Raw genomic sequence first — 242,500 nt, forward strand, 5'->3', positions numbered from 1 at the left:
CCACTCGACAGACCGCCAGTAACATACTCGGATAACTTTCCCTTCACACAGACAGTCAGAAGCACGCATGTTGTAGAAACACTTATTGTAGGAGTTTCTGGTGAAGTATGCAGTCAGACATCAACCTAAATACATACTGGCGACGGACATGATTTGGCATTCTCCTGTATAACATTTGGCGCACTGAGAGAAGTGCTAAGGCACCGGTGATCCTGGCCCTGAGGGCCCTCAGGCAGGCTGCTGGGGATTGATGTTCATGTGAGGGGGGTGACCAAGAAGTCCAATTCGTTGCTTCTGCTTCCTCTGCTCTGTCATCTGCAAGTGGAAACAAAAGAAAGCTTGAAAACATTACAGGATTTAAACAAATACACACAAACGGACACAAGACTGGTACCGATTATCTCATCTAACACTTGGCAAGAAAACAATCAAGTGTGCTTCACAAGGTGTAAAACTATTCCTTTAAGACACACAGGCAATAGTGTGTTCCTTAACAATAAAATAGTTATTTTAAGTGTTTTTAACCTTTTCAAAAGGGAAAGCTGTTGCTTAATCGCGCAATTGCATACTGTGACTACGTATGGTGCAGATTTAACTTGTGCATGAACACACCCATTCCAAGAAACAGATGAGCCGCAAATACTGAAAATTAACTACTTTAGGTATTAGCTTAAGCTGTCCGAGTCACCAGTTCCATAATGGTGATTGGACAACAGTAAGCAACCAATCCCCAGTAACTCTTCCCATGTTATTGTTCAATATAATATGGTGGTCCTGAGTGATTACAGAACCAGTGTGCAGGTTGTCTATAACCTCCCAATGGCTGAAGGAAACAGTCTCAGAAAAGCTATCCTGTTAAAACTAAAGAAAATACAAATAAATCATGGGTGATATACTACAAACTGTGCATGGTTCACAGTCACATGATCTACCTGTTCCTTGAGCTCAGTCAGCTGTCCGGACAGGTTGCAAACCAGCCTCATGGTCATCTCAAGTTTCTCCTGCAGGTTCCTGATTTCATTTTGCTCCCCCTCTGCGTCGCTGCTCACCAGTGACATGGCGCGCATACGAGGGAACCAGTCCAGGTTGTGCTCCTGTGGTCAAACAACAAGCACATCAGTCATTGGCTTTGGTACATTAATAGGAGTTAATAAAGCTAAATGATGTCAAGAAAGGAATAGGTAATTCTAGGTGCTGCTGTTTGTCAACCAAGTGCTTCCATCTGAACTCCAAAGGACGCTGGTCTACAGCCTGTTCTTTGAAGAAACATGCTTGCATGGTATCATTGCCACAGGAGTAACAGTAAAATACCTCAGACTGAGCACATTGTGTAGTGCAATAGAAATCCCAGTGAACTGGCCAACGATTCCTTTTCATGATCTGGTCTGTTTAAGGGTTAGACTGCAACTAATATACCGTCTTGTACTGTATTCCCGTTTGTCTGTTTATGTCATTAAATGTCTGTCAATTAGAGATTAGAGAAGAGGAACACACTATTGCATTTGGTGTGTGAAACGTGCCTCAGGATGTTTTTCAGGATGTGTGTTTTCAGGGTGTGTCTGTGCTTTTTATGTACCTTGATCATCTCAGCTACGTAGCTCTCGGGGCCTGTGTACTCAGTGGAGTCCTTAACTTTTACCAGCACAATGAAGAACAGGTAGTGCCACATGTTATGCTCCTCTTTGATGTGCCCCTCAAATGTCACCGTCTTGTTGTCAAACTTGTCCCGCTCCAGGCCTGCAGAGGGGCAGTGACTCACATTATTTATGGTACGACGTTACAGCATGTTTGAGAACAAACAGATATCAATAGTATCTGTTTCACACTGACATTGGGGAAGGGAACATGCCACTTTGTGTGAATAAATGGGAAAAAAATACTGGGAAGTTAAACATATGTATTCAGAAAGTCTTATTGATGTAAAGGTATGTTTTTCAAGATAGACTGGAGAAGAAATTACATAAACTAAGCTATAGTTCTATATCAATAGAACAAAATAATGACATTCTCGCTCAATATTGGATAAATAAATATATCAAAAATATAATGCAAGAAACAATTAAGATGCATAACATCCACAATACTGACCTTTTAAGTTCAGCAATGCACAACATAAAAAAAGCCTTGCAATAAGCAGTCAAGACAGTATTGGTGACAAAAAAACTGAAAACAGACATTTCAATGCAACTATTCAACTATAAAGCAGGGTTCATAAAAGAAAAACCTAAAAAAATACAGCCGCACTAAATTATAGGCTAAAGCTCAAGATAATTAAGCATATTCCTCGACAGGCTGTCAGATACGCGTAGCTGGTGTTGTGTACTTGAAGGAGATGAAACGGCATCATTTGTTTTGCAGTGCATTGCAGAACATTTTGAAAAGAGGAGAACATGAGGGAGGTTATTGATTTTGGGGAAATTTGACGTGGATCTGACAAGCAAAACATGCTAATTATGGTCTACCTAGTATAGCAACGTTTGCTCCATACCATCAACGTGAGAAAGAAAATGGAAAGAAGAGTATAATATTATACAAGATAATATAGTCCTGTACAACTAACTACAACCAATTTGATTCACACAGACAAACCAGACACTTTGTAATGTGGAGTCTTCCAATACATCAATGCAGATTTCAGTCGTGTTTCTCTGCGTTTGTGCCTTTAGAAAATATATTTCTCTCTTTCTTCTTCTTCTTGAAACAAAAGTAAAACTCACTGCTTATTTCTGTCCCTAAAAGTGCTTCAAACACATCTTTGGATTGTATATAAATGGTAAAGGGAGCTTCCAGCTGTGCAGGAATAATATGATAGTTCAGCCAGGGGTAACTAACACCTTGGGGGGCTAGAATTAAACAAGCAGGGGCTGTCTCTATATTCAGACCCATGTTATAACCAAAAGAATAACTAGAATTACCGCCTCACGGTTATATGCCTTCGCCAATCTGCATCCAAAATGTTTTATCTTATTAGATGTGTGTGATGTTGTCTTAACTAGCATATATATTCTTGAGTTGTGGCCAACAATTGTTTTGCGAGGTCACAGTTTAAAAAGAGTGAGTCAGAGCGGATGGTTGGCTGGGAGACATACTGTTCTCATTCCATATGCTCACCACGTCACCTGAGCTCTCTCTCTCTCTCTCTCTCTCCCTCTCTCTCTCTCCCTCCCTCTCCCTCCTCCTCTCTCCCTCTCTCTCCCTCTCTCTCCCTCTCTCTCCCTCTCTCCCTCTCTCTCTCACTCCCTCTCCCTCTCCCTCTCTCTCTCCCTCTCTCTCCAGATGACGGTACAGGAAGGGTCAGAGTGCACACTTCATATTTAAACACACATGTCACTTTAACATACACTTACATTAACGTTATCTGTTTGTCTGAGCACTTTATCTTATACTTAATTTAATACCCATTGCACTGTTGTTGTCGTTGATGGTTGATTGTCTCGTCTAACGTCTCATGTCTTATGTATGCACCTTCCGCCTAGAAAAATTCCTTGTTTCTGTAAACATTCCTGGCAAATAAACGGTACAACGGTGCACAAAACATACAGCGTGAAAATTAACTTTGTGCTTGTGAGTGAGGGGGAGAAAATGTCTGGGCGTGTGGGACAGACATGAATTATGGAGGCGAGCAGAGCAGTGGCAGGAAGCTTTCATGACTCAGCCTTCTTTGGAACGACAGCGAAGTGAAAAAAAAGAGAGGGAGGGGGCGGGGGAGAGCCTGCAACAACTACATGCACCTTAACGGACATACCAGAAACCACAAACACACCAAGGAATCACAAAGACACTAGTCACTATGTAGCAACTGAAAAAAGACATTAGGGAACCAACGACTGCTGTCTAAACGGATGAAGAGCAGTCTCACCGCAGATGAAGCAAGTCGTCTTCAGGACTTCTTCTTTCTTCTGTTTTTCACTCCTCAGGTCAGCAAAGGTGTCGATGATGACACCAAAGATGAGGTTGAGGACAATGATGATGACCATGAAGAAGAACAGCAGGTCGTATATCACTCTGGCTGCAAACAGTGGCTCCTGCAAATAATACAGAAACACAGCAATAACATCTGTACAGGAATTGTTCAGAGGTAGTGACCCGAAAATGATATAGTAATTATTAACTGTATTTTGACAACAGAGAACGATTAAGAGTACATTTAAGAAGATATTTTACTGTATTGTGGGGGACTTTAAATGTACGAGCCAAAGAGCAGGTCTTCTATATGTAGGATGTTGTGAGTTTAAAACGAGGTTAACCATTGTCAACATGGAAACACAAGACCACAGGTGAAGCCTGCCAGATGCTAAAGTAACCGAGCCGGCTGCAGCCGGTCAACCTGCTGCAGCCTGTTTCTGTCTAGGTAGGACACAGACACATGTTTATGCTACATCATTAGCCAATCGAGCCACAATGGACTTCAATGTTTACATACTGTGCTGTAAGTATATTGGGGAATTTCATTCACTCATTTTCCATTTTTAGTTAATCTTTTAAATGGTCACCAGCCTAATACAGTGACACGCTCACATGTAGGACAAGCTTGTTTTGAAGCAAAAATGCACTGAACCACTCTTTTGTGGGTTGAATGTGGAGAGAGGGCAAGCTCAAATTGCGGCACCGGCATCTTGTACAGGCACTTCCTGTGCCTTTCACCGCTCAGTTGCCACAATGCTGGAGGCACATGCCGCGGTGACGGAGGGAGGTGCCGCAGTGCCAGAGGGAGATGCCGCTGTTCCGGAAGCTGCCACTACTTTAGAGGCAGCATTTCCGATGGCACGTCTCAGGTGGCGGGGCACTTTGGCACACGAGGGGCGAGTTGCCCCTCGTGTGCCACTAGTTTTTGAGGCATCTGCCTGTGTTAAAGAGAGCGGTGCCGCAACTTGCTTTAGGTCCTGGAAGCATGCTTTTGCATGTTTTCACACGCACTCACGCCACACAACCAATTTCTCACGGCAAAAAAAAATTCTGATTTTGGACCGAGGCGCGTTCCTTCCAGCACGAGTTCGTTCCAGACGCGCGTTCGTTCCAGGTGCGTTCGTTCCAGCTTTTGCCCAGCTTTTGATCTCCTTCTAATACCTCGTTTTTTGTTATTTTATTTATGTGTTGATCTATTCTTTTGCTTTAAAAGGCTACTGTTTAAGCACTTTATTTGTTGCACTTTTTTGTTTGATAATGAAAAATATTTTTCCCTAACTAATCTTGTGTCATTTTTTGCTGAACATAAATCATTAAGTGCTCTTAAGAATACAAGTATTAACAATATAGGTTAGGTTTCAGTTAAGAATTAGTTGAATACCATTGTAATCAAAATGTCAATCAACCTACCTTGGTCAAATCTTAAACACAGGTCTATTAATTAGGCTATCTTGTGGTACATAGACAGTCATTGATGCACAACAATAGTTTTCTGGTTGAACGTTTAGCTAGTCTAGAAGGCCGCTGTGGCAGGTATTTGTGGCCACAGCTGTCATCGCTGCAGAATAGATTCAGAAGATGTTTTGGCAACTGCCTGCCACTATTTGTGGCTTCTGGTGAGATGCACAGATGCACAGTTTAAGGATGTCAGTAGTTGTTGTGGCAAGCTGCCACAACAACTAGTGGCAACTAGAGGTGCCACTAGTTTTTGTGGCAGCTTGCCACAAAAACTAGTGGCAACTAGAGGTGCCACAGGAAGTGCCTATACAAGGTGCCGGTGCCACGATTTAAACTTGCTCCTACTGTGAATGTGTGACTTTTTGGCCTGAGTTGTATTGTGTTGTGACGCAGATATCCACATCCTCTTTTGACATCATTAGTGGTTTAGCCTAAATTCGGTGGAAATCTATCTTGAGGTTTATCTTTGTCACAAGGCGGAGGCAGTACAGCTGTCAGGCAACATTGTGAAACCTCCGTTTCTTTTTAAAAACAAGTTCAGCACACAGTGGGCTTGGAGCCACCTCACATGACCCTCATTGCAGCTGCGCACACACACTCTCTGACACACACACACACACACACCTTCAGAGTTGCACATACCTCTTTGGAAGGCTTGCGGAGTACATCCCCTACACCTCCTCCACTCCTCAAGCCATGACTCAGCACAGTTACGATACACATAAGTAGAGAGTCGCATGTCCGCTCCATGTCGCTGTCCCCCCCACGCTTATTCCCCAAATCTGAAGAGGCAGAGAGGAAAGCTTTAATCTAATAATTTCAGAGGCCTGCAGCACCAGAGAATGTCCTTTACACTGGTAATTAGGACCACTATGACCTGCACTTTTTAGATAATGTAACATCAAAAGCATCAAACTGTGGCTCATAATACTTATTAAACTAACTCATGTGACTCAAAGAGATCATGCAGGGAATTTAAGTAAAAAAATTACAAAGAGACATACAAAGTAAAGTACCACTTCAGAAACTCATCATATTTCTTAAAGAAAAGTCAAATCAAAAGTGAGGCATGATACAATGCACTATAATTCATAAAATGAATTTCCATCATAAATTGTAAAACAATTGTTCTGAATAATCATCATCATCATCATCATCATCATCATAATATAGGTACGAGTATGGGTGTAACACTAAAGTCACTTTTATGAAAAAATTATGATGATTTAATGGTTTGCGTATAAGACAGTGGGACACACTTCACTATATTTTATTTTCTATTAAAATATCATCAACATCTGATGCCATATTCCTGATGAATTTAGTACATTATGGTATTTCATTATAGCGTGCTTGTGATCTTCATACACAGTACAGAATCAAATGAGGTGTAATAAACAATCTGAGTATTACCTTGTTTTGAAATACTCTCTGAATATAAATAAATATTAGACATCTGTGTTCGAGTAGGATTTGATAGCCTTGTAGTCAGTGCCACAGGCTTTCATCACTTCTATTTAAATATCCTTGGCTTAGTTGCAGAACTTAATATCGGTTGGAACCTTGTTTACATGTTTTGCTTCACAGCGAGATGGCGGTTAGTCAAAGCAGAAGTGGTTCTGTTTGGATGCAATGTAATGGAAACAGCTTTGGTTGAACTTGTGAGCAAGACAGAAAAACAAAGGTTAACATTTCTGAAAGATCCAATTTGATAACATTTTAAAGTTAATTGACGAATGGCCCCTGCTAACTGTGTTCATCATCGGCCAAATCCTTTTATAGTTTTGTGTTTGGCTGATGTCCAAGGGAATTCAAAACTGTTTTTACTGAATAAAATGGAGTCACATGTTGGTGTCATATGAGGGCCAGTGAGGTCACATGAGAATTGTTTGGCAGTCAATGGAGTCACATGAATGAAAGTGTGAATTGGTGTGAAGCTGCAGAACAGAAGGAAACACAATTTTACTTCCACTTGTTTTGTTTTGTCACTTGAGGGGCTCAGGATGATGTCCAATATCTCAGGTAGCTACAATACATACATTCCAATTATCCACTTCCCTTGGACGTCACCATGAACAATTCCTACATGAACCACTTCAACTTTTCAAATATGGAGAGTAGAACACAAAACATTCGAATAGTATTTATGGACTGATTGAAATATTTAAGTAAAACACATTTCTTAAGCTAAACCTATATACAACTCAGGGCTGCAGTTTACATTACCTTCCTGCAGGGCTTCTGTGGTGCAATTCGCATCAATCCCTCCCGAGCAAATTCCTGCAGACAGAAACTCACTGGTCAGACTGGCTCCATTTTCTGGAGAGTAGGAACAAATGTGAACAAAATGATTAAAAGACAGGAGTCTGCCCTCACTCAGAGTTGTGTTGGGGAGACGATCCACCTCCAGGATAAAGTCATCTTTGAAGAAAATGTAGCCGACGATGGAGAACAGGTAGACCAAGATGAGCGCCAGCACAGCGGTAAGCACGATCGAGCGTCCATTACGAGTCACACTCTTGATTACGTTCAGCAAAGTCTCTTCTCTGTATACCAGGTCAAACAGCTACAGAGGCAATGCACACGTTATGAAACAAAAAGGATAAATATTTCACTACCATCTTCTACATACAGTGAGAGCAGTGTTGGATACAAGGTGAACGTGAGGTTACACAAGAAAGCACAAGTGGCAAGAAACAAATAGGTGTGTTGGATTAGATTTGCGAGCATTTTGTGGAAAAGCTGAATCCTCAGCTTTCTCTGTCAGACATGAATTGCATTATTTTTCAGCATCTTGCCATTACAAAATATGGAGATATGTTTCACTATGTCTGAAAAAAAAAAAAAGTTTCAGTTTTTGCATTTTTAGTCTGACACGTTAGAAAAGCAGACCTGAGGCAGTTAACGCCTCAACAACAAGAACAAGCAACAACAAAATTAAAGCTCTAAATAAGGCAATTTCTGGCAAGATATGTCCATGAATGCATCAAAATGGGAAGCGAAGGCTACAGTCAGAGAGAGAAGTCATATTTTACTCATGGTTTTACTCAGTAGTTCTTAGTATATGTGTGTGTATTCACAGGGTGTGTGTGTGTTTCTCTCACCAGCAAACTGTAGAAAAAGACATGGACAAACACCCCCAGAGAGCAGATGATGAGGTAAAGGAGATGGTAGAGGAACTCAACATCAAGCACCATGGCTCTGTAACCCCGCGTGAAGGTTCCTCGGTTCCCCACGAAACTTATCAGGAAGATTATTTTATTGCACACCTGGAAGATGAAGTCAACATCTCTTCAGTAATAATACAAATAATAGACAATCAACCATTAAACATTGAAATATTGGAAAGTCCTGGCCTTGGCTGAGGGCTCTGGTACAGACACATAGCATGCTACATATTACACATGGCGGGTGTGGCTTTTCAAGCTAAATGAGGACACATTTAGTGTGTTTACATGCACAGAAGTAACCTGGTTTGCTTTCTGCAGTAACCTGATTTCTTAAAAAGTCATTTAAACCAAACACGAAGGAAAGGGATTAACAGAAACCCGGTTAACATGGCCTCTGTGGATACATGCCGGAGAAACCTGAATTATTGGTCATATTGTATTTCACGTGTAAATCACATTGTATACACTTTTCTCAAAGGGTTTTCTTTTTTCTGTTTCAACAAGAATGCACGTACGTGATACATTTTAATAATGAAATCTTCAGTCTGACTTAGATTGAAACTGACACTGAAAAATCCACACAGCTACAAATAAAAAACAAAACAAAAAACACATGGTTCAAAAATGTCAAACACACAAAGAGGGAGACATCCGACTACTGACCAGCTGCATGTAAACAAGACTTTATAGTAACCAGGTTACTGCAGTCCATGGTAACGTGTTCTCTGATTTCATGCATTAACCTGATCTCTCTCAATAACCCGGTTTCTTTTGTACATATAAACGTAGCGATTGAGGAGAGCAATAATGGAGGAGTGTCTAAGACGTTATTTTGTGTGTGTTTGTGTTTAAGAGAAACATCTAGAAAATCTCTAGCGGGTGCCGGGCTTGTGTTGCTCTCTCTAGGGTCCAGTGACGCACTTCACACTCCGTAGACGCTGCCAAGGAGAAGCATGGGGCCAGGGGGCAACGCCGGCCTGCCAGGCGGGCAGGAGCGTGAGTTGAAAGAAGAACTGGAACTAGTGCGGTGGAGGTTTCTCAGCAGTAGTACGTGTGAACGGGCAAATAGAAATGGTATGTTTTTAACATTTCTCTGGGGAAAATTACAAACCACCCAAACACACACTTTCACACAGGAGGAGAACGGTTAGTTCACCCAAAATAAAAACATTTTACTCGCCATGCAGACTGTCTGAAGAAATTTGGAGTTTCCAGGACACTGTTTCTAGAAAACAACTTTTTAATTCTTTGAGCATCTACAAAAGAAATTCTAGGGCTGCAACTTTCAATTGTTTTCATTTTTGATGTGTTGAGTGCATGAAATGTTGAAAAAAGTAAGTACAAGCTAACACAGAAGCTGGCATCTTCCAGTTGCAATAATGATATGACAAAATATAAAAACATAAAATCGTCACATTTCAGAAGCTGGAAACAGAGAACATCAGCCATGATGATTGAAACATTAAACCATTAATCGATTATGAAAATAGTTGCTGGTTCATTTTCTTTGGGATAGTTAATTAACTAATTGTTTTAGCTCTCCAAAATTCCATTTCCTTCCAATAGATTTAAAGCAGACTACTCACATTGAAGGAACCCAGAAGGAAGAGGGTGGGCTCCAGGCCAACAGAGAAGATGAGACGGAGGATGGTGACAATGACGAGGGCACGAATGCCCAGCGGTTGGGGCATGACGATAACGATGAGCAGTGTTGCCAAGACTCCCAACCACAACAGGGCAGAAAGGTGGGGATCCAGCATACCTGCAAGAGATAAATGCAGGTATTAATGCACATGCATGCGTTTAAAGGAAACAATAGCTGTATTTGACATCCCTGAATTGGTCATACATGGAATATTAATTCATCATGCCAGGATTACAGCGCAGCTTGAACAAGGCCTTGTCTGTAATTTAACTGTTCTGTCTCTCAGGCAGGCCTCAGGCCTTATTTAGTGAAACTTTAAACTCAAAGAGAGCCAGTTACATAACACCCAAAAGTATATTACATACGTATATGTGTGCTTTAAGCTTTGGTGAGAGCCTACCTTATGCTTCCCTTGATCCCAAGGTAAATCCAGGATTAGTGTCCGAGTCAGGGGTTTCATGTGGCAACAAATCACTCAGACTAAAACCCTGGATCAGGTTTGATCATCCTAAAAACAAGGCCACACCCAACCTTCTGCCTCGGTTACTGACCCCTCTTTCTTAAAGCACAGGGCTAACACGTGTGCAAGTGTCTATGTTTGTGAGAACATTAAAAAAGTAATATAAATACATGTGTTCATGTTAGAAAGGTAGAAAAATATCAAGAGACAATGGTGAAAAACAAAGAAAAAGGAAAATGGGGCAGAACTGCAAGGATTGATACAAACAGTGAGAGGGAGTTGTAGTGAATGAGAAGGCAAAGGGGGAGTACTGCGGGTAAGGGAGCCCATCTTCCCTCCCACCTTGACTATCTCTGTCTCCTTCCCTCCTTACCTTCCTCCGGATTTCTCTCCCTCCCAATCCCTGTGGAGATCACATGACAGGTGCCACTTATATAACAGCCATCTCTAAAAATACCTCCGCTGAAAGATTCATGAAGAACAGGGCCGGGGGCACCACACAGCTCCAGTGATGTGGCAGACTGGCACAGTGGTGCTTACGTGCACTCACAAGCTGTCTAGCTGCCTTGCACATGCGTCTTCATGTGCAGACGGATAACTGTGCGCAACTGTCTGTAAAATCAACAGTTGAGAAGACTGCACGCCTGCACTGTCAGCGTGTGTTGAGTTGATCGGTGCTAACCAAAGCTATGTGTCAAAAGGCAGAACACACTGACCGAGATCTCCTGCTCTTATAACCCTCATTTTAAAGCCCCAAGCAAAGAAGAAAGAAGGGAGGAGAGGAGAGGTGTGTGTGTGTGTGTGTGTGTGTGTGTGTGTGTGTGTGTGTGTGTGTGTGAGGCAGGGGCACAAAGCCATAAAAATGCCTGTTAACGCCGGCCAAAGGTATGCTGGAGTCTCACGTGATGTCTTGCACACAGAAGGAGTTCCAGTGTTCAGGAGAAACGTTACTCATGTTGTGCATGAGTGTTTTACACTGTCTACACAAAAAAGGGAATTTCAGTTGCGTCAACTTAAATATATGATTGTATGAATTATTAAATGAATTATATAACTGCTGTATGCAGTGCTAACGAAGCACAACAATCAACACCAAATACATTTGTTTGTACTTCATTACAAAATAATACAATACTGCACTTTCTGTAACCTATAGCTCACAATTCCAACAGATAAGTTGACAAGATGTAAACTGTAAAAAGATGTATGCACCCTTGTTCATTGGTACATTTGGAAATCTTGATATTCTTTTCGTGGGTGTAAAACGACAGTGACATTGGTATTGTATTCACCTAGTGAGTCTGTGTGTGAGTCATCATGGCCAAATGTGTCCTGGAGAGACCTACTGTTGCGGGAACTACCACAGAGGCAGTTTAAAGAACTTTGCCAGGTTTCTGTCTGTCTGTGTGTCTGAGACAGAGAACCTGCACTGATATATAGCATCCAACCGTACTAGAGCCAGTCACTAGACTTTGTAGGTGTGTAGTTGAGATCAAAATGTAGGAGTTCTCAGATAGCTGTGGCCAGAGCAAGAGAGCTAGCAGTAGGATGTGGGAAGATAGTGTGTTTGATATTCTTAAATTTGCATTATTATTCTCATATTCTTTGTTCATCTTTTAAATAAATGTAAAAGGTATAAGGTAATTTACATCAGGAAACGTTATCATTTTGATTACATCACACTCTTTACATGAATCTATGTAGCATGGAACCGTTTCAGATCCAAAACTGAACCAACTGATAAGAGTAGACAAATGTCCCACAGGAGGATTTTGCAGCTGAATAGCCTGCCTCGTTTGAAGTATAAAATATGATGCAATGCTTTTCTTGATCACCTGACAATGATAAGTCAGACTTTGTTCTCCCTGAGCCAAAGTAAGCTTTGTTGATGGGACTTTAAATGTTGCACAGGGCGCTCCTCTGTGTATTGTGGTCTTCAAAGTACTGAAAGTCAAATATGAGCTCAGGCTTTGAGGCCATGGGTTGAATTGAGGATAGTCTGTGTGGGCGTGTCTTGAACAAAGTTAGAGGGCTTCCTAGGTCCTGCTCCTAATCCTGGCCAGGTGATTAGAAGTCAGCAGATCAGAACATTGTGATAAAAGGAGATCAGTGGGTCAATGCTGAGGCGAGACATGAGCTTTTCCAAATAGTTTCTTACATCAGATCAGGATGTAAATCTAAAAGAAAAAGTTGAAAATATAATTTTCAAACTGGATATAAACTAAAAAAACTATTTTTTGTTTGCTTCTTCCTAATCTCTCGTTGTATATTGAGGCTTTATTGCTGGCTGCAGAAAAAGCCATGTCAGTGCAGGTTGTAATATGTGATAGGCTGTTTGTCGCAGAAAGAAAAACATGTCAGCAAGCCACATTGTTCCTTTTTTGCATATTTGACCTCATTTGACCGCAACAACAGTGCAATATAAGATGATGAAAAATGACTGAGCTACTGGACAGGTGAAGTGAGATCATACAAGGATATTAGTGAGAGGATATAAGCGGGTTCGGGCTCAGTTTTAAAAAACCTGTTCTCTCACTCAGGTGTCTTTTCATTTGCGACTGACCTGCATGTATACCCTCCAGGGGGTAGAAGAAGCAGACCAGCAGGTTCATGAGCACAGCCAGGTTGAAGGAGACGTTACTCCACACCGACATGTTTCTGGAGCACCAGAACAGCACTGGTTGAGCTGGAGGAGGGGGGGAGGAAACAACTCTAATGTCACCAGATTGTCCAACCAACAGTTCAAAAGCCAAAGATGATCAGTTAATGATCAATAAGGTGGCAGATTCTCACATTTAGGAAACTAGGACCAACATTTGATGACTAAGGCTTAAACACTAATGAATTAAAGCATAAATTAACGATAACATAAACAAGAAAACAACATTTGTTGTATAACTGTTTAGTAAACTAATTGTTTGATGTAAATTGATTATTACATAACCAATGTGTGAACAAGCGGTTGATAGTAATAACTCAACTGGCTCAGTTCTCCCTCTTTATACAGAACATAATGTTGCAGAAAGTAATATGAGGACAGTGGTTGAACTTTGACAAAACATATCCCAGCCAATATTGTTAATGTTTGTTGAAATGTTGATAGTGAAAAGTCAATTTAAAAAGGTCAAAATGAAGAAAAAGACTCTAAAACACGCCACTTTGACCTTTAGCACACAATCTGACTTGTAATAGAATATTTTCTGTCAGTGGAAAAGAGAAACAGAATCAGGGACTTTTCTCTGCCCATTCCCTCTTCTGAGTGACACAATATGGCTTTGTGTGGGTCTGCAGTCTTGCATGTGGATTAGAAATGTGACAGAGTGTGGGTGCCAGTCTTGTACGTGTAAGTTTGTGTGAGCGAGCAAACACACTCTCAGTTGTGATTCATAAGGTTAATGTACAAATGTTTCACAACTCAGAATGTGGAAAGCCCCGGTCTGCTTTTAGACAGCAGGAACATGCACACAGACACACAACACACGAGTACACACAGGGCGACAACATTAGGCCCGCTTTCGAGTTGGGGATACGCTTCCCTTTTCCATACCCGCTTAGAGGTCTATACCCCGCATGCATTGGGCATGATTTCGACATAGACTGAATGATGAATCCGTTATTAACACTAATAATTATGAATGTAGTTAATTAAATTAAGATAATTCCATATCTAATTGGGGAGCATTGAAGCGTATTTGCACTTCTCACCAAATCCTGTGCTTCAATTAATTGTAAAGCTCCTATAAAAGAAGACTTTATTCAGTCAAATTCAGGTGAATGATGAACTCTGCGAGTAATTATGTATTTGTACAAAGGTTGTCCTGTATCATTTGACATAATTGACCACTACATGCACGACACTTGCTCCATCTTGACCCCACCTCTGAGTTTCTTTTGCCAGTTCATCTCATTAAAGAGTTCCTCTGCTCGCAGGAAGAAGTCGTTGATCTTGCTGCCCTGCTCGTCTCTCTCTGTAGTGAAGTAGACTCGCAGCTTGGACTCGGTGGTCAGGAACTCACAGATGTTAGGCACGGGGAACACTATCTCCTCCATTGTGCGGTCCTGGCGCACAATCTGAACAGAGAGACACACACCGTCACCTTGACATCTGTAGGTCAACACTGTTGTACATTTGCAAGGGAATCGTCTCAAAATATTGTCAAATGTGTGAAATTCTACTCCAGACGAGTGACGAGGGTGTTTGTTATGACCTCTATCTGAGCAGTGTGTTTGGCGTAGAACTCCAAGGCCTCGTCTCCCTCTCCACTGGCCCCTCCTGGCTTTAACATTATGGACAGCTCCTTATTATGACGCGCCAACTGTAAGGAGGAACAGGAGCAGCCAACAAGGGTTCTGTCACTCAAAATCAACACATGGATAATGTGAGTGTCTCATGGCAGTCCTGTATAAATAGAGTAATTGATTCATGACATGAACAGCAGACCTGGTGAGCTAAGATGTAGATATTGTGTCCAACATTTCGGGGGGAAGCAGCATCGTGTTCTTCCTCTTCCCCGTTATCCTCCTCCTCCTTTGTGTCCTCAAACTCTACCTCTCCCTGTAGATAGGCTTTCTTTATCACCTCCACCTGCGCGCACACGCGCACACACACACACACACACACACACACGCACACACGCACACACGCACACGCACACGCACACGCACACACAGTGATACTGAGTAGCTAACGCAATGGCTCAGTTGTATTGCGAAGTAAAAAGCAACAGAGAAAAGGACAAGATGCACAACATCATCTTCTCACCAGCTCTTTAGGTCTCATGTTGTAAAGGATCCTCTCTGAGTTCTCACTGTCGTGACGGCTCTCCATGATTGCGAGCAGCAGCTTGGATGCATTGTTCTGAGCATGACAAAAGAGACAAAGCACGCAGGGGAAAAAAGAGCTCCAATATAAGAACTTAAACTTTCAGTTTCTACATCCAAGGAAAACAGACAGAAACCCAGGTGCTCTAGGAAAAGCACTCTGCAGTTATTTGTCTTGGCAGGCAATCACGAAAGCTAGTTTAAGTCAGACAAATGAATGCCCAGCTCTTATACTTGCAGCATGTGATATTCCATCCTGCTCTGAAAGGAAAGCGCTGCACAAGGTTTTTTCTCACCCTAAAACCTCAAATCAAAAAATGTATAGATCCTTCCTATGAAGCCTTCCTTACCTTGAGCTCCAACACCAGGTCCATCCGCTTTTTCCCAAGTGGGTTGATGTCATTGAGGATCAGGGCGATTATAATATCAATTCCATTGGACTCGTGTGTAGCAATGCAATTCTGAATGACATAAAAAATGAAATGCAATTATGAGAAAGACAGATCGTGCTCTTGTACAGTCACAGAGCTCCCCTCTGGTAGAGTCTCTTTATGTACCTGGTTTTCATGGCAGGGGCCTTGGCAGTACTCTGTGAGACTCTCCAGAGTTTGGTTGATGAGGGCTACGTTCTTCTCGTTGATGTACAGTCCCAGTAGACCGAGACCCCCTGTGGTGCTGCCGCAGATACAGTCCAGAAACTGAAGAGTCTCACACACAAGGTTGTAGTTGTTCTTGTTGTTTTGACAGCGAAGGAAGTTCTGAGGAGGTAAAAGCGGTTGGGTTCATGTGACTGGGACAGAACTGGAAAGCATAATAGTAAATAATAGTAAATTATGTCGCAACAAATTTACATTCTGCAATTAACAAATCCCTCCTTTGTTAGACAGAAATTAGAGGAAGTTTTAAGACGACCAAAGAGAGCGAGTTTGCATCCATATTTCTGTTTTAGCCTTCATCTGAACTGTTGAACTTGACTGTTCCATCAGAAACGTGCAATTTTGCAGGCTAGTGTGCTGTAAATCTTTCCAGAAGGGTTTGTGCACCGACAGGACCATACCTACTTACATTCTAAACAAGATAAGATAAGATAAGATAATCCTTTATTAGTCCTGCAGTAGGGAAATTGCAATGTTAGTGCTGAAAAAAAAGTCCTAACAGAGATAACCAGGAACAACTTTTAGACTCATAAAATACAAAAGAGGCTAACATGATCTGTCTTCATGAAAACTAAAGTACAGATTGTTACAAAGGAGAAAGCAGCTAATGAACACACTTTTCAAAAAATATATTTCTGAAAGTAATAATTTAGAAGATGAATGTTAGTTCCACATTTTTAAAGATGTGCCAGAGAAGCCATCTCCATAGCCTGAAGAAGTCAGGCCTGGCCTCTCATACAAATGACAATGGTGATTAAGGGATTTAGCACTGGTAATAAAACCATGGGACTTTAAAGTGCTTGAAACCTGCAGCGAAGACGCAAAAGAATGGATGGATAAGATGTCGAAACCATGGTTTAGCGTAAGGAAAATCAGTCTGTCCCACCTGTAGGTCCCGGTTGTGATTCTCACAAAGCAGCTGGAGAAAGCGAAGGATGGGTTGCATGATAACAATTACAAAACTCATTTCTCCATCGTCCTGGTTCTTGTCTCCGGTGCTGGGTTGGCCGTCAGCTGAGTTGAAGTGGTCCTCAGGGTCTGCTTCACGCCGGTATGAGTTAAAGGCCTTCTTGGTGGCAGTCGAGGCCTCTAATAGCTGCTCTCTCACATCCTCTGTCATGACCACCGCTGAGTCTCGAGCTAAAACAGAGACAGGCACCAAATCAGTCAAAACCCACATAAATCCTCTTTCTACTCTGGATTTGCAAACAAAATGTAATCATCTGGGATATAATTGTGGCTTGACTTAGCATCCTGATGTAAATTCATACTTCAGATGATAGTGTGTGACCTCTGACCTTTTTTGCGTACAGGGACGTCTTTGTCCTGGCTGTCATCATCTCTCTTTCTGTTCCCCAGGTCGCTGGTATTTACGGTCACCGTAGCTTTGATCTCCAGCTGGGCAAGCTTCATACGGTCGTAGAAAACCCGAAAGAACTTTTCGGATTTCTTGTCTTCTGTCAGACGGCAAAAGAACGAACGCTGGACACAAGAAACAAGAATAGAAACAAACAGAGATTGTGGATCTAATGGTATGCTTAACGAAATCTAAATGATCCATTAATCGTGTCAATCAGCAAACACACAAGCTCCTCTGGTTTCAACATCATAATGTGAAGATTCGTTGCTTTTTTCTTTTTCATACAATATCTAAGAGCAAAATTGTTCACTGTTTTCTGACATTTTATAGACAAAAAGAGCTGAAACTGATTAATTTCTTATCAAAATAGGAATTAGTTTCAGCCCTAATATAAAATAACATGCACTACATAATCCAAACTGGATTTCCTTCTCCAAATTTGTATTATGACACTGATAAGATATTTGCAGTGAACTAAGGTCAAAACATGAACATGAACATGATTATGGAACAGGAAACATAGACTTTAAGGTCTGTTTAAAATGATTCGTCTGTATAGACATTTTCCATCACATTACCAATAATGTGGGGACATTTATCTTGACTGGACACAAAAAATGATATAACTATAGTAAAACAAGTCTGGATTTACTACGATGGGAGAGTTTAACATTTGAGCCTGAGAGCACAATGCATGCACCATGTTTCAGGGAGAGCGCTGTTGTTTAGATAATGTAAGAGCTGGTATCTGCTCCAGCTCGTGGAAAAGCTCACCCAAACTTACGCGGTAAAAAGTGACACGAGAGGGAGAAGCCTGGTCTACTTGCTCAGATAGAGAAACAGAGATAGTGGGAAATGGGAAAAATGAGCTAGCGGCGAAAGACAGACACCAAAGAGGGAATAAGGGAATAAAAAAGGGAGAAAAAGGCAACGATTGAGAGAGGGGAAACGAGAGCAAGAGATAGGAAGAGAATGTTATCAGACAGTATCTAGGCCAGTGCTCAAAGTTGTTACATAACCATCTGTCTTTCTATGTTAGATGTAAAACTGGGCTACTGGAGAAAACAAATAAATGAAAGTCACAAGGAAAGCGTTCAGCAAAATGGACAAAACAAGCCTAGCTTCTCCCACATCAAGGAAACTGACGGTGTTTGTACTCAGAATTTTATGTTGTTATGATGTTAAAACACACTACTAAATCTTTTCATTCAAAATTGAGAATAGCAACACGCCAATTAAGTAGCCAAACAAGACAATGTATGCAGCTTATTAACAGAACACAGCACAGCTAACACAGTCTTGCAGTTTTTTGTTACTGCATTGTGTGGCTTTCATAAGAAACAATGACATAACTGTGTGCTTGTGCGCCAAAGCAGATTCCTGAGCCTCACTGTGCCCCACCCTGGCCCTCCACCACTGAGCAGAAGCCCTCCTGCACGTACACACTCTGTGCCAACACTGAGGAAAGAGGAGATAGCAGCGTGGGGAGGGGTGTGTGTGTGTGTGTGTGTGTGTGTGTGTGTGTGTGTGTGTGTGTGTGTGTGTGTGTGTGTGTTAGGGGAGAGCTGGCGGGCAAGGCCATCACGCAATTAACAACTTGATGACAGAGTGCAGAGACGAGGATTAGCTGCACTACTGGCAACGCACTCACAGCTCACAACTCACAGCATGCTTGAGGAAGGAGGTGATGGTCATTCCTGCCTGTCTGTCTGTCTCTGCTCACATAACAGTGTCCTCCTACAGGCCACTAAATTGTGGGCCTGCAGGGGGGAGAGGCCCAGGTTAACACACAGGGGTCGGACCAGAGCACACAGAGAAGCCCCCCCGCCCACACCATTACATAACTTGCACAGACAAACAAACACACTTGTACAATACAAGCACACACAAGCTGGAGAGCGCATACGCTAACACACCCACCGACTTTTACACTCACGAAACCAGGTCAGCTGTCTCTGGCCTTGGCACATGCAGTATTAGATTTCCCTAAAACTCTGTGAATGCCAACTTCAAACTTATGTAATCACATTCATTTTATTCTGCGTATCCTTTTAATAATTTCACCATCCTCATCTCTGGGATATCCCAGGTTAGAGATACTGCACTTAGTGCAGTGTGCAGTGCAGGGTTGGCACGACTAGCACCATGCCAGCAGGGGTATTGCATCTCATGGATCAGGGTTAGCGGAGCTATTATGTTTCACTGCGGTAGAGGCGAGTTTGTTTGATTGATGGTGTCTGGGATGTGACCGCATTGGCCATGTTAGAATGAATAATTATTGTGTCCAACGGTGAAAGTCTGCAGCAGCAAACTGGAAGAGTATTTTTTTTTCTGTTTCTAAGAACTGCGCTGAGTTTAGTGGATTGAGTGAGTCACTGAAACGAAGACAAAACCTTGTACATAAAGCTGGAACATCGCAATAAAAACAAAACACCACAGGACACTTTCATTTGATGGTTTCTTTAGAATTGTGACGCTGCATCTTAAAAATGAATCAAAAATGAAACTTTCACGTCTAACCACAACGCTGCTTCTGAAGGGTTTTGATGTCCTTACAACACCCGATGACAAGAATCTGTGCAGCCTCATCAAGACACCATCTGTGTTTTGATATCACTGGAGAAGCAAGGACAAGAGTGGCGTGGGGAGGGATGACGTTATGGATGAAGTAACACACGGTGGTCAAGGAGAGAATGGGAGAAAAGTAAGTGAGGATGAAGGAGCATCTCAGCGGCCCCCTACAGTGTTGGGTAAACACAGTGTCTGTCTGTATCCATGGAGACAAACCCCGAGTGGAATGAGACGAAAAAGAGTGGGGGCGAACAACACTGAAAAACAAGGTCATCATGCTTTCCCTTCTCCCCTTCCGTTCCGCCACTTGGCATCGACAAAGGGATGTTATGCAACAGCTATTTATACTCGCGCTCCCTTTCCCTCTCACCCTCCCTCTCATGTCAGGCAGCACCACATGCAAACCAAATGCTGCTCTGTTCTCCTCCAAGTCGTCTTCCTCTTTTCCTTAAAAGCAGCCACCTTTCTCTTTATTATTCCACCCGAAAGAGAGTTGGTCTACTGCATTCTGTTGCTTTTGCAGGGTTGGTTAAATGCACCTGCAATGCAAGACTTTTGGAGGGAAACAATACAGCATGCCATGCAGTTACACAACAGATGGCTGACGAGGGAAATGCCACAAGTTGCCATGTCACAACACAATTTACAGCTGTTCTGAGCTCTCTCATTGTTGTTACAGAGGAGCTGACATGCGTCAGAAATAAAGAGTAGCCGTGAGGAGCCAATAAGTCTAGAAAGCACTAAAAATGCACCAACTGTAAAATATTAAAAACTTCTAAGGGCATATATGCATTAGCTTTGCATGACAGCAGAACGAGAGGGCGTGTGTGTAAATAAGTGACACGACAACTTGAGTTATTCTGTGTGGTTTATTTATTTCTGTGCACTATGTAGGCCATGAGTAAATAGTTAACTGTGTTAGCGATGAGAACAGGATATCCAAGTGGTGCACAGTTCGGCATGTCAGATGGAGACACTGACAACAAAACAACTCCAATTATCCTGGGATTGCTTTCTTGAAGACAGCACTGAGCAAAAGTAGTTTGTTCTATCACATGGTAACACTCGCAGAAAAGGTATGCTTGATTTATTCATTTTAAGTTTATGCTGTCAGTGAAAATGTTTTTTTGTTTTTTTAAACTTACTTACTCACGTTAACTAAATTGTTTTAGGAAATTGTCCAGCAACTCAAAGAACACAAATATGTGTACTATGTGGCACATTTCTAGTACTACATACAGAGTAGGTTCCCCCAGAAACCTCCCATTTCAGAACAAACTTAAGAATGCAAGGGTGAGAGCAGCTCCAGTTTCTGCTCAATCCCCTCTGTGTTCCCCGGCCCTCCCCTTCTCTCCCCACTGCCCCAGTTCCGGAGGCCCAGCATGACCCAGTTTGGGCCGGCAAGAGAGCGCAAGAAAGTGCAAGGGAGTGCAAGGGAGCGGGAGAGGCTGGTATGTTTTGTAGGCTGAGACATTCCTCATTGTTCATTCACACAGAGCTTATGTAACGCAGACGGTCACGTGACGTAGCTCTGCAGCAGCCGTGGGAAGCCAACGCATTATCTTCGCCACATTGGCTTCCTTGCTCTAATCCGATTATGCAAGCCCCGTTTTACACAACAACACACAGACGGACAGACATACAGAGCGACAGACAGATGGACAGACAGGGAGATGGACAGACAGAGCTACAGACAAATGGAAATACATGGATATTGACAAACAGAGCAACAGACAGATGGAAAGACATGGAGATCGACAGACAGATGGAAAGACAGGAAGATCACCAGACCGAGCAACAGATAGATGGAAAGAGAGGCAGATTTATAGACAGATGGAAAAAAACGTGTGATCAACAGACAGATGGAAAGACATGAAAAAGACAACTTGAGATAGAGGAGTTGGAGTGGTTCAGGTTAAAGCAAATAGGGAAAGAACAGTAAGTTAAATCGCCCAATGCACACATCAGCCCAAAGTGAGAGAATCAAGAATATATTACAATATACTAATCTACAAAACACAGACTTGATGCAGCTGGCGTGGCCTTTTAGCCAAATGATGGTGTGCTAGATATGAGGTGCAGCAATGGTTGCCCAGTGAGCCACATACTGTAAATCCTCTTGTAATGAAAACCATGCATGGGACACTGTTTTCTTTTCACTGACCAAACTGTAGCAGATCATCTAAAGATTCACTGCCTGATAAGCTGAGCCTTTCCATAGATAACAGCCCATGAACTTTAAACACCGCTGATCAGTTACAGTAAGTGCACTAGGTAAGTGTGTAATTTGTATTATTTTACAATAATATAGATTCAGACATGTAGCAGTTGAGATTTTCAAAAGTAGCCCCAAGGATGTCCCTTCAGTTTTCACATTTGTAGTAAGAGATTAAGCAGTTAACTAACCTGGATGGTGGTGTTTCCACCTTCCAGCAATGCAATAGCCAGGAGGATGCTTTCTTGGAAAACTCGATCACTAGTGGTGTTCATGATGAGGTCAATGACCAGGTCAGAGGCTCCCTCTTTGTCCAAGTGACACTGTACCTCTGCCAGGCTCATTTCTGCACGACTCAGCCCCCCAGAACCTCCTAAAGCTGCAGAGACAGAGACAGTGTGACAGGCCAGTTTAGAATCAGATGCATCAGGTATACGGTTTATGAGATGAATGCCTTCCAATCAATGTCCATTCACATCATACATCAAATCTAATCAAATCTAGTTCCAGAAGCAAAATCCTGCATTTAAATAGGAGCTGCAATTGTAATTACAACTTCAGTAACTTGCAGGTAGTCAACCAAGAAATTAGCCAAAATATGCCCACACGATAATCCTGAGTGAGATACAGGATGTTTTCATGTTTTGTAATACAGTAGCAGTTGCTGTCATCTTATTTTTTTAATAAAATCCCGTATTAGTCTCACAAGGGGAAATTTATTCTCTGCATTATAACCCATCCTTAGAAATGGCGGAGCAGTGTGCTGCCGTGAGGTGCCCGGGGAGCAATGGGAGTTCAGTGTCTTGCTCAAGGACACTTCGGCATGCAAACTATGGGGAGACTGGGGATCAAACCGGCTACTTTGTGGTTTCAGGACAAAGACTCTCCCATGAGCTACAGCCGTCCTTTACTTTGCAATATCTGCAAATGCAGAGGCCTGATACGTTTAGCATTCATCTACATATTTTATAATTGTTTGAGCTTTCCCCTTTTTCCCCCTTAATTTAATAAAACTATAATAACTAAATAATTCTGCAATAAAAAAACTCCCCGGAGGCCTCATCTTCAGGCTACTCATGGAGGTCTCAGCCCGGCTCTTGTTTCTGCAACAGGTGCAAAGGCTGTTTTCACGGGAAGTAGCAGCCTGTCACTTAGCAACAGTTAAAAGTGGATCATTCAAGGGGAGCGGTACATTTCCCTGTGATCAGTTTGCCAACATCTTGGTGCACATGCGAGAGATGGTGAACCCTGAACCATGGGGATTCTCTGTGTCTTAGAGTACAGTTAAAAATACATCAATATCTGGCTCATTCCTCACAACTGTACATTACACATTATATGCATACAATATGGCATCACACCCATGTTACACTGAATGTGAAAATACTGCCTTTCGTGCCACAGCAGACAACACAATATGGCAGCACTGAATTTATTTGACAAACCACAGCTCATACCGTTACATGTCCTCCAAAATCGACATGCAGATAAAATGTTACATCATACATATCAGTCCCAATAACTCAAATAGAAGGAGAAACACTGCGCAGAGATTCAGTATTCAGTATTTTGACTGCAGATGCAGTTACACAATAACCACGTTATCAGACCGTGATAAGAGTGCTGTGCTCTGTGTGCTCAAAGGGCAGCTCACAGCCGATAACCGACTCAGGGCCAGACAGATGGAGTCCCCTCATCATGCAACATTATTGAGAGAACCTTGCATGACTTCAGGGGCAAAGCACATTTTGGCAAACCAAAAGGAAAGGTTTATCTAGACTTTGCCCCTTGATAGTAGTTGTAGTCTTTACTGGCAGCAGAGTCATGTATCTCTTTGGCAGAGTTTGTTGATGCTTCACAGAAACATCAGCTATTGAAATCAATGTCTTCGTGGCCTTGTGTGCACTACACCACTGGTTCTCAACCTTTTTTTTACTTATGTACCCCCTGTGGAATTTATTTTCAGCCAAGTACCCCCTAACCAGCGCAAAGTATATTGGTTGAAAAAACAATGTAATACACAGCGCTGTGCCATCAGTGTCGGATTTAATATAGAATATATAAAATGCAGGTTAAGAACTTACACTTATATTATTGAATATTTATTAAATAACTATTTTTATGCTAATTTTAAACATATATTATTTAAATCTCAAGTACCCCTGGGGTACTTTTGAGAACCACTGCACTACACAACTAAACTACACTCATTACTGTGAAGAATTAACAACCAACTTCTGTCTTCGGTATCAAAAGTGAGCAACAGCTGTCCCACCTGATTGATTTTTGCTGGGTCCTACTGGACTGAGGGGCCCGTTGCTAAATGACGTCAGGCTGTCCCTCCTGCCACCGCTTCGATAAAAGTTGCCATAGTAACGATTCACCAGAATCTGTCTCAGCGCCTCGCCCTGCGAGAGGAACAGAAAGGGAAGGATGTAACGACGTGATGTCAGCAACAGAGCGAGAGAGAGAGAGATATAGAGAGAGAGAGAGAGAGAGAGAGAGAGAGAGAGATGTTGAATAACAGGGAAAACATGCATCATCAGTAATAAAGTCTGCATTTTAGATGCACATAAAGACATTGAAACAGACCCAATGACCTCAGAAAATAATAACCACAGTTATGGAGAAACTGCCAACATTTCATTTTAACATTGAATTAAAAGAATTGCTCCATCACAATGCATGCACAACTTGCAGACATAACCGGAAGTGTATGTCATTCATCACCCAGACAGCCGACACTGTGACCCTGTATGGTGACAACATGAGCTCCTGGTGTTCACTGAGACAGACCTGGGGTCAGCCTTCCCACACTGTGACTCATCCGCTCTTGAGCCGTCAGCAGAACGACTGTGTCGTTGTTATGGCAACCGCAGCCCATAGCTACCTGCCAGATCTCTCATGGGATGAAGTGAAGGAAATGAGAGTTTTTTTCTTTTTGTGTTCGTGCGTGATCATGTTCTCATCATTGTTAACTGTGGGTGGTTCATGATAGACGACAGTAGCGTTATGTAAGCTCCCCTACTCCTTACTATAGGTGTGAAGGACGCTATTCATCATTTTATTGTCAGGTTAGTCAACTGCATGCAGTGTGTGTCCCACGTGGTTTGATCAGCCGCAGTCAGAAGATGGTTCCCTGGTCTCACAGGAGTACACTTCTCTTTCACTGAAGTCTCGAGTCAGAAGCCAGACCCTGATGATTCCTGTCATCTAACCTGGCCTCCATCTAGAATTAACAATTTACTGAAACCAGCAAACTACATTTGAATCAAGCAGTCTTTTTGTCTTTGTTAACTTGTTGCAAAAGTTGGTGAGTAATAAATAATTGCATTTTAGATATGGTAAAATGACTACCCTCATGAAGAAATACAGGGCTGTGATGAATTTGATGACTGGATTTAAGCCGTTGAACATATACCTGCTTGCTAATAATCAATAATCTTCTTCTCTCGGACATCATAATTATATATTGATCAACTCCAAATCAATATTCTGGAATATCAATATATACCTATATAAAGAAATTGAAGTAGCACTTGCATGGCACTTACTGATAGCACTTTGTAGTTTGGCCTTCTTGAAGAAATTGTACTTTCTTGATTCTTGTTGGTCCGAGTTTGTACTCATGGTTGAATGCACTTATTGTAAGTTGCTTTGGATGAAAGAGTCAGCTAAATTAAATGTAATGTATTGTATTGTAATATTAGAGCTTTAATGGAAATACACAATGCTTTGTAGAGTCCCTGCATTGAAATACACAGCATTAGATAAAGGAGGCGGAGGAACATTTGGTTATTACATTGTTTTCTTTTCCCCCTTCAGTTAAACAGCAGTTAGTTAGGTGGTTAAGTGTCACTCAAAGCAGGGAAGGGGAGTGATTAGAAAACACAAAAAGCAGGGGGAAAAAAAGCACAAAAAGATAATTTTACATTCAAGATTGAATGACTGCTCTATGTCTAAAACTTGATACCTTACTCTGAAGTATTGCTGTTTTAAGTCAAGCAGCCATGCTGTTGCAGGTACCTACCCTCTTCTGGTCCTCCAACAGCTTCTCAGGCTGGTTCTGATCCAGCAGCTAGGTGCAGTGAGGAGTGTAAGCACAGTGGTCCAACAGATACAAACATAGGGTTAGTATTCATGCAGGCAATTGTCAGGTGAATAACCACATCGTGAGCCTTTTTAACTGCTTTCAGTGGCAATGCAAAGGTCTGCTTGGTGTGAAGTGCCATGCATGTACTGCTATGTTAGAAACCAGGGAAGCACTATGGTTGTGGCTGTTTTAGATGGCTGAGACAGGAGACATGTACAATGTTGACCAATAATACCATGTTAAGACATGTCCAGTGGGATTTGATTTTTTTTCTTGTGTTCATCACCTTTTTTTCCTTCATTTTAGCTGATTTTCAATTTTATAATTGCTAAATAGAGCTAGTTAAGGCCATATACTTATTTGCAGTTATTCAGTTGGCTTAGCTTCACAACGATATTGGATTTTACAGCTAGGCCAAAAGTTAAACCAGCATTTCTAAAGCTCACTGAAAAAATGCAGAGGTGAAATGTTAATTAATCATTACAAACACTGTAGTGTAAAAACATATTATTATTATTATTTCTTGGCGGGGGCAGTGACTTCCTGGAGTCACGGTGGCAATAAGATTCCAGGAAGTCAACAACAATAATAAGCATTTTCCCCAAAATGTCAAACTTTTCTTTTAATATTGAAGGAAAACTGAGAGAAAGATGAAATCAAACTGGAACAGTCATTTGAAGTCAGGAATGACTAAACACCAGGTGAAAGATTGTTGTTTTAAGCCATTCTGACCAAGATGAAAAGCACAATAATCAAAGCTGGACCACTGGGATCTGGTGTTTTCCCTCGTCTGCTTTCTAATTTCCTTAATGGTTCACTCAAACAATGGGAATCCAGGTTAGACCCAGTGTTGCAGGATCCAATTTCTCTGCATCCATGCAAAGTAATCACCAAGGGTAAACGGAAACTGGTAAAAGCCAATGTTCTACATAAATTGTTATGTAAAAGGACACACTGAGGGACGGGCGAGAGGTGAGGATTGGCGAGGGGCGACGGGGTTAGATTACATAATCACTCCAAGAGGAACCAGGTCACTAAACCAGTGACACACAGCTGCTTACAGTGGCCATCTGTCACCAACAACACAGAGGGCAAATGGCAGAGCAAGTGAAAGACAAAGAGAGAGTGAGAGAGAGAATAATAAACACAGTAGGATAAACAAACTTTGACAGTTGACTAGTCTCTCTCTGTCAGTCAGGGTCACAGGTATGATGCACAGTACTGCATGTATGCATATTCAGAGGGTGGTTACTGTTTGGCTATACTGATGAAGCCATGGATCTTTTTTATTTATTTCACTCATAATTTCCAAAACTTCCAGTACGTTTGTAGACAAGCAAAATTCATCAGCTTTGTACTCTTCTTGAAGTATTGACCTGAGGCTTGACTTGGATTTTTTTGTGTGTCAGGAATTCAAACTCACTTTTGACAAGCACAACAATTGCTTTGATCCTGCCTGAAGACAATGTAGTGGGGCAGAGTTCAGCTGCCAAACACTGGAAGAGCAACATCTTCCATGGGTCTGAGGACCTCACTGCCACACTTCAAACCACAAAGCAAGCTGCTGATCAGAGTAGATAAGTGCAACTAATCACCCCCGGTCTGACCAGAGACACCACAGGGTAACCCCTCACAGCCGCCACATCCGCCTCAACCTAAGTGCATTCCACCAAACTGGAAACTCCCCGGGGCAAACCCCTGATCAGTCTCACACCTCACAGTTTGACCACAAGCACGTGTACACACACACACACACACACACACACACACACACACACACACACACGGCTGCTTGTTATACAGACAGAAAAGCAGTGAAAGTTAAAATACTGCTTTATATTTTCATTGCAACTGACCTATACCTACGCCAGCACCATAAACATTTTTCTGTCTAACAAATAATAATGTCTGTCTAACAAATCATTGACGTGAGTGTGGGAGAAAATGTGTCGGCGGATATAAAAGCGAGCCGGTCTTAAAATCTTTGTTCTCATTTCATCCACCGACAAGTTTGCCGCGAGCAGAGCCAGGGAGGTGAAAGGGATGGAATATGACTTACTAACAACATGGAGGGCTTGCATAACTGCTTTGATCATAGATCACACACACTTGAGGCCAGGTGAAGAGGGGAGCAGCCCTGTATCATGAACTCTCCATCCATCCATCCATTATCCAAACCGTGGGGCGCTGGAGCCAATCCCAGCAGTCATTGGGCGAAGGCAGGGTACACCATATCGGCAGGGTCGCCAGTCTATCGCAGGGCACACATATATAGACAGACAACCATTCACGCAGGCAATTTATAGTCCAATTAACCTTGGTAATCACCTCCCTGACATTTAGCAACGGTGTGATATACACACATTGGGCAGTCCAAAAATGTATCTCACGCTATCTCGATTTAGTATTATTTTTGTAAATGCATTGATAATAACTTATTATGCAGAATACCATTTTATTAACCTTCTTCAGGTGACCCCTCACTATCAATAGCATACTATCACGCTATACTGCTTTTCCCCACAGGACGACAGAAGAGACAAGAGCCAACCACGCACTTTCATATCACACCTTCACAAACACTCACAGCCAACCCCATTAAGTTTACACTGCGTGGGCGTGCGTTTGCATCCCTGTGAGAAAGGGTGTGAATGGAAGTGGGGAGTATAATTTTAAAAAGTTGAGAAATTGTGTCACAATGATTTAAGTAGGAGCCAAAAGGGGAAAAAGAGAAATAAGAAGATTGGCACATGATGTTGGGAGAGGAGCAAGTTTCCACTGAACTGCCACTCTGCTTTTCATGTGGAGACAGCCGGAGATACAACGTTTAACAGGTGTGTGTGTGTGGATCATCTCTCTCACAAAACACACAAACGCACGCTTGCACGCACGCACGCAGCTCCTCCACACTTTTATTGGCAATTACTGCTGAAGGTCACACATCAGCAGAGGGGCTGAGTTCCAGGAAAAAAAAAGCCTGGTTCTTATGTAACCTCAGCCCAGAGTTGGCAGGGGCCCAGGAATCGTGCAGCTCTCAGGCAGGGAAAACTAGGACACAGCCTCAATGACTGCCACAGCTCCTCAGTCGTGCACATATACAACACACAGTCACAGTGCCTCCCATTGGCACCAAAGGGAGATGCAGGAGAAACACCCTTCAAAAAGCTGAGCATTTTCAAGACACGATAAAAAAATATGACGACCTCACCGTTTTGTAAAAAAAAAAAGAAGATATTTCCCTAAAATATTAGGAACATATGTCCCACTATATATTATTGAGAGCTCGCTTTCACTTTAATTTTATGTCTCAATTTTTGTTATTTTTCTTTGTATCATTTTTTTACATTTCTAATTAGTATGATTATACATTTCTCTTTTCACATCTGTTATCTGTTTTCATGCTGTGTGTTTAGGTGTAAAATAAAAAAGGCATAAGTATTAAACTATGTTAAAATATACAGTAAATATGTCCCAAGTTGACTTCTACTTGATGTGGTGCTGACAGTGGCAGAAAGTAGGGCATGTAAATGCAGCACTGGCAGTCTGCCCAGACAGAAAGTGACTCACCTTGGAACCTGAATAACACAACTCTGTTGAGCAACATGCAGTCAGGCATAGTACACATCTCCCTATCTGTCTCTCTCTCTCTCCCTCTCTTTCTCACCATTTTCAGTTGATCTGGACACCGGTTTATGGCAGGAACCCTTATGTGTTACCAGCTGTGCCTAGAGCCTCCGCCACCTACAACACACAGCAGCTGCTACAGGACTGTTGAAAAGCAACTACTAGTGGTACACAGAAAGCAGCTCAGAGGAAAAAGAGCATGAGTAGAAGAAAAAGAGAAATAACCTTAGGCATATCCATCTCATCATCAAAGGCCCTGAGCTGAAAGAGAACAGAGGGTTTGAGGGGTTAGATAACAACACAGGCAGAAGGAAGCTAAAGCAGAGGTCATTGATACAGCATGACATGTAAGTCATATGAGTTCAAATTGTGGATATTAGCCACAGTGAGCAGAATTAGTGTCATACAGTGGTGAGTGCAGTGAGTAAGTGACCAGTCCTGCCTTACTGATCTTTGATCATGTATTTCTTCTATTTATAGTTCCTGTAAAGTAAATATCTATCTCCAATCAGAAATCCAACGTATGCCCCAGCATCAAAACCCCCCCCCCCCAAAAAATCAAACCTGCAATAGATTTTCCACAACTGTATTTATGCATTTTATACAGCACACAAACCAGTAAATGCACAGTTTTACGGTGCCCATGAGGTAAATCACCTCACCGTGTCCACGCTTTGCAGCTCCTCCTACCTTTTCTCCATAACCACGGTCTTTTGTCATCATCTCTCGCAGCGTTTGCAGAACTTTGATGCACAGTCTCTCCTCGTTTTCCTCCAGCAGCTGCTTTGTATGTTTGATGAGCCTGCACGAGTACATCACTTCAAGAGTCTAATTTATAATGAGAACACTCACTCACATGCCATTAATAGACACATTTAGCTGAAGAAGATATTTACAGTACTTACTTGCATATGAAACCTCCGCTCTCACACTTCTTACGTGAGTCTGTGTTTTCAGGGAAGAGCAGCTCGGGCCGATGCAGCACGTCCACCAGAACCGACAACTCAGCCTGGACCAGCGGACGCAGACGGTCCTCGAGAGCTGACACAATGTCCTACATTGCAGAAAAAGACACGTCCTTACTACTTGAACAATTTGACACACACATCAGTAAGTAACAAATACTGTACCTGCAGCCTCTCAATGATGTTCCTGTAGTCCCGTGAAGCGGTCACCACAGAGTCCTTGCGGGCAGCATTGCGAGCAGAAAGTCTCCAGCTCATGGCTGTCTTCTGGACAATGTTGTTGGATTTCACAAACAGGTTGTTCACCTGGTTATCCAGGTCCACAGGGATGGCTATTGCTCTGCCTTTGGCTGGCGGGTACACACAGAGATACACACAATTAGTGTGTGAAGAAAAGTCCGCTCCAGTAATTTTGTGGTCAAAACGCTCTCCTTGCTAGTAAATGTGATAAATAAGCATGACATAAGCACAAACTGTTAAACCAAGTATAGATGATGGACTTATCTAGACTTTAAAAGTGAGGGCTTGTAAGAGAGGCGTCGACAGAGGCGAGAAGGATCTTGATCTTACCGACATCAGAGAGCACCTTGATGCAGTTCTCAACGGAGCCCTTCTGGACTGGCACCAACCAGTTACAATGGTAGATCCTGAATACTGCCTGCAACAGCTGCACAAAGACCGGCTGCCTGGTCTGAGAGGAGAATGCAAGAAGAAAAGCGTTCAGCATGTCGATTATCATACGCATCTACCTGGATTATATGCTCGTCTTTAAAGAAAGAAATAGATCCCTCGACAACATGCAGGATATGCATCTGTCAGTGCAGCAGCAACAATCTGGACCAGTGGATTTGTCTTTTAAAATAGACAACACACAGTGATGTAGATTACACAAATTTTAAACACCCAACTCTGTGTTTTATCCGCTGAATTGAACAAATACCTGAAATATTTTCCCCAACAGAGAGGCCTGCAGCAGAGGATACAAGCAGTGAAGAGTCCGGATGCATCACAAACATACTTCCAAATATTTCAGAGACAGCTGTCTGACAGCAGACGTCTTAAGTGCTCTATAATACAAAGCTTTAAATCGTAAAAGAGTTTTGTAAAGAGTGCGAGAAAATGTTATTTTTTTGTAATTGACCAAATTGAGTTGACCAAAAGTAATACCATTATTTTACTGGTCACAAAGTTATTAATAATAATATAATATATTGTAAGTTAAAAACCATTTATATGAAACTATGACCGTTTCAATAGAAAAAAACAGTGGTGTATAAAGTACCCAAAAGTCGTACTTGAGTAAAAGTAAAGATACCTTACTGGAAAATTACTCCAGTAAAAGTCACCTATTAAAATACTACTTGAGTAAAAGTCTTAAAGTATCTGATGTTTTCTGTACTTAAGTATCAAAAGTATTTTTCTGATATAAAATGTACTTAAGTATTGAAAGTAAAAGTACAAGTACATGATTTTAATAAAAAAGCAAAGGGTCTGAATTTTGAGAATTATGAAGTTTTTTCTTTTAAGTGCTATGGCCACCAGGACCAAGGACCATGGGTTGTGTTGAAAATAACTGGGTTGGCTGTGATCCATCCACATATATTATGTTCAACATAGTATATTGTACCTAGGTATACTTTTGCATCTACTATGAACTTATCATCATAATTCTCAAAAAAGCAATATGACACTATGAAGGAGTTGCAACAGTGTGGTTATAAGTATGCTCATTCCGCCCGGTACCGGGCCGTGGGGCCCTTAGTAAGAATGAAATTCAAATTCAATTTTTAAATTCAATTTTAAAAAATTCAAGGCCGGAAAGATGTTTTATTGTGAAAAAGGACCGGATACATCCGTCTGTGATAACCTCAGACGGAACCTATTGACATTGTTACTCTAAAAATGAAATTTAAGTCTGTTTCAACTCGGTGCCGGTGTTCTGGATTAAAACCAAGGCAGAGTATCCTGAGATCGCCAAAAAAGCACGAAAACATGCGTCCATTTCAATATCCTGTCTTTGTGCAGCGGGTTATAGGTTAAGTGTAGACTGGACATAACGGTTTAGTTAGGAGTAGAGTCAGTAGACTGGACATAACGGTTTAGTTAGGAGTAGAGTCAGTAGACTGGACATAACGGTTTAGTTAGGAGTAGAGTCAGTAGACTGGACATAACGGTTTAGTTAGGAGTAGAGTCAGTAGACTGGACATAACGAACACACGTCGGGTCTCCCGTCTCTCCGAGGTCGGACCCGGTCCGTGAATAAATTGTCTTCACGTAACCGGTCCGTGACGCATAAAGGTTTGTGACCGCTGGGCTAGAGGATGTAGAGGGAAAATGCAGAATATTGTGATTCGCAAAAACTGCTTGGTGGAGTCTGTGTTCCACCACAGTCCCGGATGTGTTTTTTTTTTTCTAAAGTTAGATTTGATTTTGTAGCGAGTAACGAAGGTTTCAGGGGAAATGTATCGGAGTAAAAGTATCAGTTTTCTTTGCAAAATGTAGTGAAGTAAAAGTAAAAGTAAACAGAAATATAAATAGTAAAGTAGAGTACAGATATCCCAAAAAACTACTTAAGTACAGTAACGAAGTATTTCTACTTCATTACTATACACCACTGGAAAAAAGGGACACTTTGTACGCATGTTCATAGAACATGATTAATCAGCACAATGGGATGCTAACAACCACAATCAGGACTAACTGGTCTGAACTTTGTAATGTCTGGTTAGCGCTCCAGAACCATGACTAACATTACTCTGATAAACATAAACGAATGGGGAGAGAAGGAGAACATTCATTCTTCGTAAACACTCGCAATTATGTTAATCAGAAGAAAAGGAATTCTGGGAAACTCCACGGAAGCACTGATTTGATCGCTTAAGGAAGCACTTAACGTGAAAACACTGTCGTGTTTGTAATCTTAAAGTTAGACTTTTGAATCTGGGGGTTTCTCTGGAGAGTCATTTTATTTGGTTATAATTATATGGGCTGTACATATTCTATTTGTACACCTATAGCATGACACACAGTGTGTACAGTGAGGTTAGCAGTTATTTAAATGGAGATATTAAGAGGAAGGAGGACCTGAATCTCAACCATCTATCACATGCTACCCCCCGACTTTACTTTCTCTCAAGAGTATCTATTAACAGATTGATGGTCCAGATATGGTCTTTTTAAAGTATATTCTGAGAAAAAGTACCTTTTAGCAAGATTGTACATTTCAAACATCCTGTATGATTCAGAGATCATGGCAAGTCTATCGGGAAAGTTCATAGCTCCAAGTTCACATTACAACTGCAGTCGTCAACTCACATTGAATGCAACTCTGCATCAGTGACTGACAACCAAACTAATTTTCACATTTACTCAGCACTTTTCAGCTATTGTATATCTTTTGTTCTTGGTGATTACATACCTGCAGGCTGGTGCTCTGGTCAGAGAAAGGCGAGCTGAAGAAAGTTGTTACAATGCCCATAATAGTCTCTGTCACATAGCGCTCCTGAATGATGTCTGCATGCTTACGGTCGCTTGTATTGTTGCACACCTGTAAACATAGAACAATAACACACTATTTTAACAATCCTCATTTACTAAGTGAGGTCAAAAGGTTGCCGTGGAGCCTCCCGATGTTGCTTACTCTACAAATGTCGACCAAGAAGTTCTCAAAGAGTTTCCACATGTGGTTAGAAGTGTAGATCTCCTTCATTTCCACCTCGGTGTCCACATAGCAATGGTTCAGGAAGTTGATATAGGCAATCTTCACCTAAGAGATTAAAATAATGGTTAATGTAATAATGTGGTGCATGCAAGGATGGTTGACACTCAAATACAACTAAACAATACTCATTTAGCTGACGCTTATATCCAAAGCGGCTTACAATAAGTGCATTCAACCATGAGTACAAACTCAGAACAACAAGAATTAAGAAAGTACAACTTCTTCAAGAAAGCCAAACTAAAAAGTGCTAGAAGTAAATGCCATTTAGGTACCACTAAAGTGCCCCTTTCTTTATTCAAGGTATAGCCGGCTGATTGTTTTCTCATACATTTGTTGTCAAAGTCTTAGCATGGCTCAGTCTGAGGCTAATCTCACCTCGGGGATGCAGTCCTCATGGGTCACCACCCGCACGATGTCATCCAGTGGTAAGAGGCTGTTACACTTGATCTCTGTGTAGACATTCTTGCCCTCAGTGCAAACAGCCAACAGCTCCACCAAGTGTATGTGGTACATCAGAGGACTGTTCTCATCCATGCGGTCCCGCTCTGATCGCATCATCTGGACCAGTGTCTGGAAAGAGGCGCGGTCATTATAGAAGACCAGAACATCTTCGCCTGCGTTCACCAGCTGTAGGAAGAAACCAATATACACGATTACTTCAGAACATCAGGCGACGTAGCAGTAGCATAGTTCAAACATAAAAAAAATGAATTAACAAGACATCACCTCTGCCATGACGATGTCCTGACACTTTTTGATGAATTTATTCTCTGCTTTGACAATAGTCTGAAGGAACTTGAGGTACTGGACATTGCGGCCGTGTGTTTCGATGCAGTGGACAAAGTGCTGAACCACACGCTCATTGATCTCACTGCACAGCTGGAAGTTGTTCATGAAAATATGTTGCATGGTGATGGCTTCTAAAATCTAAAGAAAAAAATAGAGAAGCGCATCAGAACACAATAATGTTGTTTAAATAGTAACACTGTGGATATCGAGAAGTGCATCATCTGTTCGGACGGCTCACCCCTGGGTTGAGGAAAAGATTGATGTGCTTGTGCAGCAGGGCTTGGTTCTGCTGGTTTCCTGCACAGAAATTCTGTAGGAACTGGTGGGCCAACTTCATGATATCCTGCATACGCAAATCTTCTCCCTGGAGGGGAAATGACTGACTTGAAGGTTTGTCCACTTTAACACATGCCATTGAACATTTCACTGAAAGTGATGATTAATACCTTCTCGTAAGGAATCTGGAGGAGCTCAAGGACGACAGCATGCGCCCCCATGTTTCTGAGCAGCCTCTGCTGCTGTTTCTTGCTCTTCCTACCTGACAAACCTTCTTGGACACACAGCCTGCTGAGCCGCAGCAGGATCTGATAAAGAAGGAAAGAAAATAGGAGGAGGTGAGGTTTGTGAAAAAAGCAACAACATTTGCAACATAGGCAGATAAGATCTTGTCAACCATACTTCTAAGTGACATAGTTACCTCCTTTACCACCCTGTAGTTGTAACTGCTGGTGGTTTCTGCTTTCTTTGGTTTGTCTGTGCCCCCTGAATCTCCCTACAAAGAACACCAGAGACAATGCATCAGAGAAAAAGGTCTGACTCCAGTAAAGATATTGTTAGTGGCGAAAGGCTTTTAAGTGTCTGTGTGTGGTTCTTTTGGTGTACAATATAATGGACCTTTTTATGCTCTTGCTCAGTGGAGAGTCCCTCTCCCCCATCCATGCCCTCGTCTGGCCCCTGCCTCTTGTACACCCAGAGCTCAGACTTCTCTACGATAGAACGCAACTGGTCCAGGTCTGACTTTATCTGCTTGTAATTGTCCACATCTTGGCTGGTGACCAGCAGCTGGACCTGTGAACACATACATGTTACAACACAAAAAAAAGAGCAGAACAATGGCCAGGTGATGCTGATCCCACATGCATTTTTGTTTGTAGGCATGTGTCAAAATGGTAAAAAGACCTTTTTTTAAAGTTTTAGTTTCTTCCATTTTTAGCTGTAAACTGCATACCTGCTTAAAAGCCTGCAATACTTCCTGCCTTTGGCTGAAGTGCCTAAAGAGCAGGTGGAGGGCTCTGGACACCAGAGGAGGATAGTCATGCATGGTCAAGTGGAGAAGGACTCTCAAGAAGGTACGGCCACCATGGTCGTCCAGGTCCAGTGGGGTGTTCTCTTCACTAGACACACACAGAGCACAGCCTCAAGTATAAACACATCCTCTTTCTGGTATTTTGTGACTTTTCCCTTATTGAAACTGGGATTACCTTCCACCAAATATCCCCTCTGCCTGCTCTTCTATGTTCTCAAAATCCAAAGCCCCTGGAATAAAAAAAGAAATTTGTAATCAACAAAGTATATTTCATTGGCGCCACATTTGTGTAATATGCAGATACTGATGTGACCCTGACCTGGCATGTTGTTAGGTCCTTCCACTGCTCCACTTACAGAAAGTTCACTCTGAGAGTTACTCTCATCAAACTCCCTCTTAAATATAGACAGCAGACAGGAGATCCTGTAGTCCAGGCGCACATTCAAGATGAACTGCATAGAAGGACAAACAGTTGGATGCAACGTTTTTAGAGGATAAAGGGACTGTGTATGCACCATGTGTATACATTAATGTGATCTATGTTTGTACATGCCTTTAAGTTTAAATTAAGGCTGAAACTAACAGTTATTTTCTTGATCAATCAATTAGTTGTCTGGTTTATAAAATGTCCGAAAATTGTGAAAAGTGTTGATCGGCGTTTCCTAAAGCCCAAGATGACATCATCAAATGCTGTCTTTGTCTACAACGGAAATATATATTTAGTTTACTATGATAGAGGAGTAAAGAAGCTGGAAGCAGAGAACTTGAAATAGTCAACACCTAATGGATTATTAGTCGCAGATCCTTACTTGCAGGATCTCAATGATCTTTAACTTGGTGTCCATGACCAGTATGTCCTGTTTCTCAGGCTCAGTCTGAGTCTTGACTGTGACTCCATTGGAGCTAGTGTTTGAAGTTGTGGGCAGGAAGCCGCCTCCTCTTAGGACTACTTGGGACATCAGCTCTCCTACACCATGAATGGACCTCATCACATTGCTGCCTGGAAACAAGCACACATTCATAAATACAGACATCAACTCCATGTCCATGTCCATGACATATTTGGTCCTCTACTGACCAGCCATAGTGTTCATACCTTTACTCTCTTCTTCTTCTTCCATCTTGTTAAAAGGGAAAATTGTGTTCACATGGACACAGTCTAAAATAGCCAGCAGGATCTTGGTTAGCCTCAGCAGGTCACTGAAGTTATAGAAGCCAAAATAAATCAGGTTCCTGGCCAGATTCACCACCTAAACATGGAAGATGGATCAGTTTTACCATTAAAATGTGACGTGAGTGGGATAAGATATCAAAGATGTGCCAAACGGACCTCAAAGGTGAGCTTGTTCTTCTCTTTATCAGCAAAAGGGAGACTCTGACACACCACGTCTCTCAGGTAGTTCTCAACAAACTCCATAGTCAGACAGAATCGCTCCTTAATTTCATCTTTAGATGTTCCATCATTGTCGTAGCTACAATAAGACAAAAAGCATGGATACATCTACACCATGCTAAATATTCTACAATGAACAATATATGACATTTGTCCATTTACTCACTCATTAATTGCAATCTCTGAGGGGATTTCAGACCAGAGGCGAGCATATTTGACAGGTGTAACCTGCTCCTGAGGATCACGATCTACGTGCATGTGCAGCATCATGCGGCAGAAAGAGGCACGCAGATCATAGGGCAGGTCTTCATCTGACATGCATCGCAAGATCAGGTCCACATCCAGCTGGCCAGAGATCTTGTTGATTGCCAGGTACTGGCGGTCCAAACACATCCTGGCAAACAGGTTCAGCTGGTACCTATTGCAGCACAAACACACTGTAATGTAAAGATACAAAACTACTACCACCACCACATTGCTGCCTCTGCTCCGGCTCAATTTTAAGTCCGATGCATTATCTCCTTTCTCCCAGACAACCACATACAAAATAAAGCCCACCTGTAATAACTGATCACCTCCTGGTCCTCCTTCTGGTCCTCCTTGGCATCCTGAGCCAGCTCCCTAATGCTTTTACTGCGGATCTCTTTACTGCTGTCATTCCAAAACAACCACACCTCTTCCTCATCCTCCTCTGACTCCACAGAGTTCTCCCCAAGCGGCACTCCCTCGATCTCAAATCTCGAGAGCACGAGTCTGCAGGAAGGAGATTTTTTGGTTTGTTTAAAAGGCTGATGGAAATAAACGAGTAAGCTTTTTTGACAATTTTAGAATAAAAACATTAGGATAAAGATACAATGACTTCCACTGCAAATACTGTCACCCTCAGAAGCTGCAGCAAAAAGGATGCTATGGAGAGGATTCAGCTCATTAATCTATCCAGCCATGACTGCCATAACAATTATTTTCATTATTAATTCATCATCTTCAAGAACTCAAAGTGATACCTTCAAATTAGTGCATGTTGGTATTAAGAAGAGAATTGGACCAAAGTGGGCGGAGGCAAAGGGGGGTCTACTCACTTAGTTTCTATGAGGATGTCTGCGTTAGCTGGATCCAGCACTGCGTTACAGATGAGCTCCTGTGTCACAGGGATGGACTTATTCATTGACACACACAAGTCTGACAGGTAGTCCAGGAACCTGGACACACACACAAGATATGCAGAATTACATTTTCTGTGACAAACAAGAACACACACACACACACACGTACATATATACACGTACATGTATAACATATTATCACCTAATGATAATATTACACATTATCTAGAAAATTATTTTTCTATTTATTCTTCCTATTTTGCCAGTTGATAGTGTTCATACAGAAGCGCACACAAACCTGGGCTCACGGTTCTTGCGGACCAGGCTAACAAATGTGTCGATCTCTGCAGCCGTGATATGTTTCTCCAGCAGCTTGCGGTTATTATGCAGCAGAGCTGTGATTGTGTCCTCAGCCAAGACATCATAGCCAATCTGTTTCTGCATGAAGCGAAACTGTTTGGCGATATACTCCTGCGGAACAGACAGACAAGCAGTCGGACCGGACACAAACCAAAACAAAATGACACAGACTCACTGTGAAAAATGTCATTATTAACTTAGCCCCTTTATCTTTATTTCTTTACATTCTCCAGGGGGACTAAGAGGCATAACGTTGTTATGTCTCTATCTATTACTCATATTGACTGGGGCAATTTTGGGTCCTTGTTCATCTGTGTGCGAGAAAACAGAGCACGGTCACAAGAACCAGGCTGCCTCCTCCTCCAACCTAATTAAATGACCCTTCTGACAATTACACTGTAATGTGTTTAAGAGAAATTGATTTTTCAAGGGAAATGGGAATGTTGTATTTCACATTGAGAAGCATTTGTTATAGGATGTGCTCGAATCACTGTGTGGCTCTGTGTATTTGTATCAGCAGACAATTTGATTAAGGGCTGCAAAATGCACAGGACATTCAGTTATCTCTGTGTAATATCAGAGCTGCTACAGAGCAAAGGCCTCTTTCACTTGCTATTAAACTTAATCAAGGGTTTTTGGAAAGCACCTTGGCACAAACTCCAGCAGCACGTAGACCATGTCATACAGTACCGGGGCTAAAAAAAAACAACCAGGCTTTCAGGCCCGACAAACTGTACCTGGTTCTTGCGGTAGTCCTGCTGAGAGTGACGTAAAACACGGTAACAGAGGCGGCAGATGTGTCTGAAGGGGGCGTGGCGCTGGTCAGCCAGCTCCTCCAGGCGCAACATGGGCCCGTCCCCACTGTCTGTGAAGGGGGCCTGAAGCAGCTTGAAGATCTGAATGTGAGGAGAAGGTTGTTCCAAATGTAAAACCCAAATGAACTGATACAGATAGCAGGCCTGACAACTGGGCCCCTTTGAGTCATGATAAAGAGTTGAGGTCATGTGGAGTTCAGTGAGGATCAAACACGTTCACGTAATCTAAAGAGTGATGATCAAGATGTTACAGTCACTGTATGACTGTACAACATTACCTGTTTGAGAATGTTCTGTTCTCTCATGAGTTTCTGTCGTTCCCTGTTGGGTTTGTTGACCATGATCTCCAGAACATCCTGTCCGTTGTTGGGAATATCCACCACAAAGAACACCAAATCCTCCAGTAGCTTGGTAACGGCTCTGATTGTACAAACAGAGGAGCGAGACAAAGCCATAACACACGACTATCTTGTTTCCTGATAGAATATGACAATCTGGCACCACTATGCATTTTATACCTTCTCTCATTCTGTGTGATGGTTCCTTTTTCCAACTTTCCAGCAATGGAGGCGAGCACTTTACTGGCATCGTTGGCAAAGTCAAGGTCTCTCACTTCAGCAGGGGAGACGGGCACAATGGCAAATGCCTCTTTGTCCTCTTTTAGTGATGAGGTGCCGATCTTGAATCAGAAAATAAATCTACAACTTTATCATCAATCGATATGATATATTTTTTAGTACCTAGATTTGCTCTCTGGGCAGACTTTTGATTCCTTCCCAAAATACTCTAGAAACCCGTAATGAAACAGTCACTCACGCGCAGCATGACAGGCTTTTCCTCCTCCTTGTCAATGGGTTGGTTGGTGCTGTGAAGCCATGTGTTTGTGCACAAGTGCCTGAGGCGCACATAGGAGTTCCTGAAAAAGCATTTTCATATGTTTGATTGATGGTAGTGAATAGATTTTTGAAATAACAAACGGCAACAATTTTGTGTTGAAATTTATAAATCTATGGACATTACAAAATAAAGCAAAAATATAGCTTGGACTATAAATACATAAATTGAGTGTCCTCTTGGATGCCCCTTATAAACAATGTATTAATAAAGTGCCCTCTATGTGGCTAAATGGGCCAGAAAACATGATAAACATTCCCTTCCACTGGAGAAAACGTGAAGCAGTGCACTAATGGACGCCATTTTAATCTTTATTATTTTCACTGTCTGCACAACTCATAAACATGTTGCATTGCAAGACAGGAACACAAAAATATGACGAAACTGTGTCTGGCTCATGAACTTTACATGTTTATCTCGGATTAAAGAGACTAAATATGTCTTGCTTTGATTGGTTAGAATAGAATGATGTTTGTGCAGTGAATATTGTTGGAAGTATGTCATATTGTTGGAAGTATGTCATAAACTCACTAATGAAGAAGGTGTAGAGCTATATTGAAGAGTTTAAACCAAAGAGATGTTCCTCTGAAGTTGGAACACAACAGAGCTCCTCATATTGCTCATGAACTTTAGTTTCACTCCTTGATGAACTGATCTAAGTCTTATTTTTCTTTGTAATTGGCAGTCCTGAAAAAGGTAACTGTGTCTAAGACTAAATCAATCAATCAATTAGAGCAATGGAGGCCACAACATCTTAAATGATCAAATTACATTTAACAGTTTGAATACAAAAGATATTATAATGGCCCGTCACGTGTCTCCTCAGCAGATCGACTGATCACCTTCAAGATACACAAGAACAACTGTTATCAAGTTTGTCAAGTTCTAACAAGACATGTTCACAAGAGCACGTCACACACATTGTTGTTTTGGTTTTGGTTTTCTGTGGAAAGAGTGATGCACCAGGTAAGGACCAGGAGCGTGGTGCTCCTCTGTGTAACACACGTCTGGGCAGGTCGAAAACAATTCCCCACTTTAACGTTACGGCATTCCTACCTGGGTACCAGCGAGTCTCCTCCTCTTAATGTCGTAGGGTCAAGCTCAAATATAGAAGAGATGTCATTCCCATCAGGTACAGACACAAGGGTGTACATGACTTTGTCCTGGACATTTCTCAAACGGGCTCTTAAGGCTTCTTGCTCCGAGTCCAGCTGGAGGGAAAAGTTAAAACCAGGGAGTGAACCAGGGATAGACCTGACGATAGATTTCTAGGGAAATTAAATGCAGTGGATAAGTTGAAAGACCCTTTTTTCAAAAAAGCACAACTTTCTTTTTCTCTTGTAAGTTGAACCAGATCAATGTAACAGTCTTTATTCAATTAGCCAATAACGGTGGCCAGAAAAGACTTACCTAAATGACATCATCAAATCAGTCAGAGCTTTAAATGCGATTCCTTCTAGGTTTGCTTAGTTTAGTCCTTATTTTTTAGGCTCAACTGTAATCTTAAAAAGCCATCACAATAAATAAGGGCCTGCTTTATTTTGCCTCTGCCATAGTCAGCGACCAGGCCATATTTTTAGATTATTTGGTCACATTTTTAAGTTTTATGCTGTAAAAGCAAGGAAATTAACTCAAGGAAAAAAAAGCAAGGAAAAGACAGAGTGTGAGATGGTTCACTTGTCACTGCAAGTGTGAACAGCCACACCTTACGGCCAGCTCAGTGAGAAAACAACTACCAACCAGAAAGGTGCATTCATAGTGAAAGGCTGCTATCTGCTGGTGGCTGAGCAGTAACACCACCTCACGCTGAAAAAATACAGCCATCGACTGCTGGAAATACTAGTACCTGCTAAAGTAGCTGTCCAGGACATTTACCCTCTTCAGAGTACCTCTTTACCACCTTCACATGCTAGTTTTTTTTTTAAACATTTGTTTGAAGGCAGTTTAAGCCAGGTACAATTCACCAGTAAATAAACTGGCAACATAGTGCAAAGAATACATATAGTTACGATGGTTACTTGTATTTTACTGACACTTTGGCTTTTCAACGGTAGTTAAACATTTTCTGGAGCTTGTGGTGTCCTGATATACTGCGTAATCTGCCAGCCAATGAGAAACAAGTATCTTCTTGCACAACTTAAATTGGGTAACCATTAGACAATAAAGGACACACTTGATGACATATAAATGTTGCCCACTATAAACACAAGTCTTTCAGCATGGCTCACTTACTGAGGAGCGGGACTCCAGGCACTCCTCTTCATACTCTGGATTCACCTGCAAAAAGACAAAGTGGTTCACCACTCTAAATATATTTGTTCAATGTATTATTGTTTTCTGTAATATCCATATATCTTAAATTTAATTCCAATCTGTTTTTCCCTGGTTTTAGAGGCTGCTTTCTACGTTCTTTTTAATTAATACAAATTATGCAAAAATTGCAATAGAAATACTTAAAATACAATCAAAGTATATGTGCAGTATTGCATTTTCTCAATGTTACTGTTGTAATCACAGTTACATGGTTTCTGTGCTCCACTGACCTCTGCAGCCAGGTAGTGTCCAGTAGCCAGGTGCTTGAATCGGAAAAGGCTGTTCCAGTAGCCGGCCCCCCCTCGACATGGATCATGCTGTACCACCTGATACCGGAACAAACAGCAGTAACATCTTACACGTATGCATAGGGGACATTTATTTAACAGGTGCTGTGGATTTAATTACCTGAAAGGCTGTAAATGATGAAAAACATATTAATGGTTTCCATACAAAACTGGAGTAGAATAAACCAGTTTACTTTGTGTTGGCTACACTTTTACTTTATTTCAAAGTATGGAACTGGACACAATCAGCAAAACTAGCTCTAAAAATAGTCTGAAAATAGTCTTCCTCACCTCAATCTCCCAAAGGGCTTTGCTGCTGGTTGCCGAGGTAGCCGACTGCCGTCCAGTAGTGCGAAGAAAAACATATTGTTTTTTTCTGTGATCATCACAGGTGAGGAATTTCTCCTGCTCTGCATGAAATAACCGTACCACGTCCCCCTGGAGAGAGGGAGAACATGTGTTACTGTCAAAAATAAATCAGTATAACCATACACACCAAATAATTACCCAATAGTAAGTATTTCTAGTAAGAAACCACAAGCTATTCCAATTCATATTTACAAAATAATTAAGATCCCTGTCAACCTCATCTGATCAATGTGGGTAGACAACAGTTTTACTACTTCATATGTTCCAAAATTAATTTAATTTATTCACAATTTGGCACATATTTTGAAGTGACCATCACTGTAGCTGTGGTTATTTATGGCGTTATAGCTCCTAATCTAGTGTTGTTGAATAACCAACAACCAGACATCATCTGAAAGCACATATGTACACAAATAATACTGAACTGAAAACAACCAAAAGCAACCCGCCCACTCAGCTCATTATGCAACACCTCTTGTATGACAATGAGAGCATGTAAGTGAGCTTTAAAAATGCTCGCAAGAAACATTATTGACCACTGATTATATTTCCCTTTGTTTTCTCTGTATTGTTTTACTTGATATGTATTGTATGTGTGTTATTAAATATAAATGTGTTTTGTACCAAGTCTGTAAAAGCATACTAATAGATAGCTACAAACCCCTTTTAGGATGATCTCTTGATTGTCGCCCCATTTCATAAACAAGACAATCTTCCAGCTGGTGTTGCAGTTGACCGAGTTCACCTGAAAAACAAACAATCAGAGCTCGACGTGACTGCAGGTAGAATATTATAACCCTGCCGAGATTAGAGGGATAGTTTAGTGTTTGTGGAGATTTAGTTTTTCCTCAGTACCTGCTGAGAAAAAAAATCATGGATGATGAGGGATGAAGAAAGGATCCGAACACAAAAATGTGTCTAAAGATTGATACATTGCTGAATAAAAATAAATAAATCCACCTTCTTTTTACATGTGCCACAGTCAAGGCAGCAGAAATAATATTTTATTAACTTTACCATGTTTGTGTACTTCATGTACTTGCAGAGAAGTATAATAAGTTGAACATTGAAAAATGTATAACTTCTTTCCTTTGTTAAGTTGCCACTTGCTGTCATAAACATCCATTATTTGCGCTGCCATTCTTGCACATCTTTAAACTTAATTAAAGAAAATGAAGGAGCTTGACTCACTCTTGGTAAACAGGACAAATTGCACAACTTCCCTAAATCAGACCACGCGGTCTGTGTTTCTGCACTTTGATGCAATATGTTGTTAGTAGCTGATATGAGACCTTCCAAATGCAGAGTTAGCTGTAGCCCAGTCCTTAACAATGCTGGAGTGTTTCACATCAGACAGTTAATAACCCAGCAGCGGTTATGAGAAAAAAGCCATGCTGAGTTTCCAACAATCCCACAGACACATCTGAGGAGGGAAGACAAATTGAAACAGTTTAGCCAAACCTCATTGCATCCTGGATTATCCACTAGCTGGTGTGTGCTGGCATGGAGCGGCTGACCAGCATTCACTGGGTTAAGGACCACTTTGTCCCCGATCACCACCTGCAGTCACATGCAAAAACAGACACAATCAAATAATGTCAACATATACAACGGAAACAAAAGTTATTCCTTGTGATCTTGGCACAAGCAGAGTTATTTAAGGAAGTGGAAAGCTATCAGGACCAGAGGTGTCAAGTAACGAAGTACAAATACTTTGTTACTTTACTTAAGTATAAATTTTGGGTATCTATACTTTACTGGAGTATTTATTTTTCATTTCAAGTCATATAAATATCAGTAAAAATATATCAATAAATACATGGACAAATGCCTGTACTTTCGGGTAAATGGTTGCGGTACGCCGGTAGCAGGTTACGCTTGCGTATGTGCGACTCAACGCGATTTCTTTTGCCGTTTTGCCAGAAGTCTCCGTGAGCTCGTCTTTTCCTGCTGTTGCGTTTCTCAAAATAAAAAAACAGATCTAAGCTCAATATTGAGCATGAATTGAGAGAGGCCGTATCAAATCTACAATCCTGTTTATAACATATGTGTAGAGGAATCAAAAGCTTTTTGTTTTCCACAATGGGCTATTTAGTAGTAACTAAATATGAGTTATTTTTTGCACAGATAGAACTTACACAAAACATTGTCTGATGGGGCAATCTGATTTACTTGAAAGTGATTGCAATTGTCTTTATTCTGTTATTTATAAGAGCACAGATGAGTCACACAATTATGTTATTTACAGAAAAGGTTTGAGAACCACAGCTTTAAGTGTTTGTGTCGGAGTCGTCGCCGCCGCCTATTTTGCACTATTACTAATCACTAATACTTATAGGCAACCAGTTATCATGTCTTCCGCTCTATGAAACGCATGTTAATGCTCAGTAGTACACATATAGTACTTTAATGTATTTGCATTATAATAAAATGTGATCATTTTAAATTGGCATATATGCAGCTGAAACGGGTAGCCTAGTGCATCCCACATTTTTCAACATAACATTTTAGTCATTATGTCCTTTATAAAAATGATTGTTTTGGGGAGAGGTGGGGTAGTGCACTATAGGCCCCTGAGACGCGGCTTAAGAGTTTGTCCTTAATGGAAAAAAAAATCCCCCTTACATTACTTTTACTTTTATACTTTTAAGTAGTTTTGAAACCAGTACTTTTACACTTTTAAAAAGTAAAAGGCTTGAGTTGATACTTCAACTTTTACAGAAGTATTTTTAAACCCTAGTATCGATACTTCTACTTGAGTAATGAATATGAATACTTTTGACACCTCTGATCAGGACCATGATGTTTGATCAAAACAACATAATGAACTACCTGGATCTGAGTTTGGACTTAACTGTATTTGTATGTATTTTATTGAGTTTGACTTATCCGTTTGGATATTTTTTTTTTTTAAATCATTCACTGTATTTAGCCATTCCTACTCTATCAGAGCACAATGTATACGTCTACCATGAGTACAGTGCATCCTATTTGCATCCATGTACTCAACATTTAATCTGTAACGTTAGGAGAGCATCAGTATCTATTTGCATGCTACTGTCCTCTGTCTTTTCTCAGCAGGGATGGAGTGCCTCCAATCTTAGTTTTTATCCAAGGCCTGCTGCTTAGGCCTTGTGCCATGACTAATTTCAGAGGAGTTTATCTGAGACACTTGTAGTTAATTTTGTCCTTGGGCACCAGCCCACTACTTCCTGCTTGAGGGAAGACAAGCTTATGCCAACAAGAGCTTTGTGAGCAGGTTAACACAGATTGGGGGCTGGCACAGGTCCATCCAAGGATATACGTGATCAGCGAGATCCTCACATTGAGGCTAAGAAGACCTGTGTAAAGAAGACCTGTGCTCTTAAGGTCTGGAGCTTTATTATGCGGTTTTAACCTTATAATACAAATTTACTGCTGTATATGTAAATGAGCAACTACATTTTAAAAGAGAGAAGTGTCCTACTGCTATTGTATTTTAAAAAGTACACATATTTGACGTAAAATATTCATCATCCCAGGCATGATTCAGTCCTTTGCTTTGCCTGACGGTGATGACACACTGCATGGTGATCTCCACAATGCACCACTCCCACAGACACGTGTACATGTGATGACTCACACTGTCCCCGATGGAGCGTAGTTTGTAGAAGGGCTGGATGTAGAACCAGGAGCCTTCATTTCCAGCGGTGTCCAACATCACCCTCATGGCGTTCTTCTCCAACAGCGCAGGCAGACGCTTGTTCACTGTCAGGTATTTGTTGCTTTTCAGGTGGAGGAGCTGAGCAGAACAATCCAGATACAATGTAAGAAAATACAAACAAACAGGCATTCGGAAATGTGAGGTAAGAAGTAAGAGCTTCTAAAAGTGTACCGACTAGAAGAATGACGTTTGCATTTAGGGCACTGCGAGAAACTAACTGTCATAAGGGTTTTTTAGTAAACCAATGTCACACAATAGGTGAGATAAATCCAAACAAGGATTGCCTGCAGAATGACACTGAAAGTCATATTACTAGTTAGTGTTAGAAACTTTTAACTGATTATGAAACGGTCTCAATTTAATACTTATGCCTCTATATAACCGACATAATTAAACAAGACCATCACTGAGAAGATTTTCTATTTCTATGTAGTTATTAGGCAGACTGTCAGACTCTGCTGCAGTAAAATGGGAGGTTTTCTAAAAGGGACCCTGGTGATGAGGAACACTACCACTTTGGTCCACAGGGGCCGCCAAATTTAACTGTGTAAGTTTTCTACATGTTATATTATGACTGCATATGTGTGTTGAGTCCTGCTTCCAGTATTCTCTGTTCAGGATGTGTTGCAGTATATTTGTATTATTAAAATTAGTGGTTTGACTATGACTGCAGGTGGTTTCAGCCGCTTTCATTTGTATTGGGATTATGCTAAAGTTCACAACATTTTAATAATAGAACACGCAATTTATGGTTAAAATGTTTTATTCAATGGTTAATGTTGGGGAGCACGCTCAACATGGATTTAAGTTGAGGCATATTTCAAATTTAAGATAGAAAGGTGAGATTAAATCACCTTCTTTAATTAATGACATGTCAGTGCCATCTCAGTTTAATCAAATAAATGGTGGCAAATAAATCTAATCTCATTTGACTAATACCATAATGATGATGACCATTTCAGAAGAACAAACCTGGATGACATTCCCATACTGAATTACTGTTCCAAGCAGCTTTTTGTTTTCAGAGTCATTTTGCTTTTTCTCCAAGTCAGCTGCATGCTGAAAGGCAAGAAAGAGATCAAAATGAATATAAAATTATGTATTTATCACACCCACAATCTGCAACATTGTTAATTGATAACAGTTATACACAGTGATGCAATCAGAAGTAATATGATTGGTTAGCTGCTAAAAAAAACAAAACAGTATAGTAGTAAGAAAGTAGTTAGCCAAAAGCAAACGCTTCACGAGACGTTTAGCCGGAAATTCTGGCTCATGTCTCCATGGAAACACAGGAAAGATTTCAGTCTTTCATTTTATGACTGGGTGGTCAGATAGTAGATTGCTTTAAATGGTATTGTATCCAAGCAGAAAGAGAGAAAGTAGAGTGTAGAGGGCAGAAAGGTAGGACAGAATGAGTGAAAAGTCTATAAAAGGACTTTAAGAGCAGATTTCAAAGTCATTATGTATATTTGCTGGTGTAGAATTTTAAACTGTAGTCCAGAGTGAACATTTCCACACATTCACTGTGCTGCTTCGACCAGATCCACCATTTACATTTGAAGATCCAAATCTTCAGAAAACGTGCCCGTCTCGTTCCCTCGTGAGTCCCGAGGACAGGTCTGTATGTGGCGTTACTTCAATGGTCTGGAGTGTGACTGACAGGAGGGGGAAGTGTCGTCGCCTCACTTACATGGAGCTTGTTGAGGAGCACCGTGTCCGTGTTCCCTCCGGGCTTCGCCGCCTTCCAGAACTGCTTCTGGGCCGAGTAGCGGTTCATGGGACACAGTCTGAACAGACAGTCTGGGCAGAGAGAAATAAATAGGAGGCCAAGATACATGGATAGAGATTAGTACAGGTTTCTTCCTTTTTTCTCTGTGAACGTTTTATTTTTATTTTTGGGGGAGTTTTTCCTGATCCGATGTGAGGTCCTGGGACAGGGATGTCGTATGTGTAAAGATTGTAAAGCCTTCCGAGTCAAATTTGTAGTTTGTGATTTTGGGCTATACAAAATAAACTGAATTACATAGAAAAAAAGAGATGGAGGAAGACAGACAGATTGTGAATAATTATGTTGATGCACTGTTGTGAATGCAGCCTGAACATGTCAGAGCTGCAGTGTGGGAGACGAGTCACAGCAACAGCACAGTTGCTAAAACAAGACGATACAAGATCTTCAATAAACACACATGAAAAATACACGACCGGCTTAACCTAATGAATGACCCCCTCTCTCACATGTGATGTATTCAAAGACCTAATAACCAAACAGTATAAACACACTATTTTCACACACTCTTCTCTGTGCGCGTGTGCTTGCCCTTTAAAAAGATATTCACTATTCTCCTGAATGGCTTCGTCTGCCTCGGAGAGGAGGAATGAGGGACAGGAAAGCATGCGTTTGTGTTCGTGTCCATGTGTGTGTGAGAGTGCACTCAGCCATATATACACAAGTATAGTAATATGTAGTTACATCCTGTGGTTAGTCAAAGTGCGTAACCTCAGCAACCATGCGATGCCGTCGTCAGCAAGTCTCTGATTGTGCTGCTCATTTTCATAGAGACCGTAGAAACTAGCCAGCAGGGAAAACATTCCCTCAATTTGCATGTTGACACAGTTTTAGAATAACAGAGTTCCTCTTCTGTCCCAAAGGACTTCCTCTTCTGTAACCAGCTGCACAAGTGCAACTGAAGCACACAGACACGTTTACCCCCGGCTGAAAGTTTAGTTTTGCTCACGGTTAACCAGAACACATTAAGTACAATGACAAAGTTAAACTTCATCAGTGACTCCTCCCTCTGAGTTCTGACTTTCCTCTGACTTCATCTCTCATCAAACCAAAGCTCTCTATTCTGAGAGGGCGAAAAGAGAAGAAAAAAAGATCTCTCTCTCTCTCTCTCTCTCTCTCTCTCTCTCTCTCTCTCTCTCTCTCTCTCTCTCTCTCTCTCTCTCTCTCTCTCTCTCTCTCTCTCTCTCTCTCTCTCTCTCTCTCTCTCTCTCTCTCTCTCTCTCTCTCTCTCTCTCTCTCTCTCTCTCTCTCTCTCTCTCTCTCTCTCTCTCTCCAGTAACATGACCAAATAAGGCCAGCCAAGAGAAGGGGAGTGGGATGACAGAGGGCGAGAGAGGAGGGTGGGGACTCTGTATCTTCTCCCCTCCATATTCTGTCATCCCTCTTTCTACTTTTTGAATTCCTCTAACCATTTCACACACACCACCCGCTCCCTCCCAGTTAATGGTCTATATCTTTTAAATCTTCAACCCCCCCTTCAGGCCTTCATCAGATACAGTTTACTTTATGCTGACCTTAAATACAGCTAGAACAACAGGGAACAGGAAGTGAAAGAGAAAAGAGGAATACAGGAAGACAGTGAAAGAATGTGAAACCGAGAGAGGGCATACAGAGCTTAAGGAAGAAACGAAGTGGACCTTTTTACTGAGCAGATGCATTTTAGGGCATCCCACATATGGTCAGCAAAACTCAAGTTAATTTACACCAGAACTGGATCAAACTAGCATCTTTGACTAAACACCAAATGAAGAAGAACACACCCAGGCACAAATGCAGTGAGCGGTTTCCCAGTTCGTTTCGGATGTCATTCTACCTCTTTTCCAACATTGCCTGTCTCTCTCCACTACCTCTATCAAATTATAGCATACAATGTTCAAAAAACGATCTAAAAAGAAAAATGAACACCCACGTACACTACTAGTTATAGTATAAAGTGAGCTTCCCTATCATTTGACGCAGCCATTTTATTAAACTCTATACACACACTCGCAGCTGCAAAATGAGTCCAATGTGTGACAGTTGATCAGCCTGCTCTGAACGTTTGCCTTTAATCCCAGTCAGCTGGGAGAGAAAACATGTCAGTTCGGTGAAACTGAAATGTGGGCTGAGAACTCCTTCTGGGATCACTGGGTAGGAGAAGTGGTGAGATCGGTCCAGAGGGCAGAAAACTCAAATGATTCATTAACATTCCTCCAACTTTAGACAGTTATACCGGAACCCCCACCCCATAAACATCAGGTTATAAGCACTGAAATAAATATCTTTGATAGTAGCTGCCCCACGTGCTCTTACAAACACTGACCTGAAATCATGTAGCCCTGAAGTGTGCATAAGGAAAACTATAAACATTATAAGTGTTGTGTCTATGTCTTTGGGGCAAAGCAAATCCAGTCACTAGTTTAGGGCAAGTCCCAGCTATTTTAAGGAAACTGGAAGCTAATTGAAAGTCTTTCAGGCCTCTAAATGCCTACCTATGTTTAGAGTTTTTTACAGAGCTGACACCAAGTCTTTTCATTGCGTAGACCTCAAGATAAAAAGGGACACTCCACCAATTTCACATAGACAAACGGTTGTATAACATTTTCTGTGTCTCTGGAGGGTATTTGAGAAAACAATCTAGATGATGTCATCATCATTGAGTTGCTTTCTGGGTAGTGTATCATCAAATGTTTTTGGAACTTGACCCATACTCTGAACCAAACATTGTTCCCCACCCTGTGTCACATACATATAAGATGTCCAACTTATGAAATGCAGTACCAAAGGACTATCTGTTTGAAGTAACTGTAAGGATTATTTAACTGGTTATAAAATAGTCTCAATTTGATACCGATGCATCTTTATGACCGACTTAAGTAAACAAGAACATCAGCGAGAAGATTTGGCTATTTGTATATAGTTATTCTTAACGTTTGTCATCGGTGCCATGGGGTCAGATTCTACACAAAATCATGCAGGTTCACCAGAAACTCCCTCAGCTCAGACTCCAGCAGCAGCAGGGCCTCTGGCAGCGACCATCTGGCTCCAGACAGACCCAGATCAGGCTCCGCTGCTGACGGCAGCTACGACGGGAGGTAAGAGATCAGCTCCCGTCAGCAGCATCACTTTTGCCGGCTCATTGCTCCACTGCTCCACGCTGGAAGTGAACACAGACCCCCTGCTACTGGAGACCCAGGCCATATTGCTGGGCCCACTGAAGGGATGAGAGGCAGTCAAGAACCACAAGTAGGACGGACCCTGCTGCAGTAAAAAAAAAAAAATTTAAAAAGGGAATCTGGTACTTGAAACACTACTGCTTTTGTCCACAGAGACTACACAAATATGAAAGTTGCACATAGTGAGCATTAGAGCAAAAAGTTAGAAATTTTGCAAAAAGTGAAGTAATGAGATTGACTCTATTACTCTCATGTCTGTCTGTTAATTATGAAACTACAGCTAGCAGCCAATTTGCATAGAAACAAAAGTCATGGCTCTTTCTGAGGGTAGGAAAAGGCACATTCCAGCACTGGTAAAGCACACTAATTAACAGGTTATATCTCATTTGCTGTGTATGGGTGGTTATGTGCCAAACTAAGTGTTGCTATGGAGGCCGTATTATTTTTTCTTGCCGTTTTGTTGTTAAACTTTGGACCTTCAAGTCTCTAGTCATGTCAGCTTTTCAGGGAGTTCAAGTCAACTCAATTTTTGTGACTTAAGTGTTACTTGAAACGCAGTCTCAATTCTCCAACTACAGCTGCAATCATTCACATATAATTAAAGTCTGATACAGTAAGTTATGCAGGACTTGCAGGCAGGATTTCGATTCATTAGTGGTCAGTATGTGGAATATTTGAATGCAGAGTCACGTAAAAAGAGCTTCATAATGATGGCACAATGAAGCATGTTAAAAAAGCTGTCATGTCGTCACAATAAGTATCCTTCTTAAACAAACCTCGCTCACACACTGCTGACTACAGAAGAGCTGACTGGGACTTGTGGAAGATAGTGTTAGATGCTGGCTCTGCCTTGAAGCATCAACAGAGACGAAGATTCATGCTGATTACATGTTGTATAGCAAGAGTGAACATCTTATTGAGCAACACAGCACAGTAACAGTTTCTTTTTTGTATTGACACTCCACATTTTAATAGAACTGGTCTGAAAATATGTAATAGCTTATTCGTTTACAGTCCTGAATATCATCATAATGCATCAGATGAGATGATAAACAACAAGCCCTAATTTTATATATATATATATATATATATATATATATATATATATATGAGAGAGAGAGAGAGAGAATCTATTGCATTATATTACATCACACCTAAAGTGTAATAATTACTTCACTGTGCTGAGGATGACACTAAAAGGTTCTTTTCACATTCATCTGCAGACCTTTCTCTTTCCACACCTTAAATTAGAGTTTATATAAAGGCGTGATTTGTGACATCACATCTAGTTTAGAAGCCAATCATGGCCAATACATGAATTGCACAAGTGTGATGGGGAGCCTTCCGTGAACAGGCTGAGAATGGACCTTTCAGTGATGAATGAGACATCGTGCGTCCAGTAGTTAAATATTGAAATTAAATATATTTGCATATGCATAGACTATGTCTGTTTAATGAGAAATTAGTTGGATTTAATCATATTTAACAGGGTAATTAAGTTAGATACAAACAAGAAAATGAATAATACAAGCAAGCTTTTCTTATATGTGATGAATTATGTTTGGATAGAGCTTTAAATGAGTTTTTAGACCTCGTCTCTCTGGTATTTCAGTGGTATGCATGCAATACTGCTTTGAGTGGTCTTGCACAAGGCCTGCAGATGATTCAGTGAGATCACCAGCTCTTTAAACAAAAAGCTAATAAAAGAAATCCTGCAGTCCCTGACAAATTTCACCAGATTTAAGAGGATCAAAGAAGATGCTTGTAGCCGGGGCGACCACAAAAACTACTGAGACGATGTTAAGTCAACAGCGATAACTTACTGAACCTGTGGGGCAGTATTTTTTATGAGCATATATTAATCTGATACTGTAAGAAAAGCAACAACACACATTTTCCAGCAACTTTCAAATAGATCCTGTGTGACAACACAGGACTGCATCATTCACAATGGTGCAGAACAAGTAAAGACCCTGAAATTAAAATGTCCATCTCATCGACAGTCTGCTTTCCTGATAGCTGTGAGACACAAATGTGCAAATTACGACAAAGTCATCAGTGTTCAAACACGAGCAGGGAGGCTGCTATTACCTCTACAAGAGATCTGAGCTAATCTTCCGCAATCATAGACAACACCAGTCTGGCCAGGGGCCGAGAGAAACACATTGCATAATACTTCTTCTATTCTGTGTTAAATCATAGCCTCAATGATCTGGCTTGTATAAACTGCTGTTCACTCCAAGGTTTTCATCCTGTTGGAGATATTATAAAGGAAGCAACTACTCACCTACTAGTGCATCTAAGACAATAAATGAGTCTACTGATAACAGCTTCCCTGTTTCCTGCAATACATTTTCTCTCTCAATAGACAGGAAAGCAATATATGTGGTTATTAGTAGAGGAAGGGACTAAAGACAGAGCTGGTCCTGGTGTTCATCTCAGATGAACTACCCAACTAGTCTGCTCAGACAGGTGGTGGCAAGGAGAACATGCATCAAGGTTTGTTGGGGTTTGTGAGTTTTAAATGTTTTATTCCCTTTAAGAGTTTGTATATGTCTATAATGTTCACCTCCGATAACTACATCTGCATTAATGGCACCTGCCTCCACACACATCTGTAACCTTGGTGTCATCTTTGTTCCAACCCTCACCCTTTGAACGACACGTCAAGCCCTCTCCTCCTCAGAAACACTCATCCACACTGTCATCCCCTCTCGACTGGACCACTGCAACAGCATCCTGTGCGGCACATCCACCAAAACCATCAACAAACTACAATACATCCAGAATACAGCTGCCCATATGCTCTCCCACTCCCGCACCAGAGACCACATCACCCAAGTCCTCCAAAACCTCCACTGTACCCCATGCAGCAAAGAGTCCAGTTCAAGATTCTCCTCATCACCAACAAAGCCCTTCACAACCCTCAACCCCTTCCTACCTCTCTGACCTCCTGCACCGACACGCTCCCACCCACCACCTCAGATCCGCCAACCTCCTCACCCAACCCCTTACTCTGTCCAAGCATCGGACCTGGGGGGACAGAGCCTTCTCCATGGTTGCCCCCTCCCTCTGGAACTCTCTCCCCATCACCTCAGACATTCTCCATCACTCGCCACCTTCAAAACTGCATTTAAAACTCATTTATTTAAAGCTGCTTTTAACTTGTGATGCTAGTTATGCATGTTTTTGTTTCTTACTTTTATTTAATCTCTTTTTTAGTTGATATCGTTACTGCCTTACACTATCGGAGTGTGTGTAGGTTTGTGTGTGTGATGACATTTCAAATACTGTCTGAGAGAAATTCAAAGCAAGGCCCCTGATGTCTCAGCATATGCATACAGACTACATGACTGTGATTTTATGGAGGGTGCTTGTGTTTACATTAGGAGGAAATGTTATGCATACCTCAGCAATGACAGTATAAGGCCTTGCATGTGGACATGGCTAGTCTGGCCTTGTGCCCTCATAGCGTCCCTCTCAAACATCGGAGGAGGCGTCCCAAACGAGGAGGAAAAGATGACGATTTGATGATGTTTGCTCTGCCAGAGGACACCCTGAGGACTCGGATTAGAAGCTCCCAAAAAAGTTTGAAGAGAAAATACAGATATGCAAGTACACTGTGTTTGCAGATGTTCAAAACCCTGTTTTCTTGTTTGGTTGTAGTCTGAGAAAAGTAATTTATGTATTCAGTATTTTCCTTACAAAGTACACTATTTTATTGGTAAAATAGAGCGTGAGAAAAACTGAGGAGGTGTAATATCTACAGACTTCAAAAGAAAATCTCCTCACATGACCTCCACAACTTGGCTTTGCTGTTGTTCATTGTGAGCCCTCAATGCAAGTATGCAAACATCTGAAACATGATTTATTATCTATCCAATTCATATTTATATTCTACATCTTATCATATAACACAAATCATCTATTCATGAATTCAATAAGTTAGTTATTCATTTTGTGATGTTCTTGAAGAATAACTTTGTTAAATGGGGAAAAGACCCCAACATGTCCGCCACTGACCACTTCTGGAATACAAATCTGTCATAACATCTCCAGCATGTCTAGGAAAACGAACACAAGATTTATTCAAGATCTTTCACACACCTACAGCACATATTGGGATTTATCGGATCAGACTCTCGCTGCATTCAATGTAATCAACACAACCGGCGTCTACCTCCACGCACCAATACAATGTTTCTGGAAAGAAGGAACCACATTATCCCTCTTCCTTGGCTCTAGCGTTCCATTATCAACACAACACAAAACCCCATTACTTGTGGTCCTAACTTAAAATTGACATCTCACAATGGTTGGATCTCCTAACAAGACAGATATTAATGGAACAATAATCAGCTCTGCAAAAATAAAAATAAATTATAAAAACAGTACCATCCCAGTGTGTGTCACCATGCAAAACACCACAACCCTGAAACTGAAGTAACTAAATAAAATGCCACCATCTTATACTTTAGAATTTCCACCCGTTTCTCCTACCATCGCATGTCAAGATATCCACTGCAACTGCAACAGTATACAATAAATATTGGAATACAGTATTCAGTTGTAGCAAGACATTATGGAATTAGGAAAAACATGTTGTCTGTCATGGTACAAAAATACACGAATGATGTCTCTGTTACATTTACCAGTGACCCAGCATACATCATACCAGAACCCTGACACAAGCAGCCATCATTAATTGTTAATTACACCTGTATTTGACGAGTCATAATGTTATGTTTTGTTATGTTAATAAGTTATATTGAATTGAAGTCCTCTGCGGTTGGCATGACACGCATACAATTAAAACCAATTGTCTTCTGCTAATACTTATGACATAATTTTCTCTGATTTTTCTTTGCAAAACTCACTAAAGTTAGGTAAATACCTCTTTACAAAAGCATGCAGGCTGTTTCTTATGCCAAAAAGGGCAATACGCATCGCCATTTTAGTATTGTAATTTAATAGTGCACTTTCATGAAGTTGGGGGACTAGAAGGTGATACCTTTTAAAAAGAATGGTCAAAACTGAAGCAGCTGGAAATTCTGACTTTTAGTCCCCAATATGGGTACAGCTCCAAACACTACATTTCACATAATGCACCCAAAGGCATATTCATTAGTTCCTCCATTCCTGTAAAATGACACATCTCTCAAACTGCACACCTCCACTTGGTGTCACAGGCTTTCAGTGATACATGTTGCAGTCTCCAGGTCCAGGCTGAGACAATACTGATAAATCATCAAGCATTACTTGTTCAAACTTGATGGAGCTCATTCAGAGCCGTAGAAATTACACAAGTTTAACAAACCGAGTAGTACTCCCCATTCATGTGTAAAATAAAAGGAGCTTGTCACTGTTCCTAAACATGTCAATCTATTTTACATAACAGTCTATATGGCTTCACTGAAACCTCTTATAGCCGTCTTTGTCCATATGATCCTATAGTACCCATCTTCACATCTGGTAGACATCCAGAGGCCTCTCACAGTGACATGAAGGCCTCTTCTGGTCACGACCAGCTGACATGGAGAAGGATTTCCCAACGTGTTGTAGAGACATGCTGTTACAATTACAAATAAAGCTCTTGAACACACAGCTTTAGCCACATTTTTTTTTTGGGTGTGTGTACTTGTTGCCTAAATATTGAAAAGCACGTCAATTAAAACTGGCAAGTCGAAACATCTACAACATATCTACAATATCCTGCCATAATTTAAAGATATTTAGTCCACTGTAGTGGGTCAGATTAAGAACAGGGCCCCTCCTTTGAGTGAACCGTATACTGATGAGTTTTATAAGTGAGGCGAGGGAAAGCAAAGTGTGGGAGGATGGAAGATTAAAGGAGGCAACGTGATTAGCGAAACCCTTCCTGCATAAGTGAGCCAATAGGCAGCTCCCTCGGTACAATCACATGTTTACTGCTGAAATTAGCCAGACAAAAGATTCCTGTATAATTAAATATACAAACAGTTTGGATAGTGCATGATATAACGTCCCTCTAGTCCCATACAGTAAATGCAAACATGCTGTTAAAGTCCAGCTAAATTACTGAGTTAATCTTATGGTTTCAGAGCCCTTTTACAGACAAACACAATGACTGCACACTGTAGCTGTTTATGCTCGTATGACGATGGTAGATCATAGTTTGGATGGAAAGAGAGATGTTGGAAAAGTAGAGCCACTACTGGGGTTATTTTGACACTTATTCCCTCCTCTTGGTCCACGTCTATGGAATACACTCGACAGTTGACATAATTACACACAGCAGCAAAGACAGAGCAAAAGACTGGTCCTTCTTGTTGTTGCAGGAGGTGGAGGTTTCAGTCAGCAGTTGGTGTTTATCACGGTGACAGTAATTGTCTCTCGGCGGTGATAACCTGTCCTGGGTTACCAGCGGTGTGGGCACTGCTCAGATCAAAGCTTTCAACTTTCTAAATACGGTGCAATCTTTATACTCTAGAGACAGCAAGATATCACCCTAAAAGCGTGTGTGTGGAATGCTCACTCTCCAACATGCTTCAAAGTCAAACTGATACAACACTTTGAAGTCAAGCTGCTTGACATCACTAAGTCAAATGGATTTGACAGATCTACGGCCAATAAAAAGCACATTTTGGTCATACATTTCATCTTTATGTGTTACCCTGAATATACCCACTAAAAAGTCCAATAACATTGCAATTTTGGATTAGAATATTTCGCAGTGACCAAGAAAAAAAAATGCTATGTTTTTTTAATATTTTGTACTATAAGATATACCACACAAGCCTTCAATACCCTCCTATTCTCTGTTCAATGTCGAGCCAGGCCTCTCCACAGAGACATAAACCTCCAGCCTGAGAACAGAGGGTCATGAGTTCCACTTCCTGTATGGGAGCTAATAATAGCGGGTTCACCCAAAGAGGCATCTCAAGGCTTTTGTTTAAAAAGCAGCTTTTCAAGCGTGTCATTTTCCAACAAATCAACATCCGAGGAGATTCTTTATCAGCCTCTACCTCCACAAGCAACGTGTGCACACACAGCTATGAAGACATGTGTGGATGCATAAGCATGCATGCACAACATGCGCGCACACACACATTATCAGCGGCAGTCCTGTTTGAAGTCCAGCTGGCAGATATATTGTGGTTGTCACCAAAGAAACACAGCATAACACATTCAGCACAGAGCCACAGTATAAACAGACAGCAGTTAGTCTGATGATGTCGGGCCTCAGGAGGACGAAGGATCAACTGTGTCTCTTACCTCGGAACTTCTTTGGAGGGTTGCTAAGGTCTCCCGCGTCAGGTTGGACGACACAGCGGTCATCCACCAAGCTATGGATATAAACACATAATACCATTAGTATCAATCAGAGTTCTGTGTTTTAAAAAGCTGAGCATGTTATTTAACATATTGTTAACATACACAGATAAGTAGTTTAAGTATATTATCTATATATTGTCACTGTCACAGTCAAATGACAGGTTTTCATAATGGAGTAGAATTGCAAGTTATGATGTTTTTGTTATTTACTCTTGGGGTGAAACATTTAGTCGAATAACAATAAAAGAACATGAACTGCAAAAAAATATCAAATAACCCTGAATTTGTTTATTCAGAATTTTCTTAAAAATATTAACATATTAGGTGGTTCCATAATCTCAAATGTCTTTCTTTGTATTTTATGATTGTAAACTGACATTTAAAAGATATCACATCTTTGACTCTGTAAAACTGTGATGCGTAATGAGTCAAGAAAGTGATATTCAGAGCAGAATATTCACAAAAAACAATGATTTGAGTTGTACCCTAAATAACTCATGTCTCATTTATTTCTGTTATATAATTTAATGTCAACATTTTTATTTAATTAACAACAATATAAAACAAAAAACTAATTTAAGAAAGCAATGATCTCAATATTAAAAATGCTTAAAGTATTTATAAAACTACTAAATTGATCAATGATTTGAAGGTCAAATTAATAAATCAATAAGCTTTGATTTTCATCAATTAAGCACCATTGAAAATATTTATGGAGATGTATTTAGATTGCTATTGTACTTGGGTACGTGAAGTGCAGTATAAAACAAAGTATCTCAAAAAAAGCTTTTGCATGTTCAAAACTGACTCTTTCCTATTTTTACAAAGACCTATTGCAGAGCTACAGAATAAATACTCCATTGCGGCTCCACACTATAATGAAATCATTCCGGATTAGATGACCTATGGGCAGGCGGGAATTTCTAGTGACAAATTGGACTTTTACTGGCTTAGAATAACACTTGGCTGGACACAGGCCAAATCCCACATCCATTTCAGGCCTTTTCCCGGGGAATGTCTGCAGTTGTCCAAACAGACCTGTCTACTGCTCCAGTCTATACACCTCAAGGAACACGGCTGCAGACTTGGATACAAAGAGAGAAAATATCCAAGAGTGTTCAGAAGAAATCATACAGTACATGTGTGCGGGCAACTGCATATGTGGACTATTCACATAATTTCTAATCCAGCAATTAATACTACCATGACACCTATTGAACAGATCCTGTTGCAGGCTCAGTTGTACAAAACAGGATTTTTAACAACCTTTAATTTGCTCACTTCTCTCCAATGAGAAAACCAGAGCTAGGAATTCTGCTCAGCTGTAGAAGTTATAATGCTGAAATACTTTTATGTCTGCTCAATATGATTTATTCTTCTAGCAGATGATCTGGAGAATGCTGCTGAGTTGGTGGTTGTGCGTGGAGAAGATGGCTTCTGGCCAAACATGTCATGACAGTTTTGTAGATTTGTGCGCTTGTTTGTGCGAGTGTGTACGTGGGACGCACAGGAACTTGAGAAAGGCCACATTGTCTCCATCGTGTCTTAGCTGTAGGTCATTCCATAATTCATGAGCAGAGGGGTTCAAGGACACGGAGCGGAGGCCTGATAGCATGAGAGATGCTCGGCCCAATATACGGCACCTTCATATAAATATATTGAAGTTTCTACGATGCCAACTTTCTCTTAACATTCACAACAGAAGAGGAAGTGCAACAAGTGTGAATCATTGTGTGATATCTGAAGACCAGTATATTAATGCTACAGGCCATTCTGCAATCCCTAAAGATGGAGTATGTCAGAATCAGAACCATTTATTGCCATGTATGTTTTCACATACAAGAAATTTGTCCTGGCGGGAGGTGCATAACATTTAATATTTAACAATAAACAGAGTGCAATAAATGGGAGCATGAATATTTACAATTAAATCTACAGTAGAATATAACATTAAAGTTCAAATAAAGTGCACAGAAAACAGTACTTTAAGGTGGAATATGTGATCAATATGCATTTTACTTGTAAACAATCAGAACTGATTTCATTGTGTTCCAAATGAGGTAGAATTAATGCACAAAACAACAACATTGCTGCGACTGTGTGGGTGATCGAGTGGCTTGTGAAAGAAAGGTTTAACATTAGCGGTGAATATTGTACGCAGCACAACTCGGGTTGTTTTCCTCCAAATTTGCTCTCCACACCCACTCCTGCCACACACACACACGCACACACACACACACACACACACACACATACACACATACACACATACACACACACACACACACACACACTCCTGCCACACACACACACACACACACACACACACACACACTTTAACTTTATCATTAACTGGGCATTTACCACCCCTGTATTTCCTTTTCTCCCAGCACTATCAGTGGGTCAGCCATGGCCAAAGCATCACTTTAAAAAGGCCTCCCACTGTTTCCACAGCTTTCTTCTGTGGGATCAAATGCAAACTTAGATCCATTTATCTCTCCTTACCTACTTTATCCCATTGTGTCACCGACAGAGGGAAGTGATGCCCGAAATACATGCCAACGTTCATCAGGCACACACAAACACAGAATCCAATGGAAATGACATTTGGCTGATGGCACCAACATTGTAATTTCACGAAATCAAACTTAAAAAGGCGAACAGTCGCCACTAATGGTGTGACTTCCTTCCTTCCAAATACTGCTCAGCTTGCAGTAGAGCAGAGGAAAGTGTGAAGCGGGCCCACACACACATACTGTAGAATGGACATACCCCAGGGTGCTGATGAAACCATTGGTGGATCCTTCTGCATACATGGAGCAGATGTCCCCGATGTGTAGGAAGCTGGACATCTTGTCCGACATGTTCGACACACACAGGGAACAACTATAGCAGAGGAAAGGACCACACATTAGTCATATAGTCCCAATGTCAGACATGCTCTCATCACAAAAGTCTAACAAGCAGCAGAAGCATCCTTGTTTTGAATTCAGTGAAGACGTTATCTGTAATATTTGTGATATTGACCTACAATTACATTTATTCTGCTTCAAATATGCAACACCATTGGAAGGATTACTGAGCATGCACCTGTGACTACTTTCAGTTTACGTTTGCAGATATGAATATCCACACACAAGTCCATGTGGCTACCGAGTTGCCAGTGCAATGTTCAGAAGAAAGGGTTCCCTGAGAGGGCGAGACAACACTGATACAGTCTCTACCGACAATAATTTGCATAGAAGCTGCAGGGAAATTCTCTGATGCCACTGTTACCCGTTTGTGGTGGATAAAGGGGATGGACAGGTAATTTGGAGAGCTGCAGCTACAAGTCTGAGCACCTGCAGCAGGTCATCACCGCTGAAGCGGATATGTGGGCACTTCAGGTACTCAAGTTATCTGCTTGTTTCTGAGGCACTGCCTCTCACTGAGGGCGATACATCTTTTTTCTTTTTTTACTATCGGTGGGGGCTGTGGCTGACAGCCCTGTTGCACGCCTACAATAATGACATAAATCACGAGATGGTTAACTATTATTACGCAGAAGTGCACATCTTCCTCACAGGCCTGTTTATCCGCCCATGAAACTTAAGCAAACGCGTCCAATGGTGGGCTGTCATTTGAGTCCGCAATCACACCGTTTCTCAGTAATCCGAAATGATCATCGGACTCGTTTCCTTGATGGGTTTTGGTCCCTGTTGTGTGACCGACGACAGCACACTGATGAGATGTGAGCATTTTGTTAACCATTTAAGGAGAGAAGACTTTTCTCCACGACGAGAGGAGGTAGAAAGAGAGGATGGTAAAAGTTTAAACTTTACCTCGGTCGTGGTGAGCGCTCGGGTGTTCAGCTGTCTCTGGTCCCGCTAGGACAGCATGCCTCTGGCGCTCCTCTTCGGGAGATCCAGCCTGCTGCGCCTGTAACGATCCGGTTATTTACGTCAACTCCTTCACCTTTCCGCGCCTGTCGGTGCTCCGGGCTGAGCTCACTGAGGCAGGCGGCTCACTGGCTCGATGCCACTTCTTCTCCTCAAGCGGCCGCGGTGTTGATAGCTGGGAAATGAGGTCCATGTGGTCGCATCCCACCACCAGGGGAGTCCATGAGGTTGTATCACTCGCACCATGGAGCCTGGATTTATTCTTTACAGTGCGAAATTAAAAAAGGCTCTTATTTGATGTAAACGTTCAAACAAGCACCACTTGTTTAGTTTTGTTTGAAGGATTACTTCAATGGTTTTTTAAAGGCAAATATTTTATTTACATCAAAACAGACACCCGCTATATTTACAATCCATAAACATAATTTGTAGTTTAACAATATTCTTTAATAGACATGAACAATAAATATTAATTTCGGGCAGGAAAGAGTTACATCGCACCCAGCTGACTGGCCACGTGACTTTGCGGAAGTGAGAGAGTATCAACAACATGAGCGGGTCTTGAAGTCGTGTCCCGCAAGAATGCTGCGCTGTTTCGCTTTGTGTTTGGTCTTCACCTGCGTGAACAGGGTGTTGTGTCTTCAGGGCTCATGCGGGGCTCAGTCAGAGCCCATCGCCCGGCAGGGAGCAGCGGGCTGCGGCTGCGGGAAGTTGAAGAGAGCCGCTGCTCTGGAGCATGTGGAGGACAGCAACGTGTCTGCAGAGCCTGCTCACAAGTACTCAGGAGGCGCGAGTGAAAGGATGGCAGAGGCTCGGAGAGATGAGAAGAACACGCAGAGTCAGGTAGTCCATCTCTGCCCTGCTTTTTTTTGTTTTTACTAAAAGGTCCCTTCTGAGAAACTTCCCCCCCAAATGTACCATCAGAGAATCCTGACATGTTATTCTATATTCATTACATTACACCTCAAATGAAAGATAAGGTGGAGAATGACAACCAGATCTGGCTGGGAAACATGGCCATCACGATATATATATATATATATATATATATATATATATATATATATATATATATATATGTACACATTTTTTTTATCTATGTATACATTTTTGCTTAATTCTATTTCTTGCCAGACACCTGGCAGCGCTTCTGCTCACACAGCTGAGCCACATTGACCCTGATCCAGGTCATAGTTTCGAAACCCTGATCCAGGTCACAGTAAAACCCTGATCCAGGTTCACGATGGGCATCACTAAGCCTGGACCTGTACTTGCATTTATTAAAGTTCATAGAGGAGAACGGTTTCTCTCAGATATATGCTTCCAAAAAGGTACATGACCCGACTGATCACTTTTGTCAGCTCAGGGAAGGATGGAGGCAATTCTCTCAGAAATGGTCCATCATGTCTGGTTCTCCTCTGAGTTTATCTTTTAGATCTCTGCTGCAAGTCAATAAGTTCCATTTGCAACAGACTCTGGACTGAGAAATGACTTCATACTACAGATCAAGCTTTATTGGGTGTGTGCACATGAAACATTAATATTACAACAGTTTTTGTTTTCAAACAAAATATTTATTATAGAGTCAAAATATGTTCTATAGAAAAACGAACTATTTACAATGTTTACACAATGTGCATGTTTCAGTTTCGTTTTTTCAAGAACAGTTTTCAGAACAAGAACAACATATGTACTGTATGTGTGTACTGTGTACTCTGTATGTGTGTACTATGTACTCTGTATGTATGTGTGTACTGTGTACTCTGTATGCATGTGTGTGTGTGTGTGTGTGTGTACTGTGTACTCTTTACCAGCGCATGGTCGTGTGTGTCTAGCGCAGAGTAAAACTGAACAGCTGAGCGGAGCAGAGCTGCCGTCTCTCTGTGGACAGTGTTGTTTTTTTTAGTACACTGCAAGTTTTTTTTTTCTCTTTCAGGTGGAAGTGTGTTCTCTGTCTGAATAAAAACCAGTGTATCTTTGCAGCGTAAGTGGGTGGGTAGGTCCTCAGGGATTTCCTGAGTGTTCATTGGGTAGTTTCACACAAAATGTCAATTGACACCTGAATCAACAAATCAGGTGAAAGGTGGAGCTGGACACAGACGCCTCTGGCTGTGAAGCTCCTATGATAGGCACGTATGATCACACAGAGGAGTGGGCGGAACCTCCAGACTTTGGCCCATCTAGCAGTAGGCTCGTTCGTTAGAGCTGCGCCTCGCCTGGAATCCAGACGAGAGCAGGCGGACGCAGCAGGAGGCGTTGACAAAAAACTGCAATCAAGTCGGACAGTTGTCAGCTGTCAGCTGTGTATACGCAGGAAGTCACAGAAAAAAGTACTTCCTGTTAGTTCCGAACTTTTGTTTACTTGTAGTTTACAGATCACGTTTAGAAATATATATTTATGTAAAAATTAGTGTGTGGCTGCATCCTTTGTGTAGTGGCCGGCTATGGCCAGGTGAGGGCGCACTGATATATGATGTTGTGATATACATGTGAGAAGAAGTACTATTAAAGTTGTCGAGTTGCATCCTGATGGTTGTGTCCTTGAGTACCGAGTATGTAGGCAAAATACATGGTGTCAGAAGCTTATAACCCACGACAGACAGAGTCTAGTGGTACAGTCAACTAGTCGGAGTAGTTTGACGGTGTGGAGAGAAAAGACGGTGACGTGTGGAGCTAGAGAGAAAGTTTGACAGTGAAAGCTAACAACCTTGCGTGAAGATATGATCCGAGACAGGATTGTTGTCGGGATACGTAATGCCAAATTGTCAGAAAAAATGCAGCTCAACCCAAAATTGGATTTAGCGACAGCCATAGTTCAAGTGAGGCAGCACGAAGAGGTGAAAAAGCAGCAAGTTGTTCTCCGGGCAGCCGATTCACCGGAGCAAATGGATGCAGTGGCTTACAACAGTAAGAGACAGGTTTATAGGAAAAACTCTGCTCAACGCGTAAGCCATTTTCAGCCTCAGCCTGCCTCAACCAACCCAAAACAGTGTGGGAAGTGTTGCAGAACCCCTACACATGCATGGACTGAATGCCCAGCAAAAGATGTTGAATGTAGAAAATGTCAAAAGAGGGGACACTTTGCATCTGTATGCAGATCATCCCAAAAGCTAGAATCCATTGAGGAGGATTATGTGGCGGCTTATTTGGGAGCTATTGACCATCCACAGGTGTCTACGTGAACTGAAATGCTTACCATTAATGGTGGCCCGACTTTAAAGCGGACACAGGGGCATCTGTGACTGACATCCCAGAAACAGAATACACGCAAGAGAAATACGGCAGTTACACGGTGACACGCAGACCTCTGCTGGGCCCCGTCAGTCAACCTCTGGAGGTCAAAGGACAAGTGCATGATGTCATTCAGAGAGGCGACAGAAAGATTGAGGAGGAGGTGTTCATTGTGAAAGACCTGACGACACCCTTATTGGGCCTGCCAGCTATTCGCAGACTGCAGACGATTCCTCAGCTCCATAGCATAGACAATGCAGACACACACTTCCGCTTAACCTACGCAGATGTCTTTACAGGGCTAGGTAGGCTTAAAGGTGAATATAAAATTAAACTGAAAGACAATGCACCACCCTATGCCCCCTCTGCCCCACGACGTGTAGCCATCCCACTCCGAGCCAAAGTTAAAGAGGAACTAGACCGGATGGAGAAAATGGAGGTCATAGCCCGTGTTGAAGAACCAACTGAATGGTGCGCAGGCATGGTCCCTATCGTGAAAACGTCAGGGAAACTACACATTTGTGTAGATTTAACCCATTTGAACGAGAGCGTCATCAGAGAGAGACGCATCTTACCGGCAGTGGACGAGACGGTGGCCAAGCTGGAAGGGGCCAGAGTTTTCACAAAGCTTGACGCGACATCAGGCTTTTGGCAAGTACCACTCCATCAAGACTCAATGCTGTTGACCACGTTCATCACACCAGAGGGCCTATACTACTTCAAGAGGTTACCCTTTGGTATATCATCGGCCCCTGAGCACTTTCAAAGGGGGATTTCCCAACTGATTGATGGCATTGACACAGTGCTATGTTATGCTGATGACGTCCTCATCACAGGAAAGGACCGGGCAGAGCACGACGATAGGCTGCATAGGGTGCTACAGAAATTCAGAGAGTCTGGGCTCACTCTGAATGAAAAATGCCAGTTTGCACTGACAGAGGTCCATTTTCTGGGCCACGTCATAAACTCACAGGGCATCAGAGCAGACCCGGATAAAATAAAGGCGATCCGTGACATGCCTGAGCCAAAGGATGTGGCAGATGTTCGGCGTTTCATGGGCATGGTGAACTTTGTAGGAAAATTCTCACCATGCCTGCCCGACTTGACAAAACCCATTCGCGATCTGTTGAAGACAGAGAACAGCTGGACATGGGGAGCACCCCAACAGAAAGCGTTCGTGGACACTAAGAAAGAATTGGGGTCAGAGACTGTGTTAGCCCAATACAGCCCAAACCACGAAACCATGGTGTCAGCGGATGCCTCTTCGTATGGACTAGAAGGCGTCTTGACACAAAAACAGCTAGGCGGTGAGTGGAGACCTGTGGTTTTCATTTCAAGAAGTTTGACCAAAGCCGAGTCAAGATATGCCCAAATAGAAAAAGAGGCTTTGGCTACGACCTGGGCATGTGAGCGCCTGCGCGGATACTTGAGCGGCCTAGATTTTACTATAAGAACAGATCACAAGCCACTCATAACACTCCTGAAGTCCAGGCGACTGGATGACCTTCCGCCGAGGATTATCAGATTCAGATTGAGGCTGCTCAGATTCAATTTCAACATCATCCATGTCCCAGATAAAAACCTGATAACGGCTGATGCTCTGTCCAGAGCGCCTCTTCCAGCCACAGCCACGGAGGCGGAGCAAGACCTGGAAAAGGAATGCAAAGCTTACTTGGACAGTGTAGCAGAAAGCCTGCTAGCCACACCGACAAAGCTGGAGCAAATTAAGAGCGCACAAACCTCTGACAACACCTGCAAACGTCTCAGTCGATACATTGCAAACGGCTGGCCTGAACACAGACGAGATATGCATGAGCTGCTGTTGCCCTACTGGCCTGAGAGGTCAGTCCTGCATGAAGGAGGAGGACTGCTCATGAAAGGTGAGAGACTCATAATCCCTGAACACATCAGACCTGACATCCTGCAGAGACTTCACCAGGGACATCAGGGTATCAACAAATGCCTTGCAAGGGCTAGAGAATCTGTCTGGTGGCCAGGCATCACGTCTGCCGTAAAGCAAATGGTCGAGAGATGTGAGATTTGTGCACGTGAAGCTCAAACACCTGTTGAGCCTCTGCTCACGACTGACCTCCCAAGCAGACCATGGCAGAGAGTCGCAGCAGATCTGTTCCAATGGCAGAATGGGAACTACTTAGTCATGATAGACTACTTCTCTCGCTATATTGAAGTTTGCACCCTACCTGGAGGCACAACAGCCAAACAGACTATTGCAAGATTTAAAGCTGTGTTTGCTAGGTATGGATGCCCAGAAGTGCCAGTCACGGACAACGGTCCTCAGTTTCACTGTCATGAATTCTCTCAGTTTGCAAGAGATGATATGACTTTACACATGTGACAAGCAGCCCCCGTTATCCCCGCAGCAATGGGGAGGCTGAACGGGCCGTCAGAACTGTTAAGTCTCTCTTAGAGAAAGAGGGTGATTTCCACAAAGCTCTGCTGGCCTACAGGTCTACTCCATTGGCACACGGGACCTCCCCAGCACAACTACTGATGGGGAGGAGACTCAGAACACCAGTTCCAGTGTCACCGCTGCAGCTACAACCACAGTGGCCGGATCTCAAGGAATTCAGGGAAAAGGACACTGCGCTGAAACTGCAGCAGCAACAAACGTTCAACCGAAGACACCGCACTCAAACCTTGCCACCTCTTCAGTCTAGACAGCAGGTGTGGATCAGACCCACACACACCAAAAGGACTGTTGTGGGCCCTGCACCTACACCACGCTCATACCAGGTGGAGACTCCGGATGGAGGACGGCTGCGACGCAACCGTTCACACCTCAGGGAAGTACCAGTGCCCTCAACATCAGGGGACATGTCAATGACTAGGTCAGGGAGACTTTCTAGGGCTCCTGAAAGACTGGACCTTTAAACACTAAACACACACCTACACACTACGGAGGACAGAAAAGAAAAACATGAAAAGATGTTAAAACAAGAGGAGTCATAAGTCGGTTTGAAGAGTGAAATGTCTAGTTGAAAAGCTACGTTCTGAGTGGATGCATCTAGTGAGTAATCTCATACAATAGCTACAGTAAAGTATAATTTCTTCTGTTAGTTTCTCAGTTTAGACTTTTAAGTTTTAATAAGGATTTGAGTGAACTCCTGAAATTATAAGATAAGTTCGGAAACTGGAAAGTAGCTATAATGTTCAATGCACTTTGTCATCTTGAGGTTCTAACAAAGCAGTTCAATGTTCATCTAAAAGGGGGAGATGTAGTGGCCGGCTATGGCCAGGTGAGGGCGCACTGATATATGATGTTGTGATATACGTGTGAGAAGAAGTAATATAAAGTTGTTGAGTTGCATCCTGATGGTTGTGTCCTTGAGTACCGAGTATATAGGCACAATACACTTTGGTCTTTTGATGTCTGCCTGTGAAATACACTACTAGTAGTTTTGATGTGTGTTGTATACATACGATTTTGTATTAACAACCACACAATAAATGTTTTTAGATCAAACATGAGACTAATAGTCAATAATCCAGCGTTAAGTATTCCAACTACACATAAAATAAGGATTTTCTACAACACGTGGTGTTTGCTGTCAGATCTAAGAGCCAATCAGCTCTCTGATGTGGCGACAGCCAGGTGTTTCCCATCATGCACTGGGCCACGCAGTCGTTGGAAAGCAACTGCGGCGGCTGACTCTGAAATCGACGGTGACTTGGTCTCGTGAGAGTATTGTTGACCACGTGTGCATGACGTCAGAGCAAGTCGGGAGGAAGTAGGACAGAAATCTAACCGGCATGCATTGCGCGCCGATCGCCGCCGATCGATTCTGCGCAGAACTGGCTCATCTCGAACAAGCCTAGTATCTGAATCTTTTTTCTACTCCGTTTTGTCACGGAGCTTTTAATAGAAACGTCCAGTAAACGTTATCTTACGGGGCCGCGCGCGGCGGGCCTCAGAAAAACGTGCGGGCCGCACTAACACTAAACTTTGATGTCAAGTAGGGGGCCACAAAATATCGGCTCGCGGGCCGCGAGTTTGAGACCCCTGGTCTATATGGAATAAACACACAGTAGAACATATGTTTGTTCATTACAGTGTGATTTAAATACTTGACAAGTGTAAAGTACTAAGTATTTATTTGTTTTATTTATTTATCAAAACTTAAAATGAACATAAATGTAACATAAAAGTTAAATTATAGAAAGAAAGAAATATTACCAGCTGATCACAGACTATGTTTACATGCATGTACACAAATACATTAGTAGTAAAGTAATTGGATTGAACCAAGAGTTTAATTTAACGGCACTGGGGTGTTCCTATAGGCAGCATTCTTATTAAATTATGTTTTTTAAGAAATGTGTGTTGGTATGTGTGTATTGCCATCAATTTAGATGGCGCAATTGTGTATGACAATATCTCTTTATATGACTTCACCACGATATTCTGCTGAAATACGATAATTTATCATATTTAATTAGTGCCTGGCAATTGTTTCATACCACATTGGATTAACAAAATGTACTTTTTCAAATCAAACTTGAAAAAAGAATGATCTGATTTCTTGAAATGATGACATCTTAAACATAGAAACTCCCAATACAAGTTCACCTTTTGTAACCACGGTGGTTCTATTTCCTTGTTTGCTACAGATTGGTCTCAGCATGAACTGAAGGTCTGGTTCTGGTGAAACTTGTGCAATCGTTTCACAGGCAGGAATGACACAATTTGTTGCAACACATTTAATTTCTGTTGGAAATATGAAAATTCAGTTGAAGTCAGAAGCGCTCTCTATCGCATGCATGAACTCAAGTCCTGACGGCTTCTTCTACTGTTTGCTTCTGTACACTTACTAATTTAAGTATACCAAATAATAATAATGAACACTTAAATGCAATGGACAACTCATACAGAATTACATTAACACATTATTATAATTGTATTTTCCTTTCCCAATGTACTTACAGTAAAACACTGTTTTAACCTATGATGTTGAAAGGAGTGCATATGAATGACCGAGGCCGTCATATTAGAATATTAGAATCTAGCAATTATACCAATTGCATTTATCTATCTAAACTCTCTTGATTTGGTTAACTAAACACATATCTAAACTCTACTCTCAAATCCATCTTTGCCCCTGGAATAGATTAAGTGGCCAGGCCTTTTACAAGTTTTATATTCATTTGAATTGTGTCACCATCTTCAAACTTTAGAGACTCATAGAAACACTTTTTTGCTCAATAAAAAGAAGGGAAACAAAAGTATGTTTCTTCCATACAGATGGTGCTGATTTCTGGAGGACAGTTCCTGATGGGAACAGACGATCCAGGCATCCCTGCAGATGGCGAGGGACCTCAGAGGCTGGTGCATGTTGACGCCTTTTACATGGACATCCAGGAAGTCGCTAACCAACAGTTCCAGAGCTTTGTTGATGCCACAGGATACGTTACTGAGGTATGTATCTAAAGATTAAACCACAAGCTGTATTTTTGAACTCATACGAAATTAATTGAAATGATTCAACCAATTTGTATGAAAGGAAATCTGGCATCATTGCTCAACGCGTTTTTGACCTTGTGCTTTCAGGCAGAGAAATTTGGAGACTCGTTTGTATTCGAGGGGATTTTGAGCGAAAGTGTGAAAAACCAAGTCACCCAAGCCGTATGTATAAACATTCAACTGTCGCCATACCTGTACAACTCACTTCATTATGGCACACCAGTGTAAAGCATTGTTAGTGCCATGATTATCGGCCTCAGCCTTTTGGAGCCCTGGAAAAACGCTCCAGACATGTGTACACCTTGATAGTTGTAGACACACACACATTTACACATCACACATGCCACATAAAACCATGAAATTGCTCACAGATTTGTTGCTCACTCACCAGCAATTTGGGGCAAGGAGGAGAAGTTCATGTCTGTCTGTCTGTCATCTAATAAAAAATACATTCCTAAGTTAACAGTTTCATAATGCTTCCTGCTTCCTGCAAAATGTACCTAGATCGGTAAACAACATTCAGTATTTCATCAGGGTGTGTGTGTGTGTGTGATGAAATGGCTCATGAGCTGTGTGAGGAGAAGAAAGGCAGTGTTTGCGTAATGTGTAAGAAAACGCAATTTTTTTATGTCTCTACCACCATGATGGTCACCATCTTAAATATATAATATTTGTGTTCTAAGCTTTATCTGGAAACCCTGCCAGCCTGCGGGGTTAGTATATTTACAGAGACAACACTTCTGTTGTTTAAGAGTCTTGAGAATGTTCACAGATTAGTTGTAAGAGACCTGAAGACAACAGGCCTCCCATGGACAAAAGCCAGACATCGAGGTGCTTGCTGCTTCATCTCAGCTGTCATGCGCAGCCTGATCATGTGGCTGAGAAGGCGCTGTGTAGAGAGGCAATACTGGAAACCATTCGTATAATTGCAATTCTTTATTCCAAAGACCATTCTAGATGAACACTGGAGTATGTGTGAGAGAGAAAATGGAATGGAGAGTATGAAAGAAGCATAATATTGGTCAGTAACCATTGTTTATATCACTTTGATTTTAGGTGGCTGCTGCCCCCTGGTGGCTTCCAGTGAAAGGGGCCAACTGGAGACACCCTGCTGGTCCAGACTCTAACATCACAGACGTGTAGAAAGACACTCACTACCTAATATGATAAAAACAAACACTTGTACCTGTTTAAAAAAATGATTGTCACCCTGTTTGATAGTGTTTAAAACCTCATAATAAATAATACTTATATATACGATATATAATTATAGTACACACATGCAAACTCTTACTGATTCTACTTTGACAATGAATACACTTGCCTGAACTACATGTGGACTGTAAATACTCTCAACAACCCCAACTGCAACTTTTGGGAAATTTGGCCAAAACCAACTTGATTAGTCTAACTCAGACTGCTGTTGCCAAAAGACATTTTTACTCAGAACAAGGACTATAGATTGTGTTCCTCTTGTATTTTATTCCGTCAATTCTTTATTTTGGTAAAGCAAACTGATAAAACCAAATGCAAGCTCAGCCATTTAAACTTCTAAACCTGTGTTTTGTAGGCTGGACCATCCTGTCCTCCATGTGTCCTGGGCGGATGCAGCAGCCTACTGCTCCTGGGCCAACAGGAGACTTCCTACAGAAGCAGAATGGGAGTACGCCTGCAGGGGCGGCCTTGAAGACCGGTACGATATTCACTCATTATGTGACTGTGAAATATGCCGATGTTCTTGTGCATGTGCTGTGATTTTAATATAGTTTGTCTCATGCCAATTTCCTGACACACTTCCCCTGTATGTAGACTGTACCCCTGGGGAAACAAGTTGAACCCTAAAGGACAACATTATGCCAACCTCTGGCAGGGGGATTTTCCCAACCATAACTCTGCAGAGGACCGATACATTAAAACTTCACCGGTAAGAAAATAAAATATGGAGAGATGCCGTAGTTATGGGTGTGTTAAAGGTGCATTATGATTCAGGTTAGGGAAGAAGTGGGTGACTGAGCTCAAGAGCCATTGCCACAAAACTGAAAACAGGTTTATAATTGAGCCACCGCAGGAAATTATAGGTGCGGGAGATAAGGGCTCATTTCAAAAGCTGATATTATATAATATTGAACCACGGTCTTTCTCTACAGGGGGAGCTTTAAAGCCCCGCTTCAGAGGTATATCAATCCTGAATATATGCTCTCTGATTCATAAAGGCTATGAACTTCTTAAGTAAAGTACATCGTTCTGTTCGCACTAGCTGAAAATACAGGGAAATGTATGCCTCACTGATTATAATAACACCAATGCTCATTTAAGCAGCGATGCATGATGGGCAATAGAAAAAACTAATGGGACTACCTGTAAATCCAGATTGAACACTAAATGATCTGTTTTGTCAGTAAGTTCTTGTAAAGTTCCCTCAGAGTCACATGCTCATTCTGGCAAACACAAATACAGGTGAAGTCATTTCCCGCCAATGCTTTTGGTCTGTATGACATGGCCGGGAATGCATGGGAATGGACCTCAGACTGGTGGACTGTGCATCACACCACAGAACAACAACACAACCCAGTAAGAACACAATGCCTCGAAGCTTTCGAGTGGTCCAGGGTTAGTTTTTGCCTGCATAGCTGATCATTTGTCTCTCTTTCAGACAGGTCCTCCATCAGGCACAGACAAGGTGAAGAAGGGAGGCTCTTACATGTGCCACAAGGTAAAAACATCATGATTATGAAACATGAAATTGTCTACTTCATTATGTGAACTGTTAGAAATGCTCACTGGGTGGTTAGATTGTGTGGGCAGTGAAGTCTTTTGTGATATGAAAGCAAAGTAGTGTTCAGTGGTTGTGCAAACCGGTTTCATAGCCAGTATTGGATCTAGTCAACAACAGTTCTGACATCAGCATCAGAAGACTGTTAATCTCCAATTGTGTGATTACAAAAGGGGAAATACCACCTCTCTCTTTTCTTCCTGGAATGTGAAGTGGTTTCTTTGATCATGCATACTCAGTCGCCTGGCCACTCTGTGGCTATGTTTGATTCATTAATATATTAACTAATTAATCAGTTTCCTTTGCTGAGAAAATGAATTCCACAGTAAATGTTCCTGTTTTCTTTCCCCCGGCTTCAGTCTTACTGTTATAGATACCGATGTGCAGCCCGGAGCCAAAACACTCCAGACAGCGCCGCCTCTAATCTTGGTTTCCGCTGTGTCTCTCGGGAGCAACAGTGACCTGAAGAGGCCGTCTTAAACACAGGGATCCAACTATTGGTTGTGTTGTTTAACCAAGGCCAGGAATTTAATATGTGCCAGCTCACTGACGGGGAGTTGAGACTGCCTTCCATTCCAGCAGATATTCTCAGAAATGTAACTTTTTATAACTTCTTTTTTATAAGAAATGAAGAGGAAAAGCATCTCTGTTCTCTTTACGCCTTTTGAGCACAGGTAAAAAGAGCACTGAATAAGTTATAATTAAAATTGTAAATAACAGTAACAAAAAATCTTTGTAAGCAGTTATCAATAAAAAGGTTGGCTGAGCTACAGACTAAAAGTCTTTGTCAACTTTACAGCCAATATCCAATCACACTGTGGATGTGCAAGATTATTGTAAAGTATTGTAATTTTTTCAGTCACAAATGGGATCCTAAACAATCCCTTTCGTATTTTTCTTTGTGTATTTGTGTTTTCTAATTAGTTAAGTTAATGATTTCCTGATTTTTCTTTCTTTCAAGATTTTAGCTTTACATTGAACATGACACTGAACATGACTTAATAAAAAGCTTTTTTTTTGGCTTAATGTGATTTTACACTGAATTTATCTGGGAAACTTTAAGTTTAGTTCATTGATGCTGAATCTCAAGGTGATATTTTGCTCTGTGTTTTATCATTACTGACCTATGACGACCATGTATAGATGGTTTATTATGTAGTTAGTAAGAATGTAAGTGTAGAATCCAGCAGAGGGCAGCACATGCTCTAATAAATATATATATATATATATATATATATATTATGTATGTGTGTGTATTTGTCTGGAGTGAATGTACAGTATGTGTTTCTTTCATACGCCTATTAAGAAGTTAAGCTGACGGAGTATAAACTGTCAGTATGGTTTGGGTCAGTGAGCACTGACGAAGTAAAGCTGACAAGTTTTGGACTGAGATGAGTTTAAGTTCTTCAAAGACATGCGATAAGACTCCAACCAAGAGGAGTAGGAGTGAGAGAGCCTGCTTGAAACTGTAAAATAATAATATAGATGAGAATGGGAATTGAAAAAAGACAACGCTCTGCAAAAGAACCAAAAGGTATTTATTGTAATCAGCATACAGATTGCATGTGTAAATAATAAACTAAGTAATTAATTAGCAAAAAATAAGTGAGTAAATGAGTAAAGGGTCAAAAAGTTTCTAGTGCACCTTAGTAAAAAGACTCAAAATGTTTTAGCAAACATTTATATTTCTAGCATTAACATCACATTTATCAGCAAACTACAAATCCTATTCTCTTGCAATTTAAATCAGAAAGTTAAAAGGTATAGTTGATACAACATTACTGCACAATTGCTAACATTCAGTTGATAGTTTAACAAGTCTAAACCCCACTGTCAGATTTTAACTGAAGTTCATACAAACTCCATTATCTATCAGTGCACAACAGATTGCCTGTTTTTACAAAACAGAGAAAGAAACACTGATTGCTACTAATGCTGCAAGAAGATCATCAGCACCTGCTGCTGTATTATTAACCCAACAGAAAAAGTGTGTCAAAAATGCACCACGGAAACAAGAGCATAGCAACTAAGACCACCTGGAGGCTAAATACAGCTGCCATCATGGAAAGTCCAAAACAATTAAGAGATAGAAAGAATCAAACAAAGGCGATACGCTATACTAATAGAAACCATGTCCTTGATCACTCTGCCTCTTATTAGCAAAGCTAAGAATACAAAAAAACATTTCCAACTTTGACTTTTGCACCAAAATGGCAAAAGTGTGTCTTTTGTGCCTGACGGAGTCCTCACCACATGTAATAACTGCGTGTGGTGTCCACAGGAGAGGGTTTCCCCTCTGCGCTGCCGTCTTTGTCCTTCTCCCCGTCAACCTCCCACAGGTTGATAAGCGGAGGGTAAAGCTCGTTCAGCGGAATAGAGGACGTCTTCATCATGTATTTCTTCAGAGAGTGGTGGTAGTTTTTTCTCTTCCATCTGCGAGCTATGTAGACGCCCACGGTGGCCAGGCTGAGGAAAGCCAGCATTGTGGCCATGACAGCCAGCACAGCCGCACTCGGGTGCTGGTCTGTTAAGTCCAGGGCGAAGGTAGCACCACGTGTTGTCACATTGACGCACGACTTGTGCGTCTGCAGGTGGACGTTGGAGACGGTGAGGCATACCTCGTACTCCGTGGCAGGCTGAAGGTGTGTGAGGTTGTACTCATGGACGTCGACGGGGACGCGAGCTGTGTAGGTGATGTGCGGGTTGTCAATCTTCATGGTGGCCGAGGCCCACTTCAGGTTGGAGGACATAACATTAGAATTGATTTTCCAGGAGACCAGGACGGAGTGCGACTCAGTCTGCTTGACGTAGATTTTCATCACTTCGGCACTGTCGAGCAGGGTGCCGTTTACACGGATGGTGGCGACCCGTGTGTCAGCTCCTTCTGTGTTCTGGGCCACGCAGGTGTAACGACCAGAATCCTCCACCTGAACATGAGACAGCCTCAGGGTCCCCTCATTGTTCAAGTGGTACCGCTCTGACACAGAGTCTATTGTGATTTTGGACCCAAGAGGGGTGACCCAGTAGATTTCAGGCTCTGGTTCAGCCATGGCCCTGCAGTCGAGGCTGATACTCATGCCCAGCTCGAGGTTCAAGTGGCTCTGGAAGGTATTGTGGGATATGAGAGGCAGGCATTGCTCCAGGGACTCCAGCAGCCTTACCTCTCGAACCCGCTGGCCTCTAAGTTCAGGTGGGGAGGTGCAAAGCATGGCCAGGGGCTCCATGAAGCGCACGGTGGTCCTGTTAGAGCTCATCCACTGAATGACACAGTCGCAACGCAATGGGTTGCTATGCAGACTGATTTCCCGCAGATTAGGCAACGCCTCCACAGTGTGCTGGTAAAGGGCAGTGAGGGCATTATTGTTGAGCATCAGGCTCTCCAAAGAGGACATGTCCCGAAAGGCCAACCTATGCACATAAGACAGCTTAGGGTTGTTGGTGGCCTCCAGCTTGGTCAGCTCTGGTAGGTTGTCCATAGCATAGCGATCAATCGACACTAACTCCATCATATTGTTGATGCCCAGCTCCTTCAGACGTAACATGTTCCTGAAATCTCCTTCCTGGATTTTGTGAACTGGATTCTTGTTCAAATCCAAGAATTTCAAATTGTGAACTTTTTGAAGGGCCAGTTGAGGAATTCTGATCAGTTTGTTGTCATAGAAAGAAATGCTTTCAAGGCTATCCAAGCCAACAAAAGCATTTGCTGGAACGTCAGTGAGGTCCATGCCAGCCAGGACCAGACTCCTCAGGCTCCCGAGAGGCTTAAAGTTCATGTCTAAGAGGCCAATAACCGGGTTCTCCCCGATCATGAGGATCTCAAGGTTAGGTGTTTCTTCAAACCAGCGGCTGTCTATGACATGGAGCCTGTTGGAGTTCAGATGAAGACGCAGCAGGCTCTGCATGCCTGCAAATGCCCGAGGAGAGATGGTGCTTATCTGGTTGTGGTTGATGTAGAGCTCCTGGAGATTGGAGAGGTTTCCGAGGCAGTGGTCTGGCAGCTGGCTAATCTGGTTCTCCTCGAGATGCAGGGTGGTCAAGTGGTTCATGCTTGTGAGGCCCACAGCTTCCACGGTGCTGAAGTTGTTCTGGGATAGGTCCAACTCTGTCAAGTTGAACAGCGCCTCCAGCTCTCCACTGGTGCGAGAGATGGCGTTACTTTGGAGCAGTAACACCTGAGTATCCGTGGATAGGTTGGTCGGGATGTGCATGAGCCTCAAGTCATTGCAATCCACTGTGGTTGCCTCCTTGTAGGTCGACTGGGGGGTGAACCAAGGGCGGATTTCGCAAACACACAAATGTGGACATTCTTTGCCATATACAGGTGCCAGAAACAATCCCATACACAGCCAGAGTAGAGGAGGCCACGGCTGTGAACTGTGCGCCATTTTGTCTTGTCAGCTCACAAAGCTTAGATGAGAGGCAGTGTTCTTGTGAAAGGCTTGGAGAGAACGTTCATGAGCATTAGTTTTCTTCACTGCTTGCTGAATGCTGTTGGCATTTTCCACAGTGGTGATTTCTAATCCAGGAGAAAAGGCAGAAGATCATCTGGTTCGAACTTCACCTCTGCTGATTGTTTTGTTTGTTCTCACTTCCTCACCTTCAGGTTTGAGCCTAAAAAAAAGACAGAAAGCAAGTACAATGTTAAAGCCTGAATTAGATTAACACAAAAACAGCTGAATAGAGAATGTGAGAAAGTAAGAGCGACATATTTGGTTTCCTTGTAAGGGTAACAAATGATGCAGGTGTCAGTTTTCCACAGTGCCACCCCGTAGGTATTTAGGGGACTAAGTTGACATGTCCAACAGGGCAGAATAAATCTGTCAAATTTGTCTTGTTGCCCTGCTCTCGTGTAGACATTCATTCCCTACCTTTTAATGAGCTCCTTCGCAGCCAGAAATGAAGAATACATTTGAGAAAGAGTTACTTCTGGAGTGACGCCATGCATGCCAAAGAAACTACTTCATCGTTATGATGTTCGCTTGGCCATTCTCTGTTTCATGAATTTCACTGTAAAGATAGCTATAATTTGGATATTATCGAAGATGGTATGGTTGATATTATCTCTGCTTGCCTGATGTGTTGCGGATCTATCTCCTCAGAGATTACCAACATGTTTTGAGCTCTTGGGCTGGGTAGATTATCTCTATGCTAGTTTGGTACCAGTGATCCTCTTGAACGAGTGTGTGGCGTAGGCACAGCCGGCAGCTCTGGCTGTGAGCACATTACACAACGGGCTTAATAAACAGGGAGGGTGTGGTCTTCACAGTTAATCACTCACTACTTATGATACATGCCCATGGGATGCAATCACATGTGAGATTTTTAAGAGCCAACGATGCTGCTGATTCATGCACAGCAGACTCTTCCAGGTTTGGTCAAAGTGAGACAAGCAGAGAGAGATTGGAGGAGACTGACAGGCCCCCAAAGGAATTGTAATATTTAACGCGTATGCTCTCGTTTTGTTGATTTCATGACACCAACAACCAGAAACGTCTGAAGGGATGAAAATGGTACTGACTCAGTTTTCACAAGCAGACATGATATTATGAACAGTGAGGATGAATAATCAGTCATCAGTTTCTTTGAACAAAGCCTTGAATATATCCATGTCCGTGTGTGATCAAAACAAATATGTATTGACTAAACACTCCTGTGTGTGTGTGTGTGTGTGTGTGTGTGTGTGTGTGTGTGTGTGTGTGTGTGTGTGTGTGTCTGAGTGCAAGCTGTCATGAGTGCCCATTATTATAATAAACAACAAAAAGGAAGAGACTCTTGGCTTTCTCTCACTCACAAAACGCCACAGTGTTATTGCTTCTAGCTTGACTCACACTCTTAAAAATTCCCATTTATCCTCATAAACACATTGAGCATCTAGTGTGTGTGTGTGTGTGTGTGTGTGTGTGTGTGTTTGTGTGTGTGTGTGTGTGTGTGTGTGTGTGTGTGTGTGTGTGTGTGTGCAACAGAGAGAGATAGTTGGGTTTATTTTGTTTCACATAAATACTCAAGAGTTTCTCCAGTATTAACATAAAACAGATACAGATGTTTTGCCTCTCCTTTCCGTCTGTTCGTGCCCTGTGATGTTTAAACTTTTTTTTAATAGAGATTTAAACATGCCAGAAGAGTGGCACTGCAGGCTAAAAGCAGCTTGTCTCAAATACAGTGAATATGCAGAAGAAACTTCAAACATTTAACCATGACAGCTCATCCATGTGTCTTCCTTTTAGAGTAAAAACCCAGATGGTGTCTGCGATCAGGTGGCTGGTCTTTGCAATGACCCGGTCACACTCAAAGTGATCTGATTCTCTTAGTGTGACTGAAGTGTGGCAGCAGGAACCTCAACCGTCTCTTGGCTCTATTCATAGATCCTAACTACTGAGCGAGTGGCTCCTCCTTCTGCCTTTAATCATCCATCATTCAGTTTCTCCAATAATCCATTCAAATGTCTTTCAATTAAACTACGATCTCATGTGCCTTGGAATATAGAGATTAACTTGGTGATACATTTGTCTGTCCTCTCTCTTCCCCCATGTGTTGCATTGCTCGGGTATTAAATTGGAGGAGACAGGCGGAGTAATCACTGCTTTCACGCTGAGCCTATAAAACTCAGACACCTGGCACCAGGTTTCTGGCAGGCTGGCAGCACTATGGGGGTCTGCATCCGTTCCCACCTTTCTCTCACTGTATGTACGTGTTGACCTTTTTGACCCAAGGATGCTCTGCTGAGCACATATGCTCTTTTTCACTGATAACTTTCTGCATAATCACTGCAGTATACAAGTTCATTCTAATAAGCTGCCCAATAGACCCACATACTGCCGAATGTTGGCCACAGACCAGCTCCACTTAAGTGGTTGGAGTTAACTATTGTGTTTAACCTAAAAAATGTCTGAACATTTGTGTATAAATTACTCAGCCTGAGTAAGCGTTACACTGATTTGTGTTTTAAATAGTTATGTTTTACTGAAGACGCATGTGTTTGATAGTAGTGAGCATACAACTGGACGAATGAGATTTAGATTATACTGCACGAGTTGTGTGAGCGTTTGTAAACGGATGTTTTGATATAGTTTCACAGTTAAACATACTTCTTCATCAAGACTCTTCACCGTTTTTTTTTCTTTGTTCGCCTTGGAGACATGTTTCTTCAAGAATTCGAGGTAACACAAGTTAAATACTGATACAAATGGTCATTGTTTGTGTGAAGTATTTTTTTAAGGATACCTCTAAGCTTTGCAAACCAAATACATGACCCCTCACGGCTTCCCGCATGTTTGCTTTTGCACTCTGCTCCAGTGTGTGTGGGATAAGTTTCTCTGTAGCCTAGACCTGGACAGCTCCATCACACATCATTTTACTTTTTTTCAGACAATTTAAACACTCCATCTACCCATTTCCTACACAGCATCTATATCTTTATCAACTCAATTACTATTTGATTGTCCCAAGTCATTCACATTTAATTGTTTACCTTGTGAGTGTCATCTCCTTCAGGACAGTACAGCATCTCTGACTTTAACTTTCCCAAAGTGGTTTAACGGATATGTAAAAACAAACATGCATACTGAAAATGCATTTGGTAATGTGTGTATGTGTTAGAAGGACTACATTATTTAGATCAAATAAAACAAAAGATTAATGTTATGAAAAGGGAAAACGGTCTGAAATTGATTACTTTATACATTAGCACCCGTCTTACTGGTTAGTCTGAATCTGAACACAGATTGGATTTATAACTGCTATAATAACGACTTCCTCATCACTACTATACAAATACTATTATTTTGTTTTTTTCTGTGTCCAAAGTCCTGGCAACAACCAAGTCTCAAAACGTGTCAAAAACTACAGTAGGGGAGCAGTGAAATCCCACAGGAGTGAGGTTTGTAACAGCGTCATGCTGTAAGGAATCCCTTCAGTGGGACAAAACCGTTGTGAACTCTTGTTCTCTGGGATGCCACAGAGATTAGGTTTGAGATTAATTATCTCAAAGCAGTCCTGGACCAGTTGTGTGCCAGCACCTGTATCCCAAAAATATATTGCTAATTTCTTGGCTAAAGTGGCACAGAGCAAAGACACTGTCACTAGCATAATTCAAAATGCACACTTGCATACAGTATGCATATACACTGCAGCCATCTCCCATCTCCATAATGACAAAAAATAAAAATTTCTTTCCCTTCACATGCTGTGACATGAATGCACACGCAGACCATCAGAAGGAGACAGAAAACATCCCTCAAGAGCCTGGGATTATCCAGTTGACTGTCTGAATTGAAGCTTCCAGCAGGAGGGATTTACTCTCTTTGCTCACCCAATCTTTATGAGGCTTTAATCTAAGCACACATTACACATTTAAAACACACACGTGGTCTCCAAATACACACCTAGCTGATGTTTCCACTGGGTTCTGAAACCTTCAGAGGATCAATGGCCTTGAGGTTTGCAATAAGACAGCGAGATGTAATTGTGGGACATGAGCTTTGTCTTCTTCATGCTAAGGCCTCATCAATCCAGTTATGAGACAGGATCTCTGCACAATACAGGGAGCAATGAAGAAAATCATAGTCACTTAAGAAACAGAGCTGCAGTGCAGTCAGATGCAAGGACCATCCCTCTTTAGATCGGTCAAATGTAGGCGTTTGTGTGTGCAGATGGCAGCCATTGTTTTCAGAGAAAGAATTTAAATAAAGAGTCTTTGCTTTAAATGACTTGTTCAAATTAGGCCTCTTAGGTTGGTTTGAGGACATTTAATTGTACTTGACGTTACGCCTTCTCAGAGTTTAGATGCAATGCTGCTAATGCTTAATTTCACCATATGCCACTGGTGCTGCCGGGAGGGACCCCACTGCACCATTTATCATAGGAGGCTTTGGTTTTACCTCCTCTATTTCTGAAGCCCTTTTCACTGGGTGCAAAATGTAAGCAGTGTTTCTGAATCAGCAGCCGCACAACAGGCTCTCAGACATGCCATCACCATAGCAACGGCTATGCCATGGGCATGTCTGTTTCATAACCAAATGAGAAGACATGAGTAGAGCTATCAGTGTCATCAGGCAGCTTTTTAGAACATGTGGGAACTGCTACTGGTGTGAAACCATATAAAACAACATAAGCACAGTCATATCATGCACATATGCTCAAAAGTCTGTATCAGCATACACCCCACTGTAATACTGTCTTTTTCTAGATTACTACACTAAAGTGGCAGTATTTCTATACAATCAGTTTCCACCCTGAGCTATCATGTGGTGCTGAGAAGCTGAGTGGTGCTGCCTGATGGTTTCTCCATGTGCCCACTGTGCTGGCCTGCCTCAGAGACATCCTGTTCCTGCTCCATTAGTATGCAAGCGTCTCACTTCACATCACACAGGGCTCCGTTGCAGCTGCTGATGGCAGAGGTGTAGAGTCGAGGAGGAGTTGGATGCATGTCCACTCAGTCAGAGAGGCGAGAGAAAGTAAGGAGGGAGAGGCTGGAGAGCTCTGCTTCCTCTAATTGGAAGGCCACTGGAGGAAACTGATGAACTGAAAACGCAACAGGGCTGAAGGTACAATGAGAAAATTTAAAGAGAACTGTACTGCATACTTTTACAATCTCTCTTCAGACTGCATTAGGATTTAAAAGTCGCAGCATGGCAAATTGTCTCTGCATTCCTGCTTCATGCAAATCCATACAGCCGCTTTATTTCCCTGTGGAACCGAGATGGATCTTGACACAATTTTTTGGTGCTGGCGCTCAATTGTTTCTCTCTCCTTATGCCCTCATCCTCCCCCTCCACTTCATCTATCCTTACAGTTGCAATGTTGGTGAAAAGCCAATTTGTTGTCATTGGAGCATCGATCAATCACACTGATGGGGCGGGTCTCTAATCTCAGGGGAATCACTATTTGAAACAACGCAGAGGTCAAGGAAGATTAACTTATACAGTTCAAATTAGCTTCAAAACCAAAAAAGATTGTGTCATTAATAATGCTTTTTAAATGGATTATCATGAAGGGCACCATAGCATAAATGGGAATGTGTTTTTCCCAGGTTTTTGTTCAACTTAACTTGTATATTGTATGATCACATCCCAAAAAGTTAAAGTTTCTTACACCCTGTTTATCTAAAATATGTTTATTGTCAGTTCATGGCTGATAAATACGATAGAACAGCTGACTCAGTCATAACATCTTGACTAAACCTTACAATGGCCCATCGTGTTTCCATGTTCCCCTTTAGCTCACGCTCACAAAGGGAGAAGGTCAAGCTGTTGCACCCTTGTCTCCACAGCTGTGGGAACCCCAGCATCGACACATGCTGCAGAGTTAGGTCCCGTGGCTCACAATGGCTCGAACCCAAACACGCACAGACACACCAAGACGTGTCTTTGTTTTGGCAGGTTCTCACACTCCTCATTACCAGCTGAGGAGATACGTCACTATGCCTGGTGAAGATTGGGGGAAGGTGCCACGGCCTTCTATACATATCATTGGCTCATTGGGATGACATCTGGATCAATTGTCTGTTTTTACTCCCTAGACAAAGTATATACATATACAAGTTGTGTGGTTGCGGTTTCCAGAAAACAAGCGTGCAAATCATGCAGTACCTCATTTTCTTTCTTTCCTAATCAAACAAACGTGATAACCTATCCACAGTGTACTGATATTAGTGATTATTTGTGGTGTTGGTGGTTTCAGTAACAGGTGCCACTGTGCAGCAGCTGAAACAACAAAGCCCATTGACAAAGGTGACCCTAACAATACACACTCCCCCAGCTTTCTATAACTTCTGAGCAGAAACCCTGGAACCCATGTCTTTCTCTTCTGTATCTTCATTTCAGAGACATCTGTCCTGAGTCTATGCAAATAGGTTTGATGGAGCGTATTAGCCCATTGCTGTTGCTCAGCTGTTTCAGCAGCACTGGAGAGTGATGCTGCAGTTTGTGTAAATGTTACACTTCACTGTTAGTTGAACCTGGTGTCACAGTACAGTGAAATGTCAGGACTGCTGGCAAGACAGCAGTTTTCATAATGAGCCCTTCAGAGACTCAGAGTTCACATGAATGCCTGGCTCTTCAGAAGTAAGTATAAGTATGAGCAGAGGATGTCTCTGAATCTTATCACAGGATTGCAGTGCACAGATTGTAGTTGGTCATGTTTTGTTTTGGTTCCCTTTCATATTTTTCATAAATTGTCTTGACTTCATAATAATGGCATACTGTGTAAAGATTCCCTGCAGAGTGTCCTTGCAGATCTATACTTCTATACCTTGCATTGATAAGATTGAACCGACGCACACATAGCAGATACATGTTGAGAATACACCAATAAATATGCTCAACTTTTAGGATCGACCTTGTGTTTAAATAAAATCTTTGTTTGTTGAAGCTATGTAGACTACCTTTTCTCTTTGCGGGGATAACACGCGCTGCAAGAGGACGACCCACGCCATGGAGAACGAACGCGTTATTGTTCCTTTTCATCTTGATGAACGTCAACGTAAAAACAATGATGACTTAACCTTTTCGAGTTTAACACTCTTGTCTAGACCGGACTGGTATGCCCCCCTTTGTCCCGAGCAGGAAATGAACAACAGATCAGTTGATATATTTCATGGACATATGTATCACAATTTCAGCGGATGCGTAACAGAAACACTCTCACCTCTGAAGCGCTGTATCCTCCCGCTGCAGGCTACTGTATCTGACCCATGCAGCATCCGCAGCTCCAAGACGAAGATTATGTTTCAGAATGAAAACAATCAGCCTTATTAAAGAGAACAAATGTTATCTGTGGAAAAACTGCCCCTCGGTTGGAATATTTGCTCTGATCTCTAGCGCCGGAGCTGATACTTCAGAAGTGGGAAAGCTGCATGCGGCGCGCAATGACGAGCAGCTGCCTGGTGCAGGTCAGCTCGACTGAAACGCGTCTGACACCAACAGCGGTGCCCAAACAGGCAACCTCGCCATATGTTCTGTCAGCATCACAAACCATGGGAACAAAAAAAAAAGTCCCACCCTATCGGCCACGAGCTGCTAAGTGCGAATTTGGTGGTTTATGTGGATGTGCTGGAGGAAGCAGCACGCAGCACACTGCACAGATGCTTCTGTTGCTGACCTCTTTAATTATGATGGGTTTCAAGTGAAATGTATTCATCAGTTAGGAAAAGGCTTGTTTGAGGGAAGGACATCACAAGACTTTTTGGAGCCATGGACACAGTTGATATACATTTAATGACTTGCTAATTAATATTTCATAATAATTATGGTAATGAAATGGACTTTAAAGTGGATCTCGTGAGTCTATCTCACTCTCTATCTCACACACACACACACACACACACACACACACACACACACACACACACACACACACACACACACACACATATGCAAACACTTGCACACAGGAGTCATGTTGAAAGGGAGAAGTATTTTCTCTCAGAAGTGTCACTTGTTTGGATTCTTCCTCCCCCTCCCTCCATCTCTAAGGGGAGCAGTGGAAATGACAACGTTTCATCACTTGCTGTTTGAGCTGCTGCTTTGGGAGCTGCCTGACAGGTTCATCATCCACAGCTACAAGAAGAGATGTGATCGTCTCTGTGTTGAGACAAGAAAGTGTGCCAGGCAGATGCCAAGTGCACGTTTTGGCTGTTCATATTGAAATTCAACAGATTCAGAATCAGTGTTATTGGCCAAGCATGCACAAACAAGAAATTTGACCCATTTTCTGCATCTTTCATAATGTATTAACAGAAAAATAAATAACTGCTGGGGTCAAGAACAAAACAGCTGAACTGTTAAGCAATTGTAAACAGAACTATTAAAAAGGTAATACTGAATGAATGAATAAACATGGACTGGATGATTATAAGTCAAGATGTATGTGTGTGGGATTTATATATTAAATGTACTATTAAGCAACACATTGTGCATTCAAAACTAAAATTATAATCTATAAAGGCAGCAGGTGATATTTTGGTGTAGGCTACTGATAGTGTGATTGATATTAATTGTTTTTGGGAAGCAGAAAAGCTTTTGTCACTGCACTGTTTTTCTCCTCTATATATTCTCCTCAGACATCCTGTACAGCTTCATGATGGTCCACAATAAGTCCTCCAGTGTTTGAGTTGTTTATCGGGCAGAAATGTATCCCGAAAACTATGAAGCTTGAACACATTTATGCAGTCGCCTCATTAATGAAATTCAAGAAGAGTAAACACAGCTTTATGCATTTAGCCTAAAGGTTACTTCTGAACACAAATAGCCGAAAATGGAAAGTTCAGCAAAATAGACTGCAGATAGCTGAGAGTAAGAGAGGGTTTAATTTCTATTTTTGATTGTTTATATCATTAAATGTATTAAATGTTCTTTAATGCACAACCTTTAACTTAATCTAGGGACAATCTGTAATGTATGCTATAGTGTTTAAATGGAAATAATGTTATTGTAGCCTTTAGCACATGGTCTGACATGTTTTCATTAAATGTGTAACATACTTAAAACTACCTTATTACTACCTCATTATTTTTGCGCATTTGAGAGATTATGGTAATCTGATTTTAAATGTTTTACTACTTTCAGATACAGGATTTAGTGCCGACTGACTGCATGGAGAAGATGTCGAGTAAAGCCTTACTAAATACAAACATTAGTGAAATGTAGCTCATTTTGCTGGAGGCCAACTGGAACTTGTTCAAAGACCTTTTTGGGACCCACTGCCCCGTGGGAGCCTGTTGTATCGTTCTGCCGCCACAGAGAGCTCAAAGTGGATTCAGCAGTCACCCGGTGTGTTCGGTGCAACCGGCAGATCATAATGTCCCACCATTAACCTGCAGTGCTTGTGGTGTGGTTGCTATGGCAACAACTCCCTCCCAGGAAAGGCGATGCAGCGTATCCACCGGTTTATTAGATCTCTGATCATACAGCTCGCTCCACATGGCCGTCTGGGAGAACCAGTCACACAGAAACGTACGCCCCCCGTTTTACCTTCTTATCATCTTGCTGCATTAGACTCTACTGAGAACACGATGTGTCAGTTCTCTCCTTAGTGCTTGTTTTCGGCCATTGATGGGTAGCATGTAGGAGCTATTTTTTGGATATTAAGTGATTTTACTCACAAGTAATATTGTTTAATTATTGTAGTTGTTATAGGTTAGATTTTTTTTTATGTATTAGTTTTTCTTTTGATAGTTTTTCATTTAGTTTAATTATTTGTAGTTGTTGTCTAGGTTTACTTATTCTTTAGATTGTTTATTGATTGGGTAATGCTGTGGGCACCTGGGGTTTATATAGTAGGCGGGTACAGGACCAGCATGCACCTGGGTAGGCCTATGTTTTTTTTTACCAGCACAGGTAGCATGGGTAGTTCTTTTGTTTGTTTGTTTTAGTTACAATACATTATCAGAAAAACGGAATCCTGCATGGAAAATGCATTATTTTGGCCACTGACACATAAATGTGTCAGTGGCCCTTTGATTTATGTTTATTTTTCTTTGATTTATTGGACAAATAGCCACTACTTAGCATACTACACGAGAAGTGTCGAGGAGTTATGAAATGAATGCTATGACAATAACAAGAAGGCAAAAACACACACAGGCATGTGTCTTTACCAGACGCATTTGTCCACCCACAGTTTATGTTGAATATGTTAAATAATGTCTATCAGAGCAGAAGAGGACAGATACTTCTGTTTGTTAGATACATGTTTTTAGTTTTTAATTCGTTTTTAGCGATCAGAATAAATTTGAATTTAACTGGCAATAATATGAACAGCTTGATTATGTCTACAGCTGCAACTAGAGCAGATGTCTGCCTCTGAACATGGAGCGCATTTGCCACCTTGTGACATTTTGTCACTAGCACGCTATTCCTGGTACCTTCGCTATCGTCTGCCAGACTAGAGCAAACACTGCTGACGAACTGCAGATGTTGTGTTACTTTCACACACACACACACACACACACACACACACACACACACACACACACACACACACACACACACACACGCGCTTGTGTGTATATATGACAAACACTGTCACTCACAGAGCTCCAATTTTATTTCAATTTCCTTTTCCCTAACCTAATAACATGTTTGTCATGTCTGTAAAATAAAGTATCCGCTAACGGGTGGACACAGAAACAGAAACACTGTACGATATGCAGCCTAACACAACAACAGCACAAACTACAGCCTCAGAAAATCCCCTCTGAGTTGAGTCAGCACCAGGCTCAACACAAATTGAACATTATGAGCTTCACTGTGGTTGAATTTATTGCCGGGCTGTTGTATTGGATTGCAATGGAGTGTACAGGTGGTACTTATATTGTTTTCCATTTAGCTTTCACCTGTCGTAGGAAGAAAGAGTTTGACATTTTTGGAAATAGACTTATTGGCTTTCTTCCCGAGAGATGAGAAGATCGATGTTTCTCTCATGTCGCTAACTAAGCTACAGACAAGAGACGCTCAGCATACGGCCTGAAAACAGCTTGTCTTGCTCTTTCCAAATGTAACACAATCTGCTTACCAGCTCCTCAAACGCTCATTAACTAACATGTTATATCTCATGTGATTGACAACAATTGGTGGTATCTGCAGGTTATATGCCTCACAGGGAAGCTGCCAGGAAACCAGAGAGGACTCTAATAAAAAGCCTCACTCATATTCCCCCGTCAAACCACAACTTGTCATTGTTGCACTTTTTTCCCATTTTTCATCAATTCATGATCTTTAAAAGATGCTGGTAGGCCAGCTGTTTTCACCTGTTTCCAGTCTTTATGTTCAGCTAAGCTAACCGTCTCCTGGCTGTAGTTCATATTTATAAATCATATGTTATATGTATAAATCTTTTAATCTTACTCCCGGCAAGAAAGGGAATAAGGGTATTTCCAAAACGTCCAACTATTTTTTACAGTATTTTCTTTCACATCCCTCTAATACGATTCCTTGAACTCCCTTGCATAGAAACATGAATAAGGTGTAGAGATGTGTTATAGGATTTGTCTAATTAAACAGACATATTCTGAACAATATTCAGCTGCAGAAGACAAAGAGGTTTATTACCAGATGAGGTTAAACTTCAAATTAGCACAAAGGGTGGTGACAGTCTTAGAGGGAAGGGATTTGAACCAGGATGAGCCATATACTGTACATATGAATCTACATGTATACATTTCTATGTGTTAACTGTGTCAATCATTATAGAAATGTGAGGTGCTCTTCCACTGGCGTTTACTGTTTACATCTAGTTGCTCTGTCGAGGGCTCAAGGTGAACTGAGGGAAAGGGCTCATCTGAATTGGTCTTAATAGCCACAGAGGTGATGAGGTCCTGACTCCTGTTACACATGTCACTTTGCATTAGTGTCCACATTAGAGTCTGCCACTCCGCAACCAATCAGAGACACTTAACAACAAAATCAAGAGATCCCTTTATAATTGCTCCTGAGCAAAGCAATTTAGCTGCGGCTCTTGGGGATTGACTTTCATTTGGGTTTGTCAAACACAAGCTTTGCTTGATTTGATTTGGCCCGAACAGAATCAAAATAGTTGCTGAAGAATATGTGTGTGTGTGTGTGTGTGTGTGTGTGTGTGTGTGTGTGTGTGTGTGTGTGTGTATGTGTGTGAGGAAGTCGTTTGTACTTATTTGCTTTATGTAAAAATTGTTAATGAAAGGTAATTGTTCTTGGGTGTGCCGCCCAGTGATAGAAAGAATTGCCTTGTGTTAATCAATTTTATATATCCATCCTTCTTATGTTCCCAATGTTAAAAACATTAACCAGGATTTGTTTTGAGGAAAAGAGAACTCTTTTAATTAGTTGACTAATTTTGTGAGGGATTTTAAACTACAGATTTCAGACACAGCTGGGGAAACATGACAGGAAAATACCGTCAAGTTAAATATTCTGTAATTCATTTAACTATTCATTCCATTCCATACAATCCTTTGCAAAGTATGACATCACAGAGATAAAGATGTCTTTACCATCTGTGTCTCATCATTAAATAATTACCAACAGTATGTTAGGATCATGAAACCACCGGCTGGATTGTGTCTCCAGGGAACGAAGCAGGAAAAGACCGAAAGGTTCTGAGTTAATAATGAAAGAAGTTCACTTAGCTTTTAAATTTCACAACAGAGTGTCTGTTTACTTCCTGCTGGGAAGCTGAACATGAAGTGATTGTTGTTTGTATGGTAAAATGTTGATGGTCACATCTTTCCCTTGCTCTGGATGTCACCATGCCAGCAGCGTGGCTCTAGGCATGGCAATATGGCAGTTGGTCCATCACTTTCAGACGGAAATACAAACAATTATACAAGGAATTGGCATGACATGTTGGACACACACTCACGTTTCCAGAGGATGGATTCTTGAATTGCAAGGGCATAAATATAGACAGTGAAGATGGGCCTGTGGGATGGGGGCCAGTAGAGAGAGAGGGCCCTCCAACAATATGTTCCGAGAGGAACAGGCTCAAATGGTGATTCAAACTGCCACCTTGAAACTGGGCATGTGTTAAAAAAGTAATTCATATTAGATCTACTTTGATGCCATTAGCAGTATATTCAATCGAAAAGAAAAACTAATCTTCATCATGTTTGTGTGTGTGTGTGTGTGTGTGTGTGTGTGTGTGTGTGTGTGTGTGTGTGTGTGTGTGTGTGTGTGTGTGAGAGAGAAATAGTCAGTAGTGATCACAACGTGATACACTCATTGTGTGTGTCTGTGTGCTTCATAACTGGTATAACTAGCATGAGCTAGGGCGCGTCATAATAGTGCACTGGGACTCATCGTTACTACTGTACGCCACTGATAAATTGTATTAACTTTTGATGATTTTGTGACCTAAATACCTGAAAGATTAACAACATTGCTCTCTGCATTAGCTGTACTTTGTGTTGAGCATGTGTGCTAATTGACAAACATGCTAGCTCACTAAGCTGTTATGTGCCTCAATTTGGATACTTCCATACATATGCACACTTTGTACCTACTTGGTTAGTGCATGAATTTTGACACGGTGTGATCTGAAATTGAACATGGCGGCTTACTGAAAACGACAATCACAACATTTGACCGCTTCTTCTTTTAATTGCAATCAAACGGAGCATTACCACCAAGCAACTGTTGCTCGTCAAAATATTAACAGACTTACATTTCTATAGTGTGGCATTGACGGGAGCAATCGCAACCACTGCAGCTTCCTCTGATGCCATATTTTTTAATTTTGATGGTTCCTCCTCTTCCGATGGTGACCATTGAGAGGTTTTGTCCACTATTCCACACAAACGTTTTTGACTGTCATGAGTATAGTGCGCTGCATTTTGTCATACTTATGCTTGAGAAAATAGCATAAGATAGTGAAAATTGACATTACACCTGCTTAACATAAGCATTTGTGCATTGCCATTGTGAGCATATCAGCATGCTGATGTTAGCATTTAGCACAAAGCGCCACTGTATCAAAGTACAGTCTCACACATCTGCTACATGGCTGGAGAATTGTCTTGCCAGCATTGCTCAAGCTAAACTCATTCTTCTAGAGCAGATATACACTGCATGCTTAAAATGAATACACTGCATTATATTATACACAACCACTGTAAGTATCAAAACATCATTGAAGTCATTAAACCCACCTGCTTAAGCACAGCAAGTGCTTGAACAGGTAGAATTGTCTATGTGTTTGATTAGTGGGGAAAATGCTTGTCTGCTGTTTTTTTTTAGCTGAAACAGAAAAAAGGGAAGTCGGCGTCTCTCCCCATCCTCCATCCTCCATCCTCATCCCTCCTTGTTCACGCCTCCCTCCCTGCACCAGCTGAACAAAGACAACTGCTCTTTGTTAGCTACATGCTCTGTCTGAGACTTGGAGTCAAAATGTGTCTCCTCGCAGATGCTGTCGGTATAGATATAGTGGCACTGCTGTGTGTGTGTGTGTGTGTGTGTGTGTGTGTGTGTGTGTGTGTGTGTGTGTGTGTGTGTGTGTGTGTGTGTGTGTGTGTGTGTGTCTGTCTATGGGCAGCTGAGAAGGGGGGAGGAAATAATCCTGAAGATAATGTTAGGTCTTGTGCCCACTGGGCTTCTGTTTAGAGCATCAGCGCCTTTTTCAGACATTTTCAATAGAGACAGAATGTGTATGGAGCTGAAGCAGCTGTCTCTGTGAAAGTGCTTTTCACAGCACCTTTTCTTGTTCAAAACACTCCATGTTTTTGTTCTGCTTGGCGGTTCAACTTGAAAATATCTCAGATTTTCAAAGAAAAAGCGCTGCACTTTTCCTGTCAGAGGATGAGATGTTGTCAAAAATGCACTACTTACGCACAGCACTTTTGTTTACTCTCAATCCACCAAAGCACTTCATCCCAGCAGTCTGCTAATGCTTATTTGCAAGAAAAAAATGCCCACTGAGCACAAGGTTTAGCTTTGGGTTAAATGACAGGCTGGGTTATTCCACTTGGGAAGCAGCAAGGTGAATAAATACACGTTGGAGTGATTAAGCCCGGGGGGGGGGGGGTAGGGTTTGCATTAGAAGGAAAAGTGAGGAGAGTGATGGAATTTTGTATCCCTTCTACCCCACCCAGTTTTGTCCATATAAGGCAGGACTGATGGGCTGGGGGCTGATGAAGAGGTTTACCGGTCTGTTCTCTGAGGGTATTATTCGGGCAAAAGGAGGGGGTTGGGTGGCCTCCTTTACTCGCCTGCTCGATGTGAAATACTTCTTTGTCTGCTTTTTCCCTATTTTTCACCTTATCTTGAGAGCCCTGATAGCCTTTTTGTGCTTGTTTGCATTGCTGGTTATCTACACTGTGCCATAGTTTCGGAGGAATAAAGCTGTATCGTAATTTTTCTATACCGTTATGATAATGTCTGCGTAATTAAATTGCTACATGTGCATAAGCAGATGTCAGTGGGTTGAGATCTGTCAGTGTGTATGAATGTTACAATGTACAAGAGTTTCTCTTATGTAGAGGGTAAATCCTGTGGACTGTTAAGGTCACCTGGTGAATGGGATAATTTAGCTCCATTTCCCGGCTGGCTAATATCAATAGATGGAGAGTTAAAGAGCGTGAAGGGAGTGGGTGGCTATTAGCCCTTATAAATCACGCTGATTCTAGAGAGAGAGCTGGAGATAGAGATAAAGTAGTGGGTGGGACTGTACGGTGTCAAGGACAGGAAAACTCCAGAGAATTTACCTGACAGAGTCTTTTTAACTCCAACACAAGTATCCTATTATGTAAACACCACCTGAGACATAAGACAAGCTATGAACAACTATTAGGCTACTCTTAGCTGCTGTATATATATATATACGTTTAGACATGCATAAAGATGCCTCAGGACTAAATAGTTTTCAACGAAACGTGTATATTTTAAAAACTAGAATCCACTAGATTCCAGGTGCACATCCCTACTGCACTACATCAGCTGCTCGACTAATTGCAGCTGCAGGATTCAGTGCAGTAATTGGAATGCATTTGGGATTTAAAAAGAAGTAGTTTCATTAGGTTCAATCAATAAAAACTGCTATTCAAAGGGACACAGTTAAGCAGTGTTACAACTCTTCCAAGCCTCATTACATGTGAATAATTACTCAAATACATTTGAGTAAACACGCATGCTGCCTCTCCAACCCTGACATCTGGTTTTGCAATGACTGATTCAAGTCAGTGGCACCATTAAACACAAACCTCCACAGCAACAACGGGTAGTCTCTTTAACTGGGGCTGGGGGTGGCTCTAGAGATTTGTTTTCCCTAAAATGATTATGCCTCACAACAGCACATGATGTTCCCAACATGTTCCAGCTTACTCGCCACTGTCCATTGTAGTTGGTCTGTATTGCAGATACTGCTGAAACCGTGTGATCAAATAGTGCCAGGTTAACACCAGTGACGTCCTCCTGCCAGGAAGAAAATGAGGCATTGTAGGTGTCTGCTAATCCCAGGTCCATGTGACGTAGTATATCAAGCGACTGTTATTGACATGTTGTATAATAACGAGTAAACCAAGTGAGAAAGTCAAGAGTTGGTAACACAGGGCGTTCCCTCAGGAGACCACTGCTCATGTCCTGTGTGAAAACCAAAAGTAAATTGTTACGTAATGTTAGGCAAGTGTTATTTATATGGTATGCTAATTGTTAAATTATTGTTTGAAAGTCAGGATTTTTTTTCTAACCTTGTTGCCTTAACCTAACTAATGGTTTTCACACGCGTGATATGGGCAGATTTGAAACGTATTTTTTGGTTCCGAAACGCCGACATTGATCATATAGCATGTCTTGCAGAGACGTACAATGCCAACCTTTTTTTCTGGCGACTGGGTTGACCTGCCACAGCGCCGTTACCCATCTCCCTCCCTCCCAGTGCTGTGGTTTCTGTCACATCTAGACAAACAGGAAGTTTAATTATTAACGAGCTCCTCAGAGAAGAAATTACATTCTCTCTGGGACAGTCGCACAGAAGGTGGTGGTGGTGTCAGCAGGGGAAACCAGCTCAGTCAATGTACATGTTACATCTACAATTGTCAAACAACCTCATTAGAGACTTACACAGCGGTGTGGTTGGAGTCACAGATAAGCCTATCTGGGCCAAATGTAAATGTGAAAATCTTGGTTGTCCGAGAGGGAGTAGAAAAGCATGTCAGTGTAGGAAATTGGTGAATGTAGGCCTACATGTTGAACTGAAAAATGAATGAGCTTTTCCAAATTCAAAGTGCTGTATTTGGCTTACATTAAGAGAATTGTTTAAGCACTGCTGACTTAAGTGGACAAAGTTGCCTTTATCCAGCTCGCCAGTTTATGATGACTTTGCTGCTGAGCAGCTCCGTGACCAATTAGAAACGGAGGCTGGAGGGTAATGCTGTGGGGCGTAAAGAAGCTGAATGAAAGGGAAGGCATGACTGACAATTTTCTCTCAGCCACTGCAGCTGAGAATTGTTGAGTTCACATCAGGGTTACGGAATCATTAGATTACTGTGCTATCACCCACCTCGGGCTCCAGTCGGGGGACATCTCTGTTCTTTGACCTGGAGCCAAAGGTAATGCAGTCATGCCAGAAGTATTTTTGAGGCTGCTGCATAATACGATGAATCTCATAGTCGCACCGTCTACCAGTGACGTCCTGGTGCCATCATGGAAATGAAGCAGCGTGTTCGAGCATGCCTGTAGTTCCCCAGTGGAGAGCGTGGTTCCATTTGGTATTTAAATGGGTCAAACTGTGGTGATTTATTCATGCTCTGAGTCTTTAGTGCCACTCAGCCTGACAGGCAAGCTCCAGGCTCGCCCGCTCTGAACGTAAACTCTCCCTTCTACTCTGATATACCTTGATGTAAAGTATAAATATACTGTCTTTCAGGGTATTTAAATTGTATGCTTTTGTGTGTTTAAATACAAATATTTGTGATCTCAAAGTGTTTTTCAGCAACATATCAATATGCACACAATATTACAGAATAACTGAATTAAAATGTTATGGTATAATACTCATTGAATTGCCTGTCAGGCTCAAAGTTCCTCCAAAAATCTGATTAATCAATAAAAACCACAATGGTTCGTTGGAGCTCTTTTCTTTTACTGGACAAGAAAAAGACAATTGATAATGTTTGTTTGAATCTTACCAACTTCAAACCCTTAGGACACTCGATCCAGAACAAAGAGATAAAACAGAATGTGCACCTGCACCGTAGACTTTGGCCCTAGTGAACTTATGTTTGTGTTTCCTACATGGACAAGCTTTCAGATAGTGCTGTCAGATGAGAAGTATCCAATCCCTCTCAATCTCCCTTTGAAATCAGCAGGCTGGTGCTTCTGCTTGCATTCACTCTGCATCACCTGTATCAGTGAGCAAAAGAATAGGAGCATTGTTCACTGCACACTCAAATTCAGAAATACTCTTGAGACAAACGTACATGCAGCCAGCCAGTTGCATTGTGTTTTTTTTCTCTCTTGGGAGGTGTAAATGATGGGAAGAGGGAGAAAGGAAAGGAGAGCAGAATGACAGCAAGAGGTTGACCCATGGTTTGCATCCAGTGAAGGTTGCCACAAAGACCCACAGTGTGAGAAACAGGATGCGATTCTTATCAAGGTCACGTGACATCAAAGCTTGCTTCAATTTATTTGACATTCATAATCTATAGAAAGGTCATATCTCTTTGTAAATTGTGTCTAAAAATATCTTGCACAAAAGGTGTCAGACTGTCCAAATATACTATATATATAATAAGCTTAATCTTAAAGGCTTGTTTTATGCAAATGTACGTGACTCTATGTTGGAATGTCAAAATGTTTCTTTGGGAGAAAAAAGTATTCTTTGAAATAGCTGATAGTAGAGAGGTGACAGGAAACAAGGGCAGATAGATGGGAGATGACATGCAACAAAGGACTTCGGACTCAAAACAGGGCCACTAAGATCACACGGGAAGTGCCAGGATGTCTTGGGATGAAATATTTCTTATGCATATTTCTTAACAAACCAAAATGAACAACAAACCAAAATTAACATAAAAACTCTCCATAAAACAATTGCCAATATTAAATAATACAATCCAAACCGAATTTCTTTTCAGTTTCAGTTTAGTCTTAATCCACCGGCTGATGTCGGGTGCAGAGAGGGACCCAGAGAGTGTTGCTGTTTTTTTAGGCCTGGGAAATCCGCAGTAATTACACTAATACAGCACCCTCTCAGCAGGCTCATTTGTTCAGCTTCCAATAGAGCCGACCAGATGGTCCCCTGAGCCCAGAGGCCTTCCATATTCATGAGATGAAGTTTGACCCTGCCACCTCTGGAGGGCTGACCTCTAACCTGGAGCCTTTAGGACATCAATAGTATATGGAAGAGGGCAGAGGGAGACGCATCACACCAAGCACACCAACCCCCACCCACAGTCCCATGGGTAAGCACCCGACCCCTCTGACTGAAGGCATTGGTCATGTTTGAACATTATGAGTGAGCTCAAGCTCGGCAAGCCATCACACTGGTTCCCATGCGCCTACGGGGCGTCGTCTCTGGAAGTGAGCATCTGTCCCAACTACTCAGAGTCCGACACATGGAGGGGTGGCTGGGGTTTGTAGTGCAAAGACAAAGCCAGGGAATCAAACTAATGATGTCTCACCGTGTCAACAGTGTTCAAGAGCGTGGCGGTGAACTCTGACCTCCCGGCAGGATGTTTTCATGAGCTCAGCCAACCTCTAGGAAAAATCTGTGGGATTATCAGTGAGATAAAGTAAACATAGTAACTGTAAATTTATGCCCTGCATGATTGATGAATAAAGCGTCTGGAGTGAAAACTGTGAGATACGACCTGCTGGCTTCTTGTCTACTCCTCCTTTGTTTTTCTCAAAGAGAACATTTCTGTGTGGTTTTACACCAAAGGAGGGGAGCGTGACGTTTATCAAGGAAGAACAACTTTTGGATCAACATGCTGTGCATTGTTATAAAAATAAAAATAAATATATATATATATATATATATATATATATATATATATATATATATATTATAGCCGCTACCCCTGAAAGGATTTAAAATGTAAAAATGAAATGCGTTAAACAAAGTGTTGGTCTTGAATATTGAGGCAAGATCTCATAAGAATAAACGATAAATAGATTGAATTCCTATTATTCTTAAATACTATACAGAAGTCTCCATTATGAAAGCTCCTCCATAAACTCAGCCAAAGCCAACCCACACAGACATGTTGTGCGGTGGTGCTCCTGCAGTGGAGGCAGTCAACTGTTGACATAAATGTATAAGAAATACATGCAGCTTCTGTTTCTCGTTCGGAAAGCACAGCCTGATGCCAGTTTTAATGACAACGTCTGTTTATTCTCAGACACTCTGCTGTTATCATTCATTACGCTTGGCATTTTCCATGTGCGAGTCTCAGACACTGTAGTTAACTCAACTGGACCAATCAGAAGACATGTAAGGCTTGTCCAGTAACTAGTGGATTACAGTATATTTATAGATTTTTTTTAGTTTTATAGATTCTTTTACAGTGTCATTAATATTAATCCACCCCATTAAAGGGCCACTGCATGGGAAAACATTTGTTTAATGTCTCGCTCTGGAGGAGCTTTGTCAAGTCTTTGTTAAATGTATTAAATGAACAGAAACCTGTGTTACAGAGTGGGGTGTGGAGCTTGAGAGACATTGTGTGTTGATCTAGATAGTTGCATTATGGGACGTGTATGATCTAGACTCTAAAGGTGTGTACAAACAGAAAGTGAGGCAAATATTTGCCTTTCGTCAATCACACAAAGTTGTTTGTGCAGTGTGTATTTGTAACTAATGTACCAACTATGCTGACTGGAAGCTAAGGACCAATCATGTGCCTATGTGTGTTTATGTTCAGCAAAGCCTCTGACTCACAACTCACTCCATGGCTTTAATAAATAATCATATTTATTATATATAAGTTATAGAGTTCTGTCTGACACATGGTAGGGGACCAAAAGTCAAGTTTCTGCTGCATCACGTTCGACAATTTGTTTTTCGATTCACCCAACTTTATACAAGTATAATAGTACATTTCTGGAGTACTCCTTTAAGATATGGTTTCTAAGACACTCTCATTATGGTCCAAGAGATGAACAGATTAAAACAATAAGATTACTTTTGTGTATGTGAAATACTTTATTATCTAAACAAACAAAAAAAGTATGACAGTGGAAGAGAGTGCAGGTTACAGAAACAGTTTATTGCCCATTCAATAATGCTCTGGTTGTGAATGGTACCAAGTGATTTGATTAAATGAGAGTGAATATGACACCACACGGTGGTAACCTCTGCTTTTTCTCTTTGAGCTGCTGTGATGGCAGAAATATCAGCATGTTGGTTCTTTATTACGGATCTTATCTGAGCCTATTCGGCCGCAGTAGTTTACAGCCTGCGTAGTGCAGAAGAGCCAGAGTGAAGATAACATTGCACATCCATCTGACTAATTAGCTCTACAATACTGCCAGAAGGGAAAACACTCTGATTTATAGCAGTTGAGATTGCAGTTCTCCCTTTAAACATATCTATCCTTCTCTATCAGCGTACTCTGAAGTCTGAATTTAGAGCCCATTTACCAATTAAGAAATTTGGTCAATGATCTGATTTAGGCCATTCTGTCTGCAATGCACAGTTAATATACACTCACCTAAAGGATTATTAGGAACACCTGTTCAATTTCTCATTAATGCAATTATCTAATCAAGCAATCACATGGCAGTTGCTTCAATGCATTTAGGGGTGTGGTCCTGGTCAAGACAATCTCCTGAACTCCAAACTGAATGTCAGAATGGGAAAGAAAGGTGATTTAAGCAATTTTGAGCGTGGCATGGTTGTTGGTGCCAGACGGGCCGGTCTGAGTATTTCACAATCTGCTCAGTTACTGGGATTTTCACGCACAACCATGTCTAGGGTTTACAAAGAATGGTGTGAAAAGGGAAAAACATCCAGTATGCGGCAGTCCTGTGGGCGAAAATGCCTTGTTGATGCTAGAGGTCAGAGGAGAATGGGCCGACTGATTCAAGCTGATAGAAGAGCAACTTTGACTGAAATAACCACTCGTTACAACCGAGGTATGCAGCAAAGCATTTGTGAAGCCACAACACGCACAACCTTGAGGCGGATGGGCTACAACAGCAGAAGACCCCACCGGGTACCACTCATCTCCACTACAAATAGGAAAAAGAGGCTACAATTTGCAAGAGCTCACCAAAATTGGACAGTTGAAGACTGGAAAAATGTTGCCTGGTCTGATGAGTCTTGATTTCTGTTGAGACATTCATATGTCAGAATTTGGCGTAAACAGAATGAGAACATGGATCCATCATGACTTGCTACCACTGTGCAGGCTGGTGGTGGTGATGTAATGGTGTGAGGGATATTTTCTTGGCACACTTTAGGCCCCTTAGTGCCAATTGGGTATCGTTTAAATGCCACGGCCTACCTGAGCATTGTTTCTGACCATGTCCATCCATTTATGGCCACCATGTACACATCCTCTGATGGCTACTTCCAGCAGGATAATGCACCATGTCACAAAGCTTGAATCATTTCAAATTGGTTTCTTGAACATGACAATGAGTTCACTGTACTAAAATGGCCCCCACAGTCACCAGATCTCAACCCAATAGAGCATCTTTGGGATGTGGTGGAACGGGAGCTTCGTGCCCTGGATGTGCATCCCACAAATCTCCATCAACTGCAAGATGCTATCCTATCGATATGGGCCAACATTTCTAAAGAATGCTTTCAGAACCTTGTTGAATCAATGCCACGTAGAATTAAGGCAGTTCTGAAGGCAAAAGGGGGTCAAACACAGTATTAGTATGGTGTTCCTAATAATCCTTTAGGTGAGTGTATATATATATATATATTTCCACGATAGAGACTTCCACTGCTTAAGCTCATTGAGAACATGTTGCTGCTTGCTGGATGTGTATTGTAAAGATGAAAAGGGCCACAAATGTGCACCCATGGAGCATCTGGCAGGCTAAAAGCTTTCAGAGAGGGTTTGTACAAAGAGATTCATCCGTATAAGCTGATTATGTTCCTCCCAGAGATCAGCATGTAACACTTAATTTTGGGTGGCCACACATTATTCACAAATGATGTGCACAATGGGATCTAATTAACTATTCATTCATAATTTGCGGCCTCTCTCTCTGTTATTGCCCTGAAACTGGATAGGCTTTAACAGGGACACTGATGGTTTTAGTGTATCTTTCACACAAACTGTGCCCCTGTGGGAATGCCACACACAGTAGTGACATACTATCTCATGACACAGTGTAGACAGCCCTGTCTATGCCTGTCACACCCTTCTGCACTGCCTCCACAGAAACATGTCACACTTGTCACAGGGATACTTGCCTCTGTCGATACAGTCCTTGTCACAGCAGCTACAGGAAGTTAGTTTGAGGCTAGTGAAAGTTTGATGACAGTGTATGTATATGTGACAGTGTCTGTATCGTATCAAAAGATGTCCACGTCAGAAGACAGAGGAACAAATTACACAAATATGTACTTTATTAATGAAGAAGAGAACATATTTCCCTTCACATACAGAAGACATGCAAGCTTTCATGAATATTTGCTTCATGTCTTCTATTGACCTGATACATTAACCTCAGTAGTTGTTTGTCTTGAGACAGGCTGCTGTATCGGGCACCATTGTTATAGCCTGAAAACAGAGTATGACAGTGAGAGTTCACTGTATTACCGAGAGGAAGAAGAGTTTTAGAGTCACACACAATTTAGCAACTGGCCTTCTCATCACAGACATGTATGTTTCCAATCATGCTCTTTATCTTAAACATTACCAGGTTAGGAAAGGGTTTAAATAGCTGTATTTAAGGATAGGCGATATTTCAATGATCTTCTTTCAATGAAATTGAATACATACAAAATTACATTGTCTAATTTGATAGTGACAAGAACAAACAAACTCTTATTATTTTGCAATTATTAGATTTGCACAAGAGCCCTGTTAAATGAACAGGGAAACATGTTTTCTATTCAATATGAACAGCAGCGGGCTGGCTTAGCTTAGCATGAAGACTGGAAACGAGGGGAAACAGCTAGCCCGGCCAAAGAAAGCCAAATCGGTACCTTTTAAACTCCCTAATTCACATGTTGTTTCAAAACCAAAGAGCTATTTGTCCCTCAATAGACCCTTGTAAAAAGTGTTGGTTTTACACATTTGTTGTTATCAAGTGTTAGTGAGCTGGTAGATGAATATGCACTATTATACTAATCCTTAGTGTTTAATAAACCATCCATACATGGCTTGTAAATCAGTGATGAGTTAATTATGGGTTGCAAAGTTGTAATTTTGCCTTGTGTACATCCTCTTGGAGCATCAGGCCAGCATAAAAGCCTATTTCATCTGAAGAGCAAATCTGCACCTGAGTCATCTAATGAAGAGCCCTTGAACTCAATGTGACTCTTTGGTAAAGCAATAATGTGTAGTTGTCCATGCAGACATTTCAGACTCAAGACTCACTTCTCTCCTGCAGGGATCAAGGGCTGCACAGTCAATATCCCACAGATGGTGCAGGAACAATGTGATTCGCTCAGCCATTGGTGCCTCTTGACTCATTACTGTGAATGGGAAGCCTGGGGTAAATGGGGAACAGCACAAGGTAAAGAGGTGGTAAATGATCCCACAGCTGTAGGAACAGGAGACGCTGCATTAGCCCTGTAATGAAGCACTGAGAGGCAACAACCTGCAGAGAGCTTTTCATTGCAATGGGAAGTTAAAGCAGAGTAGATTGAGTGCTGGGTGACACTGAAAAGATCAAAACAATGTCAGGCATCCATCATCAGTGATACCGTGCTTTATGGTAGCTCAGTAATAAGAAATGATGACCCTTGACCTAACCCCATAGCGTCCATCAGTTCCTCTGTCGTCTGACTGGCTTGCCTCATTAAGCTCTGGGGTTGGCTTCATCAGTTTAATGACAATGAAACCATTAAGAAAAATGCATGCGCTTGTTTTGCAAGTAATTTATCATCCCAACAAACATCTTGCTGTGATGGCATTAGTTAGTCAGGGTGGATGCATTCATTACATTTTGTTTACCACAGCTTCAAATGTACTAACACAAATACCAGTTATTTTTAATTACTGAGGCTGCAGATCAGTGCAAAGTTACAGTGAAGTGTTACAAATGTAGCGAAGAGATTTCTGAGACAACACTGCACAGTAAAGGTCGGCTGACCAACAGCTTCTTTGATAAAAATTCTTGTACATCAAACATGTATCTATATGCACACACACACACACACACACACACACACACACACACACACACACACACACACACACACACACACACATACTGAGCTGGAAGTGTGTGTACTGACAAGAGCGACGGACATGCCTGCCAATCATGTGGTTGCTCTATGATGATTGATTGGTTCCACTTAGTGCTCCCACACTATCAGTCAGAGGGTTGAGAAACTGCCTTCATCAATATACATGTTTTTTTACTCATCTATATTCATATCCTCATTCATATTCATCACTGGTTACACAGAGCAGATTCGGGGGCTTTGTGTGTGTTTTTGTGGATCATTGTCCACAAAAGGGGAAAAGGTGGAGGGCTGCATGCTCTTATGTCCTTTGACACCAATATGTGTCTGCAGGTTGCATTGAACATGCTGCTGTTTTGTTTTAGTTAATTAAACTAGTTCATGTACTCTTGTTACATTAAACTACACTTATTTGTGTAGTTTCACATTGGTTATATTTAAGGTGTTTCTAAATCAAGGCACCCCTAAGTGAAAGTCAGCATGATAACATGCTGACTTATAACAAGTGCCATGTTCACCATCTTAGTTTAATGTGTATGCTAACATTTGATAACTACCACTAAGCACAAAGTGTCACAAATCATAAATAAAAAAGTATTGGACAGATGTTTTGACTTGATAGATCACAAAGGTTATTACAATTCATCAATCAAGTGGGGCCATCAATATATTTGCCAAAAGCCATGACAATCCATCAAGCAACTCATTATGATGCTAAATGAAAAGTCTGGGGATAACTTAAACCATGAGGTCACAAAGTCTGAGAACCATATCAACTTTTTGTCGTTGTAGAAGTTATCCCCCCTGAGAACAATTCACTTGACTTTGATTAATAACAGCACTGCAACGTAAAAAGACAGATCCCTTAAAGATGGTCCAATTAATCCCCTTTTCATGAAAGGTGTGCTTTTCCTTTGCTGTTCTTTTGTTTAAGTTACATTCCATTGTTTTCTTATCCTTCTCCTCCCTTTGCCTCTCCACCTCTAATTTCTCCATACTTCTTCCACAGCAGTCTCTTATACATACACATACAAACACACACACACACACACACACACACACACACACACACACACACACACACACACACACACACACACACACACACACACATACACATCAGACACGTGTAATGGTAGAGAGAAAACAGGATCACAGCTTGTTAAAAATGTACAACTGTGCTCATCACTTTAAATTATTCTGTTCCCTCTCTCTCTCTCTCTCTCTCTCTCTCTCTCTCTCTCTCTCTCTCTCTCTGGGTATGTGTGTGTGTGTGTGTATGTGTGTGTGTGTGTGTGTGTGTGCGTGCGTGCGTGCGTGTGTGTGTGTGTGTGTGTGTGTGTGTGTGCGTGCGTGCGTGCGTGTGTGTGTGTGTTTGTTGTGAATAGGTGTAAATTATTAAGTAAAACATGAACAGTTTCTTGGCTAGAAAATAGACCTCAAAAGATAACTCAATATGTATCATGTCCTCTCCTTTGTCTCAGCAGCTATTTTCTGTAAATGTACTGTAACTGCTGCAATCAGCAGAAAAATCTTCTTTTTTTTTATCGCTCCCAGTTACTCTCCTCCTGCCTCCTCTGTGAGCTCAGCTGAATGAGACAGAAAGAAGAATCGCTGTTCAGGCAGCAGGTGAGAGAAGCAGTACAGGGACTCTGAGACTTTAACACACCTAACTTCCAGACTGTGCTGTAATGTAATTTCATATGGTTTAATATGCCCTAACCTTTATGGAAAAAGCCACATTTTTGACTAATGATTCCTACATTTCTTCAGTTTTATCTGCCCAGCATTGTCTCCCTAAAGGAAGGCTTGCAAAGCTTGCTTTTAAAATTATGCTCCAAGCATATGAAATAGTGGATAATCTTGCTCTGCCATACTTAACAACCGTAAGAAGCTCCCACGTCTCTTTAGAGGCTTTAAGACCTCAGCAGGCAGGCCGCTTGGTTTCCAAGAACGAAGACAAATCCTCAGGAAACAGAGCTCTCTCCTACCGTGACGCCTCTCTTTGGCATATAAAGTTCCAGCTGCTGTCAGGGAAGCTTCCCTCCTTGTCATTTTCATATCCAGATTTAAAACCTACTAATTCTCGCAGTCTCAAGAGTGAGCATGACATTTTAAGTTTGATGGCATTAAATAGTCTCTGCAATGCAATTTAGGCTCAACACAGGCGAGTAGCTATTTCACTGTTGCCTTGGTGAATGTTTTTAGCAATAGTTTGTTGAGTGGGGCCCTTTAACCCCCCGCCCAACCACTTGGCCTCTTGTGAACTCTGAATGACATGAGAACTATTCATATACTTTGGATTCATTATCCTGGTCTTGATATATATACATGTGATGTATTTTTTTAACATTTGGACTATTTATTTTCTAAATTTCAACCCCTCTTTAGTTCCTATTGCACCCCTAGTTGCCTGAAGAGTTTTCCTGGAGGCTCTTCATCAAGTATTTATTTGTCTAGAGAGCTGAAATGGTAGCCGTTGTCATTGTTCCTTTTAAAGCCTCATGAGACATTGTATCAGCTATTGGACAATACAAATAAACTTCATTTGACTTTGTCCTCCAATGATATCGGCGGAGTCTGAACAAGCAGGAAGCACAGAGACAGCTGCTGATTCCTCACTGGTCCTCTCCATTAAACTTAAACAGACCCTGTGCCATCGCCGTGGAAACGCTTTAGTTATTTAAATATCTGACAAAACTATACAGAGGGGGCTGGTAACAAACACACTAAAACAGTTTGTCTCCTCACTTCCATCCACGAATACACACACACACAACGTTGTGAGACCTTACTTCTTTTGTTTCCACTCCACACCTTACGACAGAGACATTATCAGTGAATGATAAGTTGGATATATCTAAGGTGCTGTGAAACATGTCATTCATCCCCTGAAACGCGTTCCCATAGAGCTGTGGTCACCAACATTGGAGAAACCATCAAGAGTAAGCCACTCCCCCCAAATGATCATAATGAATGTAAACAACAAACGTGGCTATTGTTAGTCACCGTGTCCCTGAGCAAGACACCCAACCCCTAATTGCTCACTGTTGCTGTGTCTACGCTGTATAGAGAGCAAAAATGTAAGTCGCTTTGGATAAAAGCGTCAGCTAAATGAAATTTAATGTTAGTTCTCACAGCTGTAAAGCAGCTTGTGGAAGACTTCGGTGACGGGCAATGAGGGCACGGGCAGAGAGCGTGCAGGAAGACGGACAGGTAGGTGGGCTTGCAGGCAGCCCGTCAAATGATTTTATCTTATTGTTGTCCTGTGACATCCACAGATAGCAGGGTTTTTTTTATTTTTTGGTTGGAGTATTCAATCTATTGATGGATGTCACAATGTAAAGAGAATTTCAACAAAGAAATGCACCTAAGAGCTAAAATCGTGCTTCTTATAAGAGTGTAAAACTATTCAAAATATAACATTTTTCGGACAAAGTTTGAGAGCACGAGAGAAATTAAACTGATGCAAAGTTCTTTTTGCTTGTTCATTGGTTTGTGTTCCACCAAATTATTCCTTTCTGGAGTCACACAGTAATAACACTGAGAAACAATTCCATTTAAAATCCACCCTCACATACTTTCATTATGCCAAAAACAATACAAAACAATTTAACTTGTGTCCTCAGAGAGAGAATAAATTGTTTATGCTTGCTCAGCTTGTTTTGCTTTGTTCCTTCTTTCTCTCTCTCTCTCCTCTTAGCTCTTGTTTGCGCTGCAGCAGGATGGATCTGATTAAAAACACAATCAGCACGACGGCAGACCCGTGCCTTCTAATCAAACCATAATGGCAGTGTACCACGCATTATCTCTGACTGGGATTTAATGAGACTTTAGCTTGCATTATCTCAAAGTGAAATGTAATAGCAGTATCCAGGGGGGCATTTGCGATCCCATCTGTATTTCTTTGCCAAGTCTGGAGTCAGAGGTAACAGCAGCAGGAAAGGTGAGACTTGTCTTGAGCTCGGATACATCCCTGCTACAGATGTTCAACCTCTGTTTGCCGCCGGGCTGGGGATGACTTTCCATCTGGTTGCTTTGCCCTTGTATGTTTGTTTGGAAAAAATACTGAGCAGAGAGTCTGTAGAAGGCCCTGGTTTGAGCCCCTGGTTTGGCAGCGAGTATCACCCCGCTGAGGTGTCCTTGAACCAAACTGTGAGTCCTGTGCAGCTCCAGAGGCACAGTAAAGTAGCTGATGGGTACATTAATTAATTTAAACTATCAAAAATCAATAGATTTTTATAGAATTCATTTTCTTTAAAGATTTAACAATACAACAAATCAACTTTTATTCTGCAGGATAGCAAAAAGAACACAAATCTGTCTTTCTCAGATCATTAGACAATCTTCTTTAGTTCAAGTATAATTACAGAAAACTTCAAGACCAGAGTCTCTTCTTGGATCTCACTGATTTTCCAAAACACAGAACTCTACTATGTGGCCGATTCTTTCACCTCTGCCACGTTGCAGTGGTCATGCAGAACAACTGTCGCTACAATAGTATTTTATAGTAGCCACGTGTCGTGCAATACAGCACACAGTGTGCTGTATTAGGCTGTTGGTGATGGAGACTGAACAAAAGGCCACATGTTGAAGACATGTGACAAAATGACCTCTGTAAAGGGAGGAGAGCCTGATTGTGTATGGGTGCCCTGATACTCCGGTCAAAGCTGTGGTGGAAAAATTGATGAATAATTGATTTTACTCTAATGGGTGCATTTGTATCTGTGTGGATAAGTTGTGCCCCCTGATTTGTGTACTTGTTCAAAGTCACTGTACTGTAACTTTTGCGTGGCAAAACATAATCACTATTTCTCAGATAATGTGTTTCCTTCTTTAATATTGAATGGTAAGCTTTTATGAGAGAGAAAAGGGAATGATCATGTTTTGAAATCCGGTGATGGACAGTTTCTCCTCTACTCCCCATATCTCCGTTAGTGTTTTTAATGTATTTTCAGAGAACACTGTTGTGTATTAAGAAAGGCAGGAAAGTCATCACCTCAGCATGTCAGCCTGTCCAGAGGTTCGCTGCTGACATTATTCCTGCAAACCTAATTAACAATATCATACCATCACCCGCAAGCCCTTCAGTGCATGACAAGCAGCCAGGAGGGGAGTGTGAAAGTATTAATATTTATGAATCCATTCAGTAGTGAACAGAGAAATGGAGTAAATTAGCAAGTCTAATGCTTTGCGATGCTATAATCCACTGCAAGGGGGAGAAAATTGATACAGTAACCACAATCCAAATCATCGGTGGAGTGCTGCCATTAAGGTTGATTTTAGGGCTGAGAGGCACTACTTTGTAGTGTTCACCTTGTGTCGTGCTGCACATTCAGAATGGGCTGTGCCTTATGAAGCTGTATGAACTACAGATAGTTCATATTTTGTGTACCGCAGTGATTAGATTTAATGAGGTGCCAACAACCTTGGGTTGACTCATTTCAGCTGCAACATTCTCACTAATTTGTGACAGAACCTCGGACCTTATGACGGAAGCACCACACAAGCGGTTAAAAAATGAAGGCTCTCAAAGTATGTTTTTTATTTCAAGACCCATGTAATTGGCAGGGATGTCAAGTTTCCATTGAAAAGCTTCCCAGAAGTCGGAGATTCTCAGATCAATTCTCAGATATCAAAGCTGACTGTGAAGATGGAGAAGAGCAATGTAGACGTCTGAAAAGGGAACTAGCCGAGGAAAGACAAGAAAGGATGTATGATCTATTATCGCCATCACATGCAGTAATGTTCTATGAGACAAATTAACAAACATCCAATGAATGTTGAATTTGTTTTTGCATTCAATCTTGGTTGTTAACTTTTGATTTGTCCGTAAACAAAGTTTAGCCTTCGTACAGTTAATGACCAATGTTGCAGAACAAGCATGTATAATCTCATCCAACAATATCCTATTTCATTTCAATTCTTGTCAAGATAAAATATACTTGTGACAAATCTTGTGACTTATGTTACAAAAGATGAATACATCAGTTTATCACAGCAACATATAAATCATCCAGTGCGGATTTATAACTCAAGACACCAGAAAATGTGGAAGCAAAAATAAAAGCCCTCATTTGGAAACACTGCTAATCAATTGTGGCCTGACTCCATATTTTGTAATCATCTAACAGACTGTCATACTCATCAAACGAGTGCGGTGCAGCTACGTTGGGACGGCTGAGTCATAAGGCCTTTGTCCCATTTTGTATTCAGACAAATTATTGCCTTCACTTCACACTAAGACGCTCTCTTTCAGGCCATGGGGCGGTGTGCTGAGTGCTGCCTTTCCACCAGTAATGAGCTACTTTAGCAAACCAGCTCTTAGTGCATGTTGTCGATGGGATGCACACACACTCACAGACACACACACACACACACACACACACACACACGCACACACACACACACACACACTCACAGACACAGAGCGTTGGCATGATCTCTGCACCCGTGATCTGGGTCATGCTCTCAGTAGTTGAGAGGGGCTCTTATTAGTGTGTGTGTGTGTGTGTGTGTGTGTGTGTGTGTGTGTGTGTGTGTGTGTGTGTGTGTGTGTGCGCACTCACCAGGTGTGATATTTAACTGCTGCCGTCCATAAATGAAAGTACCAGACATGTTGCTTTCCTGTTGTGAAATTAATTTGGTATAGTGCTGTTCCAAGCAGCAGGGATGGAAGCATCACAGCTTCAGATAATAACAGAGAGAATAATGTTACAGTATATAAACTAAAAAATGTATAGATTTCCATTCGTTCATCATCCCACAAACCTCACAGTTTTGTATCCACAGTGCTTCTCTCAGGTAGATATAGAAGCATTCACATGAAAATTATAAACCACAGAATCATAAAAACGGTCCATAAACATCTTACATTTAACTTTTACTGCGCCTCATTAAAACCAATAAACCACAAAAAGGGAGTGTGAAACCTAAATGGTGAAATTGCTGGATTCATTATCAATAAATGTGTGCACTACAAGGAGAGTGCACGTCTCTTTGTTGCTACTTAAATGAGATAAAATGAGGTATAAAAATCTTTGCTTTAGAATTAGGAGATATGCACAGGATTCAGTTGTAAAAAGCTCATACTGCTGTGGTTCAACTTGCACGAGAACAAAGCAGGTTCCTTCAACAGCTGTCTTTCATTTTTAACAGTTAACTTAAGCCCACAGTGTTAGCATGCATGCTTTAGGACTATTGCTATTGCTTTTTATATTTTCACACATTTACAAATACAGGGCTTTCAAGTCAAAAATGATAATGAATTGAGGCTAAGATGTTCAACATGGTAAATAATATACCTGCTATAACACCAGCATGTTTGCATTGTCATTGTAAACATGAAGCACAGAGCTGTTTGAACTCCATACGTGTGTACTTTTCTAGGACCCAGACCACATAGACAAGATGACGTACATGTATTTATTATTTGGCAGCTTTGTATAATTCTATGCCAGGCTGAGGACTAGCAGTAGTTTTGATTTTGGAGGATATAGGTGTAGAAATGATATCAGGTTACAAGACCATGAAACATGCCCCAAAGGGAGGACAACATGTGCCACCCAATGCTCAGAGCAGGCAGCTGTTAATTTTGAGTTTATACCAAATTGTTCCATTCATTAATCCTGTTTAGATGGGCATGATTGCCCTTATCTCGTCCTTCATCGTCAAATAAGCCGAACCTCCACTCCACCCTCTCTTCTTATGAGACCAGTCATCTATCTCTCTCTGACTCATTCCCTCAAATGGGATTCACTCCTCCTCCTTCACCCAGCGGAGACATTATGGGCCAGAACAGATGAGCTGAGGCGCACAGCAGTGCTGAGAGACGGACCTCCAGTCCACAGAAGAGGGGGGTGGCGTTGTGCTTATGTGCAGAATTATTTTAGCTAAAGTTTTATTCTATTTAGTTTAGTGCCAGACCTCACTCGAGGTTTCATACGGGAAATACAGCGATTGTAAGAGAAATCAGGTATTTACAAAGCCAGAATAGTTTCCAAAAGCTGGCACAGAGTGTCCTTGTTGCCACGTCCTTGCCGGGGCAGTCAGACCAACTGATTAATGATCCAGGAGTAAGACACACACACACAAAGGCAAGAAGGTACTTTGGGAATCGATTCATCACACTTTATTTTGTGTGACCCCAGCTGATGTGGTGGCTGGAGAGCCGCACAATACACTCTCAGCACAAATGTATGAGCAGAGAATAGAACAAATACATATACCACACACACACACACACACACACACACACACACACACACACACACACACACACACACACACACACACACAATGGCCTCACCCGACTAGTCCACTGCTAAAAAAATCAAAAGCATAATTTCTACAGGGGCTTTATTTGTGGAGTGGGATTGAAGAGCGTGAGGGAGAACGAGTGAGTGTACAAATTATAGGCTGGTTTGATGATCAATAAGGTTTCTCTTTCTTTTTCAATCACATTTACTTATTGTTTTCACTGCATGTAATGGATCCACTGAAGCACCAGCACAACAGCATGAAGGACATGTTTGGGTTATCCCATGCAATGTTTAGACATATTGAGGATGCTTCATTAAGAGCGGGTTCACTAGGCCATCCCCCTGAAGGCGTGCAGGTGCTGGGTAAACTGGTCAGCACTTTCTTTGGCTGTAAGAAGCTGCTTTTCACACCACTGAACCAGAGCCTGCTGCAGCATCTCCACACGTGCAGCCTGGAACCGAGCAACCTGGGAGAAACACAGTATGTGAGTGTCAACAAAAAGGCACACAATGCACCATGTGGAAACGGAGAATCCAGTTTTGAATGTGGTGTTTTACCTCCTGCTTAGCCACTCCACTAATGTGATGAAACTCTGTCTCCACCGCTTTCTTTGCCTCCTCCATCTGATGATTAAGGGGAGCATGATGTTAATCCTCATTATATAATTCACACAGATTAAACCTGAAATGAACGTCTTCTCAGCAGATTTCCAGGTCTATGGCTACGACTGAATAAACTCAGCAGAGCAACACTGACACCTGCTGGCCACAAGAAAGTCTGCACGTCTGATCTCTCAGTACGTTCTGGTGATACTCAAGTACCGGCACTCACAGCAGCCTTCTTTAAAGGTTTGGCCTTCTCTGCATTCCTTCTGGCAGTCTCTACCTCCACTAGTTTGCAGGTTCTCCTGAAGAGCATCTCCTGTATTGGACATAATAATCTTATTACACACAGGGATAATAGTCAGAGATTTCCATGTGGCATTTCACACTTTAATATAAGGCCGAGAGACAACATACACATACAATGACTAATATAATGACTTTAGAACAATAAGACACACCTTTTCTGCCTCCTGGCAGCGTGACTCCAGGTCCAGGCCAAGCCCAAGAGTGTTCATGTTGTTCTCAGCAACACTTGTCATATTTTTCTGCCCACACACAAGCACATTATGTGCAGTGTATTTGCCAAAGCAATGGTGCATTGCTCTGTAAATATATCCTCGTTAAAAAGCTCAAACAACTTACCTTCATAGAATCAAAGACTTCTGATAATTTCACACAAGTCCTGTAATAAGAAGACAGTGCTGTTTCTTTATCATGCCCATGTATTGTAACTTGCTTGTGCGCATTCATAAGAACATGTGATATTGGCTCGTGGTCAATAACATTACTGTCTCACTTAGAGAAAGCCTGTTTGTCGGGATCCTCCCCTGTTTCCACGCAGAGATGCAGAGAAGCTGAGAAGTGCCCATAGGCCACTGCTATTTCTGCAAACAAAGGCACATGAAGCAAACACCAACATCAGGCTTGGGACAAAGATAATTTGCATACACAACAAATCCTCCCATAGATTTTAACTATTGAAACAAAACACCAATAAATCCTATAACTCAAAACTTTAAATGAAGTGTTCTTACTTTGCTCGGATTGCACCACATCTAGGAATTTCTGCAGAAAAAAACAAAAGTGCAAAAATCACACAGGACAATGTGTGTGGTTGTGTGAGAGGAGAAAACAGGGAGGAGGACAAAACACACGTACACAAATACAAACTGGCTCACCTCGGCTGCAGTCTTGGCACAGCCGGTAAGAACGAGGTTATGATGGCGTTCCGTTTGAAAGAACTCATCCACATCCTGCAGACACAGACAGTAGGGTATAAAACCTGACATGCAGGTGTAGAGGCTGTCAATTCTGTTTCCACGAGTCCCAGTTGTGTACCTTATGGCCTTCTTTCCTCCGTTCTTCCACAGCTTGACTCAGCCGGTTGAAAATGTTTTTCTTTACTCTCTGTCTGCCTGGAGGCTAGACACAAGGACACAAATAAGCTTAACATTTTTCCAGCACAGTATGTACAGTATATGAAATCTTCCCAAAAGTAGTCATACGTTAGTGTTGAAGCTATGTGCTGTTGTATGGACTGCAGGACTAGGTTTACAACATTTTCCCTATGGAGGCATTAAAAGCATATCTATCTTATATTGTTAAAGGCTACAGTCCGACAACAGGAATATAATATACCTCAAAAACAAACAAAAAAATGGAAACAATTGGATTGCGTTTCTTTGATTGAAGCATCCAGTGAGATCTTCTTTCACCCTCTTGATGCTGTTTGCAGGCCCGCTGAGCAGGTTGAGAATTTGTACTTGGTCCCTTTTGAGAATTTCAATGCACTCATTTTGTGACATTTCACCAGCTTGTTTAATGTGTTCTTCTTCCATTTTTTTATCGACAGACAAAAGTTCCACTGTAGCTGCATCCCACGAGGGCTCTGCCTTCTTTAAAGTGCACATTAATCACAGGCCCTTATACACAAGGCTCCTCCAGAAGTGTCAGGAAGATCATTCTGAATGAATCATTAGTTCTGGTACAAAACTTCAGGCAGAAGGACACAATATTTTTTCTTCTGAAACAATGCCCGTGAAAGTTCAACGATTTATTATTTGCCTCTTTCGGGAAAAAAAGTATCACGCTGCCCCCTTTTGTTAATACTATCGTCAAAAAACTAATGTATAAAAACTGCTTGTTTATTTGTGTCCACTTACGTCTGAGCTAGTCAGGAAGATCTCCACAGCTTTATTTTTGCTGAGTATGCTGTGTGCCGCAATCTGCTGGAGGAAGATTTCCAGTGCTTTACAGTATGGCAGCCACTCTCCTAAAGCAAGGAACCCTGCAGGATAACCATCAACATTTGTATCATCATCAGCACTTCATACCACACTCAACACGATGCAACAGAATGGACACTGAAATGGAGAATACATTTGGTTAATTTTACACTCAAATCTAATTTTCTTTTATTATGGAAGTGGTGTCAGATGAACTCACCAAGCTGCTTCATAACCTTGGCAGATGCATTGACCTGAGCCTTTGCAGGAAGAGAAGGAAACTTGGAAGAAAAACAGAGTAGAATTGTATTACTTTATATTTATTCTATTGTTTATTTTTTTCCAAAAAAACTAAACTTTTTAGGTGCCTGGCATGGGAGAGGAATATAAATAAGGTTAATGTTTTTTGAAATGTGCAGTGCTTGGATTATATGCCCTGGATCAGACGCAGCATAATCTCACATATATAATACATGACAAACACTGCACACACGGCCATACTAGGAAGTAGTCTACAAAAATACTTCATGACAGGATACTGTTGCATTTCTTTTCTTTAAAGCATCCAAACAGACCACAAAGCTTCGGCTTACAGTACTGTGCCAAGTGGCAAAATGGCAGCTCTAAAATTATCTTCTTGGTTACAAAGGAAAGTAGGGCGTTAACAATGAAAGGGAGCATTTTATAAGAAGCTAATTACTTCCCATAAATTAACTGACCGCACCTTTTCTAACCATGTGTCTAAGTCACTGTATGACCAAAACATTTTGATTTGAGATTTGTCTGCTACAAAAGCACTGTGTTACAAGAACACATCATTGTATGTACTAAAAAAGTCTGTTATGCAATTAGAAAAAGAGATAACATAAAGCAGCATGCACACTTCCAAAAGGACGTTTTCAACAGAATTCAGATGTTTCTTTGTATCTTCGCTGACTCCACATATAGATATTCCAGTACTAATCGTCTTGTTATTGTCAGAAAGGTGTGAATACGATTACACGTGAAATACAGGACTGTGTGCAGATGAAATGAAGCACTGACTATGACTCCCTGTATCCCAGGCTCATCCTCCTGAGAGAACAGGTGCTGTTGCAGCCATTCAAAATCCTCATAGGTCCGGTCCACATGGTACTCCCCTGTCCCAGACAGCTGGCATGGGCGAGAGACAACATCTCATCAGGGCAGTCGGTTTTGGCCATACCATAATTCAAACAAATGAACTGGTTTTCTGCATTAATTTAGATATAATGTTAGCTTGCAGCAAATAACGAATGAATGAATCATCTCACCTTTTGAGATACAATTAGGAAGGTAAGTGTGTCCCCGTCTTTCAACACCTCTGTAACCTTGATGTTTGGAACATGGACACTCAGAGTAGAGATCTCTTCCTTTACCTCTTCCTGTGATTAAATGTGACAAGCAATTGTATCAACAGCTGGAAGTAAATTTACATTAGTATGCAAGCCAAAGTTAAAGGGAATTAAAAACTTCACTTACAGCCCATGCTGAAAATCTGAATGTGCATAGAGAAAAAGTCACATGACACCCAGAGGCGGTCAAAAAGAAAATTTTCAGGCATACTTACCATCATTGTTAAGCCTGTAAGTGAATGACTCCAGTATGTCTTTTATCTGCTTTGTAGAATGCTTAAATCTCTGTTTAACTCGATAAAAGTGCATAAAGCTGTAACGATCTTTTGTCTTGTGTTCGCTTTAGTGCGCTTACGCTCCAACTGCTGAGGAGGCACAGGATATCCTCTGGGTCAAAGTGCACAATGGTCCTGTGAGAAATGTAGTAAAACAGTGCCAAATCTAAAGCGCTGACACGGGGGGAAAAGATGAGTAAATTGTGTGTTAGTCAGTAACTGAGGACCTTCGACACACCCACACAGGAAAAGTGGCCTAGCAGTCCAATTGGTCAACCTGAACCCAATCCTGAAGTTGTCTCATAAAAGAGGCAGAACACACACAGCTTCCTTCGTCAAGTTTATTAATAGAGCAAATTCCAAAACAACCAACGTTGACCAATGTGCTTTACAAAGAAATTAAATAAAACTCTGCAATAATCTAATATAAACACAGACTCAAAAAAAGAGAATACAACTAAATTACTAAAAGCATAGAATTGATAAAAAACATAGCTCAGCGCGATCACACGCACACAACAAATAAGCAGTTAAGAGCCAGGTGCCAGGTGCAACACATGAAAGATCTCCACACACTGAATACAGGATACAGATAGTGTGATAACAATTCAATATGAAGTCAATACACTTAAACAGACACACAGGATACAGGGTCAAAGATGCTAAACATCTAGAAGTAGGGGCCTTCTTCTTCGTCATCCCCATAATAAAAGCTGAAGCCAGGCTCTTCTATATTGTCATGTTGAAATTCCTCATCCTCATCCCACCCATTCTGAGGAGAGGTCCAGTGGTAGAATGACTCCTCCTCCATAAATGGACTATCATCGAAGTCATGGAAGAAGTCTTCAAAACCAAAGGGGAAGCTTGTCTCATATTCATCCTCAGGGTGAACAAAGTCCTCGTCTTTTAGGAAAGCCTCGTGGCCCACAGAGTCATACTGCCTCCTCTTCTCCTTGTTGGAGAGCACCGTGTAGGCTGAGGAGGAAACAGGGCTATTACTTTGTCTTTAGTTGAGACTGCGCAACGAAAAGTTAATCTGGTACACCTGGCTAAAAGTAATAGAGTCTGATAAAACAGTCTTGCAATAACTCCATGGAAGTTATAATGTTTTTGTTGGTGAAACTGTTTTAGAGGGGGGTTGATTCAACTTGCTTGTGGTGCTGTTTAAATTGTATTGCATTTACTGTATATAAAGGTTTTCTAATTTTTCTCCCCATTTAAGCCAATAAGGGAATAACACATATTAGAAACTCCTCGCTGTATAATGCATAAAAACAGCTCAACAGCACCACAAACTACAGCCTCCATAATAACCATAAAAACTGAACCTTCATAGAAGTTAGATTAAATTTAATAATGTAATTTATCGCAGGGGTATTGATTTAGACTGAATCAGTATTAGCTGTGACTACCAACTGACTGTGTTTATAAAGCCAACCTATCAAGAGAATAAAGAAACCATATGTGTTGAATAGGGTACAATTAATTGCACTTGTTTAAATTACATATACAATATAGATTACATTATAAAAAAGGGTCCAGCATGTTGTAGGCATGTTTTACCTTCAACAATCTCTCTGAAAGTCTTCTCTGCACCGGCGCTCTTGTTCTTATCTGGGTGGTATTTTATGGCCAGTTTGCGGAAAGCCTTCTTTATGTGGCTGCCAGCTGCTGATCGCTCAACATTGAGAGTCTCGTAGTAACTTCTGTCCGACTCTGAGGCGGCGGGCAGGACTTCGGTTAAGCAGAGCAGCAAGACCACAAAGGCTGGCATCCAGTGGAAAACACCTTGCACTGCCATGGTGGATCACAGATGAGGAACTGTTTACACAAAGAAGTTATCTGGAAGTCGGCTGCAGCTGTGTTGCGGTTCGACAACTCATGTCAAATGTGTTGCAAGGCTTTCTGCACTGCTGTCTACACGTCAGCGTAGCAGCACTCAGCACACCTATTGTTTGACTGTTTGGCCCAAGGCACAGGACAGGGATAGTCAACTCAAACTCAGCTGACACCTTTGAGACTCAAGATGATCCGCATATTTCAGCCGAACTAAGCACAACACGTGGCGGTGAAAGCGTGTCAAATAAAATGCTATTAAATGTTAGTATGCAGCGGTGGCTTCCAGTTTAGCTCACCGTCGGTTTGCAGTAGGGCTGCATACGATGAAACCTTTAAAAAGACAGTTGTTCTCATGTGTAAAGAAAAACAAAGCGGAGCATATTTCAGTGCAATACGGCATTAACGCCACTAGAGGGAAGAAGAGCAATCGGAAGACAGCTGGAAGAAACGGAGAAGAAGAGTGTCTTCTTTGTCGGTAGTGAAAGGTGCAGTAATGTGGTAAACAGACCAGGGCATCTAGGAATTGCTATACAAACAAAAGAAACATAACACATGCATGGTTGATGTTGCAGCTGTATAGATTTCAGTGAACGAGAGCAGGGCGTTTCTGCGTGGGAGTCCCTCGGCTATTCTCTGGATCCTGTTTCTAGTTTATATTTGGTAAGACAACGTTAGCATTTAGCTAGTTAGCTAGATACCATTCGTTAGCTAGTGTAACCTAAGTCTAAAATGGGTTTAATGGGCTTAGCTAATTAATCAGTTAGGCTAACGTCACATGATACAAGTGCTTTTTTTTTTTTTTAACAAACCATTGACAACAACAACATTGCTGACGTTACTTATTATTTACCAGGTTTAGTCACGTGCTAAAAGGCTAGTTGGAGAGGTAACCTACCTCGTCTGGAAAGTGGACGAGATCGGGCGTCAGCAACAGGGGCAACGAATAAAAAGCTGCGTTTAAGTCAGTTAAGACAGTTTCTACCAGCCGCCAAAGGTTTACAGGAAGTTAGTGGAATAGTTAAATCTGGTTAGAAGCGATTTGCAGGCTACCTGTAGTTTGCAGACCACGTTTGGATTAGTTTGTAATTACATATACATCGAAATGTATCTTTTATCTTTTATTCTTTATTATTTTTTTATTATATTTTACCTTATAATCCCTATCTTCATTGTTCTTATCAACCACGCAATGTATGATCGTCAATAGATTGAACCTTCATTGCACAACATGAGACTAATAGCCTACAGTTAGTTATGACATCTACACTAAAAATTAAGATTTTCTATAAAACGTGATCAAGAGCCAAACAGCCAGGCATTTCCTCATCATGCTCTAGGTCTTGCAGTCGGTGGAGAGCAGGCTCTATATACTGCGGCGGCCTCTATCTTGTCAGGCTTTAGTTACCCACGTATGCATGATGTCAGAGCAATAAGAGATCAAGTATGACACAAATCTAACCGGCATGCATTGTGCAGCGATCGCCGGTGATTGATTCTGCACAGGCCTGGCTCATCGCGAACTAGCCAAACATTTCAGACTTTGAAAGCTTATATCTAAATTTGGGTTTATGTTTTTGCCTCACAGATCTTTGAATATAAAATTGCAATACTCCAAGGAAAAAGCTATTCATGATTTGTTTAACTCTGTATGTGACTGTTTGGCAGGTCATGCCCGCCCCCATCACACACATGAGTGCGGTTTTCTCCTTGAGCTGGGCCGAGCGCTATGCCTGACCGGGACAGCTCCTACCTGTCAGGTGGCGGTGGGAGTGGTGGTAGTCTGGTTGAGGAAGGAGGACCTGGGTCTGGTTTGGCAGGGGGAACATTGGAGGGCAGACGTGGTTCAGGAGGAAGTCTCGGAGGCAACGTCTCTGGGTCTGGGAATATGGGCGGAGGAGGGGCGCTCGGAAACGGCAACAGCTGCGGGAACAGCGGAGGTGGAGGTCAAGGTGCAGGAATGGCACCAGGCGGTGTCTGCAGGGACTTCATACGCAATGTCTGCAAGAGAGGAAAGCGCTGCCGCTTTAAACACCCAGATTTTAATGAGGTGCCAGACTTGGGGGTGCAAAAGAATGAATTTATCTTCTGTCATGACTACCAGAACAAGGAGTGTATGCGCTCCAACTGCCGCTTTGTCCATGGATCTAAAGAGGATGAGGACTATTACAAGAAATCAGGAGAGCTACCCCTCAGACTAAGAGGGAAAGTTGCAGAAGGACTGGGCCTTTCTCCAATGGATCTTCCCCACAGCCGTGGGGAAGTGCCTATCTGCAGAGACTTTCTGAAGGGAGAGTGCCAGAGGGGCAATAAGTGTAAATTTCGCCATGTCCAAAAAGACTATGAATATGAGCCTTCCAGGGTTGGAGTGGGTGGTGTTATAGGGCCAGGGACCAGTGGAATGGTGAATCCTGGGGGAGGGATAGGTGGTGGAGGAGCAGGTGCCTGTGGAGGAATGCAAGGACTTGTGGGAGGTGCAGGTGGAAGTAATATGATGGGGATGGGGATGGGTTGCCCCAGCCTGGCCGGTTGCAGAGATCCAGGTATCACAGGAGTTGGGGGGGTAGGTGGAGGTGGGATGAGCACTGGTCTGTCCATAAATTCTGCAGGGCCACGGCGTTTTGACAGGAGCGCATGCTCAGTGTATGACCCTCTACTTGAAAGTGGGCTGTTTGATGCAAGTTCCCTAGAGGCCTCCATGGACCACACTACTCTACAGTTGAAGAGGCGGCGGTTGGAGGGGCTACGCCTGGCGGATGTGAGTGGAGCTGCACACTATGAGCTGGGAGTTCAAGCCACCTTGCCGCCACGCCCTCTGGAGTACAGGTTCCTGGAGGAGGAGAACTCCCTGCTAAGGAGAAGAGTTGAGGAGTTGAAAAAGCAGGTTAGAATGAGAGATGGTACATTTTTTGGAACAACATCTTACATTAACAACACTTGTATTTCAGTCATCTAAAAATATTTCTTATGCAGTATGATTCCTTTTTTCCAACTAATACCAGATACAATGGTGTGCAAAATAACACACATTTGACTGCATAATGTAAGTGCAATACAGTAGGTTAACAAAGTCAAAGTCTTTACAGAAAATTTGATTTTATAAGCTCAACAAAGATATAATTTCTTGTAGGCCGTTGTATCAGATTGAGATATATTGTCAAATGTAATTTACCTTACTGAATGAATCATGATCATGTCACGTGAAATAACTATTTTACAACGTAGTCAAATTTTAACTTTAGTCACAAGGACGTCAGTTTTTATTATATCTCATTGCCAAATCACAGGCAAAGTAAAGTTTCTGCTCAGAGTTAATTTTAACAATGAAATCCTTGTCATCCAACACAAGACTTCTCATCTAATGTTACCACAGCATCTGAAGAGCAGCATATCAAGCAAACATCTTGAGGTTGAAATAAACTAAACTTGCTATTCGGGACAGACGTTTGTAGTAGAGCTGAAACAATTCGTCAATCTTGTAAGTTGTATTTACAGGTAAACAATCTTTAAATTAGTAGTTTCAGAGTTTTTGATAAAAGATGACAGCACAAGAGAATAGTAATGCACTAATTATCCCAAACAAGTACCCGACTAATACCCCTATGAATACATTTGGAGACATTTTATTAAAGGAAAAGACATTCTGTGACATAAGACATACACACTCCTGGAATATTAAATGATGCTTAAAAATTCTGCACAGACTTGGAGAATCAGTAACTGCAAAAGCTGTGATCTCGGTAGTTAGTTGACAATTTTATAAGAACGTTGTTTCTGCCAGACATAAAGCCACGGTTTATGGAAGTGGACTTCCACTGAGCCCTGTCCTTTTCTAACCCATGTCTTGTGTGTTTCTCAGGTTTCAAATCTCATTGCCACAAATGAGGTTCTTCTAGACCAGAACGCCCAGTTCCGAAACCAGGCCAAGGTGATGACCATGACTTCCACCCCTGCACCCACTGAGCATAGGCTGGTGCCCCCTCTGGGTGCAATAAGTTCCTACAATCATAGCATTGCTCAAACTCACACCACCCTGAGCAGCGCTGGACTGCAACCTCGGCCTGTCACCCAGCACGACCTGGTAGCATCTACCGGCGCCCCTTCAGTGGCCTGCAGTATCGCTGCACCGCCCACAGCCGCTCTGCCTCACCTCAACCCCGAGATCACCCCCCTCTCCGCCGCCATTGCACAGACTATTGCCCAAGGATTGGTGGTACCTGTATCTATGGCACCAGTGGCTGTATCTGTGGCACCGGTGGCAGTGTCCATGACGCAGCCTATGTCCGGCATCACCATGAGTCATGCGACCACCTCGATGGTGTCGTACCCCATTGTGAGTCAAAGCATGAGAATCACCACTCTGCCTCATTAACTGATTAAGGGCAGGACTGTAGTACCCATGAGTTAGACTGTGGCTTCCTGAACTGTGATTTTTAACATTGATGGCCTTCTGTTATGTGTATGTAAACTTCCCTGATGATGGAATAGTGACAACCAAGAAGTATTAGACACTTGTACTTCTCCACCAGAGGGCAGGATAAAAACTCCCCTCAGTCGGTTTTGTGGCAACATTACAAAGACATTTTTCCTACAGACTGACTGACCTGTGAACAGTTTTTGTGCAACCATTTATGCAACACTGCTTTGCAGTCCTTGTGGGGACATGGCCATTTTGGAAGCAGTTTGTGTTGACATTGTTGTGGATGCTCTGGTGTAAATTAACTCCGGTACTTTGCACATTTCAAAAACAATAACAGCTACTCAACAATGAATCCTGTGTTATGTCACTTTTATTTTTTTATTTTACAGCTGCCCTTATTCAGTTCACATTTAATTGTATACTCAGTTCACAGGTAAAATGTTCATGTTTACATCCCATTGCTCAAGTTGGTTGGGTGGAGTCACTTTGTGTAAACTTAAATATAATACCTGTTCCCTTTTCAGTAGCCTCATATCCGTGTGACTCTTTAAACAAGTGGACTGTGTTGTGTCGGTGTAGCGTGCGAATCATGGCCTGGGCTCTAAGGGATCAAGGGGAGAATGTCCACTCTGCGGTTTTAAAATAAACTGGAGCAGCAGAAAGAGTTGACCTGGGGAGCTGGGGGGGTTAACGACTTGACAAGGAGAAGTATGCTGCATGGTCCGACAGGTACGGTTTAGTTTTAATAGACAGTGACGGTTTCATTTTAATAATTAAGTGAAGGATGTTGCATTTTGATCGCGTAATGCTGCATTAATAACGGTAATTACTACAAAGTGGATGACTGTCTTGCCGCAGTAACGAAAGAGTCAAAGATGCGTTTTTTTTCTTCAGGGAGTGGGCGTGTTTTCATCCAGATAACGGGACTGGGCGAGGGGGGCAGAAATTGTCTGACACTTTTTTCTTCTGGACCGTGCTTTTAAGTCCGTGAAACTGCTCCAATTCAGCGATAAAGGAAATATCATTAAAGATGCGACACGGACTAACGGTGAGCTATCCGTAACGCGCCACGCGACGTGCAGTTAGTTCAAACTACAGTTATAAGTTACAAATGTGGCATTAAACTCACTTAGCCAGCCGCCGTATCCTTACCCAACTCTTAACTATTGTGTATATCCAACGGTAACATTATTAGTGACGGTTTTCTCGAGGAAAACCAGGATGCAAAGCGACAAATCGGAGCCGAGCGACGCCACTAATAAGGGCGCAGAGGACGCGGAGAAGAAAGCGCTGAGCGCCGTGGAGACGGAAGCTCCCACGCCGAAAGGCATAAACGCGGTCGCGGTGCTCTGGACGTTTGGGAAATGTCTGGGCGCCTTGCTCCCCGTCTACCTGGCCGGGTACTACCGGGTCAGCACCAGCCTGCTGGTGTTCGGCATGATGGTTTACACGGGATGGAAACATGCCCGAGAAGCCAAGGAGACACGCCTGAGGTCAGCCATGAATCTGCTCAATGGCGAGGAGGAGTACGCATCCATGCTAGTGTCCAAAAAGAGCAAGCAAGGACTCCCGGCGTGGGTAAGAAAGGATCCTTCACCTGTCAGCTTGTGTCTGATATAATCTATCAACAACATTCCGTAGACACCAGCTTCCCACTATCATGAACCCATGTAGACCTAGAATGACCCGAAGTTACTTAAAATCATAATATCACTACACGGTGTTTGAGTAAACCACCCTAATCATAGCCTTGACACTAATTTTTAAATTTAGCATTGGGGAATTGTGCATTAAGTATAATAGCTTTGATTTGCAAGTGATACATCCTGAGAGGACATGTACCAAACATGGAAATACTGAAACCCACCTGGTTCTTTTTTTAGTCGGAACATCTTGCCACACCCAAATAATGATCCTGTGGATACACGTTTTCATTGAGTGATTTCACGTCAGCTTGCATAACCAGGCAGCATGCATATAGTCCTCATTAAAGTAACCAAAAAAGGCCATCTGCGTATTACTCTCCAGTGTGCATAACGTTTTAGGATTTTCTGGAGTTGTTCAATATACAGAGATTCACATGTAGCATCTCAACTTGTAAACGTTTGGTCACACATGAAAGATAAACCACACAATAGCACACTGTGTCATTCAATGTTATCTTGACAGTTGCTGAACTTATGTGTTTTTTCTTTTTTCTTTTTTGTAATAGTTATACAGCCTAAAACCTGGTGCAAAAAGCACCAGAATAATATCAACAGTGCTATTGATGACATTTCCTGAACTGTATAAACTATGCCTGAATCATTTCCCTATCCTGTTGTGTGTTTCGAGGGCCCTATGCATAATTTAATTATGTGCACTCATTGTCTTTCTTTCCTTCAGGTCAGCTTTCCAGATGTTGAGAAGGTTGAGTGGCTGAATAAGGTAAAATATCAGTGTTTTCCCTGTTCAGCTTCATGTCTTCACTGTTAATTTACAGAAAGACACTAGTGTTTCCTCCTTTGTTAAGCCCACAGCAAACAGTTGTCTGTCTGTTCAGCTGTTGTGCTGATTGACACTCTGTACAGCCTGCTAGGTTAATAGCTGGTAGCATTGCTGCTGTTGCTGCCATGTCCCAGAAGAGGCCACACCCCCATGAGTGTAGCCACTCTGTCTGTGCTGCAGAGAGCAGGCCTGGTGCCAGGCCACCCTCTCAACATTTCCATTTCATTACAGGCTAGCTGACAGGAAGGAGGAGCTGCACAGCCCCCAAACTAATAATAAAACGGCAGCCATTGTCCCTCCACCCCCTTGGCTTTTTCTAGCTCAGACAAACAGTTATATCCAGTAATAAAAGTACTCATGCTAATGGAACCACGAGATCGAAGTATCAGAGCCAGACAAAGCAGTGATTTGAGACTGGTTACTGAAGGGGAGGTCAGCAGATTCCCTTGTTTCTCAGGCTGCATCCCTCCCAGGAGCAGGCAGCTGATGACTCACTCTCCACTTATGCTGAAACCAACTCCTTTTCTTTTTTAGTTTTTTTCCACAAGCGCACAAACAAGCAGTGCCTCTGCTTTTGGTTATTTCACCAAAGGAATAAAGACTTAACAACTGAACATGTTTATGTAGCAACATTACCTTTGTGTAAAACATGCACACACATAAAGCACAGGAGTCATTGTGGTATATTTAAGGACTCAACAGCTGTCTCTGTCGTTTTTTGTTTATTGCTTATGGAAGCTGTGGAATTTGGGAGATCATTTTGTGACAGCGTGGCTGAATGCCAACGTTTTCTTAAAGATGTAGTCTCTGGTTGCAGGGATGTACAGTGTGTATCATGGTATGCGTCTTACCAATAAGAGCAGTTTATAACCCCGTCCTTGTTGGCCTACCTAGGTGCTACAGCAGGTGTGGCCATTTGTTGGCCAATACCTTGAGAAGCTGCTGGTAGAAACCATTGCTCCATCTATCCGAGCCTCAAGTGCCCACCTCCAAACCCTCAGCTTTACAAAAGTGGATATGGGAGACAAGGTGATGCCATTGATAGCTCAAGTATAAAATGACACTGCCGTAAAGAGTCACACAAATGATGCATGTTGTTTTTATTGTGCTGAAAATGTGCTTTCTGTTTGCTGCAGGCCATGAAGGTCGTGGGGATTAAGGCACATACTGAGAATGACAGAGGACAAGTCCTGCTAGATCTGTATATTAGGTGAATGTTTGGGAACACCGACGCCTTGGTATTACAACTTTTAGAAGGCGTTACTGTGGCTGACATTTTGTTCTTTATTGTGTCCTCAGCTATGTTGGCAATGTAGAGATCAATGTTGAGGTGAAAAGATACTTCTGCAATGCTGGAGTCAAGGGAATTCAGGTCAGTTTTCTTTTCAAGGTCAAATATATTATTCAGTTAGATTACAAAGTAGTATGTCATTAATACAAAGATGTTGTCTGTCTTTATGGAAGACTGAATCATACAAACAATGTGCCATTCTGTCAGTGTTTATCCATGTGTTTTTACAAACATCTGTTGTGGTTCTCTGTCCTCAGCTACATGGGATGATGCGAGTGATTCTGGAGCCCCTGATTGGAGATGTGCCCATAGTGGGTGCTGTCTCCATGTTTTTCATCCAGCGACCTGTACGTCCATCTTCATTCACCTCTTTTTGTCATTTTCTGGTTGCCCCTCAACCCTGATTCCTGTGAACGTCACATGTCTCGATAGTCTTGTATGCTTTTCATGCTATTGATTTCCTATCTATTCTGATTGATTTGCTACATACAGCACATTCCTCTGTGTTATCTCTTACTAGAAACTAGACATCAATTGGACTGGAATGACTAATTTGTTGGACATCCCTGGACTGAAGTGAGTCCAGTGAAATAACCTTTCATTAGTATTAGCCAGAACCGTATAATAACATGGTAAATGATGTAGTCAGTACAGAAGTACATTTCCATTAAATTGAAGTTTCTTTGTTTCAGTGTCATGTCTGACAGCATGATTATGGATGCCATTGCCTCTTTCTTGGTGCTGCCCAATCGCTTGGTTGTCCCCCTGGTTCCAGGCCTGCATGTGGCCCAACTACGATCTCCCCTGCCCAGAGTAAAGCCTAAACACCTACACTAAGAGGAAGACTATTATGTAATTTTCACATCTCAGTCAACACCAGTACATTACATCTTGTCCCCTCTTTTACTTTATTAGGGTGTGGTACGCATCCACCTACTGGAGGCACAGAATCTAGCAGCCAAGGACAACTACATGAAAGGGGTTATGGCTGGCTTGTCTGACCCCTATGCCATATTGAGGGTTGGCCCTCAGACCTTCACCTCCAAACACTTTGACAACACAGACTCTCCCAAGTGGGAAGAGATTTATGAGGTAAAAACAATTAACCGTTTTATGGAAAGCTTTAAATTTGTGTCATCACTGCGCAGACACAATCAAATATCATTTCACTTTGTTCTGTATTTGAGGGATTAGACCGCTACAGTGGAAGGAATGCTAATTTTAATTCATGGTCGCATGGGGCCGCAGCCAGCTTCCATACAAATCCCTCTGTCTGTCTTCATGTCCTTGTGTATGTCTGGTACATCAGGTTATAGTCCATGAAGTGCCTGGTCAAGAGTTGGAGGTGGAGGTATATGACAAAGACACAGACCAGGATGATTTCCTGGGCAGGTACATATACATATTCATGTCTCTCGTGTGCCTACATTCAATTTTTGCATTGTCACCTTTCATTTGTCATCTTTCCTGGCCAGTTGGAACAAGTACACTACCTCTTTATGAGGCATTTCTCTGTATTTTTAACGTATCTTCATCTGCTTTCTATGCTATAATCGTGTTGTTTTCAGCGATACATTTTCTTCTTTTTATTTCATTCTGTCTTACACTCCTCCTCCACATAGGACCAAATTGGATTTGGGCATTGTGAAGAAATCCATAGTTGTCGATGATGTAAGTAAAAGCTATTATCGTCTCAGTCACAGTTTGAATAAGCTATTTTTTGAGTCTTTGGGTTGTTAATGTATGCCTGTGGCTGTCTTCCCAGTGGTTCACTTTGAAAGAAACTCCATCGGGACGGGTTCATTTCAGACTGGAGTGGTTGGCCTTGCTGCCTGTCAGTGATCGACTAGAGCAGGTTTGAGTCACTCGCACTCAATCAGCTAATACATTGCTCTGATGCATCAACAAAAATCCCTTATACTCTAGAATCACCTGTTTGCAATTCTCCCTCAGGTCCTAAAGAGAAATGAAAGCGTCACCAGTAAGACTGCCGATCCACCTTCTTCAGCCATCTTGGTTGTATATCTGGACAAGGCGGAGGCACTTCCTGTGAGTCAAATAGCTCTACCCTCTCTGCCCTCGTTCGTGCTCAGCACAGAGCTGCTTCCTGTGTGTGTGGTTAAACTGGGGCAGAGCTGTAACTGCCAGCTGGCATGCCATTCCACAATGTTGTTGCCTTGGCTTTTAACTCTGTACCCTCCATTGCAGTGTGGATGAGTGTGGCTAACTTTATCCAAAGTTGTTAAACACTCATTTCCTACCATGTCAATTCAAACACAAAAAAGAAAAAGGTAGTAACAGAATCTTTGGAATGAAACTCAGTCTTTGTGGTTTCTGTTTATGCAGACTTATACTTCCTGATTCTATACAATGCTGTGTGGTACTTCCTGTCAGTTATTTGTGCTGTTGCTATGGTAACCCTGCAAACACTATTATTCACATTAACCATGTGTTAGAGTGGTGGATGACATCTATTTATTGCTCTGCTCTTGGTTAAAGTATTCCATTGTGCACATGCCTTCCTGTCGATTCCTATATGTCTGAAACTGTGTATCTTTTAGATGAAGAAGGGAAATAAAGAGCCCAATCCCATGGTGCAGTTGTCTGTGCAGGACATCACAAGAGAGAGCAAGGTATATTTGTTGGGAAAACCAATTATAATACTGTTGACTGTTTCATTTATTTCTATTCTATATGCACACTTTATTGTCTTCAGACTTGTTACACAACCATTAATCCAGAGTGGGAGGAAGCTTTTACCTTCTTCATCCAGGATCCTCGCAAGCAGGACATAGATATTCAGGTAACAGCTCGTACGATTAGCTTCTCTGCACTGAACTTTGTGTTTGGCATTCTGTCAAAGTTCTTTTGGTCTTGTTTTGGCTTTCCCTCATGGTAAATAAACCAGGTGAAGGACGCTGACCGTGTGCAGACATTGGGCAGCCTGACCATCCCTTTGTCCCGTCTGCTGTCCAGTTCTAATCTTTCTCTGGACCAGTGGTTCCAGTTGGACAACTCTGGATCTGCCAGTCGCATCTATATCAACACAGTTCTCAGGGTAAATAGCAACAAGACCCATTCATTAATCCTGCACTGCATCAGACCAATTACTAACCAATAAGTAAAATAAACAAGCACAATATTGGAGGCTATTAATCATGAAATCTAACATTTTGATCAACCTTTTTTCATGTGTGTAATGTATTCATATAAATGTGCATTTTTGCGCTCTCTTCTCTTTTCTTTTGTAACATAGGTCCTGTGGTTAGATGAGGAACGCATTCCATCTGATGTGTCATCTAATCTGGAGTCTGGAACGTCCAGACAGCTGCCCCAGCAGTCCTCCCCTCATCCGAGTTTTGCCACAGAGGTAATGGAGTCATTGCACTTCTGATTTTGGCTTTTATTAAATTACACATGCTTATTCTAATATGTTTGCAATTGTTTTTTTTCAGGGATTGCTTAGAATTCACCTCTTGGCAGGACAGAACCTTGTTCCAAAAGATAACCTAATGGGAGGCATGGTGAAAGGCAAGAGTGACCCCTATGTCAAGATCAACATTGGGGGCGAAACATTCACAAGTCAGGTTATCAAGAGTAATCTTAACCCCACGTGGAATGAGATGTATGAGGTAAATAACAAGGTTATGTTGAACAGAAAAAATGGCTGAAGTTCGCATGCATTTGAAAATTGGTTTCAGTCCTTTGACATTTGCAAAAAAAATTCACCCCTCAGGTGATTCTCACCCAGCTGGCTGGCCAAGACTTGCAGATGGAGGTGTTTGATAAAGACATGGACATGAAGGATGATTTCATGGGCAGGTACAAGAGCTATAAACAATCATATTACTGCATCAAATGTATGGATTCAGAGATAAATTCTAAGCTCACATATCCTTGTATGCAGGCTGAAGATCAGTCTGAAGGACATCATCGATTCACAGTTTACTGATCAGGTAAGATCTTCCTTTCCAGACACAATGTTGCATGTTTAGCTTCAAAGAGTGCGGACAGATTAAGCATAAAAGCCTGCCATATCTTCTAACTCCCGTTGGTGCAAGGGTCTAAGACTCTGAATCCACTAGATTTACATCTGTAACACAGTTCATGTGTTAAAACTATTCAAATTCTTCTCTCAGTGGTACACTCTCAGTGATGTGAAGTCTGGGCGAGTTCACCTGGTACTGGAATGGGTAACGACCGCCTCAGAGTCAGACAGATTGGACCAGGTTGGTATTCCTAGATTAGACATGGATTGATGGGCCAATGCTGGTAAACTTGATCCATACTCACTGGTACTTTCTGTGTCTTCAGGTTCTTCAGTTCTATTCCAGGCAGTCCTACCAAAACAAGGCGGTTCCCTCAGCAGGCCTACTGTTTGTCTTCATTGGGCAAGCAGATGGCTTACCAGTGAGTCTTTTTCTACTGATGTTAAGGGTGAAGTCAAGACAGGCACTTATTGTTTTGAATACATATGCTTCTCTTGCTATTGCCTGTTTGTCTCTTTACAGGTTAAGAAGAGTGGTAAGGAGCCAAAAGTAGGAGCCGAGGTTACTCTTGGAGAAATGTCCCGCAAAACAACAGTAAGACCTCGAACTTAATTTTGCTTGGAATTAATATGACTATGTTTCAAGGTACTTTCTAAGCACTACTTATAAGAGTGACATGAGATCTGTCGGTAATATTCACTGACTTTTGCATCTCTGCAGGTGTGTGATCGTACCACATCACCTCAGTGGGATGAGGCATTCTGCTTCTTGGTTCGGGACCCCAGAGAAGATATTCTTGTTGTAAAGGTCCGCTCACTACAGCGCACAATCAAAGTGGAGCAGAAAGAGTGTCGGTCATACAGATGCAAACAGAGTGTGATCTCCGATATATAAATACTATCTATGCCAACACCCTGCATTGTGTTTCTCCAGCTCTCCCACAGCTGGGCCTTGCCCATTGGTTCCCTGGTGGTTCCTATCAGAGAGCTGCTCTCTGAACCAGAGCTGGTCCTGGACCAGTGGTTCCATTTGGATGGAGCCTCGCCTGAGAGTCAGGTTCTTCTGAGAGCTGAACTGAAGGTGGTTTCCCGGTCATTTTCTATATTTTAGTTATTTAGCAAATGTCCATTAGGTTTCTTTATCTCTATCTCTTTATCACTTTCACTATAAGTCCCTTTCTCTAATGTATGTTATTGTTCTCTGTTTCCTTCACTGCTCATACCTTACTTTGTGGGCAACTATAATATCCCTTTGAGTCTTTAGCTTATATTTTTTTAATCAGTGTAACTATCTGTAATATGTTTTTGGTGTTTCTTTCTTATTTATATGTATGTCATAAGGCTTTTGAGGCAGTTTTGCATTTCTACTGATATTGATATACGCAATCAAAACAGATACAAAGCTGGTTAACAAAGTTAAACATTAATCATTTTTAATCAACTGCAGATGCTGATTCCAAGCAAATGTCCGGCCCCCACTAATAAGGCTATTGTCACTTCAGCATCAGACCCTTCCCCTGCTCTGAGAAAACAGGAAATAGACACAGTGCTTAGGTGAGATAGTTCATTAAAAAGGTCTGTACATACTTTCCATTGGCCCTTTTGTCACCTACATGTTTTTATTGCTACTCTTTGTGTTTCAGTTCAAGTTCAGTGGACGTTCCTCCTGTGGAGACAATTTCCTCCTCAGTGACCTTGCAGGAAGATGTTGACGAAAAGGAAACAGCTGCTGGTGTGACTGAAGAGAAGGTGGAGGAACTACTAAGCCCTGCCATAACACAACCTCCTCATACTTCCCCAGACTTCAGCTTTGCCAGTGAGGTACAACACCGTGATCTACAGTATCAGATACATCCAACACCGCATGACACAATCACATTTACCACATTACACAATCACATTTACCACATTTAATTAAAAAAACTAGCAATATAATATGTAATGATCCCTTCCTGTAGGGGATGCTGAGAATCATCCTGTTGGAGGCCCAAAGTCTGGTTGCCAAAGATAACATGATGGGTGGTTTGGTGAAGGGCAAGAGTGACCCCTATGCCAAGATCAATGTTGGAGGAGTTGTGTTTGTGAGTAATGTGATCAAGGAGAATCTCAACCCAGTCTGGAATGAGATGTATGAGGTATGTATGAAATGACTCATTTCAATAAGATTGCAATGATACAACTTTAAGGTAACCACCTATTTTTTATTTATTTAACTATTTGACCGCTTGTGTTCTCTCAGGTGGTGCTGAGGCCTCAGTCAGGACAAGAGGTGCAAGTAGAGCTGTATGACAAAGACATGGACAGAGATGACTTCCTGGGCAGGTAAGTTCAGTGGGTCAACATGTACATGCTCAAACTGTAGTTGTTTCACCATAAACATAAAATTACAGGTATATTTCTGTCTGGTTTGAGTTATGAAAAGATCTGCATTTGGTGTTTATCAAGTCGTCATAGTTGTATTTCTTCCGTGTTTACCGTCACTTTTTATGTAAACAAACCTTTCACAGCATTAGAACAATATTAATAATTTAGATTTAAGATTTTAGGGCAATTAAAATGAAAGGGTCTGGCTTTATTTGCACATTTTGTTTGTGTAAAATGTACAAACATGTTTTCATTCTGAGCAGATACAAAATCGGTGTGGCAGACATCATCCGTTCCCAGTACACAGACCAGGTCAGTATTGCTGGCCTTACTATATCTTAGTCAATGCTGTGGTGTTATGATCGGCTTTAATTCAGTAAGTGTCCCTTTCTGTTTCAGTGGTACACCCTAAATGACGTGAAGTCTGGGCGTGTTCGCCTGATACTGGAGTGGGTACCAACTGTGTCCCATAATGACCCCCTGGACCAAGTTAGTGACGTTTTCTCCCCTATTCACGCATTGATCTATAATCTTTATCAATTGCGTTGCGTATTCCTCCCACATCAGTTATATTCCATAATGATACCCTGTTTACTTCACCATGCACATCAGTTGTGAGTCATTGTAATGTATTTGTCGTGTGATTCTCTGCTGCAGGTGATGCATGTGCAGTCTCTCCAGTCTTTCCAGAACAAGGCAGTTCCCTCTGCAGCCCTGCTCTTTGTTTATGTTGACAGAGCACACTCATTGCCTGTGAGTCCCTATACACTATGATAAGTGTGCTGTCTCAGAGTTATAGATAGACAACAGTTTCCGTTACTGTTGTTGGACTTTGTGATGCAATTATTCAGGAATGTTTCATTTTTTAAAAGAAAGGGAGGTTGGCTCTCGACCTGTTGTTGCCGTAATTACAGTGAGACAATACAAACTACTCACATAATGTTATGTGTCTTTCTGTGTTCAGTTTAAGAAAAGTGGAAAGGAGCCCAAGGCTGGGGCTGAGCTTGTTTTTGGTAAAACAACCTACAAAACCAAGGTATGAGACTGATGATAAAGACATTAAACCAACCCACACTTTTGCTATACCAGCACAGACTGCAACCAATGAATATTTTCTGTTACTCATTAAGTCAATAAAATGTCATTAAGAAGTCCCCATCATAATGTCTCAGAAACCTAACCAGTTTGTTGGCAATAGTTAAACACTTGTATGGGATAGATGACTAAATGGTACTATGTTTAAAACTTAAAACTTTGCTGCCTCCCACTGGTGGTATTGAAAAAGACAAGACTTGACAGTAATACTTGCTGATACTTTATTAGGCTGTTCAAAATACCAGTGGAGAAGTAACAACTTAATCATAATCCGATTACAATAACTGTATAGATATTGTTATTCCATGCCCAGCTTAAAGAACAAACCCTCGCCCAATTTACCCCTCTTCTTTTTCTATCTGAAGGTATGTGATCGCTCCCGATCACCTCAATGGGAGGAGGCGTTCTACTTCCCGGTTCGCAACCCCAGAGAGGAGATGCTCATAATAAAAGTGAGTTTAATGTACAACAGTAGCTGAAGACCGCTGCGAGTGTCAGGAACATCTCCCGCTCTGACTGGCATCATTCATGTGTCCTTATCTCTGTAGTTGTCGAGCGCATGGGACCAGCCAATGGGAGCTATTGTAGTCCCTGTGAGAGAGCTGCTCTCTGAACCCCAGCTGGTTCTGGATCAGTGGATGCCTTTGGATGGAGCCTTACCTGAAAGTAAGATCTTACTGAGGGCTGAACTCAAGGTAAGAGAGGACACACACAGGGCATTGTTACCGTTGTCATTGATACACAGATTAGCCAACAGCACATGTGTTGTTGACAGGTCCTGAGCTCCAGGATGACTGAGGCTCCTCAGCCGTCTGTGACTTCAAAGAAGGAAGAGTTGGTTATTTCATCAGCCAGTGAGGACAAAAAAAGCTCAGAGCTGACAAAAGATGAGTAAGTGTTGTGTGCCTGGTTTATTAATATACACAAAACTCTTCAGATTGTTACTTGGTCTTCTCAATAAAACACCAACTGCATACCACTTAATGTATTTTAAATATTAAGAAAAGTTAGCAATAAATACAAGTTTGAAACCTAAACTAGCGCTAATAAACATTAAATGAAAAGTTTAGTACCTGGCTGTCGGTAGGATGTACAAGCAAATATGCTCCTATAAAAGCTAATATTCTCCGTTGTTGGTTCCAGTCAGAAGTCTGGCTGTGGTGTTTTGTGACAACAGTGTGTATTTTCAGATCGCTTGCGCTATCCAGCCAGTTTAAACACTCTGAAGCAGAAGATGCTGCGGCCTTCGCAGAAGATGCTGCTCCCGCTGAACCAGCTGTCATTCACTCTGCACTTGATGCATTCCCTGCTGCTTCAGCAGTAAGTCCTAGCGCATTATAGTCAGTTGTTTTAAGCTTTAACTATCGAAACTAAACTAAACTCATCTGTCTATTTACACTTTCATAACCTTTATGCAATTTTGCTCAGCTGGTGGAGGAGCCAAAAGATCCAGAAGAATGTCCCAAGCACTCAGACACAGCAGTGAAAGGAGACTTTGAACCGCAGCAAAGGCAAACAGTGGGGTGAGTCACAGCAAATAAGAACATGTCCATGGTTTACCCTTTATTGTTGCGTCAAAAATCGGAATATAATATTTAGAATGGCCCTAATAAGAAACATGTTTACATTTCTGTAGTACTGGTTTAGGCGACCTTGTTAAAGCCACAGTGACTAGTCTTCCCGCCGACACCCTGGGGCCAGCAGAGGTCACAGAAATCCCCAAGGCTGAGGAAGTCCTTCAACCACACACAACCCCTAGCCAGGACTTTGGTGAAGAGGTGGGTGTATGCCTTGATTAGCAGAGTGGAAGTTTAATAATTAGTTGCTACCAACTGAACAGTGGTATTTGTTTTTCGTCACTGCTCCTTTTATATTTTTTTGTATAATTTCATTATTTAAAACAATAAGAAATCGCTTCCTTTAGCAGTGTACAGCAAGGTGCCGGACCCTCCCCCCTCTGCCAAAGTGAACACACTTGAGTTCAGGTTTTCATCAATCAAAAACAACAACAACACTATCTTAAAATGTCTGGACCAGGTTTCCATCAGAACTATGTGTCTGAGAATTGATCATACTGACAGTGATATCCTGCTAGTTATTCATTTTGTCCCCAATCATTGGGATAACTCATGCTGCTGGGTCTCAGACTCATCATCTGGGTTTTCTGACTAACCCCAGCCTCTTTCCAAACAATGAATGTGCCACTTCCTCTTGACTTTAAATATCACTGTATGTTCTGCTGGGGAGATTTCAGTGTCCTCGGGTGATTTGGTGGATCAGGTGTGTGTTCCACAGAACTTCTGCAAAAAAGAGGAATTTCTAGACAGGCGGCACAAAATGAAACGTATTGCATCGTTAATACAATGCACAGACGTCTGGATTGAGGGAGGACCGTTACAACTTAAAAAAACAAGTTTTCATTAAACCAAATTTATATCAGAAATAGAAAAGTATCCTCTATCTTGTAGTTAGTTCCCCTTGACTTGACAGTGGCATTATATGTTCCTAAAGGCAGTGTAATGACAGATTTTAGTATTAATCATGTGTATATGTTCAAATAAACAAAGAAATAATTCTGATATTATGACAAAAAGAAAAAAACGCCTGTTTCCATTACCAAGCTACTGTGTTGTGTGTTCAGGGACTCACTTTATGTGTTGTAACAGTTACACTTTTCATCCTGCAGGGGCTGCTGAGGATTCACCTGCTGGAAGCCCAGAATCTGGTGGCCAAAGACAACCTGATGGGAGGCATGGTGAAGGGCAAGAGTGACCCCTATGTCAAGATCAACATAGGGGGAGTTACATTTAAAAGTCATGTAATCAAGGAGAATCTCAACCCAACATGGAAGGAAATGTATGAGGTATGAAGTGTTCTCAGGTTAAGTGTTGCATATTGTTTGGATCTCACTGCATGGACAGTATTTTCGACAAAAATGTGTTTTGTTTGTTTCTAACAGCTGGTTTTGAGTGGGCACAGTGGCCAGGAGATCAAGTTTGAAGCGTTTGATAAGGATTTAGATTCGGATGACTTCCTTGGCAGGTATGTGTCTTAATGTTGGTTAATCAGTCACTTATATAAGTTATATAAGTACTTCAGATAAAAGGTATACGGAGTGCACTGATCCACAGTGAGATACACCTGTGACTTTACATACTGTTGCACTTAAATGCAATAGTCATTCACAGTGGGTCCAGCAGCTGCCAATCATTAACATAGACTGAATATTTGATGTTGGTGGATTTATGAAATATTTACAGGAGGGGTATTTACAAATGCCTGTAAATGATCTTTATTAATCTAGGGGGTTGAATTATTTTCTTTAGTTTTCATTAAGTATTATTGGTATACAACACATCTTGTTGTTAATCATTTGCCTATTTTCATGTTCACAGATTCAGCATTAAGCTAAATGAGGTTATCAGATCCCAGTACAAAGATCAGGTTAGTCAATAACTCGTGATCTGAAGCCGTGTCAAGTGATTTATTAACCCTGTACGGTGTAATTTCCTTATCTTAAGGGCGTTGCCCTGCTTCTTTAAATGACTCTGTTTCTGTTGTAGTGGTACACTCTGAATGATGTGAAGTCTGGTCGGGTCCACTTGATACTGGAATGGGTTCCTGCAGTGTCACATTCAGTCAGCCTTGACCAGGTCGGTCCTTACACTGTTAAATCTACCACTCTGTAAACAAGCACTATTTACGTGCCCATGACAAAGCAGCCTCATAGATGATGCGGTCTAGTCACATTCCAACACCCAGGACATATTATTCACACTGCAAAGCTTCTTACCTGGCTTTTCTCCATGTCGCAGGTGCTGCAGCTTCAGTCTCTCCAGTCTTATCAAAACAAAGCTATCCCCTCTGCTGCTCTACTTTTTGTGCACTTGGAGAGAGCACATTCATTACCTGTAAGTCACCTGTACTTTATTTACATAGAATGCAATAAGAACTACCGGTATAAGTATATATAATATAGTAAATATATGTTAAAACTTGTATGCGTCTCTCTCCCTTGATAGTTGAAGAAGAGTGGAAAGGAACCCAAAGCAGGAGCTGAACTTGTTTTGGGTGAAACAACCTACAAAACCAAAGTGAGAATGTTGATGCATGGTGCTCTATTGTCAGTCTGATAGATACATTCTTTTTGTAACAACTCTACCATATATTTTCATCTTTTAAGCTGTGTGAGCGCAGCACCAATCCTCAGTGGAATGAGTGTTTCTACTTCCTGGTCCACGACCCTAAACATCAGATGCTTGTACTAAAGGCAAGACATGTATTTACATTTATTCTACATCTCACATTTCACAGCAATTATGTTGTTGTAATTATTTTCAGTTCCTTTCTTTCTTTCTTTCTCGCATTGCAGTTGTCCAGTGGTTGGGACCAGCCAATGGGATCACTGGTGATTCCTGTGAAGGAGTTGCTTGCAGAGCCACAACTGGTCCTGGACCAGTGGTTCCATCTGGATGGAGCCGCATCTGAGAGTCAGATCCTGCTGAGGGCCGAACTCAAGGTGACAAACATCTGCCCACACTCTCACGTATTGTAATACATAACAACAGATTAACAATAACACTTGTTCTTCCTGTTGAATAGGTTCTACATTCCAAAATGGTGGATATGATCAGTGCAGGGACTCTGCCCTGTGCTGCTGGATGTGGATCTGGGCAGGTGAAGTTGTCTCTTTCTTATGCCTCACAGGAGAGACAACTCACCGTCATCGTCCATGCCTGCAGGTGTGCTTCCTCAAATCGTGTGTATTAGTCGGATTGTGTTCTCACCAATGATAAACCGTTGATATTTTAGTTATCTGAGGCATTGTTACGGCCTTTTTCTCCTCTCCAATTCAATCTTTATATCAAGTTTATTTCCCAGATAATCATCTATGTTTATAGTAACTTTGAAAAATGGTCGATGAACTTACCCTTTAAGAGAAACCTGGCATTTAACGAACAGTGGAGGACATTGTTGATAACGGCTCTAGTTTGGCAAGAGGCACTATATTGCTCCAGTATACTGGGACTTTTCAATATTCTTACGATTTAACACTGTTATTTAAGATGTGATTTCTCTTTCTGTGTTCAGAGGTCTGTTGTCCCAAAGTAAGGATGGAGTAGACAGCTATGTCTCCCTCATGCTGCTGCCAGACAAAAGCAAGGCCACCAAGAGGAAGACAGCAGTGAAGAAAAGAGACCTCGACCCAGAATACAATGAGAGGTAATTAAATAATTAGGTCATTGTATTATCATTAATTTCCTGTGCTGTTTTTTTATCAATCTCTTAAGAATTGCGCTTCTGTCAGTGTTCACATTTAAACATCTTTGTCGATTTTTTTCAAGGTTTGAGTATGATCTGTCTGTGGATGAAATGAGGTTCAAGCGCCTCAATGTATCAGTGAAGAATAACTCAGCCTCGTTCAGGAGCTGCAACATCATTGGACAGGTCAGTCTGAGACCTCTAAAGGTTAACAAGTGACCATCAGGGTATCCAGATCATGTCATACTGTGTATCGGACTCCTCCACAATACACATTGAGATAACGTTGTTAAATCCACACTTATACAGATGTGGCCAAGCTGAGCACTAATGCTAGCCTGTCTAGTAATTGTTTACTGTTTTGGATTGTGATCCTAGCTTTCAAATTATTTCACTCTGAAGTGCACCGCTTGTACAGAGAAATAATACTGCAACTACATGAGCTGTATGTACAGCTTGATGTTGACATGTCATTCCTATTCTTTAGGTCTTGATCGAGTTGGCCCAGGTGGACCTGATTTCTGGTGTCACAGAATGGTGAGCAGGGTAGACTATGTGCAAGTTTGTTAAAGTAATAAGGGAGCTGCAAAAGGAAGCTGCAACAAGTTCATAGTTTCCTCACTGACGGAGGACAGTGTGGATTAATAACAACACGTGAACTCATGTTTCACATTAGTGGCTAAGTGCACTGCCTCCTGTGGAGCTTTGAGGAGTATAAAGCAGTGAATTTAGGTTATTCTGAAGAGACTGTGACGATTGATAATATATTGAGTTTACGGATAGCAGAGATGTTGGTTATCATGCAGGGGAAATTTGTAGTCTGGTATCTCCTAACTGTGCACCTGTTGTCTTTGTCATTGTTAAATGTCTTTGTCCCTCTATTTATTACAGGTTCACCCTGAAAGATGAAGCTGAATAGTGATGATGATGACAATGATGATGTCACCGCTCAACCTGGCATTGCGCCACTGCTGTAACTCACATTGATGCCTTCTCCTTTCCACCTCTGCATACAGTACCACCGTGGCAGCCTTACCTGCATTCACCCGGCTCTCCATGTATTACCACATAGTATAGAATTGCCCTGTATTCACATACATCAATATAAACCAAAGATAAGTAGGCTGATGTAGCTGAGTTGACAAGTACAGAGTGGAAGTGCATATTGACTGAAGGATACTTTACTATATGAAGAGATACTAGTTTTAAGATTGAGTGGAGCAAGTGAAAGATGAACAGATCCAGAAGGAATGAAGTCATATTTTGTTGTTTTGTTTGCTTTTCTTGGTGCATGAATGTTTGAGAGTGCATTTTTTTTTGGGTTCTGTTTTATGACATTTATGACATGGCTGATATTGAAGTTATTCTATATTTCACAGCACCTTGAAATGTTTGTGTTTTGAAATTGCTTTTGAAAATGATTTTTTACAAGACATGTATTTGTTACACCTATGTCACAATTATATCATTCGTTTGATTTTGTGTATATTTGCAAATAATTTTGATCAGCTCCAATGCTGTTTGTTGAAGGATGGTATGACAAAAATAAACAGATTTTGCACATCTCACTTTTCTCTTTTTGTGAAACTGTTTTGGCCATTAGACTTATACAGTTTGATACACGTTTCTTTCATATATTGTATAACCAAGTCTTTTACTGTTTATATGTTGAACCCTTCTTTATTTAATTGTTAGAGGGAGCAAACTGCTGTGGTAGTGGATGACTTATAATATGTAATATTTAAGTAAAATATGTACTGTGGGTATTGTTGGATAACCTGCAATTTATGGAAAAGGTCTATTGTGTTGTATGTGTTTATTTCAGTATGACAGTAATGCTCAGGTTTTGGGATAAAAAGTGTTTATTAAATATCTTTGATCCACCTTGCATAACATTTAAATAATGCTCTGACCATATAATCAATGGCTAAATGTATTATGAATCAAGAAGAATTGTAATCCCATGTCTGTATTAAGTTCAACTGGGCAATCAGGAAGTCTGGGGTTCATTCATTCATTATGACTTATTTTCCTCTTCCGTTTTAAGGCTGGGTAAAAGGAGCTTAACTCCATAATTAAAACCATGTTGTATTATCTCCGCGGAGATTCTGTTCGAGGCCAGAGGTGGGTGACCCGTGCGTCGAGCCCAGTGCGGCTGGCTGGTGTTCTGAGACGCGGCTCGACCCGTCACTGTGGTCCCGTGTCCCGCGGGGCTCCCTGCGCACATGTCACCTGTCCGGCCGTTCGAGTATCTCTCTTTACCCCTTTCAAATTAAAGCCTCGAAAGTAAAAATAAAATAAAAGAAATAAACGGTTACCGGGAGGAGGATCCACACTTACACTGCAGCGATAAAGAGAACAACAGCCTGTCTGTTTAACAGTGTATTGTAGGTGTTAACACTGTTAACTAAATATAGAAAATGAAGTAAAATGGAAAATGATATGGATACAAGCTGGAGGAGCATCTGGAGAACCATAGTGTGAGGCTCATCAGAAGCAACTCAGCTGCTCCATGAGACGAGATTTAAGACAAGCAGGATGCAGGGCAAATTAAGAGTAAGGAGAAGCCAGTAAAAACAAGCTTTTGCAATAACGCTAGATTAAGGACTGTACAAATTATTTTCAAAAAGGAGGAGGTGGTACTGGAGGGTCTCGACCTTGAATTTTCATGTACTTGATTTTTGTTTATTATTATTATTATTTGCAAAAACAACTGCAATACTATTTCGATTCCCTGAATTGTCCGGAGTGTTGCTTGTCTCTGTGATTGTTTCGTCCGGTTCATTCTGTGATAATATGTGAGGTTATGTTAGTGTGTGTTTTTGTTTTATCATCACGTCTGCCGTGTGTACACCAGGAAACATAACTGTTGCAACGCTGCAGCTAACGGGGAAACGTCAACTGATCCCATAAACAATACCCTGGGCCTGATGACCTCACTTACTATGAAAAGTCCGCAGCTCTCGTTTCTTTCCCCTCTGGCACACTGTGACGTCACTGGTCTCATCTCGCGGAGCTACGCACACTTTCACTTTCAATTATCAGGAAGAAGCTGCGTTTTAACTTTAGAGCCAAGTGAAGGTAAGTCGACTCGGATGCGTCATAAATTCATATTTTACGTGCTGTATTTATGCTAAAAAAGTTTGTGTTAGTTTGTGACGTAACGTTGTGCGGAAGATTGAGGAAATGAGAAAGATTGAAAGCGAATTTATAAACCACCGAAGTTAGCGAAAAGTGGAGAGAGCGATACAATAGATTTTAGCATAATGTTGACATTAGACCATTTTTTATGAAGATACATAACATAAATACGTATTTGTTGTTTTAACTGTGACAACACAGTTACTATTGTCTCTGTGTTAAAGGGAGAAGACTCGACATGTCAGCCAGTGACGCAGAGGAGCCCATGGAGGTGAGCAAACTAATGGAGGACTAAAAATAGTAGTCAAGACAACTGTTAAGGGAGCTGTGCTGTTTTGTGTGGATATTTATGGTGACTGTTCAGTTAAAAAAGTATTTTTAAACGTTACACGCTGCCATTTTATTTGAATTTACAGTTGTGTACTGACAGAAGCGAGCACGAGCAGCCTCCGATGTCTGACAAGGGTGCTGAGGTAGGTGTGTGTGTGTGTGCGTGTGTGCGCGTGCGTGTGTGTGTGTGCGTGTGTATGTGTGTGTGTGTGTGTGTGTGTGCGTGTCCTGAAAAGCTTTCTACAATTCCCCATAACACCCGAGGGCTCCTGGCAAACATCATTACCTCTAAAGAGGACTCGAAGTTGGAGTTACAGATCATTATGGTCAAAGGTCAAGAAAAAGAAAAGTGTGTGTGTGCTGACGTGTACTGTTGCGGATGGTGGACGCAATGGCGGTGACATGTCCAAGACATGAACAGTTTTTTTATTCTGTAAAGTGAAAGGGAAAGTATGAAAATCCAGTTATAAATTCCCAGGACAGACTATGCTAGTCTATACCAGCCTCTTATTTGTGGCTGTATTGGTTCTGTCTGCCTCGGTCCTATTCTACTCAGTTAACATTGCATTTAGGGCTGCAACTAACAATTATTTTAATAATCGATTAATCGGTTGATTATTTTTTCGATTAATCGATGAATCGGATAAAAAATGTTTTAATCAAAAAAGCGTTCATTTCCAACCCTTTATTCAAAAACAGAAGTGACAGTGCAAAACATCTTCAGAAAGTGCACAAACAGGTTGCTCCTTGAACATCCCTGAGCTGTTAATTAAAACAACAAAATGGACTAACACTAAAAACATACACATGTATGCTTTACATCTGCCAAATGTGAGCCCTTTTTACTGTAATTGATCCCTCCAGAGGCTGCATTTACATACCCTGCTTTATCAATATGTATGAAATACTGGGACAGAGGGAAGCTGTACTGCTACATAAAGAGCGTTCTCTTCCTTAAACTCTTTCATTCTGGGTCTCTTATGACCACGACGTCACGTTGTTGGCTAAGCCCAACTACGTGATTTGCTTCATTCTACTTTGTATAAAAAAAAAAAAAACCTGCAGCCAGATCCGCCGGTGTGCAGATTTTTTTGGAGGTGCGCGTAGGGGTCTGCGTCGACGGCGTAGCTACGGCGTAGGTACGGCGTAGGTACGGCGTAGGTACGCCGTCGACCTGACGGAGAACCATAAACTAGGCTTTAACGTTACCGAGTGACAGCGTGAACTGAACCAGACCGGGGGGTGACGGCATGTTTTATCACGTTACGTTTTTTTACAAGCAAGACTGAACTGTAACGGAACATAACGTAACTTTAACGACAATACACAACCAAACACGTTAGCTAACGCGATAGCAAGCTGACTAGTAGCTTCCATTAAAAACAAGTTTGAGGAACATGAAGACGCTGATTGGCCAAGACTCGACTTATCAAAGATCTTCTATTTTTGAAACAATCACAACCTCAGCTTTTCTCGTGTCTCACTCCAATTTCAGAAACGCTGGCCGGCCAGTTGCTCTGCTCCGCTCTTTTTTTTCTTCTCCGCGACTTATTGCCCGGCGTAATAATCGCGCGACACAACGAATCGATAATGAAATTTGTTGCCAACACTTTTGATAATCGATTTTTATCGATTTTGTCGATTCGTTGTTGCAGCCCTAATTGCATTGCACCCAGGTTATCAACATTATGTAACGTAATTAAAGCAATGTTAGTTAAGTCCAAAAAACATTACCTCCATATCCATAACCCCAGTGTCATATACAGAACATGCAAAATTAAAATATGACAAAACAAGTAATCAATTGGCTTTCTATCTGTTTTGAAACTGACAGTCGTGTCAATCAGTCTTCATATTTACTATTTATACAATTCTCTAGAGAAAGTTATTTTCAAACCAGACCTTTTCGGCTGAATGGCATCAAGGATTTTGTACTATCTTGCTTAGTAATGCAGTTACATGAACTAACATGTGTTCTGGCTCTGATGTCTTTATAATAGAACAAAGAAGAAGTTCAAGTCACCATCTCAGTCGAGTGGTCAGAGGCATTTATGCAGCAGAAATATAAAGTTGAACTGGAGAAAATTCTTCAGCGTTGGGCCAACAACGACGACAAATTCCATGGAGACTGCAAAGTGTTACATTTTGATAAAGATGGAAGCGCTTTGGTTAGTTTTAAACCTGCTCCAGGTATAGTATGCCAGTTTATATCTGTATATATTACACACTGCCGGTCAAAGGTTTGGGGTCCCCTGCTACAAATGCTTGATCCACTCGAACAGAGGTATTCAGCGAGGTCCAGTTAGAGAGAATTTCCTCATGTAAAGGTCAGTAACATTACAATAATGTCAAATTTGCGCTGTATGATGTTGTGCCATATGTATTGAAGTAGCCAACAATTGTATAAACGTCTGTATGTTACCAGCAACTAACTGTCAAATTAAATAATGAAAGTTCAATTGAATAACATCTAAACAATATTTTTTATTACAGATTTCCAATTGAACTGGATCAATTATAAATAATACATACTCTAATAATAAATGCATGATCTTCTCTTATTTCAAGTAAAATAAAGGCTGGATTTAAAACAGAAAGCTTTTGAAAAATGTGACTCTCAAAATGAACTACTTAATTTTAGAAAATGAATTTAACTGAATTGTCCTCCAGCTTTAAATTCAGTTTGTTCAGGCGTCAAGCAATGTAGGGTTAGGGATTTTATATGGTTATTAAATCACTTGTTTCAGCTCATTTATCCTCTCTGTTGACATCATTGTTGGTCAGTTAGTTCATATGTTAGGATTCTGATCATATTGGCCTCTAAGGTTTATTTTTCTGTGCCTTAATTTGGGATGTGAGTCGGTACGTTTGCTCAAAAGATCTGTGCTTTGTCTCTTAGTGGCGCTTCACATCGCTGCTTTTAATATCACTGAACATGAGACATACTGCTCTTGAATAGGTTGTGGGAATAATCAACATATAACAGTCTGTCCATTCTTGCTTGGTTAAAGGCTCTGGTTAAGCGGCCCACATTTATCTTTTTGGAGCCAAGTGAAATAACTTCTCTGACTCACGTACCTTTTCCAACTATCGGGTCTCTCCCGTGTGTGACCATCTCACTTGAGTCGAGGGTGGCGCTTATCGGAATACACACAAGATTGGCCAAGTAGGATCACGTGAGATGATTTACAGCGCGTGCAATTGGTCGATGTGTTTCCTGGACCGCCGAACGAGAGCCGTAAAGGCTAGAAACGTTGCCCCGGTTAAATAGAAGCGATCCATGAAAATGTAATAATCCTGAATTATCGGTTTTCGGTCCAGGGTCCAGAGACAACGGCGTCTGGGTCCGGACCATGTTCCGCCTGTTAGTGACCCCTGCACTACAGCTTTGTTCCGCTCTCAGCCACTACAGGATGGCTTTGTATTTGTCATGCTTTTAGGTTAAAGAAAGTCCTCTTCTATGTTGTTCTATGTTATTTTGTATGACAGGGTTTGTAAGAAAAGTTGTGTTTTGTGCATGGAGAACAAAACGCTGTACAACGGTTAGACCAGACTGACAATTGATAGGGCAGAACGAGAAAAAGATCCCTCTGAGCAATAGTTGCATAAGAATAGAAGAAATCACCAGTCATTGGTAAAATGTATTGGAAGCTTAGCATTAAAAAGTGCAGATTTAAAGTTCCTGTTTCTGTGTCAAGTGCACAAACATGCCTGTAAAAAGTATTACAGGCATGTATTAACAGGTCTGTTAATATTAACAGCTATTCTTAAAACATCACAATAGAAATAGAAGGTTAGTACAGGGTTAGCAGTATTGGAATTGGATCAATGAATATTAGATCAAATCACAGTGTAAAACCATTCAATCACACCACTGAGTCGACTGCAGAGGGCCCAAAATATTTAGAGCCCAAATGCACCATTGTGTCTCAAGGATGAGCGTTGGTCATTTATGCAAATCCAAAAATAAAGGGTATTTGGGGGTATATAATTGCAACAGTATTCTGCCCTGACATGTAACACTTTGACTAAACACAAGTTCTATTCAAGTAATTCTTCTTCGTCGTCTTTTCTGGCCAAAACTATTACAAATACAAATAATACATTTAGTGTCTGAATTATACTCTTTTTGTCACTAAAATAGTCATCATTGAAGGAAAGTAAAAACATCAACATACCAGGTGGTCCCAAACTTTTGACCGGCAGTGTATATATACTGTAGTTCTTTTCTTAAAATGTTCTCTTTTTTTATAATGTTTTTTTGGGAAATGTATATTTTGTGTTTGTTTTTTCTCTTTAAGCTCAGAGTGAGCTTCAGAGTGTGCTTCAGCAACTAATTGGAAAAGAACTGGAGCGAGATGGAAAAAAAATAGTCAAAATAAAGTCTGTTTCTTCCACACCGCGAGAGGTTCATACACCAGCACCAGAGGAAGCTTCAATCAATCTTCCTCCTTCGTCTGTGTCAGTGCAACATGATGTATGTACTGGGTCGTGAATCTGTAGGAATGAATTACATTGAAAACTATGGCTTTTTTTTTATGATTAGTACATTTTATTTTTTTCAGAAGGAAGTGCAACTTCCGGTGCAGCATAGTGCAGTTCCTACAGCCGAAGAGGAGGCAGGTAGTTGTTCTGTCCCGGTGAACCATTTCTGGTACGTGAACCACATCTACAAGAAGGAAATGGAACGTATAGAGGAAGAAAATGGAGTCCAAATCATGGCAGAAGTAAATGTGACATTTGAAGGAGACCAGAAAGATGGAAGCTCACTAAAAGCTCGCTCTGAGTTCATAAGCCTTGTCCAGAAGTGCTTGGGTGACTCAAATGGCTTAATTATTCCTCTCAAGAGGGTGAATCCAGAAGAGTGGAAGGACACAGTGAATATCATCCAGAGAAAGGAAAACAAGCTTTTGCTTACTGTATCCTCTGAAGAAATGACTGTATGTGGGCCAAGACAAAGTCAAGATGTCATCAGTAAGTCCTTAACCGAAATGACAAACACCAGCACTTATGTTGAAGAGTCAACATGGCAGTCTCAAGACAAACCACCCAACATTGGCATGAGCATCAAAGACCCTCTTGTTAATGCTGGTCTAACCATGGAGGAGAGGCACTGGAAACTGATGACCACTTCCTTTGGTGAGCAAGTAGCTGAGATCAAAGCGAAGTTCAATGTGGACTTTAAAGAATCGTTCACCAATCAGGAAAAAGTCAAAGTCAAAGCTAACTACAACAAGTTGGAAGGAAACGTGTCAATGGAGAGCCACGCTGTCAGAGCTCTTCTTCAACTGTACCAGAAGATTGCCACATCACCTTTGAGCTTCACCCGCCAAAATGGTGCCATTGGGGTGATGCAGTCAGAGGGAGCCTCTGGTGGAGGTGGGTTGGGTGGACACTCCGGATACAACAATGGAGCACCCATAGGAGGCGGAGCAACAGGACACTCCGGATACAACACTGGAGCACCCACAGGAGGCGGAGCAACAGGACACTCCGGATACAACAATGGAGCACCCACAGGAGGCGGAGCAACAGGACACTGCGGATACAACAATGGAGCACCCACAGGAGGCGGAGCAACAGGACACTCCGGATACAACACTGGAGCACCCACAGGAGGCGGAGCAACAGGACACTGCGGATACAACAATGGAGCACCCACAGGAGGCGGAGCAACAGGACACTCCGGATACAACAATGGAGCACCCACAGGAGGCGGAGCAACAGGACACTCCGGATACAACAATGGAGCACCCACAGGAGGCGGAGCAACAGGACACTCCGGATACAACAATGGAGCACCCAGAGGAGGCGGAGCAACGGGACACTCCGGATACAACAATGGAGCACCCACAGGAGGCGGAGCAACAGGACACTCCGGATACAACAATGGAGCACCCACAGGAGGCGGAGCAACAGGACACTCCGGATACAACAATGGAGCACCCAGAGGAGGCGGAGCAACGGGACACTCCGGATACAACAATGGAGCACCCACAGGAGGTGGAGCAACAGGACACTCTGGATACAACACTGGAGCACCCACAGGAGGCGGAGCAACAGCAGGCGACCCAGAGGAAGACGAAAAATGTCCTATATGCCTCGAAAAGATAACCAATAAGAGACATCTTAAGTGTAAACATGTATTTTGTGGAGAATGCCTGGACCAATCAAGAAAAAACATGGGACCCATCTGTCCCGTTTGCAGAGATGTCTTTGGTCTGATGGAGGGAGACCAGCCGGGGGGGAAAATGACGTGGACAGTAAAGTTTCCATCCCTCCCTGGATTCCCAGGCTGCAGGTCTATAACCATCCTATATGATATTCCAAGTGGAACACAGACGGTAAATGCCTGCATTTAAATATTTTATAACTTTTTAAGTTCATTTCTAATATGGTTGTCGGTTATCTTTACTTCTCTTTTTCCTTCTGCAGGAAAAGCATTCAAATCCTGGGAAGTACTATAATGGTATTTCCAGAATAGCATACCTGCCAGACAACAAAGAGGGCAGAGAAGTGCTCCTATTGTTGAAGAAAGCGTTCGACCAGAGGCTCATTTTCACTGTTGGGACTTCCAGAACGACTGGGATGGAGAACCAAGTGACCTGGAACGACATTCACCACAAGACAAGCACTACAGGAGGACCATCGTGGTACAGTAGCCAAATGGCTTCTTTTCTTCATGTCAAGTCTGCTGTAATGTTGACAAAGTTATGCCTGAACACTTGTACATACTCTGCCTCCACAGTTTTGGGTATCCTGATCCTGGCTACCTGAGCAGAGTCAAAGAGGAGCTGAAGGCTAAAGGCATCGTGTGAAGACTTTCATACAAAGTAGCAGAGATATTTTCACACCAAAAAAAATTAAGATTATTATGTAGAGCAAGCAATTAATAGAATGCTCATATTGTTGTATTTTATGATGTGTCGCTTCTTTTCTTGTAATTTGTTTTTATTTTTGTTTGAACTTTCTTTGAAGGATTTCTTCATTATTTTGTTGATTGATAAAGTTTCTCAACTTCTAACAGAATAACAATGATATTTGCATCGATAAATTGAACGCTATGTCTACAGTACAGACAATCTGATTAACAATTTGTCTAATAAATGATTAACCCAACCCACATTGAGTCATAGTATTCATCACTATATCAGCAAGCATGTTGGGAAAAAAAAGCACATTGGCTGGTTTTCTGTACAATTTTTTTATTTATTTTTATTTATAACAATATCTGTTATTTAGCTTGTAAAGTACTCCAGCAAAAATTAAACATTATTCTCTTTCCAGAAGAAAGTCTGAGCCTCCATGCATCGTGTACTATAAAAGCTATGTGTCATTTTTCATTAGAAAAAAAACAAGAACTAATCAAAAACAATTCTGAAAATGCATGTATGATTTAGCAAAAATGTTCTTTAGGTAAAATGATTGTACTTCTCTCTCAATTAAAGTCAAAACATACAACAGCGTAAAATATCACTTGCTGACAGGTAAGCAAAATAAAAACTTCGTTATTGTAGTTACATTAAAGATTGGTGTTACTTTTCACATGCATTAACATATGGCTGACACATTTCTGACAGAAAGCAGCATTTTGAAACAGAGGCTGAGCGTAAGGACATGTCAGGAGCGACCAGAATGGTAGCATTAGCAGCAGCAGGGCAAAGTTCAAGAAGAGCAGAGAAATGCTAAAGACCAAATGAACATAATGCACTTAAGACTCGAGTCATTACAAAACTGTGAACGTACAGACTTTGATCCTCTAAAGGTAGAAAGATAATCTTCTCACAAAGCCAGACAGAAGATATCTGGTCTTTTACAAAAGAAATGGACTGAAGAAATAAAAGACAAAGAAAAGACCCATCTCTTTTTTCAATTTGACCATAATTGCAGCCTCCCTTTCCTTGTGAAGGGAGACTCTTATCCACAGACAACTACCATCTCTTTACATCTGTAATCTCCACCCACCACTCTGGCTGGAATGTTTAACCCATGACCAACTTCCTCACTCTCGGACTCCATAATCACACACCAAAAACACCTCTCATCCTCTCACTTCAGCAACACATGACAACTGTCATACAATGTGATAAAAACAAACATACCTGTTTTACATTTTACGGTATAAAGCCTACGGTATACACTATGCCGTAAAATATGAATTCTGTGCAAGGAAGACAACACAATCATTTCATGAACATTGTTCTCTGAGAAGAAATTATGTGGAAATACTATGGTTGCCATCTGGTATTGACATTTTCCATGTGCTATACACAAACGGTGCTATCACAAATCTGTCTCGCAGAATCTTGCTAAGACACTCCAGCAAGACAACATATGTACCGATTTAGAAAACTTTGAGTTTTGCCTTTCCCGCTCAAAGTCAACACAAACAACAAACAGTTGGCACTGGTGAAATGGAACATTGTATTTTTCTTTTCTATACAATTCATACAAAAATAAAAAATTAAAATTGCTCCAATGATAGCATCTTTTCTTCAGATTTTCTTGTTTCCATTTCATTTTGCACAGAGGTAGTGGCTATTTAGGTAAAGGGTAAGGGACAAAGTGTAAATTAAAAATCTCTCATAGAAAATGTTATTCATTTTTGACCAGAGGAATCTCAAAAGAACAAAATATAATACTGCAATCACATACAAAAGTAGTCCTTCATTTTTGTACATTTTATACAGTGTTCACACCTTTTTTTATCAATTTTCTCTCACACTTTTTATTGATTTTTTTTCATTTGTTTTTCTTTAAAAGGCAAGAAGAGGGGTGTGTTTGGAATATAGTGATCCAGGCCAATGGACAGTCTATGTCAGGGGGTCCACAAGGGGCTCCTCATCTCCGCGTGATAGCAGCTCCTTCTTCTCATCTGTGCTGGCCAAAGAGTTGCGGCTGTTGTGTGCTCCCATATACAGAGTGGCATATACCGGGTTTGTGAAGTTGGTGGGCTGCAAAAGGACATCCATTAGATATTTTACATACAGTATGAGCAGAGGCTATAACATTTGTGTGTGTATATATATATATATATATATATATACATATATATATATATGTATATATATATATATATATATATATATATATATATATATATATATATATATATATATATATATATATATATATATGCATGCAAGCCTGGTATTTTTCTCTACCTTATCTGGGTCCAGCGTGAAGTCTGCGTCGAGCAGCTCCCCGGCGTCATCGTCCGGCTCGCCCTCGTAGATCTTGTAGGCAGGGTTTCCTATCTCAACATTCATGGCCCCATTGGTCATCCTTTGGTGCTGGAAGCCCTTGGCCCTAAACAGAATAAGAACCAGTCAAACCTTTGTGTCTTTTTCAAGGTTTTAAGAGCCTAAACAGTGCAAGCAGGGAAACAGCCACATCATGAAGGGAGGGAAGAGGCATCACATGGCCTCCCACCATCCAGGCTGAGTGAACAAAGCCACAGCACCAACACAAACCCAGCATCTTTTAAAGCCTACAATAAATCCACACTAAATCCTCCTAAACATGCTATGCATGTCTGCATTGTCTATGGTACCTCTCAGTAAATGCACACTGCATTTTCCAATCTGAGTTTGAAATAATGCTGCCACACTGTCCATCTCTCACGATGAGAGATACTACCACAATACAAACCACAGCACAGCACATTAAGTACAACATGGCACAATATGATGGACAACAGCATGACGGATCTACAGCACTGGCTAGTGCACAGGCAGATCTATTCAATGCATCCTTTCAATAGATCTGCCCTTGAGCCGCTCTGAAGAGGGCAAGTATACAGGAGAGATACTGTGGGAGAGGGATGAGCTACAGCTCCCATGAACATCTGGGAGAATGGCGCGACATTCAACACAGGACCAAACACTGCACAGCAACCAAGACTTATGGGTAAGGGAAAGACAGAGAAAGAGAAAGCATCAGGATGCAGAACCGAATGAGGTTATGGAAATAATTTGTAACCCTGGCAACCGTTACCGCAAGCGCCTGGAGCCGGTTTTGTTGTGCCGGCTAGACCTGAGGAGCAGAAGAGATGCCATTACAGGGAGGAGAGGACACGTGTAGATGGAAGAAAGGGAAGAAGGGAAGAGGAAGAAAGAGGGAAGGATAGAGGGAACACCAAAGTTGAAAAGGTCTCAACTGTCTCTTGTTTTAAAAGGAGAGTGTTACTCACCCTCTCATCCTTCTTCTATACCAGACCAATGCTCCTGCAGCCAGCAGAACCAGCAGCAACAGCAGCAGCACAGGGATCACTATGGAGGCTGTTCCTACACACACAAACACACACAAACATAAGAATAGTGCATGGAGACATATTTAATGAACTTCTATTATTGATATCAGGGCGTCGACTTACGTCCACCTGAACCTGAGGCACTGTCACTGGCGGCTATGGACTCACAGCGGTGCCCTGCCCAGCCAGGTGAACATCTACAAACACACAAGAAGAGAGGGAATGGACATATGCACTCTGTGCTTGTATGCAATGGTGCACTGGAGATATTCAGACTCGGCCCCTTACCTGCACTCTGGAAGGCGGGTGATGGCGTTAATAGAGCACTGGCCATTTGCACAGTACTCATTTGTATCACATGTGTAACAGCTGGGCTGGATTCTTCCATTTGTGCAGCTGGAGAAGACAGACCAAATTGTGAGTAGCAAAGGCATTTTTGCATGTGCAAGATTGTTTGTGTGCCTATTTGTGTTGAGTGAATGACATGTCTTACCGGCAGGTGAAGTCCCCTGTAGACGTGAAACCGTTGCTGGGGATACACTCGCCGTCACGACAATAGTGACACTTGTCAATCTCACAAGTGCTGCCAGAGTACTGAGGCAGACAGCGGCACAGTTTGGAGCCATTGTCACTCTGTAGACATGTACCTTTGTTCAGGCAGTGGCCTTCACAGCTTCCTGCTCACACACACACATCATGATATATTAGAGTTACTTAATGCAAAAAAAGTATTTGAACATGTTTATGTCGGCTAGATAGTAGGAACACTCACTGTACTGGCACTGGTCGCCCAGGATAGAAAGGGGGCAGTGGCAGGTTGGCTGGTTTCCGGCACTGACTGTACAGTTGCCTCCATTTTTGCAGTAATCCTTACAGGTGTGCAGATTACAGTTTGGCCCCGTAAAGCCTATCAGACATCGACAGGTAGGTGAACCTGTGGAAGGAAAGACACATGACATGTATTGCTTCTGTTCATCCGGGGAAAGGGATCCTCCTCTGTTGCTCTCCTTCAGGTTTCTTCCCTTTTTTTCCTGTGAAAGGGTTTTTACTATCTTTATTTGGGGGAGTTTTTCCTGATCCGATGTGAGGTCCCGGGCCAGGGATGTTATGTGTACAGATTGTAAAGCCCTCCGAGGCAAATTTGTATTTGTGATGTTGGGCTATATAAAATATACTGAATTAAATTGAATATGAAAAGATAAATAAACAGGGATGATGAAAGAGAAAGAATGTGTCATATTACTGGACCAACGGAAACACGAATGTGGCCCGTAAAGCCATACTTTAGCCTATATAGCAGTATTTCAACTTTAAATTAAACTAAGTCTATTATCTAAGTCAAAGACAGTTAACACAAAATGTCAAAACCAGCATGAAATGTCCATGTCTTACCTGTAGGGGAAGGTGTGCATGTGCCTCCATTCTTGCAGTAGTCCCTGCACAGGTCAATCTCACACCTATCTCCTCCATAATTAGGCTGGCAGCGACACTTGGGCTGCTTGTGGGCATTCAGGAAACAGCTGCCACCGTTCATACACTGGACCAAGCAGGGACCGCTGGGAGGAGCTGCAGACGGCGACGTTTTTTAGTCATACAGAATGAGTTCAGCTGCCGGAAAAAGTAAGTGTGTGTAAGAGTGTGTGTTTACTCACAGATAGGAGACAGAGTGGGAGTGGGCAGCTCCACACATGTGCCGTTGTCCAGCGTGCGTCCATTGGGACAGATGCAGACTGGTCCACTGGGGCTCAGCAGACACAGCCATTCACATTTCTTCCTGTCGCAGGGATTGGTCACTGACAAAGACAGGAAGAGAACCAGTCTTAAAAAATAGGAAGAAAATAACCACCTACTATCGTCATCTCTTTTTCACTGTCTTAGTTTCAGTGAGCATTATTACTGCTGTTGAGAGATTTGTCTGATTTTTACTTACTCTCAGGTTGCTTGTAGCGGTGGTACAATGCTATATCTGTGGCGTGGTTTATTCCAGTTGTCAGGTTCTCAATGGGGCCTTTGCCAAACTTATTTACTCGGAAGACGTAGTTGTTAATGTAGGTGACGCCGTAGATGTAGTCCTCAAAGACATCGATGCCAAAGGGATGGTGGAGGTCTGTGTAGAAACAGAGGAGACATGTTAAATGCAAAAATACACATTCTTACATTGTGCACCACCTCTTGACTAATAAAGACGGATCCCTGGTGTGGATTGCAGCTTGTATAGATTACAGAATGTGCCACTCAACTGTTCTTAATGCTGTTTACTGCCACAACCACATCGCTGCCATTCAGCCTCACACTGCAGATCAAGGAGAGTTTAGTGTCGGCCCAGAATAGACGCTCGCTGAAGTAGTCCACCGCTAGACCTATACGGAGAGAGAGCAGGATTAGAAAAGGTTTGAAAGATTAAAGATTTACACTTTTTATTTAGTATAAAGCAGATGATTCACCCTCATTATATACACTCCATCATAATTAAATGTCATGGAACTATCTGTTATGCTGGTTTTGGTCATAACCGGTACCAATGGGAATAAAGAGACAATACAAATGAATCGGTCTTGTACCACACTCATTCCCTCTCTAAACCAAAGTCTAGTATCCGTATAGTATATGTATGTAAATTATTTGTATATAAATTACTGCATATTTTGTTTAATTTGATCTATATTTATTCTATTTTAAATATTTGTATATATGTTCTATTTGTGTATAGCATGAAAGGACTACAACGTACATTCCATTGAGCAACCCTGCGTTGTGACCAATGACCAAAAATTAACCTTGTAAAGAGAAATACTTATGTACGTGTGTGCATGTTTTACCAGTTGGCCACTGAATGTTTTCCTCCACCAGCGTCTCTCTCATGGTCCCATCCATAGCAGCTGTTTCAATCTTGGGATGGTTCCCCCAGTCTGCCCAGTACATTTTTCTAATGAAAGACATGTGAAAGCTCCATTTGTCAATGCTGTTATATATACAACATATACATCTTAATTTGCATTCTTGTGATTTTCTACAAGTAGCTACTGCCACTGCCATGTTAGTGCCGCCCCACTCACCCTCTCTGTGGGTCTACGACAATGGCATAAGGCTCATCGATCATGCCAGAGATGAGTGTTTTGCGGTGGCGTCCTCCACTTATCTGGGCCACCTCAATGACGTCTCTACCAGAGTCGGTCCAGTACAAGTTCCCGGCCACCCAGTCCACAGCAATGCCACGGGGCATCTTCAGATCAGGGATCTGAACACAGAGACGTTTTTGTTTACATCATATGCATGCATAAGTACAAGCACATTAATACATATACATATATATATATATATATATACACACTTACTTCAACGTTTGTGACCCTTGATTCACTTTGTCGTCGGTTGCGGTTGCTATTGGGCGAGGAGGAGGAAGAAGGCAAATCATAGGAAGAGATCCGCCCTGTGTGCCAGTTTGTCCAGTAAATGCGGTTCTCCTTGACATGCAGGTCCATGGCATCAATGCGCACGTTAGCATCGCCCTGGAAGACCTGCTCATAGCGCCAGTTTGGCATGGAAGGGTCCAGGCTGCGTATCTCACTGTCGTCAGCGATGTAGAGCACTTGTCTCGGAACTTGGGATGTACAGGAAATTATGTCAGGTCAGGAGAAGGACAAACAGATCATTGTAGAGGAGCAGAGATGTGAGAACATGTAAACTGGTCGGCAAAATGCAGTATACACTGAGTACATACATACGCTTGGAAAGAAATGTCAGGTATGGTGGAAGTACTCACCATCAGCCTTGCAGGTGTCATTGATTCTGGTAAAGTACTTGTGGCAGCTGCACTTGTGGGAACCCTTTGTGTTGTTGCAGATGTGGGAACACGCTGCAAACTGCTTACACTCGTTCTTATCTGAGAAACACCCAGAGGCCACATTACAAATACTTTTAAATGGCATGCGCTAATGGAGCAAGGTCAGAAGAAACTGTACCTTCACATCTGTTACGTCCATTGGACTGGAAGCCGGGCTTGCAGGAGCAGAACGAGTCGGTACCGTTCACCACACAATGAGCTTCGTCTCCATCTCCACACACTGTCCTGTTACTGCGGCAGTCATTCAGCACCATGTCTGCCAGCACAGCAACAGTTTGCATGAATTCACAGAGACGCTGCCTTTACACTGTCATCAAGACATCTATACTGTGACACAACACACCTTTCTTATTGCAATTGATTTCATCAGAACCAAAGTCCTCGCAGTCATTGAAGTAGTTGCAGCGCAGGACAGAGCTGATGCAACGGCCATTAGAGCACTGGAACTCGTCTTTTTGACAGACAGGTGTGGGAGGAGCCGGTGCTGTAGAAGTAGGGTCACAGAGAGGTCATTAACCTAATTAATTAATTATTATGTGCATAAATCACCCCAATCCGTGATTTAAAGTACTATCCTATTGCAATTTAAATTAAATGCATTCTCAAATTGTTTCTGTAACTTTACAGTGAACAAGTAAGTTTGAAATTATTAAATAGACAAGAGTAAACAAACTCACGGCAGTTGACTTCATCACTGTTGTCCCCGCAGTTGTTGACAGTATCACAGCGTTTTGATAAAGGCAGACACACACGGTCATTATGACAACGAAACTGCCGTGTGGGTGGGCACTGGAATTTAACTATGGAACAGAAGGAGAGAAACGTTAAGAAAGAGGGAAGAAGGTATTTAGCGGTCTTCAATAATACTGACGACTGTCAAAACGCAGTGATTCTCACCACACTCTTCTGGATTCTCATCTGTGTTATCTCCACAGTCGTCCTCGCCGTCACACTTCCAGCCCAAGGGTTTACAAAGCGTGTTGTTGCACTGGAATTCATCTAGGGGGCAGTGTCTACCCACTGAGAGAACAGCAATGAGAGAAGAGGAAAGAGGAATGAATGACACATTAAATCTGCTGCTGATTCATAAACATCCAAGAGAAAATAAGTGTGTGTTCCTTACTGCCACTGTCACATTTCTCCTCGTCACTGCCATCCAAACAGTCAACATCAGCATCGCAGCGCCAGCGAATGGCGATGCAATGGCCGTTTTTGCACTGGAACTGATCACTGTCACATTTCACATCGCAGCCATTCTGGACCAAACCAAAGGATTATTTTCATTAGTGCCTCTAGCATGTCAAATCTCAAAGCAGAATGTCAATCAGAATGGAAACAGCCGAGCGATACCTCATCTGAACCGTCAGCACAGTCATGGTCCCCATCGCACTTCCAGCGCCCGGCAATGCAGCGGCCATTTGTGCAGGAAAACTCGCTCTCCGAACACTTACGAGGCACTGAGAACAGAGAGAAAACAGTTTAGAAGGGTGAGGGAGGATAATTGGAACAGATAAGGAAGAGAAAGTAGAGGCGAGGAGCAAGGAGAGGCGTAAGGAAAGGGAAAAGAGGCGAGAAAGGTGGGAATAGAGCAAACTGGAAAAAGAGCGCAGGGTGCTCTCTTAAGAGCCAGACATACATGAATAAAATGAGGCTGATAATTCATATCACGGGATAGACTCATGGGGCACAGAGGTGGGGATGCTGCAACATTCTCTACTGTATGAAGTGGAGGAGTTAAGGAGCTAGTGGGATTGAAAAGGAAAGAAACGGCACACAGATCAAGAGAGAAGCTGGGGGGCACATGAAGGATCGGGAGGCTGAGGTTGTGAATGGTTGTGCTGTAACTGTGAAAACACCTACCTCTGGCTCACATCAACAGGCCAGTGTGAAATGCAAAATAGACATGAGATGATGTGAGATGTGCAAATGACCACAGGACTAACTAACCCAAAAGGAGTCTCAACCATGCGTGCAATTGTGTAAATATAACGGACAAACACAGTGAAAGGTGATACATTGCTTACCGCTCTAAGCCGTTGCAGCTGAACAGTGTGCTAACGGTTGAACTCATATTATAAATGATTGCTTTGATACAGACAATGAGTGTTGCTTATGGCTTATTAGAGCGAGCAGCAAAGCAGAGAAACAGAGGGGAACTTACCACACTTGTCTTCATCAGAGTTGTCTCCACAGTCGTTGTCGTAGTCACATTGCCAGCGGCCTGGCACACAGCGGTTGTTCTTACAGCGGAACTGGTAGGGCTCACATGTCCGCTCATCTGAGCACCAAACAGACATGATGAGTACAAGTGTGGCCCTGTTAACAACGTCCTTTCTTTTCTTTCTCCATCTGCCACTCTGTCCTTACCACACTCTTCCTTGGGTTCATCTGAAGCGTCTCCACAGTCATCCTCGCCGTCACACTTCCAGCGTGCCGGGATGCAGCGCCCCGAGTCCTTACAGCGGAATTCATCCACACCACATGTCATTTGAGCTGCAATAGAAATTATTTAATGGGTTAGGCACACTGGCACTAGACATGGCAATACATGATGCAATACTCTCTTTCTGGAACAGCATTAACAGATCGGGAAGCAATCTTATAATTGACCTGAATAAGGCCATGTATAAAACCTATTTAAAGCTTTTAAAATCATTATTGGGCAAGACGCCTCATCCTCGTGTCTGTGTGCTTCACAAGGTTTGCACCAGCTGTCTGTGGGTGTGCAAAGGGCTTGTTATCTATTAATACTAATAATACTTATAATCAGTTATTTCTTTGTGAGCTCTTTATGACACCCAATAACATAAATGTAAACATCAATAGCATTAAAGTGCTGCTTAAACTTCTTTCGGTCACCGGAATTTGATCTCCCTTTTTGGATCCTTATGATGCAGGATGACAATCGGCAAAACTGTCCCATCAATGAGTTATCTGTCAGTTACCAAGGAGGGGTACAAAATTAATGTAGGGGAGTAAATATTAAGTTATACAGACTGACAGATGGATAACTTCATATTTACTCCCCTACATTAATTTTATACCCCTCCTTGGTAAGGACATCCAGAGAATCCCATCAATATGATCAGTTAGGTCCTGTTAATGCTGTAGAGTCTTATTTTGAAGCAGCAGTGCTGCTTTGTACAGTCATTAGCTGTTGTCTTACTGCAGTTGGCAGGCTCATCAGATCCATCCACACAGTCATTGTCCCTGTCACACACCCACACCCGTGGGATACAGCGCTTGGTGATGGCACACTGGAACTGGTTGGGGGCACATGTCACTTCCGCTGCAGAAGAAACAAACAGACACTCCAATAAATACAGAATAATTTCTACCCTATCACAAATTTCACAAATTAAAATGATTACAATGCTACAGTCCTGCTTGCAGCTCCTAGGGACTCAAATATCCATTAAATAAATGCATGGTGATTTTGTAATTCTTCTTGCAGCCTTGCAGTTTAAAAGGTGCTAAAATGTTAATTTGGACCGCATGATGGCCCGGCAGAACAGTTCATGTGATCTCATGAATGTGCTCTGCAAATGGCTTGGCAATTACATTATGCAACATCCTTTGGCCTATGGGTATTGATAAAGGAAAGGTCAAAATGGACCAAGATCCTCTGGGGGGCACACAACAGTGTCTCATTAGCTTTTGAGATACAGTATGTAAAAGTGGAAACTGTGGCTTACGAAGGTGATAGAGAAAAGGTCAAAGGGGTCACTATAAATAGCCGGGTTAATCCGGTGGGGACAGAATTTAGTCATGCATCAAGTTGTAGAGACATCTTGCTCTGGACCAACGTGTTCAGATAAATTAATCCTTAGGCACTACCAAAAGGGCAAAAACGGAAAAACAGCAGTAGGTCCAAGGGACAGAAGGGCAGTGAGACTCACGACAGTCTTTCTCATCCTCTCCTTCTCCACAGTTGTCCTGTCCATTGCAACGGAAGATGCCAGGAATGCAGCGACTGGGGTGAGTACATTTAAATTGACTTGGCAGGCACACGTGGATGTCTGAAGGCAAGAAGACAACAACAAAAAACATATAGGTTGTTATGGGTTCATGTCATAACTTGTTTTGTATTCTGTAAGTATGAGTAGGTGCGTATACCACAATTAGCCTCATCAGAGTTGTCTTGGCAGTCATTGTCGCCATCACAGATATAGGCTGGGTTAGTGCAGATGCCTGTACCACACTGAAACTGGCCCGGTCTGCACTTAAACTCAGCTACGAAGACAAAACACGGAACATTATTAAATGGAACAAACAATACTGACATATAATCATACATTTAGTAGACGGGCTACAGTCATCACTCACGGCAGTCTGCAGGCTCATCTGAGCGATCACCGCAGTCATCCTCAGTGTCGCACTTCCACCAAAACGGAATGCACTTATCATTTTTGCAAACAAACTGAAGGGACCGAAGAGAAAAGTATTCATATATTTTTTAAATGAATAATGTGTTAATGCAAGCTCAAACAATAGCATCAGGCAAGCTCACCTGACTAGCAGTGCAGTTGGACAAGCACTGTTTACCATCAGCTGCAAGGTAAAAGTTAGTGGGGCACGCACACTTGTAGCCCCCTCCAGGGGAGAGCAGACATAGGTTACTGCAGCCTCCATTGTTGGTTTGGCACGGGTGGCCGACCACTGAAGAACAAGGAAATGATCAGACAGGGTCCAGACAAAGATTTACATGTAGCACTTATGAATGACGGTTACTTGGTTTTACCTTCAGGTTGCCGGTACGGGTGGTAAATGTGGACGTCCATCGGTCTGTGCAAGGTGCTGATCAGCACAGTTTTGTTGATTCCCAGTGTCTTATGAGCTCTGTTGATAGACTTTGTCTCCCAGTCTGTCCAGTAGATGTACTCCTCAAACAGAGTCATAGCAAATATGTGGGGGATATCCTGAACAAGAACTACAGGGGCACAGGCATAAAGACAAGTAAGTTAGTTACGACAACTGGAAAGGTGCACACTCCTAATGCGTTAATGTGTGTGTTACCTGTGTGTCTGTTGGTTCCATCCAGACTGGCAAATGCAATGTAGTCCTCTCGAGCATCGGCCCAGTAGATGCGGTCATTGATAAAGTCCAGCGTGAGGCCATTGGGCCAGGTGATCTTATCCTCCACAATAGCACTCCTGTTGGAGCCGTCCATCCCGATCCTTCCTATGTGGGGGGTGTCACCCCAGTCTGACCAGTATAAGTACCTGTCAGGGATGTGCTGCATTAGTTAGGTTCAGTGATCATAACACATCAGAATTTAACACAGTGCAAAATCACAAAAAGTACAGTAATTAAAAGTCAGTCTAGTATACATTTATTGTATGTAATTGACAACTGAGTAGGCAGTTTAACTCAGCAGTGCATGAATTGATAGTGCTGGTAAAATGCATCCCTCTGGCAGTTTCAAAGCTACTACTTTTGACCTAGATCTTCACTCTTACCCATTGCGTACGTCCACAGCCACGGCACGTGGCTCCCTCAGGCCGCTGTTGACCAGAACAGTCCGGTACGCTCCGTTCAGCTTTGACACCTCGATAGTGTCGCGTCCCTTATCGCACCAGTACAGGTTTCCTCCTACCCAGTCGACTGCCAGCCCGTCGGGGTTGCTGAGTGATGTGCGATGAAGGACCTAACAAATGAGCGAGCAGTACATACTTGAATGAACACTCTGAATCTGTGCCTCATAATGAGCGATTCAATTAAATGTATTCAAACTCGTTTTTTTACTTCACATGCATGCATAAGCTTAGTTATTTATTTTGATGACATGTTTTATGTTAAGACTCAAGAGATATTTTCAGCACATTTTTCTCGCCGATATCCACACTGACCTGAACATCGCTGCCGTTTATGTGCATGCGTCGGATCATGCTGCCCTGGGTAGTCACATCTGTCCAATAAATCATCTGCTGGCGATAGTCGAAGTCCAGAGCCACAGCATTGTTTAATCCCTGTCAAATCACAGTCGCTGCATCAGTCTAAGCCAGTTATAAATCCCTGTTTGCAGGATTTCTCAGCACTTCAAAAGGTCATACTTTATCCGCAAGTCTCACCTGTTTGATCAGTGTGTAGTTGGAGGCATCCAAGTTGAGCTTTCTCAGATAGTAGCGGTTGGCAAAGATCAGGAAGGGTTCTTCATCTGCAGGGGGGAAGACATCATATGTGAGTGGATTTTTCTTCAACACTTCTTGGATGTTATGTTATTAATCTCGTCATGTTTCTTACCAGAAGTGGATTTGCATATAGTGGGGTTTTCAGGGCTCAGCTGGAAACCCTCCACGCACAGACAGTGGAAGCTGCCGTGTGTGTTGATGCAGCGCTGCGTGCAGGGATAGGTGGTCGTGCACTCGTCTATGTCCACACACGTCTTCCCGTCATCTTTCAGACGGAAACCAGGGTGGCATCGACACTGTGAGGGGGCAAAGTACAGAGCAGGTAAAGCAACAGCGCATGCTATTACTGGAAAGCTAAAGTCAGAATTGTGTTTGCTTACCTTGAAGCCTATTTTAAGGTCTTCACAGAGCTGTGAGCAGCCGCTCAGTTTGCTATTCAGGCACTCGTTAATAAAACAGTTCAGCTCATCGGAGCCATCGCCACAGTCATCCGTATGGTCGCAAAGCAATGTCTCATTGACACAGTTTCCATTATTGCAGGCGTACGCAGTGTCGTTGCATTTCTTCTCTGTAAAGAGAAAGAAAGAAATGAAAAGTAAATGTCAGGTAGGCATGCACCGATCCAGATCCAGATAAACATAAACATAAACATAGAATTGAGTTGAATACATCAACCCCATTGTCACCGATACCTGAACCAGCTATTTGAGTCACTATCGACCCAATATCAACGTATCCCTACGACCAGTGGGGCTGATATCATTTCAGGAATTTATTTAAATCACAGCTGTGCTGTCCAGTTGCGAAATAGATAAGCACTTCACTTCATATGTTCTTATACTTGATGTGCCTTTTCCATGTTTGCTCTCTGTACTGTTGATCTGCTGTAGGTGCTATAATGCTGTTTGTTCACATTTACATAATACTGTTCTGTACTGATTAAATTACGTAAACAAATAAAATAAAAAAGTGCTTTTGGAGTGGCTGTGGGGAACTAACCTGGGCCATTGCAGTGTGGGTTCTTGGGGGCTTCGTCCGAGTGGTCATGGCAGTCAAAGTCTCCATCACACTCCCATGAACTCTGGATGAGGCAGCGTCCGTTGGCACAGCGGAACTCGTTGGGTCCACATGTCGGATATTCTGAAGAAGGAAACAGCACGAGGGTTTAGGACAGTTGAGAGACTCAGTGTTGAGAGCGAGGAGGAAGAGAGAGGTTTTTAAAATTGCCCCATCAGGAATAAGAGGTCATGGTTCCACTCACCACACTCCTGGGACTCGTCTGAGCCATCACTGCAGTCGTTGTCATGGTCACACACAAAGTGTTTGGGGATACACTGTCGGTTCTGGCACATGAACTCATTGCTGCTGCACGTGTTGTTGAACACTGAGACAGAGAAATATGTGGTGAGTGAATGATGTAAATATAACCCTATAAGTGCAGAACATGTTGATGTCTTTCTTTGTCTGGGTTATTAAAATGTTCTTATTTTGACACAGTCCACCCCTGCCTGCACTCACCACAGCCAGCCTTGACGCTTTCATCAGCCCCATCAGGACAGTCTTTATCTCCGTCACACTTCCAACGCTGGGGGATACACATATGGGATCCAGGACACTGGAACGCCTCAGGACTGCAGGTTTTGGTCTCTGAGTTGGAAAGAGGTTATTAGAGATCTGAAGCCTTTGTTTGCCCAGAGTATTTGTGAATATACCACAAACTTGGAAAATGTTTCATAGGCAGAATGATTGCTTAAAGCTATTACAAAAACCTAAATAATTTGCATACATGCTTTACATGTTTTAGTCCATACTGCACTTGAGTTTTGTGCAGTGCTGAATTAAAGCTCAAGTTAAAAGAGTATCATAACATCGCCCGACACTCACTGCACTTGCTGTCCTCATCGCTGCTGTCACCACAGTCGTCGGCCCCGTCACACACCCAGCGGTTGGGAATGCAGCGGTGGTTCCCACACTCAAACTGAGAGGCTGAGCAGAATTTATCTAGAGGTCCAGAAAGAATGTGTATAGTGCAAAATACAAGCGCCAAGACAAAGTAAAAGTCGATTGCTCTTCAGTTTGTTGGGGCTTGAGTATCCTAACTTACCACAGTGAGCCTCGTCTGCACCATTCTCACAGTCGTTCTCCTTATCACAAGTCCAGCTCATAGGGATACAGCGTCCACTTGGACAGGCAAAGAAGGGTGTTGGACACTTTGTTTTCCCGCTCCCTGGCAAAGCGACAGAAAAGTGGCAAGTCAATGGAGAACACATACAATAAATACACCTAGTATGAAGAGAGAAATAGAAAATTGAATTTACACTGCAATCATTTTCAAGGAGAATTTTATCTCAAAGCACAATTTAACGGATGAAAGCATTCATTGTTTTTGTTCCATTTTGAATAATCCAATTTGGACTTCTTGCTCCAATCTCTCTGTAGAAAAATCATTTTCACTTTTCCCCCTGAATAGTGCATGTACATTTAGCTGTGAGAAAATGTGAGCATAAAATACCTGGGCAATTTCTTTCATCTGAGAAGTCTCCACAGTCATTAGCTCCATCACACAGCCATGAAGGGGCATAGCAGAGTGTAGTGAACTCGCACTTCTGAAATGTCACTCCTTTCACTCCCAGATGGAAGTAACTGGAACAGTCCGTGGCAGCTTAAAAGAAGAGAGCAGCACTGCTTTATACCATCGCCTGTGAGAAAGTGCCATTTCTCCATAACATCTAGTCATTGTGAATGGATCGTTTTAACTTACTGCAGTTCATCTCGTCACTGGCATCCTCACAGTCCACTTTCTGGTTACACTTGCTGGAGTTGGAGATGCAGCCTCCATCTCTGCACTGGAACTGATCGACTGTGCACAGTGTAGCTGACAAACACAAAAACAAGAAACGGCGTTTTAGTGGAATTTAATTTGTAAATGTCATTTGACGACAGGCGAGAGAAACTTGTTAAATCAGAAGACTTGACTCACTGTTACAGAAGACCTCATCAGAGTTGTCACCGCAGTCGTCCTGCCCGTTGCACCAGGAGCTGTGCCCCACACAGCGGCTGTTCACGCAGCGTCTATAACCCTTCTTGCACACACGGTTGGCTGAGGACCAGAAAGGAAATGATACAGACTCAAACTACAAATGTCAACAACAAGAACATGGTTGAAACTGTTTTTACTTAGACAAAGTTTACACTTACCACAGTAGGACTGTTTTTCGTCAGACTTGTCCTTGCAGTGGGCCATGCCATCACAGGTCAGGGTGTAGTTAACACAATCTCCATTTCCACACTCAAACTCATCAATGTTGTTACATGTCGTGTTGAGGGCTGTGAGACAAAGACAGAAAAATGCACTTAGGAAGAGTTGCAAGGCATGCAATTCAATTTAATTTAATTAAAGTCAATTTGAATAGCCCAAAATCACAAATGACAAATTTGCCTCAGAGGACTTTACAATCTGTACACATACGACATCCTCTGTCTAAAAACTCCCCCCCAAACAAAACTTTCATGCGGAGAAAAAGCTAAGAAACCTTCGGGAGAGCTACAGAGGAGGATCCCTCTCTCCGGATGGAGTACAATAGACGTCATGTGTACAGAATGAACAACATACCAGAGTTACAACACATTCAATGCATATGACTGAAATTATTCATATAATGAGTAGTAGCTAGGCATGATGAAAAAGTTACAACTACCAAAAATAGCAGCAACAGTGGATATATATAATGGTATTGGCAATACTATAAATAATGATAATATTATTAATAATGATAATAGCAGTAAGTCTTAAGTGCTCATTCAAATCCATTTAAAGCCTGATCTCAGTCTTTTAGTAAAGATATGTTATTAGAATAAGGTGCATAGGATAACTTGTATATGATCCCTTTGTATGGTGTCACCTCTGGCATCTACATTTTATTAAGCCAAATATTTCTGTTATTGTGATTCCCTGTCTTGTTTTACCTATGCAGGTGTTGTCTTCCAGAAGTTTCCTGTCGCCACGGCAACTGCAGTTGACCCTTCCCTCAGAGGTCAGCAAACACAGGTCCTGACACCCTCCATTGTTAACACGGCACATTGAGAACTCACCTATGCAGAGATGAGGAAAGTTAGGGAAGGTTAGCCACATAAATCTGAGCTTATTAATACACACACACACACACACACACACACACACACACACACACACACACACACGTGTCAGCTAAGGATTTCCACTCCACTTCCACCCTCCTGACACACAAGCGAACACACATCCTCCCTCGTGTGCATCCACATCAGCAGACAGCTACGGCTGCATGAATGTGGCAATGTCTCTGCCTCCACTGAATGCATATTTCAATATTTCGATGTGACTCAATCTAAATGGGATTTACAGCTATTACCACAAGCTCTCTGCTTGTATGGTCGCTGTGGGTATTGGAGCGCGAGAGAGTTTACTGAATGAGGCAACTCCACTTGAGGGAGAGGTTGGCTGACGATATGGGAGAGAGAAAAACGCAGGGCTGCTTTGATTTAAAAGGATACAGACAATGGGAGATTCAGAACAAGATGAGTTTGAGAAGGAGGTGGTATACGGTAGATTAAAGTGAAAAACATGAATTCAGCAGGTATTTGTGTGTGTGTGTCTGTGGTGATACAGAGCTGATGTTGGGGTTCTGAATGTCAGGTGGGCCCATTGTATAAAATGTTCTCAACTCATCTTCTCCATTATCACTCCTAGATTACTTCACCTCATTAACTCTTATTAATGTTTTAGCAATGCATTTCAAACCACCTATTATTTTACATAATTTTGATGTAAGTACTTTGACTTGCCTGGTATTTACTTTGCCAAAAAATTCTCGTCTATATATTTTATTTTGTATTTGAAGTGTATCAATTAGTTTTGAAAGAAAATTTACAGAACCATAATAGATAGTCATACAAAGGATTGTTATGAATGAAAATGGATTTTGTGAAAATATCACTGGGTGACTTCATCCATATCACCCAGTGCTAGGCATTATGTAGTTAAAAAACACTGTCACACTGTCTTCATACAATTTGGACACACACACACACACACACACACACACACACACGCTCGCACACACGCACACACACACACACACAAAGCTGGATCCCTCACTGTTTAAAAACTCACAGCTATTGGTGTCGTTAGCCACAGCGACGATACCCATTGGCTGCTGAGGTATGTCAGCACGTAGCACCTTCATGTCTCCTCCTGTGTATTTGTCAGCCCGAAGCACGGCCCTCCTCACCCAGTCCGTCCAGAAGATGTAGTCACCGTACACGGACAGGCCAAACGGATGGACCGGCTCATTCTTCAACACCACCTGCAGGGGGAAGCACAACCACAGTCACAACCTCATACGTTCAGGAAATTCCAGCCTTGCAACAGATAAACAAACTGTTATTAGGCAACCCCATAATACAATCATACTCCAGTATATGTGTTTCCATTGTGCATGTGAGCGTGTAGGTTGTCTGCATGTGAGCGTGGAAGTTACTCACATAGCGGCGAGTGCCGTCATACTCGCAGCGCTCGATCTTGTCTAGTGTGGCGTCAGAGAAATAAAGTTTTTCAGCGCGATGGTCTATGGCCAGACCGTTAGGGGTTCGGATATCATTGCCAATGATCACAAGAACGTTGGAACCAGACAGTGTGGCACGCATAATACTGGGAGACTGCTCATTCCAGTTGGTCCAGAACATGAGGCTGCAGAGAGAAGGGGAAAAACATGTGAATTTTTGTAATAGTTTAGAATGCAAAGAGGCATGGTGTGGATTAAAAATTAATTAGTTGTAACCTTTGACACTCATCAAGGACAAAGGCTCTGGGGTGGTCATCTCCCGACATGCTGACCACGGTGTGCCTGTCAACGGCACCCCAGCGGCTCTGATCCACAGTGTGGCGGGTGATGGTCGAGGTAGTGTAGCTGGTCCAGTACAGCATATCCCAGCCCCTGTGGTACGCCAGGCCCTCCACCGAACCAACATCTGACAAAACAAATGAAATAATAGAGAGAAGAGCGGGAGATAAATACAGAGAAATGTGGAAAAGGAACAAGAAAGGGAGAAGACAGAAGAAAAAAGAGGGTATGGAAAAGAATCACATCAATCCCAGTTCTGTGTTAAAAGGCCAAATGTGGACTGTCTGGCAGCAGCTCAGTGTTGGCAGACTGCTGTGTGGCAGCACCGAGTCAGGGCCATGGCCATGACAGCGTGGTATTAATGACCAAGAACACAGTGTGATTCAAGGCTTTTATCCAGCAAATAGCTCACGAAAAAGGTCACAATAACAGTTGAAGCCTTGCGTATTACTTTCCATCGCACTACCTCATCAACAGATGAGGAGTAAAAAGTCATTTGTTCTGCTCCACAGCCTTGAAATTAGAAAAAGGTTATGAGCTCCTAGCCTGCACAGAGGCCAGAGGACAGGCAAGAGTCAGCCAAGATGGAGGAACACAACGTTCTGCAGTGGCAGATAGAGAACAGCTGCTCTGCTGGTGAAACACACACACACACACACACACACACACACACACACACACACACACACACACACACACACACACACACACACACACACACACACACACACACACACACACACACTCAGAGGAGTACATTTGAAAACACATCAGATTGCTCCAATGCCAAATAATTGGTAATAGTTGCCTTTTTGTTGCTGTTACTGAACAGTCAGGGTGTATTGATAGCAGCAGCCTTTTCCAGGGCGGCTGGGTATGATCTCACTTCATCAGCTCGGCCCAGAGGATCAGTGAGATTCACCACCAGGTGGGACACTTAACACTACACCTCAACATATCCAGTGAAACGCCGCGAACATGAATCAACATTTGTCTCGCTCATGCGAGGAGCCTGTGAATGAACCAAAGCAACTGGAGAGCTGAGCGAAGGCATGCAGCACAAAAACAACTCGCCACTGCTTCTCGTGCCCGTAAATCAATGCCCTAAAAATCGATGAGGAGCAACTTGAAATCCATTCACCCCTATTTCCTCTTTCTCTGGTGATGTTAATGAATTATAAAGCTCTAGCCTGCAGCTCTCTCTACTCAAATTCTTGCTTTTCAGTTTTGTTTATCTTCACACTGCATTGTTGACTGGCGTCTATTTGGGTTCCTGTACGTTTTCTCTTGTTGTTTACAATCATTCAGCTGAGCTGGATTTACAGCTCTTGAACTCAGCTGGTTATACTGGCACTGATAGTTCTTTATTGAGGTTATCTGCAGTAGGTGTGATAGCAGTTCATTGTTTGCGATCAGACCAGCAGTCAATAATTACCCAGATTTCTGAAGACAAACACAATTTCACTCTGTCTCTCTCTGTATGTATCATATCTTGGTGTGTTTTGTAGAGTCGTGCCCAGGGTCAAAACTCCAGAAAATTGACAGAAACAATTGAACCCGGGAAAAACTATGTTTGGCCCCTTTAGGCCCTCCCACAGAGAGCTGGCCAGCCCTTCTCTCGATAATCAGTCCAGAGTTCACCTGCCGTTTACTGTGGTTCATCCTCGCTTACTGTCGAGCTATTCACCTCCTTTTATTTCCTCCTCTGACAGAATTGTCTCAGGAGAGCCTTTCCTTGGAGGCAAGCGTGAGGCTGATTGTGGATTGCTGAGCACGGGTCTGATTGAGATGTCATGTGGAGTAGCCGCCTTGCTCGGAGGTGACAGGAAATCACACAATCTACGGCATTTAGCTCTCACTTAACAAGAGATGTATGGAAAGCACAGCAACTAAGAAATCAGGAATGTCTTGACTTCACTGGAGGAGTCTGACCCCCCATCCAATCACAGGTGGAGCTGACTGCCAGGACTGGAGTGGCTTGATTTGCATGCAGCGCTTTGGAAGCAGCTGGAATTCAACTATGAAAATGGTAATTTTGCTGGATACGTTTTAAAGGGAATGTCAGTTCACAAGGTTGATTTTACCATCAACCTTCAAAGGGAAGTTATTGGAACTTAGTATGCTGTTATTTCAGAGCAAACTGCTGTTGACCCACAGTATGAGTAATCCTTCCCTCTGGTATTATCAGTAGTTTTATGACCAGCATGAGAATATTTGACCAAACAAAAAGCCAACAGTGGCAGTATGACTGGAAGACATCGCCATAACTGAAGGCAGGATGCTGCTGTTGAACTCTACGGGATCGGAGGGTCTGCTGGGGAACTGCAGCAACACTGCTGGGCTGGGCAATGTGGAGCAGGTCCTCGTCCCCATTTTAGATGTACTGATTCTGGTGCTGGGAGTTGGCGGGCACACCATGGTGATGATGATCCTGTGTGGAAGGCGGAGAAGTGGGGGGAGACATATTGGACGGTCCCCTCAAAGCTCCATGACAGGCACAGGGACCGACGTCCTCCTGCTGGCTCTGAGCGCTGCGGACCTGCTTCTGCTCTCCATGCTTCCCTTCCACACCGTTGCCATAGCCATGCAGCGATGGCCGTTCGGAGACTTCATGTGTCGTCTGGTGAGCTTCTTGGGATCGACCTGCTCTTCAGCCAGCGCCTTCACACTGGCCATGCTGGCTGCGTCTCGATATCTGACTGTGGTGCGGCCTGCCAGAGCGTTCAGCCTTCTCTCCTCTCGCTGTGTGTCTATAGCTGCTGTGCTCCTCTGGGTCCCGGCCTGCTGCCTGGCTACTCCACAGTTGGTGTTTCGCTTTGTGGGAACCCCACTCCGAACCCCTGACAGCCTCGCTTGTTTTGCTTTCCTGTCCCACAGAGACCAGCTGATCTATGGATTGTTTCACTTCCTTGTGGCCTTCTTGCTTCCACTGGTCACAATTGCGGTGGCATACGGAGGCATCTACATGTTCCTGTGGGGGAGGCAGCACGCCAGCAGGGCTCCTCAAGTAGAGCGCTACCAGAGCAAAGTGACCAAGACGTCGGCTATGTTGGTGCTGGCTTTTACCCTGTGCTGGCTGCCATCATACGGACTGACACTGGCCTTATTGGTGGATGAAAGCTCTGGGGCCACTGGTGCATCTCCGCGCTACGGCCCCTTCAATGTATTTGCACGCCTCATGGCGACCTCCTCTACGGTGATGAATCCCATCCTATATGTACTGATGTCCCAAAAGTTCAGACAAGACCTACTGAGGCTGTTCAAGAGGGGAGGGCAAGGAGCCGGCGATGCTATTGCTATGGCAGCTGTCTGACAGCATTTCCATCAACAACTAGCTTGATATACCTGAACATCTGACACATAAACACTAGGCAAATCCTGATAGGAATCACAGTAAAACAATTATAATCTGAGCAGCTTTGCTGAAAGACTCACCTGAAAAATGACATAATCTTTACCCTCGTGAGAAAAGTCGACTTAACAAGGCAACATTCAACATCTTTCCCTCCTGACAGCATTCACTGGTTGTCTAAATATTATACAATAAGATCAAACCTGAAGCCCTGGGAGTTGCTGCTACACAGGGGCAGTGGGACAAACAATCCTGTACCATGTATTCCTTGTAAAACAGTTTCAAGTAAAGGCACATTGGTAAAACATTAACGATGCACCTGTGTTTTGTGGAGCTAAGATAAGGTCATCTGTATATTTGTAGGCCTGTTTATAATAATATACACTCGGTTCTCAAATCTTTCAATTTGTTTCTAGTTTCTTGGCTACAACTTCAGACTAAAAGCTTTCTGGTTGTGTTTAGAAAACAGCGGTTTTGTGGTCGGATGTTTACAACTAAGGTTCTTTGTTATTCACCCAAAAAGTGGAATAACCAGAAATAATTCTTGACTAATAACATGCCCAATATCGGAGGGGAAATAAACTGTAGATAAACTGGTACATAAGCTGGAGGAGGTTGACTGATAAAAGACAAGTGGCTGGTAGACTTGATATGAGTATATGAATACTCACTCTCTACCACAGTCTTGCGGTCGGATCCGTCATCACTGATCTGCTGGATGTTGCCGAAGTGGATGTCGCTGAAGAAGATACGATTAGCTCCCCTTCCTCCACCTCCTCTGTAATCAAAAGTGAGTGCGATGACATTCTTCATATGCTCGGGGTCCTCGAATGGTTTGATGGGAGCATTCAGGTTGTTTTCATCCGACAGGTGGACACTCTTTAGTATGGTGCGCTCTGAGTAAAGCAGGTAGCCGTCGTAGTCACGGCAGCTGCAGCGGTCCTCAGCCAGCATGCCATGAGCGCAGGCACATGTCCGCAGTCCATTACCACGGAAAAGACAAAGCTGCTGGCACCCGCCATTTTTGTCTTTGCATACATTTGTTCCTGTACACAGACGTGAAATCCATGAAAAAATCATCAACAATATAAAATTGCACATCAAATGTTATGTGACATTTATGAAGTATTTAATTATGATGACTATTGTGGAAGTAAAAATACAAAAGACATTTGACATTTGACATTTTTAAAACTAACGCCCTGGTGCTTACCTTGCTGCCTGGCCCTGTTGAAAACCTTGATGTCTTTGAGCTGTACACCAATACCAGTCCTCAGAGACACAGAGTCTGTGGCGTTGTCCTTGCTGCCTCTCTTTATGGAGCCATTAGCATGTGTCCTGGTTCAAATGGTAAACAGAAATTAAACAAAAATTAAGATAGAGGACAAAATATCACAAATCACAAATAAGTGACAAATGAGGGGGGTATGTCTGACCTGTCACTCCAGTAGATGTAGCTCTCAAACACAGACACAGAGAACATATCCATGTTGTTGTTGGCCAGCACCACCTCCCTGTTCTCTCCAGTCTCCAGGTTGATGCGCTCAATTTTGTCTGTCCTGGCATCGCACCAGTAAAGCAGACTCTCCTACATGCATATGGACAGGCATGGTTGAGATAATGTAACGATGGAGTGTTCACTGTATGCACTGTAACATAGTGATATAAATGCAAGAATGGCCCGTTGTACTGCACCTCATAGTCAATGGAGATACCGTTGGGCCAGCTGATACTGGCATTGACCAGGACAGCCCTCTCAGTGCCATCCAAACGAGACCGTTCAATACGGGGGTACTGGCCCCACTCTGTCCAGAACAGGTAGCTACACACACAAAAACATACACACACACACACACACACACACACACACACACACACACAGCAAAGCACAGAGACAACTTCCTCAGTAATCAATAATGAGAGAGATTACAGAAGCAGAAGCTACAGACAGCTAAATTGGAGTGTTGTTTCCTCTCACCCTTTCGCAGGGTGGACAGTGATGGCTCGGGGCTTATCCAGGCCCTGGGAGATCACCACATAGCGGAAAGAACCGTTCAGTCTGGCCACCTCGATCACATCAAAGCCTTGGTCCGTCCAGTAGATGTTTCCTATAGAGCATGAAGGAGAACTATTCATGCTCAAGCCCTGTAAAACCTCCTTCTGGGCACTTAAAGTGTCTTTCAATGACCTTGGGAATAAATTATTTTTCACAGGTTTCTCTTTGTTTTTTCACGTCTATGTTTGATCTTTGTGCATCTCTTTCCTGTTTTCTCGCACAATAGCTTTTTCTCTTGATACTGCATGGTAACTGACAAACAAGGATGATAGATATACTGACAATGAAAATGAAACTTGGTTATATGATTGATGCTGTTTTTTACATGTCTGAGGTGTCTCTCACCTGCTATCCAGTCCACAGCGATGCCCTCCACCCTGCCGATGCCGTTAGTGACCACGTCCTCTCTCCAGGTCTGGTCTCTCTTGGCCCTGCTAATGGTGCTCAGGCCCATGTCCACCCAGTAGATAGTGTCATTGTCTGTGAAAACAAGTGAAACAAGAGTTGGACTGAACAGAAGTTTCCTTTACCCTAATTTAGTACATACTAAATGCAGTGTTAAATGCATCTGTTATTTTGTGTGTGTGTCATGTTTATTGTTGTAAAAACAATCTTACCAGCATGGAAATCTATGCCCACAGCCAGGGATGTGCCTGACACTGGTACCAGGGCATCAGACTTGTCTGATGGGTCCAAAGGAATACCACGTATGCCTTCATGCACAGAGTATAGCAGGAAAGAGCCAACACCTACAGAAAAAATAAATAAATAACATTCCATGTTTTGAGTTACATCATACATATAATTTTCATCAATTCTTAAAAACAAATTTGGCTAAATTAAGAAAACGTGTTTGAATGTGTCCTACCCTCACAAGACTGTTGTCCTCTGCGCAGGCTGTATCCTGCAGTGCACATGCAGGCTCTGGTGGTCGGGGAGGTGGGGAGACACAGCTGGGAACAGTCTCCATTGTTATTACTGCAGAGATTGCTGCCTGGGAACACAAAAGCACAAGAACAAATACACAAAACATTTCAAAGAGGGGTTACAGAGACATAAACAGATGTGTTTTGGCATAGATAAACAGGCTTCATGCAGCAAGAAAAACAGACCTTCAACGAGGCAAGGACATATTTTCCTCCCCTCGTTTAAAAAAAAAGCATTTTTTCAGTAATTTAACTCAAAAAATGTTGTTGTGTGGCAGCCAGCTCTGCACCTTTCTGCACAGTTTCATTGTAGATTTTCATGTGCATCATGGGGGACGTGCTGTTCCTCAGGATTTTCCAGTTGCCACCATCGTTCTTGTCACAGGTTCCTATCTGGTCTGTTCCTTGGTCGGCCCACCACAACTTTTCTCCTAAAGGATACAACAGAGGACAGGATGCTTAACACTTAACACCCGACCTAACACCGACAAACATTAAGAGCAACATTTAAAGGCACACATGCATCAAATATGAAAGTTATCATCATATTGCAGGGCTGAGTTATCTGGCTAGAATGAACACTTTCCGGAAACGTACCCATGATGGCCAAAGCCGTAGCCTTGGTCAGCTTGCCCTTTACCCCGTCAAGCACTTGCAATTCAGAGCCGTCCAGTTTACAGCGGTTGATGGTGCTGTTTCCTGAGCTGATCCAGTACAACTGTTCAGTGTCAAAGTCAATGGAGAGACCTAAAAAAACAAAGAGAGAGCTGATGTGTAATGACATGCCCTGTCACTAGGGTGTGCTATCTCTCATGCAGTCACACAAAGAGGTACAGTAGTAGGACACTCACCGACAGGGCCTTTCTGGCCGGTGAAGAGGACACTTTGGTTGCTGCCGTCTGTGTTGGCGATGCTGATGTTGTCCCCATCTGTCCAGTAGAGTTTCCTGAAGGGTCAGGCAGAGAGAGAACTTCTAAATCATTCTTAAATCTTAACTCAAATACATTTGCTGGCTGAACTTCCTGTCGTAATGAACACCTCACATCTCTTCTCCCATTTAAATCTTAAATAAATCTCACAACCACAGCACATATTCCAATCATTTCTTAACCTTAGATATACCATGTATACTCAATGATCGTGACAAGACTGGATTTAATTGAAACTGATTGCAAACAGCTATCAAGTTACATTATTTCATTTCCCTTACAGTTTACAAGTTGTATCTTGTGATGTTTATCTTAACTGTTGTAATAGTTTTTATTATTATTATTATTATTTTTGAGAGCCTTTAGTTTTCCTGTGGTCATGGTTTCTATGCTGGTTTTGTGGTTCTGTGTCGAATCTTAGGAAATATTTCTCTCTTGAAAAAGTGATATTGATCTAAATAAGACTGCATGGTTTTATAAATAGGTAGCTATAATACATAGGAGTTTATAATGTTATTATAATAGGAATAGGAATAGTAACAACAACATCCATGAAAATCTATTGAGCATATGGTCTGTAAATCATACCATATGTGACTTTAACAGGAATGTTTTAAACAAAAAATCCTAAATGTCGTTTAAGTTCAACAGAGGCTGAAGAAGTTGGATGAAGCAGATATATAGCTATGGAGAAACACTTCAACATGTCAGCTGAACATGACTTCTGGCTCGTCATTTAACTTCCTTGCTTCTCAAACTGGTCAAAGTCCTCGCGCATGCGGCGTATACAGGACAATGTGATTGTGTGTCACTGTATTTAGACTGTGTGTAATCTATGTTTAAAGGGTATCTATCCTCTCCCATCACCCACTTCCTGTTAAATCCCACCACATCCACCACACCCTTCATTTGTTTGTGAACATGCCCTTAAATAAAGTTTCTGCAGCATTTAAACGCCCTCATTCTTATGTTTTTTGTTTTTGTACACACTCACACACACACACACACACACACACACACACACACACACACACACACACACACACACACACACACACACACATGCTAGTTTGAGTTTGTCCCTCCCTGACTCTCTTTGCCCCCACCCACTCCTGGACGTATTCTGGGCAGTGTGTGTGTGCCAGAAAGAGGAGACAGCCCCAGCATATGGATCCAGCATCTGCTTCTTATTTTCCCCTTTGCCAACAATGCTCAAATCGGAAACATTCCTCCGCTTAAGTAGGCTAAGTCTTTGAAAGCAGGAAGGAGTACACAAAAAAACACAAGAGGGAGAGACATTTCTTAAGAAAATATCCTTTCTTCATCCACCTCAATACCCAAAAGCACACGTATTCCTGCAGGACAGAACTAAATATATAAATACAGATGGTCTCAGACAGAGGCCAGGTTCTGTTTGGGGAGCTAAGGGGATGAGATTTCAAGGGGAAGAAAGCAGGGACATTTGCTAAACAAGGCAGGAGGGGACAGGATGTATGATAAACACTGGATCGGAAATAGAGACAGATAGCCACAGAGACACTGGCAGTAAATAATTCATAGTCTATCTGAGCACAGACGCCATCTTCAAAAATAGAAATGGAGCAAGATGTAGAAAGAGAGCGACGGAGGAGAAAGATGACACGAGGGGAGGAAAATTGGAACCACATCCTGAGCGAAGAAACAGTCAGAGGTCAGCGACCATCTATACCAAACTACTCAGCCTGTCATCGCTGACTGCAAACAGAAGGGAGCCCGACAGGCAGACATCGCCTGAGTGTGTATAATTGTATGTGCGCACTTCTGTGTGTATGTGTTGTAGGTTAAAGTTGAAATCAGGAGGGTGTCTGAGAACAATTTATGAAAGCATCATTTCAACTAAGTGTGACAGCTTTAGTGTGTGTGTGTGTGTGTGTGTGTGTGCGTGTGTGTGTGTGTGTGTGTGTGTGTGTGTGTGTGTGTGTGTGTGTGTGTGTGTGTGTGTGTGTGTGTGTGTGTGTGTGTGTGTGTGTGCGTGTGTGTGTGTGTGGGTGACCAACCCTAGTATTGGATGCAGCACTAGACAGTGTGGTTTGTCGAGGCCCTGGATGACAGCATTTTTAAAGGAGCCGTCCAGTCTGGCAACATTAATCTGTTTCTTATTGGCATCATAACTGGTCCAGAACAGGTTCCTGGAAATCCAGTCCACTGCCAAGCCGTGAGCATTGGGCAGATCTGAAAAAAACAAATACAACATATACACAGAGCATTTAATCAGAAGATACTACCCTCCAAAGTCTTTGTTTTGCAACATGCACTGCTTTGGCAAAAAAAGCTGTCAATACTGAAACCAATGAGCCTCTAGTCTGGTGTGTATTTGATTGTGTTGCCTCCTCCGTACCAGCAGAGATCACAGTCTCAACTCCAGTGCCATTGATGAAAGCTCTCTTGATGGTCTGGGTGCGGACGTCTGACCAGTAGATACGGTGCTCCAGAGCATCATAGTCCACCACAGTCACGTTGTCGATATCAGGCACGGTGAAGGAGATGATGTAGTTGTAATAAGGGTTGTCGATGTCCACCCCTCTGATCTCAATCTGGCGAGCATACAGCAGGAACTGACGAGACTCTGTAGGGTGGGGAACATGTTGACAAGCATCCTTCAGTAACTCCCAAAACCTTCGGCCTTCAATGGGGGTAATCAAGAGTTAAATGCAGCTTCAAGTCAAAAGTCAAATGCATGAGAGCACACAAATGCTAGGGTTGTGGGGATCCGTGGTTGCAGCATGGATGGTTGCATCTGCGCATTATTCCTGCCACTCGAACAAACAGTTAATCCAATTACATCTTTGACTCTAATGATTGTGTCTGGCTGGCTAACTCAATAGCACAGCCATGACAGCGAGAGTAAATTCAATCAGTGCAGAGACGTTACAATTGCATTGGTCTCAACAGTCCTATCATCATTTAACTGTGCAGCTTAAATGATAGACAGGACGAGAGGGAAGGAGACAGAGCGAGAGGGGGGAGCGTAATGACAGTGTCAGGGCTGCATCGGCCAGGCCAGACTAGGTTTTGGATGTGGAGAGTTGTGGCTGATGCCTGCATCAGACAGAATGGGGCTCTCCATTCCATTACCCCTGAAGATAATAGAAAGTGCTCCCCTGAATACTAAGCTCACACACTGAATAAACAGGCCCGCTCTCACTTTTCATGGACAGACACTTCAATGCGCTCCAAAGCTGTCAAAGCAATAGCGACTCAAAGAAAGTCTAGATTGTCAAATCCTCTCTCTCTCTCTTTCTCTCCTTCTCTTTTTCTCTCTCACACGCACGCACACACACACACACACACACACACACACACACACACACACACACACACACACACACACACACACACACACACACACACACAGACAATAAATAAACAATCCTGTAAGGACTGGGACTACACTGTGGCATTCACCATCAACTTGCCAAGACAAGCAGAAGGGAACATTGTCTACAAGCTCAAAGGGAATCAAAGAGAATGTTTACTACAGTAACTGCATTTATGTGCGTGTGCTCACGCTCACCATAACAAGTGCGTTTGTCAGGGCTCAGCTTCATTAGGTGAGGACAGGCACAGGAGAATGTCTGATTGTAGTTGATGAGACAGAGATGAGAGCAGGGCTCCCTGCCATCCTTAGCTGCACATGGGTTAGGAGCTAGGGAGAAGGGAGGGAAGAATAATTTACAATGTATACTTAAAACATCTCATGAATCAGCATATATACTATTAAGTTGTCACTCTCATAATGAATATACTAGTGTACAAGGAATAACCAGTTTCTTCTGTAGCTACTATATTAGTAAGCTTTTCCGAGCCCTAAGTTCTAAACGGCACTTTTAATATACGCCAGTATGTGCATGTTCACGAGCAACACTGCGTTTCTCACCCTGTGGCTGTCTGGATGGATGGTAGACCTGAAGGTCAAAAGGTTGTGTGTTGGTTCTTTGGACCACAGTGACGTTGCCTCCTGTCCACTTGTTTGCCTTTGCCAGCGTGTTGGTCCTCCAGTCCGTCCAGTAAACCTCTCCGCCATACATGGTGACGGCAAAGGGATGTGACAGATACTCATGTCCCCTCAGAACCTCGATCAGCCCAGAGCCGTCGTACTTGGCTGAATAAATGGCATCAGACCTGCATATATCACAACTTTTCAGTTAATTTCTGGGTATGACGGAAGGACACGGAATGTGCATCAATGTGTTTGTGTTTTTATGACCTGGCATCGATCCAGAGGATGCGGCGCTCTAGATAATCCACAGTGAGTCCATTTGGCCAGCCTCCGTTGCCAGTTTCCTTATGGATGGTCTTCCTGCCTTGTCCACTCATGGATGCAGCTTCAATCCTTGGCAAGCTGGCATCCCAGTCTGTCCAGAAGAGGATCCTGCAAAATCATTGCACAACATGCAGTTAATAAGAGATTATGGCGCAATAGGTTCATGGTCAGTGTGTAAAGCCAGCTCCACAATCTCACAAAATGCTACCCTTTAAATACGCCTTTAAATGCTATCATTATTTATTGTGAATGTGTTTTGTTTGCTGTGAGCAGGAGGTACAGTAAGCATACCCATCCCGGGGATCCAGGGCAATAGCTCGAGGGTGCTCCACCTCCCCAGCCAGCAGTGTGGTCCTCATGGTGCCGTCCAGCTTGGCTACCTCTATCTGATCCAGGTTGCTTTCCACCCAGTAAATGTTTCCTGCTATCCAGTCCACTGCCAGGCCCTCAGGGGTAGCCAGCCCATACTGGATTACCACATCGAAGCTGGTTAAAGCTACGAGGACAAATTTAAAGGACAAATGATAAACATGTTTTGTGTGTCTTTTAAACTTCTTACTGACTTGAAGATACCAACTCATCCTTTGCCTTTTCTAATGAGGACTACAATGTAAATTCCAACAATATTGAGTATTTATCCTTGACAAGTTTAACTGAATGTCAGTACACTTTTTATTGTTTGTGAAATCTATCGCACATTGTGGAAAAGAACGAATTTCAAGGATTTTGTTGCATCATCCATATTTGTTTAAATCCTATTTCAACTTGCTACTCAGTAAAATAAAGATTCCTTCGGGGTGCTTAAGTTTCTTAATGAATTCACACAGTATTTCAATATGTATGGATAAAAGCTTCGAAGGCTGGGATTTGCTGATGGCAACATTTCAGATTGCACTGTAACCCGAAGCAGTGATCCACTTTGCTTCATGTATTTACAAATGATGTAAATGTAATCAAGCAAATAGGATTCAAAGCTAACATTGCATCAAGATCTGTTATTCCTTTATTCAAATTGTTAGCTATGTTTGGGAGAAATCACATCTCCGTACGATACATTTAAACATAAATAAATACAGCAATGGCTCAACAGGGGTTGTGATACTACAATTTCAGAGAAAGAAAAAAACTAAATATGTGGTGACTCGCTGGGCTAAAGAGACACATTTTCCAGCCTCTTTCTATCCCTTTCATTTTCCATTGGGTCCCTAATCAGAGGGACAGGGCTAATTATTTGAGATGAGTCATTATCCTGTCCGAAGCAATGAAAACACACATTCACTGTATGTAGGCCATTAGCTTTGCAAAGGAAACATGGCACATAACATGCAACACGACTTAAGTGCAGGCTTGTACACATGATTTGCTCATTTGTTACTGCTGTGGTTGTGAGAGGCCATTGTTTGTCAGCCCACTGGTCATGATTGACTGGTCTGGCCTTTATGAAACCACATCGGATTTTCTGCTCACAAGAAGCCACTGAAACAGCACCGACAGTGCAGTTTTACATGCAGAAAACCTTCATATTTTACCAGATATTCTTGCCTGTTGGGCATTGTCACAAACAGTTAAGTCACAACAAAGTAGCTATCACTGAAATGTACAAATGGTTTACCTCAACAGAACTAGAATATATATGTTCCCAGTACAGTACATATGTAGAGATTAAAATGTCAAAAGCAAGTCCAGTAACTTGCTTATGGCATTTTGTCTGATTTAAAACATTCAATACTTCAAATGTCTATCTTCACTTTATCTGATGGTGTAGTCTTAATTAAATGTGCACTGATGTAATATCTATCCGTCCGCTGATGAAGAACACTCGATGTGGCTGAAAGCTCTTGAAGAAATCTAGATGGTGGACCTTCATTTTCTGAATGTAAATCATCTGTAAATACCTTATATTTAATCCTAGATGGTTCCAAAAAGTATTTTAAGCATATTGATTGTGTTAAAAATGCTCACCGCCATTCTCGGACAGCTTTCCACGATAGATTTTGTCCTCCACCACATCAGTCCAATAAAGGGCGTTCTGGCTGAGATGGAAGTCCAGGGCAATGGTGTTTCTCAGGCCCGGTACCAACACACTGAACTCTCCTTTATTCAGATCAATGCGCCGGATCTCGTGGCGGTTTGAGAAGATGATAAAGGGCTTGAAAGGATCTGTGGAGATGAACAAGATAGATCAGTGAAGAACAAAGCAGGTTGGCAAAGGGTTAAAACCCTTGTTACTCAAAATACTGCAGAGCAGCTCTGCTTTACAGCGTGGAAAACATCACAGCCATGTTACACTGCAGTGAATGACTTGTCCAATGACAGAGGGGCTGTATTGAGAGTGGCTCTAATCCCGGGTAATTAAAACCCAGAGTAAATAAGACAGGAGTTATCTGTACCTAACAGGCAGCCAGATGAATGACAGGGTGCTGGCGGCTAGCCTCTAAGACCTGGCAGTGAAGAGCACAATCATAAATTCATGTTGCCTCATTGGCATGTTTCTGCAGGGAGAGAACTATATTCTATATGTGGATGATAAAATCCCAAGATGATTATACTGTGACTGAGCAGTTTACGTTTTTTACATCCGACTTCAACAAAAAGCTTATCTGTTCATCTCTTTATTCTTTAATAATTCCGACTAGAAATCTAGGCCCAGGTCTTTTTTTCTGTTTTCTTAGTCAATTACTCATGTCAACAGTATTAAAGCTCTTTTCTGTCTCCAGTGCTTCGTCTTTTGTCCAAAGGAGTATCACATTTTGCCAGACTGAGTCTTCTCTAACCACAGTTTCCTGCTTGGGCGGCCTCTCATTCAGTTGATCCAAAACTCACACCACATTTCTGGATTCTGCAGTCTTGAACCCTGACAAAACCCGTAAACCAGTCACTTATCTAGTATCCGCCCTAACTGTACAGCTACCATCAATCAAATGTTAAAATTCTCTGGCCACAATCTCCCCCTCTTGTACTGTTTCCTCTGTCCCTTACCCGTGCTCTTGCAGTTCTCCATGTCAGGCTCCAGTTCCCAGCCCTCGTAACAAGAACATTTCACACTGAACTTGTCCTGTTCGCAGCGTTGACTGCACTTAAGGTGTTTGGCACAGAAGCTCTGGATTTGACAGGTCTTATTGTCGACCCCCAGCTCCATACCCAGTGGGCATGAACAGATCACCCCCTCGCCAGGGGCCACTGTGCAGTTATGGCTGCAGTCGCCATTGTCCAGTGAACACAGGTCTGTAAAACAGAGAAAATCAGATAAGGACTGACCCATGGGATAGCTCCAAAGAACTGTTATTAAACACCTGAAGACAGGATTGTAAGACTATTACTCGCTGTTATGGTGTTGCATGCACTGAAACGCAGCCTGAGCACTGTTGTCTCTTACCGCAGAGTTTCTCATCAGAGCCATCTGGGCAGTCATCAGTGCCATCACAAAGTTTCTCTGCAGGCAGGCAGATGGTGGAGTCGTTGGCACACACATGGTGAGAGAGTTTACACACCAGCGCCTCACAGTTGTCCTCGTCGGAATTGTCCTCGCAGTCGCTGTCTCCGTCGCACACCCAGGCTTTGCTGATACAGCGTGCTGAGGACAGAAGGCAGGGTTACTTTAAAAATAACTAAAGTTGACTTCACGTACTTCTCATTCGTTTGAAGTATGGTCCCCTCACCAGAGTCCCTGCAGCCAAACTTGACAGCTGGGTCGCACATGTGTGTGACGCCCTCACAGTTCTTCTCGTCGCTCAGGTCCATGCAGTCAGTGTCTCCGTCACAGCGCCAACGCAGGGGGATGCACAGTCCGTCCATACGACACTGGAACTCATCTGTGTGACAACCTCCAGGGGGACGCGTGGCTGTGGAGGGAAAGATGTCATTAAGACTCTAAAAGGACATTGTCTTCAATCCTTGCCCGCATTAATCGAATCAGGACACACAGCCTTGAGCAGAGACAATGTACAGCATCAAAAGTCTGTGAAAACAAAAACTAATGAGCTGTTTGTTGGAAATCTGGATGGCAACAGGTCTTAGCAACGGGACAGACTGAACGGATTCAAGTAAGCATTCAGAGGGTCATTGCTTTAGTCATAAACACCAGCTGCCAATAAATCATTTTTGTTATTGTTTCAATGTTGCTCTTAACAGCACAAGCATAATATTGAATAGATAATTATAAGTAGGTATATCTTAACAGTTATTATATCACTCACTAAACGACTAGGGAGAGTAATGATGTGCCAGTGAGACTAATAGGGACCAGGAACCTGTTACATCAGACTGAGATGAAAATACTTGCTATGATTTTAGTGCCGAGTGCAGTCCAGGGAATAAATGACAAAACAGTGCAGAGATGCAACCATCCATCTATGATAATAATGACCTCTCGTCTCAGCAGTGTTCCATGAATACTGTTTAAAAAAGGACAAGCGACTATGTAATGGGGGCTTTTAACATCAGCTTCAGCTTTTAACATTGACAAGTTTATAAAGGTTCTTCTTGGTGACCATGTTTTCTTGAATCAAGATGCAGAGTACTCATTGCATCATGTGCATGTTCTTCAAGCATTTTCATGCATGTTTCATGCATGCAAATAATTACTAATATGTGGTATAATGCACCATTAAACCACACCAGGGTACTGTGTTTATAGATTTTATACTGAACACATTTAAGTTATTTAAATTGTCTAAATTACAGGGTATAGCACCCTCCTGCAGGTGTGATGTATGAAGAAGAACATAAAGTCAACACTGATGCAAACAGCACCCTTTGAGAGCAGCTATGGACTGACTAACTGTCCCACCTATCCGGCGGGTTAGGACACTGACCCTGATTGGTGCAGTTGGCGTGCGTCTCATCACTGTAGTCCCCACAGTCGTTATCTCCATCACAGGTCCAGTAATCTGGGATGCAGCGGCCACTGTTACACTTGAACTGAGCACTGGAGCAGGAGTGACTACAGCCTGCCTCGTCGCTGTTGTCCCCGCAGTCATTATCTGAAAAACAAACACAGTCAAACAACACCCACTCTCTCACATTATGAGGCGCCCACTGCCTCAAAGGGAAAATAATATTAATATAAATATGCAGAAAGTAATTGCTTATTTTTTTCACAATTAACACAGTGACAGAGAAAACAATGAAATACAAATGAAATGGAGTATGAGAGATGAGAGTAAATAATGACAGAAACTGCATAGATCAGACAATGCACCATGAGGGAATGTACCGAGCACTGATACATTGAGCTTGGCAGCAGAGCGTCATAATTTAAGCACTGTTATACCCATACTAATGTAAAAGGGCAACCTGATGTAAAACCTTTAGTGCTTTCCACAGCATTTCATTTCATAGTAATCAAGGAAACATAATCTGTGGTTTCACTACTTTTTATCATTCAGTCTGGCATTCTATTAAATCAATACCAAATTAAATAGTTTCATTCATTTGACTAAACTTTTCGCTTGACTGAATAATGTATTACAAGATATAAAACATAAATTAGCTTTGAAACCTGTGTGCAAAAGACTACAGTAAATGAAAGCCAGCAGTATTGGCCCTTAGCTTGTGGCCTTGTTTAATGCAGAAAAGCAGCCCTAGCGTTTCTGAACTGGTCCTAAAACGAGGCTAGCATCATGGCTGTTGTGGTGCATGTTGATCTATGCACTAACCGGTCAGGGGTGGACAATTCAACTCATCAGAGCCGTCCCCACAATCCTTTTCTGAAAGACAGAACCAACGGAAGACAGCAGAATGGGCGAAGAGCACAACACAGTACAACAAAACCAACAACACAGAACAACGAAAGACAACAGCAACAGTAAAAGGTAAAAACACAGAAAACGTACGAGGTGACAAAAAGGAGAGTGTGTGCTAATATGAGTGAGGGTGCTGACAAAACATGCACAGCAAACCTGTGACAAAGGAAAACGAGTGGTCGCCACTGTAAATAGGCATACAGGAGAAGAGGAGGAAAGATACAGAACAGACACTAACCATTATCACAGCGCCAGTTTATGTTGATGCAGCGTCCGTTGTTGCAGGTAAACTGGGTGAGGGGGAAACATGTGGGGTAGGCTGTGGACAAAACTACAGTTTAGACATTCAGTGTTAAAACAACCTCTAATGACAGCTATAAATCACCCTTCAGCTATAGACCAATCCACGGAAGTTGACCAACCACAGGATGCAGGTTCATCTGACCGATCACCGCAGTCATCGTCCAGGTCACATGTCCAGGAAATAGGGATGCAGCGCCCACTGGCACATGAGTATTGATTAGGCGGGCAGGTACGAGCTGAAAGACAACACAATGGAGCTCATTTCACATGTGAACAACTAAAAAAGACCTGTCCAACTGTGGCACGGTGAGGATGCTTGTTTGTGTACCTGAGCAAGTGGTGTTGGATTCGTCCTCATCGTTTCCGCAGTCGTTGTCACCGTCACACAGCCAACGCAGAGGGATGCAGCGGTTGTTCTTGCACTTAAATCGGTCTGTAGGGCAGGTGTGCTGGTCTGGAGAGAAGAAAGGATGCATTGAAGGGCAAGAAGAAGAAGAAGAAAACGGGGGCGAGGGAGGGGAAATTGTGGAGAAATGAGAGTTGCAAATGAGTGAAAAAGAGAGCAAATATTCTAGCTGTTTTGGACGGGCGTTTGATTTGTCTGGGACGGGATCAACCGTTGGTCTCCAACCGCAGACAGACAGACGGACAAGCAGAGAGAGGGTTTTCATAGATCCACAGATATTGCTACACAAACACACACACACACACACACACACACACACACACACACACACACACACACACACACACACACACACACACACACACACACGTATAAACAGACACTCAGTAGGTTCTGCTCTCTCATTTCCATTCTGGCATCACCAGACTGTCAAATTCAGATGGTCTGAGGTCATCTGACTCAGTACCAACAGTAGTTGGAGCTGTTAGATGTGTGTGTGTGTGTGTGTGTGTGTGTGTGTGTGTGTGTGTGTGTGTGTGTGTGTGTGTGTGTGTGTGTGTGTGTGTGTGTGAGCGTGTGGGTGTGTCTGGGTGTGGGTGTGTGTGTGTGAGCGTGTCGGTGTGTGTGGGTGTGGGTGTGTGTGTGCGTGTGCAGTAACTCACGGCACAGATCAGGAGCCTCGTCACTGTTGTCCAGACAGTCGTTGTCTCCGTCACACTTCCAGCGCTCCTGGATGCAGCGGTTGTTTTTACAAGCAAACTCCCCCGGCTGGCACTGAGGAGGGGGTACATACGACGGATTTGCTGTGGAAAGAGAAGTAGAGGAAAAAAGGAATAAAAGGAATGTGAAATATGATTACATCAAGCAAAATACTGTTTTGAATGCCAACAAATGGAAGGTTCATGGAAAAGAGCAATTAAAAGAAAAGTATACATCCATTAGTGACATCCAATACATTTTAACAGGTGCTGGAACAAAAACTAAGGGAAGAATGAATGTGACAGCCAAGACTTTATTAGAATTATTAAGAGCCAATCTACATAGTAGAATAATAACCATAGCACATAAAGCACAATAAACCATAAGCACATTGACCGATTTACACAGGAATTCTAAAACCCACTTTTTAAAAATAACTATACACGGTTATCTATGTTAGACACATTATTCAAAACTAAAAGCTTGTATGTGTTGTTTGCTAAATCATCAATCACCTGCACCCAGAATGCAGCTCTGAAAACACATATAACCAATTCAATTAATTCTATACTGTATTTTGTTAACATTACAATACAGTAACTATGTTCATGTCATCTTCTGTATAAGATAAGTAATTGTGTCTGATACTGTTATGTGTATATGAGTAAAATGTGTTTGTTTCCCCATGTATATTCATAGTCTATACTTCCAGAGAGCTGCAAATGAAAATGAGACTCTAGATATTATATTATTATACTTAGCACATCAGTATGCAGTTGCAATCTAATAAAAGAGCTATGTATTTTGTGCTTGTGTGTTAAGTTGTGACGCAAAAATATATTTTTAGAAGACTTTAGAAAGTTTTGAATGAAGTGTTTGAAGAAGAAAGATAATTAGTATTTTGTGTATCTGTTTTTTTGTCTGTAAAGAGGGCCCTAGTTTAGAGATTGTGTTTCAGCATTTGAAGAAGAAAAAAAGCCATACAGTGTCCATATTTTTTTGTTTAATTCTTGCCTTTGCTTGCCTTCATTATGGGTCACAGCTATGGCTTTTATGGTGTTATGTTGGTTTGGATATTATTTGCATTTTTGAGCAACTTGAGTGTGGGCAAAATACTAGGAACACCTTGATTATTCTAGGCTTCAAAAAGACAGTACCCTATTTAATGCAGAGTTTGTATTTGGCTGTTACATGATGCAGGTGCTTCTGTTGTTGCAGCAACCCCCCTGTATGTCTACATTTGTTCAAATATTTTTGTCAGACAGTTAGAACAAAGCACACAGTCAGAGCCATACAGCTTGACTCATCTTGTCCAACATACTGGAAATAAATCCTTGTATGTGTAGCAAAACAACATGAGTGCCATGAGAAATACCCTTCAGTCTCACACACACAGTCTCAGTAGCACATACAAAGCATTCATGTTTGACTTTACCTTTGCAGCTGGTGTTGTCAGCTGGGTCTAGTATTTGGTCTTCTGCACAGGCACACTGCCTTCCTCCTGGTATAGCCAGACACAGACTGCTGCAGCCGCCATTGTACACACGGCACGCATTAGAGCCTGAGAATGAACAAACGTGAATGTGCAGATACATAAAGTTAATGCAAACACAAATTAGCACCAATAATGCCTCATTAATACAATAATACTGGACAATAATAATGTATTGAATAACATGGATTGATAGATGAATTATCGAGTAATTAATAAGTAATGCATTTCCAGTCACCTTGCTGCTGCTGAGCGTCGTACATGCGGATTTCAAAGATGGGCGGTCTCTCGTTGCGCAGCAGAGTGGCGGTGCCAGTGGTGGTGTCCAACTTGTAAATGCTGCCACTACGATACTCGTTCCAGAACAAGAAGTGTTTATAGTGGCAGAGACCAAAGGCGTGGTTCAGTTCCTGACCTTCGTACACCGTCTGATGTGTGAAAAAAGCAACATGATGGTAAAGTATGTTTTTAAAAAAACAGACTGCAGTACTCTGTATCCAGAATAACTGCCCAAAACATATTTGTATTAATTCATGGTGATGATAAAAGGACGTTCTTTGTTTTAACATTTTAGTTAATTATGCTGCAAATCTAAAAATAATAAGCGTCAAAGCAATATTGGTAAATATTGGTAAACCAAAATATAACCAACACACAGGCCAGTGAAAACAAAATACCATCAATTTAGCCACAAGGATTGACCAGTATTATAAGGGCTCAAGCCCACAGACTATGAACCGCATTGTGATGGACCACCCACAGTCCTCCATTGCTGTAAAACGCATTCCTTTTTACTGTAGCTTGTCACAGCTTGCCATGTCAGAATAATCCTGCGCCTTGATTCCTGTGAACCACGCTGCCTTTTAAGCCTGCAGTAAAATAATCCTGATCATGGTGAGCGACTGCTGACCTTGCGCTCGGTGTTGTTTAGGTAAACCATCTCAATCCGGTCATAGTAGGCGTCCACCCAGTAGAGGAGGCCCTGAGGGATGTCAAGGCTGAGCCCATTGGGCCACAGCACTGTTTTGCTGGTCAGGAACACATTTCTGTTGGAGCCGTCCATCCAAGCCCGCTCAATTTTCCCTCGCTTGCTCTCCTTCGGGTCCTCCTCCCAGTCTGTCCAGTACATCCACCTGAGGAGCCAACAAGGGAACTCCCATGGGTACAAGCACTGAATGACATGTGATAGCAAGACAGCAAAAGAATAATTTGTTGGGGCATTTTGAAAAATCTCAAGCCATTAACCGAGGCAAGGACATTTTATCGAGCAGCCCTAATAAACAGAGCATCCAGAGAGGCGGCTCCATAGTGTTTCTACAGATATTTGTCCACAGGCAAACAAATGTTTGCCACCAGGTACTTTAGCACCTGTCAATTTCCCCCACTGCTCTAGGCTCAGCCTGCGAGTACTGGCTGTCAACAACACTGCAGGAATATGACTGACATTAGCATGAACGTTTCATTTTTCCTTTTCCATCCGTCTGCTATTATTTCTTTTCTTTCCGTATATTTCTCCTTCTCCTCCCTCTTCTCGGTGAGCCTGATTGATTACAGGCATTAGTGGAGGCGAGTGCCTTTCCCCTGGGAAGTGTGTGGACACACATCACCCTGCCGCTTGCAATCTTCAAAGTGTGTGTGTGTTTATGAGCGTGTGATTCTCAGATCCTAGGAGGTCAATATCAATAAGACATGTCCATACACGGCAAGATTAAGCACGATTTGAAAGAGTGCGAGACAGATATGGGTGTCTGTTAATAAGCTTGGGGAGGAAATCTACCATGTAATGCACAACATGCTCCATCTGTTTTATTAAACAGCATGCGATAAGTGAAATCAGAAGGGACATTTCAGGGTGGTAATGGTCAACCACATAGATGTGATGAAAATGATACAATGCTCACTGCTGGAAATTGTGAAGAGACACAGACAAGAGAAAAAGAGTGATGCAAGTGGTGTATAATACAATAAATAAACAGCTCATCCAAAAGAAATAAATGAAACTGAGACAGAAAGAGAGTGGACAGACTTTGCTGAGACGTGAGAGATCGAGCACTTGAGTCACCAGAAATGATCACCAATCTTTTTCTTTCACCATGTGTTGCCTGACCACAAATAGGCACAAACAGACATGCACGCATCAGACATACTGCCACCTCAAAGTCAGCATGATTATAACTGCTGCCATAACCTCTCAACTCTGAACCTTGCTCAATGATCTGTATTCCTTTTCTCTGGAACAAAAACATCGAACTCTATCACTCTCCCCTCTCTTTGTCTTACCCGTGCAGAGGATCCACTACAATGGCTCGAGGGTGAGTCATTTTTCCCTCGATGAGGGTTTTGCGTGTCTGTGAAGCCTTTTCCAGCCGAGCCACACTGATGGTTTTCTTAGGCCCGTCGTCTGTCCAATACAAGTTGTCAGCCATCCAGTCCACAGCTATGCCCTCCACTGTGTGGATTCCTGAGACAAACACAGACTGTTGGTGCCTCTTGCTGCTGCAATAAAACCACCACTGACTGCATAGTCTTTTCAGAAGTGTAAACCGGGATTTACATGTTGTATATTTGTTTATGTAAGCCTTGATTTGATACAACATTTCTGCCTTCTGATTCATATAGCTCATTAGAAAAAAGTATTGTTTTCATGTAGACTTGTAAATGTTTAAATGGCAACATTTGTGGAGAGACTTCAAAGTAAGTAGTCCACTTGTACTCAATGGGATAACCTGGATAAATAAGGGTTAAACAAGTAAATGTTGTTTGTGTAAACAAGATTCTGAGCTTGAGAAAGAATTTCAAAGCCTATGGTTTTGTTTTTTTATCACCTCTTGTAAACCTGTGTATAATCTCATGCAATTCTGTTCAAGTGGAAATGGTTGCCCTGGTCAGCCAAAACCTGGGACAAAATCCTTAGAACTTGAATGCGAGTGTGCATGTGTAACTTCGACGCGTGGGAAAGAAATTACTGAGGAAAGGAATGTTTTCATTTGTTTTTTAAATTAGTTGTCATTACCCTACCTTCCTTCACAATGGTATCTCTCTCTGTTCCATCAATCTTCTGTCGCCCGATGATGTAGCTGGTGGCGTCGGCAAAGTAAATGAACTCGCTCTCAGAGTGAAAGTCCAGAGCTCTCGGGTTCATCAGATTCTCTATAGGGATCATGTATTCATCTGGTACTTTGGCGTTCATGTCCATGCCCCTGATGACCCCTGGGCGACCTTTACCATAGACCAGGAAGAGTTCGTGCTCAGGTTCTGCAGCAAAACAAGAAAACAAAAGTCTGGAGCTTAGTTCTGAATTTATATAGACACAATTAAGCAGTTAACACTAAACATCTTTCACCCTTTTCACTTATATCCTGTTCTTTTACAAGCCTTTACTTATATTAATTTTGTCAAGAACAGTCCATTGTCAGGAGGCAGATCTATATAATGCTATTACTGGTTGAGAGAATATCAAAGCAACAAGCTGAATCAGGCTAAACGCTTTAAGGTCAGCAGAACACTGGCGAGTCAGACTAAGGTATGTGTTGCTCAGCTACTTTGTTCAGCCCTTCCCTAGTCTAGTGCCCAGGGGAGAAACACATCCCTGGGTCAACCTTGGCTGCCCTTGGCTTGAGGTCTATAAAGCTGAATCACTGTGGCTCCTGACTTAATACTTACAGTTATGCTGCAACACATTTGTGCTGAATCTACAGTGTGCTCCAGTGCAGTGGTTCAGATACACCTCCACAGCGTGATGGGCTCATTGACACAACCAGCCATGTCACAAATGTACCCAACATTTAAACGGATATTTAATACTTTAAATTACTGTTACTACTTTTAAATTGAACTGTCAATGTTGAGGTTGGTTTGGTCAAGTTTTGTATTACTACAACTCCTAGCCATTCATTTTAGCTAACTATTTTAATCCAACTGTGTTTAATCCAACAATTTCAACCTTTTATTTTAAATAATACCTTTAGCTCTGTTAGCTAAGCTGATGGTTCAGAGCTTTCTTCCTTGCTTGCTTGCTCAGTCATGGCTGTTTATTTTTCTCTGAATATATAGGATCTATAACTACTTTTAGTTGTTTTACAGCCTACTTAATATTTCATTTCCAAAAAAATTCAGAATTACTTGAGCTATGTATTTCTAGTTAGATAATTTGTTGAAACATAATTGTTTTTTAATTACACCTTTAGTCCTACTCACTTTTGCAGGACTTTCCATCACTGCCCAGGCTGAATCCGGAGCGACAGCGGCATGTTCGGGTCTTGTGGCCGTTCCCCAGCAAACAGATGTCCGAGCAGCCTCCAGCCTTCCCAAACTGGTCCACCTCACATGCATGGCTACGGACTGGACACATCGAGAAGGTGGAAAATAAAGTCAGATGACATCTGTGTGTGTGTGTGTGTGTGTGTGTGTGTGTGTGTGTGTGTGGTGTGTGTGTGTGTGTATGTGTGTGTGTGTGTGTGTGTTTGTCTACCTGGAGGCTGGCGTCTCTGGTGGTATACGTGCAGTGCTCCTCCCTTGTCCACCCTGGTCACTACTTGATAGTCGGTGCTGTTGAAGCGGTTGACCCTGATCACACTGGTTTTAGGCTGCATGTTGGCGTCTGAGTTGGTGGCATACAGGTAGTTTTCAAACACAGTCAGCCCGTACAAGTGCTCGATCTTGAAGAGGAAAAATGAAAAGTGGGGTGATGATGGAAGGGTTAAAGGAAAGAGAAAAGGAGAGGAAGATGGTATTGAATCCAATGTACAATCATGGTTGAGTGCTTTACTCAAATTACTTTTAACTATACATGTCGTCTGGCTAAGGACTTCATTTCTTCCATAAAATACTTTTACGTTTGCTGTGCCTCGTGACAATAAGATACATTGCTTCTACAGAAATACTCTAACAGAGCCATATTTCTTGAGCTTGAAAACAGCTGTATCTGCTCTGAAAAGGGCTGTGTAGGCAAAAATACATCCGTTTTGTTTAAGTCTAGTAAGAATTATTTTGTATTTATTTTATGTGCAAATTCTCCTGAAGCACACTCTTTCCTCACCTTAACACAGCATATTTATGCAAGCAGTAATATATGATGATGTGCCCTCATATACGAAACTAATGGACCATAATTCAGTGTGGCGGGGCATTTTACTTCAGTAAGTCTATTATTTTCTATATCTGGAAACCCCCGAGTCTATTTATATTATTTCTATCATTGCTCTGTTTGAAATATCCTCCATGTTTCAGAGATTTTCGTTTGGCATTTCTCTTCATGGTTAGTTTTAGTGAGTGGGTGTTAATTGATAATGTAGCATAAAGCAGAGGTGGTGTTTAAATTGTTACTTTTACTTAAATAACACCATGTGCTGTGATGTAAAGTGGTGGTTGCCCTCTTTTTGAGATATCCTGATTCACAATGTTAAAGGCCACCTGCCTTTGGTTGAGAAACTAGTATGTTCTGTGGTACAAAGTGGAGTTATAAAATGAAGTGTTTTCCAGCAGCAGTGACTGAGAGGAACCAGCAAAACTTCCACTGCTCAAAATAGTCAGAACTCATAGACAAACTAGCTTTTATAATGACGAGATCAGGAAGCAAAGCAAGGCAAACACTTTCAGATCTGGACAAACATAGGTCAGTGACTCAGTGCCCCAAGAGGCTGTGTCAGCAGCAGCAGCAGCAGCCTAAACCCTGAGACGGCATTGTGGTCTATCTCAGGCTGCTTGGAACCCACTGGGCCACAGAGAGACACAGCCGGAAAGATAAAAAAGGGTTATTGTCCTAGGCTGAAGGGCAATGCCCACTGAGGTTATAAGGTAAATGATGCCTATCAGCTTCAGACTGTAAGGAAACGTGACTGTGCACTTGGTCACATTTACTCACAGATCCAGCCAAGATAAAACAGACCAATGGAAATAAGTGACTGTGAGTATTCACATCCAACAACAGAACTGAATTGGTACAAATATAATGCGTATAACGAGTCTCAATTAGCTGGCATGGACTTTGAAAACATTTTTTTAAACAAATGAGTTTGCTATGCAGCCTAACAAGGGCATGTCAGGCCTTCATAAACACACACTCTCTTAAAATAAAACAGCCCAAACTCAACACCATCAATAACACACTTGTACTCTTTACCTATAATGTGAACGTACTTCTGCCCTATCATAGGTGCTCACACACACAACGCAAGAAATGTTAGTGTGTGTGCACCTGTGTGTGTATGTGTGTGCCCTTAGGTCCAGTGAGTAAATGAAAGCCATTACTTCTCCACAGATCACAGTAAAAGCCATGGTAACAGGTTTAAGAGCCACTGTGCTTCATCAGCTCGCAACATCATCAGCCTCAGCATCAGACACTATTAATCAGCTGCTTTAATGAAAAGGAAAATGTCCGCCAAGTCTTCTCTCTGCATATACCTCACTGGGAAAGAACGCATTACAGGAGTACACAGGAGAAACATAAGGTCAATTATAGATATATAGGGAACTATAAAGCACACTGGAGTTTTTAGAGCATTATGAATAGCATACACAAAGACAGGTGATTTAAGGGAGATTATCTTCCTGCTAATTGATGATAACGGGAGTGTGGTGCATCCTGTGCAGCTGTTCTCACCAGTAGGCCTTGGATGATGGTGTGCCGGTTCTTGCCTTCATAGTCCACCACCTCAATGTAGTCCAGGTAGGCATCGGCCCAGTACACCAGCCTGCTGACGAGATCCAGCGTGATGCCGTGCGGGAATACAATCTTACTGTCCACGAGCTTGGTTCGGTTCTGACCATCCATGTCGCAGCGCTCCACTTTAGGAATCTGACCGTAGTCTGTGAAGAATACCTTCCTGTGGAAACAAAGGATCTGATTGAGGACAGATGGATAAATAGATCAATTGAGTCGGAAAATAGTGTCATTTTCCGCCCATCTGGCTTTGTTTTAATTAATTGATCGCCCTTATTTCCATCACAGGGAGACAATAATGATCTAGATTCAGTGGGGTAAACGAAGTAGGAAACATCCCTTCCAGCAATCAGCAAGCAAGATTCATTGTTGAAGTCATTGTTTAAATAATAATGCTGAATATTTGCAGAATATATTTGGACTGCTGGTTGGACAAAATAAAGTCCTTAACTTGAATTCCATAAGTCTCGTATACTCCAAGACCTAATATTTGGAGATTATTTTTGAATAGTTGTAATTGTATAGGCCAGCAATATTCTAAAGGAAAACATTTCCACTGTAAATCTGATTTAGAACCAAACACAAATAGTTTGTCCGAGCATAATCATTATTTAAGTGTTTCACAGCTGCCAAAAAAAAATAGTTACTTATTTAAAAGTTCAATCAAAGAATCATGCTCACAGTCCCCACAAAGGTTTTGGCAACCAACATCTCTTTGTGTAAAATGTGTTAAACGAGCTGGAAAACATGTTCCACTAACATCTTGATGGAATTCCCCATCAAAACTAATCCTCACAAAGTCATAGTCATAGTGGAGTCATAAGTAAAATAACCAGTAAGCATTAGGTGAAGGGAAGTCAAATTATATATATTTTTTTACAGTTTTGAGGGTTCAATTCCATAAACAGTCACTGTGGGATATATTGAAAGATTTGTGGTCACTAAATTAACAGCACCAAAAAGGATGAATTGTGCTGATATATTGTTGTTTTTTTCCCTCTCTAATGACACTGCAGACCACAACAACAACAATAAGCAGCTACAGTGGCTCTACCTGACCTTGTTACTGGAAAAAACAATTACGGCCAAGGAAATTGCGTGGAAGCTGCAAGCACACATTTATACACACACACAAACAGTTCATTTTTTCCAACACACACAAGCTCTCAGACACTCACACAAGCATGCACCACAGATACACACAAACACACATGTTTAGGAATTCAGTGAGAAAGTCTGGTCATAAACAAAAGAGCTGTAACAAAAACATGCTTTTACATTCAAAACCTATGCAGTCAGCATACCACAGCGCAAACAGAACATCTGCACTCAATTACTCCGATGTCCAAACTTCCATTCAGTCTTTTCCCTTCATTTCAACTCAATGTTTAAAGTTGGGCAACAACGGCAGATGACAGAAGTCTGAATCCAGTTGTTCTCATGGGATTATAATGAGTTTGTATGCAGTGTGTTTATGCATTAAACAGAAATCAAGGTATCAAACTGACCCCATGGTGGGGTCCAGGGCAATGCCTTTAGGGTTATACAGCTCCTGGTCCAGAAGGGTGACACATGTCTGCCCGTCCTTATCACACACGAAGATCCTGTCGTCCACGTCATCCACAAAGTAGAAGTTTCCGGTGAGCCAGTCGATGGCCATCTGCTCCACATCTGGACAGAGAAAGGGTGGAGGGGGGAGTAGTGGGTAAGGTGGGACACAGACACAGGAGGTGCAGGGGGAGGCAAACACGGTGTTTTCAGTTCTTGAATTGATTACTTTTGACGCATAGAGAGCTCGAGCATGTGATGTTGTTGTACGTACTTGTAACAGATGGGTAAGAGTTTGACTCATTTTCATGTGATGAAGTAAATTAGTCAGCAAGACTGTGTGTGATCTACTGCAACAGCTCTCTCTCGCCCTTTTTCTCTCCCTCGCTATGCAACACTCACAGACACATTCATCACACACCGTCCAGATTTTCAGGTTTGGACTGCAGGTTTGGTCAGTTTTCAACAAACAAGATGACAGCCAACTCCAGTAAGCAAGTGTCTAGGTAATGCCTCTATCATTCAAAGTCACTTAGACAGACAGAATATGAGACAGGCTGTTTGTTGCTTCGAGGAGTGTGATGTTGCCGTAGCTGTAGCTAAGCGACAGTGGGCGTGCGGTTTCCGCTGCGTTTATTTTCCTGAGGCTCAGATCACGGGGAAGACCAGTGCCCCACCCGACGATGAAAATCAAACACCTAGACGCCTGCACATGGCACCACACACATACTTTATGGAACATTTACAGGGAAAAACACTGGAATACTCCCGCTCTATACAAACTGGCCTGAATGTGGTGCAAGACCACATAGCAAGGGTCTGAGAGAGCAGAAATATATCGCAAAAATAATAACAAGAGACACTAATATACCCTTCTCCCTGGTTCCCTCATTCCCTCCTCTTCCTTCCTCTCCTCAAATAGCAGCTCAGCCACACTGAGGCTGAGCCAAGGATCAGACAGAAAGCTATTGTTAAAGCTAAAGGAAAGGAGAGTCTAGTGAGTGATGGAAAGTACATTTACTGTACTGTGCTTGAGTATACTTCAGAAATACTTGTACTTTATTTACATTTTTTTCATTCTACGCAACTTTCATTCTACGCAATTCCTGTAGACCACCATTTTATTTTGTATGCCATAATATTCATCTAACAGCTGCAGTTACAAGTTACTTCGGAAACTGAGATTTAAAAAAATCTATAATAAACATTTAAAATGTCATGCATTGCTAAACAAATGTTAGACTACTCAACAGTATATAAAACAGTTAAAATTAGCTACAGCTTTACCAGCTACAGCATGACAATTATGCTAACATGACAAGGAGATGATCAGTTACAATAATCTAAAATATATAATAACAGTGTTGGGTCTGCCAACATACAGTAGTTAGTTCTTCAAATAACAAATCCTGCAATCCATTGTTAATATAAACAAATTGATTATACCACTTAAAGTAGCAAGATGATATGGAGACTTTTACTACTTTTACTGAGTATTTCCACATTGTGGTATTGCAACTTTTATGAACGCAAACATCTGAATACCTCTTCCAGCACTGACTGTCAAACCTATAAATATGAATTTTAACACAGGGAATGAAAACTATATGTCTGCATGACCATAGAGAGAGAGAGAGAGAGAGAGAGAGAGAGAGAGAGAGAGAGAGAGAGAGAGAGAGAGTTGGTAGGAGGGTTTCACAAACCACAAGACTTGTATTTTCGCAGCTGCCACAAGCTCTACTCTCCACACACACCTACTGACACACATACACAAACACCTCAGATAAAGGGCCAAAGTCGTGCTGCAGGGGTCCATGGTCATGCAGTGATCAGTGCTCAGGGTGGAGGTCTAATATGGTAGTGTGTTTACCAGGGTGAACAAGTCACTGTGAGGATTTAGGGGAGACAAGAGGATTGGCTTCTCCAACCCGGAAAGAAAAGCTTGAGAGGGGGGAAATGACGGAGCAGATTCCTTGGCATAAGAGCGCAATACAAGTGTGCATAGTGAGAGCTTACCAGCTATGGACCAATAAATCTGAGTGTAATTCCAGAGGAACCCTCTGTATTTAGAGAAACCAACACATTTTTCGGAGGAGAATGGATAGCAAAGGGAGCGAGATGGATCACTTTCAAATATTTTGGTTCAAGTAAAAGTGGAAAACGAATAAAAGAAAAAATCCAGATGGACAGAGAGCAAAGGAAGAAAAAGCGAGAAGAAAAGAAAGAAGACAGAGAAGAGAAGAAAGAGGGAGAGAGATCTGATTTCCACGAGGGAAACTTGGCCATTGTGCAGCAGCATTTCTGAGGTTTATGGGAATCAGGGGCCATATTCCCGAAGGTGCTTTTAGTTTTTAACACAGAATTCTCAGTTTAAACGCTTCCAGCTGCCCCACAACACACTGATTCACGGATGAAGCAATGGGTAAACAAAGCGGGAAGGGGGGTGACTGAAAGACCTGAAGAAATATCTGTCCCCTGCTTTCTGACACCACCCGCTCTCCATTTTCCTCCACCTCTGCTTAACAGAAATGGCTCCAGTGAAGGCTTTTCAATCTCCTCCCATTCTGTTTCTCCTCCTCCTCCATGCATCATCCCCCTATCCGTCCCCTTTGTCTGTTCCCCAGAGGTGGGAAAACAGTCTGGATTCATTAACTGCAGCTCTGTCTGTCTCAAACTATGCTATAAAAAACAACACAGCATAATTGAAAAAACACAACCGACCGCCGTCTTAATTTTTTCCCTCCTCTGTATAAACAACTTGTTTTCTACGTGTATCCTTGTTCACTTCTTTGCTCCCTATTGGTCTAAGAAAAACAACAGCCGAGTGACTTTCCAGATAATGCATTTAAAGTGTATTGCTAAATAGAGCAATGCTAGGCAGAGTTCTACTGCAATAACTGTATGTAGGAGGACAAATGAGGGGCAAATATCTTCACAGGCTAAGTACACAGGGGGATCAATAGTGTAATATCAGTGGCATTACTTTTAAGGTTTTGATACCTCATAATTGTCACTTGTAAACTATGATTGAAGCTTTAACACTGCCCGCTCATACATCCCAACCCCCACTTCCCCTCACCAGCGTCCCGCACTCCAAAACGCTCCCTCAAGCATCTGGCGACTTCGTCACACCAGAAACACAGCCGAGGAGGAGAATCGAAAAACCTAAAAAAAAGTGTGGTTCTGTTAAGATCCCGCGTGACTAAAATGTATTTCACGGTTAAATAGTTTTATATAGCCATTATGTGAACGGACTGTAATGTAACTTAAAAACTGAGCCCTTTCCCAGACATTCACGGTTGCCTATAACAGCCTGTTAGCGATTATTATAAAGGACTCAAGACGGATTTGCCAGGAAAATCAAAAGAATGTGATGTTTGTAGACACTCACAAGTGCCTTTCCGCTCTTCAGCCCCTCTACAGCGCTAACCAGTGTTGTAGTCAAGACCTCCTTAACCAAGACTAAGTCTTGACTAAGACAGGAGTGCATCAAAACCAAGACAAGACGAAGAAGTTGAGGGGTTAAAACCAAGTCAAGACCAAGACCAGGGCAGGACGAGACCAAGTTGAGACAAAGATCAGAACAGTGTGAGTCCCACATTGCATGACACACTTGATAAAATGTGGAACATGCAAACCAAAAAGGCACTCTTCAAATTGATCTGAAAGATCCACAATACCATAAAAACACCCACAAACAACAAATGAAGATTCCTATTTCATTCACCTTGTTTAACGGCATATACTGTATGTGTGTGTGTGTATATAAGTGTACCATGAGGAATGTCTTGATAAACTAATCAGCGATGATGTTGACAAATTAATCTGACTGTGTACAGCACAGGACCAATCCGAGACAAGACCTTCAAAAAGTGTTTTTGAGATCGGTTTTTGAAAAATTGAGTATGTTAACATCAACAAACCACCGGAAGCCAACACAACACAAAGTCCAAGTAAGAACAACAAAAAAGTTTTTTCCAAGTTAAGCCCAAACCCCCATCTGGTTAACTAATGCAACAGAATGTTGACTGCAGTTCATTTAAGGGCCACCGGGGTACTAATAACAAGGATTTTCCGAAGATTTCATATAGTACCTTCAATGTGTGAAAAATGAGAGAGAGAGAGAGAGAGAGAGAGAGAGAGAGAGAGAGAGAGAGAGAGAGAGAGAGAGAGAGAGAGAGGTTGAGCACAGTGTTGAATGGAGAGAAGATTTGAAAAAGTGCTGACTGGCTTGCCTTTTAACAGCACATGACCTCTTAAGGAGATTTCAGGCCAGTGTCTGTGTTAAGCAGCACGTTGTGGCTCACTGTGCAGGGGGAGCAGGTACTGTAGCTCTTACAGTACAAGCAGGGAAGGGAGGCTTAGTGACTGCTCTGAGATCAGCCCTCCTGTGCACAGTGTGGAGCATGAGCATCTAGTACAACTGAATTTTAATCTTTCATTTCTAGGTTTCCCAATGGGAAGAAACAACTGATTAAACAGATTTCCACCTAGTATATAACTATACTATACGGTACTATATGCATTTGATGATTGTTTCCTGTAGCAGTAAGGCACTCCTCAACACAGTTTACTATAAATTATGTCTGACAAGCACAGCTCATTCCGAATATGCTTTATCTATGTAAGAGAAAATAATGAGGTTATTAGACTGTGAAAATTGGATATGGTTCATCAGTCCCTAAAACAACAGCAAATGGCTTTGATGCATCGTGTTTGCACAACAAGTGGTATTTGTATAGTACATTTTTAATCTGGATCTTTAGCCATGGTCGAGACTGAAATATTGTAACAACTGCCATGTTATTTGCCTTAGGATGAACTGCAATCACTTTGGCAATCCCTTCATACTTCATCTGGCGGGATCAGGTCAACATTTTAGTTGGCCCATGAGTTTGGTTCCCATCAGCCACTTTATGTTTGATGCTAATTAGCAATTGCTAGCATTCTTACACATTTAACTGAATTGGTTCATAAGCATTATGCTTGCAAAGCAGCAGCATGTTAGCACTTTAATTGTGAGCATGTTATATGTGTTGTTTAATAAAGGCTAAAAGTAGTGAAAAGTGAGTGACTAGTATAATTGCAAGAAACATACAGTGTAATGAAGTTTGAAAGAGGAAAGTGGGAATAAAAAAAAGTCAAAAAGTCAAAGGGAATGTAATGAAAGTGAGAGCGAGACATAGAGGGAGAGAGTGTGTGTGTGTGTGTGTGTGTGTGTGTGTGTGTGTGTGTGTGTGTGTGTGTTGGGGGAGGACACATCTGGACAACTCGTCTGTGCCATACTGAGGTCATGAGTCACTCCAACCACACGCGCATCATTTCCTGCACGCCAGCAACCTGTCCAAAAGAGCAACTCTGCTGTCTGGGAAGTCGCTCCAGTTTAGGGACTGGAACAGATGAGAAAAATCTGCCCTTTTGCATTGTATATTTTTTGCGCTGACGTTAAGTATTTTGGGGTCCTCTGCATGGTCAGATTTGTTCCTGTCATTGTTTGTTTAAGTCATCATAAATAAAAAGGCGTATACTCTTTTGTATGTTTTGTGTCATATCTAGCACCTGTCTACGCCTGAGATATGGTTTATTGTGCAAAACAATCACGCCAGGAAACAACCAACACTTAATTTTCTCCGTCAATGTGTCTCATTAACAAATTATCAAAATGCCAAACGACTTCTTCTCATGTTACTCTTACACACACTGACATGAAAATAGTAATATTGTCGCTACAGGAAGTGCAGTGCCCTGAATCGCTTCCTTATTTCAGCAATACAGCTTTAATCCGACATCATCAGTCATGCACATCCTGTCCAAGCTGCAGTGTGTGTGGGGGGCGGCCGTGGAGAAACCAGCTGAAGCTGCTGGAATTTCCTGCAAATTCCTCTGGTCCTTAAATTGCTACGGTTCTGGTTAAAGCTGCATGGTTATAGCAACAGTGATAATCCGACTTAAATCATAATGTTAAGCGCAAATACATGTTTTTCCAAAAAGGAAATCAGTGTAGCAATGTTGCTGTAATTTTGAGGAGGCTGTTATAATGTCTTTTTTTTTACCCGTATGAGCCTGATTAATTAAGGGTTGTACTGAATAATTTGCCAATAACAGATGTGGTGTAAGCAAGGCCCAAAACAGACGGAGAGGTGCATCAGGCTCAATCTTCCTCTTAATACTGAGGGACACCAAAATGCCTCATGCATAATTTTCATCATTTGAAGCTTGCCTGATAGTATCTGGTTTGAAATGAACATATTTCCAAATGACAGTTACAGCGCACTGTGCAAGCATGTGGAAGAGAGAGCTGCCCGACTGGCATGATTCGACCTTTTCATTTTCTGTGATGGTTTGTGCTGAGAAAGTAATTTCTGTCATGTTAATGCATTCTTTAGTCGCATGGAAAAGGCACATCAACGGAGAGGAGCTGCTGCATGCTGAGTGAATGTGATAGGTCACAAGACTTGTACCCAAATATGCAACAAAGAAAGAGAAAGGTGAGGGATAAAGCTGAGCTATGTGATTCAATACAATTCAAGTATGTCTACAATACACCCCAAGTGTTGTGTACAGATCAGAAGTGGAGTTAAGCCTGAATGTCATGTGTACCAAGACTACATACAGCTGAAAAATGGACAAAGGAAGCAAATGTCTGAAAATGCATGTTGTTGAAAACTTTATAAAAAGTGAAGAAGTGGAATTGTGGGAGAACCAATAAGGATGGGGCAAGGAATACGAACATAAGGACTAAGTGAGTGAGTGAAATGCAATGCTGTTTTAATTCAAGGCCAAGACATTGAATTACTGTTTACAGATTAGTATGACAATGCAGAGAGTTATTAATCATCTATCAACCAACTTCCTAAAAGATACAATGGTGCATTCCTGCTGCCCTTGTGTGGATAAATGTGTTGTTTCTGTACTTTCTCTTTGAGTCACAGTGGAGACAGGCAGCCCAAAAACCAGGCCGCACCATGATGAGGAACATGAAGCAACCAAGAAATAAACAGAGGGAAGAGAAGTAAGTGTGGAGGCTTTTGACCAGCAGGCTGTCTACACTCAGGAGCATGCACATACGCACGTCTGCACTCATTCGTGCGCCTTAGATCTCCAAGATCTATCTTTTACTTTCCTTTTCACAGAAGAAGAGACTTTTTCTGAAACGAAACTTAAGCCATGGAAAAACACAGCTGTTTTTAATGTGCTGCCAAAATATCTTTGACTCACAGGCTGCGTACAAATACGTAGGTATTGATGCTCAGTTCAGTTTTGGCTAAATTTCTGGACATTTTTTCTCCACCTGTTTACATTTGACTTTAAAGTGAAACACATTTGAAGAAATTTAGACCAACAAGCCCGGCCAAATCACAATCTTCAAAGGAAGCAAACCAGACAAACATAAAAAGAATCAAGGTGAGGATCAGCTGAGGCCTGTAGCCAAAGGTTGTGCTTTGCTACTGATAGGTGGGGTAGACCTTGGAAGATCAAAGGTGAATCAGAATTAATTAAAATTCACTGGAGCAGATATCTAAATTCCTACTGCATTCATTTCCAGATAGCAACTAAACCAAAAACAAACCTGAAAACATTTGGTTTAATGTGCTTTTACTGCATTTACCAGGCTATGGACAGGGCTATTTCTAGTGATTGCAGTTTGGAAGTGTTTTTTGAATTGTGTGTGTGTTTCAAAACAAGCTTGTAGTCAGCCTATTTGATAGTGTCAAGGTCCACGTGCTGAAGGAGCTGTGGGCAAAATGGATGTCTGTTGTGCTGTTTTTTTTCTGTATTTTCATCTTTAAACATCTGTGCTATCAAGTCTCTGCCTCATTTTTGGCAGACCTTCCTCCTTTAGATATGAAGCAAAAGAAAAAGTGTGCTTCTCACACATTTTCTAATCAGGCAATCACAGTCACAGTCACATTAGACCAAGAAAATGCATAGCGAGTGATGAATTTGATGTTAAAATACATTTTCTGGAGAATGGAGCAGAACTGTGTTTTTCTCGTTGAGCCCATAATAGAAAATCCTACAACCAAAACTAGGATATTATGTAAAATATCATGAGATGGTTATCAGATTGCTGTGAATTCACAGGTGTTGTCCAGTGAAAATTCAACTCATATGCGACACTCAAAAATAAAATATCCTGGAAAATGAACATGCTTTGTTGCAGTGTGAGGCAATCTTCTCTGCTGTTGTATGACGCATTATGTGTGGAGAACGGGGCTGTAGCATTCTGCTGTGTACTAAATGTACCAGGTGACGCTCTGTGCTGCTGTGGTGTACTCACGATGCAGGCTGAAGGAGATGTTGATGACTCTCTCCTCTGTGAAGCTCTTCAGATTGGGAATCTTGGCACATTTGAGGTGTGTGGATGAGGGGGCGTCTCCTACATGGATCCAGCAGACAGTCTCCTCGGCGTAGAGGAAGTCCATGGCTGTGGTTTGTTTGGTGCTGGTGGACAGCAGGCTGTGCACCGTGGTGCCGCTCAGTGAGGTGGCCTGGATGTTTTGGGAGTTGGCGATCAGCAGGACAGGCAGGCGGTCTACTGGCACTGGAACGTGACATAAACATAACTAATGGTTGACAGGAGGAACATGAAGAGAACATTCACACAGTCTCAGTCAAAACTGATGTCCTGCTGATGTTAGCTTACTTACCATTCTTGGCCTTGCATGAGCGGTTGTCTGGCTGCAACAAGTAGCCCTCCACACATGAGCAGAAGTTGGAGCCTTCAGTGTTGGTACAGGACTGACTGCAGGTCCCATACAAACTGCACTCGTCAAAATCTGAACCACAGAAACCACAAATGGTCTTATTAGGGTATAGCAAATAACATATCTGTGGATGAGACATACAAATGCTGATTTAACTTATAAAAAACCCACAATTCTGTGTCTACTGTTCAATTTATTTTTGTCAGACTAAATTAGTCATTCATTAAAGGTGACGCGGCGTGTTGCACAAAATAACCATTGTCTCACTGAGGTTGTTGCTCATCAATGTCTGTGAATCCTATATTATCTCAATGCCTGCTAAGATGAATAGTTCTAAACAGGCTTTTGTGGGAAATGCACCACAGACAAGGTAAGCAAGCTCATTTCTCTCATTTCAGCAAAAATGAAATACAAAGATTTACTATTTTCCCTGATTTGTTGAATACTTGCAGCATACACTGAACTGCAGGTATCGCAGATGGTGGACATCAAACAAACTCACCTTTGCATGTCTTTCCATCTGCGCTGATCTCAAAACCACTCTTACAGTAACAAGCAGGCCCTGCTGGAGTCACTGCACAGTGCTCCTGACAACTCCAGAGCGAGCAGTTGAACACAAACTCTGGATTGAGACAAAAGAGGAGACAGGGGTGAGCTTTTGGAGTAATGCACATGAAAGACAACATGGTATAAAGGAGTGATTTAAGATATAAGGTGTTTATTCAAGTTTATTTCCTGTTATCAACCTGGTTCTTGAGCTAAAATAACTGCATCAGTGGTTCTAATAGAGTGTGGATTTGTGTATAATTCTGGAATAATACATTCACCATACCACTATAAACCCACAGATTATACTGTGATCACTCATTTCATCCACCCTGCTGGGTACTATCTGGCAGAAACCACGAAGACAGGCATGCCTGCAGGCGACAGGAGCAGGTGCTGAAGCTGCCATTGTACACTTTAGCAGAGTGCTGGAGGGCATTAATACTTAATGCGTAAATTGTTGAACGACTGTATATCCTGACGATGAGGCACATATAAATAATAAGTACAAAACCTTCAGCGTCACATTAGTTACAGATCAATTTATCATCAGCATTAGAAGTGGTAAAAGATGTGATGGAAGTTTTACTTCCAGAAACCAACCATCTCTCAGACAAAGTTCCTAGATTTGTCCCGGAAAACCAAAAGCCAAACATCAATTGAATGAATGTGTCCCTTATTCAAGCCGACATGTGAATCATATGTAAACGGCTTAATACAAAAGTAGTTGAGATACTAGCTAATGCAAGCTAATGCATCATCACACCAATTAAAGGAATACTTCACCCAAAACACACGACAAGTCTTGACAAACTGGAGTAAATGGGGGGGAGTGGCGTTTAACAACAGCAAAACTAGATCAAAACATCCATGCAACCAGGTGTATATAGTAAGGTTTTAGTGAAGATGCATGCATTTGAAAAGTAGTGAGCATACTACGTGAGGATTATACGAGCAAATGGATGTTTCGTTTTTTATAGTTGTAATGTTGTTAAACGTTGCGCCCCTCATTTACTTCAGCTCAGAGACTTTGCTCTGATTTTTTTAAGCTTTTTTTGCTGTGGAGGCATGCAAAGAAAACTAAATTGTTTTAAAGAATTCAAGGTAATACAGGTGAGGTGTTAAGTTAAAAAAGGTGACGGGCCTTCAACTGAGATGCTCAGACAAACTCAGTTTCCTCTTTAAATTAGATTCTAAAATTATACTTTAATCTCTTTTCTTTGTTGTAAGTGATGTTGTTTGCTGTAATTGTTTAAATTATTTTGTATTGTATATTATCTTATGTTTTGGATTTTATTTACTTGCATTCATTTTATTCTGTAACACTTTTTATCTCTGTTTTGATAGGTGTTGCATAAATAGTTGTGTTATATATATTTTGTACTGTAATAATACCTATTATATATTGTATAACTAATAATCATGTTTCCATCATTGAATGAGTTGTTTGATTGCTTAATGCCAGTGAATTAAAATATAAGTTAGTAAATGTGGTTTTCAATTTTATGTGTTCAATCCTTGAAATATGACAACCTGTTAAGGTGGATTGTTCCTTTAGGTAAAACACATATTTGATACAAAGTCTGTAAATGGAAAGCAACAACAGAAATCAACTAATACCTCAGCCCAGCACCAACAATCAATAGCTCCCCGCTGACCCAGACAATATCCAAGGCTACACACACATCAAACAACCAAGGGCACAAACACAACCCGCTACAATCACACCTTCCAGTCAGCTGACCGACACATAATGGAATCTCAGCAGGGTTTTCAACAGTGCACTGCTCATCCTGTGAGATATAAATCAAGATGCGGTGAGTCATAGTCAAACAGACACAGTCATGTCAAACCAGAATGAGATCTATCAGTCACAAGTGATTCACTTTGCCCAGAAAACACTCGCAGACAATTCACACTTACACAGCACCTCCGGGGAGAGAGAAGAGGCATCAAGAATCTTACCACACTTTCAAGATTAAAGAAACAAAAGCCCACCGTTTGGGTGCAGTACTTTATTGTGCATGTCGTATTTCTGCACTAAATGAGTTTCCTCAATCAATAGTCAAAAGTTAAACTTGAACATGAAAAGCTCCAAACAGCTATAACTGCTGAGCTAGAAAAAGCTAAACCACACAAATCAGCAGATTTTTCTCTGTTCATTTTCAGCTAGTATCCCAGACTTTTAAGTGATCTGCATCATATGAAAATACACATCCATACAGTGCATTGAATATTATAGAACATTATACAAGTCTTCCTGCTGCACTCCAGAGGCTTGCTGGGACAACCACAGTTCAAATTACAGACATGCCCGGAATTTTCCAAAACAAGTCTGAGCAATGAACAACCGAGATGTGTTTAGAAAACCAACATGGACAACAATGTAAACAACCAACAGTAACGCACACCACAAACTATTTATTTTGAGCAAATAAAAGTACAGAAAATTGCTCTGTTTTGGTGCATACCACTCCTACCAATCAGACGACCCCTTAGAAAACAAAAGATGTCAACAAGAGATAATTATGTTGCAGACAGATATATACACAAAACCCCCAAACTGTTTAACCTAATTCTAACCTTAACCCTGAAACCAAAACCATGAAATAAACATGGACCCCATGTGTGTCCCCAGAAAGCTGGTGAGCCCTCACCTGTGGACAGATATTTGTGGTGAATACAAAACACACACACACACACACACACACACACACACACACACACACACACACACACACACACACACACACACACACACACACACACACACACATATACACGTATACACAGAAGTTCACTCCCACTGAAAGCATAAAGGTTAAGGTTTGATGTCCTTTCCCAAGCCTCTCTCTATGATAGTTAATACATATTTCATTCTAACTCATTGTTTAACTGAAGGTGTAGTGGGGAGACTACACCTTCCCAGTAAAAGAAAAGATTGACTAAGGAAAGGAAGATTAGGTATTTAATTGTGCACACTTTGCCAATCAACATGATGAAAATATTATTCAACATTTTACTTTCAGGAAGATTCTTAGCTGTTGGAATTTGTACAGGTTGGAAAAGGCAGTTTGGGAAATCCATCATTAATATATACTTCAGGGTTAGTAGTGAAGCTGCAGTAATGATGCCTGCTGGCTATTTAAACATTTATGTGACTAGTATTAGGACACGATCGCAGCATGATGGACAGTATTTGACACAGTGGTGTTCCTTTGCTAACCATTTCACAGAGATGACTCCCACATAGAGGAAAGCCTCAGTTCCTTTTAAATCTCCACCTTTTCCTGTAATAACCCATCTATCCCGTGAGAATTTGTAGGTCTTCTGCACAATCAAGTTCTGTTTTTACTCAGTGACTGCAACTTGATCAGCAAATTCTTGTAAAGGGCAGTATATTCTTTAGGGTCATCATAAATTGCTTCCCAGTTTCAGGTTTCAAAATAATGACTTCCTTAATTTACTTTGTTGAAATAATTAATGAAATATACATTATTCAGTGCTTTCAGCAGCAAACAGCTATTTGCTATGTAAAGATATAGTGGGGTAATGACAATATAGTCACTCTCACTCTGTGTGTTATAATCCAAGCTTCTCCTTGCTTTGTGGACATAGCTGGGCCCGCTGTGCCTGGCTTTTAGTGCATGTGAGCGTACCCTCACTGGCAACCGCTCTGCATAGCACTTAACTCTGTTAACTCTGTTATCTCTGTTAGCTCTTTAAGCTCTATCAGCACTGTTAACTCTGTTAGCTCTGTAAGCTCTCTTAACTCTGTTAGCTCTGTAAACTCTATCAGCACTGTTCACTATGTTAGCTCTATTAGCTCTATAAACTCTATCAGCACTGTTAACTCTGTTAGCTCTATTAGCTCTGTAAACTCTATCAGCACTGTTAACTCTGTTAGCTCTATTAGCTCTGTAAACTCTCTTATCTCTGTTAGCTCTGTTAGCGCTGCAAGCGCGGTTAGCTATGTAAGCACAGTTAGCTCTGCAAGCACGGTTAGCACAGTCAAGAGTTGTGGGGAAGCAATATATGCTATACATTTTGTTTTAAACAATGTCAACAGGGAGTCGAACTTACAGTTGGTTGTGTCTACAAAGCACACAGAACAAAAATAACCACAATATTTTCCCGTTGGTGTGGTAAATCAATCAGCTATTGTGAGTTATGTGTAAGGATTTCAGGGGTGAGAACTGAACAGTAAGAAAGCAACAACTAGAACCACAGAAATCCAGACAGACTGCATATTACCCCTTTCTTTTACACAGACAGGATGCACTATGGCAAGAATTGTATTATTTACCAGAACACTCTTTTACATTCATATTGCATATCCCGTATGTGTGTGTGTGTGTGTGTGTGTGTGTGTGTGTGTGTGTGTGTGTGTGTGTGTGTGTGTGTGTGTGTGTGTGTGTGTGTATGTGTGTGTGTGTGTGTGTGTGTGTGTGTGTGTGTGTGTGTGTGTGTGTGTGGCAGTGATACCTCGGCAGTGTGGTCCCTCATCCCAGCCGTCAGTACAATCTGGAGCCCCGTTGCACAGTTTGCCCATGTGTATGCAGAGATCCGTTCCTCCACACTGGTACTCATTGGGAGGGCACCGTGATATGGTGCTGTGAGGACCTGTGGATGGCACACATAATTATGGTTGACTGAAAATAATAATAAGTCTTTGTATATATGAATAAATGTGAACAAAAACGTGCTTTTTTACAAAGAGGAAGTCCCTGAGCTTAGCTAATGGTGTCAACGGCTGATGGTTTAAACAACTTTAACCCTGATTCTGGCAATGTTTCCCACTATTGATAATTTAATGATCTAAAATTTTTACACAGGCCTTTTGACCTGGGCATAATTGTATGTCATGCATCAATCAAATTAGAGACTAGATAATCCAACATATGTATGATTCTGGCTACACATATTAAATCAACTGAAACAGCATCAGTAATGTTGTGAAAAACATCGTGGACAACCTCATTAGTGGGTTCAAACCAACTGTTAATCTAACCCAAAAAGTTTTCATGTGCACTATTAACTTTAGTTTGATGTATATTGGATGTATGCTAGATTCAAATTATGCAGTACATCAAAGTAACTCAAAACTCAACTTGTCCTGGTTTGTCTTTGGAGAGGTCTGTGTGAGCCTCTGTCAACTGAAGTCACTAAAATGGTTCTTTCGGATTGGATTTCTCAGCGGATTGTTGTTTGATTTTGTGCCAAAACTGAAAAATGGAAAATTACACTGCAGCACCTTATCTGTGAACACTGCTCCAGCTCTGCAACTCCACACACCCGGTTACAAGTGGGTTTGTTTGGAGCCATGTGGGCACGTACAGTACAGCACCATGTACTTCATAAGATTGATCTTACCTTGGGATTCTTGCCATCGCCCTTTGTCTCTTTCATCTATTTTGTCTCGACTATAAACTGATCAGTAACGCAGAAATACTTTCAAATCAATCTTTGTAAAACACTGCCCTTTCCTCCAGCCGGTGGAAGACAGATTTTCTGACTATGCGTGTCTGACAACATATTTGTCAGACTGAAGAAACACAGAAATGTTTCAATAGCATCTCTCCCTGTGAGAGCAAATCAGTTTACCTCATATTTGTGGATAGCACCAATGTGGTGGGCCTCATCCCCAAAACATCTGGCTATGAATAACCTAAAAACAGATCACCCAAATAGCCCGCATGCTCACCCTTATTGGAAATAAATAGACCAACTTAGTGGCATATGAACTGAAAAAAAACATGAATATCATCAGACAAGCACGGGACAACAACACGGTACATTTCTCCATGTGGTAATCAAAATGATCATGGTCTTAAAGACGTTCCTAAACAATAGATGGAATACAAAGTGAGGAAAGTAATTGTATGAACCTTCACTTCCTAACTAAATTCATAATGACACGTCAGGATCCGTCTGACTCAACAGAGAATGTGCACTTTGCGGTAATTAATCAGAACTGCGTGTGAAAAAAAATAAGACTATCACTATGTGCATGTTGGGAAACGCTATAGATTGTGTAATTTCGGTTTGTACCATGTCTGCAAGCACGTTTTGGAAACTAGCTTCAGAGAAAATCACAGGAATTTGCATGTACCAGACAAACAGATTTTGAATTACTTGTTCAAGAAAACAAGCATGTTTTTTTTTTTTTTGCATCTGTTCCCCCGTTTCCTAATGCTAGCTGTTTTGTTCCTTTACCTTGTTTCCCAATAGCTCAGCATTATCTTTCTCCTCTATCATGGATTGATATTCATATTTTTCTCTTGCCAATTTAGCAGAACCACAAGGCAGAAATTCAAAGAACCATTGTGGCAGCAAAATATGCCCACTAGAGAAAACTAGCAGGGACTAAAAACACCATTATCCTAGTTGGAACTGGCTAAATAACTACCTTCACACCATCCACACTACCATCTCAGAGGAAAAACATCAACAAAACGAACGCCAGTGTAGTGGCGTGTCGGCCTGGTATTATAGTAGTAGTATTTTCTAAGAGAAGACTTTGGAATCCCTGGAAAAGAAAACACATTCATCTTGAGTCAAATTATGAGTTTGTCCAAAACTGCTCCCTCTAAGACTAAATATATGCAGCTTTAACTCGATAGAGAAGTCAATTAACTACTAAAATCACTGCACAAGCAGCAAGGGCTTTTCAACTTAATGCCATTTAGTGGCTCTTTTTTTGGTGCTGAGGTTCCCTGCCTTTCATTCACAAAAAGACTAATGACTCAGCACAATTTCTGTCCTTAAGTCCAACTAGTTTATGTGTTGCCAACAACTCAGTTCTGTATGTCAAAACTGCTGTCACCACTGTCCAAGTCTACGGACTGTGAGTTGACTGATTAGCTGTATACCTGCCGGAGACAGTGATTGTATTTTGACACATTAAGTGCAAAGAAAGCACGCAGCTACGCTGGTTCAATAATCTGCTTACCGCTTCTAAAGCTCAACCAGAACACATTGTATTGTGTGTGTTTATGTCATAAACAAACAGAAATGTACAAACAACAATTTCTGTTTTCAAAGGGACTAACATGCTTGAACTCTTTCTCTGTGACAGAGAGCAAGTGAGAGAAAGACAAGAGGAAGTCCCTGAGCTTAGCTAATGGTGTCAATGGCTGATGGTTTAAACAACCAATACACAACATGATTACCTATTAATTGGTCTGCTACAGAGGAGTAAGTAGGCATATTTTTTAACTTTGAAAGGTTAGCTGTTTTCCAGTCTTTATGTTGATGAACTACGCTTGTAGTTCATCGCTTTCTTTTTTTGTACTAGAAAGTTGCTCAAATGAAAGCAAAATGCATGAACTTCTTCCTTCCTTTTCGTTTTCTTGATGCATGAATCTAAAGGGCTCATCTTTCTCAGCCCATGTGCAAAGTCAAACTGTTGGCCTTCCCTTTTCCTCTTCACTCTCTCTGTGTTTAAGAGAGAGGGCAGTGTGTGGAAAACGACCAGAGTGGGACACAAAGAGAGAGAAAGAGAAAGGAAGCGAGTAGACATAGAAGACCGAGTGGAACACCTAACCTACAGGAAGTGGACAGAGCCCCACAAGGCTTCATTCTTAAGCGAGCTGGCAGCGGTCGGCAGAGCTGCCGTGGAAAAGGCATTGCTAATTTTAATTAAACAGGGTCTTTTATTCAACATTCCTCTACTGTGAGTGAGCCAGGTTAGCAGGCCCAAACCGTTTTCTCTTTGAGAAGTTTCTATTTGCTCTGTTTCTCTACACAGCTTGTTGAATGGTTCAGTGACAGATCTACACAGGCTTCAACTATTCTGTAGCTCAATTAGAGCGGCCAAGGAAAAGGAAAATTATCCTGGTGTTCCCATCATCGACCCATATAGGCTATCCTTGTGTCAGAGCCAGTGGGTGAAAACCAAGGGCGGAGATGTAACTATTCTTTTCCTATGGAGAACTTGAGATTATTCCAAGGCTTCACTTCTCTGCTACAGACATCATAGAGACGTAAGCCGCTACCAGGACAGAATTCACTTTCTCCATAGATCTGTCTACAAACAGAAGCAAACAGCTTCAACCATCGATATCAACCTATTCACTATGAACACCTGATGGATACTTTTCTGCAGGCCACCAAATCACCATTCGAGCGCCAAACAAAGCCTTTCTTCTCTAAGCATCTATCAAAACAAGACAGCATAATGGATTTCAGACACCTTGCATGAGCGGAGTGTTTAAGCTGCTATACATAGAGGTAGATCACATGCACTTTTCCAGTGCTAGGGAGTGAGGGCAGAGGGAGTGTCGAAAGAGTGAGAGGGTGCAAGAGAACTAAGGCCATTGTTTGGATCACACAAATCGGCTGTGAGCCCCCTACAAAGCAGGCTGAGCCGCGGTGCTGTAAGCACCACATGCTAAGCCTGATCTGAACTGTGGCACGGCCACCTGGAGGGAGAGCCGGCAACATGGCATGGGCCACGGGGACACAGTGATGAAGAGGGAGCTGGCACTTTCTAATTATGTGCTGTTTCAGGATTAATATTTGAAGACACATTTTCCTTGCTAGCCTAGGACCGTTCATACTTTCATGACTCTTGAGTTTTGTCTTTCATAAGTAAGAATTATTCATCTTGGAAATGGTCTCTTGATCTGTATTTCACCTCCAGTGGTAGAAAGGAGGCCCGGCTGACTGAGAAGGAGTCAGGATCTGGGTCTGGATCAGGCTTTCCCTGTGCCCAAAGCTTGTCAGGCTGTGGGGATTTTCCATTCACTAATTCATGCTTCCACTCCATATGCAAGTCAACACAATGCTTAGTCAACCAATAACAAACAAGGAAATAACAAGATATTGCCAGTGCTAAAACATGAAAGGGACTCTATGTGAGCCAGAAGGAAGCCAACTCAGCAACGAGGCTACTATTTCAGCATAGACATGACAATGGCAAAACTGCACTCCTACTAACAAGCAAGATAATTAAAAATATCTACCATCCCCATATAACTGAATAATTTAACATGTTGATCCATAAATATACCTCATGAATAAATAGTGTTGCACCAGTTTACTGCCAGGACCTCTTAATGACATACTAATACTGGGTTTCTCTGACCACTGATGTCCCCACAATCCAGCTGGCCCTCCCTGTGAAGCTCTTGGCCCACATGACAATTTTTTGGACGGAGCACCCGAATCTTGACCAAGCAGCCTCAAGGCGCCCCTTGACCTCGATCCTTCATCTGTCCTGGCAAATAAACGAACTCTAAACAACTAGGACACAGGACAGAGAAGAAAAACAAACAAGATGCAGCAACAGCAGAGCTTAATTTAGGCTAGAGCACATAGTGGCTACCGTGGAAGTGTGTTACTTTGATTTTGCTACTCAACACAATCTGGTCAAAAAGATCACAGGCAGCAAAAGAGCAGGCACAGCAACAGCTAGCCGCAGAGCACCCAGGGCAACATTTGTTTTTTTCGTAATAACACTGTTTATTTCTGACAGCTAGCCTATGAACACTTCACTCTGCAGGTGGAAAACAACACATTAACCTGCCTCACAACTACTACAGTGGGTTTATTTACAGCTCCATGAATTTCCTTTGTCCAGGTGATCACACCACAGTTTAACAATGTTTTTATACAAGCTGACAGCATGAATGCTCTTTATTATAAACATCTCTGGCTTTCACCCTGGTGGCAGACTGTGCTCTCTCTGCACTGGACGGTCTCTGGTTCTCTCCGCTTACCACTTTGCTTCTAAGATATCAACACCACATTTTCATTCCTTTCTGTGGGGGCTTCTGGGGTGGCTGGCAGGGCGACAAGCAAAGCAGGAAAGTCTAAATCCAGCTCTCGAAAGCACAACAAACTGAGCCTTCTCCAAACAAAGCAGCACTACTGCCACTAAGCAAACCATTTTATCAGCAAAGTACATTACAATATTCATTCAGGACAACGCAACCAGATACCACAACCAAATAAATAGATTGAGCATATATAGGTATTGGTTATGAACTAGAAAGTAAATACACACAAAGGAAATCAATGGTGAAATTTCAAGAAGTTATGCCATCCATCCCATGCAGACCTATTTCCTTAAGCTTGTGCATAAAAGGTCAGATAAAAGTTAAAATAACACACACAGACAAACTCTTTTTCTCTCTCTCTCTTTCTCCCGTTGTCTCACACAGACACACACAGATAAAAGAAGAAAAATAGATCTATTGCATACTGAATAAGGTTCTTAGACTCATTATTTGATTAATTCGCCTCTTATTTCCTCACAGTGGGCCGAAGATTAAATTAAAACTATTAGTATTGTGCAAGTTTTTCTTGTAAAGAGCCGAGAGGGGGCCATGCTGCTGCCCCAGAATGACTAAATATCTGAAAGGCATTTAGTCTGCTTTGGCTTAAAGTTCTTACCGAGATAGCAAGACCAGCTTTATTTATCAGAAGTGCCAAGCCCCTCTCCAGACAGTCGTTTTCATTTGTTACGTAGGACAGACGACTAATTATCGCGTAGAAAAACAGCTATGCAAATGACAGGAAAGGCCCAAGGGGGTCGGAAATGAGGATGAGAGTAATCGTCCCTGTTCAAGCAAAAAACAGAGGAGACAGAAGTTAAACATCCACGGCAGGTGACATGTTGTGTATTCAATAATGCAATCTTGCGTACGGGATGTAGTCATTTATTACCGCTACTTATAAGTTACACGGTAGTTTGCCATACAGACAGAGCAGCCACAAGGCAGAGCCAGGTGTTCAGCATCTGTGAGTCTATAGCTTCAAGTTGCAGGGTGGGGGGCTTCAATCATCATATTGTTATTGTTTATGTCCCTCCTTCTACCACATCACAAACCCTGCTATCTCTGTACTTGTCCCTGTCCCCCCCTACCCCTGCTCCCGCTAGGGTTCCTCTGTCCCGCCCAACCCCCTTCTGAGAGAGCCCTGCTGAGATTACATAATGGTCTTTTTAAAATTTAAACCCCTGACACGCTTTTCTTGGCTGAACACAGGCCGGCTCTCTTGTCCTGCTTCAAGGGGCCAGCTTTGCCCTCTCTAATGCCCCAGCCTCAAGTCCTCATCTAAAAATGGCAAACTGGTGGCCTGTGGATCACATCCGCCTCACCGCACCCTTAAATAAAACATGCATATATATATATATATATATATATATATATATATATATATATATATATATATATATATATATATATATATAAAAGCAGTTTCTCTATATGCCTCTACTGTTACTGTTGCACACATCCTTGTCAAATGAAGTCATAGGTTTTTAAACTTGAAATTGGGATGGGAAACATCAATAATAAACTAAAGTTAAACGAAAAATGTGCAATGTCGAAAGTGTTCATTTTAACTTGTGAACATCTTTCAGGTGTTTGAGACCTCATCGTTTCGTTTCAGTCTAACTTCTCTCATCAGGAGTTTCCAGTTGCAAAACACACACGCACACACACACACACACACACACACACACACACACACACACACACACACACACACACACACACACACACACCTTTCATAAATCAACTGTACACTACCTACCAAGCAAAAAACACAATTAACTAGCAAACTAACTAGTTAATAGTGGAGCATTCAGCAACTGAGCCACATATTTCCATCAGGAGTTGATGGAGACCTACACAGATCTAAAAAGAGAGTACATTTTAGTGTTACAGTTGGTCACAAACACAACACCACGTTGATGTTGCTCTGTGCTTGCTGGATGTGTAAGTCTCCATTTGTTTGATAACAAGGTCGTCATATCAATGTGATAAGCTGTCCGTTTACAGCATTTAATCATTCTGCCCAAATTCCACGTGAAATAATAAATAATCTACAGCATACCCCTGCATCAGCTCACATAACACCACAACACATAACCTACTGGGATGGTATCATATTTAGTGCAAAAAACATTCACTACAAAAATGTATGACATTGCACGGTATTGCAGATACATTAGCACATGACACAAGTAGGCGCTGATTTAAGAGTGGTGTACGCTCTTCTGTTAGTGTGTGATTTATCGCTAGTGTGTGAAGCATCTGTTAACTTTTTTAGAAAAGTATACTGTTCACCTTATTGTAGGAGAGAAATGGTGTGTGTGTGTGTGTGTGTGTGTGTGTGTGTGTGTGTGTGTGTGTGTGTGTGTGTGTGTGTGTGTGTGTGTGTGTGGAAGAGAGCAGACTGCTGTCACACCTGCATTAGGTTCTTTTAGGGACACGGTGCTGCAAGGCAACACTTCTACAACAACTCTTTCATGTTGAGCAAAGGTTGTTTTCCTTGTCATGTTCAATGCTATTTGGACTGGGTGGTGGCTGCTTTAGGGAGACAGTAGCAGGATCAAACAGATTGCATCTTCTTGCATGTCGGAACAGTATAAACACTGGCTTGGAGTCAGAGTCAGAGTTTGGTAAATGACACCACTGAACAAATATACAGCAAACAATAAATCCCTGTTTGATCTCATAACAACAGCTGTGGCCCAAACTTCTGAACTTATAAAATTGTATTTTCTTTTGATAGGAGTCAGTGAGACACACATTACATCACGAATGATTGTGTATTCCACTCTGAACATGGCTGTTACAAAAGTGTCTCATTTCCCAAAGAGCTAATTGCAGCCTAGGTGGGAACTGTCTGTAAAACTGCCCTTATTATAGGCCGTGGGCAGGGGACATCATTTGAGCGTTACACACTTCCTGTGTTTCCAGAGCACACTCACTACACATGGGAATATTTCAGGACCCCAGTAAAGTCTCCACAGCCTGAGGAGATGGCTCCTTCAGAGCCTCCACCCTACCTGAGGGCTCTTCAGCCAAATAATCTTCACATCTATCTCCTGTGTTTCAATTGTTTATTGATCAGAAATGCAGATCAAAGTGCTATGTAAAAAGTCATATGCCATGACAACCATTTTTACTCTTTCACTATCCCTCTATGTCAGTCTGACCCAGCACCCCAGGGTACAAAGAACAGCATTGTGGGGGTTACACAGCAGGGCAAAGCAGCTGCACTGGACAGTGACTGACTTCACTGGCAATAGCCAACACACTAACAAAGCCCCATCCACATGAGTGAATAAATAAACCTCTCTCATGCATCTTTTCAACCAGAAGCATCTGCAAAAGCACCGTCACAAAGAGCACATTTATCACAACAATACAACGGCCGCTGCTACTCAGTGTATGGGTGGTGTACATACAGTTTGGGATATATGCTCATAAAACAAATATGACAATATGGTCTTTAAATCCATTTAAATTTTCAATCCTTGACAACTTCACTAGCTCAGAAAAGTAGATCATCTTTTATTTGTATGTTTACTGTATACATTTGATGAGTTACAAAAATGCTAATCAACTAGCCATTTTTAAGTGGGTTGATATTCATTCAGTGCTCCACAGCTTCAACACCAAATTCAGCATGCTAATGTCCAAATAGCATTTTGTTTAAATTTATAATAAACAGTAGAGATCCTCAGGAAACGTGGACAAGAGAGGGTAGACATGTTACAAAGGTCTAAATTGAATGATGAAGAGGTACATGTTTATTTAAAAAAAAGAAAAATTGGAAACAAGAGTAACTAGTGGGTTTGTTCCTGTTCAACATCTCGTTATAATAGTGTGTTTGTTCTTGTTCAACTGCAGTCTATGTGGGACTGAATCAAATAAAGTACAGCGCCAATGTCAAAGCAACAGAGGTCTTTGGCTTACGTAGGCAAAACGTGTTAATAAGATCAATTTATTGATTGTTTTTGGTCTTTTCAAGAGGCTTCTTGTAAAAATGAAACTACACAGAATATCAACAGGCTTATCCTTTAAGTTCAATCAAATAAACAGAAAGCCACAATTACAATGAAGACAGACTATTTAACCTTCAGCTTTTACTGAAGCAGATAAAAGTGTTTTTAATGCACTTTTACTTGCCACGTTCTTTAATAGCATCGGTCTCACTGATTTTAACCTCAACAAAACACTTCAATTAAAAAAACAAAGCGAAGATATGGATTGGCATTTATTTTGTCTCTCTGACTCATTCTTGCGTTTTCCACCGTGACACTGAAAAGTCAGGTCCCTTCACAGCAAAGCTCCTCTGACTGTTGTTTCTGAGGGAGTTTGGCAAAAGCTAGAGGGAGGAGGAGACAGAATACGGAGTCACTGTTGTTTCTGTCCCAGATAGGGACATGGAAGGAGGCTGGCCCACAGATGAGAACGGGGAGAGAGCATGTTGTGAAAAAACAGCAGGTTTCTCCATTGCCTTGGGCGAGTCTCTAATGACTTCCAGACCTCACTCATACAGTCTCTGCGTCTAGACTGCAGCTACAGCACTCACTCTCTTCCAGCCACCCAAACACACACACACACAGTACTGTCCCCCCTACCAACCTAAGCCCTCTGAAAACTACAGGCGTTTCAGTCGGAGAGACTGACCAAAAAGACACTGCTGCTTTCATCCCCTGCAGGGATTCAGCCTCAAAGCATCTCCACTCTAATGAAGACTTTGAAATGACAGCTTATTTTATTTATTTTTTAGTACTACTTTCAGTTTGTCTCATGACTGCATCCTCTGTGGCTCTGAATGCAAAAGGAAATCACATCTTTGATAAAAGATAAACTTTGTTAATCCCATAATTTGGCCTGACAAACTGTTTAAAGGCAGAAGGACCTCTGTCACTCGCTGATAAAACACCCCATTGTTTTCTCCAGCCTGGCTGTGGTTAGCCAAATAAATCTAATAGGGCAACAAGCTTAGTCTGAAGACTGCATTTAGAACGTGTGTGGATGGATCAAATGCTACAGTGAAATACCAGCATACCTAAAAAATGTCTTTTAAAAGCCAGAACAGCAGCTTTTTGATCTATTTCTGGGGCTCTGTTGAATAGTATTCAAGTCAAATGAATCTACATAATTCCCACACTGCCAAAATAACATATTCACAAATATGTTGAAGATGTTCCAAGAACCAACTAAAAGTTTTTTTTGTTTGTTTTTTCAGATGAATGAAATGAAAGGTTCGGCTAACATTTTATTTTATTTTATTTATACCAGAGAAGATAAGCAGTGAGAGCTTTAATTTCATATACACACAATTCAAAGACTTGAATGAGCAAAAATATTTACCACATGAAAAAGTAGGGTCCAAAACCAACCTGACTTGGGGTGCTTAGATTATATAATACATATATATATATATATATATATATATATATATATATATATATATATATATATATATATATAATACATATATGCATACAGTAAGCTGAAAAGCATTTCCTCTCTCGGCTGAAATTATCTTCTTTGAATAATTTAAATGTCAGCCAAAGTTCACTACGCTGTGAAAGTCATATGCAGCAGGATCATACGCCCAAGAAGATAACCTAAAGTGTCAATACAACATATATATATCCCCAATCGGAAACACAGGTAGCCAGCAGTGGATGTCCACACACCACCTGAAAATCAACCCTGACAAGACTGAACTACTTTTCCCTTCAGGAAAAGGCTCTCCCACCCACGACCTGACTATTGCCCATTGCCCCATTGACAGGACAGCAGAAAGTCTCTTCTTCTTCCGCCTCAAACTAAAAAAACATCTTTTCCGACTATACCTTGAATAAAGAAAGTAGCACTTTCGTAGCACTTAACTTACTTATAGCACTTTGTAGTTTAGCTTTCTTATAGAAATTGTACTTTCTTGGTTGTTGTTCTTGTTGTTCAGAGTTTGTACTTATGGTTGAATGCACTTATTGTAAGTCGCTTTGGATAAAAGCGTCAGCGAAATGAAATAAAATGTAATGTAATATATATTGTACACAATACTGTCTTCATAAGACTTACAAACATCAGGCTCCTCATCAGAGCCATCTGGACAATCCTTCTCCCGATCACAGCGCCAGCCCTTAGAGATGCAAGTCACCCCGTCTTTACACACAAACTGCTTTGGGCTGCAGGTCTTTGGAGCTGAAAAGAGACAAAGAAAAAAGTGAATTGATTAAAAGACTTTTGAAAAAACAGCTGCTTTTGTGTCGGTGATTCTATTCTATTACTGGTTCTCATTAGCAACCAAGGTCTGCTGGATTCAGTCGATAGTGGCCTCACTAGCCCTAATTAGGTCCTGGAAAGTAGCTACTTGTTGGAGGGGTTAGAAAACGGATACACTAAAAACCCAAATACACACACTCATGCAGGCTTTGCATACACTTGTTGCACCTAAATATCCAGGTCAGCATTCCAAGGCCACGAGCAGCGATGCAACATGTCTGGAGGATATCAAAGAACATCTTGTTCTGTGAATTGCCCCCCTATCATTTCCCCTTCGCTCTCCAACCTTTCAAAAACAGGGGGAAAACTGCTCCCCACAGCCAAATGGGGGAGCGTATTCAAACCCACACCAACTCCAGTCCTCTTAGAATAACACATAAACACGCTGACAACACACACACACACACACACACACACACACACACACACACACACACACACACAAGCAACAAAGCTGAGTCACCCAGGAGAATTTAGGGGAAGCTCTGAGTGGAGGTTGATACAGAAACATGCTGCTTAGTAGGAAATACATTGCAAAAATGAAAGACAGCAGTGTACCTATAATAACTATTTTTGAGTGTCTCTAAAATAATTTCTAAAGGTAAGAAAAAGAAATATCCAGGATAGAAATGAGCATGCTTGGGATTTGAAACTGTAAGAGCTGTCCTCAGCCTCATAACGGTCTTTCATTCAGCAGCTGTTGAGACGCTATTAAAAAGCAGAGAAAAGCAAAGATTAATGGATTGGCTACTTAAGACTGTGCTATTCATTTCCTCCTGTTGTCCATTTATTTCTATGACCCCCTATGTTGTCTCGCACTAAATAATTAAAATGTTTAATGAATGATATTTATACTCCTCCAATATTTATACTAATAAAAAGTGTGGAAAAGGTCAAACAGAAGCCTTATTATCTGGTATGTGGTCATATGTCACAATAATGTAGAGTTACCAGTATTGAAAAGAAAGAATGACATTACAGTGTATGATCATTGAGGACACACAGGATGTTGTCATATTGTGGGTGTATAGCAACAGATGGGGACACTGTAGGACGAAAGCGTCAACTGAATACAAAACAAAACTAGTAGTTGTCCTTAAGTGCTCCTTTCATAAAAAAGTCTTCCAAAACTATTAGTCAATTAAAAAAAACTCACATTTCACCTGCTGACATTTAAAAGAGAGCAACAGGCGGTCCTAACAACCTTTCTTGGATATTTCCGTGTTTTCATTATCATATTGATATTCATCTACAGGCTGTGATTGAACAGATTTTTGTATCATCTGAGCTCCTGTTTCTCTCGGTGCCTCTCTAAACATATTAATGCACTCCCCTTTCGTATATTTCTGTCATCACGTTGAATATCAGGTGTGGCGTCTGGACAAGCGTCGACATCTCCCTTGGACAGATACTTTTTCAGCTCCTCGGGTCAGAATATAAAGCCCAGTTCGGAGACGGTGATGTTATTGTAACTCCCTCGACTATTTAGGCATATAGCATGATGAATAGGACCGGGGGAAGCATGGCATCGAGAGGGGTGCATGATGGGATCAAGCAGGATAAACAGGACGACTGTATTTACATTTAATGCTAGCCTCCGACTCCTGCAGCGAAGGGAATCTGGAAATGGAGCTCAACCTAAATACCATGAATTCAACCTGACATATTGCTGCACACATTCACACACACACCCCACTTATCCTCCTCTGTGCACCGCTGTGTTGGGTGTGTGTGTGTGTGTGTGTGTGTGTGTGTGTGTGTGTGTGTGTGTGTGTGTGTGTGTGTGTGTGTGCACGTGTGCGTGTGTCTCAAGGGGCATCACAAGGATTTTAATTATTTATAAAATGCAACCAGGCTTGTGTTAAAGTGTTTCCTCTTTTTTCCTCACCGTTCTTATATTATGTGTGTGTTTATTTGTTTGTTTATTTAAAAGGTGTGACCACTCGCCATAGAAGGCAGCTTTTTGCGGTGCATCTGTCTATTGTTTATTGAGACGTGCTGTAACTGGACGTGCTGTTAACTCGCGTTCCAATAATGGCTGTGGGATCAGTGCACACACGACTAAAGCTGAAGATGCTGCTGACAGAAACGTAGAGGGGCTGTAGGAAGTAGGTCAGGAGGTTAGCTAGCTGAGGGTGAAGGCAGGCTACCATACGGGTTACCTCCAGCTCAGCTAGCTGTGATGGTTAGAAGCAAAGGGAGTGCAGGCAAAGGCGATGTTTAAGTCAGCCTCAGGCAATCAAACTCAACTTCTAATAATATAATATGGTAGACATAGTTTCATGGATGTTGAATATTGTTTTGTATAATGTAGGCTCTTTTAGGCCATTATTCTTGGCGCTGAGATTCCAGACAGCACAAAGCACACTCGAGATGGCAAACGGTTGCATCTCACTTACTGCATTTATTAATATTCCTTTAAAAGATTTAATAATCAACTTTATAATGATAAACTTCTGTGACTGACTGAAATACACCTATTAGATAGTTAAAATGTATATATTGTATATATTAGTAAACAGAGGTTGGCAAACATTTTAATGCCACTTCAAAATCTGTGCTTGACTCAATCAGGATTTGTCTGGTTAAACATATATAAATAAGGCTTTAGTTCTCACAGTTTTGTGAACTGTGTGCATAATACAACAAGTCTCAACAAGTTTGTCTTTTGCTTTAAAATAAAATGATGCAGGGAGGCTGCTGGAGGATACAGCAAACAAGATTATAAACAGATGGATATCACACAAGATGACATAAGAGACAAGTTATAAGAGCAAATGGAGAGAGGCGGCCGGGTGAAGGGGGCAGGGCTCTCACAGCTGGGGGCAGGCCTGAAGATCTGAGAGCAGACTGAGCTGGGCTGGGATCCTGGGATGGGATGGAGGAATGTCACACATGCTATCAATGAACTGCCTGTGTGTTTACCAAAGTGGTGGCTAAGTGAAAATGCTTTGGGTCATCGCCATTTGGGCCGGATTACAAATCACTGCCCTCTGCCCTCGCCGCTGTCTGATGATCCTCCAAGATGAGCTCAGTCTGGTTGGGAGGGAGAGTCCTCTTCTAAGGCAAACACAAGCCGTGCCCCCCAGCCAAAGGCCCATTTCCTCCGACACCCACGGCAGTGCTATAAATAAGTTGGAGGTCTGCCCTCTGAGATCAACCAGGGCACGACAAAGCTCCAGCAGACACTGAGACTAGTGCCTCATCACGCACCACTCAACAGCGGTTGAGGTGAAGGTGGACTTAAAGTGCTGTCAACAGTGGTGCTGAAAGGGAGCTTGAGTACTATGGAATCCGTTCTTCAAAGACAGCTGCATAAGGTATCGCACCTTCAACTGGACAGCCACTATGCACGTGCCTTTGAGCAAAACAATCTGCACCAGCTCCATGACTGCTTGTTCCGTACTTTTTACTCACAGTAGAAACCAGAATATCAGGGATCAGTCAAGTGTCTTTGAACTTCCAAACCCTGTTCATCAATTAGTCCCAGTATAACAAAACAAAGCCATTCTAGCAGCTCTGTGAGACTGAAAATAGGTACAACGGTGCTTTGAGCTTAATGCTAACATCATGTGCAGCATCTAAATGAAGCATATTAGCATGCTACAGAGCAACCAACTCTCACGGTTTCGCCATGTGACACACGCTTTTGCATGTTTTCACACGCACTCACGCCACACCACCAATTTCTCACGGCAAAAAAAAATTCTAATTTTGGGCCGAGGCGCGTTCATTCCTTTTCAAACTCCCCGACAATAGATGGAGTTAAGGAGCGCATCTGTAAACCTATTCGCTGCATAGACATCCTATTTACCCCAAAGAGTCCCGAAGTTAGCAACAGAAGAAGATTTTCAAACAACTGTGGGAAAAACTCAGGAGGAGCAGAGACTAAGGCAGACCTGGGCATCTTACGGCCCGCGGCTCTCCCAGTCTGGCCCACGTGAGGTCAATCAAAAATGAAAAATAAATAAATAAGGTACACGCCATGAATGCAATACAAACGGCACTGCTTTTACTTTGAAGGCGATTTATTTATGTGTGCACGCGCGCTTATGCAGTCGCACTACGGGCAGTGTTGCCGACTTGGAGACTGAAGTGCGGTCTGATCCACTATGGCAGAGCACTTTAAGTCAGGATCTTCACTCTTCTCTCAAAGAGGAGAATGTTCCTCACATGAGGAAAGATGCTCAGAAGATGTTGGTTCTCTTTGGATCTACCTACATGAGAACAAACATTCTAGTGATGAAGTTCAACAGATAAGATCCTCTCTCTCTGATACCTGTCAGCTGTCCTTCATCTCCACCTCATTCAACCAGACTTCATGCTCTTGTTCAAGCAACACAGACTGGACTAAGTAAGAACAACTGAACTGGAAAACATCAAAAGCACTTATTGCTTTTGTTTAAAGTTAATAAATTGCTGGTCTTTAACATACATATTTAAGGTAAGGTTTACATTTTTTTTAACTTATTTTCATAGCCTTATTGTAACACGTATTCTTACCAGTAGCAGCTCAAAACAATATAATTTACAGTTTTTTAATAAAGTAATAACATTCATATTGAGTTAATTGAATTAAGTTCAGACTATTGGTTCGGCCCTTCACAACAGTCCAAATTTCTCATGCGGCCCCTTGGGAAAATGAATTGCCCACTCCTGGACTAAGGTATGTCAATGACATGTGGTTCCCAAGCGCTCTTTGGTGACGTGATTGATTACGTTACTGTCATCTGTCCATCATCGTATAAAGCCCGCCCTGACAATTTGATTGGTCCGAACAATTTTTGATTTTGGATCATTTCTCCCCAACGGAGCAGTGCCAGACCGAACTTCCAGACCTCAAATGTTGTGGGCTGGGCTAAGTTCGGCTGGTACCAGGCTACATCTTTAGCATACCATCCAAAAATCCACTAGAATGGATGAAATAACATCTACTTAAACCAACATGTCCTGGGGGTGGACCATCAGCTATGTCTTTGCTTCACAGAATGTAACCAATGTTGTCCATCTCCAGTAGGCCGCCCCTATCAACGACTTTAGACCCCACAAACCACCAAAATGCAGGGTACAACATAGGTACAACATGGGTACAACGCCAAACTAATTCAAATTTCCTGATATTTGAGCCACCAACACGTGTCGCTGCGTGCGCGGCAAAATTTTGGTCACCCGCGACAAAATCTCACTCAATGGTTTTTTGAAAAGTTGGCAGCTCTGATGCTAACATTTGCTCATGAGAACTAAACGCAAAGTAAAGCAGTAAAATATAAACCTGATGATGGAACAAGATGAAAAGTCAACTACAATCCAATTAATTAATTCTGAGGGGAACATGAACGTCTGTACAACATTTCATGGTAGCCCATTAAATAGTTGACAAGGCTCTTCACAGAGCTCATCTTCATGGTGAAGTCAGAGCATTAATAAAGTCATCAGGACGCATCCACTGGAAACCATGAATGTATGTACAAAATCCAACCAATAGTCGAGATATTTGCACCAAAGTGGTGGATGAACCGACTGACAGACATTGCTATCCATAGAGTCACACTACCAGCACGGCTAAAAAGGCTAATCTAATACTCTTTAGCAGAATACTGTGCAATGAATGATTGTCTTTAGTTTAGATTGTCCTCGGTTAAGATTATCTTCATTTAAAATATATTACAAAAGCCTCATTTCATAACCCTGGAATCTACAGGACCTGACTCAGGGTTTGCCCTGTGCTTTGGTGAATGAACTTAAGTCACTCACACGCACACCTTTTATATGTCAGTCTAACTGTTAGAGACTGAGAGGTGGAGAAATACAATGCAGACATGGAATTTTAATTGTGCATGCATAGAGTTAATGCTTTTACATGACAGCAGCTGCTTTCCTTCACTAACAAACCTCCTCAGGATACATCTGCTCAGATGTGAGGAGGTGATCCTTTGTAACTGTCACTGATTCATCCAAAACTATTGAGAATAATTAGGATGGCAGGCCAAACAAAAGCACCAGGTGGGTGTGTTGGGTAAAGTAAGTGCATTGCGAAGTATTTTAAGATGCTTTCAGGGACTGTTGCAATGTCTCTTGGGGGGAAAAGCGTGTAGTTTAGTCTACTAAAGATAGCGTGTACTCGCACTAACAAAACACTTTTTCTCAAGGGGAGAAGATGATCCCTCTCTCCCAAATGCGTTTCACCGTGAGACATGATAAAGCTTCATTATCTTTTCAAATATTTAGGAAAGGGATATTTATGAGGGCAGGATAAACAACCAGAATGGTGTGTAATCAATCTCGCCACTTGGCCAAATCTTTATACGCACTTCATCTGTTCAGAGGGCAACAGGCTGGATTACCAAAGCAACACAGGCAGTTTAACATCGACTCCAAGATACATTTCTTCAGAGTGCAAAAGAGTTAAACATCGGAAATGCTGCAGGCTTAAATGAATAATAGACAATTAAGACCAGTCCGTAAAGAATATCAAGTGAGAGATGTTTTTAATATTTTGTGTTCAGCAGTACTATAGCCCTGATGAACTTTCATTTAAGATTCAAATCAAAAATAAAAAAAACTTTTGGCCAGTAATCAGACAGCAAACTCCCACAACATAGCCAAAGGGAAGACTTATAGGTAGATACTGATGTCGAGCAGAAAGAGAGAGGGGCGTGGGGACTATTTTGCTGACCTTTGGGCTGACCTGAGGGGGTTCTGCTAAGGCCAAGAAACAAGTGACGTGTCTATATTGGCCTGTTTGGCTGTGGCCTGCCACCTCGTCATCCTCCTGCACAGCTCAGGATTTTGCCTTCAGGATTTTGTAATGCAGGAGAGTGAGAAGAAGGATGAGGGAGCGGGAAAAAGTTTTCCAATTTATCATTTTTACAAAACAGAGAAAAGATGGCCCCAGCTGTGCCTCTTAAATAAACCTTTCCGGACGAGTTTGGAGGAGCTGAGGCAGTTGGTAGTGAACAAATAAAATAATGGTTCAGACAGAATCTTGACATGATTTCCACAGAGAATGGACGACTAAGCGTATCCGTGTTTACGTAGCAGTCACCATTATTATAGCAACAAGAGCTCAAGTTTGGGAATGTTTCTGTTTGCGTGTACAGCCGCTCGACTGCTCAGCCTCTGGATGAATGTTTACTTCAATCATGCTTTTATGAGAGATTTTGTGTGTTTCTAAGACAGTCTGCGTGTTTGCAAGTCTCTGTAAGAAGTGTGTGTTGTACATGCACTTAGAGCTGAGGAGAATTAACATCAGGAATGTGCTCATGTCTGGTGAAAGTTGCCAAGTAAAATGGGGCTCTGTCATGCAGGATAACACAGTGCCGGTCAGATGTGAGCACAAACACAGTCAATCTACATGAGCCTTTGTGGCAGTGAGACGCAGCACCTATTAAGCCACGCCGAGTAATCAAATGTGAATTTAATGAAGGGCTATTTGGATGTCTGAGATTTCACCAAGTCTCAGGCCCAGAGTGGTAATCAACCAACTGCTATTTGTACAAGAGGGAGTGTGGTAGCTCTGAGGGAGGGGGCTACGACCTCCTTCACTTCCACAGAAGGAATTCACTAAATTCAGCAGCAGAGTTGGGGATGAAGCAGAAAACCACCAGGTGTGATCTGCCATTATCAAGTGAGTCAGTTTCGACAAATCCCTTAGCCCCACCACTGCCAGAGCACACGCTGAACGTATAGCTGCACGGGGAGAAAAATGACAATTAAGCCAACTTAGTGTGCTGCAGAAGGGAACATATTAAAGAAGATTATGTGAAATTCTTTGGTGCCTTTTCATAAGACCGGTACAAGTTTCAAGTGTGACGCATGAGCTGGAGAAGTGATTCTTTGGAACGTTCTCTCACATATAGTGCATGTGCTAAAGTAACCTGAGCGCTGCTAAAGACACATGCAGCTAACGGAACAGGCTCCTCAACAGGATTTTGTACACACAGTAAATACTAATCACGGATCTTGTACATAATGTTATACCGATTTTATTGAGCCTTAGGTTTGCTGCCGTTTTTGCAATTTTTGGAGTTCTACTTGTCAAATAAGCTGACATGACAGTTAGAAGCCCTTTCAATGAAAGAGTTTTTTGAACATTTCACTTCCTGGCAGAGTGAAAGATGAGAAGATCAATAGCACTCTCATCTGCAGATGGTTAGCTTAACTTAGCATAAGGACTGGAAACAGGGGGAACAGCTAGCTAACACCAGCACCTCTAAAGCTCACTAGTTGACTAATATAAATCTTGTTTGTTAAATCTGTACAGAACCGAGTGTACGCACAGAGTCTGCTCTGACACACATTTGTCCCAGAAAAGCCTGTATCAATGGCTTAAATGGATGTGAATGAACGTATTTGTTGTGTCAGCTAATGGTGATAGCCTGTATTTTATCTGGTGGAGGAACCAAGTTTGGAAACATTTTATGAAAACTGGTACTCGGATGGAAGTTTAATCTAATGCAGCAACAATACACAATGCATATCCTCCATTGTGAAGTTCACAACACAAACAGGTGTTTCCGACTGACACAGTAGTAACAGGAGTAAGTATGTATGCTGTTGGTGTGAACGCAAATCCTGCAACCGGACCCTGACACTGCATGGCCTCAGCTTTTAGAGGTGAACACGGGTTCCTGATACTTAAATATATATAATAGAGTTACTTTAGGTATATTATATACAGTCAAAAGTAACAGAAATACAATTAAGTGGCACAATTGTTGATGTCCACACTGACCAAAGCAGAATTACACATTGTCAGAGTTTTAGCTGTGATACAGAAGCTAACTAAAGCCTTCTGTGATTGGCGGTGCCCAGTTTTTAATAACGACTTTTGAGTTGTTATGAATGGTCAAAATAGGCTGAAAGAGTGTCAAGACAACGCTATCTTAGATCACATTCCCACCTGAAGAACATAGACATGTGAAGGACTGCTGCCTGGTGATAACAGCTTACTAAATAGATCATTCCCAGACTAATAATAGTGGAAACATTTTTGATTAACTGTAATCATGGACGGAAAGGGAACATAGGAAAAGATAGGCTGAAGTATGTTGAAGGAACCTGCTCGACCCAGTGACTCCAGCCAAACTTTAACTTAACTAAAAGTAGGATCGTGAAGTCGTTGAAATACCAATTAGCAAGTCAGCGTTAGCAAACAATACCAGCCGGCCCACCTAATGTTAGCTCAGTGGTCAGGGAAAAAACGCCTGTGGAGATGAGACGTTCGCAAAGGAGACGAATCAAAGAGGCACTCGGCTCTATTAAGTGTAATGTGACAATTCATATTTTGCATTGCCCTGATGATTGTAATATTTGGATTGGAGTGGAGGGTTAATACAAAAGTTAAGGAGGTGTAGAAATATACTAAATTTAGACAAACTCCCAAATGTTTTCTCCCCAATTTTAAAACATAACCAGGTGAGTATGGAAAGCTATCATTAGTGTTTCAACACGCTGTACCACCAAGACAAATATATAAAGTCAAACTAAAAAGGTGTGCAACCTGATGATTTAAGGGTGAACTCACCCCCACAGGGATTGGCGTTTAATCCCGGGCTTGCCCATGTGCCCTGTCAAATACAAGTATGAGTGTTTGCAGGTGGGAAGTTGCAAACACTGTCGTTCGCATTTGAAGTATTTGGCATTACTCTATTTTGAAGGCAGTTATTTCAAGTCTCCACAGAATGGCATCTCTTACTTGGTGTTAAATGAGTAATAAGGTCATCATGCAGGATGGATTTCTGTCATTTTGTCCCAAGAGAGATATTAACCACTGAGTAGGACAGATTTTCCAGCTAATACAGCCTCCACCTCAGTATTTGTTCTTAGCTAAATCAAAGTCTTCTGGCAGATAGGGCTTAGCATTTCTCTGAGCCTGCGTGAGTAATTATTCCCCCTGTCTTTGCCTTCATGTATTGATAGCTGCAATGTCAAAAGTTGTTGGCTAATGTAAAGTGAATATGCGCGAGCATGTTCATGAGATTTCAGCTCATGTTCTTTCAGAGGCGATCCTCAGACCATTTTCTATCTCCAATCCTAAATTAGCTCCATCTAGATAGTGTATCTCTATCAGTGGCTCACTACTCTAAAGTGGGTTATAGGGCAGTTCTGACAAGCCGAGCAACATGTACCCAGAGCGGTAAAGTTGTAATATATGTCAGCTTTTATAGACTTCAGCCGTTTTTTTAGGCTTTTATTGAAAAAAAAGTATAGTTTTTATACATATCATTTCTGATATGAGACGATCGGCGTATTTAGAAAACAAGTGGCATCAGTAAGATGCTCGCAGTTCAATCTCTTTCTTGTTCAACGTTAGATGAGAAAATCTGTACTTATGTACATCTATAAATAAATCTTTCCGTTCAGTGTGAAGCTGGATCCAGGAGACAGTTAGCTTAGCTTAGCATAAAGCATCTCTTAGGCTCACTGATTAACATGTGATATCATTGTTTAATGTGTACAAAAAACTAAAGTGTGTAGTTTACTCTGTGTTATGTGTGGGACTATTCCTTGTCTGTGATCAGTGACTTCCTGGATTCTCCTCTGGTTGCTTTAGAGGTGCTGGTATGTGGATTTTGATAACTTCAGGCTGTTTCTGGTCTTTATGCAAAGATTCGTTTTTTTGGCAGGCTACATATTAAACAGATCTCTTGACGAGAAAGTGAATAAAAATAGGGTATTTTCTTTCATGAAATAAAAAAAGGAATAACAGGAGCACTTACCAGTGCTTTGGGTATTTACAGACCATTACAAATAACTACCTTCAAGGCACTAAGATTTCACATCAGGTGTGACGCAGTTTTATTGTCATTTGTTTGCCAGTTGGAAATCTATGGCTACAGAGAATTGCATTATTGCTATTCAGCCACATAAACCATTGGTTTAATAATGTGACTGAACTGTACTTAGCCTCTGAGTTGTTTCTCCCCAAGGAAAAGCTGCTGACCAAAGTACTGGATTTTATATCTGCTCAGTTATGCAGTGGTTTTGAGTGTGTCACATAAGGCCTTTAGTTATGTACTGATCTAAACCATGAATGTATAGCAGTGTTAAATAAACTCTTCCTCTGTTATTTGCATTAACTGTTTTTCGCTATAGGTCAACAGTGACGAGGACCTAACAAATGTACTCTGTTCCATATTGCCCTCAGTTGTCAGTAAACAATAAAGTGGTAACCTTTCGGCCATGTGGATGTCATTGTGATAGCAGAATCCCCCCAATAACAGCCAAATGCTTGGCCAGTTCTAAGGCCTCCACCAAATGTTACTGCAGAGATGGTCACAGGGGGAAAGTGCCAGCAGAAGCACTAGATGGCAAGTTAATTAGGAAGAAAGCAGCCTGTGAATGAATAAGTTTAACATTTAAGGCAGGAAAAATATGGAAACATCAGCCAGTGATTTCAGATCGAGATGGCTCACTTAAAAAAAAACATTTAAATTAATGTTTGAATAAAAGAAATATATATTTTCTGCGAACACACCACATAAAGCCTTAGGACAGCACTGTCCCTTTCTGAGGACTGGTGATCTAGTTTTGTGACGTTACAGTACTTTCATGAAGTGAAACGATGCAAATTCTTTCATTAGGGCCTTTTCCACTGGGCCCCCAATTAGCAGCGCCTTCTGAACAAGTTGAGACTGTTCATGGAGGTCTCCTCTGGGAAACAAAGAGTAGTTTAGACCCAATTAAACTCAGGGTTTGTCGGTGGCCCAGGGTCTTTGCTCTGTCTACAGTAGACAGTGAGAGAAAAATCTTTAGAGGTCTAGAAACTGGAAAAAGACAAGTTCCAGGCAAGTCTGTAAAACAACTTTACTAGTAACATATGTGGTTCAAAGGGCCTTAACAATTAAAAGGGCAATCAAAGAGGTTGAAAAAGTAATTTAGCTGTGTTTGAAGGGGAGTAACTTGCCGTCTAATTTCCTACACAACAAGTAACATATTGGTTATAGTCTGCTGAGGTTGGCTTCAAAGTGTGGGTGTTACAATTACAGGCAGGCACCCAGTAAAAATCTAAGCAATGGAGTACATTTTGCATTCAGTCTAACTGATTAATACACATTTCAGTATGTTTCCTCAAGACGCTCTGACAAGCACAGCAGCCTCTGCATCCCACTGGGTTTTCAAGTAAAGGTTTGGCAATGTCCTCTGGTATACTGCACAAGGCTGACTCATCAAATCAAGGCATTAAAGACTGAGAGGGAGGACAATTTCACTAAAACAATAACAGTATTTCAAGGCACAAACTGTTTGTTTTAACGCAGTTGCCGTAGACTTAGGAGGAGGGAGAAACTACAGGTGATTGCAGGCTATCCAAGTCTATCTTCAAGCTAGCAATTTATATGGATTTTGCTCCCTAAGAACCTCACATTACTGGATTTCCAAGCGCAAAGAGATGACTTCAAAGGCAGAGGGAAGCCTTATGGCTCTACAATGAATCTCACAAAATGCAGCTTGTGATGTAAGTCAGTCATACATGTTAAAGTCCTCCTGAATCTAAGGAAATTTTAAATGTAGAACCCTGATTATCTTACAACTAGTTCTCCTTATTGGATGCATTTGCTTGCCGTAAAAGTCATCTAAAAATATTCATTCCCAGGTCAGACTATCCCAAGAAGAATGAGAAGCATTATATCGCTGCAAAAAAACTCACATTCTTTTTTCACCTGCAAAGAATTTAGCAAATCTGTCTGCACCAACTCCCCTTTGATAACGCCCTTTTCCTTTCTTACAAACAGAGGAGCGCGTGAGTGGGACTGTGAGGCTTAATAGTTTCCAGAAGTGGCTCCAGTCTGTGATGGTATGTGTTCACAGGGTCGTAGGGGGGAGCTGTTTGGAACGGTTCACTATCTGACTGCAGAGCACAGTATGAATGTTGGCTCTCTTTTTTTTAGGGGGGTCCTATAGCCTATGGGTGGGGGGGTGGTGGGGGGGATTGGCCTTTAGGTGATAAGCTGAACAATCACACTGACAAAGAACAATGACACAGTGCTGGCAGCACTAAACATCTGAGCTCATAGAGGAGAACTAACTTACATATAATCCACATAGATGGGTGTATTGTTCTAATAAAGCATTCATTCAGTTGACCCAACAGCTGCCAGTCACATACACTTTCCAACAAGATAGCAAAACCACAGACCACCTTTGACTTCCCCAAATATATAGATGGAGACATCACAGTGCTGTTTTGTGGAGGAATAGCACGAGGAGTGCTGTCATCACATCAGCACAGCACTCAGTGAGATCTGTTGGACGTGGACTGACTGAAACAAACGACATATTATTTACACTACAGCTCAGCAGGAAGCTCCAGCAGATGACATTTTTAAAAGACACGACACCGACTACGTAGTTGCTTCTCTCTCACTGAAGCAATTAAAAGTAACGTAGCTGATTGCTGCTGCTGCTTTTTTCTTGTGAAAATGAATGCACCGATCTATAAACAAGTGCTCTAAGCAGGTACTGGGGCCTATGCCACAATTATCATCACTGCATGTCAGTGTAAATGTGTAAGAGCGGAGGGCAGGAGGAAAGGTGCGTTCGCTGCTGTGACATCGCAATATTCACATGTGGCACTTGGAGACAGAAACAAAAGATCGCTTTAATTGTCTCGCCTCGGTTTCAACCCCTCCACGTTGCTTCACTCAGCCGAGCAGTCATTCCTTCAGGGTACAGTCTCCTCCTCTCGCATGCAGACTTACAAACACACAACGCATCCTGTAATAATCAGCATGCACACACTTATAGGGTTCTATACAATATTCTGGTTATCTTTAAATCAGCCTTGCTTACCATCAATAGCCCTCGTCGGAGCGAATACTTCCAAACTGTGCAACAATCCCAAGAAAAGCAATCCTGTTGCCAACACGTTGGCCGTGATGCGCAACATTGTAGCTTATCTTAAAAGAATATCAGTCATCAATCGCCTCTTGGTCCTGTCAAGCTGGAGGTTGCAGACAGGCGACGACGTGTACCCGTGCCCAGGCGGGGATGCTCCTCACTGGAAACCCGCTTTCTGGTTGCGCAATGGAGCTGACAGAGATGCTGCTGTCTGCCCACTCAGATAAAAATATATATATATATTTTTTTTTGCAGACTGTCAAGGCAAAAAAAAAAAGCCGAGGCTTCTTCCCAGCCCGGGGTTGCTTAGGGGCTCCTTGGATGCATGGACAGCCCTGCCACAAAGGCTAGCGGGCTGAACGGAACATCAAGCTAGCCCGGCTTGCAGTCGAGATGAAGGAGAGCTGGCGCCTCTAATCATGCAGTGGTCCGTCTTTTGTTCTCCGTGCCCAAGTGGAAGAAGCCAAAGGGGGAAATAAAGTATAGCGGATCAAACGTTCCTCTCCTCCCCACCACCTCTGCTGCTGCTGGACGCAGATTGAGGCTGAAGCCGGAGCTCAGTCAGTCAGCGGTCTGAGTGACGTCGCAACAGCAGCAGCTCCACTGGCCCTCCCCTCTCTCCAGCACCCGACACCCCGACACCCTCAACCACCGCCTCCACCTCCATACACCCCCTCCACCTCCATCACATCACACACTTTCCTGTAATCTTGCTGCAACAATGCTCCAGGCTGCATTATTAAGTGCGTGTGCAATGATGCTTCTATGTGTTTATTGTTCTTTCTTTTTCATTTAACTTGTAAGTAGTTTACAACTGTGTTTGATGTGCTAATGTTGATCATGGTTATATGTAAAACTACTACTATTAGTACTGAAAAACAATAATAATAATGACAATAATAATACATGATGATTGCTTCTCTACTCCAGAGCTGTGCTAATTGTTATAGAGCATCTAAAACCAGTTTGTAATTAGGCACTAGAAGGGGAGAATAATTAAATTACTGAAGATATATATTAAAAAACAACAACATGTAGCCTAATCAAATTAGCTATTCATCAGATATATCAATGCAAAATTAATCAAATTGCATTTAACAGTTGCTGTATGAATAATAAAATAAATCCAAACATACAACGCAAAGAAGAATTAAAGGAATATGAATTGATACAGTGACATATTTTATTCTAAACCATCCAAAGGGCTTGATCTCATCTAAAAAATAAGGAAACCATTTCCTTTATTCAAAAGTAATTTAACAACACCGTTTAATAATGAAAGTGAAAGGTGCATACTTCATTCAATATGCATTTACCACCTGGATCCCCATTTACATTTACATTTGGCCGTAATATTGCAGGTAGTGTTGGATCCATTAAGCTTGAATGACTTATTAATTCTTGAAAGGCCACTATAATGTGAAGCAGCAATCTGGCTCCCATTCCAGGGACTGTCTCCTTCCGAGGATGCAGCCTTCATGTTGGCCTCAGAGGACATTATTCTCAGTGAAGGTCTGTCTCGCCCCAAATGAGGTGAAGTAGGATTCCACATCGCAGCATCACAAAATTCCTCCCTCAGTCTCAAGAAGACCAAAACTAGTGACCACCATGAAAATTACATTTTGGATATTGATGACCATAACAAGGAATGTCTTTCAAATTCTGGCAAAAGAAGGCTCGGTTACATGATATTCAGAGATCCATTAGGAATAACGTTGTTTACCTATCATGATGCATTCCATTATCCAAACCGCTTATCCTATTTTAAGGTCGCGGGTGAGCTGCAGCTGATCCCATCTGACATTGGGCGAAAGCGTGGGTTCACCCTGGACAGGTGGCCAGTTTATCGCAGGACACAGAGACATAGAGACAGACAACCATTCACACTCAGATTCACACCTACGGGGAATTCAGGGTCTCCAATTGACTTTGGACTGTGTGACAGCCGGAGAACCCGGAGGAAACCCACACTACCACAGGGAGAACATGCATGCAAACTCCCCACAGAAGGAACGCCCTAGATCGGGTATCGAACCCTGTCCCCTCTTGCTGTGTGAGGTGACAGTGCTAGCCACTGCACCCCCGTGCAGCCCTGTCATGACGTTTATTATCTTGAATGATATTGAATATTGACTTAGTCCAAATCACCCAGTGCTACTTCATTTAGTCATTTACTCAAAAATACAAAATGATCGCACTGCCAAGAGGTACCAGATACAAATGGGTTCATAGAAAGGAAAAGAAACAAGGCAATGCAAGTTAATCTGTGTCACACCTTTCAGCGACAAAGCAGGCTTTACATAAGACATAAAGGCATCAAGCAGGCTATGAAAGAATTACGACAAAATGAACATGCTGCCTCCATGACATAGTGATAGCAGTGTCTGTTCTCCTGCTACATGGCAAAACAATACCAGCAAGAGGTTCATGCAACTCCTCCCATAGCCCCTCATCCGTGTAGGTGCTGTGACAAACCTCTTGGGGTCACCAGTACAGCAATAACTAATCACAAGGATCCCTCACTGGCTTCCCACCTACAAAAGCCAGCGATACCTCTACTGCTATGCTGATGACAGCCAAGTACACATATACAATATAATGAGGTACATACACTTCCAACTGAACAGTTTAAATACTGAGGTGCTCTAGTTTGTACAAAATAGTAGCTCCAACATTACGTCCCATACCCCATTTACCCATAGCTCTGAACAGCTCTCAAAATTGGTCAAATATTCTGGAACACGGTTAGGCTCTTAACCAAATCTCCCAAAAGACATTTCCAGAAATACTCTGTATCCTCTTAATTTTGCTACAGTGCACTGTTAAGATTCCTGGTAAGAGTCTGTATACACATCCAGGTCCTAATGATATTATTATAGATTCACCATCACTTTACATTACCATGTACAAGCTTATTGTTGCTTTAGGGTGCACTATAGAGAATAAAGTTCAGTGCGCGAAGTGATGACATGCAATATACTGAAATCATTGGTGTGCAAAGGGTAGAACAAGGTAACAGTTGGCAATTCATGGATGATTTGAAGAACACAAATTTATAAAAAGTCCACATTTTATTTGATCAAAGAGCACTCTGGGGAGAAGAACCTATTTCACCTATAAATGTTATGATGCTTATCCTTGTGTTGTATAATCTTTTGACATGTTATGTGACAAGACTATAATCATAAACATTACATCTGAAAGAACATTGGTTTAAATCATCCTGGAGATGGTGGAAGTGAATACGCCAGCTGTATTATATTGTTTTTAGTTATGTTTTTAATATGGAAGTTTCAAGTCACATCCCAATTATGAGCCTTGAGTCTTAAAGATGTCATGATGTGTTTTCTCCAAAGGAAATGCCCTTTTAAAATATAAATACAAACAAAGTAATTGGAGTGACCTCGAGCCTTTAAAGCCTCTGAATATTCTTTTGGTCCAATATATTTTATACTCTGGGCTTTGGGACAGTAACAAGCCATTCAAGGCTAAAGTCACAAGTCAAAGTTGTATTGATCAATCTCATGTCAGGTATGAAATCATATTATTTGGAATTAGAATTTGTCTCAAATCCAAATAATTTGAAAGTAACCTTTACTATTGAGTCTTCACATCTCATTATCCTGGTTAGTTTTAACATACATCTGTAATTTTAAACTTTAAAATACATTTAGGATACATCTTGGCTGTAGGGAACATGGTGGCATATCTGGAGTCTCTTGAGTAAGCATTCATGATCAGAGATTTTAGTCAAACCATATCTACATCTCTAATATTTTCAAGAAATGTTTTTTCAGGTAATTATATTCCAGGCTCAGACAGCATTAGATTAGATCAGATTAGATATTCCTTTATTAGTCCCGCAGTGTGGAAATTTACAATGACAAATGACATATCCATTCAGGAGCATCCTCATCATGCAGATTGGACATGCATTGTTATTGTATATACACAAATGGTATTTATTCATCAGTTTAGAGTGATTATACCAAGTCCTGAATAACCACCACAGCCAACCAGACCTGTCTGAGAAATGCTGCATAGCACTGCCACCTAGTGGGTCTACTGCCAGTATTGCATTCTATATAACAATAGGTTCTTTGTGTCAAATGAGGCCTTTATTTAACAAAGCACCAAAGGGATTTTTGGTCTTTAAAGGGACAGTTAAATACAAAAACAAAACATGTCCTCATATCAATAGTGCTATTTCTCAATCTAGAATGTTTTGGTAAGTATTGTCTTTCAATAGTTCCTGCTTTAAACTGCTAACAAAGATGTCTTTGGATTTCATTCAGTATCCAGGACATGATTTCTGGAAAGAGATGTGGCTCTTGTGTTTTTCAAAGGTATTTCAGTGTTTTGAGCACCACGAACTGAGTGCCATATAGTCCCATTATAATGGTGATATCTGCATCTCCGAACAAAACAATCTATATTGATAAAAAAATTTAAAAAAAACAAAACAAAACATTACAGTGTAAGTGG

General features: G+C 41.9%; 10 protein-coding genes across 11 annotated transcripts in view; 5 read left to right on the plus strand and 5 right to left on the minus strand.

The window, feature by feature from the left end:
• The window catches only part of LOC306736485 (inositol 1,4,5-trisphosphate-gated calcium channel ITPR1), a gene marked incomplete at its 5' end in the record, with an annotated part of 64,593 nt that extends 1,474 nt beyond the window's left edge, over positions 1 to 63,119 (minus strand). The window contains 56 exons of the mRNA XM_079218130.1: positions 1 to 315; positions 933 to 1,094; positions 1,577 to 1,737; positions 3,860 to 4,025; positions 6,007 to 6,146; positions 7,663 to 7,930; positions 8,469 to 8,633; positions 10,121 to 10,296; positions 13,203 to 13,325; positions 14,518 to 14,710; positions 14,848 to 14,955; positions 15,081 to 15,224; positions 15,402 to 15,497; positions 15,811 to 15,921; positions 16,018 to 16,218; positions 17,003 to 17,256; positions 17,415 to 17,598; positions 22,454 to 22,641; positions 24,538 to 24,670; positions 30,670 to 30,781; positions 30,885 to 31,033; positions 31,110 to 31,294; positions 31,515 to 31,635; positions 34,363 to 34,491; positions 34,585 to 34,710; positions 35,041 to 35,292; positions 35,392 to 35,592; positions 35,693 to 35,818; positions 35,901 to 36,038; positions 36,152 to 36,226; positions 36,349 to 36,522; positions 36,683 to 36,848; positions 36,936 to 36,990; positions 37,080 to 37,212; positions 37,570 to 37,760; positions 37,857 to 38,010; positions 38,091 to 38,232; positions 38,320 to 38,571; positions 38,712 to 38,906; positions 39,233 to 39,352; positions 39,555 to 39,727; positions 40,354 to 40,512; positions 40,710 to 40,851; positions 40,950 to 41,110; positions 41,248 to 41,347; positions 42,382 to 42,536; positions 43,558 to 43,602; positions 43,869 to 43,964; positions 44,217 to 44,363; positions 44,956 to 45,039; positions 45,756 to 45,854; positions 47,917 to 48,075; positions 48,970 to 49,056; positions 49,691 to 49,800; positions 60,196 to 60,266; positions 63,028 to 63,119. The exon at positions 1 to 315 is cut by the window's left edge and continues 1,474 nt beyond it. Of these exons, the coding sequence (XP_079074256.1) occupies positions 229 to 315; positions 933 to 1,094; positions 1,577 to 1,737; positions 3,860 to 4,025; positions 6,007 to 6,146; positions 7,663 to 7,930; positions 8,469 to 8,633; positions 10,121 to 10,296; positions 13,203 to 13,325; positions 14,518 to 14,710; positions 14,848 to 14,955; positions 15,081 to 15,224; positions 15,402 to 15,497; positions 15,811 to 15,921; positions 16,018 to 16,218; positions 17,003 to 17,256; positions 17,415 to 17,598; positions 22,454 to 22,641; positions 24,538 to 24,670; positions 30,670 to 30,781; positions 30,885 to 31,033; positions 31,110 to 31,294; positions 31,515 to 31,635; positions 34,363 to 34,491; positions 34,585 to 34,710; positions 35,041 to 35,292; positions 35,392 to 35,592; positions 35,693 to 35,818; positions 35,901 to 36,038; positions 36,152 to 36,226; positions 36,349 to 36,522; positions 36,683 to 36,848; positions 36,936 to 36,990; positions 37,080 to 37,212; positions 37,570 to 37,760; positions 37,857 to 38,010; positions 38,091 to 38,232; positions 38,320 to 38,571; positions 38,712 to 38,906; positions 39,233 to 39,352; positions 39,555 to 39,727; positions 40,354 to 40,512; positions 40,710 to 40,851; positions 40,950 to 41,110; positions 41,248 to 41,347; positions 42,382 to 42,536; positions 43,558 to 43,602; positions 43,869 to 43,964; positions 44,217 to 44,363; positions 44,956 to 45,039; positions 45,756 to 45,854; positions 47,917 to 48,075; positions 48,970 to 49,056; positions 49,691 to 49,800; positions 60,196 to 60,266; positions 63,028 to 63,119 (8,136 nt within the window). The 3' untranslated portion in view covers positions 1 to 228. The remainder of the gene's footprint in view (positions 316 to 932; positions 1,095 to 1,576; positions 1,738 to 3,859; positions 4,026 to 6,006; positions 6,147 to 7,662; positions 7,931 to 8,468; positions 8,634 to 10,120; positions 10,297 to 13,202; positions 13,326 to 14,517; positions 14,711 to 14,847; positions 14,956 to 15,080; positions 15,225 to 15,401; positions 15,498 to 15,810; positions 15,922 to 16,017; positions 16,219 to 17,002; positions 17,257 to 17,414; positions 17,599 to 22,453; positions 22,642 to 24,537; positions 24,671 to 30,669; positions 30,782 to 30,884; positions 31,034 to 31,109; positions 31,295 to 31,514; positions 31,636 to 34,362; positions 34,492 to 34,584; positions 34,711 to 35,040; positions 35,293 to 35,391; positions 35,593 to 35,692; positions 35,819 to 35,900; positions 36,039 to 36,151; positions 36,227 to 36,348; positions 36,523 to 36,682; positions 36,849 to 36,935; positions 36,991 to 37,079; positions 37,213 to 37,569; positions 37,761 to 37,856; positions 38,011 to 38,090; positions 38,233 to 38,319; positions 38,572 to 38,711; positions 38,907 to 39,232; positions 39,353 to 39,554; positions 39,728 to 40,353; positions 40,513 to 40,709; positions 40,852 to 40,949; positions 41,111 to 41,247; positions 41,348 to 42,381; positions 42,537 to 43,557; positions 43,603 to 43,868; positions 43,965 to 44,216; positions 44,364 to 44,955; positions 45,040 to 45,755; positions 45,855 to 47,916; positions 48,076 to 48,969; positions 49,057 to 49,690; positions 49,801 to 60,195; positions 60,267 to 63,027) is intronic.
• A 1,012-nt stretch (positions 63,120 to 64,131) lies between these two features.
• On the plus strand, positions 64,132 to 76,641 carry sumf1 (sulfatase modifying factor 1; the record flags this gene model as incomplete). Its single annotated transcript, XM_079218749.1, has 10 exons — positions 64,132 to 64,175; positions 64,763 to 64,976; positions 72,625 to 72,798; positions 72,931 to 73,005; positions 73,900 to 73,982; positions 74,414 to 74,536; positions 74,653 to 74,767; positions 75,301 to 75,414; positions 75,497 to 75,556; positions 75,976 to 76,641. The coding sequence occupies 10 exons, from the start codon at positions 64,132 to 64,134 to the stop codon at positions 76,075 to 76,077; spliced, it is 1,104 nt and encodes a 367-aa protein (XP_079074875.1). The 3' UTR covers positions 76,078 to 76,641.
• Positions 76,642 to 77,862: 1,221 nt separating this feature from the next.
• Positions 77,863 to 80,001, minus strand: LOC306736977 (leucine-rich repeat neuronal protein 1-like; the record flags this gene model as incomplete). Its single annotated transcript, XM_079218675.1, has 1 exon — positions 77,863 to 80,001. The coding sequence occupies one exon, from the start codon at positions 79,999 to 80,001 to the stop codon at positions 77,863 to 77,865; it is 2,139 nt and encodes a 712-aa protein (XP_079074801.1).
• A 33,714-nt stretch (positions 80,002 to 113,715) lies between these two features.
• LOC306737045 (sorting nexin-6) lies at positions 113,716 to 118,083 on the minus strand (the record flags this gene model as incomplete). Its single annotated transcript, XM_079218750.1, has 14 exons — positions 113,716 to 114,125; positions 114,217 to 114,282; positions 114,491 to 114,580; positions 114,723 to 114,809; positions 114,907 to 114,946; positions 115,061 to 115,148; positions 115,299 to 115,329; positions 115,443 to 115,517; positions 115,603 to 115,686; positions 116,427 to 116,551; positions 116,710 to 116,770; positions 117,534 to 117,641; positions 117,782 to 117,892; positions 118,078 to 118,083. The coding sequence occupies 14 exons, from the start codon at positions 118,081 to 118,083 to the stop codon at positions 113,988 to 113,990; spliced, it is 1,110 nt and encodes a 369-aa protein (XP_079074876.1). The 3' UTR covers positions 113,716 to 113,987.
• A 387-nt stretch (positions 118,084 to 118,470) lies between these two features.
• On the minus strand, positions 118,471 to 119,995 carry LOC306736313 (dnaJ homolog subfamily B member 9). Its single transcript, XM_079217931.1, has 2 exons — positions 119,701 to 119,995; positions 118,471 to 119,112 (listed from the first exon to the last, which is right to left on the minus strand). The coding sequence occupies exons 1-2, from the start codon at positions 119,936 to 119,938 to the stop codon at positions 118,808 to 118,810; spliced, it is 543 nt and encodes a 180-aa protein (XP_079074057.1). The 5' UTR covers positions 119,939 to 119,995; the 3' UTR covers positions 118,471 to 118,807.
• Positions 119,996 to 121,702: 1,707 nt separating this feature from the next.
• On the plus strand, positions 121,703 to 124,714 carry zc3h10 (zinc finger CCCH-type containing 10; the record flags this gene model as incomplete). The annotated part of the gene is made up of 2 exons (XM_079217759.1): positions 121,703 to 122,857; positions 123,833 to 124,714. The coding sequence occupies 2 exons, from the start codon at positions 121,703 to 121,705 to the stop codon at positions 124,343 to 124,345; spliced, it is 1,668 nt and encodes a 555-aa protein (XP_079073885.1). The 3' UTR covers positions 124,346 to 124,714.
• A 900-nt stretch (positions 124,715 to 125,614) lies between these two features.
• Positions 125,615 to 142,446, plus strand: esyt1b (extended synaptotagmin-like protein 1b; the record flags this gene model as incomplete). The annotated part of the gene is made up of 52 exons (XM_079218751.1): positions 125,615 to 125,971; positions 126,779 to 126,820; positions 127,775 to 127,909; positions 128,017 to 128,090; positions 128,180 to 128,252; positions 128,429 to 128,518; positions 128,692 to 128,747; positions 128,864 to 128,984; positions 129,087 to 129,263; positions 129,481 to 129,563; positions 129,794 to 129,842; positions 129,937 to 130,026; positions 130,125 to 130,220; positions 130,733 to 130,804; positions 130,888 to 130,974; positions 131,080 to 131,229; positions 131,428 to 131,541; positions 131,627 to 131,803; positions 131,908 to 131,993; positions 132,079 to 132,127; positions 132,311 to 132,400; positions 132,486 to 132,581; positions 132,683 to 132,754; positions 132,881 to 132,967; positions 133,094 to 133,240; positions 133,607 to 133,713; positions 133,803 to 133,980; positions 134,118 to 134,294; positions 134,399 to 134,481; positions 134,787 to 134,835; positions 134,923 to 135,012; positions 135,181 to 135,276; positions 135,488 to 135,559; positions 135,984 to 136,070; positions 136,167 to 136,313; positions 136,394 to 136,509; positions 136,809 to 136,938; positions 137,047 to 137,141; positions 137,255 to 137,396; positions 138,305 to 138,481; positions 138,578 to 138,660; positions 139,014 to 139,062; positions 139,182 to 139,271; positions 139,434 to 139,529; positions 139,641 to 139,712; positions 139,802 to 139,888; positions 139,991 to 140,137; positions 140,221 to 140,360; positions 140,710 to 140,841; positions 140,964 to 141,066; positions 141,368 to 141,417; positions 141,772 to 142,446. 52 exons carry the CDS (start codon positions 125,615 to 125,617, stop codon positions 141,797 to 141,799), a joined length of 5,493 nt encoding a protein of 1,830 aa, XP_079074877.1. The 3' UTR covers positions 141,800 to 142,446.
• Positions 142,447 to 144,259: 1,813 nt separating this feature from the next.
• LOC306737047 (uncharacterized protein) lies at positions 144,260 to 151,486 on the plus strand (the record flags this gene model as incomplete). Its single annotated transcript, XM_079218752.1, has 4 exons — positions 144,260 to 144,292; positions 148,917 to 150,695; positions 150,787 to 151,004; positions 151,100 to 151,486. 4 exons carry the CDS (start codon positions 144,260 to 144,262, stop codon positions 151,167 to 151,169), a joined length of 2,100 nt encoding a protein of 699 aa, XP_079074878.1. The 3' UTR covers positions 151,170 to 151,486.
• Positions 151,487 to 153,146: 1,660 nt separating this feature from the next.
• On the minus strand, positions 153,147 to 238,064 carry LOC306736427 (low-density lipoprotein receptor-related protein 1-like; the record flags this gene model as incomplete). Of its 2 annotated transcripts, XM_079218062.1 has the most annotated exons (90): positions 153,147 to 153,305; positions 153,516 to 153,660; positions 154,348 to 154,386; positions 154,544 to 154,637; positions 154,727 to 154,800; positions 154,892 to 154,999; positions 155,097 to 155,280; positions 155,376 to 155,537; positions 155,996 to 156,169; positions 156,256 to 156,396; positions 156,534 to 156,710; positions 156,844 to 156,963; positions 157,423 to 157,529; positions 157,660 to 157,841; positions 157,939 to 158,204; positions 158,367 to 158,486; positions 158,566 to 158,703; positions 158,791 to 158,931; positions 159,125 to 159,247; positions 159,345 to 159,467; positions 159,571 to 159,703; positions 159,798 to 159,904; positions 160,609 to 160,725; positions 160,815 to 160,940; positions 161,614 to 161,736; positions 162,347 to 162,466; positions 162,564 to 162,680; positions 162,774 to 162,867; positions 162,958 to 163,106; positions 163,189 to 163,377; positions 163,464 to 163,669; positions 163,907 to 164,094; positions 164,297 to 164,416; positions 164,519 to 164,604; positions 164,691 to 164,874; positions 164,959 to 165,146; positions 165,578 to 165,718; positions 165,840 to 165,962; positions 166,097 to 166,225; positions 166,463 to 166,579; positions 166,683 to 166,805; positions 167,091 to 167,240; positions 167,340 to 167,453; positions 167,559 to 167,678; positions 167,777 to 167,905; positions 168,545 to 168,670; positions 169,728 to 169,920; positions 170,099 to 170,303; positions 170,395 to 170,584; positions 174,481 to 174,855; positions 175,023 to 175,147; positions 175,246 to 175,397; positions 175,505 to 175,631; positions 175,788 to 175,917; positions 176,211 to 176,345; positions 176,483 to 176,614; positions 176,734 to 176,859; positions 177,082 to 177,222; positions 177,389 to 177,538; positions 177,643 to 177,737; positions 179,757 to 179,931; positions 180,098 to 180,325; positions 181,274 to 181,405; positions 181,637 to 181,881; positions 181,967 to 182,131; positions 182,315 to 182,519; positions 183,986 to 184,183; positions 185,003 to 185,248; positions 185,400 to 185,597; positions 185,683 to 185,865; positions 186,838 to 187,005; positions 188,006 to 188,086; positions 188,190 to 188,306; positions 188,399 to 188,524; positions 189,139 to 189,279; positions 190,611 to 190,736; positions 190,906 to 191,095; positions 191,578 to 191,800; positions 192,948 to 193,128; positions 193,686 to 193,922; positions 194,865 to 195,008; positions 195,139 to 195,325; positions 197,269 to 197,491; positions 198,837 to 198,999; positions 207,158 to 207,421; positions 207,528 to 207,656; positions 208,087 to 208,206; positions 212,616 to 212,753; positions 223,973 to 224,095; positions 237,968 to 238,064. In XM_079218062.1, 90 exons carry the CDS (start codon positions 238,062 to 238,064, stop codon positions 153,165 to 153,167), a joined length of 13,707 nt encoding a protein of 4,568 aa, XP_079074188.1. In that variant the 3' UTR covers positions 153,147 to 153,164. The 2 variants fall into 2 exon arrangements, with proteins under 2 accessions (XP_079074188.1, XP_079074187.1); XM_079218061.1 differs by lacking the exon at positions 154,348 to 154,386.
• LOC306736495 (somatostatin receptor type 5-like) lies at positions 171,042 to 173,770 on the plus strand (the record flags this gene model as incomplete). Its single annotated transcript, XM_079218140.1, has 2 exons — positions 171,042 to 171,093; positions 172,731 to 173,770. 2 exons carry the CDS (start codon positions 171,042 to 171,044, stop codon positions 173,768 to 173,770), a joined length of 1,092 nt encoding a protein of 363 aa, XP_079074266.1.
• Positions 238,065 to 242,500: the final 4,436 nt, after the last annotated feature.

Source organism: Taurulus bubalis (genome assembly GCF_910589615.1).
Source record: "Taurulus bubalis genome assembly, chromosome: 5".
Classification (NCBI taxonomy): Eukaryota; Metazoa; Chordata; class Actinopteri; order Perciformes; family Cottidae; genus Taurulus; species Taurulus bubalis.

Coding starts and splice junctions, on each gene's coding strand:
- LOC306736313 (XM_079217931.1), bottom strand. CDS start 119,938: ATGGCAGTGCAAGGTGTTTTCCACTGGATGCCAGCCTTTGTGGTCTTG. Junction 119,113..119,700: donor TTTCAGAGAGATTGTTGAAG/GTAAAACATGCC, acceptor TTTCCTCCTCAG/CCTACACGGTGCTCTCCAAC.